Here is a 288,358-nt window from a genome sequence, read left to right on the forward strand (position 1 = left end):
AGAACATTCACATGAAAATAAACAAGAACAAAACAAAAGTAATGAAATGTAGTAGAAATAACAAAGATGGACCACTGAATGTGAAAATAGGAGGAGAAAAGATTATGGAGGTAGAAGAATTTAGTTATTTGGGAAGTAGAATTACTAAAGATGGACGAAGCAGGAGCAATATAAAATGCTGAATAGCACAAGCGAAATGAGCCTTCAGTAAGAAATATAATTTGTTTGCATCAAAAATTAATTTAAATGTCAGGAAAAAATTTTTGAAAGTATATGTTTGGAGTGTCGCTTTATATGGAAGTGAAGCTTGGACAATAGGAGTATCTGAGAAGAAAAGATTAGAAGCTTTTGGAATGTGGTGCTATAGGAGATAAAAGCAGATGTGGATAAAGTGACAAATGAAGAGGTATTGCCGCAAATAGATGAAGAAAGAAGCATTTGGAAAAATATAGTTAAAAGAAGAGACAGACTTATAGGCCACATACTAAGGCATCCTGGAATAGTCGCTTTAATATTGGAAGGACAGGTAGAAGGAAAAAATTGTGTAGGCAGGCCACGTTTGGAATATGTAAAACAAATTGTTAGGGATGTAGGATGTAGAGGGTATACTGAAATGAAATGACTAGCACTAGATAGGGAATCTTGGAGAGCTGCATCAAACCAGTCAAATGACTGATAAAAAAAATCAAAAAAAATCAAGTAATGATGTCATACTGTATTGTTGTCAACTGCTCTATATATACATCAGAATAAAAACAAACATCATATTATTAGAGTTCATGTTTGACCAATTAATCTTTTTCTTTTAAATTATTTTTTAATTATTGTTTAATTAAATATTAATCTTTTTTCTTTTTCCACCAATTAATCATTTTTAATGTATTTCCATAAATCTTTACAGAAGTTAATTTTATAATGAATTTAATACAGGCCTTAATTTATGTCTGCTGCGGTATAAAAATGACAAAGGCATCAATTAAAAAACCCAGTAAAATCTGAGCTTGATATACTTTTATCAAGCTCATTTCATGTTGAACCAAACCTTTATTTGAATAGCATTTTAGGTTTTTCAAATTGTGTATTAATTTTTTTTTGCCTAATGCTGATGTAAGCAATCTATTTAGTTGGACATCTGGGAATTTGGCGTTCTGATAATTGGAGTACCACTGTTTGTAAGAGAAAGTATGTGCTAATCAGGTCAAATTTTGGATATAAGGGTTTTTGCAGGTATTAACATTTCATGGTCCTCTCTAACCAGAAAACATAATTTCAGCATTGAAAAATTCTGGAAGGATATATGTGCATCCATATGCATATATGCATGTATGTTGGTTTTTTTTTGCTTGATATCTCTAGACTGAATAGACTGAATTGGATGAAATTTGTCACAATGATTTTGTGTATTTGACATTGATGGCATTTAATTTTGGTCTCAATCTATTAAGGAGGCGGGGAAAATAAACTTCATGGTTTCTGTAGCTTAAAATTTTACTTGAAGGGAAGGTATATTTTTTTAATGTAATTTATTGCTCCATAGGTAACTTACATACTTTCTGATAATGTTTTGTCTTATTTAAACCTTTATAAAGGAGGGAGCAAAAAAAAAATTTTTTCTGGACTAGTCGCATTGTTGTTCTAATCAGGTGATTATGTTACATTAATTTCACTTTGATATTTCAGTTTACACTGACTATATTTTTTACTTGAATCATAGTTGCTAATGATTTAGCAATCTAACTGTTGGAAAGTTTGCAACATGCCCCTATTTTCTGTTAAGTATGAAAAATGTTTTGTTAATTTATTATAAAAACCAAAACTATTCAAGGTCAATGTGTAAAGTTTTCAGTATGTTTTTGCATTTAAACTATCTTCAGCACTCTTGAAGTATAGATGTGTTCTATTTTCTGTTTGAAACTTGTTGTTTGGGCTGTATGGTTTTAAAAGGTTATCCTACTTTTATCACTAGAATAAATGAATGGTATTCAAATCAGATATTTGAACTTTAAAAACATAGAAATACAGTCCTGGACAAAATTAATTAACACAAGGAGACCTGGGCAAGGTCACCTAAGCTGTACTGATTATAGAAGTGATCGATCGTTTTATGAAAATTGTTATTTTGTAAATCCAGAAGATTAGAAGTGTTGAACGAAATAAACAACTCTGAGAAGCTACTATGTCATAATAAGTGATTGGACAGTAAGAAAAAACTTAGGGAGTCAGGATTAAGCAGCCTGCAAAAAAACCACTACTTACCCAACAACACAAGGTGGCCTGACTTTACTTCGCTCAACAACATATTGAATTGGATGATTGAAGAATGGAAGAGAGTACTGTCCGTGGATGAGACTAGAATATGTTTGTTGTCTTTCGATGGGCGGTAGCGGACATGAAGAAGGTCAGGAAAAAGATTTGCTGAATGCAACATTTCAAAAAAAGTGCCATTTGAAAGAGGATCCAAAATGTTTTGGGATGGCATTTCTTTCAATACTTATACTGAGCTAGTTAGTTGCAGTGCAAGATAAAACTTTAGTTGCAGACACCTTCGTAACTGAATGTTTAAAAGTATGTGTTGTACCTTTTGCTCTATTTATGGGAGAATTCATTCTCATGCATGATAATGCATGCCTTGCATTATCTACTAGAAGGGTTACTCTACTTGCACTCTGCTAGAAGGGTTTCAGAATATCTTGATGAAGCAGGTGTCAACATTATGATTGGCCAGCCAATAGCCCGGACATAAATCCTATTAAGCACGTTTGGGTCATGCCTAAAAAAAGAGTTCGATAACATAATGCAATGAATCTTCAACAGCTGTTTCATATAGTAAAAGAAGAATGGGATAAAATTGACCGGGAAGAAATCCAAAACTTGATTCATATGCCTAGTAAGTGTATGCAAAACTATAGTATGCCTAGACAGATGGAAGCAGTAATCAAGGTAAGAGGTGGCTGTAATCATTACTATATTATTTAATTAATTCAATAATGTATCAATTAAATATGTAAAATTTCTATTCAATGAGTTTTGTAAATTTTTTTTGATAAACAAAATTTTGTTTTTAATGCAAATTTATCTTATTTTTGGTTAAATTTTTTTTTTTTACCTGAAATCTCTTTTATAACACTAGATTTTTGGTTAAAATATATAGAACAAAGAATAGCAGTAATAGAAATGAATCAGAAATGTAAATGAAAAATATTTTTTTTTATAATTTTTGAAAAATCATGTGTGATGTATTTTGTCAGGACTGTAATTAGTTACAGGAAAATTCATAGTTTTTATTTCCAATTTGTACTTCAAATTGTAACTAAAGTGTTGTATGACAATAACTTGTTTGAATAAAAACATAATATATAACAATAAAAATAGCAATTTTTTATGTTGCCCAAGGCCCATGAAAACATAATTTTTTATTTGAAAATTTATTTATGATTGTATATATTATAAATTATTAATGTTGACTACTGAACTGTGCTCACTTGGTATAAGTATAATTATTCAGCGTCATTTACTAGTCTGCTGACAATATTCAGTAATGTAACATGTTGCAAGTAGATATTTTAAAATAAACTATTCGATTTTAATGGAATTTTGCAATGAGTTCTAGTAGTTTGTGATTGATTCTTTGAATATGTTTTCATTCTAATCGTGAAATGAACAATTAATCTTGCTTTAGAAACTTTGATTAGTTCAAGATCAATTTCAGCCGAGTCATTCTGCAGGTAACAACGTGTACCATGGTTGATAAATGAACGTCGTCAAATAATTTTATTAAAAAGGTTTGATAATAGTCTATTTCAAATAAACCACTGTTTTGCATGCGCGGTAAAATAAGATTTTTTTGGCCAATTAGATTCTAGCTGTTTAAAATGGCCAATGGTGGTTATTCAATTAAAATTTTTTGCCGGTTTGCGCATGCTCATTGTAATAAACAAGTGACTGCTGGCGGGATTTCAGCTTACTTGTGTTGGTTATTGTGTTTTGGGTTACGTTCTGCACGTTTATGCTTTGTCGCTTGTGACCCCCTTTAAGGTAAGTTTTGTACTGTGGGCTATACATAATTGTAAAGATTCATGTACTAATTGGGCTTTATGATGGAAATCTTAATATATAAATATTAGGAAATCATTTGTGCTGTAATTAGTTTGCTACCTTTGTTGAACGTTACTAGACTCCATAGTTAAATAAGTTAATTTATCGTTACTTTCGTTCAAACCTTTTGCAAGTCTGTAATTGTGTTTCATAATTGCATGTCTTAACCGCCAGAGATTAAATGTGTGTGGAGTTTTTACTTTTTGAGTAAAATAAATTAATATGTAGAGGTTAGCTTAGGGACTATTAACTGTGTTCTCTGTTTTTCTCGGCGTACAACAAAGAAATGCCCACATAGCGCATTTAATTTTCAGTCCTCTGCTTGAACATATCCGGAACTTGATTAAAGGTATGCTTTTGTTAAGAAAAATGATTTTGAACCTGGAGAATATTTTTCTAGTATGTTAACTAAAAATAGTTTATACAAAAATTTCAATTTAATATTTTGCAATGTGCTTTTAGTGATTTATTCAGTCGAGTTTTATTTTTTGGAGTAGTAATTTGCTCGTAATTATATACTTCAGATTTATGTCTTTAAAATAATTTTTAGAAGTTTTCTTGTAGTGCTGACTTTTAGTGTATACTTCTATAATTATTTAGGTAAAATACTGGATGAAACATTTTAAACCAATCTGGCTAATATAATGTAGAACAGAGTTGTGTTCAGCTTAGCACGGTGTTGAAAAATCGATTTCCTAAATTTTAAATTTCTTGTGTGCAGGCTTTCATTACATTTTATTAAAATAATTATTGCTTTTGGATATTATTTGTTCAACCTTACCTACAACTTTAATTTTTCTGCTATTGAAGGCGATAAATCATGAATATACAACGTTAGTGTGTTTTTAAAAATGAAGAAATTTGTTAATTTATTACTTATAAGAAGTAGTTTAGGTAGAAATTATACGATTTATTCCAAAAGAATTGTAGCATCTAAAATTATGTTCGTAGAACAGATTAAATATGTTGTATTGTAAGAGTACTATTGAAACATGAACCAATATGAGATAAAGTTGGTCTAAATAAAAATGCATAATTTAGATGTGGTGGTTTAGATACCAAATTTATTATTTGTGGTATGAAAAAGTGGTTGTTATATCTTATTTCTAATTGTAATTATGATTTTCTTTTATAAAATTAATATAATCTTGAGTAAGTAATTTTTAAGTATTCCTGTAAATTATTTATTAATTTAAAACGTTGGCTACCCAGAAATAATACTATTTTACAATTAATTACCTTCTCAAATGTTTTACTAGTATATACACTGTTTATTAACTAAACTACATATTTTAAAAATGATTAACCTTACATATGTTACATGCTATGCATGTAAGTAATGGGTCAGTCTGTTTCAAATCATCCAGTTAAAAATTAAAATGGAACCCATGGTCAGAATGTCATGAATTTTATTTAATTTTGTCAATTTTCACCATATCACAGTGGTTTTCACTAAAATACAGAATAAGGTAAAAATGCACGTAGCCTATCTCTTAATTGCTGCAGTAAATATTAGCTCAAACCTGGATATCATAATTTTTTTGAAGAAAAAACAATTTAAGATAAAAGGCACTACAGTAACCAAAGAATTTTTTCTTTTTTATAATATTTAATCCAAAAACTGAGCTAGGAGGTTGTGGAAGAAAATCTGTGGTTTTTTGATTGTCAATACATTTTGAAACAACTGACAAATAATTGACATTAATATGGTGCAACTTGAGATATTATCAAGATCCTATAAACCAATTTATGGTAATTTCTAAAATATATATACATTACCTACTGTATTTAATTTAGGACATAAAATCATATAAGTTTGTGTACAAAGTACAATTTTTTAAATAAGACTTAAAAGTGTATAATTTAATTTTGACCAAACTTTAAAAGTTAATGTACAATGAATTGAATAAAATCAGTGAATGAAATAAGAACTTACAAAGTCCTCCAAAAGTCTTGATGTAGGCTCATTTGCAATTTACATCTGTTATATCAATGGAATTACAGAAATGTTTCTTAAAATTAACTGTTTTGAACGAAACAGCAACAACTTGTTATTTATGAACTTGTGTTTGTTTTAACATCTTGTTGCACTGAAGGTCGATTGAACTAATTTCCTTCTCTGGAGAGTAATACGTTCTCCCAGATACTTTTGTGATTGTCGGTTGACACATGAAATTATGTTGCTCACAGGAATCCAGCAAATATCTTCTTTTGAGGGCCATTGAAAAGATGGAGCAGGCCCATAGGGATGTAGAAATTTAACCTAAATGTCACCTTCATCTTTTGATAAAACTAATCCAAAAAAACACTGATCATCAAAAGTGTAGGCAATATAGTTGTGCACACCAATGTCAGACATCTTCACCGATGGGTTTTCCCCAGAAAAAAATGACTGTGCAGAAGTTCATTAAAACTTACACATTTTGTTGTGATTGAGTTGTGAAAACTACATGTCCCAGTAACTATCTTGGCGTTGGAGAAATGAGCCTCTAGTTTTGGCATGCCTCTATCATTGTTTCTTTTTTAATCATTGTAAATTTTATGTTTTCTATTTTTGTCTTGCAAAAATTAAAGAATTTTTGAGCATTGTCAATAGCATTACCAGGATTACATTGGAGGCTCAATTCTGTCACACTGCACTTGCCAGTCCCACCAGTACTGTCACAAGGTGACTTCTCATGGCTGGTGTCAAAAACAAATTATGTAGCTTTTACTGTCCTTTTCATGAAAACTTTTTTTCAAGTATTCATTAACATCCTTTGGTGTTTCATGAACAAATGGCACATCATGCTCCAAGTCATCAGACACTATGCACAAATTAGAAACTATTGCTAGGTCTTCATTGTTGTCATGATTTGTGCATTTTCCAACTGGATGAGAGAACAGCTGTTGCTTGTCCAATGGTACCTTTGGGGTTCATTTTGCAAATCAAAAGATTAGTTTTCACTAAAATCAATAAGAGCAATGGCTTCATCTACTTTCAGATTGCTTTTGATTTTTTTCAAATATCTGGCCTGAGATTTTGTAATGAAAGATTGAGGTGTATTAGTTTTTCCAGGCCTTCAACTAAGATTTCCAGATATTCTTCCAATGCTATGGTGAACTGCACCTGTTGAGTTCTGTCAGTAGATATCCAAATGGAATATGTCACATCATCATTAGGAACCCACTCTTTGAATTTCTCCATAATGAAGGATTTCAGATTGTTGCTTGAAGGGCAGTTTGAGTAGTGTTGTAAAATACCGACTCTGTTGTCTGTTGAACATACTAACTTCTCAATTAAGTTCATTGTAGTTTTCTTCAATCAAACAAGCATAAAGCAATAGTGAAACATATTCATGAATAGTTACAGACACAAACAAAATATACCAGCAGTACCTGCTAGTACACACGATTCTGGTTGGAGCATGCAGACTTGGACAGTCCAATTTTAAGAACTTGAATGCGGAGTACAGCTCATTCAAATTTCCTAACAACAGCACTTTTTGTATGTGTCTATTTTTTTGAAATGCTTATTTTATCTTTAGCACTTGGCATGACTCAAGTATTGACCACTTTGGTAAAAGCATTTGACAAGCTTAATCACATTTTCATTGAGAGTGGATGTCCTTTTCTTGGCTTAGGCAGTGCAATTATTCCCTTATTTTTAAGAAGATTCTTAGCTTTACATGCAGTATACTCATTCACATTGAAATCTTCGGTTATTTCTTTTCTGCTCCATGAAGTAGGAACTAGGGTTAAAATTAGAATTTTTTTTTCTGTGAAGTGGTAACATTAAGCTTTTCTTTCATGAAGTCTATTTAGTCTTTTTATATCTTTTCCTTTTTTGTGTGATTACTTTTATCAGTGCAAGTGTAGATGCATCTGCTAAATTCCTTTTCTAAAACTTTGCTTAGTTTTGACTTTAATGTACTAGTGACAGATTCAATTTTTCTCTTTGCATAGCTTGATTTGCTATGTGGTGCTATTCCATGAAGTTTAAATAGCGATTCCCTTAAATTTTGTATGGATGGATTTAGTTCTTTCAATCTCTGTTGCTTAGAAATATAGTTGATTATCTCTTCACTATCACTGACTGTGTTTCTTCAATTTCACTTTCATCATGCAATAGTGTGTTATGTTTGTTAACCTTTTGTCTGTAAACATCACATATTTTCTACCCAGGGACAGATTTTACATACTTTTGTAGATTGTTATTTTTGGAAGAGTGCCAAACTCTTAAAGATTTTGATATTTTTTTTCTTGTGAGATTGAAATGGATCCATACAGAATTTTTGGTAGAACCAATACGTGAAGTTCAGTGCTTGTAGTTTGGGAAGGTGGAGGGGGACATTCATGTTGAATTTTGAATTATTCATGTTGGAACAATCAGCTTGCTTCAATGAAGCCTTCACCTGCAAGGAATGAATGATTGTGATTCAACTGCTTAATCATTATTGTTTACATTTTCTTGCTGCCACAGGTGCCTGGCATTTTCTTTGTTTACTTTATTTACACAGTGTAATAAGTGTAATTATAATATTCTAAAATCAATGATAAATTGATTGTATCATAAATATTTTACAACTTCGAATCAAATAAAGTTTCATAACAGTTTCACTATCTTGTATATGAACAATTATATCATTTTTCAGGAAGTAAAGTGTGTATTATTTAAGGGTTACAAAATACTGGTTGTCAAAAAACCACAAATTTTCTTTCCCAGCTTACTAGCTCATACTTTTAGGATTATATAAAAAAAAAATACTTTGGTAACTATATCGCATTTTAAAAGTTTGTTTTTTTTTCAAAAAATTATGAAATCTTGGTATGAGCTAATATTTATTTTTTATTCTGTAATAATAATAAGTTCTGTTTTTATAGCTTATTCTGTTAATTTTTCTGAAAATTTTAGTGAAAAAACCATTGTGATATGATGAAAATTGACAAAGTTATGAGTTCTTTTTACTAAATCAATGTCACAATCGCTATAAGCTGTTGAGGGTCAAACAACAATAATATATTTTAAATTAGTTACTTAAAAAGTATTTGAGATATAAAAATAAAATTTTACATGGTTAATAAGGGTAGCAAATTAACAAATAAAAAGATTTTCATGGCATTCTGAGACCATTCTGCTCATGACTTGCATGATTTGATATGGAATGTAATTGAGAAAGAAGTGGATCACAATTTGCTGAACCATAACTGCCTGTAATTCCAGTAAAATTTTAAATTCTAAGATCTAAAAGAAACTTATTCAAAAAATAACATGTTTGTATTTAATATTTTTACTCCTTAGCAATTGATGAATTCTGTCAAACATTATATGGTTAGGATTAAACATTTCTTTAATAAATGCTTTATTTGGATCAGTATATAATTAACATCCTTAAAACAATACATACTGTCATCACCAGGATTGTTGTTTTGCGGCTGGCCATCCTAACAAATTTTTTAGGACTACGCGGGAAAAACTCCCTTATTTGTTCAACATTTTCTTCACCCCCTCTTGGTCATCCCATACTCTTCCATTTATACAGATATTCAGTCAATTTAAGCTGATTATGCCATCAGTGAATATTATTGTTACTTGGAGGATCTTAATTAAACTTTCAGTTGAACACATGTTGAACTGTAAATACAGATTCTTATTTAGCAAACTGCAAAACATTGATGGTTTTCTGGAGTTACCATTGCTGCTAGTGGCACTGTCAAAATGATAGGAAATCAATCAATGGCCATGGGTGGAGCTAAAATTTTCCTTTATTCTCTTTCATTCAAGAGATATTATTACAAATAATATCTCTTGAATATTAGTTGTAACCAGTCACGTGTAAAAAATGGAGACATTTACTGGTACAGAATATGCTTGCTGTGTGTTTTGGTTTCATGTTTCATGATTTGCAGTCTGCAACTGCAGTTCAACGTAATTTTCGTAGAGAGTATGGTAGGCATTCTACCATAGGCATTCAATTTACTCTTAGCACTAAACCCTTGTTGAGAGTGGTTGTTCTATTAAATATACAAAATCACTAGGATGCCCATGTGTCCTTGAAGCTGTTATGAAACAACTTAGAGAAAGCTTTGCACACAGTCTGAAGAAATCATCTTGACATGCATCACATGAGACTGGGATTCCACAAACGACTGTTTGGTGCATATTACGTAAACGATTGCACTTTAAGCCATACAAATTAACCATGGTTCAACACATTACAGATGACAACAAATGTACTTAGCTGCAGTTTTGTGTGGAAATGATGGATAAAATTATTTACTTCAATACATTTTTAGACAATATAATTTTTAGTGATTAGTCAACATTTCACATAAGTGGCAAGGTGACACCTATAACTGCTGATAATGGGGTAGCGAAAACCCACATGAAACTTTGCATCATTCGTGATAGCCCTAAGGTCAATGTTTTTATGCCCTAAGCAAATAAAGATTATGGGTTGTTCTTCCAGGAGGCAACCATAAATAGTATCACTTATCTGGACATGGTTCAAAATTTTCTAATTTCTCAGTTAGATGATGGTGACCAAGATGGATGCCATTATTATCAGCAAGATGGGGCATCACTTCACTATTGACTAGAAGTCTGAGATTTTCTTATTCTTGATTCCCAGGTCAGGGGATTGGTCATGATCATGAAGGTTCTATTGCATGTGGCCACTTGCTCCAGATTTTTTCTTGTGGGGTTTCATTAAAGATCAGGTTTATGGAACTACCCTTGCCTGCTGAACTAGTTGAGCTAAGACTTAGAATTAATGTCACAGCCACAGAGGTAATGCCCATCTTGCTGGCTACAGTCTGGAATGAAATCAATTTCAGGTGGGATGTATTTTGCATTACAAATGAAAGCCATACTGAACCAAAGTGAATGTTTGATGACAAACTTGATGTGTTTTTCTATGAAATGAGACATCAGCCGATCTGTTAGTTATCTCAATAAATTTTTAAATGTCTTAAAATTGTGAAGCCCTTTTCATGTGTTTACATTATTTAAACATTTCGTAGCTCATTTTCTGTACTTTTAACAGCATACAGTGGTCTGTTTCTTGTGTTTGTTGATTCAAGTAGGATATTTAACTTGTGTTTAAGTTTTTATTTTTATTTCTGGCACTTCTCAGTTAGTAATGTACATAATTATAAACAGAGCTAAAAATATAAGTGAAATGGAAGCTGTTAGGGCTACTATATTACTTAATGAGTTTAGCTTCCGGGAATCACTGTCAGTTATTACTTCAGAGGATGATGTGTACGAGTGTAAATGAAGTGTAGTCTTGTACAGTCTTAGCTCAATCGTCCCGGAGATGTGTGGTTAATTGAAACCCAACCACCAAAGAACACTGGTATCCATGATCTAATATTCAAATCCATGTAAAAGTAACTGCCTTTACGAGGATTTGAATGCTGGAACTCTCGAATTTGAAATCAGCTGATTTGCAAAGACGCACTCACCACTAGAGCAACCCATTGGGTTCAACACAGTGATAGCTTTCTTTTTCCTGTTTAGCCTCCGGGAATTACCGTTCAGGTATTACTTCAGAGCATGAATGAGGATGGTATGTATGAGTGTATATGAAGTGTAATCTTGTACAGTTTCAGTTTGACCATACACACAGTGATAACTGGCAAGGTTGTCCACACTGTATATATTACATAAGTGATCATTTTATGAAAATTGTTACTTTGATAAACTGGAAGATTATAAGCACAGGAAATTGTAGTTACCAAGTCAAATTAAATCAATAGCTTTAAAGTTTTCTCTACCCTTATATAAATTTACACCTACCAATTTTTAATTTTCGTTATTCAAGTCCTGCGTTCATCATACGTCAATCAATGCATCAAAATTATGTAAAATTCATGTGTAATATAAATGTATTTTTGAACTGATTACCGTAATCTATTGTTTTATTTCCTTTTGCTGATTCCTGCCTGTTTTATTTGTTTAGTTGCAACATATGAACTTCCACTACATATTTATCAATATTATAAATCTTGTAACAGTATTCTATCATATCAGTTTTAACTTTGTAATTTGTTGTTACATAATTTTTTTGTTAGTGTTAATAATTCTAAGTTTGCTTAATAAAATATTTGTCTACTATTTTGGCACTATGATATGCATATACCATATTGCAAGGTTCTAGTGTTGTAAGATAATTTTAGGTGATAATGTGCCCACCAAGGTGAAACTAACTTTGTAAGAAAATAAAATTTTGCCTATAATTTATGTATTACTGTGGACAATGTTTGTATTTCACTGATAGTAATCAATATTTTAATAATCACCTCATTCAGTTTATAAAAAAACTTTTTAGATATGATTTAAAAATTTTTCCAAATATCTGAATGAACCTAACTATGTAGCTGTTCACTTACCTGAGATTTGTATTACCTTCTAAAATGTTCTTTGTTTTATTTATCTAAAATTATTAGACTAGCTTCAATCTTAGAAAATAATAGTGAAAAAGTGTAATGGAAAATATTTAGTATTTGAAAATTGTAAGCTTGACTAGGATTCAAACTAACCTTTCAAATGAAAAGCCAAGGTATCACTATTCTGTTATGGAGGTTGGTGACTGCTTATGTTGAAAGTTACCATTTGTTAATTCATATTTGGTTACAAAATTTGTAACACCTGTAGTGCTATTTGTTACAAGACCTGTAATGCCAAATGTTTTGACAAATTTCTCAATAGGTTTATTTTTCTGTTAGATTGCTCTTGTGGTGTTTTTTTTGTAAATTCATTTTGCGTAGACAAATTCATAAATATATCTTACCAAAGTCAAATAAGATTTATAGCTTTAAAGTTTTCTCTACCCTTATATCAATTTACACCTACCAACTTTTAATTTTCGTTATTCAAGTCCTGCGTTCATCATACGTCAATCAATGCATCAAAATTATGTAAAATTCATGTGTAATATAAATGTATTTATGAACTGATTACCCTGCTTCTATTGTTTTATTTCCTTTTGCTGGTTCCTGCTTGCTTTATTTCGTTAGTTACAACATCCACTACGTATTTAACAATGTTATAAATATTGTAACAGTATTCTATCTCATCAGTTTTCACTTTGTAATATTTTGTTGTGTAAAAAAATTGTTATAAAGAACATGAAACCATATTATGAATAATAAACATAAGTACATTAAACTTTCTTTGTGTTAATTTTCAAGTAGTTTATATTTAAAAGTTTATGAGTGGGAATTTCACTTTTGAGGCTGAATGTTGTCAGCAGATATTTCATTTGAGGTTGCTGACAGCTGTTGTGTTGAGCGATAGACAGATTTATAAATTACATTCATGTTTGGTATGGTATATTAGCACGTATACCTATTAAATTTTTAATTTGTTGTTGAAAATTAAACATCTGGTAAACTTTGTTATTTGAAATGTGACCTCTCCCTATTACTTTTGAAGTAGTGTTCTAATGCATTGATATACAATTAAAATATATATATTGATTTATCTTTTGCAAAAGATATTTAACGAAAATTTGTTAACAGACTTATTAAAAACTGAGTATTCTATTTTTGCCGATCTTGTGTTTATGATCAGCATTGAAGATTTTAATTTGAAATTAAGTTTTTAAAGTGACATTGAAGTAAATTGTACTATAAATTGTCTTCAAAACTGTTTTATTAGAAACATTGGTTTGGTATGTGAGTACCAGGTAGGTTAAATTTCAAAAGAATATTATAATTGAAATATTTTTATATAGAAATATCTAAGTACATGCAGGCGCACTCTTCAGTTTAATATAGGTAATTGCATGTAATATAGAGAAACATTTTCAGAAATACTTGGTAGTGTTTTATGTTTATAAAAAAGTACTTCTTATTTATTTATTCTTCAAGATTATTGATTTTCAGCCCTGAAATAAGTGTTTAATCAGAGAAGGTGATAATTGCGTCTTTTTCTATCTAGAACGTGGAAGTTTCAGTGTAATAATTAGTTATCTTTATTTCCATTAAATTAAAATTGTTCTGCTTTGGAACAGGTTGTTAATCCAACCACTATTCAACATTTTTCCTGTTGTGTCTGGCCAACTGTTACACCTAAGGGAGTAGCATTAAAAAAGCTATGTAATAGATACAAATGAAAATACCTAATCTTTATTTTGGATTTTAGTCGAGTGAAAATGGAAATTTAGATACTTAATTACAATTAATAACAGTTTTGGTAATTGATTTTTATTAGAACTGAAGTGTTTAAGCCTTATTGTAATGTGTTACACTTTCTGATAAGTTGTACCAAAATAAATTCTCTGCTTAGCTGAAGTTAGAATTTTGGGAATTGAGCTAAACATTAATGACCAACTGTTGAACATTTTCCAAAAATGCTGTCAACCTTTGCCAGCATTTTATGGTTCAAAAGATTTTGTTTCATTCTGATAGTGGTATTAGGAAAATTGAAATAAATATCATATTCTTTATTTGTTGATTTTGAAAGTTATTGCTTCATGGCTTCAATTGTGTTTGTTTCCCAGTCCAAGATTTCTTTTCTGTCCAGAATATAATATTGATTTTCAATGTTTAGAAATTAAAAATAGTTTTGTAAATAGTTGTCGTCTTACCTTATCTTTGTTAAATCAGTGCTGCTAATAAAATGATGAGAATTAGAATTTGTAGTCTTTAATTTATAGAAACCAAACATCTAAATTTATTATTAAAATTAGACAAATTATATGTGATTAGTAGTTTGAGTGAAAGTCAAAATATATTTGTTTAAGATTTACTTTGTTGAGGATTTGAACTAAATAACTGGTAGCCTACCCTTCGACCAGATGAACAGCTTGAAACATTCTGAATTTGTTCCCTACTTTATTGTAGGTGCATTTGACATTTGATCTAGTGGTGAGCATTTTCATTTTAATTCATCATTGCAATGATGGAAACAGTTAATAAGGGTTCATGTCATACTAATTTGCCACCAAAATCATGACTATGATATACTTGATATCTTAGGTAAAACTGTTCTGCCTTTAATGATTATTTACTGCTTTTCACTTAAAATATGTAATCATGTTGTAGTTATTACAAAAAAACATTACGTTGAACTGCCTTTGAATCACTTGGATGAATGCACAACATTCTATACTGTAAGTTGGTTGTTACTTGATTCTGAGTAATTTTTTCTTATATTCTGTTTTCCATATTCCATGAGTGAAAGGCTTTGAAGATATGATATTTATATTTGTATTGATTTTTTTAAAAGAAATTCAAAATGTTTCATTAATTTCTCTCTGATGTTAGTAACATTACCTAGAGAACTATTCAGAACATAATTAAAAATTTTCAGTATTTGCATTGATTTTAGTGCTAAATAATCACCCCACTTCTATTTGGATTCTGGAATCTCTTGCAAGTATTCATAATTTATTTGTTTTCATTAGAGTTAGAAATTTTAAAATTCACTTCATTTATTGTTATTTGTACTCCTTAAAATTGTTGAAATATTTATTTTTTATTTTCATACAACGTGCAGCTGATTGATTTTGTTTGACCAATCTGATTGATATTTTTTTATAATTCATTTAAGAACCATGAAGTAATTATATTGTAAATCTTTGTCTTAGGAACAGCTCAATAAAGCTAGGAGGTAAAATATTTAGAATTATTTCTAAATATAGAATTATTTTTTTGACATTTACAAGAATCCTAACTTGTAAATGTCAAAAAAATTCTTTTGTTTATCATTATGAAATTTTTTGTTGTATGAAATGTGTTCTCTTACTCTTGTTTTGTTCTGATCAGACCTTAAGTTGTGGCTCTGCAGACCATTTACATGTCTTTTATTTTAATTTAATTCGTTCATTATGTATAACATTTTCTTTTGTATTGGATGTTTATGTTGATCATTCATTGTAACAATTTAATGAATATGAAATGTATCAGTAGTTGAAAAACAAGTGCACTTGTTAATGAGCTAGCAGAACTTGAGCTCAGACGATTTTTTTTTGCGAGGTTAAAAGCCTTTTGAATAATTTGTTATGCAGAAGTACTCGTATTATTTTATTTTGTTGCATACTTTATAAATATTTGGTTGACTTTGGCTTTTTATTATCCACTTTATCCTGTTGAATTTGAATTGTTTGGTTTATAATAATATTTCTTCAATGATAATATTACTTGTATTATAATATGCATGTATTTTTTATTTTTGGCAGTAGTTTTACAATATGATTAAAGTAAAAATGTAAACCAGTAAGTGGGATAATTGTTTTGTTTAGTAATATTTTGATATTGTATGTTAGTGCCATGTGACCAATTGGTTCTAGGCATTCAAGCCAAACATATTATTAGCATACAAAACTTTCCAAAATTAAAGAGATAATCAGCCTACAAGTAACTTCTTTACCTTCTTTGCCATAGTAAATGCTATATGCTGAAAATCTTAAAACTATTTAGAATTATTTAGAGAAAGAAACTGATGAAGTGTCTTTTATACCTGAAGCATTTTACATAAGTCACAAAATGAAGGTAGTGTAAAGCATTAATGTGCATCTTCCGAAAAGAAACAATAAATTGTATACAATGTAAGGCAAAAGTATTGCATCCCCTGTTTAAGATTGATACTTTCCAGATAGAAAAAACAAAATGTTAAGAATATCTTTTGGATAAATTACTCAACATTTTGATATTAAGAGGTGGATTTTACCTCTCTTTCAGGTGCTTATGGGGTGGGACAACTCAAAAATTTGATTAAATTCACAATCTGTGATAATGGATTGTAAAGATTTAATGTAAGAGTAGATTAAAAAGTCTTGCTGTTGCTTTAACTTTAACAGCAGAACAAAAACATTGCATGCTGAAGTCATTGTTGTGAATATTAAAATAGCAAATTAAAACTCTTTAAACTTCATATAGTCAAGAAGTTAATGGGAATGATTGAGGAGCGTTGCTAGCATCCCCTCTGGCAAGTATGACAACTTGACAAGAGAGGCACTATCCCTTTCATCTTTAAAATAGGGATTTTCGACACCTGTAGCTTCAAATTCATTTTATTAAATATGAATGATTTTGCATATATGAATTATGTTTATTAAGAGTACATGTTTCATACAACAAAAAATTCATAACCATAAACAAAACACGTTTTTTAACATTTACAAGCTTGATAAAGTTATTTACCTACCAAGCATCAAAATCTAACAGATTCTGAAGTAGAATTTTAGAAGCAGCACAGATTATTACTAGGGAATCGCTGAAGAATTCACCTCTCATTCTTTTATACTTGCCAGCGTGCTGTCAAACCAAAGGAAGACAACCTGGACAGTTATTTAATTAAATCTTAGACTTATTAAAGTATATGTTTTCTAAAAGTACTGTCATATTTATTCCAGATGTGAAACAAACAGCTATACAGATAGCATTAATATGTAGTTTTACATTATCTAATTAATTTTGAAAATCAGATAAATCTGAACTTTGTCTTTGACATTTTGGATTTAGGAATCTTAGCAATAAAAAAAAAAAATAAAAAATAAAACAATAAATACTTATAACAAGAATTTAAAATTAAATTTCAACAATGAGTGCTGCTATTTAACGTGTTTGAGTTTTCCCCTCTGTTATGCCCGAGGGGTGCAATTCTGTTTGTTTTCAAAAGGATGAATAATTCATCCATAAAGTACCCTGAAAGTTTTATTTCTATTTGAAGCAGCTTTATTCTTACACAAGTATTCCAATATTGGTCTTGCTCTCTATATTTGTAGTACTGCTATTCAGTAGAGGAAATTTCTGTAATGGAAATTTATTTTATTGTAAAATCTGAGATTGAATCTTTCACTAATACTAATTCATTACCCCAAATAAAATTTCTCCGTTTGAAACTTTCTGGCTTCATTGGTATTCTTTTGGTTACTTGTTACCCTGATTAAAACATAATTTGAGAAAACTTATCTTTTAGAGTTAAATTTTATTTGCTTTAATTTTTGTCCCCTGAGATCTTTTCCTAAACGTATGTACCTAGTAATAAATCCCAAAGATTAATACATCGCAGGAGAAACCCCGTTCATGAAAGGGCTTGGGTATGTCTTGACATTCTACCTTTTTGGTCTGGTTTTTTTTATTTTGTTTGATCTATTTCAGCCTCTGTGCAACATCTTTCTAGTTTGATGACTGGTATTTTATCTGTTTCCTTTTAGGAAGCTGTGAAGAGTTTTAATAGTAGAACAATCTGTAGATTTAAATATGTCTTCTAAAAGAATTTTTGTAAAATCATTAAAATTTTGAAAATTTTTAGAATTGTCACAATTTTACTTATTGTTCAGTAAGGTATTAAAAATTATTATTACTATGCTTATTACTAAAGGCCGTGAAGCATTCGGTGTCCAAGGGAGGAAGCGGGTGACAGGTTATCACTCAGCAGGGAGACGAAGGAAGAACACCAAATAAGAATCAAGGGAGCAGACAAGGCGGAAGAATTTAGGAATGTTTTGAGAAGCAAATTGCAGAACTGCAGGTGAACCTCCGATCCAGACTTAGTCGCGGGACCTAGTCCCGGTCCTGCGACTAAGTCTGAATCCATATTAAACATGTAGAGCAATAAACGACAGAAAATGAAATAAATGATGCGGTGGCGCAACAAATAGGCGAGGTGGATGAGCATGAAATTACATCGATACGGCCGGCATAAGGCGAAACAAAGAATGCCACCATCATAACGACTTACGGGCCGCAAAAAAAGTAATCAGTGAGAGAATACGAATAGGCTGGGTTCCTTGTAGGGTCCAGATAAGAGACCCGGAAAGCCGGGTTTATCGCTGCAGGGGAATGGGGCATGATTCGTTCGCCTGCAAGCGGACGGACAGGTCACACGTGTTTCAGCTGTGGAAAACCGGGTTATAGGCGGGCCCAATGTGCGGAACCTATGAAGTGCGCGATATGTGGTAAGGTGAGCCACCGAACGGTTACTGTAGGATGCAGAAATGAGGATACTCCAGTAGAAGCCGGCAGTTCGTAGATCTATATTGGGAGGTGGCCCTGAGTCGCGGAGTGGATCTTATACTGACTGAGCCAAATGTAGCAGCGATGGCTGGTGGACCAGATGGCAGTGGTGGCAGTAGGCTACCCGGTCACAGGGATTCCGGTTGTGGTGCGGGGTTTGTGTGGGCAGATCTAGTTTATGTGGTGGTGATTACATGCTAACACTCCCCCCAGTTCTAGTGTGGACTTCCTTCACCTTCATTCCTGGACGCACTAGGAGACATAATTTTTAGATTCCGGGGTCGGTGTATACTCCTGTAAGGAAATTTTAATGCGAAGTCACCCGAGATCGGGGGTAACGACCGTAATGTTCGCGGGATGCACCTGGCAGAGCGGATAAGCTCCGGGGACTGGTTTGCATCAATGGTGACGGAGCTACCTTGTAAAGGGTAACATCGAGTTCAGTTTTAGACCTTTATTTTGCCACTGGGAGACGTTGGGCGTTACTGCGGACGGCACATCCTCGAAGAAAAAAACTTGTCCTACCATTGAAATATACTCTTTGACTACCTTTTGTGTGAACCGCCGTAAGGAGTACGTACAAGAATATCGAAAGCTGGTTGTTTGAGATTTGCAGAGGCGATACAACGCAGACAGCTGGATGGTACCCCGGAAGAGTTGATTAGAAGGATACAAGTCGAATGTAGAAAATCCTAGGTGGTTGTAAATGTCCCTAGCAACAAACACGCTTACTGGTGGTCGGCAGAACTAGATACATTTCGCCGACGGGTATGGGCAGCACGTAGGGTCTTATCAACGAGCTGGGGGTCGAAACGCCGAGAAGGTAGGCTCACGGCATATCGAGAGTACGTAGCCGCAAGAAATAAATACAGTGGTAGGATTAAAGAGACTAAGAGGCGTAAATGGAAGGAGCTTATGGTGGGGATCGATAGACACCGCTGGGGTATGGCGTATACAATAGCAACTGGCAGGTTTGGCCGCAGATCGCCAGAGTTGCCCGAGGACAGGGTGCGCGAGTGTGTAGCCACTCTTTTCCCGACTAATCCAGAGCCGGTGAGGGAAGTTATCGAAACTGAGGAAGTTATTCCCTTCGGGGTGGACGAGCTGATAGCGGCTGGACGAAAAATGAGATCCTGTAAGAGTCTCGGACCAGACTGGTTGCCGGTTGAGGTCATAAAAATTATGGTGGAAATGGTTCCGATAGAGGTTCTTAAGATTATGAAAGGGATTTTGCACGCAGGACATCACTTGGAAGGTACAGAATCAAGGAGGTGAGGATGGCTCTGATTCGCAAACCAGGCGTGGAGGATGTTCCCGGATCCTAAAGACCAATATGCTTGCTGAATAATTTCAGCAAGCTTTTAGAAAGGATGATCGCGTCGCGCCTTCATGACGACATACAAGATAGCGAAAGATTTAATGCAAGCCAGTTTGGTTTTTGAAAGAAGAAACTGACCATCGATGTGACAAGGCAGGTGATTATGATGGCGGATCAGGCGGCCGAGGGGACGTGGAGAACTAGGCCTTGGTTCGGGATGGGGTTTGGTGAGGTGAGTTATTGGTTCACCCAATTCCTGACTGGCCATGGTGTTTTCTAGACGTATTTATTAGGGAGGCGGAGGACAGAGAACGACCTATGTCCGTTCTGTGGAGAGCGAGACACGTCTGAGCACGTGGTGTGAGGTGGGCCCGTGAACGCCGGAAATTGAGGTATCAGTGGGGCCGATGAGCCCGGAAAACATCATATAAAAAAAATGCTAGTAGATGAGCAGACATTTGCCCGAATCTCCAACTTTGTGGCTGGGGGTCATGCGACAAAAGGATGGAGATGCGAGAGGGAAAAGATAGACCGTCGTGGAGATGTTGTTTCGTCCGGGGCTTGCTCGGGTGGTCGGTGGGACTCCCGAACCCCGAGCTAGGAAGAAGCAGACCATCCAGTCGGAACAAAGTAGCCTGATACAGTCCTGGGTCCCAGGTGAAGAGAAGGACCGGAGAGCCTCTTGCGGAGCCGTCGTTCGTCCGCGCTTGTGTGGAATGCACGGGGACTCTGGAAATTGCGGATACGGCCCCGGTGATTTGGGGGGGGGGGGGGGAGTCGGTGAGGTGGTTTAGTCGGTAGGTCGCAGGCATGCATACGCACTCTTAACATCTTGCGGAACCTGTTAGCGAGCCCGACACGTTGTCCATAAGTGGGATTCCTTCGACTCATCGGGGAAAAATTTTTTTAATTATTGTTTTTTTATTAAAACCTGCTAAAAATCTAAAAACTTTAATATTCATGCATTCTGGATAAAAATTTGTTCTTTTATTAAATTCAGTTTTATTGTAGTGATTAATTTACTCCTATTGCTATTGTAATGTGTTAAGAAAGAAATTAAAATAATTTAAAAAAATTGTCATGGTCCTTATTACAGTTAAATTTTTACCGCCCAACAAGAAATTACCTCTTTGAACTTAAAACATCTGTCACACCTACATGCACATTGAAACGGGTACAAGGATGTTATTGCTCCCACACATTTCTAAGTCAGTAACGGAGTTTTACTTGGATAATTTGTTATTGTCAAATAAAAATGTACATTGTTCTTACTTAATGGCGTTGTTGCAGTCAAAATAGTTTTTTGTTTGAAATGTTCGTGTTATTTTTAATCTGTATTGAAAGTTTGAATAATGCTTGTATCTTACATTTCTCTGTTTATTCTGGAGCCTTTAGCTACGACTATCATGTTTAATTTCCAGGTAAAGCATTAATAAACTAATGTAATTCATCTGACAATCAGCTGCTATTCATTGAGTTTAGTCGATTAGTGAATTGTATAATCCAGGTTCAGGTACAATGCAGATGTAGTTATTCTTATTTGGATTTGGTTATTGTACTGTAAAGTTTCAGTTATCTGCGATGTTTCAGATATATTAATCTGAGATAATAGCCAACTGTAGAACTGTAATTTTGGGCTTACAGTTTGTAAAGTATTGTAAAAAAAAAAAATTAACTGATTGACAAAAAATTCTTTTTTATTGTACATTCCGCTACACTTTGTGTATTAAAATTAATTGGCATACACTTTGTTGTACATGGCAGTATACATAATAGGCCAATATAGTTCAGTAGAAGTGTATTTAATGAATGTTGGCCTAAGCCCTTCTTCTATGAGAAATTTTTTATCTTATCTGTCAACTGATGACTGTAATTCCTGAAGGAGCTAGATTTGAAACTTGGACAGATGCTTTCTTTTGTGATGTAGACTTTGCTGACAAGGGATTTGAAAATGTTTTTTTTTTTTTTTTTATAGAAACTTGAAATTTTATGAGAACTTTCCTTGAAATGAAAAAATAAAATTAACCTTTTTTTTATTTCTATCATTAAAAAATTAAATGTTTACACCTAATAAAATTTTATCTTTAAAAGTATAAACATTTTTTTTTTAATACCTAATAAGGGTTTCATTGGGAATTTGATGCAAAAGCTACTGTACATTGAATTTCGATGAAAAAGTGAGATATGAAAAGGATATCAAAAGGATAATTTGTGGTATGTCTGACTGTAATTTTTACTAATGTAGTTGATATAAAAAGGGAACAAAATGTATTTATTTGTTCAAGAGTATTTCTTTAATTATATTGCAAAAAAGAAAGGTTGCAAAAAGGGTAATTTTAAAAAAGTACCGGAGTTAGAAACTGTGTATGGCAATAGTATGTTATATTATAAATGCAGAATTCCATTTCAAAATTGGTTTTTAAAATGATAAGGATTTTGGAATATATTTTTAGAAATTGTGTCAGATTGATATAGTTATATATGCTTTATAAATTAGTAAGGATGCAACCGAGTATCTCAATTATTTTTAAAAGGTTACTTTTTTCACCAACTAAATAGAAATATTGAAAATAATTTTTTTCTGCAATTTATAAATTGTTTTTTGACATTCTTCCTTTACGTAACTCAAGGTTGTGGTGGTGGATATTATGATTGTCCTTGAAGGGTTCTCTCTGCCGACCCAGCTGTTTGATTTAATAAAATGTCGCCCTTTGATGTTGAGGACATGTTCTTACATTTTAGACGTCCTTTTCTTACAGCTTTAACATTCCAAGCACATGTCTAGTTTCAGTTTACTTAAAACAGTTTATTTTTCCGTACATAAAACTATAAAAAAAGAATTCAGATCATCTGTAATGTTCATAAAATATCGTATTAATAGATTTAAAAAAAACGACGAAGGCAAAAAGCTTTGATCCTGTTCCAATGTGAATCAGGAGCGATGGTAAGATATGGTTTTACATATTGAATAACAGCTCTTAAACAGTTGAAATTAAACATTTGAAGGATAATTACTTGATCAACTTCAGTTTTGTTCGTATTTAATATACCGTAGTGTAGATGTGGTTAGGATCAGGAAAACAAGAGCTAAATCTTGAAAAGCAGGTTTGGGCAACGGGTGATCCGTGCAAGTCTTCGCCGCGTTATCAGTACTCTAGTCTATCGGTTATCAGTTTTGTGAGTTATTGAGACCTGTTCAACTACTAATTTTTTCCTGAAGAGAGGTTGAGTTAGGATTTAGGTTAAAGTTTTCGGAGAGGCTATGGGTAAAGTACCAAAGTATGACAATGCTAAACATCATTTCGTAGGACACTTGGCCGAATTTATGTTTAAACAGAAATGTCACGAGAGAGAGAGAGAGAGAGAGAGAGAGATTACATGTTCCAGTAATATTGGGCAATTAATCGACCAACGTCAATTTTTTTTCATACTGACATGATTATGTGAACGACAGAAAAATATAATCCATAAAATTGTCGGAAAAGCAAAATTTACCAAAAACTAGCCTTAAGTCGTCAGAGTCGGACTCGAAGCAGCCGTTGAAGATGACTGACGGCGCTCTTCGTAATGTTATTCTCCGTCGTACGCATGACTTTATCATTTGCTGCCTCTTTCTCTAGTGACTATACTTCCGTTTAATTATAAATCTGTCCAATTGTCCTACTAGATTATGTTTAGAATTGTCATACCTTTGTACCTCACCACTAACCTTAACCCTAAATCAGCCTCTCTTCACAGTACGGATTAGCCGCTGAGTAGGTCACCTTAGCCCAAAACTGCTAATTGACCAGACTACTGATAACGCGGCATGGACTTTGATCTTGCACGGGTCACCCGCTATCCAAATTTGCTTTCCTACATTTAGATCTTGTCTTTTTCTGATACAAAACATATCTACTATTGTATATTAAAGTACGAAAAACAATCAGAATTACCGCTGAAGTTCTATAAAAATTTAAGTAACTTCTATAAAAATTTCGGTGCGATTGGTTGAGTAGTTTTTTTTTTTATGTAAAGCGATCAAGGTTAAGTTACGTGACAGAAGGCTCAGAAAATGGTGTCTTTTCGTTCTTTGTACAATAACATATTTTTAAAAGTACTGTTTAATACCATTAAACAGAGGACAAAATTATCTAAAATGTGGCGTTATTTTAAATTAGCTAGATATTTTTTGGTTTTATAAAGCTTGAAACGCCGGTAAGTATAATTTCTTTGCTTACAATAGGTAGAGTATACAAAATTCCCTAGTATTATGTTAACGGTGGGCCACTCGATTTGCGGTGTTTTTCATGTATCGTTAATTATTGTGTTTACTTTTGTTATTAATAAGGTGTATATAATTCGTATATTTAACATTGATTTATTAATAGGATGTATGTAATTTGTGTATTTAACGTTGGTTAGAGGAGGTATAACAACGGCGTACAGGACGGTTTCGGTGGTGGCGGTACGAGCACTGGTAGGACTACCTAAAGTGAGGTTGTCGATTGAGGAACAAAACCAAAGACGTAGAGGACTGGCACCAGGAAAAGCCAGGCAGCTGCTTACAGCGGCCTGGCAAGAACAGTGGGACACGTCGGAGAAGGGAAGACCTGGAGAAGGGGACCTGGAGGCTCATCGCACGGATTGAATCGTGGCAAAGCAGAAGTCATGGGAGCTGAATTACTATCTTACACAGCTCCTCGCTGGCCACGGCGATTTTGGAACTAACCTGCACAGATTCCGCCTACGTGCAGACCCTGGGTGTTACTTCGGGGAAGTAGATATCCCAGAGCACACTTTCTTCGACTGTGAAAAGTGGGTACCGCTACGGAGAGACCTCGGGGTCCTCCAACTGACACCGGACAATATGCTGGAGCATATGCTCAGGCAAGATAGAGAGTGGCTTGCAGTAGCAGAACTAGCCACAAATATTCTGCGAGAGAAGGAGCAGGATGGACAGCTGAACAAATAGCGAGCAGAAACGGGATGCAAAATGTCTAGTGTGCCATGGCTGACAACTCAAATGAGGAGGCGAAGCTCTCCGATATTAACATGCCGACCGTCCAGCAGAACACAGAAGACTAGCGAAAACCTCAAGAAGTGAGGTGTAGGATACCGGACTGGAGAGCGAAGGGAGGACAGATATCCCTGCAGAGCTGGTGCTCGTTCGTGCTTGCATGGATGGGCGACAGTGATGATGCACGGGGACTCTGAACACACTGAGCTCGAAGGCACCTCCTGGAGCTGACTAATTCTTAAATGCAGTTTCCGGCCTCTGAAGGCGGGGGTTGGTCAGGTGGTGGTTTAGTCGGTTGGGCGCAGGCCACATTCGCCGTAACATCTGCGGAACCTGTTAGCGTAGCCCGACACTTTGTCCGTAAATGGGATTACTCCCCTAACCAGAGGAAAAAAGAATGTTGCGTGTACGAATATCAACTGAACTACCAAACATAATCTACGCTCGCTTCGCTCGCCAACCTCCTGTAATTAACATTAAATACACAAATTATATACAACTTATTAATAACAAAAGTGATATTTAAACTAAATATAATAATTATCATACAAAATAGCAATAGAAAACTACGAAAAACAGCGGTACTTAAAAACGGCAAATCGAGTATATATCCCCCCCCCCCCCGTTAATCAATAGTACCGAAAAATCTTATTGGACGATTTAAGTAAAGTGTAAATATGTAAAACAGAAATTGGTAACTACTTTAGATTTTTCGCTTGAGTGTTGATTTTAAATAATTTTAAGAGAGCCTGCCTTTGTCGAGGAAAGGTTTGACTAATATTTTGTCTGTGTACATTAAATATTGTCTGTACAGGATGATTTCAGTCGTGCAATATTGAAAATAATTTGATGTTCATTAGAAATCGGTAGATGAGTTCTCAGAAATTGCTTACCAAATTAAATTTTTTTATTTATTTAATGTTTATGTAATATACTACGAGATAACCTTTGTGTCGTAGCAGGAAGGAAATCATCATTTGTAAAACAAAATTAAATTTTTGTTATTAATAATTGTTGGTTAACAATTTCAGAAGATTTTTTTATGGACCCTCTGGGTCAACGGTCCAGCCATGTACTTCATGTCTGGGACCGTGGGCATGGTGTTGCTCTTATATAGAGTTGCTGGCCCTATTTTTTTACCTAGTAGGAAATATCAAAATGCTGTTTTATTCCGTATGGTGTCTAGTTAGACGTACTTAGTTTTTTCTTTACCGAGGTTTTGGACATTTATGTGTAGAATTCTCTCCGAGAAGAATAAATGTTTGGTATAGTTCGTGTTGAACGGCAGAAAAATCCTTCATGAAATACTTTCCAAGACGTAAAAGATTTACAAGGATAATTTCCCTATCTTAAAGTAACAAATTGAAATCTTAATTACTAGGTTTTTGTCTGTAAGTGTGTGATGAGTTTTTAATGAAAATGGAAAATCTGTATTTTCCAAACCTTTTTGATTCTGGTTAGGTTCAAAAAATGGGAATTTTATTTTTGCCCAATATCTTGCCTTTTTAATTTAACTTCAAATCTTACTAGCTGTAACTTAGTCATACAGATCAGTTCAATTGATAAAATTGATTTCGGATTTCAAGTTACAATTGAGAAACGTTGGTGGAAATTTATTTTTGGAATGAGTAATTTTTTCAATTTTTTTCTATTAACGTATGAAAATTTTCTTGAATGATGAAAATTATTTTTCTTTATAAGGGTTTCTCCAGTACCTTAATCTGTAATTCTATTTCTGTTTTTTATTTTCTAGAATTTAAAATTGTTCTATAACGTAGAAGTTAATGGTTGTCTACATGACTTGTTTCTCAAGTGTTAGGTAGTCTAAGTATTAGATTTGATTAGTAATAAGAAAAATAATAATTAAAACGCATTGTATCAACTTGGTGTAACGTAATGGTAGCAAAATTCGTTTGTGCGTTCTGATCTTATACTGCATTTTGTTATGAAGTAGATTAATTAATTTTTTTTGTATCTCTTGGCAGTTAATTATTTTGGTAGTGAAACGGAACGAACGCTTCCATGAATAATAAGAGACAAACATAATGTGACATATTGATTTTTGTTATATGCACGCTAGTTAGTTACTGGCTCTTTTTTTTTTAAAGCAACAACACCTGAAAGAGCACATACAATACAGTTCAAAAACACAACAGTATTCATTCATTCAGAACAATGACCGATTGCTAAAGAATACGGTGGCGCTATGACGTACGCCGACTACTGTCACGGTTTTGTACAGCTATTATTATATGGTAATATAATACAATGTAATGTATGTACTGTATTATCTGTGTAAACCTTATTCTAGGGTCAAATCGGATGATAGACACAGACAAACGTTGCCTGCCGCCTGGTCGATGATCGCGCTTCATTTAAATGACTTAACCGATTTTAAACACCTTCTGTTCTCGTAATTGCAACCTTAACCTCATTGCTACTTTTTTTATGTACAATGTACTTTGTTCCTTTATGTCCTTTCAATATTTTGTAATCGTTAGATTGAGTATTGTATACGTGTTAATATGATAAATAAATAACACAATAACACCCAGTAAATTCGTACGGGTGCTTCTAAAATTTGTCTCAGGTTGCCGTACCAGTAATCGTCGCGTCGTTACTGTCGATTCTTAAGTTATTGTAAATAAACTCACTTCATGTTTAATAACCGGTGGAGAGTTTTCTTGTAGGACGTTTGTTAATTTGTTAAGTATGTAATTTGATGAATTGTAAACCGATTAAGTAATTTTAAGAGATTTTATTATTAGCAGGTCTGAGTAGAATTTTTTTTAGCATAGGAAGATAGTAGAAAATCTTTTAATTGTATATAGTTTTTGTGGTACTGTTAAATTGCGATTTACAAATAAGAACGGTTGTTTGTTTACTTAATAAACGGTTCACTATCAAAGTAAAGAATTTTTCAGTAAAAATGCTTTTTAGGAAGCATTACATCATTAATTTTTAATTCTTGCTTATCATTCATTCTTTGTGGATAATCTTGCTACCTGATTTAACATTTTATTTTGCCATTGGAGGAGAGAAGATTTACATTTTTAAGTCGGGATCAATGACTTTCCATTAGGATCAATAATTAATTTCTTCTGAAAACTGTATATATAATGTATGCTCATGGGGAAATGGCACACACCACGAACGGATGTATGTACCGTATACGAGGCTCGGCTGATAAATGTTGCACATATATTCATAGCATGGGAATGGAAAGAGATATTGGAATGAAATAAAAAAAATAATAAAAGTACAATACCTTACCTACAAAATGCAGTATTTATTTTTCAATACAATCCCCGTTTACACTGATACGCTTTTTCCAACGTGTGATAAGTGTTTGCAGTCTGTCACTGAAAAATTCTGGCGGTCTTTCTCGGATCCAAGTCGCCGCAGCTTCCTTCACCTCGTCATCGCTTGTTGTAATGGATTACCTTTGAGATCCCTCTTTAGTTGAGGGAAGAAGTGGAAGTCGCAAGGAGCCAAATCCGGCGAGTATGACGGATGTGGAATGGGCTCAAACTTCAGCTTGCGGAGAGCCATCAGAGAGAGTTACCCGATTGCTCGGTAATATGGCTACTCGTTCCTTAGATATGCCTAACTGAATAACGATGTGTTGCTGGGTGATTCGCCGGTCACTTTGAAGAATATCGTCCACCTTTCGATGTTTCTCGTCAGTCAGAGAAACTGGTCGTCTGCTGCGAGGTGTGTCCTCAATTGTCGCTTTACCAGCTTCACATTCGCGAAATTTCAACGCCCATCTATTCACAGTACTCCTTCCAACAGTTTCACTATTGTATACCGCTTTTAAACGATGAAAAATATTCGTTAGGATTCACATTTTCTGCTGTTAAAAATTCGATCAATGCGCGCTGTTTTAACCGTGTTGACTTATTGACTGTACTCGACTCCATTTAACTACTGAAAACAAACCCCGGTGAACGGATTTCAACGCATTATCGCAGGTTTGTAGCGGGGGATTTTTGCTATCATGTGCTGCCACGCCCAACTCGATAGTACCTTTTGTCTCCGTGTAATACGCTAGTGTGCAAAATTTATTACCCGAGCTTCGTACATTCTATTGGTGTCTTAGCTTATAGGAAAATGTTATTAGAGGTCTTACCTTGAGGGATGATCACGTCGTCTGTATATATATATATATCATTGTATTTGCATTTCTTCAAATTGTAATTACAATGCAGTAATTCGCAATAGACAGGGGTTAATTAATAATATGTTGCTTTACACTACCTTTTTCAACTTTTGTTATGGATGACATGCAAGCCATCTGAGGTATAAAAAGCAGTAGTTAAAGATTTTTTTTTCTGAGAGTATTTGTGTCCTCTGTACAACCAGTTCCATTTCGGTGGATTTGTTTATATGGAGCAATATATTTTTAGCTTTGAAAATAAGACAAGAATTAACCATGCCATGGAATTTTGTAATGTGTGAAGTAGTTAATTGTAAATGTGTGAACTGTAATACGCACGCGGCTACCTCTGTCAAATCTTCGTTAGAGAATTGACATAGATATTTAAACAATTTGGGATGTTTTATTTTCATTTTTTTCCAGTCTGAATTTTTAATCAGACAGTTATTGTTGTAAGGTATATTTGTAGTTATATTTTAGTAAAAAAAACATTGTAACTTCTAGAAATTTCGATGGAAAACTACGTTTATATTGGAACATACGACGTTTGCCTTGGTTTTTAGCTCGTAACGACGCAAAAAAATATTTGATTATTGTTATTGTATATTACTATATCAGGTATCATTGTACTAAAACATCTTATTTTGTATTGAGCAATACCTATTAGTGTTTTGTTAAATGTAAACCTGTAATTATGATGAAAATTAGATTTTAATTCTCATCCTCATTTATTATTTTTCTTTTTTCAGTTCATAAACTTTAGTTTTTTGTACTTTGAAATGACTTTAGGTAACTCTATTTTTGTTTATGTGAGCCCTTCTGCAGGGTTTACTCTCTTGTATGAAAAATGTTAAAAAGGTCTTATTTCGAAAGGAAAAGGTTTGAGTTATTAAAGGAACGAAAAACTGTGAAAGTGAATTAAATGTATAAATTAGGAGAGTTAATATTTTTAAGTAACAATTAATTTAAATCTTATCTTTGTTGTTCATCTATTCAAGTAATCATACTTAACTCGTTAATTATTATACCGTAATTATTTTTAGGTACAGTGTTAAAACTATTCAGGTATAGTTTTTAAACAAGATAATAGTAGGTGTTTTTAATTCATTTATTTTTCCTCGTGGGCGTACATTGATGAGAGGTGTATATTTTTTTGACTTCGTGTATATATTTTTCAAGCACTTATTAAAAATTCATTTTCATTGATAGAAAATAGCGTCATTTAAAATTTCGTCGGTTAATTTACTGTTATACTAAAGTAATTTGTTACTGCAAAATTATAATTAGATGAAGAAAAAAACATCTGCAACAAACTAGTGCAATCGATTATTGATGTATTCTTTTCACTTTTCACATGCAATTTTAGTTAGTCTTATAAATCGAGTACATTATGTCTTATTAAAATAAGATTGTCTGCCTGAAGTTTATAAAAGTTTGTTAGATAATGTAATTGTATTTGTTCAAATCTTACCTACGCGTTGTGCATTCATTTAAATAAGTAAGTATTCTTATCGGTCAAAATTGTCTTCCGTCAGTTTTGTGTTTATAAACATTTTGAGGTTCCTTGAACTCAAAAGTACTGAAATCTCTGTTAACAAATCCTGGATTTATTGTATACTGGCGTTTATTTGATTTATTTATTTTTACCCCAGGATTACTGGTTGAGGAGATATTAAGAAACCTTAAAGGAGGTTGGAGTAGAAAAACCTAATCGTGCATTTTTTGGGCTATCGAAAAGTAATATAATTTTAAAATAATAAGATTAAAATAAAATATCCTCAACTCCAAATTCAAAATTTTATTTTTATATTTAAAAAAAATTCTACCATTGTTAGAGTTAGATTACCATGCACCTACTCTTAAAAATTGGAGTTAAATTTATTATTATTATTATTATTATTTTAAAAAAAATTATTTTCATGGAACTAATCGGAAATTTTTATCAAATATATAGGTTTAATTAATTCGTAGTGAAAACAAGGGCTATAAATTTGTTATAACTTAGAAGTTTTTTAGAAGCTGTTTTCATAAAAATAAAACTAATTTTCAATCATTTATCACATATAGGGGATAACATTTTAAATTAATAATTCTCAATCATTTATCACATATAGAGGATAACATTTTAAATTAATAATTCTCATAGCCTTCTCCACAAATTTATTTCTCTCAGTCTATCTTTGGTATTCCTCATACACCCCTTCAAACTGATTTTGATTCTAGAACTTTGATGGGATTTGGGATTCATCAGTCAGTGCCCACAACATCTGAAAGTTTTTGAACAACCGATCACCTGCCGAATTCTGCTTTAATTCTTCTCCGATAATGCTATTTCTTGTTATATACTTTGGTTTTCTGACAGTTTTTCTGGAAGATCTCATTTTTGTTATTTCTAGTCTTTTATATTTGTTCTGTATATAATTAGATGCTCTCAACTCATTCAAAAGCATAGGCATATAGACAATGTATGCTTAGGCATATATTGACAATGCTTATTCTTAGTCTCTCTTTGCTGATCTTTTCTCAATGATGTATTCCTTAACTGAAAAAAGACTTCAGATTTGGTTTACCTCATCAATCTTTCATCTGAATTTATGGAACCGAGATAAATATATCTCGTAGAACTTATCTACCGACTGGTGGTTCCCTCTATACAAAACAAAGGACAGTCTCTGTTAAGCTACGAACTAGATTTCTTAGTAACGTACGCTATATTATTTAAATCTTCTAAACTTTTGTAATCCTGCTTTTATGAAATGTAATAACGTTAAAGCACTTTTAATGTTATTAATTATAAGTACTAAAAAAAAAACTAATAAGATATTTTTTGATGTATAATTTGATTGAAATTCATTATTTATGATATAATATATTAATCGATTTACATTAGATTTTTTTTCTTAATTTCATAAATATTTTACGTAGCTTACAACAGTGAAAATATAAAATTAATTTTTACGTAGATTTTCTCATTAGAAAAGTTGTGGGCAGGTATTCGGTATTGCCGGCCTCCACGTGGCGCGAGTGGTAACTTCTCGGCCTTTCATCCGGAGGTCCCGAGTTCGAATCCCGGTCAGGCATGGCATTTTCACACGCTAGAAAAGTTGTTATTCATCTCATCCTCTGAAGTAATACCTAACGGTGGTCCCGGAGGTAAAAAAAGGCGAGAACATTTACTTATATTGTATGGGTTTTTTTTTGGCTTTTTAAAAGGGCAAACAAGTTCTACTTAAGCGTGTTTATTTTAGAATATACTTGCTGTTTTTATTCTATTTTACTGATTTTGAAGTTTTTTGAACTGTAATTATTAATGCGACTTTTGTGTGATTTGACGTATCTTTTCAGGTTTTTTTTTATTGTTATAAAGAAAATTATTATTTTCATTTGGATAAATAGTTTTTCGTTTAATGTTAGTGTAGTAAACGTTTTTTAAAAATACTCGAATAATGCATTTATAGTTATTCATTTTTGTTGATTAATTCTTTATCAGTAAATGTTGAAGGACAGAAATAAAAAAAAAAAATTAATCTTTATGTATTAATGAATATATTGTTTTTATTACTGGAACAAAATAGTATTTTAAAACGTGCTGATCTATCTTTATTTTGTTAAAACCTATTTGTGCACAATAGTAGTATGGTCTTTCAAACAATGATTAGTAACAGATGTCTTACATATGTAATTGAATTCAGCGCTGTTAATGAATTTTAGTGTTAGCATTTATATATATATTTCTTTTAATATTTCTCAAATGGAAGACCGAAGATTGTGCACGCAATTACTCCAAACTAAACTTCTGTAATACGCTAACAATTTATATAGGTAGATTAGCTTATTTGTCTTTTCCTTAAGTAGGGTATTTGAAAACAGCTTGCACAATATTGAATTTTACAACTAGGCACGAATGGAAGTAACATAGCAGTGTTATTACCATTAGGGTAACTGTATCATTGAGTCAACGAAGTACGCTTGGTTTTATTTTTAACTGATACATTGAAGATATCTGTACCGTTAATTGGGTTTAGTTGCTTCATATACGATTAAAATATTTATTTTCATTAACGATTTAATAACTTAATGTACACTATTTGAAGCTAATCTAGAATAACAAATTTATTTTTGAAGTTTATTCTAAATAAATGTTCGAATTACTGTAATTACAAGAATGTTCAATTTCTACTTCTTGATTGATTATATATGGTTTACTTTTCAAAATATACGGTACTTATTTAGTTTTGCTGGAAAGGTATTGGTACTCGAATTGTGAAGCATTTGCCCATATCGCGATTATTAAACAGTCCTTAATTATTCGTATATCGAAAAAAATACGTTTGATTACTGTAGGATGTAGGAGATATTCAATCCTGAATCATCATGGTTGGCATTCAATGAATTACAATAGAATATCGATTCTTTTCGTTGGATTTTCTTCTGAATTCGACCTCCGAGCTGGACTTCTGTTTTGACCTGTTTACCAATTTTTCATGTATAACGAATCTCTCTTGATAGAATTTGATGGTTGTGGTAATTTCTAAGTACCATTGGTTGCTCAACACAGTGCAAATAAATAAAATTTTATATTTCTATGTTTAAAGTAGACTTTTTTTTATAAAAATGAAGGGTAAATTGGTTTTTGATACACTTTTGAAATAACTCTGCGATTAATAAAAGATGTAAGAAAATTTGAAGAAATTATAATTTGCGGGTGATAAATTCACTTCATGATCCTAATGTTTGCTCATGTGAGTGTATGGAATATGTGTTGTGTAAACATAATACTGGGCTTTCTATACGGAAGACTCCTTGAAAAGGCGCTACCACTCCGCCACGGAGGTCGGTGGAATGATGGCTCATTCGATGATCTTAATCCTTATTTTTACAATATTTGATGAACCGATCAGTTCACCCAGTAATTAATGAAAATAAACGTTAATTTATTGATTATAATTATTCAGTATGGAAATGTTTTTAATTCTAAGTAATTTCTCCAAAATTACAGAATCTCATACGAAAATATAAATATAAATTAACAAATTGTAGATTATTTGTTCTTTAATTTCTTTATATCACTACTTATATGTTTTTGTTGCGGTCGTATTTGTTAAATTAGTAAAGTTGAAAAAAATTCTACTTTTATGTAGTTTTGTTTTTCAGTTTTAATTTGATAATTGTGTGTATAGTATATTAGTGTTCGCTTTTTCGTACAATTAGTTTGTAATTTTATATATTAAATAAAGTTATTTGTCATACATGAATAGTTAGTTATGTTTATCAATACGTAAGTTGATATTTTGGATCATATATCGTTCATTCGTCGTTTGATTTCTTTAATTATATTTTAATAAACTTTCATTTTAGGTGTCGTGTGTCAGATTAATCATGGAGTTTTATTTAATTGAATAAGAAAGTTTTATTTCATTTAGTATTTCTGTGACGGCTAGTTAATATTATATTGACGATGAATATAAACAAGTTTTTTATTTTATTTATTATATAAAACTGTCTGCCAGTCCGATAATGTTGCCGGCCTGATGATTCACGTAGGTGTAGAGGTAGGTAGGTTATGCCGTTGTACAGGGAGTTTAGGGTGGCTAGACATGAAGTGGGGTGTATGATGTAGGGTGGGGGCCGGCAGGCAATTGCATTGATCCTCCTTTTCGGTCGGTGGCGGGGGGGGGCTGAACAGCTGGGTCGTCCACCCCTCTTTCCTAGCATAGCAACTGCAGGTGCAGCGCTACAGCATCGCATTCTCATTTCTTTCTTCTTGTGTTGCAGATTGTACGGGTAGCACTTGTGTTGCAGATTGTACGGGTAGCAACTTAATACAACATGGCAGATGCCGAAGGTATGTTTCAATTTTTGTTTGTTTGTTTTATTTTACATTGAATTCACACTATTTATTTGGATTATTTTGTTGTTATTGATAAACTTTACAGCAGAATTTTGCCGGTTATTATTTTATTTTTATGCCGGTTGATTTGGCGATTCTGTTGATACCGGTGAAACTACTGAATGGCTGAATGAACTTTGCGAATCGATGTGATTATAAAAGAAAAAATAAACATATAAGATTTAAAAAATTATTTAATAGCGTGTTCAGAATCCATAAATTAGAATATTGTACAACATATTTGTTCAGAGTTTGAGTTAATATTATTTAACTTTACTGACCTATGTCTGTGTAGAATTATTGTATTATATTATTGGGTATTTTGTATTTCTTTGTCTAGTTTGTATTTCTAACGCAAACAGAAACCGTTACGTGTCTGTCGATAGTTATAAGATAATTAAAATAATTTTAATTAAAATGCAATTAGTGTTAAAATTGTGTAATGCATGAAATTAATGAAATCGATAGTTAATTAACAAGAGTACACTTGTTAAGTTTACCTGTATGACCGTACACAAACGATATTGATTGTCCCGTGGAGACTGAATTTAATGAAGTTTAGTACACCGTCTAATTAATTTACTTTAATTTGAATGCTTGTAAGTTCTTAACTTTTTTTTTTAATTTCTTTTTCGCCATGTTGACAAGGTAATCATATCCATAATTATGTAGTTTAAATTTCGACGCTGCTATTTAACTTTTTGTTCAAAATACATATAGCACCGAAGAAGGTGCTATTTAGATTTACATTTATTCAGACGATTTCATGTTATAATTCGAGTTAAAAGATATTGTTATTAGCATGTTCATTTACCCTTTCTATTCAGAATTGTTGAAACATTTTTTCCTTAAAAGCTGTTTCATAACTACTTTAATTATATTTTGTAGAATATTCTAAATTATAATTTAAATGTGTTTATTTTATATATACCGTTGTGAAAGTGATTGAACGAATATGTGTTATGGTGAGCATATCGTTTAAGAATTCGAATTTTGTACTTTTAATTTCTCTGGCTCCAGTTGGCAAGTGGCTGGTCCTAGTTACTGGCCTTTTGGCCCCAAAATTGTGGTTTATTATAGGTCAGTTTATTATAGCAGTATTCTTTTATATGAGTAAGATATTATTTGCTTGTCTAAAACTTGCTTTTGACGTCTTTCTTACATTTTCTATAGTTTGTAATTTTTTTTGCCTTAAATTTTCCCCCGTATGTCTTACTTGAAAAGCAGTGTAGTTGTTCTTATCTCAGATTCTATCCTCATTGTAGATTGTCTTTCGTCTTACCTTGTGTTCGATTGTTGTACACGTAAATTTCAGTTGTGTTTAGTAAAATATTAACATAATTTCACTTTTGGTTCGTACCTATTAATCGTTTTCAGTAATAAGTACAGGTGTTTTAATTTTTTTATGAATTCGGCTTCATACTCCATAAATCTTTGAAAGATAATTTATGCTTCTTACTCTTGTGTTTCAGTCGGTAGCACAAGAGGATCGAACCAGCCTTCGAGCTAATACTTCGTATTCTATATTACATAATATATCTTTAAAGATTTGTTATATATAAATCCGTTGCGGGTACCTTTAACGGTTATTCTTTGAATTGAATTATAGATTTTGAAACAAGCTACTGTATGTAGGTTTATGTTAACTCTCCTATAATTTTATTTGTTAGTCTGAGTAGCAGTACATAAGGTTTGTAGTCTTATCTTCAATATACAGTTATGTAGCCGACTAAAGTAAACAGACTAAACTACTTAGGTAGTTATAGTTTGTAGTCTTTTATCTTTAATGAAAATGATCTAATTATGTCTTTATCAGCATTTCAATTATATAACTTGTTTCAAAATAAATTTTATGTAGAAGTTCTTGATTTATTTATGCAATTTATATATGTACATTTTATTGCGTTACTTTTGAATACATGTACGTTTGCAGTTGCAAATAATAAGTATTTCCTTTGCTCAGGGTTGTATTTCACTGTTAAAGCTAAAATTATCTTATTAGCATAAATTGTGGGTGGCCGTTCTCCTTGATAAATCGCATTCGTACATTTACCGTTTGTTTATTGGTAGCATGTATTATTTAGTGCTACTTAATGTCTTATTCTTAGTCGTGTAGGTTTTTGTAGAAACGTAGTGCCGTGATACATCCGTGGTTTCTGATTGAATGATGCCAGATCATTGCTCGTTTTTAAAATAAGCTCATCTATTTGTCTGTCGTGCACTTGCTTGTAACTAACCATATGAGATTTTACATGCATTGTTAATTTGACTTACGGCTACTGTGAACTAATGGCGTTACATTATTGAAGATAATATTCGCGTTCGTTTACTTCAAAACGATTTCGCAATTCTTACTTCAATTGCCGGTGCGGAAATGTACAAACGTAGACTTTTTTTTAGAAAACAAAAATTGCCGACCACTGTGATTGAGTGTGAACATCCAGCCTTACACCCTAAAGAACCTGATTGGAATTCTGCTCAGGCTTGGTATTTTTCATACGGTACAAAAGTTTTTCACTATTCTCATTTTTAAGCATCAACCTTATTCGGCTAATTTTACATTTAAAATAAAATTCAAGCCAAACGGATTGAGGTGAACATGTGAAGCTACAATTACTCATCAGAGCATCTCATATGATCCGGTGAAGTTTTAACTAAATACGCGTATATTAAAAGCTTGTGACCGAGTTGTAAAGGAAAAATATATTTTAAAATGTCTACGGATCACCGTCGAAATACATGCATATTCTGCTAGAAAGTATTGGTTGTACTGTCTTAAGATTCGCAAGGTGTACTTTTATATTGTATATCCTCTTGATTTCTTTTAACAGGTCATTAATAAGTTTGAGGAAATTCAGAATAAGACAACTTTGTTCATTTCTTCCATCAATTAGCCAAAATTATGAACAATTTCTTAACTTTGCTTGAAATACTATCCAAATACTCATGTAAATAGATTTTATATTAGTAAATGAGGATAAAGTTTTTTAAGTACATTAATTCTTTTGGTTTGAATTATTTACTTTTAAATTATTCCAGCTGATTAAAAACAATTTTTAATAAAATCTGTAATATAAAAAAAACTGCTTATCGTTCTTAATTAATTATTTAAACATTATCTTTCAAATGAATAAAAGTATAAAAAAAATTGATCATAAGTATTGTAATTTTCCGTATATATCCATTATTTATTTATTTCGAAATTAACTTTCTCCAGCTGGTTTAGAATACTTAATAAAAGAGTTTGATTAAATCAGAGTTTAAATCAGAGTTTGGAATCCCACCGGGTTGGTCTACTGGTGAACGCGTCTTCGCAAATCAGCTGATTTCGAAGTCGAGAGTTCCAACGTTCAAATATTTTATACAAAAATCTTTTATTCAAGACTTTCATACAGATTTGAATACAATCATCAAATCTACGATCATAGATCGTAGATACCGGTGTTCTTTGGTGGTTTGGGTGTTAATTAACCATACATCTCAGAAATGGTCGACGTGAGAATGTACAGGACTACACTTCATCTACGCTCATACATATCATTTTCATACATCCTCTAAAGTAATACCTGATGGTGATTGATTCCCGGAGGCTAAACAGGAAAAAAAGAAAGGGATTTGGAATTAAATTACTAAGTGAATTATAATTTTTAAACTGAAGTTGAAGTTCAGTTTTATTAGTCCATAAGACGATCATGTGAAGGTATTCAGTTTTTATGACGAGCCCCCTGCAGTGTAGGCGTTTGTTATCCTTTTATGAACAAATTGAGCTTTTTAGGAGGTTTTTTCACTATTATTTTCAAGGCGTTCACTTTTAAAATGGAAAACGAGTTTCCTTCCCAAACTCTGCTAATATAACTACTAAGACTACTTAAGCAAAAATACAAGTTAAAAATTTCTTTTGTTTACGTTGATTAAATAAATAAGACGATTTTGCTAAATTGTTTCAGAAGGTAATAAAATTTGATTAAAACTGCAAAAAGTAATCGGTTAAACAGAAAAAAAACTTTTATTTTTACTTACTAATGTTAGTTTAGTTACATGTTTAAAGCACAAAAATCCTTAAGTAAAAAGTAACATCGTTCTCCTTACCGAAACAAATAAAACTGTTCATCTACTTCATCTGATGTTAAGTCCTTCAGATTGGGATTATAGAAAATACATCCCGTCGTAAAATTCATGTACATTCCCTCCCGTCTAAGTCCGGTTGTAATTGGAAGAAATTTTAAATTAAAAAAAAAAATTGTAGAATTTCTCTGTGGTCGTGAAGTTTGTAGTTTTTAAATAATTGTTTCTATTCCACCATAGTTGCTAATTGTTACAGAATTAATAAGTGTTTGGAGTCTGATGCCTATTCTCATATTTTATTTTCTGGAAAAAGTTATAACAAACATTTTCTTCAAACTATTTTACACCTATTCTTTATTTTTGCTTCTGCATTAACTTTTCGCTTAAGAAATAAAATATAATTTAAATTTATGTTTAATTGCGTTATAATTAAATCTATTAAAATTTTTATTGTGGCTATTTAAAAAAAAAAAATTAAAATAATTTGTTAATAGGCTTAACTAAGCACTTTTTATTTTTTCCATTATTCTGGAACTTGAAACTACATGCATGTGACGTAATTTACGTATATCTTTCACGCAGGAAGTAGTGGGTAAGTTACGTGGTGGTACTTACAATTAGTTTACTCATCAGAAAAATTTAATAATTAATTCTGATTCATCGTATATTTTAAGACTGTTACTTTTCTTAAACCTTCATTTTATTAGTTTTTTAAATATATTCTTTATATTTTTAAGCGGGTTGTTGTTAACCCTATAACAATGTTGTACCTTTAGTTTTGCATTGTATCAATTGACATTATTGAAGTAAAATGTTTAATATCTATTACATTCAGTGTTAATGTTGAGCATTCTGAATAATTAATGTTTATTGTACTAATATAACACAGTTGTCAATGAATCAGAATAATAAATGTTTCGGTGAATTTATTTTAACGTATTTGTCAATATTGATTAAAATGTAAAAATTTATTCATAGAAAAAGTTTACAATTAACGGAAGAGTGAACGATATCGTATTGTAGTCATTTGAACAGTAGTGTAACGGAAGGTCTTCGATTTGATTTTCTTGTAGGCCATTAATGAAGTAGGTTGTCTACGAACCGTTCGATATTATTGCCTGATATAACCTGGATATTATTGCCGGTTGCATTCAAGAAAGTTGACGCAAACTGGTTGGTATCTGTGTACCGTAACCGATTAACCTGGACTTCGGATGCTTTTTAATCTAAACTTCTTTCATTTAATTAATCGATATAATTGAACACAAAAAATGAATTCATCTATTTTATACAGTATTAAGTTTTCGTGTCTGGTTCAGCAGTCTTAAAGAAGTTTGTTTGACCGAATTTAGATTGTAGAACAACGGGTTTGGCTTTATTCGACCCTACTTTTATTCGAATAATAGTTATTACCTTGAACCTAATCTACAAAGCAAAGCTCTTTAACCTTAGCGAGTTCGATTTTTCTTGACACTATTGAAAATGAACTTGAAGATTTAAGTACTCGTGTTGTGAAACCTTTTTTCTAATCTGTGAGTTTTCTTTGTAACTTTGAATTTTATACATGAAGCTGCTGCATGCTGATGTTTCCAGGTTTCTGTTGAGGTTTGTTATATCTTTCGGGGTACATAAATTTTATTTTACTCTAGGTAAGTCTCATTATTGACCGGTCGAGTGAAGTATTATTTACTGCATGTATCGTCTTATTTTGGAGGTTATCCAATGATAAATGTTGAATGCATTTCGATTTGAAGTCCTTTGAATTTGTTTGCTTGAAAGTATATTTAATTTTTAATATCTGTATTTAAATTACAAGCCGTGTTTGAGTTGAAAATTCTTCTGACTGTGAGTTTTGTTGGTTATGTTAAAAAAATAGTGAAGTTTGATGTTTGTGGTAATTTTTTTATTACTTCTGTTTGTTACTACTAGAAGTAGTTGATTATTATTGAATAACTGTTTGAGAGGATTTACTCCAATTTTAAGTTTTGATTATGAATATCGTGGGGAATTGATATTAAATAAAATTTCAGGTAAAATTGTAAATGATAACTTAAAAAACATTTTTGGTTATGTTTGTACTGTTAATGAATTTTAATTAGCTTATAAATTATGACTTTTTTTTTAGGAAAAGAGAAATCTTTTATCATCATAATTGAGTGAATAAATTAAGAAATAAAAGGACTTTTTTGTATTTTGTAATTTGCTATGTCGTACGAAATTGAAATTTATTTTCGTGTAGTAACGAACGCATTGCAGTGTTGGGCGGTGTAGACTAGACGGCGCGGTTGGATTCCAATTTAATAGCGCTCTCTATCCATACCCCGGAATTCTGCCCCTTGCAAGAATAAATTAGATGAGCTGCTAAAAAAAGTTCACTTTCAAAAATTTCAGCTTGTTAAAAAATTAAAATGAAATGCGGCTTATGTAATAGTTTAAAATATTGTTTGTTTATTTAAATGAGATATATTTCTTAAAACTTTGCTCCTCTTCGTTTTATAAATTGAATTGAGTAAAGATTTATGAAATATACAAGTTTAATGAAATTGTATTACTGATAATTGAGATATTCACGTTTCCTTTTTATCTTTCGGAAATTCCCGTTTTTTTTTTACTATTTTTTGAAAACCAGTCATCATTATTTGGTAACTGATATTTTTAAATAAAAATATGATTCTGAGATACATTTTTAAGAATAGTAATTTTAATCTTTTTGTTTTAATGCTATTAAAGAAATAAGACAGAAAGAAGGTAGTACGGTATACAAAGTATGTGGTACAAGTTTTCTTTCTCTTTGTGAATAATCTTGTTCTTTCATTTGTTTTCAATCCAGTTAATGATTTATTATTTGACATTAGCTTCCTGGATGGTATACCACAATTTCGAGTTGCAGATTGGTTTTATTTAAATTAAAATTGTAATTTTTATGGCCGCAGCCTCTATGATTCGAAATTAACTATTTTATTTATTTAGCATTTAAATTCGTTTTATTGACGATTATATTTTCATATAAAATATTTTATTCGATTTTAATAGACGTCCGATCATGGCGTATTACGTCGGAAATCGTTTTGGATAATTATTTGTTAAATAAACCAAAATTAACTTTCTGCTTTTGTGGTTCCCATTATTCGTAATTTGTACTTCTTTATTAATTTATATATCAAGATCTCTAAAATGTATTGCGCCTCTGAGGCCAAAATTGAGAATGCATTTATTATTTCTGGAAAATAACATTATGAGACCACACATGTACCGTTTTTTCGATAACCTGCCATTTTCACTACATCAGGATAATCCCGTCGCTATAGAACTTTGTGGTTTCTGATCAAAAAATTGTGACAAGTGGCTTTCACAAATCTCTTTTGAAACTAACTTAACACCATTCAGGGAGTTCTGCATAGACCGAAACAAATGATAGTTGACGGTGCCAGGTCCAGGCTAAACGGTTGATGCATTAAAACTTCCCAGTCAAGTTCTCTCAATTTCTGACGAGTCGTTAAAAATGTACGCGGTCGGCGTTGTCAGCATGGTGGTATACGATACCCTTTCTGTTGACCAGTTCATTTCATTTTAATTACTAGATGCAAACTGCTAATCGTCGAAAGTAAAGAAAGGTTTGAGTACTGACTCAAACCGTTCTGTCTGGCGGCAGCAGCTCTTGATCCACGATGCCCTTCCAGTCCTACCAAATGCACAACATAACCTTCCTGGGCATCAGTATGGGCTTTGCCACAGACTGTGGAGCTTCTACTTGCTTCGACCACGATATTTTTCGCACATTGTTGTAGGTTATCCACTTTTCATCAGTCGTAATCAACCGCTTAAGAAATGGCTCGATTCAGTAGAGATTCGCAGATAGAAATTTGGAGTAAATTTTCCTGAGTTACATCATGTGGCACCCAATCGAACTTCTTTTTGTAGCCAAGCTTTCTCCAAATGGTTCAATTCATTGGCGATGTCATGAATGCTTACATGACGGTCTTCCTAGACTTTTTCCAGCATATGGTAATAATATCTCGTGTGCAAAACACTCTCGTTTTAGACTACCTCCCTCTGTGTTTTTATACCAGTAAGTAATTTTTCCGTTAATTACTTCAGGACGTAAGAATTTCATTTCTTAGCGATCATCCCGCTATTTAACTAATTTTCGGAATTGAAAATTAATACCTATCGAGTGAATTTATTGGAACATAGTTACCTGTTTTATCGATGCTACGGTATTATATAACTTGTGTGTTAAAAATACGAATTAGCTACTGAGCTTGAAAAACTTTTATAGCACACGTTTGAGATTTATTCACTTATAAAATGATTTAATTAATTTCTAGAATGTTAATATCAAAGGATCTGTTTATTGCTTAAGATGAATGTGTGATTAACATCACACACATGTTCGTGTATTACTGGCAGTTGGTTTTTCCTTGAAGAAAAAAAGAGTGTTAACGGTATGAAGTTTCTCTTTCAATGAGTCTTTTTTGTTATTAAAATGTTTATGTTGGAATATTTGATTAAAAACTGTTTGTTTAAAAAAAAACTACCCGTTATGTTGTAGTGTGTTGAAATATATACTTGAAATACATTTTTTAAGTAAGAATGTAGAAAATGTATGCTGGGGTTAAAAGTTAATTTCTCTAAAATATTTAAAATTATTACACAGTTTTTTAGTTCTTTAAGGAACTGAGATATTAATAGAGGACTTTTCAATAATATCCTTCGGATTTTTGTCGAAGAATCTTGTTCTTTTTTAAGTTAAAATTCAAAATGATATTCTTTTGATTTACTTCCTTTAGAAATTTTGGAATTTAGGGAAGTTACTGAAACATTCATTCAGTCGAATAAAATGTATTTTAAAATTCCAATCGTCCACTATTTTACATTTAAACTTTCTGAATTTTCCAATTATACTATATACAATAGATATTTGCAGTTATCGGTGCATACATTTTTTTAGTGATTATGTTCACCAGAACCATCGGTTTGTAATCTCATTAACTTTACATGACTTATGATGGGGGGGGGGGGCAAACAATGCACGATAGTGCGCTTGGATTAAATAATTTTTCTGAAATTGTTTTACTTAGAAATTAAATTATCATTTCTGGAACAGGTTTGGAAATTTTCCATTAGACATTTGAACATCGTCTGTTTTTTAACCTGATATAAATTATTCATACTAATCAAAACAGCTTATTAAATAGGCATCTGATATATTTAATAAAATGTATTCAAATAATTTGTTAAGTAAGTTCTATAAGATTTTAGTTGATATTTCATTCTTTTATTACATTCTGTAATTGAATACTGAAATTAGAGTATTACGTTACGTGAACGTCCTTGTATCTTCAAAAAAGTCATTACACTTTGTCAAGTTTTTATAGCCTGGGTTGACTTTCTGTTATGAACGTGTATTCTTTTAATATTTAACAAGAACATCCTAAAAAATTTAACTTGCTGTAATTTGAGTTAAATTATACATAATTTACCAGGTATAATAACGGGAAATTATTGGTTTTTAAAGTTATTTCATTTAACAATCAAGTGGTTATAGTCATAAGATTTTAATTCTTGCAAATTTTCCTTGTGTTGTTAAGTTATTGTTTATTAAAAATTCGACTTTGAGTAACATACATGTAAAAATTACTACTCGCTGTAAATTCACTCGCGCAAAATGTACAGCACTATTTAAGAAAATATTGCAGTTTTTCCATATAATCTTATAGCGCAGTAATCAATATTATTACATGACATGATTCAGCATTGTAAATACGGTATTTAGTAAGTATTACTAGTTAGTATGTACATGTAGTTAGTAAGATAAATTTAATTTACCTGAAGAGTAGTCTATTATTAACGCGGAAGACACTAAACAAAATGTAGGCTAATAAATATACACGAAAATACTATACATTAATCGCATGTTTTCTCTGAATTTATTGTACAAAAATCTTTAATGAATGAAAAATACAAAGGGCTATACTTATTATGAATAGTAAAAAATATAATTATATATAAAACATAGTTCAGTTTTAATTCAAGTATTGTGTTATTAAAAGTTTTCCAGATAAAATAAAAGAGCCATCGGGTTGGTCTAGTGGTGAACGCGTCTTTCCAAATCAGCTGATTTGGAAAGTCGAGAGTTACAGCGTTCAAGTCCTAGTAAAGCCAGTTATTTTTACACGGATTTGAATACTAGATCGTGGATACCGGTGTTCTTTGGTGGTTGGGTTTTCAATTAACCACACATCTCAGGAATGGTCGAACTGAGAATGTACAAGACTACACTTCATTTACACTCATACGTATCATCCTCATTCATCCTCTGAAGAATTATCTAAACGGTATCTTACCGGAGGCTAAACAGGAAAAGAGACAAAATAAAAAGAGAATAAAGAAGAAATAAAGAAATAAAGAAGAGAGATAAAATAAAAACAAAATTAAAATTATAAAAAATATAAAGTGAAGAATAATAGGCTCTTTCGCAAAACAAAAACTGAACTTTTAAAATCGATTACAAATTTGTTATAGTTGTTGTCCGATGTTTCTTCTGATGCAGTGTATTCAACCATTTTTCTATATCGGCCACCGTGGAAAAAACCGATTCTGGTACATCACCTTTTGACTCAACGAATCGTCGAACAGACTCAACATTATCTGTAACTGTAACTTCCATTTAAGTTGGGGGTGGTACACTGGATAGTTTATCATTGTTATCCGAATCAGTCGCTATGGCGTCACTCTCATTTGCCTTTGCGTTAATCGCATTGATTACATTATCTTCATCAGTAGGGTATTCGGTTTCAGAAACGTAATCCCGAAAAGTTACGTCACTGGGTACTTGCAAAACATCACCATTATTATTGCTAAATCAAAGGTTTTCACTGCTGGTTTGTTATATTCCGACAAAATAACGGGTTGTGGGTTTTTAAATCCAGCTTTTTTATAACTGTTAAAAATTGTTAGCCCAATCACATCATTCCAAGATTTTTTAACTTTCCGTAGACAATGATGAAGATTAATTTCTGGTTTTCGTTTCTTTTCAACCATCTCTAACGTTTTCATTATAATCCTTTTCCTGTACATTTTTTTAAATTTTGTGTAATGCCCTGATCCATTGGTTGGAGTTTTGAGGTAACAATTTTATCGATAACAATTCCTGAGGAAACGATTTTGGATGTGTTGGGCAGTTGTCAGTAAATAGAACAATCTTTCTATCTTTCGAATGATAATAATGACCCAATTTGAAAAACCATTTTTCGAAGATTTCACTAGTAATCTGGTAACTGGTTTTCTATTGGCTTCATATTGAATAGGAAAATATTTAACGTTAGCGAAACAACGTGGTTTTCTCGATTTACCAGTTGACAGATGTTTTAACTTTTCTGTCCCCGACATGTTCGCACCCAGGAGAACTGTGATGCGGTCTTTACTTCGTTTCCCAGCGTGGCATTTATTACATTTAAAAGTAAAAGTTTTGTCAGGTAAACATTTGTAAAACATTCCACTTTCGTCAGCGTTAAAAATGTCCGATTCGTTGTATGTGCTCAAAATTTCTTTTAGTTGACTGTTTATTCACGTATTACAAACTTCTTCATTTACACTGTCACTTTCACTACAATCACTTTTAAAAATTATTCCATACTTATCTCTAAATTTATTAAGCAAACCAAAACACTAGCTTTGAAATCCGTGCAATTTATGAACTGTCTCGCAAAGTATTCGGCTTTTTCACGTAAAATTGGTCTACTGATAGGTAAATTTTGATCGCGACTGTTTTTAAACCACTTTTAAGCGCTTTTTTCAACATCAGGATACTTGCTAGACTTATCCTTTTGATAACGCCTGAGTAACGAAGACTACGATCTTTCAAAATTTTCTCACGGTTTTTGTAAATAGTTTTAAGCGTGTTGGGTGGTATACCGAATTCCGATGCGATCACGCTTTTTTCTTTTTTCCCTTGTCTACTTCCATTATGAGCCTTATTTTATAATCTAATGACATTGTTTTTAAATATGTATTGGCCATTTAAAAAAAAAGATCAGAAACAAAGCGGTAATAGCCGTCTTTTATTACTGTTCGTGTTTTTTGTATTTTATTAGCGGGTATAATCTCTTGTAAACTAATACATTTATTTTTTTTTTAATGAAGGGATGGGAATTAAAATAATTGTTTCATCTTCAGTACTTTCATTTACATAAGGAATTTACCATTAAAACAATGTAGTATATTTTCTTTTAAATTTTATTTCAAGTACATTATCAAGTTTTTGTACGCTACTTAGTACTATCAAGTACTGCTACCTAGCGACGCGATTCGTAAACCCACCGTTTTGAGGAAAAAGTACCATTGGAGTCCCGCAGTTCATCAAATGGAAGAAAAAAAGTCTAAAATTCGAGGTATTTTTTAAAGTATTCTATCATGTTTTCATGCCTACTTTTTAATTTTTACCGATTTTAATTTCACTTTTAGGTTAGGTCACGTTTAGAACTGTAAACATATTTCGGTGACTTCGCCGTGCCGTCCAGTTCTCTACTGACTCTTACGGCGAAGACCGAACGAACGTCGTGATAACATTACTATTGCTGAAATGCAACTTATGAATAATATATATGACGCTTTATATATGTCGCAGGCATGAGAAATACTGATATTTACATTCATGAATTAAAAATAAGGCTATTCTACATTTCTAAGAGTACATTTTCTAAAGCGAAATCGTTAAATAGTCCTGTGCCACTTTTTAAACTTAATTGTTGTTTTTAGGTTACAGATAGAGTTAGTTATTTGAAACGTAAAGAGACAACTTTACATGCTTTTTCATGTTTTTTTCTTTTTGAGATTTCAGAAGAGAAATGTTCAGATATCTGATCTTTGACTTTGTGGTTATATAGTATAATGTTAAATAAATACTGGCTAGGCTTTTATTTTAATTTTTAATTATAAGTTGTACCTCCTTATAATAGTTGTGTGTGTGACACACACACACACACACACACAGAGTCAAAAATCTGATTATTTATACTATTTTGTCGTATCCCCATGTATCTCTTTGCAAACCCCGTTTTCTTTCTTTTTCCTGTTTAGTCTTCGGGAATTAACGTTCAGGTATTACCTCATAGGATGATATGTATCAGTGTAAATGAAGTGTGGTCTTGTATAGTCTCAGTTCGACCATTCCTGAAATGTGTGGTTAATTGAAACCCAACCACCAAAGAACACCGGTATCCACGATCTAGTATTCAAATCCGTGTAAAAATAACTGGCTTTACTAGGACTTGAACGCCGGAACTCTCGACTTCCAAATCAGCTGATTTGGGAAGACGCGTTCACCACTAGACCAACACGGTGGGTGTATAAATTCCCCCTGAGGAACACGTACCCCACTTTGGAGACTACTTCTCTTGAGCTAAGCTTCAAGAAGGAAAGAATGGTAATGTAAATAAAAAAAATTGGTGTGGTTTGTTATTTGCATTTCTTGGCATTTCATGACCGAAGAACCCCAAAAAAAGAAAAAAAAAGACCTTGGAGAGCAATTCTCGTTCGTTTGTGTGTGTTGGCATGCTTGAAGCTTACTAATTTTTGACTGGATAAACCGATTTTGATGAAATTTTGTACGGAGACTCGTGTATATGGGACAATTTGTATATAAAAAATTTGGGGTCAATATCTTGGGGAGGGGGGTTGAGGATCAATTTTCTCAAAATTTTGCTAACATTATATAAAGTTCAGTATATGCGTGCATGTTTTGCAACTATTTTTGAATAAATTTGTCCCAGAAGTCTTTTCCCCCAAAAATCGAGCTATCTTTTTATTTGCATATTTTTAACTGATTGTTGTTTTTAAAGCTTTCGTATGCATAGTATAAGTGCAAACGAAAAAAAAAGATGCTTTAGGGCGATATTGGAGGTGATCCAAGTTCGGAAATATCGATTTTTGAATTTTTCAAAACTTTTTGGTTTATTTTAACTTTAAATGTTATTAAAAGTTTAAATTATTTTTTTACTATTATTACAGAAAAATAAAAAAAGTAAAATTTCATCATAATTCACCTACCCCCCCCCCCCACAAAAAAAAAATCTTAGGTATATTTTTATTGATTGTACATTTTTATTCGATTTTTTTTAAGTTTCTTCCATCTAACTTAGTAAATGTAGACAAATCAAAAAGATTTCTTGGAAGGTGAGTTTGGAGATGGGGAGCAGAAAAAATAAAAATACCGATTTTTTAAAAATTTTTAAAACTTGGTTTATTTAAACATTAATTTTATAATAAAACTTCATATGCAAGAATAAATCACCAATCCCAGAAATGTATTGCACCTTTATTCTTACGAATTTTAATAATGAAGCGTTGGTAATACCCCGTAGTTGAAATAATTTTATCAGTGAATTTAGTAATTGAATATCTTTTAAATATTCCAATTTATAAAAAATAACATATGTAAAGTACATTTTTGGTAAAAAATCAGTTTAATATTTTCACTCCATAATGTTATTCTAATGAAAAGTTTACCAGTTTTGTGAACCGAGCTGAACTACTGCATTAGCAAAAGCAAAAGCAGTATTTAGTTGATTTTTTATTTACGTTTGGCCTCTTGAAATTAAGTATAGGATTAAAGACACGTTTGATTTTTTTCCTTCAAATTGTTAAATATGTATTAGTAATTATTTTGTTTGAGGATTAACCGGCTTGGAGAAAGTTATCGGAATTGTTTTGATATTAAAAATAATCATCTCGACTCGAATCCTTTTCCATGTACGGCGGTAGAATGAATGACCGTTAAGGAAGTCGTTGCCGGTTTGATCACGTTTATGGCGACAACCCTTGGACTAGTCCATTTTAGCGGCCAACTTTCGCAGCTTCGTTACGGTCTGGGAGAAAGTGTTTCTTCGTTGTGGCGTCTTAATTCTACGCTCTGATGACTCTGCTCTGTGGTGAAGGCTTGTGATAAAATTTGTATTGTCATTTGATTTGGTATAGCTGTATTTAATTGGTAACACAGTGGTTTGTTCTTCCTGACCCCCTTTTTTTTTTAGTAACGGTTTGATACAATAACTATTTATAGTCTTATATATACTCGTACTTGTGTGCGTGCGCGCGTATTTATATTTAACTTGTATAAGTATCTAATATCTACAATATTGGTATTATTTAATGGTTGTAGACGTAACCGGTCATCATCTATATCCTTTTTTTGTCCAAGTCGAATCTTAATGTTGAAAATACGATTCAAATAAAATGCCGTGATTTATTTTGAACGATTATGAAACAAAATTATGTAACATTGTTTCTTGTAGAAAGTAATTTTGAAAAAATAACGTTTGTGATCGCAGTATTAAACCGTACAAATAGAGATGTTATTCTAAACTGTTAGAATGATAATTCGGAAAGTTTGCTCGAGATCAGTTTACGAATGAAAGCTCTGTCTTTTACTTCTTTGTACGAAATAAAGAAATCGCGAAAAATTTCGGTTTTAAGATTTCAACGTAGATATCCATTTTGACCATCCCTGAATCCATTTTGAATAGTTTCGGCGTGACGTCTGTACGTACATATGTATATATGTATCTCGCATAACTAAAAAAACGATTAGCTGTTGTATGTTAAAGTTGTGAATGTAGGACTGTTGTAATATCCAGTTGTGCATCTTCCCTTTTGATTACAATCCACTGAACCAAAAGTATCCAAAAAAACTCAAAACATAAAAAGAAAATAGGATTTTGGAATTTTTCTTAAATGTAGTAATAAGACCTCCTTGAGAGCTTTTCAACGATATATTATAAGTGGTACTTATTTTCATTGGTTCCAGGGTTATAGCCAGATTAAGTTTTAATTAATGAAATATTTGGATCTTAGGGGAAGGCACATCGGTTCGAATCAGACTTTATCTCCTTTTTTAACTTTATTTGAATTTATTATTTTTAAAAATTTAAATATATTGATTTATTAATTATTAACCCGTGATTGTAAAAAGTATACAATAAATAATTCAGTAATAACAAAAAAAAAAAAAAATAATAATAAATTAAAAAAATCAGAAGTTATTAGTGAAATAAAATTTTATAAACGTATATTTGTAATTTGTCATTATTACATACATACACGCATACATACATAGGCAGTTACGTTTATACAGATTTGAATACTAGATCGTGGATACCGGTGTTCTTTGGTGGTTGGGTTTCAATTAACCCCACGTCTCAGGAATGGTCGAACTGAGACTGTACAAGAGTACACTTCATTTTCACTCGTACATATCATCCTCTGAAGCAATTCCTGAACGGGAATTCCCGGAGGTTAAATAGGAAAACGAAAGAAAGTTATATATATGTAGGTAAATAGATTTGGCGAAACATCTGATTATGTAATATAATTGAAAACTATGATTTAAATATTTTTATTTTCTAGTTTAATTTCTGTTTAATTTTATTTCATTATCCTGGAATTTCTTTATTTTATCTACATTAAAGTTAACTACAGAGTGACTGAAAAAATAGGACAACATAGACACTGGGGCTTACATGCTCGATCTTTAATAGATCAACGCAAAAAATGCTTTGCTTTTTTGCATTCACTGTTTTATTCCAGTTTAAGTTTTAGTGGTGATCGTGTAAAGAATCTTAAGAGTAATACTTCACACTTTTTCTATTGCGCTTAATTAATTCACTGCTGTGTATTCAATACAGAAGCTTTTTTCCGTAGCCACGGAAGATTGTAATGCAAGGGATTGAAATCATTTTATTTATGAACGTTTTATTTATTAAGTTGTTAATGTTTGAAAAGATTTGAATGATTTAGGATAAATATTGTTATTTTAAAGGGAAAAATTGATTATGCAATACCACATTAATTGTTCTAAAAGCGCTGGAAATTAAATCTTATAATTTTTTTGTGCTTGTGGATAACTGTTTTGTCGGTCTCAGTTTTTGTTAAATTTTACTTTAAACGATAATAGGTGATTTAATTAGTTTTTTTGTATTTTGTGAATTGTTTGTAGATTTAATTTAGTAACATTTATGTTGTCAGATTTGTTTATAACTAATATATTTAATATAACTAATATGTATATATATATATATATATATATATATATATATATATATATACACGCATATAACATTTTTTTAAATTTATACATTGTTAATGTTTAGTAACAAAATTTTAAAATGAAAATCTCATTTGGTGGCCATGAAAAATTATTTTTACCAAATATTTCCTGCTAGTATGTAAATGTGTAAGATCAGAGTACGAAGGAAGATTACATACAGTAAGAGATGAGAGAGGAATATTCAGACAGTAAGAAAAATTGCTATCAATATTGTGAAATAGGTTGCGCTTAATCTATGCCATGTTTTTCGTACGGTCGGGTACAACTATTTTGTTGAATGTGATTTATTTATTCGGATATTGTGAATTATTTCCTTGCTTATATACAAATTTTCTGTTGTAGTATTACCTTTGACACGCGATTTATTCGTATTTTTACTACAAAGTACCTGTTGTTTTATTTAATTATTATTAATTTTAAATTTATTGACCGATTAGATTTTAATGCCAAATAAATTTCACCATATGTATATAGTTGTTAATAGTGAATTACTATCATTTATTTAATTTTTTTTGTGATTAAAGAATATGGGGTAATGAAATCGTGTTCCATTTGGAATATTATCCTGTTTTCTATTTATATGCGATTCATTGGAAGAATATTTTTAAAAAAAGATAAGAAAAGGTTATAAAAAAGAGAAGGATGATTTTAAATTTTCATCGATCTTCGTTTTAAAATAATATATTTGGTAAAATACAATCAATAATATAAAAGAGCCGATTGAGTTTTAACAAAACTGTGATCTGTTTTTCGCATTTTAAAGAACTTTCCGCGTAAATTTATTGCCCTGTTCAAATGTGTTCTGGTATTCACTATAGGAGTTAGGAATTCACTACAAAAAAGACTAGCTATATTTGCTTGTTGCGGAGAACCGAAGTTCATATTTAAAAAAATTATAAACTCTTGGAATGCGATTTAAAATATTAACATCATTATTCACTATGAAACTACTCTTGACTAATACAGCTTAAATTTATACTGATTTGAGTTGTGTACCAGATAGAATGAATTTTAAGGAAGTAGCAGCATTTATATAAGGAATACTTTCGAATTAAGAGGTAACAAAGAACCGACGTGTTAAATACAGGAAACTGTAATTACTAACATGAAACTGAAAAGAGAACATTTCTAACTTCATTTTACTGTTAGGATTATTTGTTCTTATATGTATTTTTTTTTTAAATTACGCATTCGTTATAGTGTGTTAGGAGAACTGAGCATGTAAACCAGTTGTAAGAACATGTAAAAAAGTATTTTTTACGCCGAAGTATTTTAAGACTATACTTCTCGTAAATTTTGTGGATTTGAAATTAATTATCGGATTGGATTTCAAACTGATTGGGATTAATCGTTTGTGAATATACCATTGATACACATTTATTTTAACTTTACTATGTGCAATTTTTTTATATGTAAAAAGCGTATTTATACAAAATAATGAGAGTATATATTATTTATTTTTTAATCCAAAAAATGTACACGAATAGTTTCATCTTTGAGGTGATTAAATTTATTGCGTGTAACCTTATTAAAATGATAAAATAGTGATTTTTGCATCAGATTATTAGCAGTCCATTTCTTTTTTTCAATTCACTATGAAGCAATATAAATCTTCCATATTTTTTTCACAACTTCCACGGATACTTCAATTGAATTGGTCATTACAGAACTGAGGGTTGTGCAAGAACTGCAACTCCGATCATCTCCGTTACAGTTTTGGTCAGTGTTCTAGTTATTACTTGCTCTAGATTCCTGTATTATTATTCTCAGCACATTATATAATTTTTTTTTTGTTAAATGTTAGTTTTTAGCTAAGGTTTATTGTTGGCGAGTCTTCTAGTTTTTTGTTTATTATGTTCACTTGGCCTCTTGTTTTACATTACCTTGTCTTGATTTTATTTTTTCACCAGTCTGTTTATATATAATAATTTTAGTTATTAGTTTAAATCTAACCTTTATTTTCCTTTAGTTATTTTACTTAAAACGATGTAATTGTTCATACATTTAACATACTGGAAGCAGTTTTAAATTACGAAGGTATATATTGTAGTGTTGCAGTTATCCCGATTTTTTTTAATTTTCAAAGTTTCATGCACCTTTAAAAATATCATCAAACCATTTTATAGATTCAGTCATTTAACTTCTCTGTTTGAGGTCTATGACATTCACTTCCCAAAGATTGAACATGTGCTTAACTATAGTGAAAGATGATGTAATGTGTTATCTACCGATCGTACAAATGCGTAAACGCATTGTTTGTGTACCAGGTGGGTGTGTGTAGGTTGTTACGTTTTTCTAAAGGTTATGAAACAATGGATTAAACGAACCGTAGGAGTGACAAAAGAACAAATAGAAAAGAGAGGGATTATGATAAGCGCGCAATATTCACAGACAATGGAGTAATAATTTTTACGCACAGACACGCACGCACACACCCACCCATATACACACATACACTCCCGTCGCGGCTTCGCTCGCGCTATTTGGTTACTTGCGTTTCTCATCGCGATCTGGGGATGTTTAGCCCTGTCCCGTCAGTCATGGATCTCTGCCTGGACTCCCCTTGCGTTTAAACTCGTACTTGTGAGAATAATATTGATAAATAAAAATAAAAATTTTGTTCACTTTACAAAAACTATCAGTGTATTATAATTTCTTCAGAGCAAAGGTTGGTTAGTACAGGACGGGACCCACTGATGATTGGTTGTTAGATTTCCCGGCTTCACTTGCGAAATACATAATCAGAATTGTAAACATAAATTACCTTTACAGTTTTACCAAATCTTATAAAGATTGATTCAATAGCGGTTGCGTAAAACGGTAAAAATGTTAAACATTTTATATTTTTTACCCCCTTAAAATATTAAAATCCAGGAAACCCGAAAACGGTTATCCAGGAAACCCGAAAACGGTTTTTAGATGTTTATCTGAAGAGAATTTGCCAGCCCAAATCGCGTGAATATATTGTTTAGCATAGTCTGAAATTTGGAAAATTTGCCATCATTGTTGGACATTTTTTAAAATCTTTTTTCATCTCTCTCAGTCGAATTTCAAAAAAATCTAGAAATTGGTTTTTAGAGATATTCACATGAAGATTACACACACCAAAAATAAAGTTGATATTTCGTTTGTTACCCAGCGATTAAAAAAAATGTCGATTTAAAAAAAATAAAAAATCAATTTTAATCTTTTAAACTTGTAATTTAAAAATCTAGAAATTGGTTTTTAGATACCACATGGAAATTATACACACCAAAAATCAAATATATATCTTCATTTGTTACCGTGAAATTAAAAAAGTAGTAAATTTTATTGTTACTACATTTTACCCCTTTAAAATATGGAATTAAAAAAAATTCTCTCTTAGTATTTACTACACCGTAAGAAGAACGTGTATACCAATTTATAATTTATCTGAAGTAGTTTTTTTGTTGCGCGCGCGCACACACACACACACACACACACTAGAGAGAGAGAGCGTGAGCGTTTCGATTTGCAGAAGGAATACATCACAATCGTGGTTGAGAACACTCGACTCCGCTCCATAATTTCGCTTACGCCAAAGTTTCTTTCCCTATATTACACACATTGTCATATATTACAACATGTCCATATTACAAATATGTCTTGCACTTCAGTAGCTAATCATAACCTATTTCGGTAAAACAATGTTTACCTTTGATCTTGTCTTATCTTGTATAGTTTAGTTGTATAATTAGCTATATGATCGCGGATGGTGACATTAATTAATGATTATTGTTTTATTTTTAAGAATCGTTACGACATGTCCAACGTACACAATTTAACAATACTGTACACAAATTAAAAATATTAAACAAAACACTATAAATCATCTCATAAATGTTAGCTGATTTGATGTCAACAGAATCTGTTTATCAGTGAAACAAAAACTAAGTCATTAATTATGATCATAATGCTAATAGTAATGTAAAAGATTAACTGATAATTATACTGTAATTCCAAAATTATGTTGTAGTATGACTCCATTTCGAAGTTGGTTCCGTAATTAATTTTTACTGGATTCACTAAATTAACACAATACATAACACGCAACACATTAAATTCTTTCCAAGTTACACTGTTTCTTCAACTCCACGCAGTATGTCTTCGTTATCACTGTCGAAACTGAAATCAGTTTCATGTAATTTTACAATAAAACGCTCGGAAATTTTGTCTACATCGGTTCTAGTTGTAAATAATTTGTCTCTGAATATTCCATAGTTTTATAAACTGCCTTCCAGAATATTATATTTATTCTCTTAATTTTTTCTTTCAACAGTTCTGTTGTTTTGTGCACTGTCATTTTTAACACGTGCCCAAATATTCACGATAGCATTTAACTCTGAATGATAAGGTGGTAATCTGAAAACAGTATTCCTTTTTCAGCATACAAAGAATATATTTTGTACTTTTTTAATTGCGGTTTTTTTAGTAGTTTTATCAGCGTTTACAATTCGGGTTTGAACATTTTACGTGAAAATAATATCTTGTTTTTAATGAGCCAGTTGATCATATTTTTGCGTTGTCCGTGTCTAATGCAGATCTTGGTAATAGATTCGGTAGCAATTGAGACACAACCCATTTTTGAAAATTTTAAATTCATATCTTCATTGTAATCGCCCGTTTTTTTGATTTGCCTAATATATTAGGAGAGAATTTTCGATAAAACCGTTCTTCTCCCGCATTAAATATTATTGCTCGATTCCTTTTAGAAACGGGAGGTTTCAGCCCTTCTGATAAATCAAAGGTCCGTGCTTGACCCTTCGTGTAGAAACAATGTATATGGGTTTCATCTACGTAACCCACCGGGTTGGTCTAGTGATGAACGTCTTTGCAAATCAGCTGATTTCGAAGTCGAGAGTTGTGAGGTTCATATCCTAGTAAAGTTACTTTTATACGGATTTGAATACTAGTTCGCGGATACGGTATTCTTTGGCGGTTGGGTTTCAATTAATCATTTCAGAAATGAATGACCTGAGACTGTATAAGACTGCACTTCACTTACACTCATACATGTCATCCTCATTCATCCTCTGAAGGTAATACCTGACGGTGATTCCTGGAGGCTAAACAGGAAAAAAAAAGGTTTCATCTACGTATATAATTGCACGATTTTCTTCTCTGTACCGCGTTATTGAGTGCAGATAATGCAACCTTTTATTTCGTATAACATCATTCTTGATCAATGTTTTACCGTTGTTTTCAGCTTTTTTCCACCGGAAGCTTACATTTTTCATGATTACACGAAGAATCCAAAGCCTCATTATTCATACTTTACACTTTTACTAATGGCAAAGGTTTCCTCAGAGAGGGGCGTTCTCTATGCCGTAAGTGAAACACATTTACCGTCCTCCGTATAAAACCTTTGTTGAGATCGTCTTTTTTTAGCTTTTTCCTTGGCCCCCTTTTTTTTTACGAGGAGTGTTGAATTCACTTGCACGGTTTCGTGTTATTCTTGTTGCTTTAAAATGCGCTGAAGGAATTTAACGGATATATCGGTTGCTGTGGAAACAACAGTCTTAACTTGTTTTAACATTTTTGTTTGTCCTTCTTCGGCTTTTTTCCCCATAAAATTATAAATGTTGGGAATAATTGCTCGAGTCTACTTGATAATCTTTCCTCCAATTTTACCGGGTTTTGCCGTCATTATGGGTTTATTTTTACACTACATAAATTAAATTTACGAACAATTCAAATAAAGTTAACTAAAAAATAATTTTTCTTTATCGGCATTAATAAACTTATTAAAAAGTAAGAGCTTCTATTACGTTTTAATAGCTTCTATTACTTGCTAATAAGTTCTATTATTTGTATTAAATCCATTTATTGGTTATAAAAAACATATTAGAATGTTCTCAGGTGTACATAAATACGATCTTTTACCTCGGGAGCTCTGATTTCAAGTTACAAATTGTTTACCCCCACCACAAACTATTGCTGCGATGCTACGTAGCATCCAGTTTCTATCCATCACCACTGATCAGACAAGCTGTACATACATACGTATGTGTAGAAAGATAGATGAACAGGGGAAGGGAGAGACTTGAGTAATATTTTTATATTTTTCGTGTGATTGGGTTTCCCTTCCTCCTTTTCAGCCAAACAAATCATTGAAATTGAAAGGAACGTTTTTCACATCCAGTAACTTTTAAAATTGGTTACATCCAATAACGAATTATTTGCGAAACAGAATAATTAAAACAAATTATACATTGACATTAAATTATTATTTAATCTTGAAAAGAAATACTAGGATCTCAGTAAATAAGCTATTGTTGATTATGTGAAGGAAAATAATTAAATTAGTATCGATAACTTTGAAATAATTGTTCTTATGAGTCTGAACTTATTACAGATGGGTTGGTTGTCTGAATTGTTATTTTTGAATAAAGTATGATGTATTAAAAAAAATTGTAATTACCTAACAGTTTTATAAAAATTGGTAATAAAACTATTCAATATTTTGATCTAAAATAAAGATTTTAACTGATTTTTTTTCTTACTACGGGTTTTAATCAGTACAGTGCATAAATAATTTCAGTGCTTGCTGGTAGATAGCGTTAGTTTGTTGAATTTCAGCTGACTGCAGTGAAAGTACGTTTAGTTCAGCATCGTATCATTTCGTTAGATCAATAACTTTGTCCGACTTGCAGTAAGGTACTAGAAACAGTACTCCACTGCACATCTGCATTGTACTAAAGCCAGAGTTTTTCTTTGCTTTTAATTATTCACGTATTTATTTATCTCTCATTCGTAAAATATCTGCAAAGGTTAAATAAATATTTATTATTTTGTTTTAATTAGTTACCTTAAACTGATGTTTACCGACGAGAATTAATTTTTAAAAAATTTCATTCATTTTAAACAATGGAAGTCGGTTTATTCATAATACTTCTTTAATAGTATGCGTACTTCCTATGAAATGTTATGCTGGTAAACTTTATAAAACCTTTTTGTCATAAAGTAAAAACTAACTTATAACAAAATCACGTAATAATTTCATTAGGGTTATAAATTATTTATTATGTTGATCTTTTCAAAAAACGTGTTGATAAAAGAATTCTGTTTTAGGCTGTTCTCGATTTCTACAATTTTGCTTTCACCCGAGTTTTTTTTTTGTTAATGGTAGTTTATATAAAAGATTTGCAAATATTGAAAAGAATTACATATCTGCAAAATATTAGAAAAAAGGAAGTATGAATAAGGATAAAATTAATTATAATTATTTCTGCGTTTTTTTTTTGTGAATGATTGTTTAAAAAATTATTCGACGGAAAGTTTATTTTTGTATACGTTCAGCTAAATGAAAAATATTTCATATTTAGTTTTTCCGGTGGTATTTGTTACTACAATTATTTATTTGTTTATTGAATAGATTATGTATGATTATTCATAATGTGGAGTAACTGGGTTTAATCCATTTTTTACGTTCACAAACAAAAGCTGGAGAAATAATTTTAAAAAATGAACCAATTTTAATAAACAACAGTACATTTTTGTATTTCTTTTTAACGCTTTGCCCACCGTTAATTTTGTTTTGGTGCTATTTCTTCCAGAATTTGTTAATAAAATATATATAACCTTTTCAGCAAGTTTTTGTATTACCTTTCAGTTTTAATGATGCCGTTATCTATGGTGTCACTGATAATCACAATCACCACCACCATCACATGATCTGGTGTGTTGCCTAGTGGCAGATGTTTTACGCCACCTCTGTTTCCATTCATTCTGTCCATTTAGTATCTATCTTTCGTGACGTAGATCACAGTCTTCTGAACTGTAACAACGCAAGTTCAATTAATTTATTTGTGCGCTTTTTATTTAAATTCGTAAGTTAAATCTTTTTTAAGAATTATAACTTTTTTTCTGTTTGTAAAATAGATAATGCGTGGGTTTTGAAAACCGATTGTAGTTTCTTTTTGTTATAGGGTCTATTAGTGTTAGTGTATTCATGCGAAACAAAATAATTTATTTTAATGACATTTTTTCGTTAACAATGAATCCTGTGATTAAAAGCAAAGTAAATAAAAAATAAAAAGTTGCATGGAGAGAGCAAAGAAATTGAATGTAACGTGTTAATATTTATGGAAAAACCTAAGCTCAACAAATGTAAGAAATCAGACGACAGTTTTCTTATTCCCTCGCAACAAGTTCAGCTTCGTTGTTGTGAAGCTACTGTTGTATCCGTTAGTGCGATAATAACGCGTATAAAAAGGGAAGCTGAAGGCATGTTTGCAAATAAAAATGTGAGTTAAGTTCTGTACCCCCGATAAAAATCGCAAGAGACCTGTTTGTTGCAGTGATAAGAATTATAATTCCTTAGCTGCCAGAAAAATCGCAATTTTTACTTGACAGATTAAACAGTACCTACTGTCAAAAAATTAAAAAATGGACTACAAAATGATCTGGATTGACAAGGAAAAGTAAAACGTTTAAAGACTATTTATACGATTTGGTATATTTAAGTGGGTGGAAACAAAAAATAAGCGACAATTGTTGACAGAAAAACACGATATTGCTTTGAAGAGAATTTTTAATTAAAGGCCATTAAGAAATTTCGGGAGGAAAATAAATCGATTTTATATTTATGTGAAAGTTACATTTTAACTTCGCACTCGTCCGCTAAATCGTCGGAAGACGCAGCAGTGGGACTTCATCCACTAATTTTCAGAGGCGATGGTGTCATCATAATTCATGCAGGAGGAAAAGACGGGCTTGCTCCAAATACCGTAGACATACACCGCTATCTCAAAAAAAGGCGACTACTACAATAATATGAACCACAGGAACTTCAAACAATGGATTTCCGAAAAACGTTTGGGGAAAATTGAAACCGAATTCTGTAATAGTTCTCGATAACGCGTCATACCGTTTTTGCAAATTGGAAAAATTCCAAATTTGGGAACTGTTAAAGCAGAAATGCAGGAGTGATTAAAGAGACCGAATATTTCCTTCGATAAACCGATGAATAAAAAGAATTACTTCAGTTAATACAAACATGAAATTCGGTTGTAAGTTATTCTCTCGATAGCATTTTAAATGCGGAGGGTCATAACGTTCTTAGACTGCTCCCGGATCACCCGGATTTAAATCCAGTATAACTAATTTGGGGAATAATAAAAGAGCGGGTGGCATATCGAAACTTAACTTTTAAACCAGCAGATATCGCCCTCGTTGAACAAAACCTTTCTTCTATTGATGGTAGTAAGTTATTAAAATTGAAAACTACTACTGGCGGAAAGTTTGCGCCATGGATATTGCAATTGACAATAATCGTCAACCCAAATGGTGAAACTTCTAAACACGAAACACCGAGCGATACTGAAGATGAGAAGATGTGGTGCCATCGGAGATGTCTAGATTTGACGAAATTGATTCATAAAGTTTGAATACAGAACAAAATAGAGTGCCTCAAGGAAGTGTATTAAGTGATATATTTATATGTATATCACGACTCGTTTAACAATAGCAACCGAGAAACTACTACAGAATACTATATCTCGCCTTGAAACTTTACCCAAATTCACCGACTACACGTTCTCATTGGAGAAAACAAAATGTGTAGTAGTCTTTTCTCGTCTACGAGGCCATTTCATTCCACAAATCCCGCTCAGTGTAGAGCCAATTGCTATCTCTCCTGATGTTAAATTTCTAGGTTTACTTTTCGATAGTCGTCTTAACGTGAACCAAACACATTAAACTGTTAAAGGTGAGATGTTTTAAAAATTCTAGATATGCTATCAGTTCTTAGCAATACCAGGTAGGGAGCTGACCGATCATGTATTTTAGGTGTTTATTATTCTTTAGTCCGATCCCGTTTAGATTATGGTTATATCGTCTACTCTTCTGCGCATCGTACCGTGCTTAAGATGCTGCATGTTGTACATCAGTCTTTCCTTCGTCTTGTTACTGGTGCGTTTAGATCAAGCCCTGTCTCAAGTATACTTGTTGATTGCGCCATCACTTTGGGATAGGCGGGACCAGCTGCTAGCATCTTCCTCTGCCCATTTTAAAGGACATCCAAATCATCCGGTTCTTGAATCGGTTATCGCAAACCCTCATTTCCAGCGGTATGAAAACCATCCACGTAATACAGTACCAATGGGTTCCCGGCATTTAAAGTACCTTTTACATTTTGATCGCCTTTTATTTTCCCAACCTATTCCTGTACATATCCTCCGTGGAGAATTGACCTCATTAATTTTAATTACGACCTTGCCGTATATAATAAAAAATTAACTCCTTTCGTCTTTCAGCAAACATTTTACCGTTTTCTATCGGAAACAAACCTAGACGCAGTAATATACACAGATGGATCGAATCAGAATGATACCGTTGGATGCGCTTTTGTTGTAAATGACAGAATTTATGTGTTTGGTCTAGCTGGTATTTACAAGTTTTTACAATACTGAACTGTACGCCATCAAAACGGGTTGAATGTCATTAAATCAAAATATCATCACACCTTATCCGCAGACATTCATTCGTTTAGTGCTCTTCAAGCTTTAGAGGATATGTATTCCAGACATCCTATTGTCACCGAAATACGTATTACAATCTCTGAATTAAATTGTCACAACACACAGGTGAATTTGTGTTGGATTCCTAGCCGTGTGGGAATTCTGGGTAATGAATGTGCGGATTCCGCTGCTAAAGACGCGTGTAACCACCACCCGGGATACAACTACCGATGCTATTAATTTCTTGAAACGTACACTTCGAAGGTGGCAAGGTGACTGGACCGCTACAACGGATAAATAAACTACGAAACATAAAAAAAAGCGTTACCATGGGACTCTTCATGCAGAAAGATTTGCCGAGAGGAAGTGGTCTTGTGCCGATTGCGATTAGGACATACCGGAACTACTCACGGATACCTGTGATGTCAGCGGAGAGCTCACCACTGTGCGTCCGATACGACAGCCGTTTTGCTGTGCACCACATTCTTGTGGACTGCTACGTTATGCGTGCTTACGTCGAAAATTTAAATTGCTGAGGGACATCCGGTGCGTCCTTGAAAATTACAAGAATGTACTAAACCGGGTATTGTTACTTCGAAGAATTAATATACTTAAAATAAGATTTAACCCGTCATAAATTTTGATATTATTTTGTTTTCAGTTTTATTCCTGTTATCTTAGTCTTCATCATATGTTTAACCCTACTTTACTAATATTTTAATATCCGGGAAGGAGGTTGTTATTTTTTTTGACTTGGGCAATGATAACGCGAAAGCGTTTTTCGCAAAAAAAATTTCTCATATCTTCAACTTAAATGTTGATCAGTGCCGTTAAGAAAGAGCATCCTTGCCTAATGCCTCAACATACCCAGCCATTCCGTCATGTTATTATTTACTTTTATTGCTGTAGTTTGTCTGATAACCAATTGTTTAATTAAACTTCTGTCTTTCCAGTCTACTCTTTCTTTTTAAGGAGTCTCCCATAATTTTCTTCTACATGGCTTCTATAGATTTATGAAACGCACTCATTATTCTTCCTCTCCTGCATACTCTCCCATTATTCTTAAAGTCCTAAACCAACCTCTGGTTTAGGACTTTAAAAATATTTTAGCGGCATGAACTAGTTTTCAATAGGTTAGGTTAGATTTCTTTGGAATAGGGTATTTTTTTAAACCAATCGATTTTTTGTTCTTAATTCTTTAATCGATTTCTGTACTTGACGTTATAATTTCAGTGCTCCTATATCATCTTCAGCTACCTTCCATTTTCTACGTTTAGCTCCTCGGGTTTCTCTTAATATGGTCCTCCATGTATTCCCTTCTATCTTTCTCTTCTTTCTTCGCGTGTAGGATTTTACTATTCTTATCCTCAATTTCTATCATTTTACCATTCTCTCTCCATTTGTCCTATGTACACTATTCACCTTCCTATACATCATGTAGTATGACTTTTTCTAGATCCTCAATGTCATTGCATTTTTCTTTGAACCACCTTTTCGTAGCTTTTTGTGTACTTTTCCTTTACGCTTTGTTAATTTAGATTCATTGCAGTTTATTTTCCATAGCATTATTGTTGTTACTCGTTGTTTCTTGTCTTATTTCCCTCATAATAACCTATTTCTTCCTCTGCTGTTTTTATTACGGGATTTTTTTTCTAATTCAGGTCTCTTTAAAGTTTTACTTCCATTGTTTTCTCATCCAATTTCTTTAACCTCTGTAAATTTCATTTCTTAATTACCTTCGCATTCTGTGTTATTTTTAAACCTATTCTCGTTTCCTTTAAAGTAGCACATGATCACTACTGATATATGCACCTAGTAATCCAGTTGCATTCAAGAAGTATTCCTATACCTTTAGTCTACTAAGATATGATCTGTTTGATTTAGCGTGCTTTGTCAAACCGCGTATATCTCCTTGTATGATTTTTGAATCAAATGTTGGTTATAAATAATTTTTTCACTTGGGAAATTTCTACTAAGTTTTTTCTCCCATTTTTTACCTCTAAGCCAAATATTCCTACCGCATTTCCTGCATACCCTTCTCCAACCGCATTCAATATCTTAGCAGTCCTTTTCTGATTTTATTACTTCTTCAATACTCTCATACGTCTCTTCAACATCCTCATAATTCGATGTCAGCAATATAGTAATGTAACTAACTTTTTTGTAACATCCCAATCAACGTTAATTTATCATTTACGAGTATATAAGTACTTTCTGCTCTCGCTTTGCTATTTTTTCATTCCTCATAGTTATTACCATTACATTTTCCCTTCTTTTTCTTCTAGAATGGAATATAGCATCTTATCCACTCTTCATTACATCCTGTCCTTCCCACCTTATTTCACCCGGTCTAAGTAATGAATATGATTTTATCGATCTTGACAAATCCTATTTGTGTAATAGTTTTTATGTGTGTTTTGATTTTCTTTGCTTTAACGGTTTTTGTAACATACAAAACCTTCAGATTTCTTATTTACCGTTTACATGAGTATTTATATCTTGACAAGAGTACGTCGCTTTAGTTACTTACCTATTCAACACATTTTCTTGAATCCCCATTTGCGAGTTAGATGTTAAGACGATATCTTGTTTTATCAAATGTCAAAGATCAGTTTGAATCACGTATATTGGGGTTTATATAGAAGGAGCAGATAGGAATTTGTGACCCATAATTTAGCCTACAATTTAACAATATATTGTTTTATTTATATCGGTAGTGTGACTTTACAGTACAGTTATCTTGGAACTTTATTCCTGAATATTTTTTATAACTATGGAAGTTATTACTTCTTAATTTTTTTAATCGCATGTTGTTAATCTGCCACGTAATTAGCAAGCTGAGTATTGTTAACGTGCGATCCATGACGAATTAATGTTATAAAAATGTGTTCTGGGGTATGTATCTTTCATTAATTCAGTTCACGAAGCATTTCGTGTTTCCTTCATGCACTTCAAAATAATAATACTTCACAGATCAGATTTCTGTTAACATAATTTTTTCTTATAGGAAAGTTCAAGGTTCTAATCCTACTCGGAAGAAGTTTCTTTACATATATTCCTTCGATACTTTACTGTTAACGCATGATAAATTAAAACATTAATTCTATTGCAAGTTTTTTTTTAATACATTGAATAATCGACGTAATATTATGGGAAAATTGTAGGTCTGACGGTGATGTGAAAAGAACAAAATATTACCGGTCGATAGTGAATTAAGTGGTTTGTATTGACAATATGTCATTTCTTGTTGGGACTTCTATTAGTAGAGGTAGAGTCATCGATTGCTGGGTCAAATTGAATCGAGTGTACGAGTTCCGTCAGTATTAAAATTATTCCACGTTAATTCATAGTAACCTATTCTCTTAAATGTTTCGTGCATTATTGTTTATATATTTGATGGAGGTTGGCCTTGTATTAAAAGGATGTTTGTGAGCCGTTTCGGTCTTGTGTCTGTGGAGGGGAAGTGCCGTAATAAAAAATTAGAAATTGGATTGCCGAAAGCGTACTGAATTTTATTATTTCGAGTGTGAGTTTTAATTTCTTCCTTAGCCTTCGTTTAAGGTCGATCAATATATTTATTGCGATTTCTTAAAATAACTTATGAATTATTCATGCAACTATAATGCTATGTGTTACGGTTACCGACTGTCAGTTCTCGTAAAGTAGCATTAGTTTATGAAAAGAATGAATATCGAATTGCATGATTTTTAGTAAGTAACAACGGCAAGCCGGCGTAGTACACCAACACCCTCCTATAATGGATACGTTTACTTTTCATAAAACGTCCCCTATCGATAGTAGTTCCCTCTTAAAAGGAGTGAGGTAATGCGTGTACGCATGCGTGGGGTCTGTACAATATACTTCAGTGTAATTCAGAATATATATAGATTGTCGGTTTTCTAAAACTTCATTTTATTCTGACGCACATATTTTAATTATGTATTTTACTTGGTGTAAAATCAACCGGTAGAACGAACAAATAAAATTAAGTATAGGTACGATTATTGTCCATAAACGCAACTGTTATCCAAATGCGAATCAGATTAGTGAAGTAGATGATGAAAAGCCACTTCCCTTCTGACTTTGGTTTCGTTTCGTTAAACATTTAGGAAAATTGATCGGCGGGACTTGCTGTTTATGCAGTTTTAATTACTTCTATTATCTAATTCGCTTTAAAAGAAATTCTCTCCGAATAGATTCTTAACTCTTGACATTCATATATACGCTAGGGTCTCTGCACATTATCGAAGGGAGGAAATATATCAACCGAATATTCAGATTTTCTTTTGATAATTAGTTATTTTCAACAAAGTTCTGGTTGTGATCCCAAAATGATAGACCTGTCATTCTTATTTAAAGTGATGCTAGTTAATTATCATAGTAATATTTTTACACTTGAGTAATTCAGAATGAGTGAAATTTAATCGCACCAAAATAGTATGTGGAGAATTTTTCGTGTAGATTTATTGCATATCTATAAGACCAGTAAGAATTTAGTGTAAGGTTTATTGGATTAGACTTGTACCACATTGTATAGTTTTTTATAACTTTTATTTTGTTTTAACAATTAGCAATTAGTTTGTATTGTAACGTTTTCGGAGTTCATGGAACGTCGCGACTGTTTCATTTAAGTTTTAAATGAATTATTACTGAAATATAAAAATAAAAATTGTATTGTTTCTTTTTAGTTGTTTGACTGGTTTGATTCTGTTCTCCATTTTATCTTTTGTACTGATATTTTTTTGCTACAGTATAATTACATCTTTCATTTTCGATTATCTGTCTTATTTTATATATATATATATATATGAACGTAGAACTATTGCCATTACGAAATATTCCATGGCGGCCGTTTTAATGGCTTGCGGTAACAACCGAATTATATTCCTTACCGATATTTATCTATACCGTCGAACGCTTAAGATTTTAGTGTGATTTTTGTTTCACTCTTTGTTGTTTAAAAAATCTATACCTCTTATTTCTATTCGGTTTTATTAAGATTAAATTTTCTTGCAGAGTTTATATTATTCGTGTTTTAGTTCTCTTTTAATATTTAAAAACTTTTTCTGATATCTTAGAAAGTGTCTCATGTTTTATTTTAATTACTTTATTTCTTTATAAAAATTTTTCTTTGTTTAAACGAACGTAAGTTTTATTTTTGGAATAAAATACGAAAGATGTACTTCTACCATAATTTCTTATAGGAATATTTAAAAATATTATGGGGGTTGCTAAGTTCTGGTTAAATAATTTGTAAGAAAAATTTTACAATTCTTTGTTTATTAATTATTTTAAATTTAATATCTATACAAAATTAGAAAGCTAAATTTTGCAGCGAAAAGAGCTAATATATGAGCTACTAATCGACCAAAACAGTATAATATCGTCTCTCATCTCAATATACAATTTACGTTCTTGAATATTTAAGGCTGTTACTTATGTTCGTTCTGTTAAGACAGTTTTAGTTATGAAAATTATTGAATATTCTGGATGTCTCGGTAGGTGTTGGTCAAACTTAAGGGACTGATTCAGGACATTAAAAATAGTACATAAGGACAAATGCCTTATATCGCTTCATTTTATCCCCTGTATCCGCCATTTTGTGACTTTTTCAATAAAAATATTTTAAGAACTGATTGAGATAATGTAAAGAAATCTTCTGTATATACCCTACAACTTCTTCAAAAAATAAAAGTTAAAAAATTTTCACTTTTAACATGGTTGGCAGTCGTTTAGATTTTTAATCATCATTAGTTTTATCGAATTATGTTTTATTAGATAATATTTGTCATTACCTCTTCCCTGTTTTCTTTTTCTTTTGTAATTGAATTAAAAATTAATTCTATACGCTATTATTAATGTGAATGTTTGTTAGTATTTTTTTTTACTCAATCACGCAAAAACTACAGCATCGATTTCGATGTGTCTTTTTTTCATGGAGATACGAATAGGATACAAAAATCCCGATATCATACATTAATTTTTCCAAAATTGAAGGAAATTATATAATCTTTTAGTTTGTAAAACGTGTAAATTTCTTCATTCAGCGAGTTCTACTGCACCGATTTCGATAAATCTTTTTTTTTCATATCAAATATATAGCCTACAAAAACCCGATATCGTATGTTACTTAAAAAAAAGAAATAAAAGAAAATTATGCAGTTTTAAAAAAAGTTATCATTGAGAAAAAATTGTTATAAGTAAGCATGCGAAGCTGCGGGTAGCTGTTGGTTAATATATAAAACCTTTTATCTACTACATAGTTATATTAGATTCATTCCACCTGGATGTCTTAATATGTGGTCCGCCAACTTAATCTCATTTACAAGATTGTATTGCAAATTTTCTTTTGACTCTTATCCGAAGACATTTCATCATATTTAGATAGGGACTCCAAACATTTTCAAAATTTTTTTGTTCATATTTAAAAATAGGCTCTTTAGGAATTTGATGATTAATAGCTCATTGAAATTATAATAAATTCAAGAAATACTATGTAAAATAATTATTTAATAATGAATTATCGTATGTAATTTTTGTGGTGGAATACATTAATGGCGATTGGCAACAACTCGTGTTGCTTGCGTGTAGACTATACGGTGCCTCTTAACATTATTTTATGTCTGGTTGTTTTAGGAAGTTATTTATTTTAATACCTCTTAAATAGTAATACGAATGTAAGCATGTGATGGTTTTGTTGTTTCATATATACCGTATTTAAATCTGTTTATTTGATTGCGTTAGGTTAAAAGGAAACTTCTCTATTTTATTAATTTTTTTTGGGTATTAAGTAGCCAACCGATGTGTCTATAACTTAAATTGGGGATAGTTAAGAAAATTTGTGATCTCCATGATATGTTCACATTGTATGATACAGTTTTCTCTTGCGTGTAAATTAAGTGAAGCAGTTTAATTGGAAAATAGTTTTAAAGGATCATAAATTGCAATCATATGAGTATACCCCTACCAAAGCAGACTGTCGCATAGTAAAGGAGCAAAGTGGATTATTTGCAGCTATCTTATTAATTATTTTTACGACAAAATTTCCAAATTCCGTCCTTTTAATGTATTTTTTAATAATTTGTACCGACAGTCATTGTTCGATTAAAATAAACGAGTTTTAATCAATTAAATTAAGGTCGCCGTATACTTTAATAGTGCGTGTTAGTGAGTAGTCAATAAAATGACCTTTTCAGTAGTTAATTATAATAAATATTTTTCCTTTCCGGATTGTAAACCTTCTCTAGAAGATTTCTCTAATTGGAAATGATTGCATTTGCATGTGTATTGGCACATTTGTTGTTGGTTGTGTCACATTTAACATAAATCTATGAAAGTTAATAGTATTGTTCCTGTGTATTTTGGAATGAGGATGGGTTGTGCGCGCGCGCGTGTGTGTAGAGAGAGGGGAGAGAAGGAATTAATTTTTATAATAAATTGTACTCCTGACCAAGAGAAAATTCTTAAAATTTATTTTTCTAAAAACGAAATTATTTTTTTTCTTACAAATAGGAATTGTTAAATTTTTTAAATAATTTTAATTTATTTGGAATTTTGGTTGCTCTTTTTCTAAATGACGCATCACAATTAAAGTGGTACTTTATTGCTGAGGTTGAGAGAGAATGCTAGAATCGTAATTCAAATTTGAATTTTGTGGTTGGAATTGTTAAAATATTATTATTTATTTAAAGTCTTTTACTTAACTGCGTTTTGTTATTTCATTGTCTCAGAATTAAAGTTTTACTTAACAACCGGTTTAACTTTTCATGTATAATTTACTTTTTAAATTTATTTTTTTATTTGATAAAGAAGGTAAGCTTCTAGAGCAATAATAGATTTAAATTTCGTTATTGGTTGGAGGGATAGATTTGAAGCTTTCATGTTGGGGAAGTTCAGCCACATCTTTACTTTAATAATTTTGTATTAGTAATCTTATTTGTACAATTAAAATTATAAAAAAGTTTTATTAACAGTAGTGTTTATCCTTGAAAAAACGCTTTTTCAGAATATCGTTAATCAGTTTCATTTACCATTATTATAGCGTAAAAATAATTTTTTTGATAATTCAATATGTAATTTTCATTAAGTAACGCAATCCCTACGGTATTGTGAAAGTATAATGATTGCAAAAATGGTTTTTTTAAAAGTACTTTGTACAAAGTGACTAAGATTTTTAAGGTATAGTATTTTATTTAATCATATATTGTTTTTCTTTTTTACTGAAACATTTACCAGTCTTTTAAGAGAAAACCATCAATTTAACAATTTTTGACTTCGTGTTATGTTAACATTTCCAGAAAACTAAGTTTTAAATTTTTTCGTTTTAAAACTATATTTTTAGTTCTTCCGATTAAACGATTCAAAATTATTTGAATGCAATCTATTCCATATATAAGATCAAATCGACCTGTGAACCTTTTTAAAGCCTTCTCCCAAATTTTCTTAGCCGTTCAGAAGTGGTGCCTTGCCTTAACAGTGGTAAATTTAAACGAACGGATGGAATTCGTCTGTTAAGAATTAAGTTAATTGTGAATGATTCTTTAATCTTATGTGAATTTAGTATACTTTGCCACTGGTTATTATTGACCTGGGTGTTTTGCTCGGTCTGTGTTCCAATTGATCGATAAAAATAAGGAAATTAATATTTTTCACGTTACTTGTACTTTATTGTAAGTATTTATTATTCATTGTTTCGATTCAGGTAAAGGTCAGTAATATAAAAGGCAAGAAAATCCAGTTAATTGTGTAGGTTAAATGTGTGACTAATACTACTTTGTGGTTAAGTTCACTACGCATTTGTTGCCTATTATAGTAAATCCTGTAATGAGGTAAACCGATACAACTTATAACTTTGTTTGACCGCCTGAAACATAGTATAACGAAGATATCCATTTCCAGTGCACTAGTTTTTTTTTAAATCTGTTTTCTATGCAAATTTATTTCTTGATGGGCATATATAAATGCAAGCAGTGTGCTGATAATGAAGTAATTTGACCTCTTCGTAATTTTACCAGTTATTATTTTATTATTACTAGCATATTAATTTTTTAATTTGTTATGTTTTACTTTAGCATGTTCTTTATACGAGGTAACAACAGAGGAAAAATTGTGAATCCGTCAGAAAATTATTCAACTCCTCAAATTATTCTATTTCTCGACATTTTCCTTTCTCCATTATCTAGCAGTAATAACGGGTACAAAATTCTGTACGTATGGATTTCCATACACGTGTGTGTGTGTATTTCGTTTTCTTTAAATCGTAGTTGTGTAATTTGTCATGGTAACTTGCGTGTTAAGGTGATTGATTATATTGTGTGTAGATGTGAGGGATTCTCTATATCTTCAAAGGTTTGGATTTCAATTTTATACGTATGTTTTTTTTTTTCATATAGAAAGATCATATAGAATTACCATCGAAAATATTTGTGAAATCTGTTGAAAGAAAAATTGTCAATAAAAGCAGAACCCCGTTTAAAAATTAATAAATGTTTCCGAATAATTTGTTTTTGGGAAGCTTCTTGCATTAGGTTCGACTTAACGTTAATATGAGAGTTGTCATAAGATTCATCATGCCAACGCAATCCGAGAATTGAACCCTCAGTTATTGAGGGTGTTGAATCATACGTGTTTAAATTACATTAACTTGCTGAAATCATTTCCATTAGTTAATCAGAGTGCCTAAATCTATTTGCAGTTTCTGCCCTTACATTTTAAGGACTTGCTTGGGAGGAGAAAACTTGGGAAGTGACCGTTTTGGTTTCGTAGTTGCTTACAATTTTACTAAAAATGAAGCTAATTCTCTGTGAAGATGCTTAAAAACAGAAACTATTTTCTCAGAAGTCTTACAGTATATTAATAGTGGGGGGGGGGGGGTTGAGTATGATCTTGAGGTTGAGAGAGAGAGTGTGAGAGAGACTGACTGACTGACTGAGTGTGTGCGCGCGCGCTATTGTTGATGTTAGTAGAGCGGATTAAATACGCATCTGAATATTTTAATATTTTTCAGATAGCCTTAGTCGCAACTATTTTCTTCACGAATTATACTTCAATTTTGTCGTATTCGTTTTCAGTTTGTTTTATGTAGAATTTGATGTAATACACAATTTATTTTGACGGGATTATAGTGATAATCGGTTGAAATCGCGCATTTTTTTTTCTGATACGTTTTTCTTTTTGCCTTCGACAAATGATTGTAATTACTTGGCTGTAGGTCTGTTCTGTTATAAGTGACTGGGCTCATCGGAATATTCATTTTCCTGAGGTCGTTAACATCTAATTCTGTTGTACGCATGCGTTATTTTTGCGCCTGTTGCATGCCGATGCCATCTATCGTATTAGTTTAAGAGATCCCCCTTCCGTTATTCTGTTATCTGTTCTTCGCCCTCTTATTACTCGAAACCACTCACCTATTTGTGGGTGCGCTCCTTGGGGTGCCACGGATAACTAACTAAATTATCTTGTTTATTTTCTTCTTATACGGAGCTTCTCTTCTCTCTTCTTTTATACGTATTCAGGACCCTCCATTGTTCTCTTCGGCAGTTCCTGTGCATTGAAATTTGAGTTGTTTTATTTTCAGTAGTATCAGTTACATTTCTTTTGATACATACAGAATATATTTTCATGATATACCACTGGTTTAATGCATAATCTGAAATATTTTTTTTGTTATTGAATAAATTTCATTAATACATTCACGTATTGTGTAACGGAAGTTATTATGCAAGTGCGATGTCTTAAATATTTTGTTATTCTTTACACCCTTTGATTCCTTTATTTCTCTTTTTTTACGTTTTGAGATTGTATTAATTTTTCTATTATCCTGAGTTGAATTTTTTATTTTTCTATTGAGTAAAAGGATGTACTTGAATGGTCATTTTCACATTTTTTATGTATTACTAATTGTTGGGTAAAGTTAACAAAATTAAAAGAACACACAGCTCGTATTTGCCAAAAGAAATTGGACTTTAATTAGAAAGGAAACAACTGAACTTATGATAAATCATAATCTTAAAAAATTAAAAGAAATTATGAATTAAACATAACTTAATTCTATATAAGAAATATCAGCTGAAATCAGCATCAGTAATGATATTAAATGAGAAAATACATGAATATACATTTTTCAAATACACATTTTGAAAATCTGCAATTTAACAAAGTCTGAAAACAAGAGAACATAAAACACCTTATTTACAATTATATACTTAGAAAAACATAACATCAATAAACATAGTATGACTGGAAAACTATTGCATTACTGACATATGCTGTAATATTGAAAAATTAGCAATGAACAAATGTCATTAACTTAGAAAAATAAACTACAGTAAATCTTAATTATTGGCACTGGCCTTTCCTGATTTATGAACAACAAACTTATCATTAAACAATTAAAACTAGCAATTCTAGTTTATTGTAGAAAAAGAAGCCACGATAATCTTCCAGTATAAGAAAAAAGTTCATAACAATAATAAAAATTGAAATAAGTAAACATAGAGTTCATTTTGGTAAATAAGCTTTATTGAAAGTATAAAATTACGAAGTTCAAAAACATAACTTCACATCAGGAGTAATTTTCTTTAGATTAATATAAGAAGAAGTAATATGAATTCGGTTCATGAATAGATAAGAATTAATTTCGGCGATTAACAAGTTAAATTAGATTAAATGATAGAGTTAATTGCAATAAAAACAAATTGTAATAAGTAAGCACATAAAATATGTTTGCACATGACATAATAACATAACCTTATCTAAGCCACCTTTCGTGACTGCACTTAAGTGAATAAATGATTTTTTAAACCAAACTTGAGATTGAAATGCGTAATGTACGATTAACTGAATGTTTCACAAATTTTACTAATAGCGTAACTGTTTACTGTAAATAATAATGAAGGATTTGAACATCCCTTAATACCACACGAATATTGATAAAAAATGAACTCGTGAAATTAAAGTGCACAAATACATACAGTTTATCCTTGGTGTAGTCTGTAATGGCGAATAAAAAATAACAGGTAACAATTTGTGATTAGAAGTTGAATAATTACGTAGCATCTCAGATTTGTAGTAATGAGTTTGGAAAGAATACTGCATCGATGAAAATGTAATCAGCAGCTGGAGAAGATTCGGCGTCGATAGAATTGGCAGTTGTAGTGATTGGCACACATTTAACAGAGACGTAATATACTGAATTGGAAGATTAACTTAACAAAGAAACGAAGCAAAACAAAACATAGAGATCGGTGAAGTCACAAAACACTGGCGAGAATATTTCGACAGAGAAATACCGCAACGTTTATAAGAGGATGAAGACGACGAAAGTATTAACATTATACGAGAGAGAGAGAACATCGAAGCCTAGTCCTCCAAGGCTGGAGGACCAGGAGGATCCGCACAACGTGAAAGTCAGGACTAGAATTAACAAAGCTGGCGTGGTGAGAAGTAGGGGAAGCGAACAAAGCAATGGACAGAAGTGTGTGTGAGTGTGTTGACAACAAGAGTGTCTAAGTGTTAGTATGAGAACGATTAGAGAAAACGTGTGGAATTCGGGAACGAAGACATAACAAAAATAATTTACAGGCAAGCAGACCATTAAAGGATTACGTAAGACTGATAAAATAATTTCTGAATACGCAAGTTGAAGAAATGACATCAGGGCAGACAAAGAGAAATAAACTTCTAGGAACTATGACAATATTGAAATTGGTGAGAAAAAAAACATTTAAGAATAATATATATACATTAAGACTAAACGGCAATAAATAATGCGAGATATGAAATACGTTGACACCAATATGATGATGCAATCAGTAAGTCAAACTGGAGACTGAGAGAAATGATATGGAAAACAAACCCAAACAACCTATTTTAAAAATACACTTATGATAAGCCTTACAAAATGCAAAATAAATTTACCAAGCCTGTAAACTACAAGACTCGACCATAACCTTGAATTTATTGGAATAAAACAACTTTTTACGCGTTGGCGTAAACACTAATAACATTTGTATTCATTGTCTCCGCATTTATTTATGGTATAATTTAATTCTTAAGCTTGGCTTTGGGGTTTGGGTACATCTTTGATACCGCTTTTTACTTCCTTATACGAAGTAAAGGAAGTATTGTGATCGCGAGTAATTTCGGTTTCCAGATTTCAACGGAAATATCCATTTTGACCATCCCTGAATCAATTTTGATTAGTTTTGGCGTGACGTCTGTACGCACGTTCGTATGTATCTCGCATAACTCAGAAACGATTAGCCGTAGGATGTTGATCCAAACAATTAGATTTTGGTTCGAATCGGACTCCTCAGATCTCCTTAATCAATATATTGATTTATAAATTATTAACCTCTGATTGTAAAAAAAAGTTTTCGATGACTACTAATTCAATAATAAAAAATATCAGAAGCTTTTAATGAAATAAAATTTTATTTACTTTTCATTTATAAAAAATTGTAAATGTAATTTAATAGGCTTACAAGGAAGTTACGTGTTGTCCACATCAGATCTTTTTTTTTTTTAGTAACATTTTGTTGGTGTGTTGACAGAGGATAAGATAGGATATAAGACATAACTTATACTATGAAAAATAACCATAACCACCGTAAATTACTTTGGTAATTTATGAAAAATTTCCATTTAATTCCTGTTAAGTTATTTCGGTTTTATTGTTGATGAGTAGAGGTATTTTTATTAGCATTCTTATTGATTACGTTACATTCTAACTACTAATGAGTTGTTTTTATTTTTTTAAATAAATACGTGATTACATTCATTTATTTAAGTTTAATTATAAATTATCATTAGAAAATAGAATTAAGAAACAAAAAAAATTATTTAATTTTTTTTCTATCATTTAACATGTTTGGGAAATTTATTTGCATATAGCGGCGAAGTTTTCAGTTACTACTTTGTGACAAATTTTATTATCCAGAGAGGTATTTAAATTTAAAACATTACAAATTTCAATAATATAGGAAATCATATAATTTAATAAATATTTACGGACTGCTTTATTCATGGTTGACTAAAATTTGATGTGTTTACGTCTGCATATTGTTCAGTTAATTTTACGTGTTCAAAACTAGAAAAATGTGATTCTCACAGTGTTTCAATACTTGTGAAAGACAGCAAAGTAGAAAACGGGTATTTTCTAATTATACAGTGTTTAAAAGTAACTCAACCTTATGGAAGAATGTTTCTTTTTTCGTTGCTGGTTTAGTTGAGGAAAAATGGATTGCACAATGCAGCAGAAAATTATTTATTGTCTCCCAATATATTAGATGTGCCAGTTATGCACAGACCCAGAATGCCTTCACACAAAAGAACTGTGTGGATGCCCAAACATGTTCTATATCATGGGACTGTGCGACAAGTTCCAAGAGACAGGGAATGTGGCAGATGCAGCCAAAGTGATCGACCGAAAGTGCTAACATCAGAAAATGTGCAAGCTGCATATTCTGTTAGTACCAAGAAGTCTGTGCGACTCCTATCTAGCCAGTCTGGTCTCTCGGCTTGTATTGCACACATGGCATTGTGTAAGTGTTTAAAGATGCATCCGTACAGAATTGTTGTTTCCTGCAGACACTGGAAAACTAGCAGCTTTCTGTTCGTGGTTCATGTCATCTGTAACACCAGATGGGGAACTTCATGATTGATTTTGTTGTGGCGAGGCGTGGTTCCATCTTGATGGACACGTAATAAATACACAGAATTCACGCATTTGGTGTACGAAAATCCGCATCAGCTGTGCGAATCTCCTTCGCACGGACAAAAGGTGGGTGTTTGGTGTGCAATCTCACATAGGCGAATCTTCATGACACTCTTTTTTGTCACAATGAACAGTAAGTGCTACATAAAGATGATGCAACAATTTGTAAACACTATATTTGCAGTCCGGCTAGAGTACCCACCGGGTTGGTCTAGTGGTGAACGCGTCTTCCCAAATCAGCTGATTTGGAAGTTGTGAGTTCCAGCGGTTAAGTCCTAGTAAAGCCAGCTATTTTTACACGGACTTGAATACTAGATCGTAGATACCGGTGTTCTTTGGTGGTTGGGGTTCAATTAACCACACATCTCAGGTATGGTCGAACTGAGAATGTACAAGACTACACTTCATTCACACTCATACATATCATCCTCATTCATCCTCTGAAGAATTATCTAAACGGTAGTTACCGGAGGCTAAACAGGAAAAAGAAAGTCCGGCTAGAGTAAATGTGGTTTCAGCAGGACAGTGCCTACGGCTCATACAGCCAGTAACACTACGACTTTCTTGGAATAGTGTTTTCATGGACGAGTGATTTCGAAGGGGTTGTGACCCCTCGTTTCCTGATTTATCCCCTCCTGAATTTTTCTTGTGGGGATACCTTAAGGATGTTGCTTACAAAAATCATCGTCACCATTCCCGAATTTCAAAGCGAGATTGAACAATGTAACTGCAATTAATTAAAAAACGTTACATGTGTTTAAAGAGCATGCAACGTCATATTCAGTTATGTGAATCGCATAATGGAGGTCACTTTCAACAACTCATAACCGTTTTTATGAGATTTCTGTTAGATCAGTTTATATTTTAATATTTCAGTAGAACATAGGAAGGTTTCATATCCTTTGAGCGATTCCGTGTAGAGCCATTTTCAAAAATTTCAAAAAAATTGCGGTATTATTGTAGAATAAATATGCTATAGCTGTTTCTGGGCTAGAGAATTTCATCATTATAAATGAAGTACATTCATTAGACGCTTAATAACTTCGCCGATTATTTAAAACTCATAACTCGCTTTATAATAGGTTAAATTTGGTGTTTATATATCCCCCCCGCCGATCACTTCAATGTTAACTGAGCAATTTCATTTCATTTTTGAAATTGATGTTAGTAGAATGATGGAAATTAAAGAAAAATAGCCCTTTTTACACTTCTTTCTAACTCAGTTATTTTATTTTCATATAAAACGCGCAAAGAAGTTTTTAAAAATATTGTCTTCGACCTTTTTTGGCGTTTTCTATGAACGATATTTCAGTTATTGACTTTTTCAAGAACGAGTAACAGCTATTTCTTTTTTTGGGATGACTGATTTTAAACATTTTTAAATTAGTTTGTTTTTGACTTTGAGGAATAAGTAGTGTATGAAATACAAAGATTAAACGAATATTTCTTTAACTAAAACTTAATTTATTCTGTTTTTTCTGCATAATGAATATAATTAATATTCTGATGATAATATTCTACATATTATGACAGATGTTTGACATAATTTAATAAAATCGACTACTCATACGGTTTTTTTTTCCGTAATTGTCTTTATATGGATTAATTAAGTAGCTTGTTTACATTGTATTTTTTTTTTTATCAAAATCGTTCAAACATTTTTTCACTTGCATAACTTTATGATACAGTTACTTTTTAATAGACTTCAAACGATAAAGTAAACAAAATAATAACCCAAAACGCTAAGCGATAGCTTTTGGATTTTTGATAAAAGTAGTTATACTGTTCAACTGCTATAATGCTTTGAACAATTATTAAGGCTACTAAAGATAATTTCGTCAAAAGATAGTTTGATGTTTCTAAAACATTGATTTTCAAACTTTTTCGCTCACCGCCTACATTGAGAAACATTTTCTATCGCCCACTAAATTTTTAAACTTACCACCTGTTAAAAATAATAATTGCAATTGCTGTCTTTAAGATACGCACTTAAAAACAGCAATTGCAGTTATTGTTTTTAAACGTGGCATATTCTATTTCTGAGTTGAAACTTACGTTTAAGTGTGCAATTATAACGCATATTTAATCATATTTAAAGTATTTTTATTAAATTGTTTCAAAAAATTTTTTTTTTGTATCTACATAGTTATATAATAACAATAGTGATAGCATATTCAATATTACAATACAGTAATTAAAAACAAAGCTTTCAACTGAAAAATTACATGTACATTAATGTGAAGGATGAATCTGATTTTTTTCTTCCCAATTTTCTGTGGTCCTTCTTCCGCTTCCCCCTGGAGGCTTCCGGCGCCCGTAAGGGGGCGTTATATCCCATTTTGAGAACGAATGATCTAAAGCATACTGTATAATTTGTTAGGGTATATAAAAATTGTATTTGAAAACATCCGTTTTATTATTGACTGCTACGGTTGACTAATGGGTGTAACGTTTTTAGTCGAGCGTGAAGAAAGAAATATGCCATAGGTGTAGTTAGAATAGGTATTGCAATTTATTTAATTTCCTTCCCCATTGTTTCAGCAATGAGCTCTTTGTATTTTAACGGAAGTAAAAATTGTCTCAATTAATTTGACTGCATTTAAACTTTGTTCTTAGTTAATTATGAGAACTCTATTTATTTAATCGTACATTAAGAAAATGAATAAAAAAAATTGTATATTACATAGGTTTTTTTATATGAATTTGGTCATAGATTTATTTATTTGTATTTTTCGATTTTACATTTTAATGTCAAAATTGGGAAATTAATATTTAAAAAGTAAATACGGATCTTGAAATCGTCTTAATGTTATTCAGGACCAAACAAATGCTTGTATGTAACGACACAAATATTTGGTTATTTTTTATAGATTGTTTTCCATTTATTAGTTTAGTTGCACCCATAAAAATCATTCTGTTATTGAATTTTATCTTAAGTGAAACTACTTAACGTTGAAGTTTTGTCATAATTTTTTTTTTAACGTTCTAAATTACTTTCCGTATGATAGGGATTATGCTACAGTAAAATAATTTTCAATTGTTCAGTTTGACGTTAAAATTTCTTCCGTGTCCTATCCAATATGTTACAGTAAACTAATTTTCAATTGTTCAGTTTGATGTTAAAATTTCTTCCGTGTCTTATCCAATAAATTTTTTAGTACCGTGGATTTCTACATTCAGTTACTTAATATTTATAACTGCGTGCGTTGATTTACTCTTGTAAAGTCCTAGTTTATATTGGGAAGTCTATTAATAATATTCCGTAAAAAAACTACAAATTAATCAATACGTCCATTATAGTTTTCACTGGAAAAAAAAATCTGACATGATATCACTTTTCTGTTGGAAAAATAAATTTTATATTATACTAATAATTTTATGAGCAGCCTACTTCTAAATGGAAGGTCCTGGTTTCAATCCCCGAATAGTCAGCTTGATATTTGTTATTATTATACTTTATCTCATTATCTAAAACATACGAAATGATAATATTTTCCATTATAGACAAATAAAGAAATATTGCTAATGCTGTATACAAATTGATGCGTCATTATTTATTATACTGGTGTATGAATTGTTCATACGCTGAACAATTGTAGTATGGGTTCATAAACTGAATCCACATTAAATTGCAAAACTGACAACTTATTGAGTAATTTGAAAAAATCAGGCAGGTTATTACATTTTAACAAACTTCGCCTCTGAAAACCCACTGCTACGATCTTGAGCACATTGCAGAAAGATTATTTAAATAAATTACAGTGATTGAAGAAGGAGATATCAATCCATATAATTTCTAATAGCGGATTGCAGCTCGACAATGTACTCAAGAATACTAAATTATATTAAAAAATCGTTTTTTTCAAATTAGCATGTAGCTACTGTCAAAAGTAGAACATAGATAAAGAATTCGATACTTTATCCATAAAAATTTACGGTTTTAAATGTAAATACTGAATTACAGAATATGATTTCTATTCAAACCATATTTATTAGTGTACTGTAACTTACGGTCTTCTCCATTTTTTATTTATCTATGGTTTTTACAGCACATTTCGAATTATTTCTTTAGTGATTCCATTTAATTTTTAATATTTTCATGTTTATTTCTGTACACTGTACTACAAACTGCACACTTTTTAAAAACTATTATAAGTATTGTTCACTAATAAAGAATGTTTACTGCACACTATTTCCTGCTTGTTTGTTATCATTAAGATTTGCCGCTTACGTAGATTATAAAAAAATATTAACATTCATGCACCTTCAGATTATCTACGAATGTACAATCTTCGAAGTATTAATATTAAAATTAAATTTACAAAAAGAGAAATTTAAAGTTTTTGTTTGAAAAAATAAATATGAAATTGTTTAACAAATTTAATAAAGGTCAGGAATGAATTCGTATGAAAATTTATATATCGATATTATCAAAAAGATAAACTTATCTTTTTGATAAAAGGAACAGACCGAAGTGAAATAGTATACAAACATATTATTTTAAAGTATTTGCTTTTAAAAATCAATAAACGATGCGTAAACGTATTAAAATTATTTAACCTATTTGCACTCTTAATTTTATTGTGTATAACATTTTTTTTTATATTTTTTTTTTTATTAAAAATGTGCAGATGAAACTGTTTATAAATTTACATCACATTTTTTTCGTAATATAAATTTTTTAACCAAGTTACATGACTAATTGTAACAAGCAAAAAATTAAGGCTTTTTTATGCATAATTTGCGATGATTCCTGCAGAATAAAAAAAAAACACCAATAATAATAAAACTTGGATTAACACTAACTCTTGCAAGAACAAGAATCTTCTCGTTAATAAATCTCAAATTTTCCATTGAGTGGATAGTAAGATATACTTTCAAAGTAAAGATATTTATTTGGTGTCAGTTTATTTTGTAATTTTTTATATCCATGTAAGATAGGCATTTTATGATAAGGAGGGATTAGGTTAATCCATTGTCTTCGTGCATCTATTCAATTTTATGACATATTCGTTTAATTTTGACTTCAACGGAAATAGTCTTTAGACATTTGTAAAACGCTTTATAGCTTTAAAGTTACGTTGAATCTGTAATCGAGAAAATTTTTGTTTCAAAACCTGATATAATAAAGATTCTTTTCAAAATTATCGTAAGGTTTTTGTAACCTTTATATTTTCACGCTGAAAATATTCTAGATTTCTCATTTTGTAAATCTAATGATGGGTCGATGATGAATGTTGAAGGGTCGTTGTAAAATTAATCAACCCTCATCTCAGTTTAGGCTTAAAAATTTTACTTTTCGTAATTTTATGTATTTTGCGGTACTGGATTTCTTATGTCTTTGAAGCTGTGTACAGAAACTAAATTCCTTTGGGAAACGTATTGTTTGACTTGCTTATAGTTCCGAATTCATGTTACAAGTTATATTTTATTCCAGTGGATATAAAATCAGATTATTTAGTTAAAATATGTCTGTAGTTCGAGAAAAAGTAGTTGATCGAGAAGGAAAAGGATGAGTGACGAAGAAACTCTCTGATTTCTATACGGTAGTGAGGTGGTGCCCGTCTTACTGATAGTAATGGCGTACATGTTAGTCATCATTGTGTAACTTAGGAATTACAGAATTTTTAAGCATTTCCAGATAAACGATATCATTTACGGTTGCTTCCTGGAAGAAGAACGGGTCGTACAGTCTTTGTTTGCTTAGGGCACAAAAAACATTAAACCTTAGGGCTATCATAAACGTGTTGCAAAGTTTCATGAGGGTTTACAATTAACATGAGGGTATACTCGGCAATTATGGGTATTTTTACCTTGCCACTGATGTGAAACGTTTGACTCATCACGAAAAATGTATCATTGTCTTCAATTTTATCCGTCATTTCCCCACAAAACTGCAGCTGAGCAACTTGTTGTCATCTATAATTGTGTTGAAACCATGGTTAGTTTGTATGGCTTCCAAGTGCAATCGTTTACGTAATACACGCCAAACAGTCGTTTGTGGAATGCCAGACTTAGACGCACATGAGTTGATTTCTTCGGACTAAGTGCAAACAAGAAGTAAAAGAACTCTGAGAAAGTTTTACAACTTTCTCCGAGTTCCACAGGAGCTTCAGTGACGCATGGGCGTCTAGGTTATTTTGTATGTTTAACAAAACAACCTGTCTCAACAAAGGTTTGCTATCAAGAGAAATTGTATGCCTACTGGAAGGCTCCCTACCGTACTCTACGAAAATTACGTTGAACTGCAGTTGCTGACTGCAAATCGTGAAACCAAAACATACAGCGAACACGTTCCGCACCAGTAAATATATCCATTTTTAACAACACTGGTGACTGAATTCGGAACTAATGAACTTCGCGAGTCAAATTTTGATGTGTTTTATATTAAATGAGACCTCATCCAAATCTGTAAGTTATCTAAATAAATTTTTATCTGCTTTTAAATTTGTGAAGTCCATTATGAATTATTCTGTATAATTAAATAATGTATTATACAGAGTGAATGAAAAGTATGGAAACCCCTCAACATCAAAACTGTTCCAGATAAGAATACTGTAACTTTCAGGATAAGGTATCAATCAACTACTTTTCCTTTTGACGAGAGATGGAATTTCAACCATTATGGTTGGGGGGGGGGGGGTGTCCCAGGAGTTGTAACTTAAATAAATGAACACCCTTTGTGTGATACATTATTTTAAACAAGAAATTCCAGGAATTATGAATAAATATATTTAAATATGAGAAGAAATATGAGAAAACTTTAAACCAGCGTTTCTCAACCTTTCAGTATTTGCGACCCAATTTTCAATCATAATTTTCAGCGCGCGCCTTTCTCATACAATAACAAAATATACAATAATAATGTATTTTGACGCTAAAGCTACGCTACGACCTTAATTACAAACCTTACAAATTATCAAGAATAAGTAAAGTTATTGATATTTGGCAACACCGATCAGCTGCATTGACAAAATTAGAGTCTTTGCCTTTCTATTGCTCTCTGTGTTACGTCTACCATATTTGACATTCTCGCGGCTTCGCGAGAAGTTCCGATTTGTCTCGAACTTTCTGGAACGTGTGCGCGGCCGTCTGCGCATACGTGTATAAATGCTGCACCTCGTTAAATTCCGGCCAATCTCAGTCGAGTCGATCCTTTTATCGTTATCGAATCATATGTTGCAATTTGCGTGTTGAATTCCAGTTCACGGTTTTAAATATTCACGGTAGTAGATTTATACAGAATCATGGATAAATTTTTAAGTGGGCGTAAGCGACCATTAGACGATAGCGAAGCATCAAATTCACAGACGATCGTGGTTCCGAAAATAAAATTGAGAAAATATTCTCGAGTATTTAAATTTTAGATTTACCAGTACTGAAGTAAATGAAGTAGGAAGATCCCCTGTGTGTTATTTGCTCAAAAATTTTGGCAGCAGACAACATGAAACCTAATAAACAAAAAACGACAGTTGATGGCGCTTCATAGTGAGTACGTCATCAAACTCCGAGAATTCTTCGAATTAAAATTAAAATAATATGAAAAGCAAACATCATTTTTTAAAAAAAATCTTTGTGAATGAAAAAGCCGCACACTATTAGTGAAGGGCTTATTTTTCCAGCGGTAATCAAGATTGTAGAAACTATGTTTGGAGATAGTTCTGCCAAACAATTGCAGTCCATACCTTTATCAAATGATACCGTTGCCCGTCGAATTAGTAATATAGCTGAAAAGATGTACAGCATCAGCTTCTTTTTTTTTGCAAAGAAAATTATTTGAGAGAAGCGACCATTTTTCTGAATTCCTTACCTTCTGTGATTTAATATATTCTAACCTTAAAACCTGCGTATAAAATTAACGGTTTATTTAATTTAACTTATTTTTTTATATTCCTTTTTAACTACGATTTAGAGCACGGCATCTCGCGTTCGAATTTTCAGATGTTACGTCTACGGTAGGTGAATGTAGGAAAATGGAATGCAATAACGTTCCGGCTAAATCCATTGAAAGCTTACTCTTTAACGAAACGTAATACCAGTTATAGGTACGATATTTTACGACTAATTCTCAGTAGCTCACCGTTTATTTCTTGTAAGTAATACTTGTACACTATTTAGCATTTTGTAAAAAAAAAAGCTAAATTACTTTTTGTAGTTTATTTTTACTCCTTTCATTTGTTTTGTAATGCCTCTCCCACGATCTCTTCAGAAAGTCATCTACGCGTGCGGAAATTGTATTTCTGCCTATTCTAATTCTTATGTGCAGTGAATTCTAATGAGTCAATTTATTACTAATTTACGACTGTCATTTGAATTATTTCTCTTAGGAAAAAAAATTATCTGAATCTAAAATATATTAACAAGGAAGAATTAAAGCAGTATTCAAGAATGGGTTTGTTAGAGAGGAGTGTTTGGAGTAGGCAGGGACACCTGGTTTGAATGACTATCCCGAACAGCCAGACAAAGTTCTACAGCTATGACTGGTTTGAAGAAAAGGACACAAGAAAAATTAGCGTGGAAAGATTTTATTTGTGGAGTGGCCGAAAGAAAGGATAAGAACTCTATGAATGTTAAAAGAATTTTTCAGAAGGAAGTTTCAGTAAAAAAGACTGAAGGAACCTAAACTTAACGGTTAAGAGATAAACAAATAAAGAACTGGTTGCAATTTATTGGCACGTTGTGGTACAGTAGTAGGTCATAAAATAAATCTTCTGTGCTCCGGAAGCAAAAAGTACTTAAGTGTTATCATGTGACATTTGTGCACAATGAAAAAAAAGAAGGAATTAGTCGCTGATGCTGGACAAAAAGTAGCGTTGGAAAAGAAACCCAACCACCCGGGTAAAAGTTAAGTTTGTGCCATAATTAAAAATGTAAGTGGCTGGATTAGAACACGTTCCTTTACGAACGGGCTCTTTTACTACTATTCACTGTTGAGGCACGGACTTATGAAAATTCTTTCTTTGCGTTTTTCTCCCTCCTTTTTTTGATGTACACATCTGTTAAAAGGTAATTTATGGAACCTTGTCCTTAATATACACTTAACTATATCGAATTCGGTAATTTCGTTTTCGACTAATAAAAGTACTATAAACGAGTTGAATTAAAATCTCATAATTGTCAGAAGAGAAAGTACTGAATATTATTATTTACATAGTATGCTTAAGAAGTTATAGTCCAAAAATTCTGTTTCCAGTTTTTTTACTTCAGAATAATCGGTTCGAAAACGTGGTTTTCACTTTAGTGTGTGGTTACGGAGAGAACTTTGAAGGACGGTCTACCCTCTCTTCCGAATTTAGTTTACAATCCTAGCCTAAATTTTTTTTATCCTGGCCTTAAGTGTATTAAGATCGGGGTATGCACGTCAATACTAGGCATAATAATTTTTACAAAGATTATGATATCTCACAGAAAATGTCCGTCGACCAATAAACTACAGACTTTTGGACTGTTAATATCACCCGATAAAACATTATATTACCATTTTTATAACCATTTGTATTTATTTATTTTATAAATATGATTTAACCAAACATAACCTACGCTCGTTTCGCTCGCTAATTTTGATTAATTAATACTAATGTTTTGAATGTTTAAAAAATAAATTCGGTAATTATTGCAATCAATTATTATTTAAATAATGAAAACATTACTGTTAATTAGTCGATGTGAGCGAGCGAAGCAAGTGTAGGTTAGGTTTGGTTAATTTATGTATAATTATACGCATTAATGCTTATATTTTTAATACGTAAAATATGTTAATGATCCCGTAATTTTGAAGTATTTTCAAAGTTACGGGATCATTATGGTTATGGTCGACGCTAATACGTAAGTACCAAAAGTATTTACTTGAAACACTACTTAAAAACTTAATTATTCAGGCAACTTTGGGAATTCGTTAATAATTTGGGGAAAGACCATGAAGTAATAAGTTAAATTTTTACTTGCAAACATTAAATAAAATCTGAGGACAAAGGTGTTGTATCATTATCCTGAATTAATATTTATTTCAACTGAAACGGTATCCAATAAATTTCATTAATTTGGTAGTTCTTCCTTTGACAACAGTTGACCTAAAAAGACAGCCTACTACGGAACAACTTTAATAAATCCTATGTTAGAATTTAAAGAAAATTTGTTAAGCATTAACAACTAGTGATATAACTTCACGAAAATATTTTTTTTTTTATATTTATGTCCGTTGTTTTCAGAATTACTAATGAAGGAAGATGTAGCTAATTTATTCTGCAGGCAATATTAAATTTCAATATACATGTTCTATTTCATTATTTTTCCAATGTATTTTCCAATAGTATTTTTTTTTTTTTAGTTTTATATAATAAGAGTTTTTATGTTCTAGTTAAATAAACTTGAACTTTGTGCTTGAAAACTAGAAGTAATATGACGTTGGATTAAGTTGGTGAATTATATATTTTTCTTGGCGCCGATGATGACGTCATGGGTCATTCCCCTTCGCTGTTCTGCCCCGGATTTCCGAGTCGTTTCACGTTATTTCTCCCCACCCGTATCTGTTATGTTTTTATCATTTTATTCTAAGGGAAATATTAACATTCTTTTAATTTTGATCGGTAGTTTTTTTCTAAAGGCGATTCCGTGTTGTTACATATCTTTATCTACCGCAGTTCTCTTCGTATTAATGCATCATAACCAACCCAAAATATGAGCTGTACAGGCAACTTTTTTTTTAATAAGTACTGGATGAGTTACATTGTCTGTTAATCATCGCATTGGGGGAATAGGCTAAGAAAAACAATGTTCTTCATTGAAGTAGTGTTATGTTCTCAAGCGATAATTTTTAAAATTAGTCTCTGCACTAGAAAAATATGTATCAGTTGAACTAATAAACTCGCTTTTTTTTTGCACCGGATAAACATAATACGTTGTCAGCTCGTATCCTGTTTTACCCTTATCAATGTTTACTCTAATTTTTGAAGTATAAAGATCTCTGGGAAAGGTATGCCATTCTAAATTTAGGATTAAGATGATAACTTTGTTACTTTTTTCCCTTATTGGATAATAATTGCTACTGTAGGCAATACTAAATATTATTTTCATTTTCTATCTTCAGACAATTAATTCTGATGTAAAATTAACCCGTGTAAACATTTCATACTCGCACATTAAAAATGAAATTATTATTATTTTATGTATAATAGAAAAAATGCTGGTAATATATTTTATTTTCCTGGTTACGTCGGTCGTCATATAATACAATGCAGTAGACCTTGCATAGCTCTCATTGCAAAATCTTTTCTGCATTTTAGGTCTGGGGTGTATACATAATTTTAAAAAAATTGTTGAAATTTATTGATAACTAAATTTATGAAGTATAACTTTTAAACAGTTTTTGAAAAATATTTAAACCGAAGGGATATATAAGCAAAAGAATAAAACACATTTCAATTTTAAGAGGTACGAATTTATTTTTAGAAGAAAAATTTTATTTATTTGTGCGTTGTGACAGATTTGCTTTAATATTCTTAAAAATGCTTTTGAAGAAAATAGAAATTGATTTCCTCGCGATAACCCCACATCTTAATTAAATCATTAATGCCTTATTTAGAAATATTTTAACAAAATTTGGAGAAAATTGTTCTGTTCAGTCCTAAGATATAAGGCCAAAAGTAGTACGATACAAATACGTACGCAAATACATACATACATTAGTTTTTTTTTGTCTAGATGAACTAGCTGGACCCTAAAACGTAGAATCTTTTAAAAAAAACCTGATTCTTCACTTTTGACACGATCGCCATACTGTGTCTACATTAATATAGTTAGAATAGCTATATTTGCCTGGAAAGTAAAACTTAACGATTAGAAGCCATCAGTTTAGTAGCACAAAAAAGAAGAGCATGCACATCGGGACTTCATTTTTAATGGTTTACTATTATTAGTGTTTCGGTGGTTTACTGTCGTAACATTTATACCAAAATCCTTTTTCATTTTATAATAATTTAAAATCTTTTGAAATTTATTTACAACTCGCTATCAAAATTTTCTTGAAAATTGTCCTTTTTAAGAAGATGCCTTCTGAGTTAGTTAAGCAGTTCCTTCTTCAGTGCAGTTAGTGACTTTGTTCTTGTCAAGAATTTGTTGTACTAGAACATCTGATGCAGACGTAATCGTAATACCTATCTATCTACCCGTCCTCAGCGGTATTCCCTTGTTTGGTTATCCTCGACGTATGAATAATTTTTTTTTAAAGATATTACAATTACGCTTTTGTTTTATTGTTTTATATATGAATTTTCTTTTATTTCTTTTTTCTTTCTCTTATGACCAAACAATACGGACAAAGTTGTATGAACCACAAAAATCTTTACAAGCTGGTAGAAAAATTTAAAGGTCACTTCAGTTACTGACGAGCATCATTTTTGACGTCCAATTGAATTTTTACTCTAGTACCTGAAACTTATAGAATCTCTCGTCCAAGTATACCGACGGATTACAGTTGATATTATAGCAGAAAGGTTACAAGTAAGTGTAGATACAGTTCATAACATTATGACAACAAGCTCAAATACTGTTAAACCAGCGGAAAATGGGTTCCAGAGTTCATAGATCACCATAAAGAGTCATGACTTCGCATGTGCTCAGAGTTGAAACAACGGTATCAGTAGGAAGGTGATGTTTTTTTACACAGTATTCTAATTTTGTCATGAAACATGGATTCATCAAGACCCTGAATCAAAAAGACAGCATGGAGTGGAGGTACACGAGTTTATTGAGAAGGAAAAATTCAATCGGCAGGAAAAGTTCGGATGATTTTTTGCGATGTAAAAGGCCCAGTTTTTGTCGATTTTCTTGATTAGCGTACAATAAACAGCGCATACTACTGTGGCATGTTTATCAATAAAGTGAAGCCAGCAGTGTTGAAACTCCCTAGATCTCTGCGTAATTGCATCCTCTGCTTCGTTATTACACGCGGTCTCATAACCTTATGTAACTCGAGAAACCATCTATAATTTGCATCAGGAAGCACTACTGTACTCCCCGTAAAGTCCTGACTTGACCGCAACGGATTTCAAATTATCGTTCCATTCGAGGAGGTGCTGCGTGATTAGAAGTTTAATGGCAATGACGGTTGCTGGTGCAGATATTGAGAAGTTTTTAATTGTCAAAACAATTTTGGTAAATTGGCTCCGACATCAAATAAAGGTTTTTTTGTAGCTGGTTTAAATAAGCTGATTCAAAGATGGAGCAAGTATTAATGTTGCTGGAGATCATGTTAAAAAGTGAAAAACTGTCACGTTGATTTATCCATGTTCAATCAATTTCCATATTTATTTGTATCAATACTCTTCTTAGATCGGGAGATACGCAGCATTAAAGAGAAAAATGGCACTATTCTCTATAAAGTTGAATATTTCGGTTCAGAAAAATCGTTGAGACATAAGAAAAAGAAATTAAAACTAAAGTCTTAAGCTTTCAAACGACATTAATGCAGTTTACTGAAAAAATTCGTTTTTCCCATTCACTCGATCAAACACGAAGGAAAACTCAAAATTTTAATGCCTTTCTCTCGCTGATTTTTTTTTAGTTTGATGATTTTTGAAATGTGAAGTGCACTGTCAAAAAGTAGAGTATTCAAGCTTTAATTTATTGTTTTATTCGTCTCTCCAAGTCCCTTGGTTGCAAAGTTAAAACAGTTAGCGTACAATCATTTTTATCATAATTATAGGTGTCCCTTTAATATTTTTGCCGGTGTATAATGTAGCTGTAGTAAGAAATAAAAATAAAACCGATTTATATTTTTTGTTATACAGTCACTTCGCAGCCACTAATGCAAGTTCGAACCTTTCTTTGTTCTGTGTAGCAGTCACCAGTTATGTCATTTTGACGATTTCTAATAAATGTCAAAACAAATGAGTACTTATATACAAAGCATTATTATTCAATTATCTACCAAGAAATGAAAAAAAAAACGACAGAAAATACTTATACAACACAAAATAAAATTTCAGTAGAAAAAAAAACAAACGTATTTTTAATTTTTGAACACGAATTATAAATAAACCAGTCATCATTGGATATTATATGTTTTTATTCCAAAATTACAGCTTTCGTCGTCCTGTTTAAAATGCCGTTTAGTTTATAAATCATGTAGCATTTCTCAAACATATATTACAATGATTAAGTCATCAATGCAGTGACGGACTTCGAACTTCGTACAATACCTCTCAGTTAATTACTAAAACAGGCAAACCACACACTATTGGGGAAGATTTAATTTTAACGGCTGTAAAAGAAGTAATAACCACTGTGCTCCATAAACCAGCGTCAGATATCCGAAAAATTCCTTTGACCAATAGTTCTGTGCAAAGACGAATTGATGAAATGGCTGAAAAGATCGAAGAATCATTATGCAATCATCTGAAGACTTGCCAATTTTCAATTTAGTTGGATGAGTCCACTTTACCAACTAATGAAGCATTGTTGTCATACGTGGGTTTTATGAGCGATGAGAAAATATGTCGAACAATTATTTGCTAGAAATTTAAAGACAGGTGCAAAGAGGGAAACCTTATGTACCACAATGGAAACGTTTTGTGACGAAAAGGAAATTCTTTTGAGAATATTATGTCAATTGCTACTGATGGCACTCTGGCTATGACAGGGCTTCACAAAGGCTTCATAGCGTACTTAAAAAATAAAGTTTCAGACGTGCTTGCTGTACATTGCGTCATTCATCGCCAACATTTACCTGAGTGAACGCCTGCTTACATCACTGCAATATGTTATCAGAGGAGTTATTAAAATCAGAAGCAACTCGCTAAATGACATATTATTTAGTCAGCTTTGCGTTGCCAGCGATAAAGATTTCAACCGCTTGCTACTTCACGCAGAAGTGCACTGGGTATCAAAGGGTACATGCCCGACTCGATTTTAAAATCTGTTTGACTCTGTGATAGAGTTCCTGGAAATAAAAACGGAATTACGCGACTACCTCATTACATCAAAGAATGATATTGCCTATTTGACAGACCTATGTACATTGTTTAATGAAGTGAATCTCCAGCTTCAACGTGACGACTTGAACTCGATTAAAATAAAAAATGTCGTTGCTGCTTTGTTGCCAAACTGCTATTACACAAGAGAAATATGGGCAAACATGAATTTAAGTACTTCCCTAATTTATCAGCGGTGTCCTTCAACAAGGATGACTTGCTTGTTTACTGCCAACACTTGGAGAACCTCCACGGTAATTTCAAAGATCGATTCCAGAACATGTTAAATATGGACAGACCGGGTGTTGGATCGTTTTTCAAATGTCAACACAGCAGGATCATCCCAGTTTGAACAACTTATAGAACTGACGACAAACGAAGAAATAAAAATAAAATTCAAGAATGGCTACCAAGAATTTTGGCTGCAAAAACCAATCCCGCAACTACCATGGATTTATGGTCGATTGTTCAACGGTTTCTGATAGCAATTCCGTCGTCGTATTTGTCTGAACGTGGATTTAGTGCTGTAGCAACGTTGCTAACCAAAAAGAGAAATTGGTCGCATGTTACCGAAAGGCTGTTTTTAAGTAAATTCGAGCCTGATATTAAAAAACTCGTTAAAAACACATCAAATTCACCCTTCACATTAATGTAAGTGTAATTTTTCAATTGAATCCTTTGTTTAATTTTATTGTTATATTGAATATGCTATCTATAGTGTTGTTATATAACTACATAGATACAGTTGTAATTTTTTTTAAAAGTATTTTAATAAAAATACTTCCAAATATGATTTAAATATGCGTTTTAATTGCTCTCATTTAAAATGTAAGTTTCAACTCAGAAATAGGATATGCCACGTTTAAAAACAATTACAAATTGCTGTTTCTGAGTGTCATCTTAAAAACAGCAATTGCAGTATTATTTTTAACAGATGGTAAGTTTAAAAATTTGGGGGTGCTAGAAAAGTTTTGATTCTCAACGTGGACGGTGGGCGAAAAAGCTTGAGAATCAATGATCTACAGGAATATGTATGTATAATATATCGGCAGGTTTTATTTGTCCCCAATTTAATGCTGAAGAAAAAGGTTATATATAGTTTTATGCATGATTTCTCATTTACAAAAGGTGTAAATTGATCACGGATCAGCTACCTGAAAGAAAATAATGAAAACTGTCTCGATGATAAAACTGTAGATTTATTTTTATTTGTGTAATGCTAAAATATGTTTACGAATTTGATCAGTTTTCTTTTTAAAGAATATATATTTAAAATATATTTCTTATATTTATTTTTTAACTAGCTGCAGCTAGGCCCTGCTGGTGGGCGGCGCCTCGAAATCGTATTATTAGGTGTCTAAAATTAATTACTTCTTGTGTAAAAATGTTTTCTGTTTTTGAATGATGAAAATTGAACAAGGAAAATCGTAAAAAGTGTTCATCATTGTTCAGTTAAGCACTCTTCCTCATTAGAAAATAAGTTTTAGGGTGGGTTACCATCATCACGCTTTCTAAAACCAAAATAACTTCAAAACAAAATATCCGCTTGCACTTTAAAATTCTTCTCAATAAAGAAAAATCACTGTTCCACTTCTAGACCATCCAAAATTTCTCTAAAAACAACATTTTTCACTCTTTTATCCCTATGCTTTGGAGACAATTTCACTTTTACTCCACTCCATGCTTTTACTCTGATAACGCAACATATAACTGTCCATGCCCAAAAACTTCTCTCCTCCAAATTACCAACATAATGGTAATTACAATAGCAAGCTCTCAATGCGCTGAAACTGGAATCAACACAATTTCAAAATTAACTAAATCTCTAAAATACATCTTTAAACAGTAAGCTAATTATCTTCAGTCATCTTGAGAGAAATCACAAGCACATTTTTCTCTCTTAATGTGCTCGCAAGAACTGTAAAGCAGCACGTCATTCATATATCCATTGAAACTGTAACTGATTAATATTTTCCATTTGCAAAAGAGTCGCTTCCAGCACATCTCTAACAATATCTTTTAAAGATTGCACACTCAGCATTTTCATCAAGATCCATAATATCCCTATGCAAATTCACTCGCTACGAGAGCTGGAAGCTTAAATATAAATTAAATGAATTTATTTTTTGTTGTAGTATTTTGTAATCGTAGTACGAAACTAACATTCCTTTACACAATAACAATAGATAAGTTTGTTTCAAAGTCAAATCGCCAAGGAGGAAGTATAAAATTCAAAATTCTAATTTGTATTTTTTACAATTCGATTTGACTTACATGTTTTGCCCACTTTTTGGTTATAGTTCATTATTTTATGAAGAAAAACAATCGCAAAAATAAAAATTAATATAAACATATGTCGTTATATAATAATATAACAAGTATACATCTGACCACCACGAGACTTGTACTAATGAATCGGGATTTTCCGCTAGTGATCGTTACAGTCCGGTGCTAAGCTAAGGAGGAGGAACACGCACACAGATAGACACTTACAAATGCCCGTTAGTAGGGTCGGATTTACTCTTTTCTTTTATTTTATGCACTCATTTATCTTAAAAAGAATTGTAAGCCGTAATTTTACAAACTGAATCTTTAGACATATTAAGTTTAAAAAAAAAAAATACTAACGGATATTAAGCCGGATGGGTAAGTACTCTTGGAAGTTAATACTTGGTTTATTTTTTGGGGGGGTTGAGATTATTGACGTCGTCTCACGTGAACGAAAGTACCAATAGAATCGTCGCAGTTATTTCAGTTTACTTGTGTATGAACTAATTTTCCAAAACTTTCTTTAAAGTGAAATTCGGCATATATTCTATGTTGACCTGTTCATTAGACATTTTGGTTCTCTATTTACTTTTATTTTTTATATTAATGTTTTAGGGTATTCACGCGAGAATTTGGCTGAATTTGATGCCAAATATGTCTTTACAAAATTTTGGTATTGAGATTTATATATTTATATAAAAAATCGTATATTTAAGGAAAGCCGACTTTTCTTTATTTTATTTTATTTTATTTCCACCTTCCAACTTGCAACTTCATAATGAAGCACCTTCTAACTTACCCTGCTCAAATTTTTTCGACCTTAAATTGAGCACAACTCAAGAACGACTTAACCAGTCTTCACAAAATTTTCACATGCACAGTTTCACTTGCACAAAATTGCACAAATTTTCACTTCAGATACAGTATTATTATAGCATATCTAGATTTTAATGAAATTGATGTAGTAGTTTTGGAGATTTTCGAGCCACAAGATTTTATACATAGGATTATAAATAAATAAATATATATATATAAAAGTAAGACACAACTTAAATGAATGGTATTTTAGTACTCATACCTCAAAACGGTAAAGAAAATTCAATTGCACCCCCTAATCCCATCATACGACCGAAGTGCGTACCGTACTTTTGTTCGAAAAGTTGGTAAAAAGCAGTTTCATTTAGTAATTTTATTAGTTTATTGGTTGAAATAAGCTCCTGGTTCAAGCCAGGAGAAAGTAAAATGTTTAGTTATTTCACGATGAAATGCCAGATTAATTTTTACTTCTGCATGAAGTGAAAAATCAATCTATATCGGACAAAATATGTATTAACTAAATTAGATAATATATATATAACATTGACGTAGTTAATGTCAATTTTGGTATTGAGGAATTTTTGTTGAGCGGCAATAAAAAGTTGTTTCATCTTTAACTATTAAAAATTGCTACTGAACTAATTAACCTCTGAACTATTTACGTATCAGGAAAAACAGAACATCAGACCAATTGAAAATAATTCCTGAAGTATTGGATTTTTTAGAAATTAATTTAGAAGATGAAAACCATCTAGCACAAACGATATTTAGCAAAACATTTACATGAAATATAATAATTATTTATAAAATTTAATGAAAAATAAATTAGACATTCCGCTTTAATTCTAATTTAAAAAAATAATTCATTTAATCAAAGAATTAACTAATTTAACTGTTACAATAAAAGAGTTTTTCTCCGTCGATTTCCCCGCCCCTTGGAGCCGGAAGCATAAGCTCAACTCCAAGGGGTGCCATCGCCTCAAAACTACCTCGGAAGGGCACAATGCTTCGCCCAGACCTCGGGACTCGGTCTTCCTTGCTTGCTATGCCTTTAATGAAGGGATCCCAAAGGGTTCCCCTCACCAGGACTCCAGTCTTAACGCCTCGCCTCTAACGATGAACCGCAAAGGGATCCTCCGCCGGGACTACGGTCTTACTTTTCCCCTCAACGGCACTGCAAGAGAGTGCCCACCCGATCATCGAAGATGAGATGCCGGAGCCTCCCACCCCTCCCGGATGAGGCTGTCCCTTGCAGATACCACAGCGCAGCTGTGTAAATGTTCATGGTGCTGTCGCAGGTGGGGCCACCTTACATTTTCGATTTCTGGGTACATGCTCGTGCGATATACATGACAAACAGCGAAGTTCCTGTGTGGAGTCCCTCCTCAAGTGGTCGGCCATACCGCAGGCAAAACAGTGAGCATTCCGGTCTGGACCAAGACAAAACTTGGCCCTGTGCTTTGCACCCCAACACCGAAAACAAAGGTCATCTGAGGCACGTCGAGTCACCCAACAGGCCACTCAGCCAATGTGGATGTGCCCGTCGGATAATAATTTCTCCGCAAGAAGAGGTGGCACGGCCAAAGTGACCTCCTGTGTTGACCCGTAGGTCGGCCGCACAGACAGAATTTCCACGGACACTTACTCCCCAATGATCTTATGAAGTTCGTTCATGAACTCATCCTTCGTTTAAGTACGTCTAAGTCCTTTACGACAACATGAATCCTCCCGCCATCCTTCCCAGTTAATGCCGCAGTGTCTCTGCTGAGTTGTTCCGCAACACCACCGTCAGCGCGCACCCGAAGATGAGAGTCTTCTCCCTGACCCTGCCTTGCGGATAGAACTCCCGTCACCCTGCCGACACCGCACCCTTTACAGAGCGGAGGAGATCCGCATAGGTCTTCCCCTCTGCATTAACTACAACCGTAGTGGACGGTAGACCCAGCGGCATCTTCTACTGTTAGATGGCTGCGCTTACTTCAAAATGAAGAGATGACCAAAGTGCTTCGTCTCCATCCGCCTGGACACGTACTCTACAGAGCACCGTAAAATCTGATCGGAACGCCCCGAAGATCCAGAACAGCAGACTTGAGTGTTCACGTACCTACTGCAACACACGTGGAACTGATGCGCATAAGACCGAAGCCACTCCACGTTCACCAACCGCCGTATCAGTCTACTATAGTGTAGTCCGTCTGGTCACGATCAATTGTACCACCGATGTCTTCTCCAGATCAATCTTGGGCAGAAAACTGCACAGCCAGGACCTGACCCGTCTTCAGCCTTCCCGCGCGAGCCAATTCCGGATCCACGGGGCCTTGCGATAAATCGGCATATGTCGCGAGTGATCGACGTCAGCAGCCACATTAAAAATCCACGCGGGCCCCATTCCCTCCGCCAAACCAGTAATACCGTAGTGTAGAGGATTGGAAAACATCTTCCGGCTAACCTCTTAAGACCAGCCGCTCAATATCTGCGTCCGCCACCCCACTGTCAACCGCCCGGCAAAGTTCATCAAGTGTCCAGGACACGGGACGCTCCAAGCCTCCGTCTGGGGTCTGTGAAGCCGTATCGCTGATTATATGGTACGTTTGGGTAGCCTTTTCCGTCGTCGTCAGCCGGGTAACGCCACGCAAGAGAACCACCAGATTATGTTGAAAGCATCTCTTCTGTGACGAAAGCTAAAACTAAAACAACCTAACACAAACATAAATCCCCAAACAAAAAACTCATAAAATCAAAAACCAAAAGTAACAACGAAAAATACCCCAAAATATAACCTATAATCACAGAGCTCCTATGCAGGCAACCTATCTCGTCGACGTCAGCTGTTTTTTTTCACATTACTCGTAATTTGTCAATAACCCATTAAAAAAAAAGAAAGAGTTGCCAGAGTCAAAGTATCAGGATATTACTAAATTTTTATTTTTTATATAAAGTATGTGAAAACACAGAGGGGGAGGCTACAAAATCATGATTTTTTTGTATATGTATAAAAATTAGATACATTTATTTTCACAAGGGAGAGAAATTATGATTTTAAATTACGGATTTGTCGGGTAATTATCCGATCTCATCTCATTACTGCTATTTACACCTATTTACACGTTCAGAACACCTTGTGGTAATCAAAATATCTTTAATGAATGCTTCCTACGGATGTTTTATATGTTTACCTTTGTACATGTTTGTTAGTAAATTAAAGGTATGCGGATCAATATATCATTATAACTGTAATTTAAAATTAATGTGTAATTTCTCCCCACCGCTTCTTAATTCGTTTTTATTACGTTTCTCTTCTTTTTCATTTGTGTGTTTGCAATTATAACTATGTTTTTCTGTTAATAATTTTTTCTCTTTCTTAAGTTTAGTTTTAAATTCCCTGCTACTTTGTGGCATTTTTTATTTGTATTTATAATGCTTAATTATTTTTGTTTAATTCATTACTTTATTTATATTATTTTTTTTTGTTCTGTTTAGAATTTTTCACTTGCAATCGATTAATTTTTCACTTAAAAGGAAGCATTAAAAAAATTAGTCTAATGTGTAGTTTGTCGATCACATAAGGACGGATATGGGCGGTGTTCCGTGGGCTCTGTGTAATGTAGAATGGGGTGTGTAGTGGCGCCAGGGGGGTATTGATCAGTACTGGTCGGGGGGGCAAATGAGGGAGTAAGTGGGGATTTGTTGTAGGGTGAGGGACTTGAGTGTGTGCGACTGACTCTGCACAGACTCTGCTACCGTCGCCTTTTCTTTTCAGTCAGTACAGCCGGGTACGGACACAAGAAGAGATGGTGTTAGGATTGTTCACCGACTCTGTGCTTCAGTGCTTCTGCCGGTCATGCCAGGCCCCCTTGCCGTTCGCAGGTACCCCTTTCGACCCGTTTGGTCTTAATTATGTTACGCGGTTATGTTTACGGTAAACGTTATTTTCTTGTTTTCCTTACAACGATCTGCCTATTTCCCCCCCGACATTAAATGTCGTTTATATGTATTGAAGATAATGCAAAACCCGGGACAATTTTAATAATTATTAATTACAGTTAATGCGTGTAATCAACTAGTAATTAATCGTGAAATTATTTCATTTTTCTGTAACGAACGCACATATATATTTCTTATAAAATGCTATTAGAGCTTTATGTATGGCAATAGAAGAAGTACGCACATAGTCTTTTATTTATTATTTACTGAAAATGTTATAGCCTGCCGGATTTGTCGACACTAAACTTGCATACACCTTTTTTATATTTTAAAATACTTAACGTTTATTCTGAATTTTCTCTTTGACCCGACAATAAACTTGCACACACATTTTTTATATTTTATAATATTTAACGTTTATTCTGAATTTTCTCTTTGACTGCCTTTTTTCAGATATGTCGGAATACTTTCTGATTAGTTAAAATTTCATTTGTATTTGTTGAAAATCTTTGTAGATAAAATTTTGTATGTACGTTCATTTGTCGGTGCAATTGTTGATTGTTAATTACTTTTTCTTCTTTTTTTAAGATCGTTCTATATCACTTGTGAGTAAGAATGTTGACGATGCTACCTATCGATCTCTAGTTTTTAAATCCATTTTTACTTATGCAATTTTATCTTTTCATTACTTAACGAATTCAAATAGTTTTTTTTTAACGCTACACGTAGGTTAATCTTAATTCTAATTTAATTAAAAGTTGTTTTTAGAATGAATGAAATGCGACTGCTTTTTAACTGTAATTTTAGTATTTCTTTGAAAACATAATTTCTTGCAATATTTACTTTTCATTAGAATGTACTTTTTATAACACAATAAGGCACATAACCACCTACCAGTTATTTGTATTCGGTTAAAAAAAATGGAGGTTTATTTATTATTACTATGTAAATTAATATTTATGTGCTTAGTTGCCTGAAACGTTATTATTTTTATGTAAATTCAGATTTTTGTATTCGTTGTGTTAGGTCATAAAAATGTATAGCATTCGTATTACGTGCATTCAAATGTATTCTGTGTATAATAAATTTATTTATAGATTGTCCGCAGTAATGTCATGATTGTTCGGGTAGGGATATCGTTTGGTTAGGTTAATAAGGGTCGGGGTATAATTCGAATTGTCAAGTATTGTGGTTTGTTGTATACTGTAAGAACCCATCGCCTTATTGTACTATGTTTATTATTAATTTTATTTCAGAAATTATTACATTTTTTAAGTAGTTTTCCCATTTTCTGCATGCACGTGTGTTTGCGCGTTTTTCTAATGGAATGTTATTCTTTCAAAATTTGTTGTCCTGTTATTCTATTATTCATGATCTACGTAATGAAATACGGGATCCTAAATGCTTTAATTTACTTGATTTTTAAATGCGTAATATATTTTTATCTCTTCCTAAACCCTCTCGTCACCTGATTTATAAATTAATTTTCTGATTATGATGATGTTTGTGCAGCGGATGGGTTTCTTAACTTCCCGTTATTTAAACGATTATAGGTTCACTGTATTATATTGAATATCATATTGTATTACATATTTACGCTACTAATAGCAACAAAAAAAAACTAAAAACTTACGAGTTTATGGTTCCAAAATTAATAGGCAGATCGGCGTGTGAAGGGAAGCGAAATTGTGAGTTGAATGTTAATTTTTACACTGTTATGTAGCAAACCGTCGGCATATGCCAGCTAATAAAACATCGGCGCCGTTGAAGAAACCAAAAACGAAGCCAAAGACCAAGCAGCCCAAGAAAGTAAAATTCATCGGTAAGTTTTGGTATTTCCGTTTTGTAATATGGTTGATAAGGGGGTTACTTGTGACATTGGCGCCATAGGTGACGTCAGCAATTGTAGAGACAGACCGGCGCCGGAAAGGGTCGATAATACGTCGGCTTCTCATCCTCTATCCCTTGTCTATGCCTTTGTCTATGTCTGTGGAAGGACGCCGGTGTCTGCGTCAGTTTCTAAGACTTATTATACGGGCGGGGCGAATCTTTGAATCTATTAGGCATTTATAAATTAATCCTTACAGTTATTTTTGGTTGTTGCTAATATCTGACTTAGCTGTTGGGTTATCATTTAACAGTCATTTTTTTCGTGAATTTGAAGAAAAATATTAGAAGGGAGGCTTCTTCAAAAAATTACAAAATTATAAAAAATGTGTGAAAGCTTTTTGCTTTTTCACCCCTTAAACGTTTTTGTTTAATTATGCTTTGTGAAGAAAAAAGCACTTTTCAAGAGGGTAGAGACCTGATACTTAAAAATTGTAAATGAAAACTGCTGTTAATTCTACAGATTTTTAAAAAATGTAATCTGTTAAAATGTAAAAAAAAAATGGTGGACAAGAGGCAGATAGAAACAAACATGTATGGTGGATAGATGTGCTCAAAATTTGACAATTTAAAAAAAATTGTATGGACGTAAATTATGGGATTATTACGAATAAGTAGATGTAAAATGTGTTACAAACTGTTGTTTAAATTTTATTCTTAGAAATTTTTTTTCAAAATCTATGACAGAAAAGTGAAAATATTTTTATATATATATATATATATATATATATATATATATATTTAAATATCAGAAAGAGGGACCATGTGGCCATACATATCACATGTACCATGTGATAACATCTTAAACACATATGTTTAAGATAAGCAGTTTGTCTATTAAAACATTTCTTGGAAATTCTTAAGCAAAATTAGAATGGAGAAATTGAGATTATTTCAGATAGAAGCGATTGAAATTTTATATTTTTATTGTTTTAATGTAATTTATTTTATGTTTCTAATGTTTACCTTACCTTTCACTAAGTTTATTAAATGAACATTAAAAATAATTCTACTACTGAAAAACTATTTTAAACACAAAGTTGGATCATGGAGAATATCTTTAGCCAATAAGTTGTATTGAGGTTAAGTCTAGTAGTTATACTCATCATCACTAAATTACCTGATTTTCAAAGCCGAGACTACTAAGGTTGAAATCCTTGTAAAGGCAATTGCTTTTATGTGGATTTGAATGCTAGACTGTGGATATCGTTGTTCTTTAGCTGCTGGGTTTTAACTATGTCTCAGGTGTGTTCAACCTGAGTCTGTTCCAGACTACATGTTTACTGGTACATTTCCACTTACATTGCATTTATCTGCAGCTACTTGAGGTCTGGCAAGTCATTAGTAGTAACTGCATTTGCCTATATACATACCCAACAGTAGCTGGAAAACTGGCTGTAAGCTATGTTGTATTGAAGAATTTTTTCATACGTAGTCAGAATTGATTAAAACTGTTCTCCAGAATTAGTTATCTCTGATTAATAAATAAGTTTTTTCTCTACCATACACTGAAGTTTTTTTTATTATGCTCTGCTACTATTAGATGGTAATCTAAAACTGCTCCTGCAATCAACATGAATAACTATGTGGTATGTTTAAAAATTGCCTCTAAAATTCAACATAAATACTTCTCTCTTTTCTAAGCAGTAAAACGTATTGCTGTGATGTTAATAACATAAGTAGTATAAATAGTATTTTTTTCAAAATTCATTGAAAAGAAAAAGAGAAAATTTATCTGTTTTGCTAAGTACATTCATTCATATCTTTTATATGAATATATCTTTATAAGAGTGAATTAAAGTGTAAAAGTAGTCATTGAGAATTGTGAAATAAGAATATATGCAATGAGAAATGAGAATAGATGTCTTAAACTTTTACAATAATGTAGCTTGATTACTGCTAATTAATTTGTAAGTAATCCTGTTAGCATTTCATTGGCTCTACTATTTTTGTAATGGAAATATTTCCCTGGTGTAACAAGCATGTGGTGTAATTAAACATTAGATTTGATTTTTTTTTTTTTTAATTATAGTTGACTGGTGAAGCGAAATCTTAAAATAAAAATCTTTTGGCATTTTGTCTTTGTGTGTTGTGATACAGAAAATCCAAATACATTTTTAGATTTCTATGAAAAGCTGCAATAAAGTTGCATGTAGAGCGACATATGTATAATGACTTCGGTTTCAAAATTGCAGCCAGTACAGTTTGCAAGATTGCCAACTTTTAATTTTCTGTCACCGAGTCACCATCTGATGAGTGGCCTTTGTCTAAGCTACTTTGTAAATATTAAGTTTTTTTATTACATTAGATTTTTACTTATATAGCGTTTAAAAAAATAACTTTAGTAATTTAATGAAAGTACCTGCCTAACTGTAATTATCAATCATTGATATCAAGTATGGAAAAAGTATGTTTGATATTGATAATATAATAGCATTATTTTTTGGCATTTTTTAAATTACAATCAGTAATTCTATTTTTAACTTTATATTAAATTAATTTTGGTTCAATTTGTTTAGTTATTAATGATATCATTTTTAGGAACATTTTATAAATTATTTTGTGTTCGTATTATTGCCATTTACATTTGTATTGATAAAGGTATAAACAATATACCTTTATAATGTTTTCAATGTTGTAGGCTATTTTACTTGCATTAAAATTAGTATGTTTGAACATTGTTTACTGATTTACTTGCGGTAAATTTCATTTTGATTGATATTGGACATATGGATGTTTTTGTACTGTACATATTTATGGCACCATCATTCAGTACTTGTTTTGATTAACTGGCTCATTTTGGTTGTAATTAGTAGCTTTTCTAATGTTTTTTTTTTATTTCCAAAATTATTAATTATACAAAATGTACTGAATATAAAATTGCACCAAAGAATATATTAGTGGATAACAAAAATGTGGATTATATGATTAATTAGAAAAAAGGACGCTTTTGTAACTATCATCATAACCTTTAATGTGCTTTATATAATAGGGGAGGTGAAATGAATGTAAAAATGTTATTCCCATGCCAGTATATGTACGTAAAAGTTGAATTTTTAGGTACATGTTGTGTGAACTGATATTCAAATCATCAGTATGTATCTGAATCTCTATTGCTTTTCATGCTAGGTTTTGCAACTAGAAAGTGTAAGTATATTTCCCTCAATACTGTCTATTATTCACTATCAAATCTGTTACACTGTCTGTTTGTTCTCTGATAAAAGCATATGAATGGTTTTGTGGTTTTCCTGTACTCTTTTCTGAAGGATTAATAAATTATCTCTGTTTGAGGTCTGTTATTCATTCATCATTTTTTCAGTCATTGTTTTGATTTATTTATTGACCAATCAGCTGTCAGTGTTGTATTTTACTCCTTATATGTATGCATAACAATCACACACAGTAAATTTTTCATTGCTTTTTTGTGTGGTTTATTTGTAGTTCTAGTAGTTCTATTCAAAATTTAAGGCTTTTTAGGCATGGAACATAAATACCCATGGCTGTGTTAAGATTCCTGTTGTGCTGAATAGGTTGGTGTAGAAGCTTTTACCTTATTTCTTCAAAACTTGTAGTATTATTCTAAGCATTTACTCCTTAGACATGGTGCAGTCTTTACAGTTAAGCAATAAAAAACAAAAACAATAAAAGCAATTGAATAAACTAAGGGTTAAGGATGTGTCCCCTTTGGAACAGAAGTGAAAAGAAACTTAGAGCAAAGTTACTTGCAGTTTTTTTCTTCTTTGGGACAAGCCTTATACTGTAATCGTGAAGAAATATACTACTTCTGTGAATATATTCTGTTGCTTATGTAAATATTTATAAAGACTTATTTTTTCACATTCTATGAATGTTTGTAAAGACATTGTTTAATTTCTTATCGTATATTTTACTCAGTATTTAAGTTGATTGATTTACACATTTAAAAATGTAGCATTAATTGTTGGTTGAGTATATATTTTATTATTATGTGCTGTGTTAATGTAATAAAGTAGTATCTTTTTTATCTTGAAGTATTTCTGAAGGTTTGCTGTTAAGCATACGTCCTTTTGTCTTGAAAATAATCTTAATGGTCTTAATTAATGTAATCACTGTTATGATTAATGATATGTATAATTAAACTTTGTTATTTTATTATAACTGAGTTTGTGTAGTTTCTGAGAAGCATGAAATTGCAAACTGCATTGATGCAGTTGCATGACTAATATGCAAGGTTAAGAAAATCTTATTTTTACCTTGGCCTCATATCAGTTGTTGAATGTATTTGGAATTATACAAGTACGCGAAACACTTTTCCTGATAATTCTCTATTGAAAATATTATTTTAATTTGGAATGATAAAGTATAAATTATCATGTTATTTGTTTAAAAAAAGAAAATAAATCAGTATTAATTTTGAAAAGTGGCCATTTAAATTATTGTGAACAAATTCATGTGTAACTAATGTAATTCTTTTCACCTTTGCAGAAAAATACTCTCTAAACATATATTTCTTTGTAGGCTACTGTGATTTTTGTTCAATTTTTATATTTACCCGTACATTTACAATTACATGCCAGACTGCATGCAGATGCCTTGTACATCTGCAGAGTGCTGTTGACGTCATGTCACTGTGCTGTTACTCTAACCTGGTGTATATGAATAAATAAACCAATTTGTTAACAAAGTACATTTTTGCTTTATAGGCCGTTGAAATTTAAAAATGTAAATTGATAATTTTTGTTAAATTTTTTACTTTCCTATCTGTTATATAAAAGAAGGAAATTGCAACTGAAAATAAAATCACCTTTCTAGATTTTTGCATTTTTTTTTGTTTTGTGGTTCCTGAGTCAGAAAATTTGATGTACTAAGTGTGTTAGTTACTTATTTGGCTTCAACTCAAGTATGATATAACATATCGTAAAATTTTTATCATAGCTTGTCTCTAGGAAATTTATTTTTGTATGTATAAAAAAAAAATTTGAGAGGGATAAGGAAATATTGGAGTTTGTATTATACCACCCTATACTTTGAAGACAAAAATCTTAAGTTGTGTACTTTTATAGTTTACAAAATACTAAGTTTTTTAATACTTTACAAAGTACTACTTCTTTAATATTTAAATTAATTAAAAAATTAAACAAATTGCTTTGCATTAATGAAATTTAAAAATTTTTGGTATTCAGCAAATGTTGGTTGCAAAAGGAAAAATGCAGTTAAAAAAGAAATTATGCATTGTTACATGATGCTCATGAATCTGTAGCATAAACAATTTCAGCTAGTTTATCTATTAATACAGCAATTTTTTTTTAGTTGCACTAAATGATCATACTGCAAATTTTGTTTATTATTATTTAGTTGATTCTGTGTTAAGCAATTTTTTTAAAATCTTTTTTGATCATTTTTATTTTATTTTTTTCTCTGGCAGAATATTGTTTCAGAGCAAAGTAAAGCCGCTTCCCACGTAAATTTCATAAGTGTTTATTAGTTCTGTAATACTCTGTTGGTAGATTACTGAAATTATTTATTGTGATTTGATATTTAAAGCGACATAGTTTAAAACTACCGACCATTTGTGAATACAAATAGTTATACTCTTTGATGGGCTGTTATAGATATAAGACTGTGATATTCTTAGTGGTTGAACTTCTCTTAGTGTATTAGTATTCTTAGTGAACACTCCTCTTTTTTTACTATAACTATTCTAATTTTAATAAGCTGGAATGTACCTTTACAATTTCAAGCTCTGTCTTCTGTGTGTGATAATGCTTATAATTCATTACCATATTATATTTATTTGAAGAGTAAATTTTAAAAAAAACTTAGTATTTATCCAATTATTTTTTTAAGCTATGGTAAAATTTATAGGAGTTTTATAGTAAAATAGTGTAAATTTGCATTTATAAGTAGGCTGTTTTTCTCATGAACAGCATCTGATATGAAGGTAGAGAAATTGCAATTCATATCCAGTAATTTTTTTAGTTTTATACTATTTCTATATGAAATTATCATTTTTTAATTTTCTTAGTGTGGATAAGATATTGCAAACTTCATTCCCGTTTTTAGAGTGAAATTACTCCATTAAATTTTAAATACTTTCTATTTAAAAAATGGAAGTTTTTTTAGATTTTATAAAATTATGAAAACAGCAATATATAATTTTTTACTCTTATTCAACTGGTGTTTTTTTTTTTATGTGTTTCTAGCCACTGAGATTAGATGCCAAGAAGAAGCCAAGGGCGGCTTGAAGTATGATGTCATACTTGCTGATTCAACTGGTACTCCTCCAGCCAAGCGCAGCCAGTCTCCTACACGCACTAAATCAGTTGAAAATATTGAGGAAAAACTTAAAGCTGCTCAGGAGAGAAGACTGGTATGTTAGTAACTTTAGTATTTTGACAGTGTGGATGAACAAGTGAAAACTTTTACCTCATTTTTAATGCCACATGTATACTATTGCTTAATTATTATGCTGCAAAAAGTGTACTAAATATTATTTTCTAAATTAAAGTCCTCATAATTTGAGAAAATTTTTTGTTTCCTTTTAATACTTGGAATTCTATAATTACAATATTTTCATAATTTAGTTATGAAAGTTACAAAGTTAGTTATAAAAGTTACAGGTATCTATCAAGAGATACAAGTCACTTCTAAAAATTTTTTTACACATATTAAACTTATGTTTGAAAGCTATTTCATTTAAAAGAATTTATCTTGTAATGTTACATTTGGTATTTTATTGTATTTAAGATCATTGATAGTGAAATAGTTTCCTATCATTGCCACCCACAATCGGCTACATAAAAAATTAATAAAAATGAATTACATTTTTTTAACAATGTTTGTAGCACACAAAGTGTCCTGATAATGTATTTTTTTAGGTTTTGCCTGGAAACAAAAATCTTAACAATTTTTTAAAAATAAAACATTGATCTTATAATTTTTTAAATATTTTTGTATAATGAAGAGCTTTTAAGTTTTAAATAATTTAAGAAATTTGTAATAAACAACAATGTCTTATAAATACTATGTATAACAAGTGAGAACATGTACACAACAGGGGAGTCAGAGCAACAAAAGAAACAAACATATAGTGAAAATATATGTGAGAATTGATTTTCACTCTGTATTCAACTGTATATTATGATATTGTAATAATTAATATTATACATGTACATTTTTTTTTTTTATATAAACGTTTGAAGCAGTTTTATAATACATCTAAATGTGTTGGTTTTATGTAATGCTCTTTTTAAGTTTAAAGTAGAGACTAGAGACTGAATCTAATTTAAAGCCTGCAATGTGGAGTAAAGTGTGTACTAAATGTTACATAAAATTACTTTTACATAAGGCTAAAGGCAAAAATATATTAACAGTGAAAAATATTAAGCCTGTAGATTGAAAGTATGTTAAAGAAATAAATATTGTAATTTAAAATAAATATGTGATTTTATGGCTGTAGAACCTTTATTTACGTACAAAATTATCAGCATATATTATGAAATAGTTAAAGAGATTAAACATGCTGCAATATTTTGTATTTACTTATAATGAATGAATGATAAGGGAATTAATTTAACATAATCATGCAGCTCTAGGAAAAGTTTTTTTTTTCAATATTCTTTGTGTTAAGCGTAATACTCATCCATGATCTTAGTTGCTATTTGGTGCAGCAATTTTTTCTAGAACAGCTAAAACAGTTTGTTAAATTTATTACTGTGTAAATAAAATTTATATTTCCTGTTAACAACCATGGTGTACATTACCCAGATTGTTTGAAAATTAAAATACTAAAGGATTTATTTAAATTAGAGAATAAAAATGTTGTTTCTTCCTTTGTCCCTACAACTGGAAGGATTTGTGAATAATACACAAAAAAATAAAATTTTTTAACTGATGTCATTAGCAACTAAGGATAGTCAGTTTAGTTTGAAATTTGTAATTAAATCAGTCATTCATTCCTTAATTTTCTTTTTTTGACAATAATTTTATTGTTTTTCCGATTTTGCTAACGATACGTTGTATAGTTACACTCTACATTGTTACTAGTAAAATTACATTGACTATTTTAGAAATTACTAAAGTCAGGTAGACCTAAACATCTATCTAGATACATAAAAATGAATGTTTGTCTGTCTGTATGTCTCTTATGCCTTACTAAACCGTTCATCCGATAGCGATGAAACTTTGGGGAATGGTTGGACGCATGCCAGGGAAGGTTTCTGAATTAGTTTGGACTCGCTAGGTAACGCTGTGGTCAAGATATTTTGAAAAATTGTATTTATGGTCCGATCTGGCCTCATATTCAGAATACATATTAGTTATGCGAAAAGAGAAATTTTTGTAAAAACTATGCCTGCTAGGTGGTGCTGGTGTCGAGATATTTACGAAACAAAAAGAAATATACAAACAGACTTTCTCTTTCTATAGATATAAAAGGCAATTTTCGTATGTGTGTCCGCTATAGACTAAAAAACTACTGGACGATTTACGCTACTGGTTCGATTTAAAGGAAAGAGGGGAAATGGGGAAAAGAAAAAAGAACAGGGAAATAGGGAAAAAGAGAAGGGAAAAGGTAAAAAAAAAAGTTGAAAGGGAAGACGGGAAATAGGGAAAAAGAGATAAAGTAGAAGGTTAAATTTTATGAAGTTCTGTAATGTTAATCTTTTTAATGTTTTACCAAACTTTCAATTGTATTCATTTAATATATATATATATATATATACACTCAAATCTAGCAATAGCGAAGCATTGCCGGGTCTGCTTGTATTTTATAATTTTCTTATTTTGATAAATAGAGGATTCCTTTATCATTCTTATTCCATTTTCTGGTTGTCAAATTGGGTGAGAGAGTTTTAATTAATACTAATATTACTTTCTGTAAATGCTTATTTTTTGTTACTGGAATTTTTTTTCTCCCCAGAAAATTAGTAAATATATTTTTTGTTATAATCTTATTTCTGAAAAGGGTTTCGGGGATATCTTTTTAAACCATATAGTAAATTTAACTGTGTGTTGACTAGCGTATTAAGTATGGTTTTTTTTTTTCATATTACACATTTCATATTACTCGAATGTTTTGATCTTGTGGCATTTATAAATCGTTCATAACATTTTTATTCTCATATCTTTGGTGGAAAATCTACACCTGAATTATCAAGTTTTTAGTATCTATTACAGATAAAAATATGTATTCTTAAGTTTGGTTTCTCGTTCTTGTTAGTTTTATCATTTGACCGTGTATGATATTTTTGTTGTGTATTTTATGTAATTTGCCGATATAGATGTGACTATAGAGCAGCTAACATGTCATATGTTTTTGTTGAATTCTTCATTGCATTTATCAACTAACCTATGTGTTTGGGGCTTGTGTATTCTGGTTGGTGTTTTATATATATATATATATATATATATATATATATATATATATATATATGTTAAATTTCTTGTGACACCTTCCAGTTATTTGAGGGTGAAATGGTTTTAAGATTTATGATTAGTTTTGACAGAAGTACCTTATCAAAAATTATTTAACAATAACCATTTACAAGTTTTCTTCTAATCGTTTGATTTTTAAAGCAGGCTACAACAAACTGTATGTTTTTAGCAACTATATATATTATAAATAAAATAATTCATTTGTATATATATAAATGATTGTAATTAATGACTGTGCTCCTTTTTTTTATGTGAGCTTAATTGTATGGTTAATGTAACTACAATTTTATTTTAATTTGAGAATTTTTTTTCTAGTCTTTGGAAGCTAATAAGATGGCAACTTTGGCTGCTAAACTTTCAAAGATAGAAGAAGCTTCAAAGAAGAAGGATGAACAAAACAGTGTGTTCATTACACAGACCAAAGAAGCCCTCGAACAGAAAATGGAAAATCATATTGAGAAGCGAGAGGCTTATATTACTGATATTAGGACAAAGTTGAAAGACCATGTAAGTGTTAAAGTGTGTTTTAAATGGCAGTAATATTTATAACATTAATTCAGTTTTGATTCATTTAAACAGATGTAGATATATTTGCTCAAAATTAATCTTTGAATAAAAGTAGGACTAGAATATTGTTTAATGTTAATTTTACGTTTATTTTTATACTTTAATTTTATGAAAACGTCAGATTTTATTTTAATTTAGGTGTAAATCGTAATGCTTAATGGATGACAACAGAACATAGGGTTATATAACTTGATTTCTGAATCTATAAAATAACTTGCTTCAGTGCCATTAAATTTAGTGTTATCAAAAGTATAATTGTATTCATGTAACATCACATTTCTAAAGCTATTAGTTTTTTCTAGTTTCCCCATGCCCATGGTCTGCTGTGTTTAATTAATCCTATTTCTAAGGATTGTTTTCTAATATTTCTATTGGAAACTAACATAGTTTTTTTCCATGAGATCTCTTTTTGATGTCAATTTGGTTTACACATTTCTTCTTTACTTTGTCCATTCTTTCATTATTTTTTCCTGTAAGAAAATCGGCTGTATCCTTTTTTGTATTTTGTTGTCCAATTTCTCGATTTACTTTTCTTTGGTTCCTTCATTTGTTTTGTTACCTTTACTTACATTTTTTCAAGCTGAATTTTTCTGTGAGCATGTAATTTGACAAATCTGGTGTTTTCCATAAGAACAATGTTATCTTTGAATTGTAACTGGTTATTTACTTACTCTCCATTGTTTGTTAAATTATACATCTTTACATAATGTACGCTACATTTCTATGTTACAAGCAACTCCTCTTTTTCTATTAATCAAATTTTTTTTATTATTTTAAATATTTTATATTCCATATTGAGTGCACACTCAAGATCAAGAAATGCCATGTTATTAATTTTTTCTTTAATCTTTAATCCGTCTTCTGAAATTAATTGTTGGGCCAAAGTGACTCCACATTCTATTGCTATTTCTGAAACCAAGTTGGTCATCAGCTGGTAGATTTTCCATCATGTCAGTATTTTTGATAACCGAGTCATTAGATAAATAGCACTTAAGTTTCACGATTATCTGCTCTGTCTTCATTTTTTTTTATCAAAGATTTGTTACTCTAATTAAACAGATTTGCTAATAATAAGTTTTTTAAATTTTATTATATTTGTTTTAACATTTTCCTCATTCATTTATGTCACAAGATTTTTAATACCCTTTGACCGATTCAAAAGTTATTTAAAATTTTTTAATGATTATTCTGTGAAGTTTCTGTTGATATAATGGTTTAATTTTTTTTTAAAGCACCTAAATTTGAATAAAATTTGATTGTGGTCTGGAGTGCAGATGAAAATTTATTTATTCTCACAGATATTTAGAATTGGTACGACTTGGATGTAGTTTGCACATTTTGCTGTTTTGTTTTTTAAACATATATTTTTCTGTGTTCAGTTAGTAGTACTGTTCCAAAGAATTTTTTTCTATAGTGACTACATTTTTATTTAGTTAAATGTGTGTTTTTATGTAGCCTGTATACATGTTAATTTAACATGTACAATTTTAATTTATTTTAACAGTAAATATTTCAGCAGTTAAATTTTTAACTTCCATTATTATTGTTATCAAAAGAAGCGTGAACTATTCACAATTACTGTTGAGAGTTCTACTCTGGTGACTTGAAAAAGTGCATTGAAATATTTTAAGTTAACAGCAGTGAATAACAATATTCATATCTGAAGGTTTGATTATAATCAGTATTTCACCAGTTTAAATGTAAAAGTCATAGTTTTAGTAAAGTACATTTAATTTATAAACTAAACTTTTGATTAATTTTTTGTTGCTGTATGTATCTTGTTTCATTGTTATGTGTAAGTTTTGAATCCATCTTCCTGTGTTTATTACAACATTGCTTACTAGGATTGATCTTCTTGCATAGAAAAAAAACATGTTTCGCATTTCAATGTATAAAATGGAAATCTACAGGAAGGCGTCATTCCATAAATTAATATGTTCTTTTTTATAGTTTATTGTGTAATAATTTGCTTCATTTTTATGTTTGCAATGTTATCATTGCAAATATTAAAAGGTAATTTTAACTATCTTAGGAGTCTAGAAATTAATTGCTAAATAACTGAAGAGTGCTGTTTAGAGTTAATGCAGAACTGTATCTGTACTAAATCTATATTTTCTGATTGATTACAAGGCTACCTAAGAGATTCTGTCCAGCAAAAAAAAAACTTTGCTGTCCTACAGTTATAACATAAATATTGTTTGAGCAGCAATTTGTCAGGTAGTGTTGTTTTATCTTTCATTTTGAATATAGTCCAGGTGTTGTTAAAATGAAATTTAATTTAAGGTAGATGTATTAATTATAACCAGTTGATCTATGCTTACAGAACCACTTACCATAACTAACTAAATGTGCTAGGTAGTGGACATGCAAAGTTGTTTTATGTCATATTTTACTGAAAAAAACTTACTGTATAGAATCAATTGCATTTAATAGTTTTTCATTAGTTTTTCAACTGGTAATATATTCTTAACATCGTAGTGTCCACAGTTGGTGGTACTTGGAATAGTTTTTCATGATAAAATGGGATTTATCATAGAGTGAATAAATTGCTTTCTAAACTTCAGTTTTTTACATTTATTTTTTAATGAGTTGTAAAATTGGTTTTAATTTTATTCAGTATATTAATAACAGCTATATGATATTCTATTAAAATTTTGCAGTCACAATTTCTGATGAATGTTCAAAGCATAACCCTTTGTATTACCTTCAATTAATAACATTAACATTTTTTAAAGCTTTTTAGACTACTGAATTTTTATATATTTTTATAGTGCTCTTCATTTTTTGTTCAGTTCAACTAATTATTTTTTTGTATTCATTAGTGGCATTTCATTTTACTAAATTATTTATATTTCTTTTCAAGTATTTTATGTTTTTATATTTATTTTTGTTTTTCTTATTTTTTCCAGAGATGGATTTTCACACCCATCTCTGTTTAATTAATTCTTCTGTTAGTAGGGCTCTTTACAGTTCCATATTATTGTTTAAATTTTGCTTGCTATATGTTGTTATTTTCAAGTGAGCATTTGTATTCTTTTATGTCTAATGACACTTGAAAAAAAAAATTATGTAAATATTGTTAGTAAGTTCAACTTTAGTGTGGCATTTTATTGATTATGGCTTTGGGAAACATCAGATTATTTACTCTTTTAAAAAAGGGTGATTCACTTTAATCAATGTTGCTTCTATGATATAATTATGATTACATGCAACCTTTTGACCTCTCTCAGGGTTAGCCGAAAGTTAATGAACTGTTAATTCGTTAAAGTTATTTTACTTTATGGAAATCATTTTTTAGAAAAACAAAAACCAGGTGGTTTAATTTATTTTGTTTATTCCAGTTTTATTACATTCTTCAGAACATCCCAATTAGACCAGAAAATTTTTTCAGTCTGAAAACAAAAGGTTTCTTACTCCTTTAATTGCTATTTAAGGATAAAATAACATTGCTTGAAATTGCATTTAACTGGTTTCTTTAGATTACTGTAGTTAATCAGAGCTACATGTGGTTTATCTGCATACTGTTGGCATGTCATATTGGCTCTGATCTTATCTGTTAAATCACCTAAAAATGTGACTATAAAACTTAAAACTTCAGACAGTGCTGTTATTATGTGCTCTAACAATTTTTTTTACACCAATCTATTACTGCATAGCACATTGTAATATGTGAATGTCTGAAAAATCCTTATGTATAATAATTTATGAGGAAAATATCTCAGAGGAAGATAATATCAACTTAAGTTCACTATTTCTTTTAGAATTAACTTTTCTCTTATCTCTTGTGATGAATGTTATTTGTTTTAAATAATGTTTTTTACAATTTTGTTTTTATTAATTTATGACACAAAGACATAAATGAAAATGAAGACATATTTTCAATCACAGATTGTATGGCAGTTTGATTCTCCTTTTTATGTAGGAACTAGTTTGATGAAAACTTTTTTATATTAAGACATTAAAATAAGTAAGAAATTGTGAAGTTTACAATTTTTTATTTTATTTCACTGTCAACAATGTTTTATTTTTGTTTTAATTATGCTTTTGCACACTGGCATTGCATGTTTGCTTTTGGAATGGCTTGTAGTTGGAAGGTGTAGAGAAGACACGTCAGATTTTGGAGCAACAGACATTGGAAGTACGTACAGCTGTTGAAGAGAAACTTAAATCAGCTGCCGCTCAGAGAGATGAGAACACGAAAAAAATGTTGGTTCGACTGAAAGAACATGTAAGTATCATTAATTAAACACTTTAAATCTGTTCCTGTTTGCAATCGTGCAGGTATTGTAAAGCCATTAAAACATTAAAAAGAAAACTAGTTTCTACTATTTGAAAATTTTCTATCGTTGCTAATATATTTTTTTTATCAAAGTAGTTATGACATATAAATAAAGAAATGTTAGGTTTTTCTGACATAATTAAATAAATCTTTTAGTCTCATAGTTAAAATTCATAGAACATTTTTATTTTAAGTCATACAAATGCTATTATACCTGTTCAAATCTGAGTTCTTCAAGGGGTGGATAGAAATAGTTTTTTTATTGCCTTTTTGAGAGAGATTCTATTTATTTTTATATTTTATTGTAAACCTACTAGAATACATTTGTTATTTATTCTTCCCACATAATGTGAATAAGTGTTGATATTGTTTCTTGTAGATGATTTGATGTTGTAAACTGACTGGTATATTCCATTTCCTGAGCTCTTAAACCCTGAAATATACAACTATGAAATGTATTCTCAAAGACCTCTTATGTTACTGGGTATTACATGGTGAATTATATGCACTTTTAATAGTCTCAGTGTAATACAAACAGCAGTCAGCTCAGCCCCATTAAATTTGAGAAACTGAAACAGTAAAAATGTCTTTTTTTTTTAAATCGTCAGTGTTAAGAGTGATTGTTGGATAATCATCTTCAAGTTAATTAAGTTAGTTAATTAAAGTTTACCATTGCATTTTTAAATCAAAATAGCCTGTATTTTTTTTTCTAAACTCGGTTGCTTTGATGGTATGTATTTTCTTAAAATGTTTAGCAAGTGTGTAAGCACCCCCCCTTCCATGATCAGATTTGTACTTTATATGATCAACCACATCCATATCTCATTCCAGTAGTAATATTGTCAAGAAATTTTTTCCTTTATTTCTCTTAATGTATTGCTGAAGTAAAGTCAGTGTTACTCCCATTTATTATTTTTTGTGGTGTAGGCATCTGTTGTTTCAGTAAATTGTGTGCAATACTTACAAAAACCAAACTTGTCTGTAACAGTTCCATAAAGAATGAACTTGACAGAGAAAAATTTTCATTAAGTTCGGTTATCAGCATTTCATCACAAACAGTATGTTCAGTGTTTTCATAAGTTCACTGATAATAAAATATTACACTTCCTTCCTTGTCATGCACATTTATTTCATCCTTCCCTGAATTTCCTGTATTCTGTCATGGAATCATTACTCATTACATTATTATTGTAAATTGTGCACAGCTGACAGTGGATCTCAGCTGTAGATGTCCCTCTGTTTGCAAACAAATGCATGATGCTATGTACCTTGCAACTAGTAGGAGCCACAACAATCGCCTTCTTAATTCCACTTTGTACTACTTGAGTGGTAAAGAACGAAATGGCAACTGGCTGTATGTATGATCATCTACTTTGCACTATGTTGCTGAGGAAACTGGTTTGTTTGTAACATTTGACTGGGGGGTTAATTTATAAATAGCCCATATAAATTGCATTCTGATTCTAGTTTCAGCCTACATGATCTTGCATGGTAAATACCATATTTGTTTCATTTAGCTTTGCAAATTTAAACTAATAAATCCTTAGTTATAAAAAAGTTCTTATGAAAGCAACTTCATTTTGATTTCCATGGGAAAATCTCTTTATTGCTATAACAGACTAGATATGATATCCTACCAACTGTGTGGGCTATTTCTGTTATGTTAACTTGGTGGATTGCTGACAGTCATTTGTTGTTATTCTCAATAAGATGCCACTTACAGCTGCCGCTGTGTAATGGTGAGCTTGGAGTGGTGATGATTACTACACAATGTAAAAAAATGTTCCTCGCTCTTAGTAATTTCCCTTACCAAAATAATTGTTTTATTTTTAACAAATGAATGCAACAATTTTGAAATGAAATACAGTTGGCTAATTCTGTACATTGTAAGATATAATAACGGATGACAAAATATTATCTATTGCTAATTACATGGTAAATGGTTATTACTATAATTTATCTGTTTAATTCTTCAGCTAGAATGCTCTCCTTGCTGTCATCACTGTCTTCAGTGTAATTGACACTATTATCTACATAAGCGAACAGTGATTGTCACTACATTAAGAGACAGTGAAAGCTTCTGTGAGAGAAACCATTAACAATTCTTGGCTCCAATATTCACCTTTGATTTTTTAACCTATTTACAGTTAGGTTTCCAGTATTCGTCCCTCATCAAATTCATTTTATCTTCATACAGTTTCTGCAATTCTGTCATCTTAAACATTGTGTTGTGGCTCACATATTGTTTTACCTCAGACCATACTATCTCGATTGGATTTAAATCAGGATGGTAATGCAGAAGCCGCAGAACTTGATGGCTGTTCTAGATGTTCAAATCCTAGTAAAGGCAGTTACTTTTATACAGATTTGAATACTAGATCGTGTATACTGGTGTTCTTTGGTGGTTGGGTACACCTCAGGAATGGTCAACCTGAGACTGTACAAGACTACACTTCATTTATATTCAAACATATTATTCTCATTCATCCTGTGAAGTAGTAATACATTACGGTGGTTTCGGAAGCTAAAAAAAAAGAAAAAAATTAGTTCATACAATTGTGGTTTAAGCATTTTAGAAAATGCAATATAGTGTTTCTGTAGTCAACAGTCATGTCTTGTTTCTTGCTTGATGACACTGGAAGTTTTTCAGAAATGGTCATGAAACAGAGCATTGTCAATAACTACTGCAGACTCAGGAGGAAGGTTAGGAACTAATTTTTCTTCAGCTCATTTCAAATGATTGTGAATTTTGAATATCTAAAAATTTATTTTGGTTTTTTAATACAAAATGATGAATGCTGTAAACAATTTTTTTTCTGCTTCTCTCAAACACATAAAAAATAAAAAAAGTTGTGAACTATAAGTTAATTTTGATAAGTTTAAATTCTTATTTTCGGTTTAATTTTATGTGGGATTAAAGTTAACATACATTATTTTCTACAAATTTCTAAAGTACTATTTTTTAAATAAAAAGTGCCATTTTGTTGAAGTGTATTCGTTATTCCTGTATACATTACTTAAATCCTTTTAATCTGTATTTTCCACATTTATCTATCAATAATTTTTTTTTTTGTCTTCAGTCATTTGACTGGTTTGATGCAGCTCTCCAAGATTCCCTATCTAGTGCTAGTCGTTTCATTTCAGTATACCCTCTACATCCTACATCCCCAACAATTTGTTTTACATACTCCAAACGTGGCCTGCCTACACAATTTTTCCCTTCTACCTGTCCTTCCAGTATTAAAGCGACTATTCCAGGATGCCTTAGTATGTGGCCTATAAGTCTGTCTCTTCTTTTAACTATATTTTTCCAAATGTTTCTTTCTTCATCTATTTGCCGCAATACCTCTTCATTTGTCACTTTATCCACCCATCTGATTTTTAACATTCTCCTATAGCACCACATTTCAAAAGCTTCTAATCTTTTCTTCTCAGATACTCCGATTGTCCAAGTTTCACTTCCATATAAAGCGACACTCCAAACATACACTTTCAAAAATCTTTTCCTGAGATTTAAATTAATTTTTGATGTAAACAAATTATATTTCTTACTGAAGGCTCGTTTAGCTTGTGCTATTCGGCATTTTATATCGCTCCTGCTTCATCCATCTTTAGTAATTTTACTTCCCAAATAACAAAATTCTTCTACCTCCATAATCTTTTCTCCTCCTATTTTCACATTCAGTGGTCCATCTTTGTTATTTCTACTACATTTCATTACTTTTGTTTTGTTCTTGTTTATTTTCATGCGATAGTTCTTGCGTAGGACTTCATCTATGCCGTTCATTGTTTCTTCTAAATCCTTTTTACTCTCGGCTAGAATTACTATATCATCAGCAAATCGTAGCATCTTTATCTTTTCACCTTGTACTGTTACTCCGAATCTAAATTGTTCTTTAACATCATTAACTGCTAGTTCCATGTAAAGATTAAAAAGTAACGGAGATAGGGAACATCCTTGTCGGACTCCCTTTCTTATTAGGGTTTCTTTCTTATGTTCTTCAATTGTTATTGTTGCTGTTTGGTTCCTGTACATGTTAGCAATTGTTCTTCTATCTCTGTATTTGAACCCTAATTTTTTTAAAATGCTGAACATTTTATTCCAATCTACGTTATTGAAAGCCTTTTCTAGGTCAATAAACGCCAAGTATGTTGGTTTGTTTTTCTTTAATCTTCCTTCTACTATTAATCTGAGGCCTAAAATTGCTTCCCTTGTCCCTATACTTTTCCTGAAACCAAATTGGTCTTCTCCTAACACTTCTTCCACTCTCCTCTCAATTCTTCTGTATAAAATTCTAGTTAAGATTTTTGATGCATGACTAGTTAAACTAATTGTTCTATATTCTTCACATTTATCTGCCCCTGCTTTCTTTGGTATCATAACTATAACACTTTTTTTGAAGTCTGATGGAAATTCCCCTTTTTCATAAATATTACACACCAGTTTGTATAATCTATCAATCGCTTCCTCACCTGCACTGCGCAGTAATTCTACAGGTATTCCGTCTATTCCAGGAGCCTTTCTGCCATTTAAATCTTTTAATGCTCTCTTAAATTCAGATCTCAGTATTGTTTCTCCCATTTCATCCTCTTCAACTTCCTCTTCTTCCTCTATAACACCATTTTCTAATTCATTTCCTCCGTATAACTCTTCAATATATTCCACCCATCTATCGACTTTACCTTTCGTATTATATATTGGTGTACCATCTTTGTTTAACACATTATTAGATTTTAATTTATGTACCCCAAAATTTTCCTTAACTTTCCTGTATGCTCCGTCTATTTTACCAATGTTCATTTCTCTTTCCACTTCTGAACACTTTTCTTTAATCCACTCTTCTTTCGCCAGTTTGCACTTCCTATTTATAGCATTTCTTAATTGCCGATAGTTCCTTTTACTTTCTTCATCATTAGCATTCTTATATTTTCTACATTCATCCATCAGCTGCAATATATCGTCTGAAACCCAAGGTTTTTTACCAGTTCTCTTTATTCCGCCTAAGTTTGCTTCTGCTGATTTAAGAATTTCCTTTTTAACATTCTCCCATTCTTCTTCTACATTTTCTACCTTATTTTTTTTACTCAGACCTCTTGTGATGTCCTCCTCAAAAATCTTCTTTACCTCCTCTTCCTCAAGCTTCTCTAAATTCCACCGATTCATCTGACAACTTTTCTTCAGGTTTTTAAACCCCAATCTACATTTCATTATCACCAAATTATGGTCGCTATCAATGTCTGGTCCAGGGTAAGTTTTGCAGTCAACGAGTTGATTTCTAAATCTTTGCTTAACCATGATATAATCTATCTGATACCTTGCAGTATCGCCTAGCTTTTTCCAAGTGTATATTCTTCTATTATGATTTTTAAATTGGGTGTTGGCAATTACTAAATTATACTTCGTGCAAAACTCTATAAGTCGGTCCCCTCTTTCATTTCTTCTGCCCAGCCCGTATTCACCCACTATATTTCCTTCCTTGCCTTTTCCAATGCTTACATTCCAATCTCCAACTATTATTAAATTTTCATCTCCTTTTACGTGTTTAATTGCTTCATCAGTCTCTTCGTATACACACTCTACCTCATCATCAGCATGGGCGCTTGTAGGCATATAAACGTTAACAATCGTTGTCGGTTTAGGTTTTGATTTTATCCTTATTACAATGATTCTATCCCTATGCGTTTTGAAATACTCCACTCTCCTCCCTATCTTCTTGTTCATCACGAAACCTACTCCTGCCTGCCCATTATTTGACGCTGAGTTAATTACTCTAAAATCACCTGACCAAAAGGTGATTTCCTTCCTCTTCCCACCGAACCTCACTAATTCCTACTATATCCACATTCACCCTATCCATTTCCCTTTTTAAATTTTCTAGCCTACCAACCTTTTTTAAGCTTCTAACATTTCACGCTCCGACTCGTAGAATGTTATATTTTAATTTTCTGGTGACCCCTTCCTTAGTAGTCCCCACCCGGAGATCCGAACGGGGGACTAATTTACCTCCGGAATATTTTACCAAGGAAGGCGCCTCCATTATTGCTATGTGAAAATGCAGAGAACCACATTTTCTTGGAAAAGAAGCAGCTGTAGTTTTCTATTGCTTTCAGCTGCGCAGTACTCAGAGGACTGAGTGATGTTGATACGGCCGTTTAAGTCATTGTGACTCACGCCCCTAACAACTACTGAAAGAGCTGCTGCCCTCTTTCAGGAATCATTCCTTAGTCTGGCTCTCAACAGATACCTCTCCGATATGGTTGCACCTTCGGTCCAGCTACTCTGTATCCCTGAGCACTAAACCCCCCTCACCAACGGCAAGGTCTCATGATTCATAGAGGAGGCTATCAATAATAATAAAAAACATTTCAAGAAGATTCAGATAGGTTTTAGTCATTAGTGCTAGAATAAGGAAGCCAAATGACTCTCAGGAACTCTCGCAATAGTTGCTGTGTTAAAAATAATAATGTGGTTAGGGTTATTTTTAAAAATTTACAAACGGTAAAATTGAGGTTGAGGGTATATTTACAATCAGAATTCTTGGTGATGTTAAGAAATAATCTTGCTTTTTGTTTTATATAAGCTTGTTATCTGTTACTTATCATGAATTCTGCTTCTAAAAGTTCTCTGTGTTGATAATATTATTCACAAATAGCAACTCTTAATCTTAATTTATGTTTATGTTAATATTAGTTTCTACAAATTGTAATTGTTCTTACATTCTATAATACTATTGTTTACCTTTTTTTCACAGATGTGTCTATTAAATTTTATACATAAATATTAAATAGCATGAGAATCTGTTATTATTTTTTCTTAATGTGATGTAATTTTGTTGCACACAGCACATTTGTTTTATAATAATTTAGTTCTTTACCTAAACTATTTTCAATCTTTAAATTGAAGTGTTTTGTTTCTGTAGAAGTATGAAGTTTCTTAAATTTGTTGGTCTTAAGGTTTATATTTCATAAAAAATTGTATATGTTTTACACAGTTTACTGAGGGATTTTAAGTTCTATCTTGTTTTTAAATATGTAATTGATCAATTTAATATATGATTTATTTGTCAGAAAGTAATGATTTGATTTTATTTGCTACATATTTGAAGGTATTAGTAGAAGATGGATGGGCAGCTATCCATTTAAGGAAATCTACATGTAAAATCAGCCCAAAAATCAAATTTAGGTTTTTAGTCAACCTTAGTTTGAAATGCGCTCTTTAAGTCATTTCATATTGAGATGACTAGAAAATTTTCTTTTTTTTTTTTCAATTGCTTGACAGGAACGTTTTCGTTTCTATGCAGTCTGCCACTTTTTCAGTATTGTCATTCCAATTTTTATAATGCTTTTTTTGTCAAACAATAGTTTGTTTTTTTTTTAGAAAAGTGTAGTTTGGGCAAATCACAAAATCCCACTGATTCTTTCAATAATTCGTTGTGGACTGTTTGTGGGCATAAATACACTGAAATTTGGAGTATATTAAGCTGTGAATAATTTAAATGTAGGTAATACTGCTAAGTGTGGAGTGATAAGTGAGCTAAAGTTAGACCCTGGGAAAACATGTTGACTGTAATGGAAAGATTGGATTCTGATTGTGTAAAACAAAGTAACAAATATTTTAAAATTCAACATGATAAAATAAAACAAAAATGTACATTGGCTTGAAAGAGGCTAGAAGATATGTATGAACAAGAAGACGACTCAGACAATCCTTCATATGCAACAGGGAATTATTAAAATAAGATAAACCATAAATTCAATGGTTTTTTCCTTCTTTTCTGAAAATCAAGTTTTTTTGCTACTTAAATCAAATTTTTCCACCTTCTATGAGAGATACATGTTTGAAATTTTTATGACAGGTCTCTTGCTCTTAGAAGATATTTTAAACATATTCTGTACACATCAGATTCCCAAAATATTAAAAAAAAATTAAACGTTAAAATTTTATAGTAAGCTGCCATGACATATAAAAAACATATATATATTAAAATTACAAATGAAATGATAAAAGTAATAGTTAAAATTTATATAAAAAATAAAGTTTTTAATAAAAAAAAACTTTGAAAATATCTTTTGTGGATGTTGAGATAATGGATCATATGTCGAACATATTTGTTGAACCGTATGGTGCAATCTTGCCCTTAGTTAGGTGCTGTTGATAATTAGTTGTAATGACCCATTGTATGCAAGTAGGATTTTATTTTTAATTAATTGATGTTTGCAATTCCTGTTTGCCAATTTTTTTAACTGCTCTTGCTCAGGAGCAAGAGTTGGAGTTGGAATTATGGGAGGAAAGAGGGCAAATGACTGGAAATTTATGGAAAGTAGATGTGTTGGCAGATAAAAAAGATGAGAGGACAAGGAATGAAGAATGTGCCAAGGAGACTGGATAGATATAATTTGAATAAGGATTGAATGTGATAAATAAAAGATCTACTGAGTGGAGGCTACTGATGGTGTGATGTGTACATATTAGATGCATTTACTGTAATGTTTTTAGGCAAATTGACATGAGTCACAAATCACTCCTGAAAATAGCGTAGTCATTCTCAGAAATAATAAGCATTCCATATCATCATATCGTATCTGGGGGAAGGCTGGAGCAAAGTTTACCATTGCCTTGTAATTGAACTAGATTTACTGCAACACATCAGCATGCCAAGCCTAATGATGTACAGGTGATATTCATTTCTACAAATATTATTTATTACCTTAATTTTATTCACTGCAGCGGTACCTTAACTTAAAGTTTAAGTATAATTACAGAAAGAAAAATTATAAACCAAAAAAAAGAGGTCACGAGACAACTCTATGGAGATAGCATACTGATGAAACCTGAGTAATGGTAATGTGCATTTCTATTAATTTTCATTAACTTATGTTTTTTAGCTTTTTTCTTCTGATTTAAATGATTACATCAGTCGAACACTTATTCAAACTCGTGTTTAGTTATTTGAATTACTTATATTATTGAGAAAGGTTCAGTTTTTATCAGAATGAGAGGAAATGTGTACTTTACCTATTATGGTTGATACTTTATTAAGTGTGTGTAACAAGAAATTTTATTGTATCGTTTCAACTTTATCATTGAGATACTGACTCATAATAGATTTCCACAAACATTTGTGGTCAAGCATTTTATCTCTGGAAATGTTATTTACTTTTTCTCTTTGATCATTGCTGTAATTGTTATAATTTCTAAAACTTATTAATATCTTGTTAAAATTTCTCTAGTTTTCACCTGTTTGTATTACATTAGGCTAACATTACACAAGATAGTGCAGGTCATATCACTCACAATTTTTGTTTGTGTTGTATTTTTTATTTTCTCTTACATATTATATTGGTATATTTTGTTTTATTTTAGTTATTTTTTACATTAAATAATGATGATCTTGAGAATTGTGATTTAACTTCTGCAGTTTTTTTTTTTTTTAATATTAGATTTTAAATCTAAAACATTTGTAACAGCAGTCTGTAAGAGAAACTGTAACAAAAGAATTACCTTTACAGAAAATCTAGAAGAATATCCCCTTTTATTTATTTATTTTTCTCCTTTTGCCCCTGCCCCTGGAGCCAGAACCGCAACTAAACATAAATTGAGCTCCGGGGGGTTGCCATAGCCTCTAACTACCTCATAGTGTACAAAGTTTCCACCAGATAGCCAGGACTTTTAGGCACCATGCCTCTAATGAGGCACTTTCTTTTGTTGTTGGAATTGAGCTGTACAGGATGTTATTTTTGTGGAAAAAAATTTATAATTGGATGGTATCAAAATTAATGTGGTTTTTTTTAATTGTATGAGAATACTTAGCTACTCTGACTATTATACTCTTCAGATGGGGTTTGGATAAATCATTTAAAACTTATTGTAATGAGGTTGTCAAATACGTAATGTTATTCTAAAATCGTGTCATTTACACTTTATTTCAAATGTTGGAAGTACTACCAAATACAACTGCAGAGATCACGTAGGTTTGAACTTAGTAGTTTTTTATCCTCCAATTAAATAGCAGTGAAACAAGATTAATTATTCTTTTAATTCTCTGAAGTTATAAGACAAGTTGAATAATCTTAACTGGAAAAAAAAATTATTAATCAGGTGTAAGGAATTCATTACTCATATTCTATATTGAATGCACCTGATTAGTTGGCATTGAATAATATTCATAATTTTTAGTTGCAGTTTTTAAGTTTCTTGCATGCTTATCTCTTTTTTTAATATGATAACTAAATCTTTGTAAAATAATTTGCTAAAAAAAAAACTTGCGATTGAAAATAGTTATGGTAAAAAAATATGCTTTTGCATGGCTTTATTTTACACTGGACTTCAGGAGGATCAAGTTAAGAAGGTGAGAGCTTCACAACAGGAGAAAATCCAACAGCTTGAAAATTTGATACAAACAAGGATGGATTCTGCTAAAAATCGTCGTGTCCAGAGAGAAAAGGAACAACTTGAAAAGCTGAAAATTCAGGTTTGTTTGTGTGGATGCTTGAGTGTAGTTTTAATATTCATTCCTAAACATAATCTTGTTATCAGTATGGTTTTTACAATTACATGTGGTTGCATAAATGTTGTGCATTTACTGTTTAAATGTAGATATAAAATGCTGCTGGATGATAATATTAAGCTACTTAATAAATGTATTATTTAGATTATTTTTTAATTTATCCGATTTGTATTTTTTATCTTTTTAAAGTAGATTAATTTTGTTATTCAGACCATTGTTTTCGAGTTTTAGAGAAGTAAAGCCATTTGGCAAATATATAAGATTATGGTTTCTCAATGTTAATTACATTTAGTGATCTGATTTGTTTGTAAATTATTACAACCTTTATGCTCTTTTTTGTGCTGAATATCCAGGCAGGATATTCAATTTTGGGTGGCAGATGGTTTTATATGTGGTTCATGGACTTCACGTTATTGGTCTTTCAGTACTAACATGAATATGTACTTTATATCTTTTAATTTTTTATTATTGAAGTATGAGGATCATTCAAATATAAACCTGAATTTTGCCATGCGGATTGAGGAAGAGCAGTGGATTTGGTGGGGCACTACAGGTAGTCAGTCAGTTGGACATGTGTGGAGGGGAGCAATTGGCCAGACACGCCCATGACATTCCCTTGTCTGCAGCCAAGTGTCTTGAGAGGTGATACCTTGTGCATTACACAACAATTATAATCAGATTTCTCATCAATGTAGGCGTCAGATCTCTGAAGTTTTGACTACTCGAGGCAGGCACACTTTAGAGATGCCACTCTGTCAAAAACTGAAGTGTGATTGGGCCAGAAAATTTTGAAGCGGCTATGATGCAATGGAGAACGAAAATCATAAACGTTTGCTGACCATTGTCAATGATGACAACAGTCAGGCTATTCGTGATATTGTGGAAGGTGATCCCCGCATAAACGTTACTGAAATTGCATCAGAGGTGAGCATCTGTTGGGAGTGTGCATACAATATTGTCAGACACTTTGATATAGCAAAGTGTTGGTGAGATGGATTCCATACATTTTCATTGAAGCAGAGAGAAATATCCAGAAAGACATCTGTCAGTGGCTTCTGATTCACTTTGAGGAAGAAGGAGAGACATTTTTGGACTGTATTATGAAAACAAATATGACTTGTAACAAAACCTGGGTCCACCACTACTCTCCAGAAAGCAAGAGAACAAGTATAGAGTGGTGGGAAAGTGGAGAGGTGGCACCGATCAAAGCCAAGAGATGCCATCAGCTGGAAAAGTTCTGGTAACTGTTTTTTGGGACTTAAGGAGTGCTGCAGATTGATTTCCTGCACGAATGAAAGACAGTGAATGTAGCATACTGCTGCCAGTTGGATGATGTCAGAGCTGCCTGTTGCAAAAAAACGATGTTGAAACGTGTTATCATGGAGGAGGAAATTGCTTTGTAAGTTTACTGGACACATCTTGAACACCAAACTGTATAGTCTAGATTACTGTGTGATTTCCACTTGTTTGGTTTGCTGAAAGAAGCTGTAAGAGGGGAAAGATTCAAAAACGATGCTGCAGTCAACCATTTTGTGTACAATTGTTTGGGCGCAGCCATCTTGATTTTTTGATGAGGAGAACAAATCTGGTAAAGGAAATGTGTTTTTGTTGAAGGAAACTATGTAGGAACATAAGGTAATTTATTTGTAATTTTATCTAATATCAATAAAGCTATGTAAACAAATTTGGTTTATATTTGAATGACCTTTGTACTATAGAAAAAAAATAAATGAAATAACTATGAAAATTAAGGTAATTAATGCTTATTTTTTCTTGAAAATATTGATTATTGATAATAGAAGTAATGCATTGATTTAATAATAAGAACGTAATGTTGAGAGTTAAAATATTTCTTATTGCTTTTTAGTAATTTTTGTTTACTGCCTCAACAAAGGAAAGAAAAGAGGTTGTTTTTGCCATACCATTATTCTTTAAAAAATAAAAATATCCTCATTAAAATCTGTCAAGTTTAAATTATCACATTTCTTTAATAATACCTTGATCTGTGTTTACTTTTTTGTCGAATTTGTCAACCTCATGTGAAAAGCATCATTTACACTCTTTAATTCTAATTTTTATTATGAATCTATAATTTCTTCAAGCCTATATGATTTAATACTAATACCTGTTAGCTATATAAAGAAGTGACTCTCTTGTGATGTTAACCATGCTATTTTGTTTTAGCTCTCTAAAATATGCTGTAAAAATACATTAATAATGAACAAACTGATGCTTTTGATTCAAGTTGTTTACCGACCAAATTTTAATCCTTTCTTTATCATTACACACTTTCCTCTGAGTAAATAGTGTAAATACCCTTGAGATCATTTAATTTTGTTTGCTAATTATTATGCTTAAATATTACTCTTTGTTTTAAATGTTGTTTCTTGCCTAAAAAGTTGTATCGCCCAGTAGAACTGAAAGTTTTTCGACCTGTAGTAGTTACTAGCAGGTTTATTGGCTTCTAGGGCTTCTTTGAGGTACAGTTGTTCACAGTCTGTTTTGTTAATGAGTGACTAGCGTTTATGTACAATTAATTTTTCTAAAATTATGAGTTTTTTAAAGGAATAACACTTCTTTCAGGTTGAGATTTTATTTTAGCGATTTTTGTTTTTTGCTTCATCAAAGGAAAGAAAAGAACTTATTTTTATTACACCATTTGCAACTATAAAGTTGACTGCTTTACTTGAAGCTCACTTAAAAGCGAGTTAACCAAATTCAGACTGAGATATTATAGTAATGTACTTTGTTTTGTAACTCTTAACTCTGCAAAAAATTTTTAAGCTCAGGCCAGTGTGCTTTTAAAAATGTCATTACAGTTACACTGATTGCATTTTCTATGTTTTCTCATTCACTGATTGAGTTCACATCATAGAACATAATTACTATCATTACATAATTACTTTGATCTGGTGTTATACTTTTATTTTTGATCTGTATAATTCATAAATGTTTTTCATGTATGTCTGACAATAATAACCTTACTGGTTTTACCAAACAATATTATTATTACCCGTATAGTAATAGATTCTAGGTGACAATAATATATTCATTAGAATAAAGCAGCAGCATACTATAACAACCGTATTTGTATACTTAATGTGTGTAGTGTGTTATACATTAGGATTACTTGATATTAAAATTAATTTTGTATTGATTGTTTCAGGACATCTTTACATTGCTTTGATACAATGTTGATGTTGGTTATTGATAATATATTTATCCATTTTTAGCACCTAAAAACAAATTTTATATATGAGAATTAATATTATAGCAATGAGTTATAAGCATTATAGTATGAAAATCAGATTTCAGTGTTAATTTATATGATAAAGGCATAAAACTTCATGAATGTGTGATTTTATATATACACATATATATATAATACAATATATATATATATATAATACAATATATATATATAATACAATATATATATATATATATAATATATATATATAATATATATATATATATAACACAGCATTCACTGGACCTAGTCCACACTCAAAAGCTATTTGTCATATCATACTGGTATGCTCAGAAAGAGAAACAATTTTCAAACGTTTTCTAGTAATTATGTGTCCAATATTATATATTCGAGACAGAACAAAAAATACAAAACAGTATTTATAATATGAAAATAATCTCACATTACACAGATGATTTAAAAAATGGGTATGGTCAAGCAGTGTAGCCATAACCCAGAAGCAAACAAAAAATTACTTGTGTTCGGATTAATTTGCACGCTAATATATATATATATGTGTATGTATAATAGTACTTTTTATTAGCTAGTACTGGTTTATTAGCCCTTTGATAGTATATTTGTATGTACAGAATTATCTTTTTATTAATGAATACGTTGCTAAATTAGATTAGAAAAACAGAATTTTTAATCTAGAATTAATATTTTAAGGGATTGGAAATGAAATTTAATTTTTTTAATGAGGTGGAGATGGAGTTATAGTATCTTAGAAGGTTTTGAGTTGTATACTTGGCCAGGTATAGCATTTTTTTTTACATGTTAAACATTAAATTACAATATTACCATGAATTTTTCGATATGTCTAGAGTGGTCTGTTTAATTGTTAATTCTTTTGGAAATTATTAAAAATAATATTCATTGTATTTACAGTTTATTTTTAAAAGTTTGATCTTTGAAATTATAATGTTATAATATATATATATATATATATATATATATATGAATTGAATGTGTGCATTACTCCCTTGAATTAATAATATTGTAAATATTGTAATCCCATATAACATGATATCACAATTATATATCACTCATATAACATGATATAACAATTGTCTGTAGTGTGGATTTAAGTTGCTTGTCTTCAGGCAGTGTAGTTAAAAAAGTCAATTTCTTCTACTGTGCCATGATGATGTTTGTGATGTGCAAAGTTTTTAATGAAATTTTGATATTTTTTTCTAATAACGTAACATTGCTTTAAATTTATTTAGGTATTTTTCACAGGTTAAATCATAAGTAATTGCAGAAAATTGTTAAAATATTTTACGTAATTCACTTAAATTTCTTACATTTTCATTTTTTACAGTTTTTCATTTTAAATAGATTTTACTGAATATTATTTTTTTTTTTGACAGGAACGTAGAGCAGAAATGGTTCGTTTGAACAAGGAGAAATTGGCCAATCAGAATGAAGAACAGGAAACTGCCTCCTCTGGTTAAGAAGAGCCAGCTCACGAAATAAAATAATCTGCTTTTTATCACAAGTTTTTATTTATTTTAAAATTAAATAAATCCCTGGCTTTTTATTGTGAGTCAGAGAGTTTTTAAATGTGAAGAAATTTGTTTAGATTGTATGTTGTTTCATTTATGATAACGTTTGTCGATTGAATTTATATATGATGTTGGGTCAGACAACCGCCTGAGTGGTTACTTATTTAACAGTTTTCATCAGTAATTCGTATAAAATCAAGTGTTTAAAATAGGTAACAGCATTCAGTATAAATAATGCTTTCGTGCGTATAAAAATCCCTGGCTTAATAAAAACTTGTGATTTATAAATATTTTATAAGTAAAATTTATAAAAATTTGATACTAGTGAAATTTTTTTCGTGCTGTTCCTGGTGATTGAAGATAATAATTAATAATAGCGATTAACTATTAATACATATACATATTACATTATTATAGTATTGCTTATTATTATTTTTTTACTAGTTTTGTATTTTAGTTCTGCAGAAAAGCACAATGTGTATGGTTGGTTATATTATTACATATTAATCTGTGTAAATTATACCACTGCCTTTTTTATCATCCAATCACAATGTAGTAGTGTTTACATTACTATTATTTAATGACAGTGTGATCTAATAATCAGATGTTGTCAAGTTGTTGATTATGCTTTGATAGAATACTAATTTTTTCAACTTGCAGAAATTTTTTCTTTTTTGGACTGATCAAGGCTTGACATAATAATACTTGTGATATATTGGTAAATAGATAAATAGATGTATTTCTTTTTGTTTTTAAATATTTTTCTTATGATTGGTATTTGTTTTTTAAGATTTTTAAAAAAATTAAGTACAATATAGTTTTATTAGTTTTCTTAAAAGTAATTTCATTACACTTTTTTTTTATTGAATTATTTATATCTTTATATACTTAATATAGAATATTTTGTATTAGGCTATTGTCATTCTTGTCCAATAGTATGTGATAGTTCTTTATAAATCTTTTTATTGAAGGATTTGCACATATGTTTAATTTGAATTAAATATGAGAAGAAAGAATGTGGTTTAAGAATTTAAAAGTGTTGTGATGATTAAAGTGCCATTAAGGTTATTACAAAACTTAAAAGCTGTATAATTTTCAGTTACTTTATGTATTTTCTGATAGAATTATCCTTGTTTTAATTATTAAAAATGCTAAATTCTTTATATTAATGTAAAAATCAAGCATCACCCTTATTTTCATTTATGTAATATTGACAAATACTTCTTTCTATAAAATTAAAATATTTTTTTATTGTTTTTATTGCTTTTCAATGATGAAATCTGTATCATGTTATTTATTCAGGAAAAAAATAAACCTAAGTTTTCCATATTTTAATTTTTTTAAACATTTGTTATATGATAAAGAAATTGCTTAAGATTTATTTCTGTTTTGATAATTAAAATAATATTTGAATTACGAAAGTGAGATTTTATATTGAGAGATGTGAACTAATAATTATATTATATACATATATATATGTCACAGTAGGGATTTTTTTACTTCATATTGCAGGTTTATTAAATGAAAAAAAATAAAATAAAAAGAAAGTAGAAGTTTTTGAAAATAAAAATCATTTGTAATACAGAGAAATTGCTTGTTTGTTTTATTTTCTTCTCTGGACAAATATTATGATTATAATTCCATTTAGTTTATGTAGCTTACCACAGTTGTAAATAAATAAGAAAATGTAATGAGCTTCTTTAAATCTTTTCATTGCCTTAAAACTCCTGTTGTCTGCTTGAGAATTATTGTCGTAGTTTTAATTTTTTAATAAGTTTTTTCATTGATTATGCGGTTATGTGTTGTATTATTTATCTCATAAACTTTGCTTTTCTGTGCTTAATGCATATATATATATTGTTAAGTCTTGTGATGTTCGAGATTCAATATAGGTACCAAATCAAAATAAATTTTAGTTTCCACAATAAGATTGTTTTATTTGACCTAATGAATATTTTTTAATCTGCTGAAAATTTGTGTGTTTAAAATTTAGAGAATTTATTTTCTAAATAATAAATTAGTTGAGTTCAATGATATATTGGCAAAATATCTATTATTGTCTTCAGGTAACGTGTTTATTGCTAATATTATACTTCTTAAGAAGACCCATACTTTTGTATCCTGCTAAAAATATTTATACCAAATACTATTTATTATTTAACAGGGATCACAAAAAAATGAATGAAAGTTTTTTATGATTATGTTAAACCATTATTTTCATACAAAAATGCACATAATTAATCACTAGTTAGTTGTTAACCTCTAGACCAAGAGTTGGTTTAGTGGTGAACGCGTCTTCCCAAGCTGATTTGGATGTCGAGAGTTCCAGCGTTCAAGCCTAGTAAAGTCGGTTATTTTTACATGGATTTGAATACTAGATAATGAATACTGGTGTTCTTTGGTGGTTGGGTTTCAATTAACCATACATCTTGGGAATGGTCAAACTGAGACTGTACAAGACTACACTTCATTTACACTCATACATATTCTCATTCATCCTCTAAAGTATTATCTGACTGGTAATTACCGGAGACTAAACAGAAAAAAGAAGAGGTCAAAAGAGTTAGTGGCTCAGTTCCTGGTGCATTAAGTCTGCCATTTTATGAAACATCCCCCTCACTATATGCATATGTATATATGTGTTTCTATATGCGCTAAGCTTATAGAACTTACAAATATTAGAAGTTTTTTTTTTAGCAATTATGTGGGTTTTTTTGCTCAGAATTGGGCTCTTGCTCTATTTAAAACTTATAACTTGTTTCTCAAAGGAAATAAGAGTTTAAAATAAAATTCTGTTACCGTTTTAATTAGTTATAATAGAAGCTAGTTTGTTGTAAAAGATGACATTTTTAAGAAATTCTGCAGTTTTCTATTTTTTTACAGACAGGATTAAATTTTGTTTAATTGCTTTTTTAAGAGCTGAATTATATGTGATTATTGTTATGAGAGGTGACAACAGACCAAATGATCCAGCTTCTTGGGGGATTAGGGTGAAATAGCAAGTGAAAAATGCTAAATTTATTTATCGCAGTAAATAAAATTATGCTGCATCTGTAGGCGCAAGAGTTGTGGAACATTTTTGCATCTTCTTTTGTTTTGCTGTGGAGGACTTTTGTCCTCATTTGTTCACTATATTTTTCTGCTATATATTAAAATAGTATACTGCTAACAAAATGTGTTTACAAAAATATTTATTAAAACATCTGATATGTGGTATATATTATAAGATAATTTGTTTACTACATATGTATAATATGTATATTTTACTTATAACAATATATTGTTATCTCAGAGGTGAAATATCCTGATTTTACATAAATTAAATTCTTCGATTTGGAAGTTAGTTTCTGCATACATAAAATTAAATTCAGGTCTAGACCAAAATCCTTTTACCTTTTTCTCCTGAATTTTATTTTATGTGTTCAGAAACTAATCTACATCACAAAACTTTATGTATTTTTTTGTTTACAAATCTGTTTTTTTTTTTTTTTTTTTTTTTTTGTTAGTACCCAACATTTAGTGTTGAGAATAAATCTTGAAAACATAAAACTTGCTTTTTTTTGTTATCAAATATAAATGAAAAACATTTTAAAATAAGTTTCATGTTCATAAATTTGTTGCTATTACTACTTTGTTGTTATTACTAATAATAATAAATTATTAATACTAGACATGTCTTCCATGTATACCACTCGTAATGTGATTACTTTCCATTTGGTATGTATTTTTTTAAGCCATCATCATTTGATCTATTTTACGTTACGTTATGTTATTTTAATATTTTTTATATAAAAAAATAAAGATAAACTTTCAAAGAAACTGTGAGGACAAAATGAACAATTTGAAAAAAATAAGTTAAAAATTATCAGGGTGAGATGTCTATGGACTACATAAACAGTAGCATTGAAAAAACCTTTCTGACAGATGGCACAACATAAACAATCTAAGCCAGCTGCCTGAACTTGAATACAGACTGTCATAGACATTTGACTTGTGGCAGAGTTCAGGATGACACATGAGTCATTAACACTCAGCATGTTAATATGTCTTTTGTCAACAAATATGGTTGATTACTAAGAGTCACCAAACTATCTTCTACTGACATTTTGCAAGGCTTATATATTCAGAACACATCCCATAGTTTGTGAATGTCAACTTTGAGAACTAGTACAGGTTATCTGTAGCTAAATCATTTCATTCAGTTCCTTGGATGCCTGATTAGCCAGACATTAAGGTTTTACATAGATAAAAACATGTCTTATCTGAATTCATTAGATATATATATATATATAAATAAATAAGTGTGCACTGTATTTGAATATATATGGTGATTTTTATATGAGCATAAGACCATAAGTATAGAATGGCATTTGATAGTAAACATTACTAGCAAAGGGATCATAAGATCTCTTTTGTTTGGTGGAGGGACTAAACATCCAGTTTTACTAACTGATCCAGATAGTTTAAATCTATTAGTATAAATAATCACATTTATGTCACCAGATATAAAAGATTTCAAAATTCTTGCTTGAATTCAATTTTATTAGTGAAGTGAATAAATTCAAGATGGGAAGTAAAAGTTTTTATGGAGAAAACAACATACTCAAGGCTTAATTTGAGACAAGGCAAATGCTCATAAGAGCTGAACTATGAGGGTCTGTGACAAAACAGTTATCACACCATTTCCAGTATACAAGATCAAACAGATACCACAGAGCTAGTTCAAATAACCCCCTCCCCCCTCCTATAAATAAGTTAAATGAGCTATTTGTGCAATCGATTATTTCAAAAGCTGTTTATCAGAATCGTGGGTAATTGCACATTAGCACTTGGACAGTGGTCCTGTTAGAAATCTGAAAGTGAAATTTTTTTCTTTAGACAGCCATCTATTTATGTTTGATGGATTTCATTTAAACGTTTTTTTTTTTTAAGTTGGAAAACAAGAAAAATTAATTGTGCTACTGTGGTATAGTATCCCATAGGAAGCAATATGAACCCTGTGTACTTTGCAAACTAGCTTTAGAAACTGGTGATCCTTATTTAGGCTATGTAATAAACATTTTTTTGTGATAATGTTTATAAATATTATTTTTATTCTCTTGTTTAACTATAAATAATTATTATATTATGATAGTAATTATAATTTAATGACTGTTTACAAAAAGTGCCATAAAATAATGTGAAAATTACAGTTCAAATTTTGATTAATTAATAATAATAATAATTAATTACCAATACCGAATTGATACTTTCATTAAAAAGATTTAAATAAAAACATAAGTTTAAACAAGTTAAATAATGCTCAAAGACTTTTGAGGGAACATTTGAATGCATTAAATATTTGGTTGTATTTGCTGTTTTTACTTTTCTGTCTAGATAGAGCTGTAGCTCTAGAGCATTGATTCTCAAACTTTTTCGCCCACTGCCCACATTGAGAATCAAAACTTTTCTAGCACCCCCAAAATTTTTAAAACTTACTATCTGTTAAAAATAATAATTGCATTTGCTGTTTTTAAGATGCGCTCTTTAAAACAGCAATTGTAATTATTGTTTTTAAACATGGCATAATCCTGTTTCTTAGTTGAAATTTACATTTTACTTTGGAAAACATAATTTTTGCCCCTTTTTTAGTCAGCCATTGCCTTACTTGAACGCTTCCAATTTTCTGTGGGCCTTCTACTGCTCCTCCACTGAGGGCCTCCAGTGCCCACAAGGAAGCGTTATTGCCCGCTTTGAGAACGAATGCTCTAGATGGAAAGTATTGTAATCTGTTCAATTTGGGCCTATGCGTTTTTCACTGCATCTTGAAGTTTTGATACCTAAGGAACCCGGGTAGAAAAAACCGGAAAAATGGGATGGAAATTTTCTGGTTGTCAATGTTTGTATGTACATGTGTTCAGTGTTGGCATCTAAATCACCTTATATCTCCAGAACTACTGGGCTGGTTTCACAAAATTTGGTCAGATTACTTCTATATATGGGGCATTATTATATGGGTCATTTTCAACTTGAAAGGTCTAGGGGATGAGGCTGTAGAGCAAGGTTAGCCTCCATATCTTGAGATTTCACCTAACTAAGGTTATATTTTTCTTAGATCATTTGTTAATTAAAAAATAACAATATTTGCAAAATTGCACTCCTATCCCAAAAAGATGCAGTTGTAGTCATCTGCTATGTTGTGACATCACAGGCGAGTAGTACAATTAAATGAATAATATTTAAAGTGTAAAAAAGTAACTGGGTCTTGAACTCGATCCCCAGTTGACTTGGTACCTTGTGCGTTAAGCCTTACAGGTACACCGGTCTGCCGATCGTACAAGGAAAATTTGTTTTATCTAAGTTGTGAAATTACATTTCACAACTTCCATAGAACTGTTGCCGCTAGTACAGTCACACCCGCATGTATTAAATACAGTATGCATGCATGCTTTAGTTAGAATCACTGAATTAAATAAATTAAAAAAATATATTTAAATAAAATTATAAATAATTTAAATTAAGTTGTGTGTGCAAGCTGTACATCAGAAACAACCCACAGTTGTAGGACTTTCCTGGAACGCGGCTTTAGTCGCATGACAAGAAAGCCCTAAAACTTTGTTATCAGTTTTTTTTTTTTACTGAATATTATTAATTTCAGTTGAAAAAAATTAAATCTTTTCCGAATGTGTGCAATTGCTCTTTTTTCATAAGATCTCGCTCATTTTATAATACTACAATTTGGCCGAGTGAGAAAATGTGCATTTGCATATGTTTGCATAAAAGTATTGAATAACTGATTTATTTGTAAGATTTATAACAATTACTTGTAATAATATTCTATTGTTCTATATATTCTGTTATTTTAAAATCACACATTCTTGCACCCGCGTAACACTGAAATGTCAAACAAAATTTTCAACACCTTAAAAATCCGATATAACTGAAGTAGTTTTCTTTCCTAAACTTATTTATTTATTTGATAACTAATTTAATAATTCTGAAATTTTTCTTCAGTAGATTAGGATGTTAAAGAAGGTTTAAATTTCATAACAATTCTTAAAGGACACTGCTTAAACACTTAATGATGAATGGTGACATACAGCATCGCTAGTAGAAGTGATAGAAATTTTATAAAAGTATTTATTCTAAAAGTTGGGGATATTGCACAACAGTGTGCTTTACCTTATGTGCATCACTGATATAACACTTGTATGGTCTGTAAAAATGATTTGATTTATCTGAGGTCATATCACAGTAGAACATTCAAGATGTTAAGTACGCACGGAAACTTCTGCTATTAATTGCATACAACTCGTAAAATTGTGATGCATTTTATAGGTGTTGATTAAAAATAAAGGTTTTAATCTTATCTGGCTGTTTATTATTTTTTGCACTGTTATTTCCTTTCTGAGTTGAAGCAGTCTTTATTTGACAATGCATTGATATTCAACAGAATGGAGTATGTTGTTTTCCTATGGCTGTGATATGTATAAAGCATACAAGGTACAACAGTTTTCTCAGATAGTAATTATATTCACTATTGGTAACAGAGTGAAAGTGGATTTTGTTAGGTATGGCATACTGATATGCAACCATATATTTATTCGGGTTGGTGAAGAAGGCAATGGGAAACCATTCACTGATCACATTCTTTAGTAAACCCATCATGGATTGCTTGTGTATATATTCTTGAAAATGGCTGTTCATTTTTCAGGAGTTACTTGCTGTCATATGAAGTCACCTTACCATTCTAGTTACATTGCTTAAGTGCTTACTGTTTATCTTTTTCTATAATTTTGATGTACTATAAATAGACTAGAAGAGAAAATCATATTCATGTTAGATAATGGAAATTTAAATCCATCAGTTTTTGCTCATACTTCTAAAAGAAATCAAGTTTTGAAGCTAATAGAAGTAACATCCATCGTGCATTTTAATTGATAAATTACAGTGAATACATGAATTGTGATAATGAAAAATGAACATTTGGTATTTATTGCCATAGCCAGTAGAATTATACATTACCAAGAAAAGAATGCAACCTTAAGTTACATTCTTTTCTTGGAACAAGGTCTGGTTGTAGAGTATAAGCATTAGCATCCATTTACTTCAAGAGGTTTTTCATAAGAAAAAACACATAATGGTATCCAAAGATACTCTTATTTCCTGAAAAAGCAAGAAGGCCTTCATTTAACAAAAATAGACGAAATATTGGTCTTTTTTTAGTTGTGTTTTACCCTTAGAAAAAAAAAATTTCCTTTCGCCACACTCCTGTAGTCACCTAGCCCCCATCAAAACACAAAAATTGAAATATTATAAACATAAATTTTCTTTTCAAAATTGTTTTGTTGCTTTAGAAAAAATTAAATCCCAGCAGGAAACTGGATTGGTAACAAGATTTGTGTTGAGGTGTTCAGTGTATGTTGTCCCTCAATATATGGTTTGGTTAATCTTGGTTGTCTTGGGTAGTTGTGGTTACCACTAAGTATGTGAGAATGAGCTGAAATCAAATTATTCTGGTATAATGAGGAGGCATCCCTTTCTACAGATACCTCCATCATACAGCTAATGACCCACATGGAGTGATATTTTAATTTAAAAATTATAACTTAATAAAGGGAGTGTTCCTAAACACTCCCTTATAAAGGCTGATAATGAAAAAACCACTGTGGCTGTTAGAATGTAACTTAATGTCAAAGAAGTGGAAATAGTTAAGAAGATGGAAAAGTACAAGATTGTTAACACGGAAACAAAAACAAAGGAAATTAGATTCTGCTTTTAAATATATAAATTATAAGTTACTCTGAAGTTATTAAGGACAGAAGAGTGAATGTTAGAAACTATTTTGATTACGAATTTGGATGATATAGTACCATTCTGGGAACCAGTAAATTAAAAAAATGATGTAATTAGCAGAAGAATTGATTCAAATTTACCTGCCCAGAGAACATAAGTATGTATCGGAAAAAGAAGCATTTTATAGTGAACTACAAGTAAAGCCATGGTTGAGTAAACTTATTTCTAAAGGAAAAGGTTTTCATATACATAAGAAAATTTATCAAGTAATTTTTACTGAGATAGAGTTAGGTTAATGGTTGCTTTTGTTTGTTCAAGTGAAACCCAAAATATTATTTCAGATGTATGTATTTATCATGCATTGTTAAATACTCAACATAAATTGCTGTTAACAAGTGTATTTAAACATGATGTATGAGAGATGTTTTTGTATGGTAGCATGCAGAAATTAAAATAGAACTGGAAACCTGAACTCAAGGAAATTTTGGCCTAATATTAAAAACATTAGAGGTTTGTGTAAGGGAACTGTCACAAAATATATCAACAAAGTTTGGAGTGACTTTCAAAGATAAAAGTTTAGGTAAAAACGATCAACATGGTTGTGTTATGAGTAAATATGAACTAAGAAAAAAAATTGAATGGTGGAAAAGAAGTGAAAGACAATTATGGTACTTAAGAGAGAAAATGTTGGACTACAATAAAAAATTTAGAGAAAAAAGGGTTTGTAAAAAATCTGTAAAAAGGTGATAAACTGTGACCAGTGTGGAAGTGTAGAAGAAATATTAAGGAAGGATTTTTAAAAGTCAAAAGCAGGAGGTAAATATTTGATTGGAAAATGAGATACTGAAGTGGGAGGCGAAGAAGGCCGAGTGAATGAGTTTTGGAAAGGTCACAGGAGCTGATAGTACAACACCAGAAATGATAAAACATGGTGAAAAATAATTTTTATTACAGCTATTTCGGAAGAGGAAGTTGTACCTAAATATTGGGAGAACATTATAGTGCCAATTAAGGCACTATAATGTAACTCACTGTAAAAACTATATTGTAATTGTTTTAGAATATTAATCAGAAGAAATATTGGAGTCTTTATTTTAGTTGTGTTTTGGGCTTTGGATCAATACAAATTTTTACCTTTAAAATGAATTGCCATGCAATGATGTCCAATTGATTCAGCCCCCTTGTCACCTTAAGTAGTCTTGTTTTCTAAACCCCTTGAATGAAAATTAATATTATCAAAACTTCTCTTCTCCAAAATGTATTGATTTCAGATAAGTTTAGAAACTATATAAATGTGCAAGCATTATGTATACCTTCCTGCCTTAAATGCAATTTAGCTTCCCAATTCACAATGCTTGAGACCAGGTTTTTTCAAAATCTTTTCTAATATAAGCAAATAATTGAAAAATTTGATGATGCCCAAGAGTTTAGAGCTTTCTTGTCCTCTATGAATTCCTATCCTCCAGCCCCCAGGTTTACAAAAGTTGAAGCCTTGTGATATTCAAATCATTTTTTTAAAAAAATGTGTTTTACCTTCTGAAAAAAATATTAAGAATTTGATTCTCCTTAAACTACTACTTTAGGTTGGTTTATGTTTTGGATATTCATTTCCTTCCTTTTAAATCTGCAAGAAAAAATAAATAAATTCATCAGCTATATATTACCATTTTAATGCAAACTACTTGATTTTTATTGTATATGTACTTGATAGAAAATGAACAATTTTATTTTAATAATTGGTTCTGGAAATGATAGTAAACTACTTTGATGGTAAGTCATCCTTTCTACCACATTCCTTTTCCTAGAACTCTTCTTTCCTATTATATAGATGTTTGTATGATCCTGGTTCTATAAGCTGGAGATAGAGATGTTGGAACATTGATGACTTGTCAACATATTTCTGTTGTTATCTGGAGGGTTGATTATGACCAACCCACTGGGTTGGTCTATTGGTGAATGCATCTTCCCAAATCAGCTGATTTGAAAGTCGAGAGTTCCAGTGTTCAAATCTTAGTAAAGTCATTTATTTTTAAACAGATTTGAATGCTAGATTGTGGATACCGATGTTCTTTGGTGGTTGAGTTTCAATTAACCACACATCTCAGGAATGGTCGAACTGAGACTGTACAAGACTACACTCATACATATCATCCTTAGAAGTAATACCTGAACAATAATTCCTGGAGGCTAAACAAGAAAAAAAGGATGCTTGATTATGGACATAGTCTTCTGTTTGATGGCTGTTATAAGCCTAATGGTTAAAGTACCTATTGAGTAAAGCTGGACTTACTAATCCATCAACTAAAAATAAATAAATAAAATAAAAATAGTAATAATTGTTTACTTTGATTTTTAGGCATTATAATAATTTAAAATATAGCTTTTAGTTATATGAATTCATATCAACAGTATAAGTAACAGACACATAGAGTTCTGCTAATGTTTTATTTTATTTTTTATAATATGATGAATGGTATAAGTATGAATACAAATCCTGCCTGAATATTTTGAATTTTACAGAACACAAATGATTAAATAAATATGAATTTTAATTAAGAAAAATTAAAATACTTTTTATGCCTATCTCTGTGGTAGCATGGTTGCATCTCGGCTTTTTATTTAAGTTCCAGGGTTTGAATTCTGGTCAGACTAGGCATTTTTTATATGCTACAAAATTTCTATTCATATTCATATTCCTATGCATAAGGTTCCAGCTTATATGGTGAATTCATCAACCAAAAAATTAAAGTAAATATAAGAACTAGTTAAATAAAAGTATACCTTTGTAGCGATTTCTCTTCTATTTAAAATGGTTTGAAAATTATTTACATCCAATATTGTGAATTGTGTTTTAAAAAAATTAGAATCAAGATTTTAACAACTTTAATTTTTGAAGAACAGGAAATATCTACAAAAAGTATAGAATTGAAATTCTGCTAACACGTTTAAAAATAGTTTATATATGGATTTAATTTTTATAATTTTGGGATGGATGATGGTCTGAAATGAATGGTAGGAAAATACTGTTTAAAATTAAATTGAGGTTGAAATTTAATTCCTTAGTTTTAGGCTTACCAGAATTTTTTCAAAATAATAAATATAAATAACAGTTACAAAGAAAGGAAGGAAAGAAAAGGTTTTTGTTTGCTTATAACAAATTTTAAGATTTTCTTAAATTCTACTTATTCCAAATCTCCATTTTTTCACCTCTTCCTTTCATGTTGGACTCTGTTTAACTTTTAGACTTAAAATAACATATATGTGTATAGAATTTAAGTAATCAAATACAGAATAAATTCACTTTAGATTTAAAAATAAAAAATGAAATTAATTGCCAACAAAAAATAAACATTTGGGATTTAAAAAATAAATCTTTGCAGGACCCATTGAAAAAATATCAAAATATTTATGTTTGTTTTACCCATTTGGATCACAGGTAATATTTTTTCCAACTATTTTTTGTGTAGGCCAATACTTTAGGAATGAAAATTATTTATGGAAACTTATATGGTTGGTTGGTGGTGGAAATTGAAGGGATGGGTATTAAAGAGCAGCCCAGATATAGAGTTCTGACTAAACCGAGTTGACATTCATATACGAGTATACAAGATGTTACTCAGACCAAATTATTTGTTAAGTAGCATTTTTTTAAATGTAATTTTTAATTAGAAATCAAGACACCAGAATGTCTAAAAAATTACCAAATGACATCTGCTAAATAATAAAACTTTGCAAATGGAATTTCTGTTTAATTTTATCTACATTAAAGTTAACTACAGAGTGACTGAAAAATAGACCCTCACAAGAACAACATATACACTGAGGCATACAAGCCCATCTTTAATAAATTGGAAAAAATTCTTATCTTTTAGTTCATTACTCCTCTGATATTGTCAGACAATATTCTCCCTAAGTCGGAGTTGATCATCATTTCGTTTATTTGTTTTTTGTAAAATTGCTCTTGGTTTGATATAATTCTGATCTTAATTTCTGTACATGTTCTCTAATTTTCTCTCTTATTTATATTCATCATTCTCTCAAATTTTTATTCTTTCCTTGGTCTTAATGCTTTCTTCTTCTATATTTATCATCTTCTCTTAATCTTTTTATTCTTTCTTTGGTTTTAACATTTTCTTTCGTTTCACATTCATCTTCTTGTCTTTTTTTTTTAGATATATTTCTTATAGAAATATATCTCAATGAAATATTTAATGTTATCTTTCTTTTTCCTGTATGATTGTTTCTTTTTCATTTTTGATTTTCACCAAATAATCTAATAATAAAAACTGAATATTTTACATAAGGTCCGAATTAACATTTGTAACCAGCATACAGCAGTTCACTAAATGGAATAGTTTAATTATTATTAACTTGTATTTATATAACACACCAGAAATCTGAAACTTTTGTTAATCACCAACTCATGAAGATACGAATAATACTCATCTAGTAATATGAGTAATAAAGGAACTTTTACTCTATCGTAATATTTCATGTAAGATTCTTCGATTAATAATTGTATAAATATTTGATGTTAATAAAAACTAATATTATAGCAATTGTATAACTGTCCACTTTATTAAAGAATAGAAGGATCGTATCTCACTTTCAAGTTTAAATGAACTGCATCAGAAAATGTGTATATGTAATTTAATAGGCGTAAAGGAAGTTATCTGGTGTTCACATCAGATTTTTTTAAATCTAGAAAAAAAATTATTTATTAATAATTTTATGTTATGTGGATATTGTATTATATTAACTATCTACACATTTAAAGTTTCTTAATAAGTCTGTTGTCTTAGCTAAAAGAGAACAAAGCAAACACATATGAATGTTTAATTTTTACTATGTAGAGGTAAAAGACATTTCACTAAAAAGAAAGATCTTTTTATTTTTTGTATTTCAAAGAGATTCTTATATTAGAGAAAATTTTACAGCTTTTGTTCTAGTGTTTAATGTTAGTACTTCATAATTATTAAAATAGGCAGCAGATTCATTTCATCGTACAATAAGACCTTGAGTTACATGTGTTCTACTCATAAATTTCTGCTTCTAGATTGCTTAAAATCTTTAGGTTTATGTTGTGACAAGAATGATAAATTCTGCTAAAATCATTTCTATTATTATTAAGGAGGTTAGTTTTAATTATTATTTTTACTGTTTTCGTTTATGATTTCAAGAATATTCCTAAAAGTTTTTAAATTAATATTTTTTTATTTTTGAGTTACCTGTTGCACTTTTCTAAAATTAAGAAAAAGTCCTGTTTATTTTACGCTGGTATCCATTGTTTTTTTAGATTTCTTATTTTCTATGTTTTAAAAATATCTTAAATTTGAAATCTTGAATTTTTGTTTTTAACATGAAGATATAAAATGAAATTCGCCCATTTTATAATGTTTGATGTTTTTTCCTAAAATACAATTACTCAAAACTAATTTTTTTATTAATGCTATATTTTCTAAGGGTCTGCAGCTTAGTTGTATGGGATCCTGCAATTATCAGCATTTCTGCAGTGAGTATTTTATTGGGAGTTAGTTCTTTTAATTTCAAACCAGGATTTTAATTAGAACCTAAAAACAGAATGGTGGTCAAGAAACAGTATCTAGGAGCCAGTAGCTTTAAAATAAAAGTAATCTAATTTCGCTCTGTCCTATCTAGCTTACAAATGAAAAACCAAGCTTCAGTCAAGACTGATAGAAAAAAAATTATTAATATCTTGTATAAATAAATAAATATGACTTTTATTCATGCTCATTTAATTTTTACTGAAATATGTTATCAAATATTTTCAATCAACATCTTGTTTTTTTTTATTCACTACCTATACATCTTATTTATCTTTACATTCATGTTTCACTATTATTTCATATACGGTATTTTAATTGAAGGTTTTACTGTTCTTTTTGATTGACTTGATACTTACTATTTATTTATTTTATGGTGAGTATGAATGAATTACATTTTTTTTCGTTATAGTACACTTTTTTGGAGTATTGTACAATTTCTGCTTGCATTTACTAGCAATTAATTTGATGATAATTTATAATGTCTTCTTATTGGTGTTTTAATATTATCTACTAGAATGGTGGTTTGCATTTAATTCTACATTTACAAGGTAATCACTATTTAAAATAATCAGCGCAATAACACCCAAAATTTGTTTTTTATAGAATGCTCATGTTATTAGAATTGTATATTTAAAATTTGTATTGGTAAACAATTCATTTATACCCTGTTTCCAGTGAGGAGGGGAAAATATTAATTTATAAAATGGATAATAATGTTTTGTCTGAGATGAAGGTACATGAAGTTCAGAAGTTTTTCTAAGTTGGTCTAAAAAAAAAGACTTAAGTAGTTGAATTTATAAAGAGTAGTAAATATGGTTTTTAATGGTGTTTTCATTGTTGATTTTTTTTGTCATTCGTATGTAGTGAAGAGTTCCTTCTTCAGTTCATAATTTTAAATTTAGCGATAATTTTTTTTGGCTTCAGAAACTATGGAACTTCCCAGGCAAAGAACAATGAAGGAAACGTCTTTTTTATATTTTGGAGTTTTAAATGACATATTGACAAGATTCATCTGACGTTATTCTTGCCATTCATTGTTCTCTTCTTCCCAATTTAAGAATAAAATATTTAATCAAAGGAAAGAATCACCAGATAATAGTAAAAAATAAATTATGCATAAAACAGTGAGAAAAACAATGATGAGTGAGTACAGAAAAATATGTAAATTTATTAATTTAAAGAGCATTTTACACCATCACCTTCATAGGTATAAAAAAAACTTGACATGTTGTTCCGGGTAAAACTATTTCCACCTTGAAAAAAAATTTTAATAAGTGAAATTTTATAAGTGATAAAACCTCACTTATTGAAAAAAGGTTGAAGTTAGTTGGAAGAGCATAAGTTACAAAGATTCTTCCAACTACTGTTAAATAAAACTTTTTCTTTGAACTGATTTTTCTTTTTTCTTTCTACCTTTAAGAAAATACTTTCTGTCCTGATAAGGCCTCAATTAGAGGAAAGTAGTGTTAAAAAAGTGTCTGATAGTTTGAAAAATTTTTAAAATGAATGAATGTACATACATGAATGTTTAATTTTAAAAAAAATTGTGTTATTATTTTCCAATGTTATAACCGATATTATTTTTTGATAATTTAAAAAAAAAATTTGCAATTAAGATTTTTATTAAGTCCAGCTACAGTGAAAATACAAAATCTCATTATTTGTTTAACCCTCTAACAAGGTTAATTAAATCTTTTTTCGTAATGAATATGTTACTACAGAAAATTTCAAGATTATAAGTTAAACCTTTTGTAAGGTATAACAGCCATCAATGCATACATAATTGGAATGATGAGAGAATTCCCTATTAAATTCTGTGATGGAAAAATTGCAAAATTTTCCAAACATGTTAAATTTTTATTATACAAATCTTGAGCAAAATAAGCTGAAAACTTGCAACTTGGATTCTTCTTCTTTTTCTGTTTAGCCTCTGGAAATACTGTAAGGTATTACTTCAGAGGATGAATGAAGATGATATGTATAAATATAAATGAAGTGTAGTCTTGTACAGTCTCAGATTGGCCATTCCTGAGAAGTATGGATAATTGAAACTCAACCACTGAAGATCACCAGTATCCACGATCTAGTATTCAGCTCTGTGTAAAAGCAACTGCCTTTACTAGGATTGAAACTTGGATTGAACTGTTTTTATACTATTGAATCATGAAGTTAAATTTAACAAGTATCATGAATAGATAATATAAATATATTATGTAGCTTGAAAACAGTGAAAGTTTTTTGATAATGTTGCTAATAACAATTAGTGAGTTGTGTTATACTGATATCCATAGTGCCGCCTTGAGTTATTTGTGAAATGTTACAGGATATAGTCAAGTTTTTTCATTACAAACAATTAGTGTGTTTGCTATAAATGATAAAATGTTTCAAAATGTGAATCAGTTTAAAATAATAAATATTAGATTAATATGTAACTCCCTCTATGAATCATGAGACCTTGCCGTTGGTGAGGCTGCATGGCTTGGGTGCTCAGTGATACAGAATAGCTAGACTGAAGGTGCAGCTATATCGGAGAGGTATCTGTTGAGAGCCAGACTAAGGAATGATTCCTGAAAGAGGGCTGGTAGATTGGAAATGCATAGGATAAATGTAGATGTAGTAGGAATTAGCGAGGTGGGTAGAGGAAAACGACTTTTGATGAGGTGATTTTAGAATAATTAACTTAGCTTCAAATAATGGGCAGGCAGGAGTAGGTTTTCTAATGAACAAGAAGATAGGGAAGAGAGTAGAGTATTTCAAAATGCATAGCGATAGAATCATTGTAGTAACGACAAAATTGAAACCTAAACCGACAACAATTGTTAATGTCTATATGCCTACAAGCGTCCATGATGATGATGATGATGAGGTAGAGTGTGTATATGAAGAAATTGATGAAGCAATTAAACACATAAAATAAGATGAAAATTTAATAATAGCTGGAGATTTGAATGCAAGCATTGGAAAAGGCAAGGAAGAAAATAGAGTGGGTGAATACAGGCTGGGCAAAAGGAATGAAAGAGGGGACTGACTTATAGAGTTTTGCACGAAGTATAATTTAGTAATTGCCAACACCTAGTTTAAAAATCATAATAGAAGAATATACACATGAAAAAAGTCAGGTGACACTGCAAGGTATCAGATAGATTATGTCATGGTTAAGCAAAGAATTAGAAATCAACTCATTCACTGCAAAACTTACCCTGGAGCAGACATTGATAGCGACCATAATTTAGTGTTAATGAAATGTAGATTGGGGTTTAAAAATCTGAAGGAAAGTTATCAGATGAATCAGTGGAATTTAGATAAGCTTGAGGAAGAGGAAGTAAAGAAGATTTTTGAGGAGGACATCACAAGAGATCGGAGTAAAAAAGATAAGGTAGCAAATGTAGAAGAAGAATGGGAGAATGTTAAAAAAAGGAAATTCTTAAATCAGCAGAAGCGAACTCAGGCGGAACAAAGAGAACTGGTAGAAAACCTTGGATTTCAGACTATATATTGCAGCTGATTGATAAATATAGAAAATATAACAATGCTAATGATGAAGAAAGTAAAAGGAACTATCAACAATTAAGAAATACTATAAACAGGAAGTGCAAACTAGTGAAAGAAGAGTGGATTAAATAAAAGTGTTCAGAAGTGGAAAGAGAGATGAACATTGGTAAAATAGACGGAGCATACAGGAAAGTTAAGGAAAATTTTGTGGTACATAAATTAAAATCTAATAATGTATTAAACAAAGATTTTACACCAATATGTAATATGAAAGGCAAAGTTGATAGGTGGGTGAAATATATTGAAGAGTTATACGGAGGAAATGAATTAGAAAATGGTGTTATAGAGGAAGAAGAGGAAGTTGAGGAGGATGAAATGGGAGAAACAATACTGAGATCTGAATTTAAGAGAGCATTAAAAGATTTGAATGGCAGAAAGGCTCTTGGAATAGACCTGCAGAATTACTGTGCAGTGCAGGTGAGGAAGCGATTGATAGATTATACAAACTGGTGTGTAATATTTATGAAAAAGGGGAAGTTTAGTCAGACTTCAAAAAGAGTGTTATAGTCATGATACCAAAGAAAGCAGGAGCAGATAAATGTGAAGAATACAGAACAATTAGCTATGCATCAAAAATCTTAACTAGAATTCTGTACAGAAGAATTGAGAGGAAAGTGGAAGAAGTGTTAGGAGAAGACCAATTTGGTTTCAGGAAAAGTATAGGGTCAAGGGAAGCAATTTTAGCACTCAGATTAATAGTAGAAGGAAGATTAAATAAAAACAAACCAACATACTTGACATTTATAGACCTGGAAAAGGCATTCGATTATGTAGACTGGAATAAAATGCTCAGCATTTTAAAAAAAATAGGGTTCAAATACAGAGATTGAAGAAGAATTGCTAACATTTACAGGAACCAAACAGCAACATTAATAATTGAAGAACATAAGAAAGAAGCCCTAATAAGAAAGAGAGTCCGACAAGGATGTTCCCTATCCCTGTTACTTTTTAATCTTTACATAGAACTAGCAGTTGTTAATGATGTTAAAGAACAATTTAGATCAGGAGTAACAGTACAAGGTGAAAAGACAAAGATGCTACGATTTGGTGATATAGTAATTCTAACTGAGAGTAAAAAGAATTTTTAAAGGAACAATGAATGGCATGGATGAAATCCTACGCAAGAACTACTGCATGAAAATAAAAAAGAACAAAACAAAGTAATGAAATGTAGTAGAAATAATGAAGGTGGACCACTGAATGTAAAAATAGGAAGAGAAAAGATTATTGAGGTAGAAGAAATTTGTTATTTGGGAAGTAGAATTACTAAAGATGGATGAAGCAGGAATGATATAAAATGCCGAATAGCAGAGGCAAAACGAGCCTTCAGACAGAAATATAATTTGTTTATATCAAAAATTAATTTAAACGTCAGGAAAAGATTTTTGAAAGTATATGTTTGAAGTGTAGCTGTATGTGGAAGTGAAACTTGGACGATTGGAGTACCTAAGAAGAAAAGATTATAAGATTTTGAAATGTGATGCTATAGAATGTTAAAAATCAGATGGTTGGATAAAGTGACAAATGAAGAGGTGTTGCGGCAAATAGATGAAGAAAGAAGCATTTGGAATAATATAGTTAAAAGAAGAGACAGACTTATAGGCCGCATATTAAGGCATCCTGGAATAGTCGCTTTAATATTGGAGAGACAGGTAGAAGGAAAAAATTGTGAGGCAGGTAATGTTTGGAGTATGTAAAACAACTTGTTAGGGATGTAGGATGTAGGGGGTATACTGAAATGAAAAGACTAGCCCTAGATAGAAATTCTTGGAGAACTGCATCAAACCAGTCAAATGACTGAAGACAAAAAAAAATGTAACAATTCAACAAATTTTGGCTAGTCAACATACCACAGTAAACTTGATTTTGTGTGAATGTTTCTAGAAACTTTAAATATGTAGGCAATTAATGTAATACAATATCCACATAAGAAAAATATTACTAATTAAAATTTTTTTTTTAAATTAATCAAAAATTTCTTTTTAAAACAGCATCAAACTAATAATCTTGTGTAACCTGTAAAGGGTTTAATACAGTAAAATCAAACAGTGAATTAAATGTACATAAAATATTCATGAACATTTCCTCATCATACTGCAAAACACATTTCTTTTTACTTATATGTTCATTTCATATACTAATATATGTATTAAAATATAGTTTCATATTTATAGTTGTATTTATTTTTAAAAAACAAATTTATAAATGCATCAGATACAATTCAAATAAAATGTAAGAACGCTCATCTATCTGTAGCCCTTTCAGATTTTACTCTATATCAGTAGACAAATTTTATAAATTACACACAGTTATAAATTAAAATATATAATTAAAAATATAATTATATAAGATAAATATCATTATATAAGATTATCATTTATCTTACCGTTGTAGATATAAGAAGTTTTTACTATGATACTAGTTTATACATACTAATGATTTTTTTAAATTTTAACTATATTTTTAACTTTATATCTTAATTTACAATTGTGTGTAATTTATGAAATTTGTTTGCTGATGATGGAGTAAAACTCTGAAAGGACTACAGATAAAACCTTTTATTTGAACTGTGTCTGGTGGATTTGAACATTTGTTTTTAAAATAATTAATTTGATAAGTGGCATATAACGTTTGAAAATAAATATATATAAACTTAGTTATATATAGTTACATATATCTGCATATAAGTACATATGCATCTAATTTCATTTCAAATCAGACTTTGTTAGTATGATTAAGCAACATACAGCTATATAAGAAGTGTAGTAATTAAGATAAAAATAAAGGTCAACTCAAATACACACACCCAGTGTCCCACATGAAAAAATGGAAAGAACTTCAGGACGTTCAAGTGAAAACAAAGAAAAACTTTTTTATAATCATGACTCTGGAAGAGATTTGCTACTTTATTAATTTTTTAATTTATTTGTTTACTTGCAATTTAACAAAGTAATTGTACATCAGATCGTTAAAATTGACTTTTCAACATCAATTTTTTGTGCTTTACAGTAATTTTCCAAAAAAATACTAGATATACAGGTCTGAGACTTGCTTTATTCAATTTTTCTAGTCAAACATCATATGAGACTATCAAATTTATTCCTTAATCTAATTTCTAAGAATTTCAGTATTGCTTCATGTGACACATTTCTGGACCCATGATATAAAAATTATTTTTTTTTTATAATCTCTTGTAGAGAACATGTCCTGAAGTTGTTTCTTTTTCCTCATGAAACACTACATATGTTTTTTTTTTTTTTTTTTTTTTTTTGTCTTCAGTCATTTGACTGGTTTGATGCAGCTCTCCAAGATTCCCTATCTAGTGCTAGTCGTTTCATTTCAGTATACCCTCTACATCCTACATCCCCAACAATTTGTTTTACATACTCCAAACGTGGCTTGCCTACACAATTTTTCCCTTCTACCTGTCCTTCCAATATTAAAGCGACTATTCCAGGATGCCTTAGTATGTGGCCTATAAGTCTGTCTCTTCTTATAACTATATTTTTCCAAATGCTTCTTTCTTCATCTATTTGCCGCAATACCTCTTCATTTGTCACTTTATCCACCCATCTGATTTTTAACATTCTCCTATAGTACCACATTTCAAAAGCTTCTAATCTTTTCTTCTCAGATACTCCGATTGTCCAAGTTTCACTTCCATATAAAGCGACACTCCAAACATACACTTTCAAAAATCTATTCCTGACATTTAAATTAATTTTTGATGTAAACAAATTATATTTCTTACTGAAGGCTCGTTTAGCTTGTGCTATTCGGCATTTTATATCGCTCCTGCTTCGTCCATCTTTAGTAATTTTACTTCCCAAATAACAAAATTCTTCTACCTCCATAATCTTTTCTCCTCCTATTTTCACATTCAGCGGTCCATCTTTGTTATTTCTACTACATTTCATTACTTTTGTTTTGTTCTTGTTTATTTTCATGCGATAGTTTTTGCGTAGGACTTCATCTATGCCGTTCATTGTTTCTTCTAAATCCTTTTTACTCTCGGCTAGAATTACTATATCATCAGCAAATCGTAGCATCTTTATCTTTTCACCTTGTACTGTTACTCCGAATCTAAATTGTTCTTTAACATCATTAACTGCTAGTTCCATGTAAAGATTAAAAAGTAACAGAGATAGGGAACATCCTTGTCGGACTCCCTTTCTTATTAGGGCTTCTTTCTTATGTTTTTCAATTGTTATTGTTGCTGTTTGGTTCCTGTACATGTTAGCAATTGTTCTTCTATCTCTGTATTTGAACCCTAATTTTTTTAAAATGCTGAACATTTTATTCCAATCTACGTTATCGAAAGCCTTTTCTAGGTCTATAAATGCCAAGTATGTTGGTTTGTTTTTCTTTAATCTTCCTTCTACTATTAATCTGAGGCCTAAAATTGCTTCCCTTGTCCCTATACTTTTCCTGAAACCAAATTGGTCTTCTCCTAACACTTCTTCGACTCTCCTCTCAATTCTTCTGTATAAAATTCTAGTCAAGATTTTTGATGCATGACTAGTTAAACTAATTGTTCTGTATTCTTCACATTTATCTGCCCCTGCTTTCTTTGGTATCATAACTATAACACTTTTTTTGAAGTCTGATGGAAATTCCCCATTTTCATAAATATTACACACCAGTTTGTATAATCTATCAATCGCTTCCTCACCTGCACTGCGCAGTAATTCTACAGGTATTCCGTCTATTCCAGGAGCCTTTCTGCCATTTAAATCTTTTAATGCTCTCTTAAATTCAGATCTCAGTATTGTTTCTCCCATTTCATCCTCTTCAACTTCCTCTTCTTCCTCTATAACACCATTTTCTAATTCATTTCCTCCGTATAACTCTTCAATATATTCCACCCATCTATCGACTTTACCTTTCGTATTATATATTGGTGTACCATCTTTGTTTAACACATTATTAGATTTTAATTTATGTACCCCAAAATTTTCCTTAACTTTCCTGTATGCTCCATCTATTTTACCAATGTTCATTTCTCTTTCCACTTCTGAACACTTTTCTTTAATCCACTCTTCTTTCACCAGTTTGCACTTCCTGTTTATAGCATTTCTTAATTTCCGATAGTTCCTTTTACTTTCTTCATCACTAGCATTCTTATATTTTCTACGTTCATCCATCAGCTGCAATATATCGTCTGAAACCCAAGGTTTTCTACCGGTTCTCTTTATTCCTCCTAAGTTTGCTTCTGCTGATTTAAGAATTTCCTTTTTAATATTCTCCCATTCTTCTTCTACATTTTCTACCTTATCTTTTTTACTCAGACCTCTTGCGATGTCCTCCTCAAAAATCTTCTTTACCTCCTCTTCCTCAAGCTTCTCTAAATTCCACCGATTCATCTGACACCTTTTCTTCAGGTTTTTAAACCCCAATCTACATTTCATTATCACCAAATTATGGTCGCTATCAATGTCTGCTCCAGGGTAAGTTTTGCAGTCAACGAGTTGATTTCTAAATCTTTGATTAACCTTGATATAATCTATCTGATACCTTGCACTATCACCTGGCTTTTTCCATGTGTATAGTCTTCTATTATGATTTTTAACTGGGTGTTGGCAATTACTAAATTATACTTCGTGCAAAATTCTATAAGTCGGTCCCCTCTTTCATTCCTTTTGCCCAGCCCGTATTCACCCACTATATTTCCTTCCTTGCCTTTTCCAATGCTTGCATTCCAATCTCCAACTATTATTAAATTTTCATCTCCTTTTACGTGTTTAATTGCTTCATCAATCTCTTCGTATACACACTCTACCTCATCATCATCATGGGCGCTTGTAGGCATATAGACGTTAACAATCGTTGTCGGTTTAGGTTTTGATTTTATCCTTATTACAATGATTCTATCGCTATGCGTTTTGAAATACTCCACTCTCCTCCCTATCTTGTTCATCACGAAACCTACTCCTGCCTGCCCATTATTTGACGCTGAGTTAATTACTCTAAAATCACCTGACCAAAAGTCGCCTTCCTCTTCCCACCGAACCTCACTAATTCCTACTATATCCACATTTGTCCTACCCATTTCCCTTTTTAAATTTTCTAGCCTACCAACCTTTTTCAAGCTTCTAACATTCCACGCTCCGACTCGTAGAATGTTATTTTTTAATTTTCTGGTGACCCCTTCCTTAGTAGTCCCCACCCGGAGATCCGAACGGGGGACTATTTTACCTCTGGAATATTTTACCAAGGAAGGCGCCTCCATTATTGCTATGTGAAAATGCAGAGAGCCACATTTTCTTGGAAAAAAAGCAGCTGTAGTTTTCCATTGCTTTCAGCAGCGCAGTACTCAGAGGACTGAGTGATGTTGACACGGCCGTTTAAGTCGTCCTGACTCACGCCCCTAACAACTACTGAAAGAGCTGCTGCCCTCTTTCAGAAATCATTCCTTAGTCTGGCTCTCAACAGATACCTCTCCGATATGGTTGCACCTTCGGTCCAGCTACTCTGTATCCCTGAGCACTCAAGCCCCCTCACCAACGGCAAGGTCTCATGATTCATAGAGGAGGACTACATATGTATGTTTTTATTTTGGCTTATTTGTATTTTTCCTTATACATTTTTTAGTGATATTTTATTTGTTTTTTTAAGTCTTGTTGGGGAGGGGGTCTCTTCACAACACCTTAATACCCTTTTTTTTGCCTTTGTAGTTTTTTAATTTAGTATAATAATCTCAAGTATGATTTTAATGCATTTTAACAAGTAACGTGAAATGGAATAAATGCTAGATCCTTACTGAGATTTTACTTGAGAATAAGTTGGTCTAGAAACTAACATTCTAACCACTACACAACTTACTCATTAAATAGGTGATACTGGAGTGGTTACACCACTATCTATAAAATTTTCTTTTGTACACTTCATGGCTATTTACTTAATTCTTTTGTCAAAATCTAATGTCCTTTTTAACCAGTTAGTTTGTTTTGTTACCGACACTCAGACAAATATTCCGAATTTGGTAATCTGCCTACAAAAATTAGAGAAAAAACAATTTTAAATAAATAAATGAACTTTATAAAATTTTCTTGTATATACAACTCATTAATAAAACTCATTTTTTTCAGATGAAGGGAAGCCTTGGATTTTAACATCATAATTATCAGATGATTTTTGGGTTATAATTTTTGGGTATGTTTCTTCAGTAACATGACTACCAACAGATTTAGTGATTCTTATGAATATTTATGCAGTCTATTGTGATTAATTCCCTATCAACAATGTATGATGTTACTAAATATAAAAAAATTGTAATAATGATTGTAATGATTATAATCTAAATTAATGTGCGTCCAAATTAGAGTTTAAATGTATGATTACTAATCATCTAATATCCTTATTTGAAGAAAATAAAATTTTTCTGCTTTTTGTTGATTTAGTTTTCTCTTCCCTTGATGTATCTCAGTAACGTAGCATTTCTGTTCAGAATTGTGATCAAGCTTCTTATCCTCATTCACACTTCTCATTAATTCTTAATTTTTCACTCTATCTGTCCATTTAATTTTCACCAATCTTCTCCATGCTTGAATTTCAAATGCCTTCAGTCTATATTTTAACTTTTTCTTACTCACACAAAAAACGCAGAAAACTAAAATTTAATTACTTAAATAACACAATACTTCTGTAATAAATTAACTTATTTAAAACATTCTGTATTTTTACTTAAATTATTAAAGCATTTTATTTTCCTTCTCTCTTAGTAGCGTAAACATTATTTCTTCTTTAATTCATACATATTGTAAGTTTTTCTTTTTGAAATTTTTTTTTTAGCTTTAGAAAAGAAGACGTCTCATTTATGTATGTATATAGGACCTGTTTTGTCAAAATCTTGAGTCTTTTATAGATGTTATACATTTCATTTGCCTGCATTAAAGAGTATTACAGTGCAAACAATTCAAGTATTTTAGAGACAAAAATTTTGTTGGTAGGTACTAAAATTAAACACGAAATGAGCAAATTTTATTTTCTTGTGTTATTCTTATTTTGAACAGCATGACACAATTTGTTCAGTAGATAATTTTATTTGATAAATTTGAATATTAAGAATGGAGAGTGAAATTATAGTTTTTAAATTGCTACTTACTTTTTTGTTTTATTTCATAATTTTTTTGTGAGTGCAATGCCAGAAGAATAAGTAGTATTATACAAAATTATCTTGTTTGTAAATTTTCTTCATGAAGGTATGTAGATTATTCATTCATGTAGCTGAATTTATATAATGCAATTCATGCAACTGTAGTTTTAATTTTTTGACTGCGTTTAAATAATAAAATTAATGAACTGACATTTAATTTTTTATTATATACAGTGCAAATAAGTGTAAAATAATTTATGATTTTTACTTAAATAAGCTTTTGTTTTACTAACTGTATTCATATTTTAGAAATCTGGCAGAAGTTGTAGGATGAATGTATCCTAAATGGATTGATATAGTACATAAAAAGTCATGAGGTATCGTAGGTCAAGAGTGAAGAAGAATTGAGGGTCAACAGGAGATATGATGAGAGAGTGTATAGGGTCATGTGTAATAGGAATCTGAGTGAAGTTTCAAGAGAAGGCAGGGGTAGCAAGGAGTCAAGGGGATTCAAGATTCATAAGTGTCAACAATCATGAGTCAAAAAAGAATCAAGGGTCAAAAGGAGTCACAAGTCATGAATGGCAATTATCTAGCAAATATCTAGCAGGGTCAAGAATCAGGAGTGGATGAGTGGACTATTGCAGAATAAAGAGGTCAAGATGTTTCAAGTTTCTTGTTGAGAGTTAAGTGAAGTTATGAGTCAGAGGTAATAAAGAGTGGAGGGATGAGTGCAGTCAAGGATTAAATATTGAGAGAATTCAAGGCTCAAAAATTAATATGATTGGAGGATAAAGAGGAGTGAGACAATAAGGGTCAAGACACAAGAGTACCATAAATCAGGAGTTGCAATAAACAAGGTTATGAGTTGTAATATGACAAGGTTATGAGGCAAGAACTAATGACTAAAGAGCGAAGAAGAGTAAAGAATGATCAAGAGTCAAGTGTGAAGAATAATCAAGAGTCAGGTGTTGTTAAGAGTGAAGATGAATCAAATCGTGCCATGTGTGAAGAGGAGTAAAATGTCAAAATTCAGGCAGTCATTGCAGGTCAGAGGAATCTGTTGTCTTGAAGAGTCATTAATCATTAGCTAACAGGAATCAAGTGGAGTCACAAGTAAAAAGAATTGATGATGAGTTATGATGTAAAGAGAGAATTATTTGTGTGAAAAGGAAAAGTTAAGGGGTTCTCTGTAGAAGTAAAAGGTTTGAAATGTCCAAGTGAAAAGAAGGTAGTGATAAGAATCAAGAAGTGTCTGGTATCAAAGATAAAGAGTAAAGAGGGGTGAGCGGATAAGAGTTATAAAGAGACAATGTAAATCAATCAAGATGATATAAAATAAGAGTCAAGAGTTGTGACTGAAATAGAGTCAAGATTGTAAATGGATCAGAAGTAGCTGATAGAATGAAACAGCACTACGTTTGTAGAACTCCCTTTTTGGAGGATGGGGATGATAACCCCTTAGTTGTCTGGTAAAAATACTGTTCCTAGTATTTTCTACCTACCATTTCTAGTGGAAAGTTATAACTAAGTTAAATACAGTACGTCCGAGAAAGTCTCCTTATCCCTCCCCGCAAATAGCATGTTGGTAATGTTTTGAAAGTAGTGCGGTATTCAGTTCCGAAGAAGTAATTTCTTCCAAACCAACCTTCTTTGTAATTTCTTCCAAGATTACCCGCGGTTGGTCTGCTATACTGCTTGCTTTCTTGTTTCAGTTGCAAAGCCATTTTGCGAGCGAGTAGGAAAGAAGTCATCATATGTCACGATATGGACCGAAATGACATCGCGATATTTGTTTTGATCACATTTTTTTGGAAGAGCGAGTCGAGTAGTGATGTTTATTTGAAAATGTGGAAAACATACCTGAAAAGAAGGGTTATGGAACCTCTTTTTTCAGCTAAACGGGGAGGCTCCTACTCATTTTGTTTTTCGAGTGTGCGATATCGTTAATGAACAATTTCCAAGCGGCTGGATTGGCCTTGGGTAACAAGCATCACCAGCCCCATTGCAATGGTCATTACAAAGCCCCGACATAACCACATCCAACGACTGATTGTGGAGAATAATCAAATCCTTGTGTCTCAACGTCGATGCGAAACAAATGAAAGAATTGAAAGGTGGTGTGGAGGAGACCTTTCGAACCGTAAAAACGGAGATGGTTCGTAACATTTCAAGGAGGACGTGGAGACGAGTAGCTTTATGCGTTCAGCATAAAGCTATGCGAAACTATAGACGGATCCACTGAATAAATAATCTGTTAATCGATATGTATATAAATGTTCAAAATGTACTAATTCCACAACGTACTTTTGTCTAGATTTATCGATACTTATCTCACGTACATAAAAATTCATTTTTTAAGTGATGCGGTGAAGTTGTATGAAATATTGCAATGCATTACAATAAAATATGTAACATTATATTGTAATTGTAGGATTTTAATCTATTTTATACTTTGGAATTTCTCTAAATCGTTTGTTAAAGAAAAAGTTATTTCCTTTTTTTCAAAAATGTTTAATTTTTGCTGTCTAATGATATTTCCGACGGTATTATTTTTATTTATTTTGTTTAGTACACTAAAAACACGAAGAGTAAAAGTTTCATTAAGGTCAATTCCTTCGAAGTATATACCTATCATCTTTAAATTTCCCATCGAAAACTGCGATTGAATTGTTGTCATACACATAAGCTATTTATTGTATACCTCACCAAATTTCATTGTAATCGTTCTCAAAATGTTAAGAAAATGAAGGTCACAACACACACACACACACACACACACACACACACACACACACACACACAAACACAAACACAAACACTGTATATATATATTTTTTTTTTTTTTTTTCAGTTATAGGCCTATTTATTCGTATGTATATTAAATACGAATAAAATTCATTATTGAATACGAATATAATGTTTTAAATGCTATCGTTTGAGACTCATTACAGAATAATGGCAAAAAGCTCTTTAATATATATCGAGTGTCCGAAAAAGATCACCGAGATTTCAAAAACAAATATAGTATTTATTTTACAGCATTAATTAGTGCTTTATGTGTAATCTTGAAGCGACAACAATTAAGTTTTAGTTTACACATTCTCAAAACCCAGCTTCTCAGAGAGCAGTTGTGAGAATCACTGTTTATGGAAACCTAAAGCGTTTTGAAAGGACACTCACCAGGTAGGCCTAAAACAGGTGCTGAAAACAGAAAGACTCGGGTGTCTTTCCATCGAAGTCCAGAACGTTCAGTTCGTAATATAGTCATTAAGTAAATATTTCTAAAAGTATTATGTTGTTCGCAAGTGATTTAAACTTCGTGTTTATAAATTGTAGCTACTCATGAAATTAAATCTTATAACAAGCCATAAGAGTACGATTTGTAAAAACCATGTTAGATGACATTTCTGCTTTTGAAAACTACCTGCAGCGTATTTTATTTTGTGATGAAGCAACATTTCATGTTCATGGAGTCGTGAATCGCCATAATTATCAAATATGGGGCTCAGAAAATCTATACGAATTGGTGGAATTCGTCCGCAGCTGTCCAAAAATGAATGTCGGCATGGTATTACTCATAATCATAACGTTCGTAATCGTATTTTTGAGCATTTTTTTCTACGAGAGATTATTACAGATATAATTTACTCGGAAACGTTAGAGAACTTTATGTTTTTGCAGATTGAAAATATGGAGGGCTTAAATTTGCAACAGAATGGAGTCCCTCCACATCATGCAGAAGTTGCGCGGATTGAGCTCAACAACAGTTTTCCAGAAGGCTGGTTAGGCAGAGAAGCTCTCGTCGCTTGGTCACCGCGAAGAGTCCCGATTTGACGCTGGTGGATTTCTTCTTTTAGGGCTACGTAAAAGACATCTTACACCAAGAAAAAAAATCCAGTTATTCGACCACCTGTGCCAAAAATAACAGCAGCTGTGGAAGCGATGGCTGCAGATACGTTTATCAGAGTGTGGAATAAGGTGGATTATCAGTTTGACGCCTGCTAGGCTCTAAGGACTTCTGGCCGAGTGGCAGAAGGCCTGGAACACCTCACCTACTGGTGTATGGACGCGTAAATTAATTCCGAGAATAGATGTGTGGGTGCAGAGAGGACTGATGATGTAGGTTTCTATATCACGCAGCTCCTTTCTGGACATGACGAGTTTGAAGCCTACCTGCATCGATTTGGCAGAAGAGCGTCTCCTCTATGCAGGTACTGCGATCTTGAAGATACCGTTGAGCACACCATCTACCAATGCCAGCGGTTGGATGTAGTCAGAAAAGATGTCAAGTTAAGCTGGCTTTCTCCGGAAGAAACAGCTCCATAGATGTTGATAGGAAGAGCGGAATGGGACAAGGTAGTACACCTAGCAACAAGTATCCTGAAAACTAAAGCGAGAGAAGCTAGATAACGGAATAGAGCATGATTTAGGACCCGGATCAGTAAGAGGACTGAAGATCACCCAGCAAGGAATCAGAGTTCTATACAAAAGACCTGAAATTCAGGCGAAGAAAGTGACTTGAAGGTGAAGGGGCGAAGGACAGCCCCCTGTGAAGCCATTGTGCGGAAGGGCGACTGTGATGAAGCACGGGGACTCCGGACTTCTGGACCCTAAAGGCACCTCCTGGGCCCGCGCAATGCTTAAACTGCAGGACCGTCCCCGGAGGAGGAGAAACGGTGAGATAGGAGTTTTAGTCGGTAGGGTGCGGGTACACATAGGCTCTTAATAACATCTAGTCGAACCCGTGCGAGTTCGACACTCCCCTATTTATGGTGGGGGGGGGGGGTGCGTAAATGACATTTCTCAGACTCATCTATAAAAAAAAGAAAGAAAAAAAGGCTCTAACGGTGCTCATCCTGAGTTACATTAAGAGGTAAAAAAACTTTAGACTTGTATTTTAATGTAATAATTGTACTTTCTTATAATTCTAAATGCAATAAAATAAATTTAATTTCAAATCGCGGTGTTTTTTTCGGACATCCAGTATTTATTTTATATTTTAAAATTTTAAATAAACTTTATTCCATAGGAAATTTTTCTAAATTTATCATACGATGTTAAATCGTTATTTTTTTAAAAAATTATCCTCATTTCCGCTTTACGATTATAATAAAAATTATAAAATTTTGTAAGAATAATTTCATAAACCTAATAATTTTGACTAATAATTCGTGACCTGGTATTTTGCATTAAGATAAGCAAATAGATCGTGAAGAAAGTTTACATGCTATCCATATTGTAAAGATGGACCTTGTGAGTTTTATAAAGTAATGTATATATATATATTTGTAAAATTAAATCTATTTTTATTTATTTTTCAGGGTGAGCAACCTAATTTATTATTATCGCCCACAAGCTACGCTTAACAGAAGTCGATAAACTAGACAAAGAATTCGTAATTACCCATATAAGGTGTAAGGAAATAGTTTTAGAAGTCCTATTAAATTTTTAACGGATAAAAGGCTTTACTTTAAGGCTGCATTTTTATGAAATAACGTAATTTCACAAAAATAACAAAAATTTACCAGAAATGGGAAATTTTTGTTTTGTTTTTAATTTTTTCCATATTTATAATTTTTGTATTTAATATTTTTTTTTTTTAGAGGAATTTTGTTTAATATGCACAAAATACTTTGTATTTATACAGAAATAAAATACACCTGGTATCAATAAGTTTTCAGGTTCAAATCCTAATAAAGGTAGTTACTTTTATTCCAATTTGAATACTAGAACGTGGATACCGGTATTCTTTGGTGTTTTTTTTTGTTTATCCTTAGGGTCCACCGTTAGGTATTGCTTCAGAGGATGAGATGAATGATTTGTAGCGCGTGTGAAAAATGTCATGCCTGACCGGGATTCCAACCCGGGACTTTCGGATGAGTTCTTTGGTGGTTGGGTTTCAATTAACCACACGTCTCAGGAGTAGTCGACCTGAGTTTGTTCAAGACTAAAAATTTACCGGTACAGTTACATTACACTGATAAGTCGCTAATCACTTAAATTGTTGATGCGGCTATAGAAATAAAAGTTATAAAATAAAATATTTTTTCACTCGCATCAGTTCTTTAAACGATCTTTAAATGGAGATAATACTGTTGTGAAAAATTCAGATTCTTGCAGGGAATCGAAACCATTATTTGGATCGAACTGTTAGTTTCTTAGTGGTTCTAATAACCGGGCTACCGAGGAGTTCATTAGGACGAAAAGAAAAAAATTAATGATTAAAGTCGTAACGTAAATTTATGTAAAGTACAATATGTGGAATTATTCAATCTTTTAAACATAGTTCGTATCGACAATTTCATTTTTCATTTTACTTATTTATTTATTGAACGGTCTGTATATTTAATTTTTTTTCACTTTAATGTAGATGAGGTGATTAAAACTTTATATATATATATATATATTTTTTTTTTATTATTATTATTATAAATTACATTTAAATTGTTAGAAACAGAGACGGAATTAGTAGTTTAACCACAGCAAATTATTAAAACGTTTGTCGGGTCAGAGGTCAATATGTAAGAGTTAGGCGGGCTGTTTAGATTTTGTGGTTAGGTTGGTAGTTATATGTATGTATATATATATATATATATATATATATATATATATATATATATATATTATTGTGCCCGGCTAATTGGCTCCGCGCGAGCGAAGTTGGAGAACAGTATGGGCATTTTATTGTGTTGTTCATTCGCTAATGACCTACTTGTGTGGTCAGGTGGGGGTGAGGTAGGATTTGGAATTCTCTTTTACCCCTTACTCGTTGCTAATTTGACTGACATTCGATATAATTATGAGGAGGGAGTTCGCTCAACTCGAAGACAGAATTACAAGTGGCCTCTGCTAACAACAACAAACAGCATAATAAAAACAAATACAGGAAAATTATTTGCGTCGGTCCGTTAAGATAGCCACTTGTAGTCGCTGGAGACGCGGTCCAGTAATTGCAGTGGATGGAGAAAAAATAGACAAAGAGAGAAAAAGGAATAGAATGCAGAAAAAAGAGAGAATGAGTGAAACACGTCATCCGAACGATAATTCCAACACAATAGAATACAATAAAAGGGAGAATGCTGCAAGAAGTACGGTAGTTCCCCGTGGGATCCCATCGATAGTGACAAAACAAAAGGTTTTGCTGGTGAATAGAATAGGAAGGATGGAGAATGACTTTCAATTCCGTTCGACCACGCCGTTCGTACTTTTCTCTTAACCGCTGCATTCTCTTAGCATAGTATACACTGACGAACTGTATATCATTGTGCAACCCACAAAGATGTTAGATTTTTCCGAATTCCATATCAAACCAGAAGTAACGTTAGACGTGACTAGACAATACACCGATTAGAAAAAAATTTAAATAAAGAAATTTTTTTTCATTCGAATTTATTTAGGAATATCGGTTAGTAGTAGAAATTATTTTTATTTTTTCAGTATTAATTGATTTCAAAGTAACAACCCAATTCATATATGTAAACTTACATTTTATTAAGTATAAACTTTATTCATATTATAAACTCAATATTTTAATTAAATCAAGTGTGTTACTGTTCAGTAAAATCCAAATATTATTTAAAAAATTCCCTTTTATCAAAATAATCTGAAAAAAATCTTATTGTAATCATAAAACCAAAAGTTAATTAACCTTCAGGTTTTTATAAGAGTATAATAAAAAGTACGATGTTACTGATATTTCCTGGTAGTTCCAGAGACCATGAAATTTAACTGCTTCTCCTGTGATAAAGTGGAAATTTATCTCTTCGTAATTGTTTTTTAAATCGAACGAAAAGAAGTTAAATATCTTGTAATTAATTTTAAGCTTGTAGATAATAAAAGTTATCCACATATATTAAATACATTACTAAGGTATATACTCTGATAAAATACGATTTGACACCTCAAATGATAAAATATTTGCCTTTGAAAAAAAAAAGAATTTATTCCGTACTCAGCGATAAAGCTTGAAAACTATTCCCATCCTCATAATACTTGTTTTAAAATGAAGTAATAAAAAAATATTAAGACGATAGTTCAAAACAGTAAAAAATTGGAAACATTTATGAACTATTTTTGAGGATAGAAGTGTCTTAATTTTTTTTTCTATTTATCAGTATATTGACTGTTAATGCTCATCTCCATTCGATTCTGTTCTGTGCTAATCTGTAACTTCAAATTAACTACATCCTACACAGTACATTTTAATATTTATTTTATGTGTTTCAATATTCGTCTTCCTTTATGGAGTTTATCTTCTTCACATCTTTTTATAATCCACTTAACTAATCCTTGATATCTTAATACAAAATCAGTTAAGTTGGTTCGTTTTACCATAAGTAAAATTTGGAAGAAAAAAATCCTCTCCTCTTCCAATTGTTTTAAATTCATCTTTTTTGAATTTTATCATGCCGATTAATTTTCTATATCCACTTATAACAAAAAATGTTTTCAAAGAGATCCCTTCGCTTTGTGTTTTTTCTATTTACCTACCATAAAGCACTGCACTCCCAACAAATATTTTCTTAAGTTATAATTCTTAGATCTATTTGATAATAGCTTTTTTTTTATGAAAGCACTAGCTCTTTAGTTATACCGTTATCCGCTTTTAATGTCTGCCGGTCTTCTTTCGACCATTTGTAATTTAATGCTCAAATAGACCTTTGTTTAATTCTTATTTATTGTTATACTTAAATTTTCTCCCATCAATATATCCATTTCATTCAAACTTCTTATTATTCTTGGTTTCTATCAAAAGAACAATATCATCAATAGTTACTGCACATAAAAAATTTTAGTTTTACCTCCTATACTGCTTCTCCTACATACAAGTTGGAAAATAAAGGGAAAAATTTCATCCTGGTCAATTTCTTTTCTGAATTAGAGATTACCTTTTTTCATACTCTTGTACTTATACTTTATCTAAAATCGACAGGGTTTCATGCGATAAACCTTTCACCACGTGCTCTACTCGCCTATAAATTATTCTTACGATTGTTTCCAGTGGTTGTTAAAACTAAAACTTTAATCGATCCTCTAACCCTGTGATATTGGATAAATCGAATTATGCCTCGTTCAGTAATTTACCCTGATAAAGTCTCATTTATAGAAAAAGACTCAGATCACTTAGATGAAACATTAAAAATACTAAATTCTCAACTAATTTAGAGTTGGGAAGCTGTTTTGATTTTCTTCAAAAAAATATTACTTTTCTAATAGAGAAATAACCATTTTTTTTATTGCTGTAACTCCTTAACATCATATACTTGCTTGCTTTTTCCTGTTTTGCCTCCGGTAACTACCGTTCAGATAATACTTCAGAGGATGAATGAGGATGATATGTATGAGAGTGTAAATGAAGTGTAGTCTTGTACATTCTCAGTTCGACCAATCCTGAGATGTGTGGTTAATTGAAACCCAACCACCAAAGAACACCGGTATCCACGATCTAGTATTCAAATCCGTGTAAAAATAACTGGCTTTACTAGGACTTGAACGCTGGAACTCTCGACTTCCAAGTCAGCTGATATGGGAAGACGGGTTCACCACTAGACCAACCCGGTGGGTTTTAACATCATATAGTAGAAGAGTGAAACTTTACTGGTATAGGTAAACGATAATTAAGATTATCGTTTACCTAGGAAATTTGTTGTTGTTGAAAATTGTACGTGTTACATGCTTGCAAATATATCTATATGAAAAAGTCATTAAAAATTTAGCAGCACTTTCTCATGATTGGATGAGTGTTTCATTAACTTTTATTAAATTTAACAATTGATGCAGGGAATATATATATATAAAAATGTGTGTGCATTGAGCTCTGGTGAGCGCGCACGCGCTCTGGCGCGCGCGCACCAGAGCTCCTGAATCATAGAGTGATTCAGGAGAAAAGGGAAGTTATCTGGGAACTGATCCTAGAGCTTGAAATAAGGAAAAAAGCTCATACAAACAAATGAACTTTAAGCGCTTTCTGAAAACGCTTTGTTATCGAGTACGGCTAGAGAAAGATTTTGGTCAGATTTTAATTTCCCCGGTGAAATGAGGTCATACTGAACTTTTTAAGGCGCTATAAAAGGGGTAGACTTGATGGTTTCTTATGTTTTTGATCTGAAAAATCGAATTAACAGGTCCCAGATCTGTATCTCCCACAATTTTTATGATATTTAACGTAAAACAGAAAAATTCGGTGACGAAAAACACGTTTTTTTAGGTTTTAAATTTAAAACGTTTTTTTTAGGATTTTAGGTTAAATTATTGAGTTCTCTTATCAAAACTTGTACAGAATTTAATTTTGAGAAAATGTATGTAATTAAGTTTGTGAAAAAAATCAACTTTTATTATTAAGAACAACTCAGAACAAAACTTAACAGGGAAAGGTTATGAATTTATAACAAAAACAGCCGTTTTTAGAATGCAATAAATTTAGGCCTTTCAAAAATTAGGATTGCAACACTGCTGAATGTTTCGAAATTAATTTGAATACTATTCACTGTTGTCATAGAATTGTGGTTACGTGTTAATAATAAACGATAGGCGGTTTAGTTGTTTTTGACATAATTTTGATTATGTTTAATTGTTTTTGAGAATCAATTTGTGTAGTTTTTTTTTTGTGATTGTTCTACTCTAAACCTACATTTTTCCAGTTAAATCTAAATTTAAAAAAGTGAAATTAAGTTTTGAATTTTTTATTTTGAAAAATGCCGCATTTCTTCACTCATGCAGAATATACTGATAGGATTTTTGTGTACGGCTTTTGCGATGGTAGTGTTCCAGTTGCGGTGGAACAATAGCGACGTAGATGTCATTGAGGAGTAGTTGCAAACCGTAAAGTATTTTGTAAAATTTTTAATAATACTCTTCTTTAGAATGGTACTCTTCGCAGCGCTCATGTTTCATCTGAACGTCAACCGGTAAATGGTGGTAAAAGGGAAACATTCTTTAAGGGGTACAGCTTAGTACTACAACGAGCACGCGAAGAATACCTATACGACTCAACATTCCACAAAGTACAGTAAGGAGTACATTGCATACTCACGGACTGCGTCCTTATCAAGTTCAGTAACTTCAACAACTCCAGCTTGGTGACCATGCCAGACGACTGCAGTTTTGTTAATAAGAAGTTAACAGTAATTACCACTTACTAATTCCATTCATACTATTTCCGGACGAAGCTACTCATAATGGCATTAATAACACACGGAATTCACATCGGTGGTCTGAAGAAAACCCACCCGCTGTATTTGGATCAAATTTCCAGCAATGGTTTTTGTTGAACGTTTGGTATGGCATGATCGACAACCCTTTCATATAGAACAATATGTCATGAGGACAAATTATCTGGAGTTTTTAAACTATGAATTTCTTACAATGCTTGAAAATTTCTCATTGACGAAACGAATTGAAATATGCTAACTTGGTGTAGCACCAACACATTTCACGAATGAAGTAAGGCAATTATAGATGAAGAATTTATTGATAAATGGATTGGACGTAGAGGGCGCCTAGATCACCGGACCTTATTCCCTTAGATTACTGTTTATGGGGATGAATGAAGTGCAAAGTATACAAGCAATAGGTAGACACAGGTGATGAATTGATCGCTCGCATTTTTAATGCTGCTGGCCTCATCAAGAAACATGAAGATATCATTAGGTTGGCGATAGGAAATGTAAGGAAACGAGTTGAAAAGTGCCGATGCACTTTTCAGCTATTTATTTTATGTTCGAATTTTCGAACATTTATTGTAAATTAATACAGCGTAAATCACAGCGAGTATTTTTAAAAAAATTATTTTAATTTTAAATTATATTTATAAAATTTTTATTTTTTAAATTAATTTTTTATTTATTTTAAATTTATTGTTTACTAAAACAGCTGTTTTTAATTTTTATAAATTCATAACATTTTTAATTTTTCGTCTGGATAGTGCTACTGCAGAGCTGTAGCTCTAGAAGGGAAAGAACTGTAATCGGCTCAATTTAGACATATACGATTTTCCCCGGATCTTGACGTTTTGACATCTAAGGAACTCAAAAAAACCGGATGTTAATGTTCATATGCACATGTATCAGGTGTTTGCCTCTAAATCACCTTTTATATCCAGAACTAATGAACCGATTTTGACCAAACTTGGTCAGATTATTTCTATGTAGGGGCACTGATGCCATTAAATTTTCAATTTAAAAGGTCAAGGGGATGAGGCTGTAGAATAAAATCATGCTCGGTATCACGAGATTTTGCCCAATTAAGGTCATATTTTTCTTAGGCAAATTTGTTAACAATTAAAAAAAGAACAATATTTGCAAAAAAAGTTTTGCAAAATCGCACCCCGCCCCAAAAAATCCTGTTGCAGTCGTCTGCTTTGTTCTGACGTCACAGGTGAGCGGTAGAATTAAATAAATTAATAATATTTAAAATGTAAAAAAGTAACTCGGTCTCGAACTCAATTGCCCGGTTCGAACTCGTACCTGGTGCGTTATGTCTCACGGCTACATCAGTCTGTCGACCGTACAAGCAAAATTTTCCACTTCAGTAGTGAAATTACGAGCGTTATGCGCACGCGCTTTAGTTAGCAAATTGTTGAATTAAATAAACGAAAAAAATATTGTAATTAAATAAAATGATAAATATCATTTATGCGCGTGCGTGTGTATGTAAGCAGTGCAGCAAAAACAACCCACAGTTGTCAGATGTTTCTGTTAAGTTTTGTTTTTAATAATAAAGCTGATTTTTCTTTTTGTTTTTCATGGACTTTTATTATATACATTTTCAAAGAGTTAAATTCTTTACAAGTTTTGATAATACAATTTACGCATTTATTTGTTATTTAACTAAGTTATTGCTACTTCAAACTTAAAAAAAAACGTGTTTTTCGGTACCGAAGTTTTCTGTTTTACGTTGGATGTCATGAAAACTGTGAGAGATACCTGACTGGGACCTGTTTTGTTTGATTTTTCAAATCAAAAACATAAGAAAACATCAAGTTTATTCCTTATATCACGCCTTAAAAATTCAGTATAACCTCATTTCACCGGGGCAACTGAAATCCGGCCGAAATTTTTTTTGCCGTAACTCGATAAACAAAGCGTTTTCGAACATATGTTGTACAAACCTTTTCCTTATCTCAAGCACTAGAATCAGTTTCCAAATGATTTCACTTTCCTCTTGAATCACTCTGTATATTGTTAGAAAAAGTATTAAAATTTTTAACATGGCTATTATTCCTGATACCTCATTTTTCACGGAGTGCTTCTAGCAAGACACAAAGGTTAAAGCAAATATAATTTTAACAATTTTCTTAGAAAAATTAAAGAAATTTCAACAGTACTTTCTGTCGTCCTCTGATAGAAACAGTTTTATTTTGTGATCTAAATGCTAAAGATGAACAGCAATTTAGGCAATTAAAAGTAAAATTAACTTTCGAACCAAGTTTTTTCTTTCAGTTATTTTAATTACTCGTACTTACTTTTTAATTCATTTTATTATTGGAAAATGTTCTGTTTTATAAATTTGATTATTTAAAAGAAAAACAGCTGTTAAATGCCTATTGCAATATTATTCAGATTATATGATAAACGTTGTAATTGATCACCAAGCATTACACCAAGAGATTTGTTAGTTAAATGTCGGTGGTTGAATGAATCTCATATGAATTAAGTTCTTCGTTCAGCTATGAGATGAGAAGGAATGCAAGGGAGGGATGAACAAGAATGGAAACAAGAGAAGGATGGGTGTGTGTGTGTGTGTGTGTGTGTGTGTGTGTGTGTGTGTGTGTGTGTAAAATCGAGGGGAGGTGTCCAGAATCTCAGTAAGCTATTTCCCCATTCTCTTCGTCTAAACTTAGTGTATGTGCTCAGCGTTCACCAAGTTTGCTAATGAAGGAACACAATGACCAAAGCTAAGGTTAATAACGGCAGAAAGATATTGTATCTTGGCCATTGTCTTGCAGCACTTCCTAAATCTTACATCGCCTTAGTCCTTTGAATGGTTTCTCGTCTTAATCACCGTGGCATTGCCTCCGAGCAGCTTGCAATTTAATTAGACCGCCTGCTTTAATCCTGGACCCCCTTAATGCCAACCGTATCTCATACCACTTTCTGTTTAGTCTCTTTCCTTCCGTCTTATTCTCATCTTCACTTAAATCTTTGTTCGTAGTTTGCTAAAATTACTTAATAAAACAAAGTGTACTTTATTATGTTTAAATATTAAATCAGATTTTAAATTTATTTTTGGAAAATTACTTGTATGTGTTGCGTTGTATTAAAACTATATGTTAAGCAGTTTGATGTTTAAACTTTAGGTTCGTCGATAATTATAATATTCTGAAGAAGATTTAGAATTTATTTTTATTCTAATAAACGAAATAGCAAGTAACTACGCGAATTGCTGACTCTGCTGTCTCTGTTAATCGTTTCAAGTGGAGAGATGTTCGTTGTATTCTCGCGGAGGTGTAAAAAATTAGTATGTTATAAATGTTATAGTTTTTGGTGCATTCTTAAGCGAAATTTTGTTTCAAAAATTCTTGTAACGAGTTAATCATCCATTTTCTTACAATAGCAACGTTTCCGTACTTCATCTTACTCATTTCATGCTTCCACGTTCCTGCTGGAAGAATACTGTCATTAGCGGATGAACTTATTTTTACATTATTTTCGTTATATATTAGTGAACATCAACGTTTCTACTTTCTCTCTTTTGATTTTTCGTTATTTGTTTTACTGTTTCTTCATTAAAAGTTCTTTTTATAGAAGTTGTAATACAATCAGGGTGGATTAAATCCTTCACTGTGTTTCTGAATTAAATTTTCGCTAGTACTTTATTCTTTAACACCTGATTTTATCTCATTTTTATTATAGGTTTAATACGTTCTACTACACTAATCAGTAATTAACGTAGACTGAAAATGATAATAGCTTAGTCAAAAATTACGAAAAAAGTTTGGAATAATATAAAATTAAACGCGATTTTAAAACAGAATAAGCATTGTTTAAGGTAAAAATCAATGATAAAAGGTATATTTTGTAATAACAAAAGAATTTTCGTGTTTACATGATAGTGAAACTAAAGGTAACTATGTAATTACAGAGTTACTTCACCTTAACTGTAGAGTTAAGCATTTATTTTCAGTTCATACGTAAATATTTTGCTCCTAAAATTCCGTTATATAACAATTTAATAAGTATATGAGTCTCTTCTTATTTAGAAACCTATTTGGCATCTCTCTGTGATATTATTTATCATTTTATGGATAGTTGAATCAGAAATCTTATTCTACACATATATCAGGTCATATCGAACCAATTTATAATTCTGCGAAATATTATTTTAATTGACATACACCTTCCAAGCTGTCTTTATTGTTTTGCCGAAAAATAATCACGTTGTTTCATTTTTGTCTGTTTTTCTTAAAAGTAAACCATAAATGCTGTGCTTCAATTATTTCCTTTTTTATCTTCGGTTTGAGTGAAACTGGGTAATCCATTCTCATTGTTATGGCAAGTCTTACCTCTGCCTGAGTTTCCCACTTATAAAAAATTAGCGAGTGGAAGATGCATAAATTCAAGCTGTACAAAATCATGACTTCAAAAATTTAAAAAGCATTGTAATCGTAAAAATGGTTTTGCAAAATAAAATATCCATTTCTATATAGATTAAAATAACTGTCACTAAAAATAGGTTAATTGGAAATCCACATTCTGCTCTTTTGTAACAATCACTAATTTTTTTTGTAAATAGCTGATTATTAAAACCAGCTTAATCCAATAAACTGAAAGTCTATGTAAATTGATTTACTTCTCTTCTAAGCTTTAGAAGAAAAGTTATTGTAATCGGTCCAATTTGTGCATATGCGGTTTTCACCGGATCTTGACTTTTGACACCTAAGGAACCCAAAATAAATTTGTGTTTTTGGGATAAAAAAGGAAAACATTGGGGATGGAGCTGTGTTAAAAAATCACAACTCAAGAAACAGCTAAAAATGTTCAGGATTTTGAAGCTTTTCTTAGTAAAAGTTTTGTTGTTGTTAAAACGTTCGTGAATGTGAGTTACAATTGGCAAAAACATTTAAAAAGATCATGTGCAATGAAATATAAACCACGTCTTTTCTAGTCCGCCTTTTTTCTAGTAATTGAATAATGTGTCCGCCTTTTTTAATATGTAAAAAAGTATTTAAAGTGGCCGCTAGTAGCGCCACACCCACGCGAATGAAATACGGTATACGCGCGCGCTTTACTTAGAATCATTGAATTAAATAAACAAAAAAATATTATATTTAAATAAAATGATAAAAATATTAAATTAAGTTGCGTGTGTACGTGTATGTAAGCCGTGCATCAGAAAAAAGCGCGTGACGGGAAAGTCCTACAACTATGTTGTCAGCTTTTTTGCTTTTATATTTGCACCTCATTAATGTAAAAATCATTTAAAAGAAAACATTCAGTTCAATCGTTGAGCTGCACACAAGCATATAACTCTTAGATTAATTATATATACTATACATCATTAATAAATATTAGCATTTATTTGTATCTGGAAGTTAAATTAAGTACGAGGATTTGTTGTTTTTGTTTGTTACTAGATTTTCAAGAACAATAATCTTCTTGTTTACTAATTTACTAAAATCGGTAATACCATTCAGAAATATCAAAAAGTTGTTAAATAAACCCCCTGAGTTTTAATCTCTGTAATAGTATCACCAGCTATTATCGTGTATTGCTTAAAACATTCAAGAAATATTGGAAAGTTAAAATGGAATACATATATACATTCATTTATGATTTTGATAACACAAAAGTAGATAATGATAATATTAATCAATGTAGATTAATGTTGTCACTAAGATTAATATACAGTATAAAAATAAATATATTAAAATTATCTTTAACTATTAAGCACTCGATTTTTTTTTACTCATTTAAGTATTTTAATTATCTAGATAACGTATGGTTACTATTACGTCAACAATATATGAGACTTTATCAATAGATACAATGGGTCAGGTAACTCTAACAATGAGATTCAAGTTTGTCGGTATGTTACTGTCCAAAATGTCCAACTTTAACGTGTTGGACTTTAACTTCATTACAGTTATGTGATGTTCTGCGGTATTGTGTGATCACTGTTGAATTGCGAGCAGTTCTCAAATTGTAATGTTTAGTACTATTAACTTAACAGCTGAAGGCGGCTGTTATTGCTGTGTAAGGTAATACTCGCAGGACAATAGTAGTATTCCGATAATACGTTTTGGGGATGTTCTAATAATTGGAAGGGATAATTCTACTTTAATGTTACAGTTGGTGTATTCAGTAAATCTTTGCACTCTTATAAATTACGAATTTTAGGTATTCCAGCTATATATATAAAAGTTAGAAAGAAATTTTGTTTATTTAAAAGTTTTGTTTTCTCAAATAATTTATAGACTGTATTTTATAAACATTATGTTTATATTTTTGTATAGATATATAATTTTGTTTTGGATATTCATATCTAAAACATTACCTATAGTGGTAGCGTCTCAGCCTTTCTTCCGGATGTCACAGGTTCGAATCCCGGTCATTTTTCATTCGCTAAAAATTAACATTTTCATAGTGACAAATGATCAAAGCTCAATTTGATCAATGCTCGTCAACCCAAAAAAAATATAAAAAAATTATAAATTTACTGTGGCGAGGAGAAAAAGGGGTTTAATTGGTATTTTTAAAATAAAAATGTTACAATAATGAAATATTCACAGAGTCTTCCAAAACGAACAGTAATGGTGCTTTCAAAAACCGTTACGATGTAATTGAAAAGTTGATTGAAATTCGCTAATACTTGAGAAAATAGTTTGTCTTATGAGGACACTTACGTACTTTTCTGTATCTCATTTCTGCCTGATAATTCTTCGATTGAATCTTTCTTTCCCAACTTTTTCCAGTTTATGCTCGTAATTATAAGATTATTTTTTTGAGTCTTCTGATCAAAACCAAACCTTTCAATTAAGTTTTATATTGTGTACTATTTGAATTTAATTATCGTATTTTTAACAATAATATTAAATCTAAAAATTGTTACGAAAGTCTGTTATCAATTTCATATTTTTTATTTTAAATATTTGGCCAGAAACTACGAAATTAAGTTTTTCTTATATTTCTTTTTACAGATACGGTCAAAATTTATAAAATTAATTTTTCCACTTTTACGTTTTGTTTTTTCCACTACGTTTAATACTTTCACTGAGATCTCTGTTTAATCAGAAAAAGTCTATAAAATTTAATTTAAAAAATAAAAGAGCTATGCAAACTGTTATTAAAATAGATAACGGAAGTAAGATTATATTTCAAAAATCATTAGAAAAATCTTTTACTTAAAATTATTTTAATCTATTTTGATCGTAAGGTTTATTTATAGGAGTGAATGTTTTAGAATAATAACAAATGTAAATTTATATTTTTAAATTCTACAGTATTTCCGGAGACTGAAATTTTATTTTTTTAAACGACGCTAAATATTTCTATCATTCACAGTTCTCTTTTAAACACTAATTATTTGAATATTGACAACGACGAATCTATTCTAACTTGTTTGCTAAATTTCTTTTTTTTCATGTAGAGGAGTTGGTAATGAACCATTTATTGTCATTTAGAATACTGATGATCATGTATGTCACTGCAGAATCTCTTTTAAGATAGAAATCTTTACAATGTTAAAAAATGAGAAAGATGAATAAGAGTTAACAGCTTGCCTACATTTAGGACGAGGGGTGGGAAAAGATAAAGAGGTGATGATAGAACGGTGGGGTTATCGTACGGAGTCTGAGGTATGGACACGAGAAGCTTCATTACGTGCCCATTTTGAACTTGAAAAGGGACCAATTTGTAATTACGTGAGTCCGTCCTTCCTTTACACATCACTGAATTATTATTTGTGAAAGGTCTAAAGCCGACGTATCTTTTCATCTGAGCAACATTGAGAAGCTAATCATCAACATTTCTTTTGGTCAGTTTGTTCAGGCTCAATCGGCTGTTGCCGCGATACAGCTAACCCGCGTCTTGTATTTTATCTTAAGATTCATCTTAAAAATAATTTACTTATAGAAGACCACATCATAAATTATGAACTTTACAAAATTTGTTTAATTGTTTAATGACAACTTATTCCTACTGATTATATTTTATTTAATTGTCAAATAAATTTTTAGAAGGTATTCAGTTTATGAAACTTTATTAATTTTCACGAATACCATGATAAATAACAAAGTTATTAGAAACTAGCCTTAAATAACCGGAGGTCTCGGGTTCGAATCCCGGTCAGACATGGTATTTTTCATACGCTACAAAATTCCATTACCTTATTTCACGTACAAGCTTCAAAGCTTCTGTGCAATTTCATCAACCAAGAAATAAAAATAAAATAAAATATGTGTCACGAATAAACCACTAACTAAAATAGCTTTATACATTTTATTATTAAATAAGTTTGTTAAATTAACTGTTTAAACGATGAAATATTTAAATTTCTGTGTTTATCATGGGACTGTTTTCAACAAATAAAGGAAAACTGTTTTCTTTATTGGTGTAGTTATTATTTTGCTGATTGAACAAATATTCTATATTTTTTTTTAGACTGTACTATATTGTATTCTTTCTGTTATATTTTATACAGTGTAGGTTTATAAAACCTAAGATTAGAGTTAATATCAAAAGTTTTGTTAAAAACTAAAAAAAATTAATTAAGTAAATACTCCGTTTTTAATTTTTTTAACAGACACCAATAAAACAAAAGACTTTCAATTCATATGTTATTTTTTAAATTAATGTTAAATCCTTTCTTTTTAAGAAATGTACTGTTTTCAGTGATTCACTGTGTTTTGTAGAGGAAGCATTTTTCGATACGTTTTAAGAACGACCTGCGAATATTTAATAGAGTTTCTTTCTTGAAATATTGTTTGTTATACGGTCTTCCATGTTTTTAGGGGTAGTTTGTACTTCTAGGTAAATCTTTTCTTTAAGATAACCCCATAAAAAAAAAGTCTACTGGAGTAATATGGGGGAACGAGCAGGCCAATGAACTGGACCAGCTCTACTCAATCCGACGATCATTGTATTCACGGTCCAAAATTACTATGGTGATAATTAAATAATGTGCAGGACAGCCATCATGATGAAACCACATCTTTCTTCTCCAAGGGTACCGTTCATCAAGCAATAAAGGCAACTGATTTTCTAGAAAATCTGCGTCTTTCTCTCCGTTCAAATTTCCATCGAAAAATGCGGTCCGATTGATATGCGTATGATTGCGCACCAAACATTGACAGTTCACGGACGTTGATGTTCTGCTTTCCTTAGCCACCATGGATTTTGCACTACCCAATAATGCATATTATGTCTGGTTGCTGTTCTACGTTTAGTAAACCCTGATTCGTCGAAAAATAGAACATTAAGAAATAAATGTTAATATACCTGTACTTTTTTCAGCGCCCACCATAAAATGATACTGTTAATTCACTGCCGCAGGAAATGCTGTACGGATGGAATTTCAGGCGTTTTAACTTTCTAAGAACACTGGTTTGTGATATCCCGGCGTCACGCGAAATTCTTCTTGAACTAACATGAGGTTCTACAATAGCTGCCGCAGCTACCGCTACTTCACTGTTTTCTGCCGTCACAGTATTTTGACGGTTCTTATTTTTGACCCCCACACTTCCAACATCACTAAACTGTCTTACAATTCTGTACACAGAAGCACAATTTTGAGTACTTATGTCGGGGAATCGTAAAGCTACTGTCTGATCAACATTTCGGTGACATTTCTCGTAAAGCAAAATTACCTCAGATTTTCTCTAATTGTAAATCGTTCTATAATTTCTAATAAATAAAAACTAATTAATTTAAAATTTCTTAACAGTTGGCGAGTAACAAAGTAATAAAAAAATTAATAGAAGACACTGATAATACGTTTACTTAGACAAATATCATTTGCAACTTGTACTTCACTTTTAGGCTAATTTAAAAATTTCGCTGTGTTTACATGCTCAGCTTCTTTTTCTTCTTCTTCATTATTGGTAGCATCGATTGGTTTTTATTTTAAACTTAATTTTCTTTTATTTAAAATTTAACATCAGCTGGCTGTAACTTGTCAGCTGGGTCGGACCTAATGATAAACACCAATTTATAGGCCTACTGTATTTTTGAAGATGAATAACTAAAAAACTATCAATCTTAGGAAAAAAAAGTGAAATGAAATTTTTTTGAAAAGAATTCGATTCTGCAATAAAAAATATAGGTTTCTTTTAAAACAAATTAAGTTGACCTTGAAATGATCTTTATTTGACCTTATAAAGGACAACATAGGTTGTAACCGTATTTCCCCCTTAAAATAGGAAAACTTTTTAATAGAAAACTTATTTCCTAAAATGTGTAGTTTTTGAGATATAGATATGTCTCAATTTAAATGGACCACCACCGGTATATATATATATATATATATATATATATATATGTATGTATAATATTTAGTTTATAAAAAATACAATTACTACATACACACACACACACATACACACCCACGCACGCACACACATGCTATTGTAATTCTGCATCTAATATATAAATGCGAAAGTCTGTGGCGGGTTCTGTATGTCCGATTAGCTATTATAATTACTACTATTCTGTCTTTTGTAATTTAGTTTCTTTTTCAGGTATTTGTAAAGTCTACATACTTTAATTGTTATTCATCGATAGTATTCTCACCACGATGAGGATAATGAACACATCGGGGCTCCAGAGGCAGGAGTCCCATGGCTAAACTGAATGATCGGCTGATTAATTATATTTTTCATGAAAATTTTAAGAAAATTGGTTTGAAAAAAGCGTTGACATAAAAAATTTTTTGATTGAAAGATTAGGTAGGTTATAGTGTAAATTTAATTTAGCCTTAAAAATAATTTAGAAAAATAGAATCTTGATTTTTATAAGTTGTATATACGGATGTAGAAAAAATTACAATTTTAAAAACTATTACATATCCTCATACTTCAGTGTTACTTTCGTTTCGTAGTAGTATAGTTTATTTCTTTTACGTTCCTTTTCTTATTTTTATCAATTTAAAATTTCTTGCCTTTTGATTTTCTTGCAAATGGATTTTTTTTATGTGTGTATCTATTTTCTGGGCTTACTAAATAAGTATATATAGAATTTATAAGTAAACTAAAATATTTAAAATAAAATTTATTTAAACTGTAATACAATTTTCAGACATAAAAAATTGCTATTGCTTTTTGTAATTAAAACCTGAGTAATTAAAAAAAAACTGTATCCAATCGGTACCCCCGAATCGTTACTATCAATAAAACTAAAAAACAAGTTGAATTTCAGCCTAAATTGTCATTTACAGTTTCCTAGAATTTTTAAAAAATTATTCTATTATAAAAGTTTATGTAAAGAAAAAAATTCCGTTTATTGTATACATAATACTTATCAAAATGTAAAGAGAAAACATGAATCGCTAGTCTAAAATATAACTGCTAAATATATGGTCGCACAATGTAACAGTAATTTTTTAATGTTTGAAATTGAATTTCAATTTAAATATTTTATTTCTTTTATGTTAGTTTTATTTTACATTACCTATAGGCACTGTTAATAAATTATGGGAACGATTAAATAATTTCTCAGCTGTTAAAAAATGAGATAAAGCGAATGCTCCTACCTCAAAATTACCTATTTTTCGAGTAGAGACCGATTCATACCCTATGCACTTAGAGGGCTCCCATTGGGGGCCTTCAAAACTTTTAAACTTAAAAGGAGGGTTGTAACACATTACCTTAAAAGGTTATTAAAAAACAAAACTTTTGGCTACGACAAACCTGATCAACATGGCAGTCTGTTAATTCTTTCACACTAGTTTCAAAAGTGGTCCATAGTACTTAAAGTCTGTTCAACAGTGAAGCACAATAAAAATAAAATTTATCAAACGTTCCTACTTCAAATTCCGATAATTTTTCAGATTGAGATCAGCAATTGGGTTTGAATCTAGGTAGGTCCCTTTTGCAACAAACTGTGGAAAAGAAATTAAATGGCCGCCATTTAGGTTAGGGTTTTTGTAACCCAAAATTCTTTACGTCAAAATTCTTGTTTTTCAGTACCATTTAAAACGAAGTGTTACAAACCGTATTCTTTCCATTTAACTTTTTTTATTGTCCATCATCGTGACTAGGAGTATGGTGCCGTCATACCAAAAAAATACATCTTTAAAGATAGAAGTGTCAGATATTTTTGATTTTAATTTTATCTATTTATTAAAATTTTTATTAGTGTTTCACTGTTGAACACAGTTATTTAAGAAGTATTGTAGACTGATTTTGAAACTAACTATGCAATTTTGGTTAAGGTTGTCCCCACATGAGAACTTCTTTTTATCTAATAATCTTAGTTATTAATAAATTATTGTCTGTCAATAATCTGTATTTTATTAAGGTTATTTAAAGTGTAACACTGAAGGAAAATAATACTGTTGAAAAATTTTACTTTTTTAATTTAAGTAGGATCTATCAGTTTATTTAAAAAAATAAATAAAAGTTGTATGGAAAAAAACGATACGATTACCTTGAGCACTTTATCGCCTTAATATTCATTTACGGTAAGTTTATGATCATGTTAAATATGAATATGTATATGTTTATATACATATTAAGTTTACAATGACTGTTATACGTTTTTAAAAATATTGCTGTTTAACTCTTTAATTTTAAACATTTATTTTGTGCGAATGAAAACAAAATAGTATAAAATTGAGTCCATTAATTCTTTTAGTGCATATTTATGGTGACTGCTGTGTGTCAGAAAAAAGGAGTATGAGTTGATTAACTTCCTCATCTTCCCACCCCGAGCCTAGAATAAAGGGGTTGAGGACGGTCGGACTGTCTGGATGAAGGGTTGGTGTTTTCGTGGGGTAGGGGGGTTGGTATTCTAATGAGGCTTTCTCTAACCAGTAGCAGCAGCAGGCAGCCCTCGACTTGATTAGCTTATCCCGCGCGCGGGACGAGGAAACAGTTCTTTTTCTCATCCTCGTTATCGCATACTTTTATCGGGAGTTCCTCTCAGCGTAGCAGATTTATAGATGGCAGCAGTGTCGCCATTTCCTGCCTCGCCTTAGATAACACTTTGATGGGACTTTTCATTAGTTTTTAATGTCCATTTTCCGCTACGCTGTCGTGATGAGCCACCGCTACCCAGGGACTCTTGTTTCTCTAATGTTCTTATTCCTTTTCGTGCGATTGAATTTCTTTTAACGTTTTCTGGCTTAGTTACTTTACTCTTAGTTTTGTTTAATCTCGCTAGTACTACTGTCTTGTTCTATTATTACTACTTTTTTTATCCGCAACTATATTATTACATTTTTTATTTATTCTTTCTAATGAAATGCGTCACGTAATTTCAAGAAAAATTTGTAATTTTTTGTTTAATCTTTTTACATTTATATCAACGTTCATAATTTGCTTAATCCAGATTATAAAAACAATTTCTAAAAACATTAATTCTGGTTTATTTTTAAATTTATAAATGGCAGTATGAAAATAGGATTTGACAATTTTGTGTTTCCTTTTTGTGCTTCGTTATGTATGCAATTGCGTTGTATTTTTGTATACATTAATTTTTAATTAAATTAAAAAATGATACTTCCTTTAAGATAATTACTTATTTTTATACATATTTGTGTGTGTTTTTATAGTAAAATAAATAAAAAAACAGTTTTAAAAATTGAAACATTAACATAAATCCGATTATAAAGAAATTACCCTTTACAATCGATCTTTGTTATCAACAAGAGTGGAGGAATAAATTAGTTTTATTACATTATAGAGAAAGAGAAAACCCGTGTATGATTTCTGATGAGAGAAGTACTTAAGCACGGAGATGGCTGAAGGAGCTTTACGAGGTGTTTTATATATTTTTTTACATCTACCTTATAAGACATATGATAAAAATGAAGGTCGGTAAATACTCATAATTTAAAGCTCTCGTATTTGTAATAGAATTTTATAAATCTTTCTCACTTTTGATGGTTTCAAGTTTTAAAATTTTTTTTTATCTAAGTAGGCGTAACCTAGATGTGAGTAGCGTCCAACCCTTATCACGGCGGTAGAGTTGATTTAAATAATTTAATAATTAATCTTATTGCTTTAATTGTCCGTTTTCGCTTTATATGTTTGAACTAGGCTTTATGATGAATTAGGACAAAATACCTTAGCACAGTATTAAATTTGTGCGATTCTTTATGAAATTGTATGCTTGTATATAAGGATATTAATCTTTGTGTGTATGTTACGTTGTCTGACCAAACGAACGATTTAGGCAATCTAACATGAGATACACTTTCAAAAATAACAAAGTCATTTTCCAGAATAAGAAAAATTAAAATTAAAAGATACAGGCTTATTAGAAAAAGTGTGGTGTGGAGTGAATTGATTTTCTCGTTACCTATTTCATTGAGGAGAGTGTATAATCATCATGCCAAAGCCACATGCATGAAATGCAGTAGATATTCCACACTGCAAATGACACCTTCACTCTTTTTCAGGCTGTGAACATAATTACTCTTAGAGAAAGATCTAGAGGTGACTTAGTCACTTGCACCTGAGATGTTTTACACGGGTCGTAGCGTAAGAAAGACTGGGAGAAATAAATTAATAATGTACCTCTACTGTCGAAAAACAAGCCGTTACATACGATGTCTTTACTCAGAATGGAATATACATTTTTAGTGATTAAAAAAAACTTCTACAAAATTTGTAGTTAGATCTTTTAAAATAAGAAAATCATTACTATCGCAACGTTAAAGAGAACTTTTAAGTTTTTCATTGTAGGAGCGATAATGTTTTTAACTTTATACAACCATTGGTAAAAACTGAGTATTTCTTTCCCGCTTTTAAAAAATGATTTTTAATATTTTTGCTTATATTTTCTTGATCAATTCTACTGAATTTGATATATTTTTAATTATTGTCACTATTTTTCCTAAAAAAGGTTTGTTATGAAATTGTATAATGTATTTGTAATCTTAAATCATTTATAGTTTTTTATATAACATCTGTAAAGTTTAAAAAAATTAATTTTTCGGTTTTGAGAAGTTACCTCACACTGCCCGTTATTTTGATCTTTAAAATGTTCAATATAATATTGTTTTTCGATGTGCTCAATCTATTTGAGTTAAACCATTTTCTACCTATTTTATGAAAAGTCAATTCGTTAAGTTGTCCAATTATAAGATTTCTGGTATATTTGCATTTTTAATTAAATAATTAGTTATTACCTATGAAAGTATATTGCTATTAGTATCAAGTATATAGTATTACTATTATTATTATTATTTTTAACTTAAAATTCAACTCAACCACCAGTTTAACCAAATATTAGGATTGTTAGAAAGTATAAGGTAGGACAATCAACTAACTGATGGATAATTCGCAAATTTATTTCTAAATGTTAATATAAAATATTATATTTAAGTCGTTCAATTTATTTTTGTCTTTATAAAACACCATATAAGGTCAAAATAATATACTAAAATATTAATTTTATGCTATTTTTTCTGATTTATTTCTGGTTTACTTTAATTATAAAAGACCTTTTAATTTAAGTATGATAACCCTTCAGACCGTGCCTTAGCTCCATTTGTTGTAGGTAAACGATGAGGGGGTATGTTCACTTGAAAGTATAAGTCGCACAAATTTTTTCCGTTTAATGTATCAATTATGAGCTAGCTTAATGTGAATTATTCTAAAGAAGAAATCGTTTTAGGAAACTATGTAGCACATCGTCAATTCTTGGCTTAATACGTTACTCCAATGTTGCCAGGGCTTTGTATATAATATAATAAATGAACCAACGTTAAGGCTGACAACTTATAAAATAAATAAAAAGAATGTATTGGAAATGATATTGGAAATATTACGTTGTATCGAATAAAAAGTTATTTCAACGGTCTGCTTTTTTAAGCACTTATTGAAAAACTGATGTAATTTAAATTTAATTTAACAAAACAAAGTAGTAGTCAAAAAGAGAAAAAAATTGATTTAGAGAAAGGGAGGGCAGATAGGAAGAAAGAAATAAAGGTGACCGTGAAAGTGTCTAGCATGTGTAATGGATTTAAATAAAAGTATAGGAGGCGGTAAAGAAAGGGGACCAGGGGGGATCTGATCTGGGCGCCAACAATGCAGCTCGAAATATGGCGCACCATTGTAGGCAACTACGTCTACAGATAAGAAAGGGTGGTGGGGAAGTCGGGGGGGAGGTAGGGGGAGTGTTGAGTTCTTGAATCATCACAATAGCAGCTATTCAATGCTTAATCTCGTCCCCGATCCTGACTGTATTGTCCTCGATATAGAAAAGCTTTTCCAGCGCCAGGCATCATCAATAGCGCAATGTTACAATACAATCGCGATAATGTAGCCTAGGTGGGGTAGAAGTTCCCCCCTCCACCGACCCCTCACGCGCCCTCACCCACCGCATTCAATAAACTTAGCTACTTTTGCCCAATGATGTATTAAGTAATATATCACGTGACCCCCTTCTCTCATCACCCCTCCTCCACTTTGTGAACGATTCCGACGAAAAAAAGAAACTGAAATTATTATTATTATTGTCACGTGACAAGATTTAATTTTATCTCTCTAATTCCAACACCCCCACCTCTTTCAATACCCTCAACCCCCGTAAACCAATTGTCCTATGATTTCTCCCCCATTAAATTTCTCTGCTCTGTTTTATACTTTGTGGTAACGTCATTTCCGATGTGTTCATACTTCACTAAATAAGAATGTTCCCCTGTCTCGTTTTATATTGAATAAAAAAAAGAATAGAAAATTATTATTTTTTTATTTAACATCTGATTTTATCGACACATATTTCTTTTGTATAAAGATTCATTTAATTTTGCTATCAGAAATTATACACTGAAGTACACGTATTTTATTGTTGATAAATAATTTTTATTAAAAAATAATAATTATAATATCATAACCTAAAATTTATGAAAATGTTTATAAAAAAATAATAAAATAATTAAGAAGAAAACTAACTCATAATTTTATATTTATTTTTAAGTTTTATATTTAAGTTTCATTCTTGTACTGAAAATATTGTCTTTTTATTTTTTATAGTTACAGAAAAAAGTTAAATCTCCAAAGCACAATATTAGCTCTCTATTAATCTGAAATATTTTTTAACAACTTTAAACGTTTAAAAAATAATAATAATTAATAGATCTAAGATTTACAAAAGCAATGGTTTAAAATGCAAAATAAAATTAAATGTCAAATTCAAAGTGAGATTTTGATGTTTGTAAGATTATTTGACAGGTAGGATATTATACGTTTTACTTTCGTATACTTTTTACTTCCTTGTACGAAGTATTGTGATCACGAAAAATTAGGGTTTTAAGATTTCAACGGAACTATCCATTTTGACCATCCCTGAATCCATATCTACTAGTTTCGGCGTAATGTCTGTACGTACGTATGTATGTATGTATATCGCATAACTCAAAAACGTTAGCCGTAGGATGGTGAAATTTTGGATTTAGGATTGTTGTATCATCTAGTTGTGCACCTCCCCTTTTGATTGAATTGTTTGGACCAAAAGTGCCCCAAAAACCAAAATAATTGGACTTTTACTTAATTGTAGTAATAAGCCCTCATTGAGAGCTTTTCAACGATATATTATAATTGGTGCTTACTTTCATTGGTTCCACAGTTATAGCCAAACAAAAGTTTAATTAATGAAATATTTTTATCTTACAAGGGAAAGACACATCGGGTCGAGTCAGATTTCATCTCTTTTTTTTAAATTTAAATATATTGATTTATTAATAATTGTTAACCTCTGATTGTAAAAAAAATTACAATAAGTAATAACACAAATTAAACAATAACAATAAAAAAAAAAATTGACAAAATATCAGAAGTTATTAATGAAATAAAATTTTATTTACTTTTCATTTTGAAAAAAATGTGTATATGTAATTTAATAGGTATACAAGGAAGTCATATGGTGTCCACATCAGATTTTTTTTTTTAAATTGACTTTACAAAACGAAGCAGGTTTTCAATTCAAGCACTATATATATTCCAATAGGATTTTATTCTATATTCCCAGTTCTCTTCCTCTCACAGAAGTGGATGGCACTTGGGTGATTTATGACAAATGTAACTCCAATCTATTTGTTACTCATTTTCCTTCTGTCTAATGAAAATCCTGAAAAAAATATATTTTTTAATAATTCCATTTATTCCTATTCAGCTCTAGAACTTTCAAATCTTACAGCTAATTTACAATCATTTGTACATCTTCCAAAGTGTAAAACATCCGGGTACACCTTGATGTTTTACTATCGGTGAAATACTTTGGAAACGGGCATTTCCTTGGTTGGAATGACTTAGAAGTCTTTCTAATTAAGTTTTAGCCTGCAGTTTTCTTCAAATCCTATTTCACAAATGACAATGTCCATTATTTTGAGTCGCATATCAATTGAAATTTTGCTTGGAAAGATAGTATTGACAAAACCGAAAATGGTGGAAAGTTGACGCAATTATATATGTTAATACATTCACTCTTACAACTTCCAGTTTACCTAATATTATTGTTATATAATTCTTTCATTCCACCTGTCTGGACATATGAATCGAAAATATACGGCTGTGTTAAAATTTATAAAACGTACAAAATTCACTGACTTCAATTAAAACTTTAAAGCTATCTTAAATAATGTATCTTGATATAAAAAAAAGAAATGTTATATAAAAAATCCAAATTATTAACTTTAAAATCCTATTTCTCAGTAAGGTTTTTTGTGGTTATTCGGACGATTCAAAAAGAAACTTAAGAAAGCAAAAAGAAAGCAAAACAACATCCATACGTACAGATTGGACGTATCACATTCTCCTTGATGTCCTTTGAACAGACGATGGAATAGACAAGAAACGAAATAATCTATAATTTTACAAATTTCTTTATTTTGCTTTTAATTTTACTTCAACCGTTACTTTTCTCCATTTTAGTAAAACTTTGCCTTCTCTATATGTTTCACATTATTTTAATAGTTCATTTATTATCACATTTACCGGTTATTTTCTTCTTAAACAGTAGTAAATAATCGGTGAAAAATGGTGAAATGGTGTAAACGGTAAAAGTGAAAAATGTATATCCAAACCATATTCACGACTTAAACTCAAAGATTTCATTAATTCTTATTTATATTGTAGAAGAAGATTTTTTGGTTAAATTATCAATTTTCTTGAAAATTCTAATAATCAAGAAAATTAATGTGGAAAATCCTTTGATAAAAAATAATATATTCTTGCTTTGTAAATAATCATAGTACCGCTTATTAGTATAGTTACTTTTTCTGTTCCTTTTCTGATTTTTTACAGACCTTTATTTTTCAATTTTTATGGTATTTGCAAACTGCATTTTTCATATGGACCTACCTATTTGGTACTCCAATTCATATTTAAAATGAAAAGAAGATAAACTTTTTAAGAAATAAAATGTTATCTATAAAATACACACTTAAAAATGAATAACCATATTCAATTCCTTTTTAGGTTTACTTTTTGTATTTGACACTTTTTGATTTGGCATCGAATTAAAAAAATCATTATTTAAAGAAAGATTAGTGGTATAGACTTTTCTTTGAAACTGATTTTATTATTATTATTTAATTTTATATAAATGATTTATTCTAGGAATAAGAAAAATATATTTATTTTTTATTTTGTCAATATATGAGTCTTGCATTAGAATTTACTGGTGAATAGACTATAAAATGTATCAAAGGTTGCAAGCAGATGGGAATCGAACTTGGAATCTTCAAAATACCACCAGTTAACTTATTCTAAAAAAAATTAGCTACAAGAGTATTGGTAAGGAAATGCTTATATATTTAAAATCTCTTAATTTTTTATAATCCTTTATTAGAATATCGTTGAATGTTACGAAAATAAAAATACTAGAAAAACCTAAATCTTGATAAAGTTGTATTATTTTATACATTTTGACTTTAGAAACTTCCAAATATAAACTTTTCAAAGGAAAATTGAAGAATTATTTTCATTACTATTAGTGACTGGATCAAGGGAATCTGTCAATCAAATTTGTCTTTTTTGGAGATGAGGGAATACTTATTTTTCGAACGCATTATAGTTAGAAGGTAAAGACACTGATAACAATGAGATCATTTTGTTTTGTAATTTTATGAATAAAAATGTATCTGTGTCCTTCTTCGTCCCTTCAAAGATTAAATATTGCTACCTGTTTCCTACCTACCACATTTTTGATCTTCCAAAACTTCTGTATATCCCTTTGATATTTGAACTGATAACACAGGATCCGGAAATTTACTTATATTATTATCTCTTAATTATTTTATCATTTCGAGAAAAAAATACAAGCCGCTTCTTATGTATTTGTTTTTTAAGCGGTATATTCTACTACAACCGAACCCAAACTTCATTTATCAACTTTTACCCACCTCAAAAACTTAATTTCAACTGTTTGTACTAATGTCTCATCTTTATTAATCTTTAATCAATTTTTATAACCGTACAGTTAAGTTAAAATAAAAATGTTCTTGTACAAAATTAATATGTGTTCATTTATTATTATTTTTTTAATTTAAGAAAAGGTTATTTTTCTTTAAGTATGATTTTAGGAGTAGTTTTTAGCATAATTGCCATGTATTATATCAAATTTCGGTTATTTTATAACCAAAGAGTATGCATTTCATTGAAGAATATGTTCCTTTTTAGATATTAAAGTACATACACATATTATCAAAGAAGAAGAGGAAAGTTGATTTTGTGTTTACCAAATATTGGTTTTTTGTTCATGTATATGTGAGTTCATGTTCATTATTAATGATAAAAAGTTTATTTTAGAGCGATTTAAAAATGACGGAAAATGACGCAAATGAACTAGTAAGTTATCCTTTATATAGATATACTATCGACTTTATTCTTTCTATTTGAGAGCATAATTATTATTTAAAATGTATCTTTAATTTGGTGATTTAATTTAGGCATTTTATCATAAATCAGTATATGTAGTTTATTACTTTAATATCGACAAATTATAAACTTACAAACGATACCAACTTTTCAAGCCATTAATTTGAGTGATTCTTGCCTCATTAGAAGTATTTGAATGTAGTTGTTTAAACTTTGTATTTGGATTCGTTGGAAAATTTACATTAATTGTGTTATATGGTATTGAAAAGTTGTTTTTTTAATGAACTGTTTCTGCATAAATCTTTACTTAGGTAATTAAATATAGTTGCGATCAATAGAATAATGACAATATCAAGCTGACAATCAAACACAAAATCTTCGTACAGCAGTCGGTTGCTCTAACAGTAGAACTAATGAGACTACTAATTTGTGTCCTATGGAACCTGCTTAGCATACAAATGAATGGGTCCGTTTTATAAGTGAGGAGGACTGCCATTGTTGTAGTGCGAGTCTATAATCACTTAATTTTATCATTAAACAGCTGTAGGAAGTCATCACTTAAGACTTAAACTAACGGTTATATTCTGCACATAGAATATAAGAGGTTACATTATTATACTAATGGATTAGTGTTACAAATTGTTTCGTGCTGGTTCTGTTATTAGTTGTAAATCTGCTTTGGGTAACGAATAACACTTAAAATTAAAATAAGAGTTGCTCTTATTGCCTATACGACATTCTAAGGCGCTATATTTGTTTTCTATTACGTTTGTTTATACCTTTAAAAAAAATTCAGGTTAGCGGTTTTAACGTTTATAAGGTAGAGTATTCATCACTTTAAATTATTTTTGAAAACAAAGAGCCTTGATTCTTATTTCTTTTTCAAATAGGAACGAAGATAAAGCGGGTTTTACAAATTGAATAACAGCTTTTAAAGATATAGATCTGAAATTTGAGAAGTAATGAGCTAATAAAATGGTCTACCTTGTATAAAAATTTAATTGCGATTGCTTTGGTAGTCTTTTAATGCAAAAGATCAAAATCAGACTGCACGACATAAGGCTCAGAAAAAGGTATCTGGTTCTCACCAAAATAGCATATTTCTGAAATGGTAGAAAAAATACTGTTTAGCACGATTAAACGCATAACAAATATATCTAAAAGTTGGTTTGATTTATTTTGAAATCGGTTGGATAATTTTTATTTTATAAAGCTTTAAACCCGAGTGCAGATAATCAATGACAGCCGACAGTAGTCTGTTACTCCTTTCTGAAGGTATTGCATAACGATAACAGTTTTGATATATTTATTAACAGGATTAAAATGGTTTATGGTTTTATTACAAGTAAGTAAGCATGTAATGCTTGTCTCAGTTATATATATATATTTTTTTAAATTTATAGATTAAAAATTTATTTATAAATTATTATATTGCAAATATTTGTATTTGCATTGTAATATAATGCAATAAAGAACTCTTCTCCATAAGTGACTGATTTTCTGGAAAAAAAATTATGAATCTGATGTACATCAGATATAAGGTACTGCACACTTAATTATTTAAAGAAAAAGTTTTATGAATAAATTTCATAATTTGGTAATTGGTAGTGTGAAATATCACTGTTTATTTTCATTAAATTTTAGAAGAAACATGGTTTTATAATAGAAGCTACTGATCTTGACTTATCATCTGCAAAAACTGTAACGATTATCAAAATTAATTCTTAAATACCCTTTCGATACTTATCATTTAAATTCAAAATGTATGCTTTTAAATAAATTTTCTTGTCTACACATTTCTAATTTGAGATGAATTTAAAAAAAAAGTATTTATTGTGAATATTTAAGTAAATAATTTTATAGGTAATTTTTAATATTGTTACTTTTACGAATTACATGGAACTTACTATAAAAGAAAGAAGGAATAGCCTTAAAAGATAGCTGAACAAGATAATTTATAAAAATAATAATTTACAAAGATAACCGATCTTCGTAGCAGAGTGGTAGCGTCTCGGCCTTTCATCCGGAGGTCTCGGTTTCGAATCACCCGATAAGGCATGGCATCTTTTATACGCTACAAAATTCCATTTCCATATCCCACGCACAAGCTTCAAGCTTGTGGCGATATCAGCAAGAAAAAAAATTAAAATGTAGGAATGAAATTATAATTTTCACTTAATACATATAAAAATTATGTTGGTACAAATTCAATAATAATATAATGTAAAGTTTTTTAAGTTTCTCCCAGGAGACACACTATTTTATTAAAAAATAGGAAGATAGAATATACGCAATTTCTCAATATAGTGGCCTCTTTAGTAACAAGTAAGAATTATGTCAATGTGTTTATATGGAAGTTATATGTGCATAAAGGTACCAAAAATGATTAATTATTAAACATTTAAAAGATTATGCTATGCTGCAATATTATAACACTATTGTTAAACGATATATTATTTGTCGTAAAATTCAGTGTAGTAATAAATCAGTTACATAATGGTTAACTCTTTTTAATAAGATTTAGTTTTAATTTTATTCGTTTTCATTTCAATTTGTTTTTAATAACAAAATATCTACATCTGTTAAAGTTATTAAATATAATTAAACCATCGAACCCCATACAAAATTAATGTTTAATAAGATATCTAAATTAAAAATTTGAAATACTAAAAATCATTTGAGTCAAGTGATAACTGATTACTGGCTAATTTTAATTTAATCGAATCTAGTTCATAATAATCGTATACTTTAATAAAGAGATATTTAACGGCTGCGATATATGAAGAAAACAGATTTAATCTTACCGTGACAATCGTCAACAATTTTTATCACAGGAGCTAGGATGAAATTGATTAAACCAAGAATTTTTGAATAGGACGGGTAATTTATTTTCTTATGTACTGAACTGGCAATCTGATAATACGATGGCCTGTACTAATTCCAATTATAATAATTATTATACATTATTTTAAGAGCTGTTTACTGATTGGTTCCTGGGAAAAAAATAGATAAATATGTTGCCAATATAAGAAAAAGTAATCATTCGAGTGATCCGTTTTGTAGTTTTATAAGGAATATTTTCTTATTATGTTGATTAACGGAGTACTAAATTTGATGGTTCGTTATTCACAACAAATTTAGAATTAATTTTCCATTTTGACATGAAAAATTTGCTAGAATATATTAAACAAGATGAAATCGGTTGAGAATGAGATTCATTTTGATGATCATTGAAAAAGAATGTTGTGAAGGGTTCTTTTTTGTTAAATTTATTTGAATTATGAGTGTTGATTTTTAAATGTGATATTAATTAATATTTTAATATATTTTGTTGCGATATAATAATTAATTTCTTTACGGATAATATTTTAATGAAAATTAAAATTATTTTATTTTTATTATTTGGTTTACATTTTCCATTACTATCTAATTTACATCTGTTGATTGGTTTGGATATTTTGCTAAAGTAAATAAGAGAAATACTTTTATGAAAACTAAGCAAATATTGTTATTTCCTCCTATATTCACATAAAATCACGCATGTTTTTAGTTATGTTCTAGATAAGTAATTAATTAATGTTACAAAATTATTATTCGGTATAGTAGCGATGGAAAGTAATTCAGTGGGATTATTACCTTCTAATAGCAATTTTTATGTCTCTTGTTGGTTGTCAACACTATTTATTTATGACCTTTGTTACCTTTGGGTAAATGATTCAATCATTGTAATACCAACAACTTATATTTCGTAATTAAGGAAAATCCTCATCAACTCGTCATCTAATGAATGAAACGAAACAAAAGCAAATCACAGCGCTTTCTATTAAAAATATTTCACATTCAAATTAGTCCCTTTCCGTTTTCATGATCTGTGGATGAGGTTACATAATCGAAAATTAAGAAAAGAGATGTAAGCTACATCTCATTTTCATCTATAATTTTGACCTCTGAAATGGGAAGATCAAGACTTTAAAGCCGCTCCCATTCTTTCACGGTAGGTAATATACAAATACTATACTGTATATTAGGAATAAAACCTTTTATTATAGGTTATCTCATATTCTGTTATGATGAGTTCTTTTTATTTTCGGCCCAGTTATAATACTTCAACCTTATATATAAAATTAAATTTTCTTTCGTTTTCTTTTAAATAAATTTATAAATTTTCATTTTATTTCATAAATAAATGAATTAGATCATATCTTTATTTTGTTTATTCATTCATACAATAGTAACAACACCCGATAATAGGCACTGCGGTAGATAAAAAATTTTTACCGCGTGAGAATGCCACATTTTTAATAATATACTAACGTATTTAACACTTACGGTTAATATTTAAAAAAAAAAAAATCGAAAGAAACACTATATAAGAAGTCAGTAAAAAATTATATTTATAGTCTTATATGTAAAGATATTTTATATATATATATATATATATATATATATAAATGAACATGCGAGTGATTCATAATCAATGTCCAGCAAAAACTATTGTAAATAGATTGATGAAACTTTGTATACACGTTCTTCTTGCGGTGTAAGTGCACACTAAGAAAGAATGTTTTTAAAATTCCGAGTTTAAAGGATTAAAATTGAATAACCATGAAGATTACTACTTTTTTTTTAATTTCTCGGTAACAAATGAAGATATCAAGTTTAATATTGGTGAGTGTAATCTTCATATGAATATCTTAAAACTAATTTCTAGATTTTTTGAAATTAACTTTGAAAGGGGTAAAGAAATGTAAAAAAAATGTCAAACAACGATTGCAAATTTTCCTTATTTCCGACTATACTAAACGAGATATTCACTCGATTTGGTCTTGCAAATATTGTTCAGATAATATCTAAAGCCCTCTCGGATTTTTTGAATTTTAATATTGTAAGGGGTAAAGAACATAAATTGTTTTTTTAATTTTTGCCGTTTTATGCAACCAGTATTGAATCAATCTTTATGAGATTTGGTAACATTGTGATGGTAATATATATTTGTAATTCTGATTATGTATTTCGCGAGCGAAGCATCGATGGGAAATCTAAAAACCAATTAGCGAGTCCTGTACTGGATAAACTGTTGCTCTGAAAAAAATAAATATTTAACTTCCAGTATATTTATACATTTTTTTATAAATTAAATAGGCTTTAATTTTTATGTATCATTATTATTTTCACAAGCATCAGTTTAATGAACACAGAGGAGTCCATGAAGAACCTCCTGACTGGTCTTAGCCAGTCAGGAGGTTCAGTAAAAGGTTGTAAGCAACCTCTTACTGCGACGGGAAACAAGTAACCATATAGCGCGGGTGAAGCCGCGACGGGGATGTTAGTGTGTGTATATATATTTATAAAATAAAAAAACCTACCTCCGAGGTAGATTTTACCGGTGCTAAGTAGTGGATAAAAAAGATTTCCACGTTAAATTTAAGAAAAACTTCAAATTTACTCAATACGACAATGGTTGCATGTAAAAAAAGTTTCACATGTTTAGAGTACAACAAGCACCATCTTCTTACAATTTCAGAAACATTATGGTCATCCCTTGCCGTAAGGGTTGGTCATATCAAAAATTGTTTCAGACAAAAGTTCTAGGTAATGTTTAGAGGACTAACTTCCACTTTAAACCGATTCGATGTTGTGCCTATTAAGGGAGGTATGGTTTTTTGTCTTCGAAACTACATTTTTTCCTACATTTTCAATGGTTGGTGATATCAAAAGATTTTGCTTGGATAAGTTTTAGGTCCTTATCTAAAGAATAGTAGGAACTTTAAACGAGTTCGATATTTTACTTAATAAGAAAGTTATAGCGATATTATTATTTTTTTTAAAGCCCCCGCCATTTCTATCCCCGTGGTCCGATTTTGCCCATTAAAGAACACGACCGGGATTTTGGGTTGTTATATTTTATGTATCAATTAGATAGTGATTGGCGCAAAATTACGGCAGTTATCGTGTGCACAAGAAAGTGAAATATTTATATAAATGTATATATAAACTTTTGAACTGACTGTGGTTTTTGGTCTGGAGGATGTGAAACGCGAAGATATGTCTAAATTTTCCGGAAGTCAATTCATGGTACCCTTTACAATAGGTAGCGTTCTTATGAATTCTACCTAAATCACGTAGAGCGAACAGATATCAATAATAACAACTGTTGCAAATTAATTGAGAAATTAATACAGAAACATACGAATATGATTACAGAAACTTTAAGAAAGGATTATTCTGAAAGAAAAGGAAAAGAGAATCTTAAAATTTACGATTATAAAATTCTCTACACCAAAATTCGTTATTGAAGCGACTAAAAAATAATATCTATTAAAAAAATAATAAATTTGAATATTTCTGTACATAACAATCGACTTCAATAAACGCATTTAGTAAAAATTTCATTCAAGTTGATCCAGCCGTTAAAATGTTACTACGAAACAAAAGAATGGGTTAATAAACATACCGAAACTAGTTTTGTCGCTCAAGGTATAAAATTTTAAATAGATAAAAATAAAACTATTCGGTATAAAAGTTTAATTTTGATATTAAAAAATTTCCTTGTTAAATATTTATTACTATTCAGTATCATCACATTATGCTGCTGAATTATTAATTAGCTAGGTTTTGAGTAACAGTGGTATTTATGTATATATTTAACTGGTGTAACCGTATTAGTTATAGTTAATTCGACGTAAGTCACAAGTCATTCCCGAAAAGACACAATCATTGTTAAGAATAACAAGCGATCATTGTACAAGGTTACCAAAGAAAATGTGTGGAGTGAATTCCCGTTCGTTTCTTCACTGAAGGAATCAGTATACCAAACATCCTGAAATGCAGAAAATATTTAACCCTACAAGTTAAATCCATTGGCTGTAAAATCATTATTAATAATCTTATCGAAAACAGTTATGACCGGTGACTCTTGTACCTCTTATGCTACACGTGTCTCAGAGCAACCAGAAAGACGGTCAGATACTGTAACGCAAAAATGAATCAACTTTTCTATAAAAAAATAATATTTTATATATATTCATCGTTAGGGTAATGATAAAGATTAAACATATATCCAAATATTCAGCCCGTCGGCTGATGACTAAATAAGGAAAACTACTGAATAATAGAAATATCGGATTATTAACTTTTTCTCTTTATTGTACTTAAAAAGTGAGGGTTCTTTCATGAATATCAGAATAAGTCGTTATATACTTATACGTACATTGTACTCATTTTGATTACCCATATTTAATAGTATGAGTATTGCCTTGTTTAAATTACCTTTTTGTATTTAATTTTGTTACAGAGAATTCGATTTTTATTTAGATGTGAGGCTTCGTGTTTTGACTATTAAAGGAAAACTCTGTTCTCAGGACGAATATTATATAAACATTTTTTAATTGCGGCCAATGTCAGAATATTTATCTCCTAAGAAAAAAATAAGTTACTATAAAGTATAATTTTATTATTCGAGGTACATCTTTGTAATCATATCGTGTTTCATTATTAAAGTTATAAAATTTGTTCGCTTAACACAGAATTTATACAAATGTAAAGGAAAATTTAACCTTAAAAAATGATAAATTACTTTTCCATTCGATTAGAGAATTTTAAAATTTATTGCTTAAATCTTTCTTTTGTTTAAATTGTATTCTTTAAAAAAAAAATCATTACGCCTTTTTTCTCTAGATACTTAAAAAATTGTTATTAGCAGCTAATCTGAAGTGTATATCATTCTATGAAGCTTACAGGATATTATAACCGATTAGGTTATTCGTTCTTCAAAAGAAAAAAAGTTATTTAATTAATAATTATATTAAGAATGTTTATAATAAGAAATATGATTATTTAAATAAATCAAAATTACCCGTAACTTTCAAATAACAGTTTTGACTATTTTTCGTACTTTTTTTATAGGAATAAAATCTACAGTTTACGTTTAAGTAATTATTTTAAATGTTTCTCTTGTATGTACGTATATAAAATTCGAATTATTAGCCTGAAGCAGATTTGACAATCACCAACGGTATTTCATCTAGGTTACAGTGCGGAGGTTACTACTAAGTGTACTGGACAAAACATTAAGAGGTAAAGTGAGTTGTTAACAGACGTAAGTAGTATAGAATGCCAGCGTCCGTGGCGCGAGTGGTAGCGTCTCAGCCTTTCATCTGGAGGTCCCGGGTTTGAATCCCGGTCAGACATGACATTTTCACACACGCTACAAAATCGTTCATCTAATCCTATGAAGCAATACCTATTGTGGTTCCGAAGGTTAAACAAAAAAATATGCGGTGTAGAATAAAAATTAAAAATTTATTATGAAAAATTATTTCATTCTATGATAGTCGTATTACTGTAAACAGCTGTGCACGTAAGTACTAAATAAAAAAATACAGAATTTCTTACTGCTGTTTTTTTTAACCTCCGGGATCACCGTCGGAAAATGCACTTGGCCAAAAAGATTCATTTAAAATTTTGGCAAATAAAAAAATCTGATGTGGACACCACATCATACATTCCTCGCACGCCTATTAAATTACATATAAAAGTTCTTTTAAAATGAAAGTAATTAAAATTTTATTTCATTAATAACTTCTAATTTTTTCATATTTGTTTTTGTTATTGAATTATTATTCATCGTAATTTTTTTTTACAATTAGATTATTAATAAATCAATATATTTAAATTAAACAAAAAGGTAAAAAAAATAAATAAATAAAAGGAGACGAAGTTTGATTCGAACCTATGTGGCTTCCCCTAAGATCCAAATATTTCATTGCTTAAAATTTTATTTGGCTTAACCCTGGAACCAATGAAAATAAGTACCACTTATGACAGATCGTTGAAAAGCTCTCATTGAGGGGTTATTACTGCAGTTAAGATAACGTCCAAAATTCAAATTGTTTTGGATTTTGGGCTTCTTTTTGGACATCAATTCAATTTGATTCATTCAATTGCAATCAAAAGGGGAGGTGCACAACTAGATGCTACAACAGTCCTAAATTCAAAATTTCAACATTCTACGGCTAATCGTTTTAGAGTTATGCGAGGTACATAAGTCACGCAGACGAAACTAGTCAAAATGAATTCAGGGATGGTCAAAATAGGTATTTCCGTTGAAATCTGAATACCGAAATTTTTCGCGATACAATACTTCCTTGTACTTGGTACTGTTTTTTAAATTTCTTATAATTTTCTTATTTCTTATTAATACAAGGAAGTAAAAAACTCCAAAAACCAAATCAAACTTCAGAAAAATTGGGGGGAAAATGATCAAAAAAGATAAAAGAAACGGATACTGACAAAAATCTGAAGTAATATGAAGAATCATTATTTTAAACATTTTACGTTTACTAAGAAATTGTTGTCTGTTTTAAAAATACTGAACAAAATACTGGCAAGCAAGAAAAACTGCTGGGACCAAAATGTAATTCAGAGTTCACTTCCGGTAGTTAGATATTCCTGTACTAGTTAAAACTAATACCGTAGATTAATCATTAAATGAAATACATTTTTTGGAGCGTTTGTTGGATAAAATATTTTATTGCTGAAAAGAGTTGTTTTTAATAGTATTATAAGTGAATACGTGAGATTATGTTCATAGCAATTTATTCGCTTGCTAGTAATAAATTAAAAGTTATTAGTCGAATCTTTTGAAAAATGATTTTATTTATTTAGACAAATGTTTCTTAGTTGACGTAAATAATCGGTGCAGATATGACATGAGATAAAAATCACTCTTAAAAAACTTGTTGCTATTTTTAAGAATAACAAGTATTTAATACAAAAATTATTTTGGAAAGAGATAGAAATGAAGAAGTTTTCCGTTGCCTTCTTCACAGAGATGAATAACTGTTGCATATTAACACACCAGATCACTGGAACGCTGGAGCTATTCACTAACCTCATCATAAGTAATACTTTTACTATACATCATAAGGATTGACTATATAATGATCATCATTGCTTTCAGAGTAAGAAAATTTCACGAGTTCTGAGAACTTCATATATTTTACATGTCAAAAGTATAATAAAGGTTAATGCAAATAGAATAAAACAGCCCATATTAGATGAGTTTTTAAATAGTTATGGTTAAAATAAAGGTTTCCCATAATATTTTTTATTTTTGTCATGTGTGTGTGTGTCCAGTTATACTTGTGCTGTTTGAGTTCGACAATTATTTTATGAAAATCGATATTGAATTTCTTTTTTATTGAACATATTAAAATAATTAACAGGATAAATTAAAAGTGATAATATAAATTATCTTTGATTTGTAAATAATCTGAAATACAATTTACAATAAAAAAATATTTCCAAGTTTAAAAAACATAAAAAAAATATTGACTGTTTTTTAAATTAAATCTATTAATCTAAATGTTAACATTATTTAATTATTAATCAAATTAAAAGGCATTATTTGATACAATATCTTATACGCAATGCTTTTATTACATCTAATGGGTTGTTAGGATACATGGATTGTTATACAAAACACAATTTTATTGACAAATTGTAATTAAAATTCTGAAACGCGGTTGTTTTGTACAAATGTTTGTTTAAAAGATGTGTGCAGGTAGGTAGGTAGATGACGGCAGTCGTACAATTTATAAACGTATTGTTTGTAATGACCTTTCATAGCAGATTGATCGTCAGTAGTGGGAGAATGTGTTCGGTAGTGGGGGTAAACAGAACGGACAGTCGTACCTCGTCCGTCGTGTTGTGTGCTGCGTTGTGAATGTTCCGTATTGCGATAACGTATACCTCGTGTTTTGTTGACTCGATTCGGTTCGTGTCGGCGTCACTTTACTTATATCACACAATATGGATATAGACATTTTGGTAAGATGAATACGTTGAATAACGTATACGGTAGTTAGAAGATTTCATAAAATAAATCGATGATAAGAAAAATTATTTTAATTTACCTGTAAATCATTTATTTAGTATTATTAACTGTTGATACGTCTGAATCGCGTCAATTTCTTTGTTTTATCTATAGTAATGTAAAAATACTACTGAATCTAAGGTTAATTTATTGCCTTTCATTAACTTAAGAATAATAAGACTACTGTTTTACTCTTGTCATATTTATTTTGTATTAAAGATTAGGCTTACATTAATCACGTTTAAAAATTATTAGTGTCTGCTTTCTTTCCTTGCTTCGATTTATTACATCAGGAACGCGTTTTAATTCTCTAAAATCGATAAAAATGTTATTTGATCACATAAGTAATATTTTAATCGCAAAGAAGTTTTGTTATTTTACAATAATTCTTAGTTATTTAAGTACTAAACATAGAAAAGTCCTTGGGAAGACGTTACAATAATGTACTTGTTCGATTCTTCTAGTTATTTGAATTTCTATTGTTTAAATGTTTCTCTTTCTTGTAGTCTATTCAGAAATTCAATTTATATTCGTTTTGTATCGTATTTAAATGAAAATAACTTATCTTTTGTTGTATGAAGCAATTTAATTTTGTTACTAAGATAGTGTATATTTATTGTTATTTTAAGCTGTGCATTTGTTTGGAATTTACATTATTCCTTACTTTAACGTAATTTTAATTTTGTAATTTTCAGTTACCGTACTTTTCTGAGGTAATTCAAACAGTATTTTTCAAACGTACTTTTCTGATGTAATTCGTCAACTAGCGATTAAACTAAATTATCTTCTTATGAACATATATTCATTACTATTAGAGAACAAATTAATAATTCAGCAATTAAATAATTTCCTTTAACTGTTTAAATTGATCACTCTTTAGGTTTCCTCTTCAGGGTTTATTCCATCTTCATCAATTCTACTAGAAATAGGCTGTATTCATGTGTAATATATTTAAATTGCATATTTGTCTACTCAGATTGAACTTTGCTGTTATTGAACATTCCGTTTACCGCTTATTTTTGTTCAAATTTTGTACCTCGATTAAGGTTTCTTTTATCTTGATCAACTTTTTTGACGCACTGAAATCATTAATATTTTTTAATGTAGTTTATCGTGTTTTAAGGACATATACCAGTTATATTTAACCTAAAAAGATATGTCTAAACGATATTACAAAATCACTAATTGAAGAAACAATTAAGAAATGTTGTGCTTGTTCATAGAAGTGTTGGATGTCAACAGGTAATGTTTAGTAGAGTTTGTTTCTTGGATCAGTGTATTAGTTAAATGGTTATCTGGTCTAAGAAGTTTGATTATCATAGTAATTATGTAGACTACGAATGGATATCAATATTTTAAAATACTTTTGGTATTAATAATAACAATTATTACAGTACTTATCGGTTATACGGGACCCCTACTGAGGTTATACTTTGGAGGCATTCTTACACGAAATCCGTGTCTAATGGCCATCTAAGTACATGAAATATATATAATTTGTATATTTAACGTTAATTAGACGAGGTTAGCGAGCGAAGCGAGCGGAGGTTATATTTGGTTAGATTATGTTGATATACGTGCGCGATTCGTCGTTACACGGAATCAGAATAATCTAATCAAACATAACCTACGCTCGCTAACCTCGTCTGATTAACGTTAAAAATAAAAATTATATACAATAAGTTATACGTATATAAGTTTTATCGTGTTGAGTAGCGTACAAAGGTTATGTTGGATTTCAATAGGGATCCCGTACAACCGATAAGTATCATTATTATTATTAAAATGTTTGTAATTACAAATTTTACTGAAAGAAATTTTGAAATTCTATAGTATGAAAAAATTTTTCGTTATTCTATTTGTTTTCACATTCCAACTTGCACTATCATAACGAACTTCGCTTCTAACTTGTTTCGCTCAAATTTTTTTGACCTTAAATTGAGCGTAATTCAAGAAAAACTCAACCAGTCTTCATAAAAGTTTTACATGCATAACTTCAGATATACTACTAGAGTATATTTAAATTTCATTGACATCGATGTAGAAATTTTCGAGTCGCATAATTTTATACGTAGGTTTTGTAAATCAATAAATAAATACATAAGGAAACTACAATCTAAGTGAATGGTTTTACGTACTTTTCATATCTCAAAACGTAAAAAAATTAATTTTCACCCCCCCCCCCCTACATTCCCACCATGCAACTGAAAGTAATACCGTACTTTTCTCCGAAAAAATAGATAAAAAATACAAGAATGTTGCTCATGTTCTATATTGTACTGAGATAATTTAGTTTTAGGGGAAATTGTTATTATTATTAGTTTTTTAATACTACTGTATTTTCAGTCATATAATTTTTTGGAGATAACCGATTTCATGAATAAATATCTTAACAATGAAAATGGCATATGAAAATTATTATTTTTTTTGGGAGGGCGAATGAAATCATTTCTCATTAACATAATGCAATATTTAGGAAAAATAATTAAGGGAAGGTATTTTGTGATTAAACAAAGTTATTTTTATTATTAATTTTTTAATTTATGAAGTTGACAATCTACGTATAAAATCAGCCATTTAATATTTTTCAGATAAAATCTGTGACCATCTAACTTTAATTTAAACAAAAAGGGTTGTTTCTTTTCTTTTTTATAACTATTGTGTTTATTCTGGAAATTAGTGTTTTTTATTTTCGTGAAAGTGCTTAAAGAACGTAAGGGATTCTTCTTGTTTAGATTCAATTTGATATTTTTTTTTGCTTGATGAATTTTATTCAACAGAGAGGCTTGTATGAAGAATATGGAAATTGAATTTTATAGCGTTTGTAAAATATCATGCCTAACGGGGATTTGAACCCGGTACCCTTCGCTGAAAGACCGAGGCACTACCGCTCCGCCACGGAGAACGTCGTTAAGGTCTAAATATTTTTTTGTGAGAATTATCCATTCTGATCTAAATTAATTGCTGGTTTTGTGTTTTACTCTGCATTTTTAAAACTAATTCAACCAACTAATTAATATTATTAAATTATAAATATCAGTAAGGCCAATATAATATTTGTTCAAGATATAAGTTTAACATTGATCTAAATGCTTACCTTTTTTCTATTACTATAACACTATGTAAAATCATTTTTTTTTGGAAGATTTAAAAAAAATAGTTTTTAACTGCTTTATTTGCATTATTAAAGTAACTCATAGTAAAATTTTCAAAAGTACTGATAATGTTGTTTCATTTTAGTACGAAAGTTCCTTATTTTTGACTTTATATACCTTAGTTTAGACTTTATATCAACTGAAGTTTATCGTAACATTTATTTTTTAAGATGTTAAAATAAAACTAAACGGTTTTCTATAAATAAATATTTGTAAATTATATTTCTGGAAAATCTTTTCTTTTTTTAAAAAAAGGCAATAATAAATAAATATTATTTATTTCTGTAAAATACTCAATTTTTGTTAAATTTTTTCTACAGTTATTCACATACGGGTAATTAGGGTATGGTACCATTAATAATATAATTAATTTCTGAAAATTTATTATAGTAGAAACAAAATTCTGAATGAACCTGATTAATCTGTTAAAAATACAATAAATTATAGAAATAATTAATATTTAAAAGGATTTTTATTTTACGATCAGACACCTTTTTGTTTTGCTCAAAATGACTAATTTATTTTTAATATTTAATTTTTTTTATTATTATTATTTAATTTGTATAATTTTTTTTTATTTTTTATTATTTTATTTTCAGGTGGTACATATTTTAGTGTTTGAAAGTTCACCATTTTTAGTGGCTGTGATTAATAAGTGTTTTTAAAATTTCAAATATTATTAAGTATTTAATTTTTGGTGTTGTGAGGAAATTATTTTGTTAATGCTGTTGTCGTATTGTGAAAATATCGTTCAATTTGTGTTAAGTGTTCAGTGCGCTCGTATGAAAAATTATGACATATATTAACTTTAGTTCGGTTTCATATTTCGTTTAAGATGCTTTTTGAACAAACATTGGAATGGATATTCATCACGCTGTATACAGATCTTTAGCAACATCTGTAAGGTAGGATAAAGTATTTTATTTTTTTAAATTAGATATTAAACTGATTTTTTTTATGTGTTATTCATAATCAACTAATATAATATAATGATAATCATGAATAATGTAAACACAAAAAAGAAAATTTTTTTGATGCATATTAAAGTGTAGATTACAGCAACAATATGCAACCGTGGTTGCTGCAGAGACGTATAAATAATTGTTTTCTACAACTTAAACCCACGTTAGTTTCTGAAGGTATAAAATATACTAACGTCTTGATAATAAATAAGTTTTTAAGTACTTTAAATTATATAAATTTCATTTCAGGTGAGAATATTAAATTCGAATAACAGGTCTGCCACGTTTAGGTACGTATTTCGCTATTTACCTTTTTAAATATAATTTTTTGTTTTAATTATTACAGAAGCATCGAGTGCATAACTACTAATCGCAAATATAGTAGGTAATAAGGTACATATATAATCAAATGATATTCTAACTCCCTGGCCTTAGTAGTTTATGAAAAAAAAAATTAAATAAAAATAACGTTAAATTTTACTGTTATCTAAAACTGAGTAATAAAGAGATTTATTCTTGTATATTTTTCGAAAGTCCCGCCTGGTTTACAGTAACGAATAGTTAGATGTTCTCCCAGTGGTAGAAAAATATTGAATGAATTTTACTGTGATGTATGAACCAAATATAGAGTTTTATTCCAGTATAATAATAAGTTTTAAGTTTTCCTTGATTGAATGAGAAATTTAAAGTGAAAATTAATCTTTTTAAATAAAATATCTGTGTTTAGATGAGTGAATAGAAATTCTGTTCAAAATATTACATTTCTTTGGCTATAATGAAAATTTTATGATAAAGTTATTTAAATTCAATGCCTTACTAAAAAAATTGTAATAAAAATATTGTTTAAAAAATGTGTACTTTAAGCTAGAATGCTTCTCTTGTTATAAATATTAATTTAAATGATGAAGAAATATTAATGTAGTAATTACACTTATCCATTCGAAACTATTTTTTACTAATGTAGTTGAAACCGAAAAAATGCTTTAATGATCAGTAACAAAAAAAATAATTATCTACGTTTATGTGTGATTCGATAAAACAAGATTTATAATTAAGTTTATTGTAGTTATTAAAATTATTAGTGATACTAATAGGTTATCTGCCAGCCACGTAAAACAATCGTTGTTTAAATCAATGTTTTAATTAAACCGGTCGCTAGTTTACTATTATAATCCATTGCAACTTAACATAACTTGCAACTAACTTATCCATCACAACTTAATTTTGTTGTCTTCATCTCGCTTTAGCGCTTACAGACAACGTCATGTTATGGCCTTTTTGGACATGGCGATGTTTCGGTAGAACTCTAGCCGCAATAAAGAACTGCACAGCGTTCTGTTCCATGCTTGATAATTGCCAAACGTTAAATATAATCTAACCAAACTTAATCTACACTCGTTTCCCTCGCTAACCTTCGCTTGCTAGTGAAGGTTAGCGATCGAAGCGAATGTAGGTTATTTGGTTAGATTATAACCACTACTTATCTGTACCACATATGTAAAGACGCGATTAAACGCCTCACATATTCGTACGTGGCGCGTCGGTTATCTGCCCGCATACGTGACTGGTAGATAACCGATAAGATCCCTATTAGTTAAGTTCTTATACATTATTTCTTGCTTATATTTTTATTTAAATATATTATTAAGGATTCTTTGAAAGTATTAGTTTGTTTTAGTAATAAGGAAACTGACTTTTAATACGTGAGTTTGCCTGTATGCTAAAATATTTACTAGTTATTGTATTGGAATGCTTGGTTTAATTTTGTAGCGAGTAAAATTAACAGAAAATAAATAAGTAAATAATAAAAAAGCCAAAAAAACATCTGCAGTAGATTCTCTTGTTAGGTAATGATATTTGCCTAACGTAGATTTCCGTACAGTGAGTGCTCGCCCGTGTAAAATAGATTCCAGTTAATCATCCACTTCAGTTATCGAAATGGCATACACGTAAAAAAAAAAGATAATAATATTACTGTCGTTTCATTACGATAACTAAAGTAATTGATGGATGAATATATTTTCTCAAAAAAAAGAAGAAAACTTTCTATTTACTTTGTTCATCGGCGTAATATATTGTTATTTGCTGATTTATTACGCTTAATAAAAGTGATCATGAGAACTACTGCTGATGTGAGATCCGGATGCCGTAGAAGCTAGTATAGGATAGTGTTAAAAAAGCAGCTTCAATTGGCATGTATATATATATATATATATATATATATATTACTGTAATTTTATATGCTGAATGTATATACATACTGTACGTAAGTATGTATACATATATATATATATATATTTAATATTTTAATATGTAAAATACGTTTGAATTCCTAGAAATTCACTATGGATTTAAAGTATTTCGTAGATTGTGGCCGTAGATTTTAAGATGGATTGCGTCAAATACTGTTAAAAGAAACGTTAATGAAGACCTTAAGATTAAATACGCTGTAACAAATTAATGATTTTTTCCATTACTTGGTTAACGTTTTGAAAGAAGGCAATAGCGTAATCCATTACTACATACAATTTAATACACTGTTATTTTGTTACAATACATACAAGAAATCGGGCAGGCTTTTTACATTTAATAGAATAAATTTATAAGAAAATAGGACTGTGGTTTATCACTTATAGGCAGGACACTTAACAATTTTTTAAAACTATTGAAGTTACATGTAAAAGTAGATAAATAAATAAATATATATTTCATTCGATCGTATTACAAATAATACGCATGCTTTCATGGATTAAAGAAAAAGATTTACTCCAAAATTTGCGTAGATGATAAAGGGAAATCGTGGAAAAAACTTGATCAGAATGTCAGAAGAACAACACATTATTAATAATAAAAATAAAATTTACGCAGTTGTGCGCAAAAGGCCGATTTTTCGTTTCCGTTGCACTAACCACAATCTGAACACTGAGACAGAGTGATAGCGTCTCGGTTATTCATCCGATGGAGTTTGAATCTCGATCAGGCGAGGCAGTTTCATACGCTATAAAAATGCATTTCATATTGCCATGCACAAGCTTTGAAAGCTTATCGGGTGAAATCTGAATTAATCATAACAAACTATTTCTCAGCAAGAAACTCACACTGATTTTCAGATTATTATGCACTTCATACGTTCGATTTACGAGTAGTATACACACAAGCATCAAGTTTGAACACGCTTACAACTGTGACTCGCTTCATAAGCGCGTATGAAAAATACATCACTACACAGTCAACATAACCTCAAATTGAAGTTCCGTTGTCTGTTGTTGACATTAAATTGAGCACAACTCAAGAACGACTCAACCAATCTTCATCAAATTCTCACGTGCACAACTTTAGATACACTAACTACAGGATATCTAAATCTTAATGGAATTGATTTAGACGTTTTGGAGATCTTCGAACCGAAATCATTTACACCTGAATGGTATTTTCGTAATCCTCGTACCTCAAAGCGTAAAGAAAATTCATTTCCAATCCGACCATGCGGCCGAAGGTAATACCGTACTTTTCTTCGAAACGTCGGTAAAAAAGAGAAATGGTTAAAATCCATGTAGTATATTAAAATAATAAATACATGAAATAATAATAAACTAAATGTATGAATTTGTAAATATAGAGGGTACAGAATAAAATTATTTTTAAGACATTAACCACAAATCATTTTCAGAAAAAAATCTTTAAATTCAACTATAAATAAGTTGGGAAGATATTTTTAATGGATCAGTAATTTATTAAAAGTAGTAACATAAGCACAGTAAAGTCCTTTCGTGTGGGCCAAAGAATTAACCTATGTTACACAAAAATGTAACTGTTTTCTGACTAACTTGTACTGGATATCACTATTATTATTAATTTTTTCTCTAGTAGTGCAAGACTATGTTTTAAAGTAACGGTAGCACATTCGTAAATATAAACGCATGGAAACGTTAGAGAATTAATTTACTAAATATCAGTTTATGTGATTCACATTTACGGACGCAAAACAATGATAGGACCTCAAATCTTCAAAACTCATTTGAAGGAGTTATAATACATAAAATTATATTTCAGACCAGAAATATATAATTACTAAATAAATATAAAGACACAAAGTAATAAATCCATGACGCTGATGATTTGGTTATTATTATTTTTTCTTATAAATACAACCGAATTCCTATACTACTCGCATCTCAAGCAAAAAGAAACTAGCCATAATAAACCTAGTTTTTCCAAAGCGATTTTCCGTAAAACATATTTCTAATTTTTTGTACTTACTTCACTACACCATTTTTCTTTAAAGTTGCAGAATATAATTTTAGTTTTTCTTCTGACGCAACCAGGAAGAAATGAATTTATGTTTTCGTAAACATAACAGAAATTTAAATAATTGTATGATAAATTATTCATTTTTTACACTTTGGGCCCCTCTAGGCCCTAAGTATTACAAATATTTGTGAAGGCAGTAGCTGTGGACATTGTTTTATTTTGCACTTTTTATTTATAATGAAAACGTGTGATACAATTTGTGGTGATTTGGTCAGGGATGGGAAAAAATATCAATTTTTGTTTTGATGACAATACAGTGCAACGTGATGGAGTGTAGTGTAGTACACAACTAAGTGTGTAAGTAACTGTCAGTATCATTTTTCACACAGTAAAAGAGGCATAATGTGAGAGTAGTGAGTTCTGTATAGCGGTCACTTGACAATAATGATCTACCAGACCACATACTGCTTAGCTTGTGTGTCGGATCACGCACTCATCTTCGCATTACGAGGACATTTACTATACTTTACAGTTGTGATCATTGGACATACTGTACAACAAATATCCCGAATGGAAAATTTTCTCACACCTTTTAACTGCAATCGGTATTTATGTTCGGTTCTTAGTAACTCACGACCTTAAAAGAGTCAGCTGACAGTTTCTATTCACTAGTAAACTTGTGTTAAAGTAAACTAAAGGATCATTAAAAATCAAACAGTTAACTCTGTAGGGGGTCTATTTATAATTTTCTATCATCCAGTTATTTATTCGTTTATGCAGCGGAAGAAATCATTTTGATTACTAAGAGTTAACGATATTGCTTGTAAGTTGTGTGCGTGCGCGCTTCAGAACGTTTGTCACCACAACATATATCACTTCATTTGTTTACGAAGTATATACTAATGAGTTTTAACATTAATTCATTAGTAGTATTTTATTTCATTAGGTTTTAATTATAATTTTTCTAGAAATAAAGTGCACTATCTTCTTTTCATTAAATAAATATGGTACGTTAAATTACGTGTTTAGACCTAGTTGACTTTCTATTCCTGTTTTATACGGTATATTTAAAAAAGATTTTTCGATTTAAAAAATTATTTGTATAATTCGTAAAAGATCTTTTTATAGAGTTCATAAAATCTATCTAAAAAAAATTAAATATTATCCGTTCAAATTTTTGAGTTAGTAAAAAGGTAATTGAAGTATAATGGAATCTAGATTTACTTTTTAATATTATCTAACTATTAATCTGAACATAAAATTGTAAACAAAATAGGAATTTAATCAGACCGTTAAGATTGAGATTGGCAATCTGAAACGAAATTCAAACCTAGAGCTGGATAAAACTTTCCTTAAATAATACCTGTCTTTTTTCATGAACAGTCTTCTATGAATAAAGATTGTTGCTTTTCTTGGAATTTTGGAACTATCAGTGATGGCTGCTACCATAAATTGTATTAAAAATTGTTTCCGTAAAACATTAGAGAAATATAAAAAAAATCTGACTTCCTTGTAGGCCTATTAATTTACATATACACATTTTTTTACAATCAGAGGTTAATAATTATTAATAAATCAATATATTTAAATTAAAAAAAGGGTTAATAACGGAGATGAAGTCTCGAACCGATGTGCCTTCCCCTTCTAAGATCTAAATATTTCATTAATTAAAATTTCATTTGGTTATAACTCTGGAACCAATAAGTACCACTTACGATAGATCGTTGAAAAGCTCTCATTGAGGGTTTTTTACAGTAGTTAAGAAAACGTCCAAAATCCATTTTTTGGGGGATTTTGGCCTTTTTTGGTCACTTTTGATCCAGTCGATTGCAATCAAAAGGGAAGGTGCACAACTATACGTTACAACAGTCCTAAATCCAAAATTTCAACATCCTACGGCTAATCGTTTTTGAGTTGTGCGAGATACATATGTACGTACAGACGTCATGCCGAAGCTAGTCAAAATGGATTCAGGGATGGTCGAAATGGATATTTCCGTTGAAATCTTAAAACTGAAATTTTTCGCGACCACAATAATTCCTTTACTTCGTACAAGGAAGTAAAAATAAATACATCTGATTAATTTATATTCAAACTTATATTTATATTAGAATTTTTATTATAACAGCCAATTTAAATAATACAAATATTATCAAGTATTAAACAACAACAAAATTAATATAAATTAACTAACATCTTTAATAAACTATTAATATTAATTATGTTTAGTAGAAATTTTATTGAAATACTTATTTTGTTTTTAGAACTATTTTCCATATTTATGTTAATTCATTGATATAATTTAAATTTTCTACCAGAACTAAATACAGCCCTTCAAAAAATATTGCTGGCCAGTTTTGCAAAAGTTTATTTAAATTTTCAACAAACATTTATTTAAACATAGTTGGTTTTATATTATAATTACATTCAGACCTAGATGATTTATTTCTAAATTCATTAAATTTTACCATTACCTTTATTTTTACCCAGTTATATTTGTATCGACTATATTTATAATTCTCTCATTTCTTATCTTTTTTTAAATTATTATTTAGTTAGGTATAAAGAATTAGAACATAAATAACCTTCAAATTATGAATCTATGAGAAACTGTCGTAGGCAATACCAGGAAAGATATAGGCAGAAGCTTTAAGACGTGATTAAGCTTTTTTATATTTAAAAAAATTTTTTCCAGTGGGGAGGAATACCATTTACGTTAATGTGTCGGACGCGGTAGCAGGTTCCGCAAGATGTTATTGAGTACGTGTGTGTGTGTGTGTGTGTGTCGGCGCCCAACCGATTAAACTTCCACCTACAATAGTCCTTCCTCTTCCTGGAAACTGCTGCATGGCATTACTTCAGAAAGGGAGAGCTTACCTTCCTGCACCGGGCATCTGAGTGACTACGGGTTCACCGCATCCAGGCGACCCCCACATGATAGGGGGGAGGCCCCCTAGACACTCGCCCGCAGCCCTGTCCTCCGCACCGGAGCTCTCGGGCACCTGTCTGATTTCCTTGTTTTTTCCACCATCCGAAGCCACTCTATGACTGCTCTGGAATACCTGGCCGCAGCAAGCCAGTGCTCTTCTTTAGCCAGCATGAAATCTATAAGCCTCTCAGGCGGGAATAAAACCTCCGCCATCAGTTATGGACATAACAAGACGTAGATTAAGCTGTGGTAGATTGTATATCACCGGATGACATTAGTTCTCCTTAACGGGGAAAATTTGATTTGCTATAACTAATATAGATTTTACGCTAGTGACCACATCGGAAGAAAATAACTAAAATAATTTTCTGATTACAGAAATATCGTAAGAATTGTAATTGCTATTTAATAGAATTAGTAAAACATCAATATTTTTGTTTGTTTTAAAAATTTATTTATTAAAAAATATTATATATTGTTCAGAAAGGAATAGTTATGTTATGTTATTCCTTTAGAATAATTGATTCAAGTTAAGAAGTAAACTTGAATTTTTAAAACATTTTTACCAGATTTTATTAGTTATAGTATTATAATATCGCCTTAAAAGAAACTCTTAGCTATTCAGATGAATAAAAAAAAAAAGTGAAAAGTTTTATATTTCTCTATTCAACTTACTATAGTAATACAGACTAAATTTTTATTACGTAAACGTATATAATGTAAACTAAATTCAACTATTAGTGTAGGACACATGTTATTAATTTTTTTTAGATAAAATCTAAGAAAGATCTTAAGGGTAAAGCACTTTTTATCTTTAAAAGTAACAAATAGGAATTAAAGCTCTTTGAAAAAACCAATAGTGGTTGACAGCTTTAAAAATATTTACTTGGTATATATTATAAGAAAAACATACAAAATATATAAAATTCAGATTTTTCACTTCGCTTTTACTAAATAATTTAGATTTTATTCAATCTACTTTTCAATATGGATAAATTAATTTTTTAACCGATTAAAAAAAGGAGATACTCGGTTTGACCTCTATGCAATTATTATGTTCCAGTTTTACTTTATATTATACATAACGGTTTCGGTGATTTTTGAAAAAAAACTTTTGTTAGATTCCACTCATAAGCCAAAGACTTGTACGTAGAAATATTTATAGCGTAAAAAATTTTAATTTTCCGGATGGAAGAAAAAGTCGCTACTGTTCCACCACGGAGGTTTTGTTGGCGAAGTTTCTCTGGTAGTCTCGAATTTATTCCAGATTTAAATAAATAAAACAACAAAATTATCTCGAAAAAGATTTTATATCTGTTTGTTGTCATCAATGTTTAGTATTGTAATTGTTGACGTTGTGATATGTAACCTAATGTTATCGTGATATTTGAATTATTACTCTTAACTCAAAACTAGAAAAAATTGATAGAAAAATTTACTTTTACTTTACCAAATGTAAAAAGCAGATTTAAAAACGATTTTAAAAGACTTTAAACTTTATATTTTATACTAATAAGTGTATAAATTAATAGATAATTACTATGCGGATACATATACCCGAAATCCAGATAGCCTTAGCATACATTCGGTAGTTGTTCCTTTATTTCTCACTATTCCTTTTTGTGGTTCGATCAAAACGAACAAATTTGTTTGTGCAGCATTTTGGAGAAAGCGTTTTTGTCATTTAGGCAACGTTTTTGTTGAGCTAATCATATTTTTTTGAAGGAATAAGAACAAATTAAAATATTTTAAATAAAATTTCATAAAAAGATAAAAAACCGACTTAAAAAGCAAAAATTAAAATTAAATTTAAAATTTTAACATTTTCATGTAGGTTTCAAATTAAATTATAATTAGTTGTTTACTATTAATCTGGCATAGACTTCAAAAGGTCGAAATTTAAGCAGGAATTAAAAAAATACTTATTAATATTTGTTTGGGAAAAGGATTAATCCTCAATTGAAAAACTTACACACAGCTTTTATTAAAAAAAAATGTAGTTGAATCATTTCTCATTAAATCCAAATCCAACAAAAAAATAAATTTCGCTCATATTCAATTTATATGAATCAAATAGAATTTGACTGATTAGTTTTTAGGTACAAATGAACCTCCTTCTGTATTGATTTTTTTAAAAATCTTTTATAATACGTAATTATAAAAATGATCGCAAAATAAATTAAACAAAATAAGTAAACAGAAAAATGATTAAAATTATACTTTATTTTACTTAAGTGCATTGATGTCCATTTAATTTTAACAAATATGTTGCTAGAAAAAAAAAATATAGCAATGATTTAATAAATTTAACTAAATTGTAAAAATAATTTTTATTATCAATTTACATTCTTATGAATGAAACAGTAATAAATCATTAAAAAAATTGCTCGTCGAAACCGGATAGCAACGGAAAGCACAGTAGAAATTTCCTGGTAGTCAGTTATACAAGTTCTTTTATTTATAGAGAGATCTACAAAATTGAAAAATCTGCTGTTAGGAAGTTACTTTAAGTTCTGGAAAAATTTAAATAATTTTAATTTAATTGCATGCGTATTTTTTATGATTCTGTCCTTTTATGATTTCCTGCAATCTTCTGTATTTAATATCTTTTAGCCTATTTATACGTTTAGAAATTTAAAAATTAATGTGCACATTTACAATTATTTGAAAGGCTCTTAAAAATCTATAATCACTGATCTAAGTGACGAATATAAATAATCGAATATAAATTATTAAAAAATAATACTTTTGTTAACATCTGATAAACAGGTACTATGTTTCAAAATAAATTTTAAAATTTTTTACTAATAGACTCTAAATTAAAAAGGCCAACGTTGTGAAATAATCGTTTCTTTAGAGATATCAATTACTTATTTACTGTATTATTTTCTTACTTTGGAGTCAGATTTCATTGAGGTTTACTTATTATCATGACATCAAATTTATTAAACTGTAGAATTTATTATCAGAGTTAATTTTTATAATTATACATTTGAGAAATGATTTTAAATAATTTTGTTTAGTTATTTTGATTTTGAAATTCTTACATTACCGTATTAAAAATTATGAATAAAACGTAAGTTGAAATAGAATGATTTATTTGTTGTTAATATTAGACTTTTCTTTTTTGAGAATGGCTGGAGTTTATTTTATGTTAACCAATAAAAACCGATGTTTTAGAAGAATACTGAATGAAGTGTATACGACAACTTCATAGAAATCTAGTTATTTTTAAGGCAACTATTGACTGGTAAATTATTTACAAGAGAGTACAGGTCTGACAAGTATAAGCGAATTTAAATCGGATCGGTAATCTGTACCGGGCCTATTATTTTCTAAACTTGTATCACGATATATGAATTTTATCTTTTAGAGGAAGTTTATTGACATTCTGACTTTTAGCACAAATATTATCTGAAAAATATTGTCAAAACAACTCAACCCATCAGCCTTCTTTAAATATAGTAAACTCGCTAATGAGCTTATTGAAAATTTTTATTATTTTATAGTTGAAAATAAATATAAGATTTATTTAAATAATTGTTTTTTAAAATGCTATTGAGTTTTTCCAAAATGTATCTCTATACTTGCAAATAAACAAAATAAGTATATAATTCCTGTTAAAAAAAATCTTATTATAAACATGCTCTATTAATTCCACAATAAATATTTTTTATACACTAAATTTATTTATTCCTGTACGTAAAAATAACAAATAAAAATGCTTGGGCTAATGACCAAAGCTGTTGATTCCCGTAATCTTAAAAAAAAAAAAATAAATTAAAATCTTAGTTAAGCTTTTGAATTGTAGTCGAGGAAGATGCTCTAAATATTAAAACATCATCAGTGATCAGCGGGTAATAATCAGCGGCACAGTATGAAAATTAGTAAACGGTTTTTTCTGCTCAATGTCAGTATAAAATTCTGCTGGTCGTCACTAGTATATTTATTTACAACTACTTAAAAAAAAAATTCGTTGAATAATTTACACATCAGCCGTAGAAATGAGCTTTCTTGTTGGTTTCTCTGTTATTATAAATTCATAACGTATCAAATTTCCAAATTTGACCAAATTTTTTATTGGACTAAGAGCCAAAAAATGGTTTTTGACTTGAAATTTTATTATCAAATAGAATGCTAAATCTAATACCTGTTACCTGTTAGGTAAGTCCTGTATATATAAATTGATTTAACAGGAAAAAATATTTGTATTGGTTTTCTACCGTACGTAGGCCTATATGATACGGTAAAATTCATGTTAGAAACGTATGTCGGTAATGTTAGAAACGTATGTCGGTAATATGTTAGAAAGCTTTTGAACTATTATAAAATCCTTTACCAGATACTTCTCCTGTTTTCAACTGAAGTACAGTATTTTAATATAAATAAATTTTATCATATTTTTAACCGAGTAGTTCGATATCAGATTAGTATTTTGATTGTAGATATTAAGTTAAAATACATACTATATATATTTATATATTATTTCATTAGACTACTACTTTCTATTTTTTACGATTATCTAACAGTTTTTTCTTTGTCGGTACTGTGGGTTTTATCTTTTTAAGTGAAGTAATTATTTTTTTAATCGGCTAAAAATCTTTAAAAAAAAATTGCATTGTAACTCACTCGCTGATGCAGCAGTTACGGTTATATCTTCAAAGCATTTTTCGATCTCGAGCGGTCTCTTTTGATTTTTTTCATATTGCTTTACTATAATTCGAATCGGATTAATGTGATTTGATAACCATGAAATTTCTGATGTTCAGTTCACAGCATAATATACAGTATAGCTTTTTTTTTGAACACGTTTAAACATTAAATCTTGTTTTACGTGACGTATTTTACATAAAACCTATGCAATAAAATATAATTGCACAGTGGGCAATTTATTTGCTTTACAAGTAATTGCTATATTTTTTTAAAATTGATAATTAATGATCCTAATGAATATGTCTGTTGTTTACCGACAGAAAATTGGATTGGTTTGGTAAATCAGATGTTTAGTATAGATTCTGAGGGTTAAATGGTCATGCAAATGTTTCAAAGTACAATTTAGGATATCTTAAATTTCAGCTTTTCTTGAAATTACTATAGAAACGAAGTACATAGTAATTATCTACTTGGGATTATTAACTTAGCATTCTTTTTACTGCGTTTCATCAAGTGTCAGAAATCTTCTGTACATTTCCCGAAAATGAAATTACTTGAACTATGTTCAGAATATTTAACCACCAAAGTACACCGGTATACACTATCAAGTATTCAAATCCGTATAAGAGTAACTAACGTTTACTAGGATTTGAATCTCAGAATCTTTGACTTCGAAAATCAGCTGTTAAACAACGGTTGCACTACCAACTTTAGAGCTAAGTATAAAAGAGAGATTAAAATATAATGAATTTGTTCATATAATTTAGCTAATAGTTTATATTAGCTGATTTAGAATAATCTTCCTGTTAAAACACAATAAATGCATATGTACATACATTTTTTCTTTTATACAAAAATGTAATTATTATAAATAATAATTTTTGTGAAAAAACGTGTAAGAACGCTGCCCATCAGTAAGACTCCGGGAAGAATGTATATTTCAATGGATTAAATAGGTAATAGCAATCAATACGTTCCTTTCTTATGAAAAATATTTATTTTAATGTCTGTTTAACCATCTTAAATTAGAAAAAAAAAGAAGTAATCGCTTAGTTTGATTCATTAATTTTTCGTTATACCGTTAGGTAAAATAATTAAAGTAAATGCCATTGGTTTATTGTATTCGTAGATCTTTGTGAATGTTTTTTTTGAAAAGAATGTATGTAATACGACAGCGTCATTTTTTATTTTAACTTATTGATTATTTATTAATTTTAACGTCTGAACATTTTCTATAAGTTAAAATATTTTTATTGTACTTGTTGATGGTGTTAACTTCGTATCTAGAATCAAAAACAAAAATTATTTATGAGAAAATAACGTTAAAAAATATAAATTAAAGTGATAATACCTATTGAAACAATAAGGAAAAAGGGTGAAAATACAGTTTTAGGACTTCCCGTCACGCAGCTTTTTTCTGATGCATGGCACACATACACACACAACTTAATTAAAAATATTTATCATTTTATTTAAATGCAATATTTTTTGTTTATATAATTAAATTATTCTAACTAAAACGCGCGCGCATGCCGTATTTCATTCGCGCGGGTTGTGGCGGTACTAGCGGCCACTTTAAATAAATTTTTACTTTAAATATTATTCATTTGTTTAATTCTACCGTTCACCTGTGACGTCACAACGTAGCAGGCGACTACAGTAGTAGTCCGGCCGCTAAGTGTGATGTGGGGTATGTAAGAGAGTGTGGCTGGGTTAGAATTGGTAGACTTTGATGGGAACAAATTTGAGGATCCAACGAGACGCTAATAGAAAAAACTGAAACGAAAAAGACCCACTGTACTGCCGCCTTTTACAACGTTTCAAAACGATTACTATTTTTTTAAGTGCGGGTGCAATTTAGCAAACATATATTACACAAAAGATGTTTTTTTATGATTGTACACAAAAATATTAAAAAAATGCACGAAAATCACCCCTGTAATGCCTCCTATAACTTCAAAATTAAGACCATTTTTAGGGGTGGGGGTGAAATTTAGTAAAAAAAATGTTATAAAAGTTGTTTACTAATATTCACAAAATTAAAAAAATATATATATATAACTTTAATTATGGAAAATCTGGAGACGATTTCGTTTTTCCCTCCCTGAATCCCCCACCCGCTGACCTTTTGAATTGAAAATTTAATAGCATAATACTTCTGGAGATATAAGGCGATTTACACGCCAACATACGTACGTACGCACATTTTGTCGTTGAAATTTCGATGCCATTTTTCGGTTCTGGGGTCCTTAGGGGTCAATTCGTCAAGATTTGGTGAAAATCGGATATGTCCAATTATGACCGATCATCATGCTTTATCTTCTATATAGCTATTGCTGCTATATATCCGGGAAAATAAACATTATCGCACAATCTAAAAATTAAAAAAAAAAAAAATTACTGAATTGATTTTGGCTGAAGTTATTTTCTAAATATGTATTTCTTTAAGCGCCTGATTTTTATATTATTATTTAAAATAAGTAAATAATAAAGTTATATTGGTATTATGAATTTTTTCTTCATAATAACAGATGTAACAATTAATTTTTTAAAATACACAGCACCCTTAACTAATTATAATGATGAATTTGACAATTTTTTTAGGTAAAAAAAATTAAGAGAACATTAAAAAAAAAAAAATTATCTCTTTCAAAACCCTTAATTATCTCTTATTTATAACTAATGCTGTATATAATAGTAATAGATCTAGTGAATTAACGTTATACTTAATAATAGGAATTTAAAAAAAAATCGACTGTAATTTTATTTTGTTATTAAAGTGCGGGCATCAATAGCTATGGTCATTAGCCCGGTGGAAATTGGTAGCGTATGAGAAGATGCCATACCTGACCGGGATTCGAACTCGGGACCTCCGCACGATATGCCGAAATGCCTCTATTCGGCCACGGAGGTCGGCTCTTTCTTGTTTTGTTAAACACTTAATTTTATTCAAGCCGCGACTTTGATTTGTTTTGATTTTTGTATCTAAATTTTAAAAATAGTATGGAAAAGATTTTTTTTGTTGAGATTTGTGAATTACAACAAGCTGTTATTAATCTGGTTTTTCAGTGTAGAGTAAATTTGAATTTTGATCTATGTTCATTTAATGTGCCGGTGGAATACAAAAGTGTGTATTGTATTGAAAAATATAAATTAAAGAACCGAAAGGGCAGGCACAAAAGTATAACGACTATGATGTGAGGGCATCGACCGTTGTGGGGTAACCGGTGGGTAGCAGGTTATCAAAATATAATGAGTAGGGTTTGTTGGCCATCGACTAAAGATGGTATTGTATACAGCACAGGGCAGCGGCAACGGCAGCTACCAAAGCTGACTTCATTGATGCTGCTTGCATTGACAGAGCTAGTAGTGTCTCATGCTCAGCATTGCTATCTGCACAATGAATTTTACAGCTGCGGCTGACTCCTTGCTGTGTCCTTTCAACTCCAATAGCGCATTATTAATGTCCAGCTTTCATTTCGACAAAAGGACGATTCATATCCAACATATTCCATTCAAATTTTTCTTCACTTCACATCTCTTTCGTTACGCTTATATAACTATTTTTATAATGCACTTTGAAAACTAGTTCGTGAATTTACTTTTCTTTAATGTATTTTATTAGTCGGCGCTGTTTTTCAATTCTTTTTTTATACTTTAAAATTATTTTTCTGTAATTAAAATTTTAACAAAACTACTTTGCATACATTGTGATCATTGTGTATTGTATGCATGTCATTAGTACGTTTACTACTTTCTCATGTTTCTTGTGTAGTACTTTTGTTATCGATCCTATTTATTAATGAACTAGTTAGTATGTGCTATCCTTTAAAAGTAGAATTGATATTAATAAGTTTGTTTAATTTTAGTAATTATTTACCTGCTATAATTATAATTTTATTTAATCTGTAGATTTTCTTAATTTTTAGACCCCTCTATTTCTTTTATGGTTAAATTATCGGTAATAAGAATAGCTGGTTTTCTAAGGATGTGAAAATAAATTATTCTAGAAAATAAAAATTTGCAATATACCATATTGAAGTTGCAAAAAATGTATTCAGCTACATTGAAGCATTTTCGTTTTCGAGTCAATAACGCTCTAATTTTTGAGAAAGGATTACAATGCTTCTTTGACCAACATAAAAGAGGATCGTACTTACTATAGTGCTTTACGGAAGTTTAATTTATGGTTCGTTTCTTACCCATAGCTAATTCTTTCTTTTGTATATAAGAATTTCTATTCGACTACTGTGGACGGTGTCCACATCTCTTTATTTTTAATTGTTATGTAAGAGTCGTTTAATTTGATGAAAGAATATTGTAACCCACCTGATTCATGTTTTACAACTTATAAAAGTTAGTGAAATATTATTTGAATTTCGTTTATTACGTATTCATAGATTTACGCAAGGGTAACGGCTAAAGTATGAATTGTTTTAATGTAAATTGCTGACAATATATTGTAGCTCAAAATCCTTGTATGCAATGGAAATATGTCTTAAAATATTTATCAACGTAATCTCTGTTGAAATTCCAACATTTTTGAGATCGGGGATGAGCTTGATGATTCCCTCTTCGAAGAAATCTACCGAATCAGATATCTATCTGATTCTTTAAATCAGTTTGTGACAATTTGGTAAACGACGTCTGCATGCATATTCCACTCAAAAATTTTTTTAATACCAGGGAAAATTTAAAATCAGATGATGGCAGATCGTGACTGTACGGGACATGGACTAAAATCTCCCGCTGAAACTTTCATCTATTCTGTCATATTTTGAGCAAAATGAGAACGCATAAAAACCCCCCTTTAGTCAACAAGCGTTGGTGATGGTTTTGTTGTTAGTATGTTGTACCTTTTTTAAAGTTTCTCAATATCTTTATACGTTGATGGTTTCTTCTCTAGGTAGATAATTAATCAAAAGAATTTTCGGTCTGAAAATATTTCGGTGGTAACAAATGAGCGATCAGATCTATTTCATTATGTAAGTTCTCCTTTTATTGAATAATAGATAATTTTTTCCCGTTAATCAAACCTTCTCCAAAACTAGTAATTAGTGAATTTCATCCGGGTTGTATTAAAAAAACCATTTACCAGCTTTCCAGTAAGAGCTTAGAAATAACAGACAGTATCACAGGTGTTAAGATACGTTTACGTCCAGTTGCATTTCTAAACCTCAACTTTTTTTCTTAATATATCAAAACAATTTTTACTTTAAACATAACCCTTTTACCTTCAAGTGTGATTTTTTTTTATTACAATAGTCTTAATCGCAGTGTTTTGAAATCTGATGACCAGATTATTACCATAGCAGTCACTGATATTAAAAGAAACATGGATTGAATTTTTTCTTTTTTTATTCCCAAAACTTAGTTATAGATTAGATCTACAGCTTAATCTGGAATGTTATTTAGCTTTTATCGCATGTTTATGTTCATATGTTTAGTTACCTTTTGTCACAATAACTTGTCACCATAACTATAATAATTATTACTGTAACTAGTAATTTATATTCAAACTGAGTTAAATTTTTGCGATTTTTGCACAGCAGTTGCAGAAGTCCGTGAAATCGATAGAGAAAGCAAGGACGTACTTATAATCCCTTTGTTTTTCATAGAGTTCTAGAAACTAGATCTGGATTCAGAAAAATTAATTACCGAGTATAATCAGGATTCCAAAAATAACCAGATAAAAATTAAGCTAAAAAAATAAAATTACTTTAAAAAATGTATAAACCGAATTGAAAACGTGCACTAAAAAAATAAAAGAACAAATGTTTTCGATTTTTTATTCCGATTTTATTTTTTTTAAATATTCATTTTAAATACGTTTTTTTTATTTAAAGAAAATATCCGTAGCCTAGGTAGACCTACAAAAACGTCTACCCTAATGAGATAAAAGCCGTTCTCAAGATAACGCAGAAAGCAAGAAAACTTGTCTTTTGATAAAACATTAACAAAATATTGGAGAGAAACAACATGAAATAACTATCGCTGAGAGTGAGCTAGGGCTGTGGAATGCCCTGTCACGAATTTCTGGAATGCGGCAATGTGTATTACATTTCACTTTCAGTTTATGTATGTATATTTATATTAAATATACAGCCAAAATCCGATCTCTGTGGCCGAGGTGTAGCATTCTGCCTTTCATCTAGAGGTACCAGGTTCGAATCCCGGTCAGGAATGGAATTCTTCATACGCTAAAATTTTTCATTTCCATATTCATTTCCATTTGTACAAGCTTCGAGCTTCTGTGGTGAACTAATTTGTTAAAAAAAGAGCTTTTAATTTGAAAGCTTTTAAATTGAAAATTTGAAATTAGGATATATGTCATTTTACTATTTCAATGTAACATTTAAGATACGGAAATAAAGAATTAAATACTTAAGAATATAAGTATTTATACTTAAGAAAGTATATATACACATAGAAATGATGAAGAAAAACAAATTTTAAACATCTTTGACTATGCTTAGTTTATGACGCAATTTCGTTGAATTTACAAAAAATAGATCCTGGTCGAATTTAGAACTCCTTCCTTTTGTTGAAGTTTGTTAAAAAAAGTCGTTAAGATTCAGCAATGATAAGTTTACATAATGAAGAAAAAAAGGGAGAGAAAGAATAATCTTAAATTATATAGTCCCATTGTTTTTTAGAAGAATTCAATCTGATAATAAATAAAAGTAAATCAAAACTTAATAGAAACTAATAATATTTATCTTAGCGTTATTTTCTAAACAGAATGAGGATAACATTTATTGTTGTTTAGTTTCATTGTTTTTGTTTTACGTTTACTTAATTTAAGGAGTAAAGAGTATTTTATAAAAGCTTACGAATTTTTTTTATGTAGCTAAATCACTGAGTTCATGAACATGATCTTCCGTGAATTCCAGTTAAAGGTATAATTGTAATTGAATTTGGATGCTGGAATTCACTTCGATGTTCTTTATATAATTGGGGTTTAATTGACAGCATTTTTACCCAAAAGGGCTCGAAATGAAAATTTATAAAGAGGAAAGAGGTAGAGAAAAATGAGTTTATGCAAAAGTTTCATTTCAGAAAGGATCATACAAAGATAAAAAAGTAAAGGCTTTCAGATTTATTTAATTTGTTAATATAAATAATTATTTAATTATTATATATTATTTGTTAGTGCAATTAACAAATTATAATTTAATTTGTTAACTATGAAAGGTGAAAACGATGACAAATTAAGAATAAGTGAAGAAAATAATCAAACTGTACGATTTAGCCCAATATCTAATAAATTCCTGATAGAAATTTTTATTTCTAACGAATTAAATAAAAAGATGTATGATAAGACGGTTATTGAAATTAGATTAAAAACATTATTACTCTCAAAACAACCATCATTATTAAATTCTGGAGGTATATTTTATAAATAAATAATAAATGAATATTAATTAACAGATGAACAATAATTGCGAAACCATAAAATAAGTATTTCTAACTGTATTTATAGAATAAGAATACGAATAAAAAATAAAAATACCACTTGCACCGGCCTTCGTGGCGCGAGTGGTAGCGTCTCAACCTTTCACCTGGAAGTCCTAGGTTCGAATCCTGGTTAGGCATGGCATTTTTCATACGCTACAAATTTCCATTCGGGTTAAATTGATCACAGCAGTCGATACTTTCACATATAATTAAAAAAATCTGATGTGAACACTACATGACTTCCTTGTACGCCTATAAAATTATATATATATATATATACTCATTTTTGCTGCACTTCATTTAAACTTATTTCATTTGAAAGTGAAATACGATCCTTCAATTCTTTAAAAAAGTGGACAGTTATACAAGGTTGCTAAAATATTAGTTTTTATTAACATCAAATATTTATATAGTTATTAATTCAACGATCTTACCTGAAATACTAGGTTAGAGTAAAGCAAGTAACCTCCCTTTATTACTCTTAAAATAAATGTAAGTCTTACATGTATCTAATACTATGTTTTTTAAATTATTACGATATAACCGTCAACAAAATGAAAACAAAAACAAAAGAGGGGAAGGTTATAAATTTTATAGCGATACTTATTATTAAATACACTGAAACAAATGCATAAATAAAAATAATACGATTCTAAATTAGTATTTTCAATTAATATTAAATAATCAGATGGTTCATCAATTCTGATGTGGACACCACTTGACTTACTTGTACGCCTATTAAATTACACACACACACATTTTTAAAAGTACGTAAATTTTATTTCACTAATAACTTCAGATTGTTTTTTATTTACTGCTAATTTTTTTATTCTAATATTTTTTAAATTTATTGTATTTTTTTGCAACAGAGGCTAATAATTACTAATAAATCAATATATTTAAATTAAAAAAAAGTCGGATTCGAACGATGTGCCTGTAAGATCCGTATATCATTAATTAAAATTTTATTTGACTATAGCTCTGGAACCAGTGAAAATAAGTTACACTCATTATATATCGTTGAAAATCTCTCAATGAGGGCTTATTACTGCAGTTAAGTGTCTTTTTGGATAATTTGGGTCCAGTCGATTGCAGTCAAAAGGGGAGGTACTAGATGCTACAACAGTCCTAAATCCAAAACAAAATTTCAACATCCTACGGCTAATCGTTTTTCATTTATGTGAGATACACGCATAACTCAAAAACGTTTTGAGTTAAACAGACGTCACGCCGAAACTAGTCAAAATGGATTCTGGGATGGTCAAAATGGATATTTTCGTTGAAATCTGAAAACCGACATTTTTCGCGATCACAATACTTCTTTTACTTCGTACAAGGAAGTAAAAAAGGATAAAATAAAAATGGCTGTTATCATTTTAGTACAATAAAAAAATCATAAAATAAAATGTTAAAAAAATATCTAAACTAGTGAAACCTCCCACTCAGATTACATACTAATGAATTGTTGATTACTGTTAACCTTTTAATGTATTTATTTATGAGAGTATATTTCATCCACGAGAAATTTGGACTGAGTTTTAGGTTAGTGATTTTTAATGAAACAATATTTTTTTATCTAGTTACGAAAGTTTAAATTAATTTAAATAATGAAAGCAATCTAAATGATTCGAAAAAAATAAAACTTTTAAATGTATAGAAAGTAGGTTTATTAGTAATGAAATTAATTTAGTTTGTATGAATTATCGTAATATTTTTGTCGGTTATAATATTATTATTAAGCAAATAATAATGTCAACATTTCCCGCAGGAAATTGTTTCTATTTTCTAATAAATGTCAGCGTGGAAACTTTAGAAAATTTACTGTTGTAAAGCTTCGTTAACAACTGATTGATATTTAAAGTTAATATTAACTGTTTAATTCGAATTTATATTCAAACGTAATTTATTCCATTCTACTAAAACTGCGAGTGTCATTTTAATGAAATAACCATTTGACCGCTGAACTGAAGAAAAGGTTGAATTATGAAATGTCGACCTTAATTATAAACTTTTTATAAAAACCAACTGTTATACTTATTAGTGTTAATGTATTTCATAAGAAAAACCTTTCCTTTCCGTTTGTTTTATTATATTTGTGTTTACACTTGAAATATCGGGGTTTTTTTAGCATTTAATTGTCATTTGGGAGTAAAATCCGTTAACATTTGAAAATATTTTGGCTGTAGATCTTAACAATATTGGTTGCTTAAAATTATAGTTTTCAAAAGTAAAATACTTGGCTTATTGTACTTTCAATAAATAAACATGCTATGTATTTTTTTTTGCAACGGACTGCAAAAAGAGAATTTTACCGTTCTAGTCGTATGAATTTTTAATTTAAATTAACGTTCAAGTCTCACTCCTTAGTAAATATCTCGATTCTGATGATTCTTCAATTGTTTTGTGGAGGAAGTTCCTCTGGCAATCCCGTGATAAATTTCTTCAAAAAAATTTAGTGGAAGGTTTTTAAAATAAAAAATTACATTGTCTACATAGAAGATTTGAAAATTAAAAAGAGAAACTTTTCGTCGTTATTTTTGTTTAGTACTGGATAGTTATAGCGTACTGGTATATTACCCGATGTATCACTTTACACTATGTGTCTCAGTTTTTCTTATGATTGTGATACAATTAAAGCACCTGAGGTACAAGAAATACTACAACATAGTTTCTTTCTCTGAGAGAATGACTTTCATTGTACGACCGATCAGAGTTAAGGCGCCACTTGTAGAGCAAATATCACCTGGATTTCTGCACGGTTGCAATGTTGATATGGAACAGGAAACCACATCACTCCTCACAATTCTCTTAGTAAGCCTGGTATGAAAGCTTGTTATTCTTGAGGATAAATTTTTAATTTTTTTTTTAGATGACTTATTTAATATTGTTTATACCAATTTATAGCTACACTTTGCATACATTTAAGTTATTGGATATTGTTATGTAATATATTGAATACTAGTATCATTCTGATATTAGAAGTTTCATCTAGAAAATTTGTTGGAAAACATAAGCTAAAGCAGTAATTAATATTCATGTTTTTTTAAAAAAAAAACTTGACTTACCCTCTATAGTAATCTTTTTAGGTTGTTTTTGTGTATTAATTTTATTAAAGAAGTAGGTATCTTGCCTTTGGATTTCTCACAACTATTTTTACTCACAGCTATTTTTTATGCTGATTTTTTGTAGATTTATTCATACGTTAAGTAAAAATTAAAGAAAAGAAAAAGTTAAAAATAAACAATAAATAAAACCAACCTTAAAAAGAAGTAATACTTTTCTAATTCTTTTTTTAAATTTTTTATCAGCAATCCATCAAGAGTTAGTAGGTTGGATTGTTTTTTTGTTTTTTAAACTGCTACTGATTTTGAAAAGTGTAAATTCAAATGAGGATTGAATTAGTATTATTACTCGGATTTAGTTTTTATTTTTATTTTGAATTCAACTTTATTGTTATTATTATTTTTTACAATAACTAAAATAATAATAAGAGAAAACTTAAAAACTGAATACAATGTTCAGTGTTTTTTGAAATGTACTTGAAGACTGTACCAAATTGTGCGTGTTGAAAAAGTAAATAGATTATTCAGTTAGAATCTTTTCTAAAATATTGTGTGACAGTACGCCAAATTACAACCAGTACTTTTTTTCAAAAAAAAAAAAAATATACTTCTTTTTTTGAAAAACTTTTGAAATAAATTTTTGAATAATTTTTTGAAATCAAAAAATTGATTTCTCTGGCCAGAATGTCTAAAACAGCACCTGAAGTTTATTAATAACAAATATTATTTAAATTTAAAATGATGGTAGAGTGATGTAATTAAATTATTAAGACAAAGATACATGCAGGATTTGATTTTTAAAACATTATTCTTTTAAAAAATGGTCAGCTACTTTTCACATCTTTTTAGTGGTTTTAATTAAAATCACTAAAATGCTATGAAATCATGTTAAAATTTTAATGGATATAAGCATCTTTACAAGTGCTGAACAATTAAAGGAGTAGTTTTAAAATAATTTCAATACATATACGCCAGGAGCATAAGACATAAAACAGGTGATTTTTCGGAAAAAAATCATATCACTCTGTAACTTGGATAATGTAACCGATGAAAACTAATGTTTTTAACAAAAAAGTAACATGAATCAGGTTTTGGAGGGAAGGGGGAAATTGAAAAAATGGCCCGAGTGACCGGCGGAAATCATTTTAGAAAAAAAGTCAGAGAAAAATGTTTTAGGTAATCACTTAACCTATAAAGTGAGATGTTGTAGAAAACAATTCCATAATTACGTCACGTGCAATTCACATAAAAGTAAAAAAAGCGCGAAAAAATGAACCTGACGTTTGAGACTCTGTAGTTTTTTTATTTTTTCTTTTGAAACATTTCAAATTTTGGGAAAAAGTAGATCTAACGTTGTCATAAACGTAACCATGAGCTGGATGATGCAAGTTAATTTGTTATTGAAAAACCTCGAAATGCCCGTAACTTTTGAGCATACAGCGGTTTCTTGGTCAACTTAGGCTAAATTGAAGGTAGAGGTAAAATGTGACTTTTTCTTATCAAAATGTTATTTTTCTATTTTTATTAATGTTTATAAAATTTTGCAGTATTCTAAAATATAATATCTCCGCGAAAAATATATGTATACAAATGAAACAAAATGCATTTGAAATTACTTTTTAGTACTATTAATTTTAACTTAAAACACTTTAATCGGTTCACTAGTTTCCGAGATATTAGCAATAATGTGTTTTTATCGAAAAATTTATATCTCCAAAGTGAATTAATATTAAGAGCTTATATTTTAAGTGGTGATTAATAAATGTTTAAAAATTAATTTAATGTGTATTTAAAATATTTTATTGCAAAATTGTCCAAGAAACAGCGTTAACTGAACAGCAAACCGTCCACGCGATTGAGATTGCACTAACAGCGTAACGCGGCGTCGCGTCATAGGCTTTACGGCTTTCGAGGGCTCGTAAATAAGTTACCACGGGGAAAATAAGCGACTATGCGGCGACTGATATATCTGGTTCTAATCTTGAAAAGTGATAATTCTATTTTTAAAGTGAAGTGGCGTGTTGAGGTAAACAGAAAAATGCATTAAAAAAACACGTAATTTACACATTTTCTTCATGAAATAAGTCATTTTTACGGTAAGCACTCGTAATATTTACATCATCGCGTTAAATATCGGCTGCAAACTATAGTTGTGTTGTTTCTTATCCTATTAACATGTAAACCAATTAATAGATATGTTTGAACATGTATTATTGTTTATAAAGTAATGAAATATGCATTAATGAATATTACAATCGAGCTGCAGCATATATTGGACGTAAGATCTAAATATATATTATTTTGTACGATGAAATCCAATGCAACTAATAATGTAATTTTTATATAAAATAAAAAACAGGATGATTTTTAATTAAGTATCAACAGTGGCAGAATGAAATGAAAATATCGTTACAGTTGGTTGAACACTTTTTTATATTTTATTACAAAAAATATAAAATTTTTACAAAATTAAATGTATTAAAGGTGCTGTTTTTTCCTGGCAAAAATCTAACAACTATTTTCAACCAATATTTTTTACCTCCCAATGATTTCACAGAATTTATTGAAGAACGTAATGCGCAAGTGCACAAGTAATAAATGTAACTGTCTGAAGCATGGACTGCTTTGTACAGATCTTAATGCTGAATGCCATGACCAAGAGTGTACAAATTGGGAAAAAATTACTGAGAATGATGACGATGAGGGCGAGGATTCGGTGAGCGAAGAAGAAGGTGAAAAAGAAGAAGAAGAAGAAAAGATAGTTGAAGCGACAGAAAAGTAAAGAAAATCCGAGGAAAAAGTCAATGTCTAATGCTCCTGGTCTAATAGGTTTTACTACCTCATGTAAAAGACTATATCTACAAAACTTCATTAAAATCTGTTCTTATTTACTCGGTTAAACATGCTAAAAGAAAAATCACAATTGAAATGATGCGTGGCTGATTTAAAAACAGATCTCGATTATTTCCTCAGTTATTCAAGAAATTACAATTAACTTGAAAATACTATTGGATGGCTTTAGGTTTTATTTATATGTAAATAGTTTTTGATTATAGAAAATCACTGTTCAGTAACAAGTTTATAAGATAACATATTTTTGGTTAAAATTAATTACAATTTTCGATATTATTTATGCTCGAATTTACTTACTTCTGTTATTTAAATGCACCCAAAATATTTTTAGTAGTATTTATAACTTAGTACAGCTATTACAACTAAGGCCGGCACGAGGCAGTTTTCCGCTCTAGGCAAAGTGAGTAAATGCCCCCCCTCTTCAAAAGAAATTAGGATATTTTTTCTTAATGAAAAATTGCGTTTTGGAAGTTAATAAGTAGAGCAAAATCAGCAAAATTAATGATTTTATTATTCTATTTATAATTTAATTTTAGTTTTATCAGCTGTTTAATAAATTTTGATTGTGTCTCTTTTCAAAGTAACATGAATACTTACAACAACAAAAAGTTTTAGCAAACGCAAAATAATAGAAACATCGTACTCGAAATAAAGTCATGACGTATCTGCTTTCATGGCTTTCATATTTTTTTTTTATTTGTATGATATTTCTAAGTCTCCAGATATCTGATGTGACTTTATTAACTTGTACCTTGTAAAGAGCTGCATCGGTTTCTTGGGATATATTTTGGAAAATATACTTGTCATAAGTTTATTAATTTAAACCTAACAACAGAATGGTGACCGGCAGCAAAATAGAGCAGCCATTAGTGTTGAAATTTAACTGACTGAACCTTTGTATTTTAACTAGCTAGGCCTCGAACTAACAACTTTCCGCACGGGAAGGCTGACTCTTACCATGTGCACCTCTCGGACATTTTATTATAAATGTATGATTTTCTGTTTTAAAATTATTTCTACGTACTTATTTTATTTTATAATTTCATATATTTTTATGATCCATCTCTAAAACTTTCCATTCAGGGTGACTTAATCCCCTATTTTGTTGATCCTTATTATCTCACATATATGTTTGACCCTATCCAATGCGCTCGTATTTATCGTACATAAATCATCCATACTGTTGACGCTAAATCATCGGGGGTTCTTTTCTTATGTCTTTATTTACTTCAGTTCTTTTCTTCAGTTAAGCAGTAGTTTTATTTTTTTTAACATCTTTATCTCTTGTTTTCCTTCATCTTTTTTTTTGAATTTGTCGTTAACCTTAAATATTTTTCACTCTTTTCAATGGCTTAACTTGTACAGGTAGAGTAGATCGAGCTACGATTTCGAATTTCAGTTTTGAAGGTTTATTCAAAATCAGTACAAATATACGCAGTCAGGTTTTAGACTGACAATAAATTAATAAAAATAAAACTTTGTTTTAGTTCAGTACGCTTTATAAATGACGGTTCATTCAGTATTGGTTAATGTAGCCGATCTCACATGGTGAGATCAGTATGGAACAATAAAACATTTTTATTATTTCTGTACGTTTTTAAGCAAAACTACTGCGAAAAACTGAGTTCTCAAGTGCTATCTCAGTAGATGATCTTATTCAAGAAAATACCTTGTGATTAAAAAAAAAATCTTTTTTACTTTTTATAATTATAAACACTAATTATATTCGTGGAACAACGGGGGATAAATCACGATGAAACTTTAAAATTATGAAAAATGATAAACGACTCACGTTCATATAAATATATCAGTGGGATTACTGGTTACTGGTACTAGGATGTTAAAAATGAGTTTCACAACTCATGCGAAACTATATTTGATATTTTAATTTTTTCTCTGCAAGTGTGCTTTTTAAGGAATTTGTGTTTATATATTATATTTAATTGTTGTACGCAACTAGATAAAATAACTTATCTATTGAAATGTGTTTTTTTTGGAATTGTGAAATAAAGTTTGTTTTGTTTAAAACTTTGCAATTGGTTTTTTTTTAAATGCACTAAGTTTCAATGTAGCAGTTTGGAACTGATCCTCATTTTTTTGCCCAGAAAATTTGTATGGTGTACAATTTGTAATTTTGTCATCCACAAAAAAACAGGTATAAGTTCAGTCTCTAAAAAATCTATAAAATCACTACAGGCTTTCTTTTATAGACACATGAAATAATATGAATTTATAATTAGCACAGATAAAATATATAAACTTTATACGTATAAAGTAAAGTAAATATATAAAATAGAATAAAAAATAGTCTTTATACGTAAATAGTTAGTTATATTAAAAAAAAATGAATGAGCAGTTTACTATTTTAGTGTTTTTTTTTCTAATTTATTATTCTTATTAGAAAAAATAAGATTACTAAGTTATTTAAAAATCTTTCGCAAAATTACTTCCTTTGATTTAATTTTTAAAACATTTTTCTAGTAACGATAAACAAAAATATTAAGTAATGTAATTATATTTTGCAATTTTTTTTTGTTTCGATGCGTCTGAGTCTGACACTCCACCCATTTACGGTCGGAGTGTCGGACTCGCTAACAGGTTCTGCTAGATGTTATTAAAAGAGCGTATGTGTGCCTGCGCCCTACCGATTAAGCCTGATATCTCACCGATCCTTCCCTACCGGGGTCGGGTTCACAATTAAGCAGTGCACGTCCCGGTGCCTTTGGGCACTAACTTGTACCGTAAACATCGGGAAATATTTTCATTATTTTATCATCTTTTTTTCAAATAGTTAAAGCTATTCTTATTTGAAGTTTTTTTTTGGTTACACCATTATTTAGAACATCTACTACATTTCTATCTAAAAAACCGTTAAAGTTCCATGAAATTTTTTTAACTAAACAGAATTACAATTCAAAATGTAATATTACTATTTTTATTTTCCCAGCGAATGTAACTAGAATAACTATATTAAAGAGGAAGTATGGAAATCTTGTCAAAAATAAAGAATCTGGTTTTTTACAAATCTTTACATTTTATAGTCCACTAGTCGGTATGTAAGTGCATACGTACGTAAGTGTGTCGCAATACTTGACCAAACTGATTTTCTTCAAATTTAGCTCAACTATTTCTGTATATAGGGCATTGATCATACTAATTTTTTTTTAATTTCAGGGAGGGGATAACTCGAAAAAAAATAATTTCTATATTCTTCAGAGGGTTTTTGTAAAAAAATTTATTAAAGCAAATTTGTTATCTATAATACTTTTGTAATTAATCCAAAAAAAATTTAAAATTGAAATATATGCTTTTTGTTCTTTTGCTCTATCGTCCTTCGGTTTAAATATTTTTCAACATTTTTTTGAAAGTTTGTTCTTATATATAGAACTATCAAGAAATGTCTATATTTTAAAAAAAATATAAACCCCGAATCTAAAATCCAGAAGTTTTTGAACTTTTTTTCTATTTTAGCTCTTATTGAAGGGGATGTTAGATTAAAAAAAAGGTTTACCTCAGAAAATTTTTTAAGTTTAACAAATGAATATTTTTAGAAAAAACGTTCCTTAAAATTTGTCCCCACCTCTAAAAAATATATATTCTGTTTTTATGTTGTTTTTTTTTGTATCTAACTCTGTTAATCTTTGTTATTAAAACTTTTTTTTTGTTTTTCTTCATCACTTAAAGGGCTATTAAAATTAAAGTAGCCATGGTCCCTATATTATATTCCGCACCCAGAATGAGAAGAATTTGTTAAGAATCACATCATTATAAATAAATTTTCCTAAAATTTTGCCCAGAGTAAGAAAGCCCCTAAAATTAACAATTTTTTAGTTGCAGTTTGAGAATTTTGATCTTAAATTTTTTTGATATGATTGAGCAGTGTAGCCGAGAAAATCATGCAATACTTTGCCACAATACTTTTACGATTGAAAGAACAAATAATTCGTTTAGTAAAAAAAAAAAAAACATATAATTTCAATCTAAAAATCATCAGTATAGTGTAATTATAAGCTTATAAAATGTTTATTTATCCTTCAAAAGTCATTACTTAATTAATAATTTACTGAAAAAAATTTTAAAGTACTATTTATTTAATTAAAAACCAAGTTTTCTTTGTTATGAAAAAGCGAGCATCAACAGGTGTGGTCATTAGCCCGGTAGAAATTGGCAGTGTATGAAGAGATGCCAAGCCTGATCGGGATTCGATCCCGGCACCTCTGCACGAAATGCTAAGACGCTATCTACTCAGTCACGGAGGACGGAAAAAATAAATTTTGTAATTAAAAAATATAATTGATTATTACTGGTTTATTTGAAAATAAATAACATGTAAAAAGAAAAAAAACAGTTAAATTAATTGAGATTGATTGTTATTGACAAAACAGTTCTCTTATTTTACTTTGTACAGAACAGACTACTACCATAGATAGAGTTTAACAGAAGATTGCAATAAAGATAAATTTGCAGTCTACATGTGTAACATGAATGTATTAAAGCTATATATAGTTTATTCGTTTTTAAACTCATTGATCTCACTATTCACATGAACTAACAGTCCGTAATTCAAATTTTTCAGAGAGATTGCAATTTAGCCCTAGGCTCCCGTTAAGACAATTGAAAAAAAAATTCATCCCCTAGAGAGTAAAATGAAAACTAGACTTACATCAGTTTTCCTACTTTCTAAACTTACAGAAAGAAACATTTCTGTATTTTGTATGTTTTCTTATTATCAACCGCAAGAATATTTAATGGTAAGGTTTAAAGATGCACTATGTTTACTTAAAAAATTTCTTTCTTAACTTTTTCTGTCGGTTTTGTGTTAAAATACGACTTAATTTTTCTTCAGACGGTACAATGATAAATTTCATACCCAGAAATTTTGGTAATGAGTTTTAAACGTTTAGAAAAGGATTCACTCGTTCATTAAAGTATCTCTTACATCCGAAGTCGTAGGAAGTTGAACTCTTATGGTGAGTCTTCACTTTGGTTCTAGATACCTGACAAAATATCTCCTTAAAGCTTCCTTGTATTGAAAATTTAAAAATAGAACTTTCCTGATTAAAAAAAAATAAATTTCTTATTCCTGAAAAAGGCATAAACCAGAAATTGTATAATTTCATTTTTTAAATTATTGTTTCTATTATTCAGCTACGATAAATTTTTACTGGTTATATGTATATATATATATATATGAGATTAAAGAATTACATCCTCTAAAAATTAAATCTTTATAATCCTTAAACTTGGTTAAATTGTAAAATTTAGCCTATTTGTTTAGAGACGGAGGAAAGTTACCAAGCCTACCTAATTTTTCAGGATTTGAAAAGGGATTTGACCATAAATATATGTATATATAAACGCAAATATCTCCAGAACTCGTATTCTTAGCAAACAGTAATTTTGTAGCGTTTTTTCTGTTAAGGTCCTAATCTAAGTAAACTTATAAAAAAAATTCAGGTCTCAAATTCTCAACTCTACTGCTTTAGTTATCCTGTATGAAGAAAGACGTACAGGCAAGACGTTCTAAGCTCTTAGAAATAAAGGATCTACTAAGCAGTTCTTTACATATTTATTATATATGTATAAGTTATAAAATAAATAAACTTGCGGTAAAATATTATTCGAACGAATAATATGCTATTATATTTATATGTAACGTTTTAAAAATTATTGTTAATTCTATCACGATTAAGAGCAATATTTATTTTTCCTCTCTCTCAATTGAATACTATGTTTATTTAGAGAATTTTCTTCTTAACTTTTTTTGTCGGTTTTGTGTTAAAATACGATTTAATCTTTCTTCAGACGGTACAAAGATAATTTCGTACCCAAAAATTTTGATATGAGTTTTAAACATTTAGAAAAGGATTCGCTCATTGATTAAAGTATCTCTTGCATCCGAACTCGTTGACGCAATGTTTTATATATGTGATTCTTCCTTATAATTCTCTGCAAAGCAAAGGTGGACTTGAAACAATTAATTTTATTCATTAGATATGTTTTAATTCTTATGCGTAAGTCATTGTAAATTAAAAAGAAAATGTTAAGGTGTTCAATTTTACAACCTTTTTAAACTATTAAGTGATTTTTTTTTGTCTAAAACCCATTATATTTGAATTGAATGAAATTATTTATAATTGATTAATATACATTTTGAACGCCTTTCATGATATTTTAATGCTCCGGTCTAATTTTTATTAAATCTATGTTTATAAAAAAAACGTCGGATTAAAACAAAAGATTAATTAAAAAAAAGAACGTGTTTATGTGTCGATTGACATAACCTGCCGGTTGTTGGAGTAATCAGGCACGAGATACAAGTTACTTATTAAAATTTCATTGCTATTCTCAAGAAAAAAAGCACTCCACACCAGGTAAGGTGTGAAAGGGTTTAATTGTCTTCATTATTTTGAGTATATTTTTGCATATTATTTTGCCAAGACCAACAAAGTACAGGTGAAATACTTAGCCTACAAATGATTTCGTTACTTAAATTACTATAGAGAATAACTGTAAAATTTATATCATTACATTCAGAGAAAGGAAATTTATATACGTCACAGGAACAAGAATAATTTTTACCTATTGTAAATCAATAAATTATTGTTTTATTGTTTTGTTTTTTTGGGAAGCAATAGATTTTTGTTTATTTCTTAGAAATATACCTCATATTTTTCATACTCATATTTTCTTTTATACCTCGTATATTTATTTTTGTATGATATTTGTTTTATATATATATAATATAACAATATATATAAAGAGTATATATTTGTTATATCTTTGATATTTCATTTGCAATTGTTTATGGAAGAAAGTTATGTATTTACTTAAAAAACACCTTTGTAGAATTATTGCTATACTCTTTTCACCTAAAATTATCTTTTAATCATATATTAGAGTTTTTTGAAATATGGGTTGTAAAGAAAATATGAAAAACTCTTAAAAGGAATTAACTTCACCGATAAATTTTATCGGGTTTTAAAAATAACGTTTTATTATTATTTTTTTAAAACAGTTCATTAGAATTCGTTTTGGCAGTAATTTGGGAATTTTCACTTTATATTTTAATCACTTTATTATTTTTTGAACGTATAAATATAATTTTTAAATGAATAAATTAGCGACTACGACTTCACTCTTTTAAAATATGTTATTCTACTTGGTAAAGTTTGGATTATTTATTTTAATTAAGAATTTTTTAAATTAAATTATCACACGAAGAAAAGCTGTGTTCAAAATCTACGCCTGGACGTAGTCTTGGGGTTTCAGCCAACATACTGGCTTACGGACCTAACGAAGATCACAGATTTACTTGAGTTTTTGTTACTTTAGGTATATCATCTGCATACATTTTGATAGAAATCAGCTATGACATGACGTCGGACTACTCGCCCATTTTACTTACAGTGAGTACGACGGTGTTGGGAGAAGAAACAAGGCCTATTCTGCATATGGAACGAACGGATTGGGTCTCTTATCAGGACCGGATGGAGGAGAAACTGATTGACCCATTTCCGCTCGATAACCCTTGGGATATTGACTACATAATATACGTTTAACGTCGGTCATGCAGAAAGGTGCATGGAGGCGGTCTACACCAAAGGAAATACATTCGGTCAGAGACAACATCTATCCGAGAGAAGTAATAGCACACAGTTTCTGCTATGATCGGGGCTTCGACAATATGTCTCCGGAAGGAACGCTTTCCGGCTAGTCGAATTCCGAGGTACAATATGCACTTCTCTGAAGTAACGGGAAGCACAGACATACCTGTACCCGAACGGCGGTAGGTCTCAGTTTTTCGGCACGAAAAACGGAGACATCCGTTGACATTATTTAAATGTAAATCCAGACCAATCGGAACTTATGGTGTGGAGTTGTGAGGGACAACGAGTAATTGTAACGTAGATATCATACAACGCTTTCAAAACAAGGTAACTAGGACAATTGCGGAGGCGTCACCGTTCACGCGGAACGATAAGATTCAGGAATACTTGGAGCTTCCGACCGTTCGTGAGGTTGTGAGACAGTACAGTGTTAAATATTAACAACGTATAGAAAATCACGACAACAACCTAGCGATCATTCTGCTTAATAACAGCGGGGACGTTCGAAGGTTGAAACGTCACCATGTGCTTGTTTTAGGGACTACTGAATGACAGTTTGTAGTTGCAACAATAGTTGTGCAACAACTAGTTGTGGAAAAAAAATTATATTAGGAATTTTATAGGTGATGTTTTGCATTTTAGGATTATTTTGTTATTTAATAATCGATAACCATATTTTCCCTTTGGTTATTTGTTATTCAATGCCCTTACGTGAAATTTTTGTCTGAATTTTTTATCTTTATATTTATAACAGAAATTATCTAATTAAATATGGATATTTACGATGTTAAAAATAATAAAAACTGATAACAGGTTAGGAAAGCCTTTATTTCTAAAACTACAAATCTTAGTATTGTACGGTCGTCTTTTGAATTTTCCAGTACATTTAATATTCAAAGTAATTCATGAGATACATTCTGTTGGTTTTTTAAACTTTGAATTTGACATTTTTTTGAGTTTTCTCTTTAAGTTCCTAAAAACTTTAAAGCAATATGACAGTTCATTGCGCTTATCAATTATATAAAACGATCCACCTAACTAGTGCGAATTTACATAAACTAAATTTTAAGTGTGCAGGTTTAGCTTAGTGCACACCAGGTTGAAAATGATTTCCAACTCTTTCTTGTAATTACGTATTCTAATTCCTTTTGTGTACTTTGCTTTTTTAGCTTTTATATTTTCTGTAGTATGGTATTATAAAGCGGTTACATCCAGAAAGAATATTTTAAGTTCCTAAATAATTTATTTCTTAGAAAATTTATTTCAGGTATAAGAGTTCTGTTTCGTTGTTTTAGCTTTTTATATCCTTTCGCTTAGTTTATTTTAGAGTTTATAATTCACAGGTTTTAAAATTATTCCAATCCCTCTATATTAACTCCTTATATTATCTACCTATTTTAATTTTAATATTATTGTTAAATTGTTTTGTATTACTTAATATTGAAGTAATAAGACTACTCCAAAAATGGTGTATAAAACAAAATAGCGTTATCAAAATGCTTTAATGTAGATGTCATAAAGTTATACGTAAAGCTTACAGTAAAAATTATGAAATTATGATTATGTTCATTAATTATGTATTGACAAATATGAAAAAATATTGATATTTCAATTTTATAAAAATATATGCAATCTTTTTTTAAGATTTATTATTTTTTGGGATTTTTAGACGTTCTATGATTTTAAATTATTATTTTCAATTCACTATGCAGAATCAAGTTTGGTTGACATGAGAAAGAGAGAGGTTGAAAAAAGGGAGAGGGGTACACGAAGAAAGAGAAACGGGTAAATTTATGAGGAGCGGAATGAGAAAAGGAAAAGAAGTTGCGAGGGCGAATTGTAACGGTAAAGAAGGCACGGAGGAGTGGCAATCGGAGGGAGAGGAACGAGTGCTCGCGGAGTGGTCATAAATTGAAGTTGTGCGACGAAGACCCCGGGGCGCGGAAACTCATCTCTGGAATTGTTGTGCATTTTAAAACTTCGCCTCGAGACAGTAGAGTTATGCCCGCGATAAATCTAACCGCTACAATAATATGGACGAACGAGTAGAGTAGAGTTTTCCATTAGAAGAAAAGGAGTTTCCCGGCTTGAAATGGCTTCATGAAAATGAGTAGGGAAATGCTTTTCTCACCACGTGTGAGATAATGCAAAGCATATTATCTTGTTTTAGGGAGGCCGTTTCTCTTCTAATGCATCTGTATCATTGTGTTATATTTCCGTCTTTCTCTTTACCCGTTCTCTCACCTTAACAGAAATGCCGCCCATCGTTTCAACGTCCCTCCTCAATCACATACCCACCCTTCCTGCCTTAAACAAACCTAACATCTTTTACTCAGCAGTGGTTCTACTTATATACGTCAAAAACAATCCCAAATCGCATTTATTTCTATTGTCCTTACAATAATGCCAGTTGAAAATTTATATACCCTTTCAAGTAATGTACATACAACCTACTGAGTGTATACAATACGCGCGCGTTTATATGTGTGCATACGTGTACGCGCGCGTTTGTGTGTACACATACTCACATACACATATAGGATAACTGTAATATTTTCTTTGAAGTCAATGTTTTGTTTAGAAAGTATATGAAAATCCTTGCCTTAAAATTCACTCAGTGAATTCGTGTAATTTAATTTTTATTCATTACTTCTATACAACGTTTTTATGGTTGGATTTATTATAAGTTCTTTTAATAAACGCAAATTTATGTGTGTGTTCCCCTTCCAAGAATTTTGAATGTAGGCTTTTTAAATTCTTTGAAGTTTTCTTTTTGCAAAAAGCTTATAATTTTTTTGTAAAGAAACAAACGAATTTTAGATTATAATAAATTATTAATGAATTTTTGCGGTTCAATACTTAAAAATATTAAAATGTATGAATCCAAAAAATTTTTCATATTCGTTCATTTTCGTAGGAAGTAGGTTTCTCTCGTTGCTTCAATATTATTAGATAGATAACTTAAAACCCTAACTTTTAAAAGAACTGATAAGGCTACTTTACATATGCTATAAAATAAAGTTCAATAAATTTCAATTATTAAAATATGAATTTTTTTGGCATATTATTGTAATTTTGTATTTTAAGTTTTCTTTAAATTGATCATTAAACATATGTTATTCTGATGTATAAATTATTGTGACGAAATTTGCCTGTGTAATTTTAGTGTCTAATAATAATTAAGCATAAACAGTTATATCTGAAGAGGTTTTTTTAATGCTTACTGGAAAGGTTAAATCATCTAGATGGTGAGAATTCATATAATCTTTATAAGTAAATGTAGTTAATAAATGTGTGAAATCTAAGTGTATTATTGATGATAGGACTGTCTCTAATGACTGGAGCGCCCTCTTTCATTGAAATTTAGAGAGAATAAATACATAATTGTATTTATCTAATTAAGGTAGTTATAAGAATTTACATGAATATGATACTACCATTTATGATACTTCATAATATTTTCTGAAAAAAATTTGTAATGAGTGAAGATTTTTAATTAAGCAGTTTGATTAAAAATCAAAAGGCATTACAGTAGCTGGTTCGATGAGTTAATAGCATGGCTGTGGTTAACAGCATGAAATTAAAAAGATTGTATTGTAAACTTTTTGAAGATATTATAAACTAATTGTAAGTTAATAAATATAATTATATACCTCCTAGACGGGAAGCACTCGTCCTTCTTGTCTAGGCAGGGGGCTTCGCCCCATAGATCTCCTTTGTGTTTTTTATCCTCATGGTTGTGAGAATAATACTGATAAATAACAATTAAAGAATATAGACTATAAATACTTCAAAAAGAAACTAAATTACAAAAGATTGAATAATAGTAATTAAAGTGCAAAGACTTTAGACGAGGAAAACTTCACCTCCAAGGGGCTCTAGGGCCTCGATTATTGGCTTGAAACCTTTCCTGAGATAACACAAATGTATCCTGAAAATTTGAAAGCATTCAATTGGTTGATTCTCGTGTGATGCTGTTGCAAACGGACACAGAACGCGCCACAAATTTTCGTATTTATATATTATATTTTTATGTAGGATAAATCTGCGACTTCTGTGGTCATTAAACTAAATTCAAAAGAAATACCTGTGTTTTCCGATTTCATAATCGTTTATCCTACAAGATTTATGGTACTAATAATGCAATTTCAATGTCCTCTGACGTACTAATTTTAGAATTAAATATTTTGTTTCGTATTTAAATTTAACATACTGGCATTTATTTCTCTGACAGGATAGTGAAAACAATTATATTGACGAAATTGATAATGACCCCTGCGACTGTGATTAATTACTAATAGTGATAGATTGGTTTGCTTGGCATTTCTCCCGCCAACACCCCATTCGGTCGCCCTAAAGCATAGGACCGAATGTCTGTGCCACAAACGGCTACTGAGCCACGAAACAGTTTAGCGACCAGTGTCCTAACTAGCTCCTAGAACTAACCTAAAAGCGTGAGCGGAATAAGCGTGGCACCATACACCACTCGCTTGCGTGTCGCACCGCCCATTTGTCATACATCACTAAAATGGGTATGCGCACCCCGTCAAATACTAAAACATATTACTATCAATAATTAATTTGTCTTGTCAAAGACAGCAATTCGCTGCCACGCCTAGGCCGCTAAATGCCAACAAGTACCTGTCCACCATTAAAGCGCTTGGAGCCTTAATCTGGCTGGTAGCCAGCCATATCTCTCGGTTAGCTTCCTACAGCAGTGCTGTAGGAGCCTTTTCCCTGAGGTAAACTACTGATGTCGTCTGAACAAAGCAGCCGTATCAGGGAACTCCCACACCGTCCGACAATGCGGCTCTCGCTGCTTGTGAGCGGCCTTCTTTCCCCTTGACCTCTAAGTTCCAGGATGGCCTGAGTTCTGGCCCGCCCAAGAGCTGGGCAATCGAACATCATGTGTTCGATCGACTGGACCTCCCCGCAGACGCACAGCTCATCAGCTACCAGCTGGAACCGAAACAAGTATTGGTTTAATTTAACATGAGGACTCTGGCTCCCGTTGCCCTTATAAACGAAGGAGAGGCATACCATCCCCCAGACTCTGTATAAATCTATACAAGGACCTTCCCTTACTCGTGGCGTGCCATTCTTGCCGCCATGATTCCATCGCGAGGCTGTAAAGCCTCCTCCGCAGGCGGGAGATGGGCAACTGCTCGAAATTTAGAACCGGTGCATTCAGATCACCGTTCCGCTTCTGTACAGGCCCGGCTCGAAACCGCATCCCAAATACCTCGGCCTTCCTGCCTCTTCGCAATTTCCATATGGCCTCCCGAACTTTCACTTTCATAAATCGATTGGGAGAGCCTTTCCCAATACAGTGGTAGCCTCGTAGGAGGTTGCTTTAAAAACATCAGTGCATTCAATTATGGCTCTGCGCTGGGCACTACTTAAATTTTGAATAAGTGCTCGATTTCTTTCCAACCTATGCGTCCAAACGGACGCCGCGTAAGAGGTGATAATAGTGATAGATATAATACGGTTGAAGATAATTTCTAAACTCTAACCCTAAATTTTGTATGTAAAATCTTCTCGTTTCTTTTAAAGAGATCATGACTAAGACGTTTCATAAAACCGTAGATTTTTGGTGGCATTTAAGGAGAGATAATTGTATGAATGATTTTAGAAGTTTATAAGTCCAAATTTATTTATTTTTGTAAGAAAAGAGGAAAGTAAATATTTTGCTAACACATTACATTATCAGTGTATCCCATTTTCCTTTTTTCTAAATGTTTTTAGTGTAAAATAATGTTTTCAGACTGTTTAAATATAAGCCTATAATTTTCGCTAGGACGGTCAAGTTTATGTAGTATACTGTGACATTACTTCATGACGTAAAACTGTTGACACCGTGAGTGAAATCCATGAACCGCTTAGAAACCTTTGATGTATGAGTGTTGGAAGAATAATCTAATTTTACATATTTTATAAGTACATGAAATGTAATGTTCTAAGTTATATATATATGACTTATTAAGTTAAAGAACTTTGGTTAAAATAATAGATCAAATATGTAGATGATGGTTCAAGATTAGAAAGGTTTACTAGGGTCATCAATGTTCTCTGTAATGGAGACGATAGGTTATGAAGAAGAATGAGGATTGTACGTGTGTGTGTGTGTGTGTGTGTGAACGCGCATGCGTGGTGCGTATATAAAGTATGTATACTAATAAATACCAATCGGGTATTGCTATTTAATCACGAATTGTTAAACAGAAAAAACTCAACTGCAAAACATATTAGGATAAACTTTTCAGTAACCAAATTGCTTTGGCGTGTGTAAGATTCACCATGCGAATAGATGCATGTAAAATACGGGGTTTTTGCATTCATATATACTTACCATATATATAAATGTATAGAGTATATAAAATGTTATTTCCGTTATAACATGTAATGTACAGGGATGTATATAGATTTCTTAACGAAAGCGTATAAAAATGAGAATTTATTCCTGATCATTTTGTTGAGCTGTCTGGTTGATGTACCGGACTAGCGTGTATGGAGCCGCGTTTTGATTTTGATAACAATGACTATTGATAACACAATACTGTGTTATGAAAAGGTTCTCTCCACCTCAAGTCTTCTTCATTAGCACCATACAGCATCGATATACAATTGTGTATTGTATTTATATACAGTAATAGCGCTGTACTGTACTATACTGTACTGTTCTGCTGTTATTCTGTCCTCGCTCGGTCGGAGCAAATGCTCTTATATATTTCAGGTTATGTAGTTCTGAATGTTTGCAACAATACATTCTATATTATGAACACTTTTTGTTAGCTTAATTTAAAAGTATTATTGTTGCTATTATTTCTAACTCGTTTGAATGCATGAATTATTACCTTGTTTTCAATGAAGATATAATTTTCAAAGAACTGAATTCAAGTTAAAAGAGTTCTATTAACAGCGTTAAAAATATTATCTGTGTTTGTACATGCTTAAATTGACATTTCTTGCAATAGAATGTATTTTCTTGTTTTTATGAACATTTGAGAAAGGGAGTAAAAAAAAAACTCTTTTGGAGTTCTGCGGAAGAAGATTGACTTTTCGTTAATTAAATTTTTTTTTTTAATTTGGTTGAAAATTGCTGACAATAGATACCGCAGATAAAGAAAATTCAACGTTTCAACTTGCAGTATCATAACGAACCACGCTTCTAACGTGTCCCTTTCAGATGTTTTTTTTTGAACTTAAATTGAGCGTAACTCAAGACGACTCAACTAATCTTCATCAAATTTTAACAAGCATAGTTTCAGATACACTTCTAGAGCATATCTAAATTTCAATTAAATTTATCCAGTAGTTTTGGAGATTTTCGAGCCACAAAATGTTATACATAGGCCTCCGTGTGTATATATATATATATATATATATATATATATATATATATATATATGGAAAGCACAATTTAAAATTTAAGTGAATGATATTTACGTATTCCTAATTCCTAAAAATGTAATGAAAATTCCTTTTCATCCCCCCATTTACACCATACGACCGAAAGTAATAACGTAGCTTTTTTCGAAAGTTGGGGAAAAATAATTGTTATCTTATTAATAATCTTTAAAATCAGGAACGCAAATTTAGTTTATTTCTCATGAAGTTGGATTTTTCAATTTTTTTACTTTCTTTTTTTAGTTTTTAAACGATTTCAAATTATAGTGTCAACTTATTCATTTTTTAACAGTTATAAATAGAATTGTATCCTGACAACCAAATGTATCCTGACAAAGGAGTACATTAATTTGTTTCTTGACAATATCTTCTTAAAAATGTCTCATAGATATAAATCATATAACTTAATTAATAATTTAATAATTAAGATTAATTTACTCCTCAATTTACTTAGGTACTTCTGCCATGATGGTGAGAATTGCTATGCCATATCTGGGGGAGTGACTTGTTGATGTAGTTAAATTTATTCTCCCTTATACTCGTAGTGTGCAAGAGGCGTATCCGATTTTATTATAACAAGAATTAAACAATTTTCTCGATATAACAAATGACATTAACTAAATGTCATTTAAAAAATAAAATAATTAGCTGATGGCATCGATATTTTGTTTAAAGTAAAAAAAATAAATTTCATCAGTTAATGAACGTGAAAACAGACACAAAATTGTTAACCGATTTGAACAATCGGTGTCTTTTAGTTCCTTTTTTTTATGTTTAGCCTCCGGAATCCCGTAAGGTATTACTTTAGAGGATGAATGAAGAAGATATATATGAGGGTAAATGAAGTGTAGTCTTGAACAATGTCAGGTCGACCATTCCTGAGATGTGTGGTTGATTGAAATCCAACCACCAATGAACATCGGTATTCACGATCTAGTATTCAAATCCGTATAAAAGTAACTGTCTTTACTAGTATTTGAACCGTAGAACTCTCGACTTCGAAATCAGCTGATTTGCGATGACGAGTAACCACCAGACAGCCCCAGTAATTACTTAATATTTACTATAAAGTTTGATTAGAGTAATATTTATAGGGCTATTAATGGTTAAAAAAATTAAGAAGTCGCTATTTTAGAATTTTCAAACGTATTTATTTTAATTTTTATATTTTGTTGGGTATATGTATACCAAATCTCATTAAAATATCTTAATCCTTCTTAAGGTACAAATTTTATTTAAAAAAAAAAAAAATAGAAAAAAAGGCAAATGATATTTGTGAACATGAACATTTTTGCTTATTTTAATTCCTGACTCAGTCCTTTAAGTTTGGCCAAAACCTTCCGAGACACTATGTTTAAAGGGCATTAAATGACGTGACTAATACACTTTGTTCGTAATAATTTATTATTATGAATCAAGAAGTTCGTTAGAACTTTTCCGGTAAGAGTCCGCAGAACTGGACGGCACGATGAAGACAACGAACTATGTTTACAGTTCTAAACATGACCTAACCTAAAAGTGAAATGAAATTGTGGAAAAAAAATAAGCATGAAAACATTATATTTCAGTTCAATTGGATTTGTAACAAAGAATACTTTCAAAAAATACCTCGAATTTTGTTAGACAACGCTTTTTCTTCCATTTGATGAACTGGGGGACTCGAATACGTCATTTTTTCCTCAAAAAGGTTAGTTTACAAATCGCCCCGCTAGGTAGCAGTACTGATTTCTTAAAAAGGTGGGTTTACGAATCGCGCCGCTAGATAGCAGTACGTAACGGCACCTTTGAATTTACGAATGATCTCGTGTAAAAGCTTGATAATGTACTTGAATAATAAAATTTAAAAGAAAATCTTCTACAACTTGTTTTAGTAGTAAATGATCTTATATAAATAAAAGTAGTGAAGATTAAACAATTTTTTTAATTCCCATCACTTCATTAAAAAAAAAGTATTAATTTATGATATTATAGTTATGCGTTATGCTATAATAGGTGCTAGTTTTATTAAAAAAGGAAAATTAAGATATGAAGTGAATGATATGACTATAAACAAAAAAGATTGCCCGATAAATTCAAAAAATGAATATTTGTTTGTTCTAGAAAGGCAATAAATTTTATTAATAAATCCATAAGATAAAAATCAGTACTACATAAAAAAAAAAAAAAAATAAAATAAAAGAATAATCTAACAAAAGAGTACAGTAAGAGTCTCGCAGATACCATTTCTTATTATGATCTATTTTTATAATATTAAGTTTGAATGCAATTACAAATTTATTTTGATTACGGTAATACAGTTACAATTAAGACTTATAACAGTCTTAATTTTTTAAACTTTAGACATCGTTCTCTTGTTTACAGAAATATATAAAAAAAAATACTATTAATATTTTAAAACTGAATCGAAGTAAACTGATGAAATAAATACTACATTAAATATCTTAATTTAATCATCTTAACTTTATTGTTATTATTATTATTAATATTATATTTTTTGTATATATATATGATAATATCATTTGTAATATTTTATATAACATATTTTTGTGGGTGAGTAAGTATAAAGATGTATAGAAGGGAGTTATAAAAGCTTAATTAACAGCAAGAGTACGCGTAATACGTTGGTTAATTGAGAGTGTCACTGTCAGGACAGGACACCGATCTGTTCATTTTTCACATAGTAATGATACCGCTTTATAATCTGCGGCAAGACAATGCAAGCACGGACTTTGTCATGTAAATCCGGGAATTAAGCGCACCCGAAATCTACACATCAATACAGCATCGTTGAAAGGGGGCGGATAGAGCTTTTTTTATTCCACTTGGAAATTGACCACCATCACCGCCAACTACCACCCGACTTTTTCTAATAGAAAAAGATGAATTAGACGCGGCAAAGATTACTGCGGTTCTATTCGTATTGTCATCTCTCCCCAACGCTTTTTATGAGCGAGGGGACTTCGATCTATCCCCGCCCGGTAATGTTATATTGAAAAAACTGTTCAAAAATGCGCTCTCTCTCTCTATATATATATATATATATAAAACAGGATTATTTATGCGCCCAAATAAGTGTTGAATTAATTCGATTTTATCGATGTGACGGCAGTTCCGCCGTCCTTCCCCATCCGTACTAGTATAACGGACCGCTATTGAGATTCGCTGATATATGCTCCCCCTCTAACCTACTCCTACCAACGCGTATGTTGCAATTACTCATTTGAAAAACAATGCCCTTTTCAAATCACACTCCAATATTCCTTCTAATTATTAATAAATAATCGGTTTAACATTGAACGAATGCGAATAACAATCATGAAAGCAATAATTCTATTTACTCTTTGATTTCACGTTCCCGTTCGGCTTTTTGTAGCGCCATTATGTTACTACTGTACATTTCTCTGTAGATTATATAGCACTGACACAACCGCATATTCATCGACAAAGTATAAAAGGATTTTAGCCTTTTATCATTCTGTCCGCATTCAATTATCAGCCTGTTCCCGTTTTCATTACAATAGATCACACGTTGAACCGGTGCCAAATAGGTAGACCAGCGACGTCATCTTTAATAGATAGATGCCTCCTTATACGTGTAATGAGATCATATTGTCTTTTACATATGCCAACAACTATTCTGCTTTATCTGTACTGGTAAATGGACATTATACTCATATTTTAATTTCGTTCCGATTCATAACTTGTGTAACTTTTTATGTTTTAAATAGTTATCTAGGATACAAAAAAATTATGCGTAATTGAAATGATTTAGATTTATAACGACTAACTGAAAAGTGCTTAAATCTAAAATCCTGAAAAAATTATAATTTTGGATTCGGTGACTGGACAAAATAAATAATAATAATAATAATAATATTAATTGATGAACAAAAAAAAAAACTCCTGCATGAGCAAAGATGTTATTCCTAACGTTATTATCTAATAAAAATAAATCGAATAATCTCCATCCTGTAATCGTCTTGATAATAGGTCTGTGTCGATCGTTTTCTTTATGATTACCGATACATCTATAGAAGCCTTCAAGTAAATAAACGCCATATACGGATTATTTCACAAAAAATCATTCAAAGGTCATTCGACCCAGAATTTGAAAATGTATCTTTCGGCATCAGAAATATGTAAGCAATAATTGTTGCGTAGTTGTAACAGTAAACGTTTTGATAAAGTACATCCTTTCCTTTAATTAAAGAGCGAATCATACATGCGATGTAAAACGAGGTTTTCATGAAAGCAAAGAGTTTTTTTTTTTAGAATGTTATCTGGGAATGAATTAAAGACAGAAGAATTATTTTGATATTTGTTTTTGACGATCGTGAGCTAGTTAAATCTAGTATAAAATGTTTGCTCAATCGCCTTCATGAACATGTTGAATATAAAATGATAGAAGATAATGCGCGCTGTGGTTATCCTTAAGTGCTAATGGTTGAAGTAGTTGAGGCATTGACAAACCGACTGCTGTAGTTGCAGTCTTTTAAAAAATCGTTGTCAATTTATTATTAAGCTACAATTTTTACAGCTACAACATTTTTACAGCGAGTCTTAAAATTATATCATTAGAAAGTCAGTGTTGCTGTCAGTGTAGTCAGTTTTGTTGAAAATGTAAAAAACCCGATAATATGAACGAATTAGGTAAACCACTTCGCAAGTGATTTAATCTATTGTAAAAATACGGATATGATATTAGAATATATCTTATCTCAGTGATGAAGTTTTACTTATCTAAGCTGCTAAATCAACGCACGGAATAACAGATTAGAAACAGTGCAAAGACGTATTTCATGAAAATAAAATTGGAATTGCTGTGCCATTCTTGAATGAAAATTATTAAAACGCTTTTTTTTTAAAATAATATTATAAATAATCATATATACCAAGACACTAACAACTAAATTTACCTGTAAAATTCTCTCTTTTAGGGCCTAAGTCACAGACTTGAATAATAATAGAATAAATATTGTTATAAATATAATGAACATTACTACTTTCAGAGAAATCAGCTCTTACTAATACCGCTTGTATTATAAGTACTTTACCTGGGATAAGTAATAACAAATTTAAAGCAGAATGATGTAAAGCAGAATAAATGTTATGTTATGTTGCGTAATAAATGTGTTATATGTGCTACCTCATCATATATAAACTCATAAAACTTGAAGTGTCTGCTGTACTACTGTAATAAAAAAATCTTAAAAATTAAATTACACCATTAAATTCACCCATTTACTCTGCGAAACAAATATATAATACAACACTTAGTGTCATTTTATGTTTTACTTTTATTGGCATGTAGATTTAAAAAACAACGACCTTCATGAGATTTTTTGAAAATTAAAGTTAGATATTAATGAAAAAATTAACCAATTACGATAAAAATTTTATATTTTAAAATTTTGCTCATATAAATTTTATTTATTACTTTGCGGAGTACCAGTTCGATTTAAATGATTTTTAAAATTGTATGTCTTTTTTAAGAAGTGATTTTAAGATAATAAAGTAAACTTAAAAAACTTAAATATAATACAGATTTTAAAAAACTCATAAAAAATAATCTTCTTGCAATTCTTCTTTAAAGTTACTTTTTGAAGTTGGTACTAAATTGAAAATAATTAACAGAATCAATAACCTAACTTATTTAAAAAAAACGTAATTAATAAACCATTTATTTCTAGTAAAGTAAAGCTTCATTAATATCATTATGCGAACAGAGAGAATTAAGCCACATTGTCCCACTCAATCCCATTGTTTTTGTTTCTTTTCTTAACTGTGACTCGCGTAGTAAATAACACTAACTTATGGTACGTACAATTTTCCAAAGTTTTTCTTAGGACGTGCGTCTTCGCTGTTAGAGGACATGGTAATTCTAGTTAATTAAAAAAACGGTAATCATATTTAAATATTTTTTTATTATCGAATTATATTAATAATAAGTATGTAATCCAATACATTCGTGGGCAAGACGGTAAATTTTCCGATTAATCTCTGTTAGATGCAGTTCCTCTGTGTAATTTATTATTTTTTTCAACTATACAACCACGGATTAAGTTAAGGTAAAAGTCGCTCGTCTGTCACAGATTCAGTATCCAGAGCTATACTATTCGAAATTGATATAAAAGATTATTTTAAAAATAGATTCTAATCCTCGTTTTAAATACCTAATTTGGTTAACGCCGTTCAAATAACGATACTAAACACGGTACTTTAACTGGGGTAATACATACGTCCAAATGAATTATGCTTACTGACTCTTGTAAAGCATTTGATCTTAAGATGAAAACGTAATAATTTAATACTACAGTAAATATCAATATTATTGTAGTTTATATTGTAATTATAAAAAAATAAATTAAATTCATATGTGTACAACCAGATTTTACAATATTGTAACGAATAATAAAATCAGATATGATAAGTATACCCACCGGGTTGGTCTAGTGGTGAACGCGTCTTCCCAAATCAGCTGATTTGGAAGTCAAGAGTTCCAGCGTTCAAGCCCTAGTAAAGTCTGTTATTTTTACACGGATTTGAATACTAGATCGTGGATATCGGTGTTCTTTGTGGTTGGGTTTCAATTAACCACACATCTCAGGAATGGTCGAACTGAGACTGTACAAGACTACATTTCATTTATACTCATACATATCATCTTCATTCATCCTCTGAAGTATTATCTGAACGGTAATTACCGAAGGCTAAACAGGAAAAAGAAATAAAAGATATGAAAAGCAATAAAAAATGATAATTTTTATTTTATCAAACTTAATCAGAAACAAAACAAAAAATTGGTCAGATAAAACATTATAGGCAAATTCTACAATGGGTGTAAAAAATTAATACCCTATTTTATCAACTATTTTCATATCCACCTGTATGTATTTAAAAGAAATGTAATAATTGTTAAACTCCACCAAATGGATCGATTTCCAAAATTATTTTCTTAAATTATAGAGGAAGTTCTTCTGGCGGGTACATTGTATTTTTCCAGATAAATTAAATGGTAAAAGTTTTTTAAAATTAAAGTTTAAATCGTTTAGAATGATTTTTTTTATGGTATATATTTTTTTCATTTTGGTGGTCAACATTGATTAGAATACAACTGTTATGATAAACGACTTTAACTGAATAAACTACTAACTAGAACGACGATAACTGCATTAAAGTACGGTTTTTATATCACAGGTTCTTGGATAATGGAATAATATCAGAATTTTCAGTCGCTGATTTAAGTCTTAGTTTTCCTTCTATCATCGAAGAATCAGCTGATTCTGTTCATTTTGTAAAAACGTGAAATGTTTAACAAGAACTAAAGAAAGTAGATGTGCTTATTCGCTTCATTTTTCGATAAACTTATACCTTTGCATTGCGATTGTGCAACCCTAAGCCAGATCATCACACATATAATTCAGGGAAGTAATCTTAACATAAATGACATAAATCTTCTGTTGGTAACTTAATATTCAATTGAGAACATTCTGTACTTTTATTGATATCTGTAAGGATTCCTCTACATAAAGCATTGGATATAACGATAAGCAGTTGGTATACGTATTATTTCAACAGAAGGGGGTACATTATTGCTTTGTAATGTATATTGAAGTCTTTCTTATTGCTGTGAAATATGTAAAGTACTTGAAGTATAAGTGGCCCAGAAAGAATGGTTTTTCTGAGATTAACAATATTCTCTGTATAGCCAGTTTGTGTGCTGAGTAGAGTGAAAGTCTCGCTGGTGTTGGATATTATCTGTAGTTTTGTAGGCTTGGCAAATGGTATATTCATCTCAATAAAGAAGGCAATGAGAAATTATTTCACTCTTCAGCCCCCTAGTAAGCCTGAAATGGAATGCTTATTATTCTTGAGAATAGTTATGTCATTTTCTGCAGTGACTGGTGATTCATTTCAGGTCTCTGGTTAAATTATGATGTTTAACGCAAATACATTTTATCGACTTTTAGAAGTCGGGTCTAATTAAAAACAACCTTTAACCATAATTAAGACTTAATTTAATTTAAAAAAATCTTATGTGGGCACCACATGAATTTATTGTACGCCTATTAAATTACATATACACATTTTTTAAAATGAAAAGGACATAAAATTTTATTTCATTAATAACTTCTGATATTTTTTTCATATTTTTAAAAAAAATTTATATCATATCGTAAACTTTTTTTATAATCAGAGGTTAATAATTATTAATAAATAAATATATTTAAAATAAAAAAGTTAAAAAAAGGAGATGAAGTCTGATTCGAACCGACGTGCGAACCGACCCAAATATTACAATAATTAAACTTTATTATGCTATAACTCTGGAAGCAATCAAAATAAGTACCACATATGATACATCGTTGAAAAGCTCTCAAAGAGGTCTTATTATTGCAGCTAAGAAAGCCAAAAATCCAAATTCGTTTGGATTTTAGGCATTTTTGGACTCTTTTAGTTCAGTCGATTGCAATCAAAAGGGGAGGTGCACAACTAGATGTTACAAAAGTCCTAAATCCAAAATTTCAACATCCTACGGCTAATCGTTTTTGAGTTATACGAGTAACAAACGTACGTACAGACGTCACGCCGAAACTAGTCAAAATGGATTTAGGGATGGTGAAAATGCATATTTCCGTTGAAATCTGAAAACCGAATTTTTCGCGATCACAATACTTCCTTTTTTTATTTTTATTTTTACTTCCTTGTACGAAGTAAGTACAAGGAAGTAAAAATAAAAATAAAAAAAAATTGAGAAGGTATTTTTTTTTTGCGTTCATAGGTGGTTGGTTTAATTTATTAACATTTTTATAAATATTATTTTTATTTATTTTAATTAACTTTTTTTTTTAATTTTTCAAAAGTTTACATTAGTTTTTTAAGTTTTTGATTAGAAAGACATATCTCTCATAACACTGATGTTAATTATCAGTCGAATTTATTTACATAAATCATGAAAGAAGAAGAGCGTGTATGGATGAATGCGTCTAAATATCTACGAGCTATCAGTGACAGATTCATGTCTGTCATATATGGTACCAGTTTAATGTTAATATCGATATAGTAGTTAAGGAATTCGTGTGTCCGCTGTGCTATAAGACGGGAGATTGTGGAAGAGGGTTGAGGGTGAACATTGTACGGTGCATCCGAGTATTGGTATTAGTGTTAGCAGTGATGGAAAGGAGAATAGGGAGAAGAGTATAGGCAGACGGGTGGGAAAGGAGGGTGCCGGTCGGACGTCCAGCCATCATCTTGTACTACTACCACACTACTGCGTATTGAATCTTCCTCCTTTTCATGTGGACGTCGCGGCAGTGGCGGTAGCGCGCAATAAGTTGGCTCGTAAATGGACGCCCCGGATAACAATAGGCGCTAACAAAGGGCCTGCTGGACCATTTTCATATAGACCCATTGATAAGATGGAGCTCATTGTTGTGCGCCCAGTCGTCATGTATATGTTATTATTGTGTGGTCTGAATAGTCGACCGCCATCTTGGGCTCGCATCTTTACATAAGATGTTTAGAATTTCGGATGGTATAATGGTCAATACAGGGCGGCGGCAAGATCATTAGTTCGCCAGGCTTTACTTCTCTTCTATCTCTCGCTGCTGCCTCGTGTTGCTTCCTCATCTATTTCTATCTTTGACATTGCTTTATGTCGTTTTATTATAGAGAACACCACTCCTTTTTTATACTCATTATGTTGTCTATTGAATATTCCATAATAACCTTGTTGGTTTATGAGTTGACAATCCTGCACTTTATCTGCTTTAAATCGAAGTTGTGTTCGTAATTTCTTCGTGACTTATACGTGCGTCAGTGCCTAATGTGAAAGTTAGATTTATTTCCTACACTGTACGTATAATTACATTCTTCTTTATAGGTAGAACTTGAAATGAATAGAATGGATTTGTATATGCTTATGTATAACCTATCCTTACAATCATCGGTAAAAAATACCCTTGTTCCTAAAACAACTTTAACTGCAAATCGATGTAAAAAAATAATTAATTGATCAATATTACTAAAAATATATGTTACGTTTCTTAGTTTAATATTTGTTTTTAAATTTTTATTAGCGGATAGTACGTAACGTTCAAGATATCAACACATTTCAGAAATTTAGCCAACTTACTGAATTTGACGACATACATTAAAATATTATTCACTTACATACTAAAGGGATTTTCTAATCATTTTCACATGGCCGTTTTTAACAATAGTAACTTCCCCAATAAAGAAGAAGCTGCATAAATAGTTTCAAATAATTCTCTTGAATAAAATTTTCATGTAATCTGAAAGCGAGTCATTACTTACGTTTTAATGATCTACAGTAAAAAATTAAGAATATTATGAAATTGCATGTTTAATGTTCAGTCTTTCTAACATATGAAAGTATTAAAAATAATCCTTTTTTATGCGTAGTATTTTACACAATTATTTACTTTAATAAACTTGTTATAGTAATCTCAAAAGCAGGTGATTCCCTTCCCCATTAAAATATGTTTTGGTTTAGGTCTGACATAATATTATTTACCAGTCTTTTTTAATTCATATTAACCGTAGAAAAAGACTTTGTATGTTCTTTTGTATGGGAGTGAGACCTGGTGGTCAATGGGGGTTGAAGAGGAGGCGGGCCAAAGCTTATGAGATGTTTCTTCCGAATTGATGGGTGGATAGTGTCCAATAAGTTGTTAAGGAGGGTCGATGTGGCGTAGTCTTGTCTCTTAAATATTTTATAGCAAAGAAGAGAAAAATGGGTTGGCCATTTTGTTAAGGCATGATTGGTTAATTAAAACAATAATATAAAGTATTGCGGAAGGGAAAAACGCTACAGGTAGACTAAGACAAATAGGTACATCTATCAAATTACGGGTGATATGGATTGTGGAACTTGAAAGAAAATGAAGGGACTTGCGAAGAATTGTGATGTATAAAAATCATCTGCAAACCGATCGTAGGATTAGCGACAAAAGAAGAAAAAGAATAATAAAACTTTTAACTTGAAGTTTCTTAAAGTATGCCCCTAATTTAACCGTCTTTTTATTAATTTATATTTTTACGATTTCGTATTTTTTAACATAATGATCCACCTTTAATCTTCATGCTCTACCTCTAACTTCCTTCTTTTTACTAGGTTCTCATTAAACGTGTTCATATAACATCCTATTAACATACCTAATTACTAAAAATTTCCCCAGTAATACAACATAAAGTGCTATTTTATTGCAGGCGTATATTTTCATCAACTGTAAATATATACTTTTTCACGTCTGTTTTATCTCCACGTTTGCAAACACTGAATCGAGAAAGATATTCACAGTAACGATAGCGGTAAATGTTTACTCTAAATAATTATTTTTCATATAAATTTTATTTTCGTATATTAAACGGAGTGTTTACTTTTTAATTAATCAAAATGCGGTACTGTTGTTACCTTTCAAGACTCAGATTTTCTTTGACCATACTTAATTTATACCTTCGTTTACCTTTCTTTAACTTTGAGACCGCCATGTAATTATGTCACACGTTGTAGAAAAATTATATAAATAATTTTGACATTATATATCATATTCTTTTATCTTTTTTTTATTCATCCAAGTATGCAACATGTTAAAATTATTCACGTACGTATTACAGTATTCAGTATATAAAATAATATAATTTATATTATAAATATAAAATATAATTTTAATGATTTATTCATTTAAATGCATATTTATGTATTATATTAATATAATATTTATATTTAATATATAATTTCAATTATATATTCATTTTTTAGTCACATTACTTAATTAATTAAATAATTTGTTTTAATAAATAGATGTAATTGATTTATATATAAAAGATTTATTAATTTACTGTAGGGATTGCCTGCACGTATTACTTTATATTATGAATTTAATGTACACATCTACTTCATACATACATATTACTTATATATAATATTACAGTAATTTAACGAACATTACACCATGTGCATGGATTAGTTTAGTAACTTAGTATTTTTTTAATCATTTAAACTCTTTATTTAATGTGCAGTTAATAAAATGAATTCAATCATGACTGAGGATGCGGGATGTTGTGAAAATACTATCATGATAAAATTAAGGTAGCTATATCTTATTTCAATATTCTGTATTAAGTGGTTTATGTTATAGAATTTAAACTATAATATTATTTATTATATATATATATACATACATTAATTAGTAAATATTAATAGGGTTATTATCCTATTACCCTCTAACAATATTATAATATAGTAATATTATATAACCCTCTACCAATTCCTTTTCAGATGTCTTGCAAATTATCAATCAGACATATTTAAAGCTTAAAACTTATAAATTTTAATTGAACTTAAATAACTAATTATTCGCAGTGTTGCAGCTTGTTTACTAATAAAAATGTATACTAAATTAAAATCTAATATTTTGGTTTACAAAACTACTGCTTCCACTTATGTGTAAATAGTTTTTATTCTCCTGGAACCTAACTGTTTGAAAACTGTCGTTTAGTGAAAATAACTTAATCAGTGAAATAATTATAAGGGAATTCTCATATATTCTAAATACATTTGTCATTTTTATTTAGGTATTTGATCATTAGTATTTAACGTAATTTAAAAAAATTGAAAGGCTGGAAAATAATGTTAAGTTTAAAGCATTTATTAGGCTCTTTTATCAGTGAATTTCATTTTAAATTAAGTTATATGCTAACGGTAGCGGTTAAAATATGTCAGTGTTAAAGAAATGGTTCGATAATTTTTTTTGTGAAGTATTTTGGAGGTAATAGGTCATGTTTTAGAGTTAAAATTTGCCAAAGACAACTGAGAATTAAATATTATTATTTTTTTAACGAAATATTAGTGATATATGACGACAGAGAAGTTCATACCAAAAAGAAATGAGTATACGCGAAACGAAGCTCAGTAAACAATTAGCGAAAGATTCAAGTAACTGTGTTCGTTTGATTTTTCTGCTTCAGCAAGCGTTAGAAACGCTCAAAAGCATAACAAAAACCGGTCGATTTGATTTAGTTCAGATTTGTGTACACTGTTTGTGTGCTATGTACGTATTTATTTCAGTATAGACTCTTTAGATTCAACTGAAGTATTGTACGATGCGCAGGCGTAAAGTACAGCTGAGTCAATCATAATAGGTATAGAATCCATTTACACAGCTCAATGTTGACGATGAAAAGGCACCTCTGAATACCATGGTTGTCGTTTGTAAAGGTTTCATCCCTCCCCCCTTGAACTCTGTTTTCTGTAGTCTATAGTATGCTGTTCTGTTCGGCTGTTTACTGTAACATAGAAGATGTATGAATATATCTCGATCTCTCGATCTAGTCTGTTGGTTTTATTTTTCCTGCAATCCTTTGAAAATCCTTATGCGATTTTGTTTTTATATTTTATTCACAATAGTTAAATTGTATATGTAGTATCTATTCTTATTTATATCTATATTTAATTTAACGGGATTAATCTATTTCAAATGTTGTTTTTTTTTTAATTTTATTCTCAAAAGAGAAGTTCACAGCATCCGTTAAAAAGGAAAACCACGGTCGTCTAAGATTTACTTTTATTTATCGATATGAAGAGCTTTCCTATGTACTTTAATTCCAAAGAAATAATTAAGATCATATGTTTTTGTAATAAACTAATATGATTAGCTTGAGATTATTGTTTTGATGTACAGTTTTCTCAGTAATTTTATATGAACAATAATAAAGTTACCTAAAAAAATAATAAGTTTTTAGTAAATAGATAAATTTAAGTAAAGTTTTTTCCTTTTATTGACTGAAAACGTATATCAGTAGTTTTTTTAATAAATCAATAAATGTTTTATTAAAACAAAAAATAAAATTTGTTTTTATTATTGTTAATAACGTAATAACATTACTGCGTACCGTTAAAAAAAATAAAATAAATTTCTATATTTGAAAGTTAATTATTATCTCGATTGGAATTTTTGTCTTTCATCCGGATGAAGGATCTGAGTTCGAACCCGGTCAGTAATTTTTTATACACTAAAAAAAATTATACCCTGTTTCCAACCATAAGCTTTTAGATTACATGTTAAATTAGTAATATAAAAAAATTGATATTTTTCCTGAAGTTATCATTGAAAATGTTGTTTTTCTCCAGCCAGTTTCCAGATACTTCCGGGTCTGGGTGTTTGTATATACAGGCAAATACAAGCCTGACGTAGCTGCAGCTGTAGTGCAATAAAAGTGTAACATAAGTATATAAGATAAGTGCAATATAAGTGGAGATTACGGTAAATATGTAACTTGGAACAGACTCAGGTTGACCATTCCTGAGACGTGAGGTTAAGTGAAACCCAACCACTAAAGAACAATGGTATCGACAGTCTAGCTTTCAAATCTATATAAAAGCAACTGCCTTTAAAAGGACTCGAATCTTAAAACTCTCGACCTTGAAAATAGGCTGATTTCGCGATAACGAGTTTAACAATAGACTAACCCGGCAGGTTATTGAAAAATATATTGATGAATAATCAATTAAAAAATTTTTAGCACAAAGGTCAAAAGGAAAAATTAATTTTATTATTATTTTGTAAAATTTATTCTTATACAAAATACAATACGCATAAGCAGTAAAATTGTTAATAAAATGTTTTTAATATATATATATATATATATAATAATACAAGATAATTTTTTGATGTGACTACTGTGTAATCTGACCTGTGACCACGTTTTTTGTCTGCTGTTGTTAACGAACTTAATGCTCTTAGTGTATTGTATTAATACTTTTTGTAATAATTGGAAACATTTTATTTATAATAATGTTATACTAATACAATTTTAACAATGTAATAGATTGTACATATTTTATACGATGACAACTCATGTAATTACACATTGATTTTAATTAAATAACTATTCATTAATTCCAAAATTGGTCAGATTCCAAGTTCTACTGAATGAATGGAATAATGAAATAAGTACATATAAATATTAGTGCCACAATTTATATCGTTATCATTCATTTTCCTTTGTTTTACTGTTTGAAAGGGAGCATAATTACTGAATAATAGAAAAAAAATTGGTTGATAACATTATCAAGTACTTAAGATTTTATGAAACGTTTATCTTCAGTACGAAAAATTTAGGCTTTTTTAAAAATCGCCAGATTTAAAAAAAAAAAAAAATGTATCTTATTCAATAATAGAGATATCTTTTGTTTTTATTTTTTTGAAAAAGTATTCAAACACCTATCTGCTCTAAGCGTTGTTATAACGAAAAATGATGACGGAAGACAACTTCCGTCATAACGATTATATAGTTTACAATATACACTATAAATAAATCTCTGTTTTCAAATTAAAAAGGAATAGTCTCTTTGTCTGGGCATTATCTTTGTACGGTTGACTAGTTTTTAATGAAATCCGTAGGTTGATTCGGTGTTGCATCAGTTTCACTCTTAGATTGTATAGCATTTCAAAGAACTGTCGAGGGCGCCAGACTCATCCTGATCAGAAAACATTTTTCAATACTGGCTTGAATGTCATTGTAGTAAAAATTAATATCTAGTATGTAACAGTTTTAACCAATTTTGTATGGAAAAATTTTCGATAAATAATTTTATTGAAAGAGTTAATATACATAAATATATATACTTATTATGAAGTAAGAGAAACTATAAAACTATATTATTTCATGTAACTGATTTCTCTAGGTCCATAATAGTTATGGGGGCTGCGGGGAGAGCTAATAAACTAAAATAATTAAATTTTTTTTAAATTACGTAAAACGAATTTTCTTAAAATTACATTTACTTCTTTTACTTTATAAGAGGTATTTATTTATTTTTTTAAATCTTTCAGAACTTGTTTTTGCGTTTTTTCTATTTATGTCTCGGAATTTTATTTAAAATCATATATTTGTATTAATCTTAAAATTTATTAGATAATCGTTAAAATTATTTCAATAAATATATTTTGATTATTTGGTCAGCCGTCTAAATAACTAGACGTTATTTGGTCAACATTTTTAATTGAAATAAAAAAGTTGCCAAATACACAACCCTAATTTCTCAGTCAGTAAAAAGTATGTTTCATTATCGATCTAGATTCAACAGAAGGAAAGAATATACTAGTATGCTCTCTAACGAATGTACTCGTACGTCAGTTTAACGTAAGAATGAGTGTTTTGCCTGTTTACCAAGTAAAGAGGCAAACCACCTGTAAAATGAATGCCTCTTTCCTGGCATTCATTTTACAAATGACCGTCTGATTATTACAAAGTATTTTTGCTGAAATAGGGCACTATGGTTTTTTTTTTTTAACTTCGGTTAAGTTTCAGTGGGAAAAGTTTATTAAGAAACTTCACCTCTTTTGCGGACCAAGCAAAGGGATGGGTTAATTTGATATAATTTGTATATGACACTTAGAGGGTCATAATTTTTAATTTTTTTTTAATGTTTTCAGTAAGTCCAATGATTTACATCCTCAGTTTTCAATAAATTGTGCTAATAAGAAAATTTAATTATAAGAGATTTTCACTGATCTTTTCAATATATGCTCTATATTTAATTTTTTTAATACTATTATAATAATGCACTGTAATTAAGCAAAAAAAATTAATTAAAAAAAAAAAAATGAATTGATAATGGTTAATTACAGGATTTTGTGATTATAGCACATTTCCAGTTATTGTGCCTTTTTACATTGTATTCAACTGTATTGTTATATTATTGATGTATACAATATAATACTGATGATGGCGATGATGGAATAGAACTGATTTAGATGTACTTTTATTACTTCAGAGCAGATATTTATGAGATATGTGTGTATGTGTGTGTTTTATGTGTATATCATACATAATATATATATATATATATATATTTATGTGTCTATAGTCTAGTGAAGAGCACTGAAGGAGTGGTAGCAAGGGAGATAAAAGAGAGAGGGGGACAAGCATTGTACACGAATCCAAACTTTTGTGTGCTGCAGAGGGATACAATGCGGCAGCGATTGTATTCAGACATCGAGATAGTTCGTTAACCGTAGACAGTTGTGTTGTGTGTGTATGTGTTGTTATATTGTGAATAGGAATGATGCGCTGTGGTCTAGTTTCGCATGAGGATTTCCTGTGTTTTGTGCACTTGCTTTATTGCATCCATTGTCCCAATCAAAACGGCCTCCAGAAGCTCCCGTCCCGGACATTTTATAAAAATCTACCTGTTATTATCCTAGAATAACTAATTAACTTTACTGAAATTCTATAACTCTCCTTCATAAAAAGAGTGTAAATTTATTTTAACTGTTTTGGAAGAACTGTGCTCGGAAATAGTGTAAAATCTAAAATCAAAGGTGTGAACTTAGCAGCATTATCAGCATTTACCTCCAAGTCGTGGAAGTAAAAAAGTGATATATATCGCAACATAAAAAATGATATTATACGATACCTATTGCTCGTTGCAAAACATTTACGAGTATTTTTTCTTTTGTAATGATTATAATTAAGATCGGATTTTTCAAGACCGTAATTTTGTTTTGATTTGAGGTTGAAATCCTCCATGCCGTTGGCAACTTAGTGTGTCATACCGTATCACTTTTATTTGTGTCACTATTCATTTTTTTTTCATTCAAATATACGTAACATTAAAACAAATATTTAATTAGAAAATAACGTACTGCATTTCTTTTTGTTGAGATATTTTCATTAAATATTACTAACCTTTAAGTAACAAAATTATGCGATCATATTATTGTGACTTTTTAAAACTTCTTAGCAATATAAAGCTGTAGAATTACTAAAATAAGTAGAAATATAATTTTAATTAGTCTATATTACCCAATCCCATCACTGTGAGAGCTTTTTTTTCTTTTAGAAAACAGTAAGTTCAATTTTTTACAGGAAAATTTTCATATTAAATTAGATCATGTAAAAATTGCCAACTAACCGTAAACTCAGCCGGGATTGGTTGGTTACATTATTTACGAGCGATGTGTGTATTTACCACCGATGTGGATAAATATCAAACATTAACTAATGTGTGTGTATATATATATATATATATATATACACACACCTATTAAAATAAATCACACATTCGAATTGATAGAAAATATTTCTGTTACATAATGTTAAAAATAAGAAATTGTAATTACAATCACAAAATAGTACTTTCATAAAAATTAAATCAAAATATTGGTGCGAACAATATCGCTATAAAATAAATAGATTTTTAAATGCAACGAAATTACTCAATGTTTTGTTATTTTTAATAGTAAAAAAAAAAAATAAAAAAAATTTTCTGAGTGTATTAGTATGATGTAATTCCACAATTTACGAAAAAATCATAGGAAAGAATTTTTTTATAGATTTGTGTGATTAGGGCAGGATTAGTGTAGAGCAGAAGTAGTTATGTTAAAAGAATAAAGCTGATTGTAAGATGACTAAACAGCAATGTATAATAATATATTAAGACCGGGAGATAGTCGAGCTAGGCGGTAATGAGGTCTTGTCATAAACAAACACACATACATATACACACAAACACACACGTGTTAAGGGGGTTGCTTCTTTGTGGGGGGGATGTTGTACCATCATTTCTATATAATATTTCCCTATTTCCACCCGAGACTCTCAAATTAACGCTATTCACTCCCTCCATTTTTATTTTATTTCAAAAGACAGCCAGTATATTGTGGCTACAATTTAGCCTTATTCAGTCGCAGCGCCTCGAGATGCTACCAGCTACTTGCACAGTTGACAAGCTGCCTTGTGTTCGTCCACTCCTCCCACCTATCGTTTACCCTCCCACCACTGCTTCCTCAATCTCTCTCTTTATATTCTTGATTTTGTCCTCTCTTTTCCTTCTTACGCTTTTCCTTCTGTTACCTTAGCAGTCTTGATATTCAAATAAGATGTTTCTTTCAAATATTTCTCTCCTGTTTATCAACTAAAAAAAAACCTTTGTGCAAATCAAGATCCCAAATGTAGTGTCAACACATCATTTCTTATTAGGCTTAAGTTATTTCAAACTGATGACAGACAGCTTGATTCATGATAGCATATTCGTTTTACATAAATATACAAAATACGTACGCCTACAGATATATATATATGAGCATGAAGTGTGGTGAAACTGTTTTTAAACAAATTAAAAACAAGGTGCTACTCGTTTTCTCTGTATAAAAAATACTGATCTTGAAGATATCTTAGGAGCTGTTATGTAACTTTTGCACTATTAAAAATTGCAAGTGGAAAAAGTAATACCAAACCAAATAGAATATTCGATCGGTGTTGTTTATTGCTGTTTGACATTTAATAGTTACGAACTCAGTACGCTGAACGATAAGAAATTAAAAATAACTATATCGTTCAGAAACTCAGAACCTTGAATCTTTCGAAAAAATGTAACTTTGCTAACAGAAATAGTTTGTTACATGTATTTTCATTCGATAACACTTTATTTCAAATATACTAAATTAAAAAGTAGTTAGGTCTCGCTTACAATCGATTTGTAGTTACGTGAGCTTGGACAGAAATGTTTTTTACTTTCGTCTATATGAATCGTTTAAAAAAACTATTTTTGTCTATTAATGATAAATCTAGAAGAAAAACTTTTGTTTTTGTTTTAGGATTATGTATATAATACATTTTACAAAATTTTTATGTATAAAACTGTGCATTATTCTGTATTGTGTATTATGTGTTAGTGTCATAATTTGACAGCGTTTTATTGTCTGGCTTTATTACTTGAGGCCGGTAGTCCTTCTGTTTGTCGGTTTTGTTGTTAACCTTACAAAGGATAACACGAGTGTTGAGTAGGTAGTGAATACCTGTTGCCCCAGTCAATTGGTCTCGCCCATTTAATTCATACAGGATGGCACCGAATAGGGGGTTATATTAAATGTGTAAAATATTGATGAGAGGTAATTTCTTGGTCAGACCACACCCATCTGACAGTTGGGGCTCATGGTTCAGATGGCATCAACAATGGGTTTATGCTTACACAACTACCCCCTGCTTTTCCACCTATACCGGCACTCCCATCCCTTCCTTACATTTCATATCCACAAGTCATCGGTCGAACACCCTCTATATACCACTCTTTATTATAATCTACCACAGCAGGATCGACATTACTTATCTGTGATCAGTTGAATAACCGAATGCTCTCAAAATTTATTTAGTTTCATATTAAAAATGTTTTGGTATAGACGGTTATAAATTTTAATGCTCTATAACAGTTATATTAAATAATTTAATACAAAAATCCTGGTAATAAAAAAAGAAATACTAGTGTGGGTGTAATAGATATATTTATTGCTTATTATATTTCGAAAAAATAGAAATTTTATAATAGCGTGGATTAATTGCCAACAGTGAGCTTAAGAAATATATTTATTTTTTATAATTATTAATATTTTCCTAGCTGTTTCTTTCATCCGAAGGTCCTGGGTTCAAATCCTCTGGTTAGGCATGACATTTTCAAAAAAAAAATTGTCTTTTCATCATTTAATTTCATCTTCTGAAGGAATATCTAACGGTGGTACCGCGGGCTAAAAAAAAGCTGTTTCTACGGATAAATAAAAACTGTCTCAATTTTTATTGATTAATATTTTTAAATTAAAATTTTTTTGTTTTTTTAAAAAAAATTAAAATTACACTTAATCTACTGATTCTTATTGTAACAGAATATCATGTATTTACAATGATGACTACATTTATGTAAATAAATAAATTGATAGTCGTTATTATTAATTTATTTTAACAAATAAAAGTTAAAAGTTCAGTTAAATTTATGTATAAAAGATTATTATTTGTGTAGGGTATGAAAAATGATCAGTCGTGACCGAGATTCGAACCCGGAGCCATCCGAGTATACCCCCACCTTTCGCCACGGAGGTGGCGTATATAATACTTGCGTAGTATTTTATGTATAACACAAGGTCTTTGTACATAAATCCCATCACCTATCCCCAGAAAAATGGTAAAGAAGATGAAGAAAAATAATATACTTTTTAGTAGTGTCAAAATTTATTGTAAACGTAATAATTTTTGACTATTTAAATATTTTCTTTATAATTAAATAATCTATAATTTATGTTTCTGTATTACGAGGTTCTTCATATTTTATTGCTATTGTTGATATTACTACGCTTTTTCATCATACATGTAAAGTTAATGGATTATTTCCGTTGTCAAACAAAAGGAATTAAAGAAAAAGGTATGGATTCGTACAAAAATCATACTTTTTCACTAATTGCATTCAAATTTTTTAATAATACTTGTCATCTATCAAACATGTTTAAGTTTTTTTAACGAAAAGTAATAAGCTACAGCCCTCAACTAGCTTAATTAACCGAGTAAACTTCCATAAAATAACTGATTTTTCTATTTAGAGAATTTTCCATTTCAAATCTATGAAAGATAGACGTAACATTTATTCCGTTTTGAGTATCTTGTATTATGAATACATAAAAAATCTTACTTAAAAAATGTTGATAGTGTCCTAACAATTCGTTTTAAAGGTAACCTTTTAACCTTTAAAGGTTAATTCTTGTATTTATTTGTTACGCTTGAGTTATTAAGACTGTTTTATAACTTATTTCTTTGCAAGTTTACGAAAAAAACTTTTTATCTAAATAAATTTCATTTATCTGTTTACGTCTAGCTTCACATCTCGTCTTGTGTGTGTGTTTGTTTTTTTTTTGTAATTGACGTACCTCCAAAAATATATGTTAGATATCATCTATTATACAGTATAAGATATTATTACATTTAGAAATATATACCAATTCACTAGGGCCGCAGATATTAACTACCTACTCCACACTCGTGTTATCCTTTGCAAGGTTATCAACAAAACCGATAACCAGGTCTACTGGCCTCAACTAACAAAGCCAGACGATAAAGCGTTTTCAAATTATGCTACTAAACATGGTTCTTTACACAAAAAAATTATGTACCTAAAATGATACTCAGTTCAACACTGTTATTATTTTATTAAATTTTTGTAATTGATAGTATACTACTCTTTACACACTATATTATTTTCGTTTCCCTTAAAGCAATCATTTTTATTTAGTTTGAACATTTAGTATATAAATGGTAATGATGTTAAATATTAACCTTCTCGTTTGGTTAAGGACGAAAGAAGAAATTATAGCCCAGAGGAAATTATGTATTTATCGATATGTAATGTGTTTTTCCTAATTTTAATTTCGTTTAAAATTTTGCTTTACAATGCTACATTTTAATATTTAATAAAATCAGTACTCTCTAATAACTAGAAAAAAGATTATTTCTCTTTATAATAGCTAGAATTATTGTTATGTTCCATCGTTACATAGGGGTAGAAATTTAAATAGAAAAATTATACTCGTATAATTGAATAAAAGATGACTGAAGAAGACGAGCGAGATCGGGGGTGAGACTGTACAGACGAGTGGGAGAGAGGTGTTCCTTGTTTTTGTTTCTCATAATGCAAACATTTAAAGGGAATAATTAATATTTAAGTAAACTTTTGTATAAAGACAAAAAACCGAAACGGTGTAGTATGTAAATGCGTCAGGCAAAACAAAGTATTTAATTTGGTACATAACAAAAAACTGATCTTATTCTCTTTTGCATTTAAGAAAAGTAGGGGGAAAAATGAGAAGAGAGAAAAATAAAGTAACGTCGGACGGAGAGTACGGGAGCGTAGATGTGGGAGTAGTAGGGTGGTTACGTTTATGCTGTACACTGTTCTGTTACTGGCTAGAAAGGATTTCCATGGATCACCCCGCAGAAGATGGGCTATAAAACGTTGTTAAGTTGGACACAATGCATGACTTGAACAATAACTAAAACGATACAGTCAGGGACACAAAAGGGTCCTTTGTTCTCCAAACATGACGAACAATGCGCGAAACAAAGAATCTAAAAACACAATTGTTTGTGTCTAGCTTCACATTACAATGTGCTCGGGCCGCGTTCCCTGAAAAGACTCTGTCATTCAATGAATGCGTTCGTTCTATGCTACATGGATCTGTATTCCATTATTATATTGCTATCAGTCTTTTCCAAAGAAATAAATATTATACAGTATCTTTTATATAAATTTATTCTTTTTGCAGCATTATGAATTTGTATTTTATCTTTCAGTCAGATATTCGGTCGTCTAAAACAATCTGACAGGTCGAGTTCTATATATCGAGTGAATTCTCACTTATGTCGATCTGTATATTTGTAGTAGTATATAAAATCATTCAGTTCGACCCTTTTTTAATACAAATCGGGATTGTCTGGCAGATCTGTCAATTTTAATTTCTTATATAATCTAAATCAAATGCTCTTTTTTTAAAAAATATATCTGTACAATTGAAAGAATTGTTTCATTAGCAGTCTAATACAGAATGGTAGAACTAATATGTTATTTAGTATAATTCCGCAAAATTTTTTTGTTGATTTTTCTTGATTATTTAATAAAAAAAATTAACAATAATTTATATAAAAATTCAAGGAGATTGAATAAAAAATAGATAAATATAATGTTTTGTTAAATTCTCATAGCATATTCAATCAAGTTTGGAGTTTAATTAATATTTTTAAAAAAATTGTTGAATTTATTTTTTATAAGCGAGCTTAATTAATATGTGTTATTTAACTTTTTATTGTAGCAGCAAGGTAGTATTAATTATCATTAATGGTATCCAGGAATGATACATTTAGATTTTATGAGTAAATGTGATAGTACCTTACACTGAAAAAATAAGTGTTTTGTTCCGAATGATCTTAAAATTTTGGTAACTATTAATAATTTGTTTTGAAATATCTTAATTAGTATACGAGTATAAAATTATATACTCGTACTAAAACAGAACAAAAGTGATAATTGCAAAAAAAATATATACTATTCGGTAAAGATGTGAATTAGATTATGTTCGTGTATTAGTACTGAATTACAAATTTATTTTGAGACTTCTACGTTATCGTTACAAGTAGTTTTAGATTAAGAAATTAAACAAACTTACAACCTTAATTAATAGTCTCGTACTCAATGATATTAAGAAGCAAAATGATAATTGATTGTGAAATAAATCTTAACAACGTTTATAATGTTTGTAAGATACGCGCCTTATTTCAATACTGTTATCTTTCAGTGTATTTGAGAAGAATTCCGAAAAATTGGCTTAGATACAGATTTTCAACTCGATCGTATTTGCCTGTAAAACTGACAGAAATCTTGAGTATTGATATATAAAGAACCGAGAATTCAAAACACTGAAACTCTGGAGAAAAATTAAAACATAAACTACTGAAATTGGAGAGTAGTGTCATAAATACTGCTTTTATACCGTACACTGAACACGAAGCAGTTCTTTTGTGAGTTTTCAGGCGTTAAAAATATTACGAATTAATGAACGAAAATGATAATATATAAATGGTAAAGATGAGGTATTTAAAAATGAAAGAATTTTCAGATTATCAAACAAGAAGATCTGTATTTATGTTTTTTCAATATTTTAATTCAATGCGGTGGGTTTTGTTGACATGGTAATTTGGAATAAAATGTTGATTCTTTTATAGCATTTTTTATGAAAGGTGTATTTAGATCAGAATTTAATGTGATCAGATGTAATATGAAAATTTGCTGATCATTAAGATATGATTGGATAGAGATTTTTAGGTTTGATAGATATTAAATTATTTTGTTTGATATTCAGAAAAATCTGAATATCACACACCTTAGTGGAGTACGAGGGTTGTTGTAAATTTAATGTAGGTAAAAAGAATTATGTTACGATATAACGGCACATCGTCAGCTTAAGTTGCTGATGTAGTGTTCGGAGAAAGAGGGAAATTTAAAGTATAAATTAAATAGAGAATGGAAGAGACCTTGTGGGACTCAATTTTGGAATATGTTGTGATTTGTGATTCTTATTGCATTATCATTAATGATACAAAAATGCCTCAGGGCTGCCAGTTTAGTTATCTACAACGCATTTAGTGATGGGATTAAATATATTTAGAGGAATAGCTAAGACATTACTATTTTTTTTACAACTCTGTTAACAGAATTTAATTGATGTTAGATAGCAAGGTCTATTAAATAAGACTACTTTATGCCGCTGTATTTGAAAGCAGTATTCGTGTCTCGTGTAGTCCTATTGTCGATGTCACCATATAATTGAAGTCATCTGCTACATAAATAGCTACACGTTTTTCAACGATTTATAAATTAATAAGCTAAGCGAAATAGGTGTCTAGTATCTGCTTTAATCACCTTCTAACGATAATTGCATTCAGATATATTTAATAAATACAGTTAATTACAAAGACTGCTACTAAATTTTTAACATAATAACTAGGGGAAGGTGGGGTTAGTTGAAAAAAAGACAAGCTGTTAGATATATCGGCACATATGTTGGCCGCAGGGACGGAAAGCCTATGTACTAGCATTTTGCATGCATTGGCCTCTGTTACAAACAAACTAAAAAAACATTGTCATTTTCTAAATGTCTTTTGTAGTATGATAATATATAAAGAACAGGTTGCATAAACTTGCTGTAGCGTATGTAATTGTTGAGTTTTATTCTAAATTATATATTGATGTTGTGATCTAGGCCTACTTCCTGTTATATAGCTACTAATAATAGTAAAATCATTCATGAATCGTATATGACTAACGTGCAATTTATGAATTGTAAACACAACACGCAGTTCTAAGATTTTCATTTACTTCTTTTTAATCTACTCTAATCACTGCCCTATGAAGAATCATATGTCGCATATCGCTTGTAATTCCGTTCTAGAAGTGGCTAAATAGAAACATTTATTGGTGTATTTTACTTAATGAAGTGAATAGCTGCTAGTGTTTTATTTTATTATTTGTTGTATTTATTTTATTTAAGGCTATGTTATAAATTTATTAATTTAAATTTTTAATATTTCAATACAGTTATTTTTCTTTTAAAATGCCCAAGTTAAGAGGAAAAGGTACAGTAGTTCATAGTCAGGCAAGGGAAATGGTATTCAGTGTTTACAATTTCTTTTTGCAAAACAATCCCGGAACTGGAATTTTGAGGAAAACTGAAGTACTGAGTAGGTTGTTCAAGCGGCAAAAGTATCAAAACGAACGGTTCAAAAAATTATAATAGAAGGGAAATCAAATGAAACTGTGAAACCATCCGTGTTCGTTTCCCCAAGAAAACGTGTAAATCGCCCCAGTACTGTATGTAATTTAGATTCGTTTGAACGGATGCTTTGAGGCGTTTAATTAATAAATTTTATGTAACCAAAAAATGCGTTCCTTCTGTGAAGAAAATTACGCATAAAGCTCACGAAAGTGAAATTATTCAAAGGGAGTGAAAGATCTTTAAGGAGAGTATTACGTAAAATGGCATTTAGATGGAAAAGACAGAAGACAACCGGAAAATACTGATAAAACGGCATCACATTAAAATGCAAAGAATGAAATTTCTACCACAAATTTCCTTGTTTTGCGAAGAAAGACCGATTGTACATACAGATGAAATCTACATTCACAGTAGTCATGCGACACCAAAATCGTGAGTGGACACACAAACCTCATGCAAATTTTATTTATTTTAACCATCAGATTTCAGCGATAACTCAGAGTTTAAAAGTTTTTAATTTTAAACATTAGTCCAATGTTCATCCAACTCCATTCAGTTTTTGAAAAATAAATTGAAATACTTTTGTTCAAGAAATAATGGTTTAATTTTTTTTTTTTATATTACGTAATAATTTTTTCCACGCCCTATAAAAATATGCTTCAACATGGATCATTTTGTTACAATCGTTGGAGTTAAAAAAAAAAACATATCTTGTAAAGAATTTGTTAAAATTAAATTTCATATTTTGATTGTAAAAATATATGAATAATAGCTCCAAAAAATAACTAATTAGTTGCAGTATTTTTAGTTATAATGTATGAAAAAGGAAAAAAAATAGATTGTAACATTTAACCCCAACTTTCTCTATTCATAATCCGGTAACTGGAAAATTAAAAATTTTTAAGTCAAAACTTCAAGCCACTTCGGTATAAGTAAGACTAAAAACTAATCTTGAAGAAGATTTCTATTGAACAGTGTATCTGAATCTGATGACTATTTGTGAATAAATTTTCGATTAGCATTTATAAAATTATAGATTCACTTTCCGAGGAATATTTAAGATTAACAATTTCTGTAATAACGTAATTTTGATTGAGGGTGGGTTAGTAGGTTATAAACAGGTCCACGGTCTTATCACCGATAAAGGTGATAACTAAAACAGGCGACGTTAAACTAATTGAGTCAAATTATATATTATTAAACACTTTTTGATTTTTCATAAGTTTTGATTTGGATAAAAAAAAATTAATTTTATAACGGTTTGTTTGATAAATACTTAATTTTATTAATTTTTTGTAAATAATTTATTTTAGTATAAAGATTCCTAAAATTTGTATTAAAAAATATTTCATATAACGATAATGGACTATTCCAGAATTTATTTCATTAAATGTGCATAAATAATAGACTAAACCAATAGATTGGTACCTATTATTAGAAATATTGTTAAGCCAAATGCTTGTCAGTTTAACAATTACTGAACATGTTTATGGTAAAAATAATTAACAAGGTTGTGGAGGGAGCTATTAAGCATACGTCTTTTGTGTAAATCGCTCCACATTGATGTACTATACAATGAGTTATCGATCCATATTAAACCAACTATTTAATGCCTGTCATCTCTTAACAAAGAGTCTTCAACACTTCAAAATCCTTTCAACAGTCAGTGGAACCAGTGCGACAATTCACATGTCCCAACAACTGTTTTTACTAATATTATTATTATCATTATTGTTATTTCTTTTAATAATATATCGCTTACATTATTTCGATCATTTCATATCATACTGTTCTAATTATCTTAATAATTCCATTTTGTAAGTGCAATAGAATTGTTATTTTAATAAATAATCATTGTATTGTGTAATAAAATAATTAAAATTGTTCTAGCCTAGTTATAATTGTAAAGAAGGAATATACAGTATTATGTAAAAAAATAAAATTATTTCTATACTAATTTTGTATTTTGACGAGATCCACTACCATAATGAATTATTACATTATCCCTGGAGTCAACGTGATTAAAGAAGAACTTAAAAGTACGCTTTTGTTTTGTTGGCACGGGAATACGTACTTTTGGCATATAGAAAGGAACACACCTATTTTTTTAAAATCTTTAAAAAATAATTACATATGATCGAAAAAACTATTATTTGAAAAAATGAAGGATAGTTACATAACTGTTGGTAAAAAAAAAAACTCCTAAACTGGGTGAAAAGTGTGAGAAAACACTAATTATCAAGAACTTAATGACATTTTTAGAATTTATTTTGGACGTTTAACACAAACGTAAAATTGAGTTAGATTGAGTAGTCATAAAGATAAATTTTTTTAGTTTCTGTTTAGTTTTTTGAAAGAAAATTATTAAAAAAAAAAAAAAAGTTTAATAAGTAAGTGAAACAGAAATGGGAAATAGAATAAGACAGCCTTGACATTTTACTGGTATTATGAAGTATTTTTGTTTCATAAAACCCAGTTATGATTTTAAGCTTTAAACTCATCAGCGACCGGGTTCGAATCCCGGTCAGGCATGGCATTTTCACACACGCTGCCTGCAAATCATTCATCTCATTCTATGAAGTACGCTTGTACTTCTGGGACCACCGTTAGGTGGTCCCAGAAGTTAAACAAAAAAAATAAAAAACAAAAAACTCATCGGCGAAAATATATTGTAAACGGCATGATTTCTGCATTTATGGTTTGAAATATATAAAAAAGATTTGATTCTCAGAAATATTTATTTAAATTATAATGATGAAAAAAGTTATAGGAAAGTATTTTTCTAGTAATCTTTCATATAATGAAGAAATTTTATAAACTTAAATTTCGTTAGTTAAGGGAAAAATTCTTTCAGGTAATCACAATTACTCGTATTACTACAATTATTGTAAAGTGGATGAAGAGCTTCTACTCAACCTCTCCTTTAAAACTTACATTTAAATTAACTTAAATCAGCAATTGCGACTCCTCCGGAGAAGGGAGCGCATTGTTCCCTCCATATAGTTAGTGCCCCGTTGTGGCGTATTCCTGCTAGCCTATGAAGCGTTAGCACCGAAAGGACTTCAGTGGACGGTCTGAAGGGGAATTACGTCGGGAGGACAGGTTTCAAAAGCCTAGCCTTCCGCGGTCGGCCCATGGAATGGGTTCGATAACGCTGGTTTAACAACGGATTGGAATGCAGTTAAATCCGTCCTTAAAATCAAATTATAAAATAACAAAAATTGAAAAATTAGATCCGTCATATAAAAATAAACCTTTAAAAACACGCCCGATAGAATCATCCAGCAGCAAGGGACACTGTCCAGGCTCTGCAATCTGTAGGGAGAATCTATAAACTCCCGCCAACTTTGCATTCCATTCCATTCCAATTATTGTCTCAAATCGTACGTACCTTAAACATATTGTAATCATTTTAATAATAATTTTAATAAAACACATTAATGTGTTTTGTAATAAAATAAATAAAATTGTTTTAGCCTAGTAATAATGATACAGAATTAATATTAAAAGTAATTTTATAGTAAACATTACTGACGGTAATTTTCTTTGGTTTTATAATTCTTAATATGAATAATTTAAACTATTAAGGTTTCTATTAAATTTAATTTTCTCTTGAACAGTTTACCGATTTGAAAATAAGAATAAAATAAAAAAATCAGAGGATTTTCCAAATTTCAACTCTGGTAAACGTGTAATTTCCTCGTGACACAACGTGATTGTCTGCCACGTGAAATACACATGCTATCTCAGTTTAATTGCCACTACTTTCTCAATTAATATGAGGAAAATAAATAGAATTTTTCATAAATATTGTACTTTCAATAACTATATAAAATTTCAGTTGTTTGGTAAAAAGACCGAAATCTATGGTAAAAAAAAAACTTAAAGTTGAACCATCGGTTCTACAAATCAGGTGAACATCTGTATAAATATACAGACGGAATATCTGATTACATAAATATTTACTTATCATTAAATTAAAATTAAAATCTATCCTTCTCTTGCAGTACTAATTGTTTTTCAGAAATAAAAAAATGATCTCATAAAAAATATCAAATTATCACATCTATTCTGTTGATTGGTGATATATTTGAATAGCTTATACAATATAAAAAGATAACTTTTACTCAAACACGGAAAACTATTAAATTGTAATTGCTCTCAGCCTATGATCCTGCATTTTGAGTGATCGTAGATAGAAAAATAGTTATTAAGGCGGAATAATCTACTATTACAACTTGTCAAAACAATTCTATAAAAATAAATTATTATAAATTTATTACAATATAAAGTTAATATAACATCAATCTGAAGATTAAGATTTTTAGTTAATCACTGTTAGCAATATTTCGAATGGTTAAACAACACATCGGGTAATTTACCCATGTTAAAAGGAATGAATTCATCCTTATAATATTTTCGCAGTTTTAACTTGAAACTGCTTTTAATGATAGTAGACAGCGCTTATTATATGATGAACCCTTTAGTAAAAAGACAAACAAACAAAAATCTGAATGAATGAATTATTATTACAGATTGAAATACTAAATGTTTACAAGTAAATCAATTAGGTGTACAAAAAGTGTCTTCAGAAAACGATTTATCGTTTCTCTCATAATTACTATGAATTGAACAACATTACTATGAACAACAATGCTTACGTTCTATAGTTCATCAAAATTTCCCTTAACTAAGTACTAACTGCTTCAAATTTGTTAATAATTGATTTAAAGTATTTAAAATAATTTTCGTAAGATATATATATTTTAAAATAAAATTGTAAAGAAGTACCAGCAAAAATCAACTTTTCAGTTTTTCATTTATTTTATATGCATAAAATTCATGCCATAGTAAATATCAGGGTCTATGTTAAATCTTTTTCAACAATATCTTTTATAGAATATTTATCGTGTCTGTTAGATTGTTTAATATTAACGTGATAGAAGTATAAAATGTTTTGATGAATTTATTATGTTCAAAATAAATATTGCAGTTGACGTAAATATGTATGATGATTGTAAAAATTTCACAAATTTAATTAATCTTTTATCTTAATAATTTTAATAGAATATTATAAAATTAAAATATATATTTTTTAAAATATTTTAGTAATCTCACGTCATCTTCACATGCTGTGAAATAAATATTCCTTTAGGTTATTATTTATTTTTGTTAGTTTCATAAGAGATTATAAAAAAAAAAAAAAAATTAAATCTGCAAAAAAAAGATGTAATAACTAATTTAAACACACACACACACACACACACACAAACACAAATTTAGAAGTTTCTGTGAAATTGTTATTCTTCCATGCAGAAACTACTCAACTGATTGAACTGATATTTTGCACAAACATAGATTTTATTCCAGGAAAGAATATAAGATTACTCCCGTTACGAAATGTTTCACCGTTTAAATTAGTAGGGCTAACAACCAGATTATTAACTTTATTGGCCAAACTGTTGGTCAAATCGAATTTTGAGACCAGTAGCAGTATTTAAAATTAAATTTTCTACAAAAAAAGTTCTCTCTTTTGATATATCTTTTGGTTATCGAGAAAAATAGCTTTAAAGGTACAACGATGTACGGCGCGGCGGCTCAACCAACACTGCCATTGTCACTATTACTGTGTTTGCGACGCGACTGGCTGCACTTGCTTCCGGTTACTTGACTAAAATATATATATGTATAAAATAAAAAAAATGAGAAACTTCTTTCTCAGAAAGAAATGAGAAAGAAACTTCTTTCTCAGAAAGAAATGAGAAAGAAACTTCTTTCTCATTTTTTTATTTTTCTCATTTTTTTAGTGTATGAAAAAAGTTATGAACAGAATCAGTAAGTGATGATACATTTTTCAATAATTCTGTGTGTAAATTTATGTCCTTATTTTCGCACGTGCGTGATTATATTGTGTACATGTTGAAAGGTAAGAGAACTAGATTATTATTATTTTTTTGTTATTACAATAACAAAAAAGGAGAGTTATTATTACATGACTGTTCTACAAAATCATTTGTTTAGGGATCTAGTGAGCGGTCTGGTGGGCGAAACATTTTCTTCCATGACTACAAAACAGTAAAGTAGAGTAACTCGGCTGACGGTACACAGGAACCATATGGTCTCGCGAGCCAGTGTTTTCGACGAGGAATTGGTTTTCAATTGTGGTGTCTGATGAGTAGTGAAATGTACGGGTAAGTGGTAGGGGGCCGGCGATTGTCCGCTTCTCATTGTTGAAAGAGCGCATTGTTGTCTTTGTCCAGTCAATAAATGCATGCGCTAACAATAATAACAGGGAACAATAGAGATGACCTATTGGACGACGCCATCACAAGATTTTGGTGGATTGCGGGTGGCGTCGCTGCAAGACAAAAAGCCCTCCTCTTCTGGGTCCATCACCATCCTACCGGCTTTCCTATTACCCCTTTGTCTGACTCCCTCCAATCAACCCTTCTAACATAACTTGCACTTTTCAATGACGTCCGGCTAATAAATCATTATCTTATATTAACATTGCCCTTTAGAAAATAAAAGCATGGAAGGAAATTAAATTCATACTCTTTTCTCATTATGGATAGCTAGAAAAAGGATAAAAAAAATCCCTACTTTTTAGTAACAAGGATTACCAAGCATATATATATATATATATGTGTGTGTGTGTGTGTTATTTATATATATATATATGTGTGTGTGTGTGTGTTATATACATACATATATATATGTATATATTTACTTTTTTGTATTAAAATTCGTAAAAAGCTACTACAAATTACTAAATTAATTTTTAAAATTATAATTTAAGTTATAATTAACTATATTGATTAAAAAAATTTCGTACCAGAAAATATAACTTCGAATGTTTGAAAAAAAACGATGTAATGTACCCAACTTACATATTTATAATTAAATTTTTTGTCGACGCAAAATTTAATTTGGAAAAATAAATTAGCAAGAAAAGCAAAAACTAAGTATCATTAGATTTTGTCTTCAATACAGTAAATTAATGAATGTGATAAAATAAAAACCAAATTAGATAGCGTAACATATCACTGATCCAGTATGAAATGCTTTTGATGATGATTTCCCAGATCGGTAGATTTGTAGGGCTGGATCTTTTCTCCGTAGCCTGTTGATGTAAAATTTAACCGACGAAATTTCTGATTGTGGATTACGATAAACTAAATTAAGAATAAAAACCGAAAGAAATATTGAACAATTACACCAAAGGATGTTTGCCCAAAGGATGTATAATTCAGAAAATTTCCCCTGCAATTACAATTAAAAATGAAATTAATTCCAATTTGTTTGTTGGAGCCAATGAATATACTTCGCTGTTACAAAATTGAAATACAAGGGATTAAGCATGAAACTATGTAAAAGAACTGTACAGGAAACATGTTCTGGCCCTAAATCTGAGACGGTTATCTCTATGTTATAAAGACCCATAACGGTCAAGGTAGTTACGTAAAAATAATTTATTTGATAGGCTTCTGTGATGGAATGTAAAGTAAATCAATTGCGAACATTTTGTTGAATCACATATAAAAGGACACAGGAAAAAATCTTTGTATAAATAGAAACAGCTGATTCAGTTAAGTAAACGTTATATTTCTTAGCTATACTCATAAAAATTGTCGAAAAAAAAATTCATTACAACAAATGAAATGTTTGTTAAACATTTTGTCGAAAAGAAAGACAACATTTCAAAAAATAAGCTTTTAAAATAAATCTTTTCCAGATTAGAGCCGCCGTTATTCGGCTTAAAAAATAGTAGCAAATTTACTAGTATTCATTGGGAATAAGCTTTTATTTTTTAAAAAGGGAAGGAAATCCTAGTTTAAGATTTAAACACAAATTCTTGCCTAGTTGTATGCAAGAAGACCGGCTTTTCGTTTTTTGTTTGTTTCCTTTTGCCCCACTCAAAAACTTACACAGTCATCATGACCCTCAAAGTAGGTAATACTACTTGAAAACACCGAACAATATTGCTAACAATAGATACCGCAGATAAAGAAACGTTAACGTTCCAACTTGTAGCATCGTAACGAACCGTGCTTCTATCCTGCGCTGCTCAAAATTTTTCGATCTTAAATTGAACGTAACTCAAGAACGATTCAACCAATCTTCATCAAATTTTCACATGCACAATTTCAGATACACTATACTACAGCATATCTATATTTCAATAAAATTTATGTAGTAGCTTTTTAAATCTTTTTGGACCTTAAATTGAGCGTAACTAAAGAATGACTCAATCAGTCAACAAACATATCTCAAAACGTAAAGAGAATTCATTTTCACTCCTCACTCGAACCATGCTATCGAAAGTAACATTTTTTTATATAGTGCTTCTCGGATAATAAATCAAAAAAATCTTGTTCCGTTAGAGATTTTAAAAACGTTTCTTCGCGTTAATTAAGAAACACATTTTTTTATTCTTTCTTTATTTGCCTTAATTTTTAAAGAGTGAGAATATTTGGTAAAAGTATTCTTAACGGGTAAATCATAAAGAATTATTAAGAAATTTAGAGTTTTTTCTCCAGTTGTATATGTTTTAATACGAGTATTCTTAAAGAATTTGTCTTATTTTTATCCGTTGAAATGTTTTTCTATAATACATTATAATTTTGTAAGCGATGAAAAGTCGGAGTCCACGTTTACAATTTTAAAAACTTTTCTACTGATATTGTTATACATATTATCAATTTCACTTCAACTATTCTCTTCAATCTATATTTCTTGAAATTCCTTGCTATATGCATTTTCCAGTCATAAATTACAAAAAAGGTTTTTGCAATAACGCGGGTAGCCTCCGTTCATAATTAAAAAATATGTTTATTTCTCAATAGTTTTTTTTTTAACAAACTCTGTAAGCTACTACTTTTTCTATTAAATTTTCTTGTACAGTGTACATTCCCGTAAAAAATCACTTTCGTTAGACATGACTAAGATTCCAGTCAAGATGTAAATAAATCATTGTAAATTATTAATTTGTTTTAATTTTATATGGAATGATAATTAAATCGTTTATTTCAGAAACCCGCTACGTACAGTATGAATATAAAACGTAACTTGGTTTTTGGAATAAGCAATTCAATTTTTTTAAATTTCATTAAAAAATCAAATTCTTTAAAGTTTAAAAAAAATTAGATTCCTAGGTAGGATTCACCACGAAAAAATATATTACTCGCTTAGTTAGGAAAAATGGCCAAAAATAAACTTTTTGTTAAATTTCTGATATTTCCTAACAAATTACTTAACTTTTATAAGTATATTACTACAAGGAAATTTAAATTACCATCAAATTTCTCTAGAAACCATAGGATGTGACTAAAACCCTTAATTTCACCAGAAACTTCAATAGAACGCGATTTCATCAGAAACTCAAAATATCTCTACACAAAAAATTGTAAATGATACGTTGTAAAATCACCAACTTCGTGCAGTATTTAACTGCAGTGGTTAAATGCATTATTTAACCAGTAGTGGAGTTTTCTTGGTAATTGTTTTGTAAAATAATTTTTAAAGTATTCTATTTAACATATATTTTTACGTGGAAATGGTTTTTAAGTTTAAAAAATCATTTCCACGTAAAAATATTTTAATACATTTTATGATGGTAGGTTTTAATGATCTGATTACGTGAAAAGTTTACACGAAAATTACCATCTACGACAAATGAGAAAAATAAAACTTTAAAGAATGATAAAAAAGTCAATAAGTTTTGTAATTGCTAGTGATATGTAAAATGAATAAAGAGATAAAGGGTGTAGGTTGTAGTAATTATATTGAGTTTAAAAGATTAGCAAAGAACAGAAAGTTTTGTAAAATAGCATAAAACCAATTAAATGATCGATGACTAAAAAACCTTCTTACCGAATTAAAAAAAAACTTTCAACTTGCTATCTATAATCTGTCAACTACTTTGTAAAGTCGAAATTGAAAAAATATTATTTTAAAGTTTTAGTGAGTTTTTAAGTTGTTTTTATTTCATTTATAAAGTTTTCTGTATTATATATATAGTACAATGAGCGGGAATTACACCCTATTGAAAATTGTTTTTAACTTTTTTAATAGTTATCCCATTTTCATGAAACAAAAAACATTTTGTACCTTAGAATGGTAGAATTTATGCATTGCTAAAATTCCATATAAGCACCACCATTAACCACCAGTTTCCGTAAACGGATGGGGATGCTTGCGAGAGACTTCTGTAGATACGTTACCGGCGGTAGGTTTCTAACAAATTGACGAATTCGCTCCTCCAATTCATCAAGAGTTTTTGGTTTTGTGCGATAAATTTTTTCTTTTGCCCACTCCCAGAGGAAGAAGTGGCAGGGTATTAGGTCAGGACTCCTTTCTGGCTATTCAAGGGGGCTACGACGTCCCAACCAGCGTCCTGGAAAATGGGTGTCAAGTCACGCACGGATAGGACTTTCGAAGTGAGGCGGGGCCCCATCTTGCATAAATATTAGATTGCTGTAATTTTCCCATGTGTATATAATACCGTGAACTTTAATATTCAAGCTTAAAGGTACCGTTCTGCATTCATTGTGTTCCAAATGAGGTGTGGACTTGCAACTTTCGTGGATATCATGCTACACCGCAATGTGACCTTTGGGCGATGTTGGCTTTTTCAAACAACCATCCTCGGATCTTCTGTTGCCAAATAAACCTCCCGGATAATAAACCTCCCAACATGAAACACAGCTTCATCTGACCACAGAATATTACCGAATATATCAAACCAGTCTTCATACCAAGCAAGCATCATCTCTCCATATTGCAACCGATGACCACAGTCTTCGGGCGATAATTCCTGGTAGTAATGTGGTTTCCATGGACGAAAATTCAACTCTTTCTTCAGACTATGTATCGCATTAAACCACTTCAGCGAGATGCTATTTGTGATTTCTAAGGACTTCGAGTGAAGATTTCCTGCACCACTTGCAGGAAATCTTCCTGCACCACTTGCAGGAAATCTTCCTGCAAGGAAGATTCTTCTTCCGTTCTGGATGTTGAGGGACGATCGCGTCTCCTAAAATCTGATACCGAACCTGTGTCCATTAGCTTCGAGTGGCAATTCCTTATGACCTTTGCATCTAACGAAGCTCGAGGATCAGACACCATCTCAACATTATGACACCATCTCTTTACTTGTACCACGGACCACCATACTTCGTACTTGGATGTCAACTGAGGCTGCTCACGCAAGGTTAGACGTTGCGCCATGGTCCGCCACTGAAACATGCAATGTCATAAATAAAATGTCATGTAATAAATTCTACCATTGTAAGGAACAAAATGATTTTTGATTCATGAAAATTGGTTAAGTATTAAAAATAGGGAGTTAATTCCCGCCCACCCGTAGTTATCGTATTTTATATCGTCACATACGCAAATATTTGTTATCTTCTCTTACAGTTTATTTCTTTTCTAAATGTCCTTTAAAGAAAACTGAGATTAAGAATTTAAACAAATCTCGTTTCTTTAACCCGTTAATTTAATTAATAAGAATGAAATGTCAGTGTGTACTCATATACTGAACATTTTGAAAGATTTTTTTTTATTATCGTTCATATCGAGATGATTGATATTAATTTAAGAATTACTTGTATGTTTGTTACGCTGTAGTTTTTTTAACCGACCTAATATTATCAAAATCTTTTTATTTGAAAAACTTCATTATCAGAAGGAATGATAATGATTTTAGAATAAATATATTATTCTACATTTAAGAAATATGCTGATTGACGATGCCTTCTCTTAATTAAAATCAGTTTTAAAAGAATTCTGTCAAAAAATGCACACCAGCAAAAATAGAAGACTACACAATTTCCAAAACTTTTTGTCTAAAACAGTTTTTGAAAACTTGGACTGGACTCTGTCCTTCCTTGTCAAAACTTGACTTTCTGCTATTTCTTGACCATTATGCAGTTTTTAAAAAACATTATTCTGATAAGAATCCCATACAACTTTCAATAAAAAGTTTTTGAAGTCATTAGACGGATTCCTTTATTTTTAAACTGGAAAAGTGAGTTTGAAGTTTTCTTGCTGTTTTTGTTAAAAACAAATAACAAAATTTAAAATGAAATCTAATATTTGCTAGAGCTGTTTTAAACATTTGAATTGTTAGAAATTACATGATTCATTTTTTTTCACTGTAATTTTGATGAATTTTCTCGAACTCTTTTGAACGCGTAAATATTTAAACAAAAGTTAAAAATTCGTTTAATGACAATAGCTGTAATGCTAACTGTAAAAATACCTTTACAATAGTATGTTAGCGGATTTTCCCAAAAACTTAATCTATGTTAATACAGGCTGAAAGTAGTATAAGACTACAGCTGTAAATAAAATAAGATGCGCAATTCAGAATAACAAATTTAATTAATAATAGTCCATCTTAAACTTTAGTGTTATCCTATACTATCTGCAATAACATTGACCGTAGAACGCAGTAATATTCTACTTCTCGTTTATTGCCTCATACGTAATTGTATTTATGTATAAACGCGTTTAAACTTATGTTATTCGCCCACTTAAAATTTAGTAGTATGTAAATTCCTTGCTTGCTTCTGTTTTATACAGGTAGTTCTCGAATAAGTAGTGGTTTAAATTAATTTATTTTGGTACTTGATTCGTAATATTATTTGCTAGATGAATGACCTTCGAATATTTTTTTCTATCATAGGTAACATCTACTTTTCATAACCACTTCTCTATCTTAGATATTTAATGCAGCATATCTCTTACACTTTCTGCTAAACTCAGAAAGGATGTTATTTTAAATAATGTAAACGAATAGGTAGTTTTTGGTATAATTATAATAAATAACGTTATAAATGCTGGATTGTATATATCTTTTTTATTCTTTCTCCGGTAAAAACAGGGTTACGCCCAGTAATGGTATTTTATTCCTTTTTTTTGGATGATAAGAAAATGGAAATGATTTATATAGTTTGTGAAAAAAGTCAAGCCTGACCGGGTTTCGAATTCAGATATTTCCGGATGAAAGATTCATTTTTAAGTTTCCGGGACCACCATTAGATATTGTTACAAAGGATGAGATGAAATGACAATTTTTTAGCGTGTGAAAATACAATGCCTGACCGGGATTCGAACCCAGGACCTCCGGATGAAAGACCAAGAAAATACCACTCGCGTTGCGGAGGCCATCTGGATGAACGACATAAACGTTACCATTTTGTCACGAGGTTGATAGTTATATATTATGTTTATAAAGTTACGTCCTTTTTAAGAAAAATATATTATGTCTTCTTATATCATAATTCTGTTTTTAATTAGCATGCACATTTGTCCCGTATACTTGTATTTATTTTACATTGACGGTCCAAAAAAAAAGAACAGAAGCGATCGCCTCTGTTAAATGTTTCTTAAAGTTTTTTGCTGCATATAAACTTGGTTTTAATATAAATTGTTTTTGAAAGTTATGGTTTCCTTGAAAGTTTTTTTAAACTTCATTCCAAACGTGAAGATCTTAAAAAAATATACTTACATTAATTTCCCCTAAAGGGTGGCGGAATCCCTACTAATATATTATAATTTTCACAAAGAATATTAAAAATCGTGCTGTTAAAGTTTTTCCTTGAATTATTTCTAAAATCCTTTCTTAGCTATTAAATCAGTGAAACTTTTCAGAAGTATCTGAGCTTCTTTCCAAGATTCAATGTAAAAGTAAACGTTTTCGTAAAGAGACGAACAAATTTCCTGCCATGCAATTACTACCGGCTTTATCATTCGGCTGGCTATCTTTTTGTGTTTTATTCTAAATAAAAATTTCTAAATTTAGGTGGAATTGATGTATTCGAATAACATTTTGCGTAAATGTTTACACAAAATTCTCCAATAAATAGACGAGATGGGTGATTTTAGATTTTAATGTTTCAGTAACTCACCAACTTATTTATTGAAATTAGATTATATTACGAAATTTTATTAGCTAAAATCTAAACAATTTTATTAAAAACAAACAAAACTCCGTATTTCACCGAGTTATGTGGAAATCTATTCTATACGTATAAGTTCTGGAGGAATTCGTTTGAGTCAGTTTTCTGTTTCTTATGCAAACTAAAAATGATTAATAAATCCTTATCTGAAATTTAAGTATAATAAAACGTTACATATTAATAAAAAGTAGTAATAAAAACTTATCATATTTTTAATTTTTTTTTTGGGCTACTTAATCATTTTTTAATTACTTTTATTTAACCGCTCGTACATTTCAGATATCCCAAACGGAATATAATCAATCATGTATATTATCTTCAAAGTTGAAGACAATACATGATTATGAGAAAAGGGATTACCTAAGCAGAAGGCTTTTTCCATCGTTCAGTCAGCGAAGCGAAGCACACCACCACAATACAAGTAAAGCGGTGCACTACACTCTCCAACCATCATCTAGAGGGCCTGTTCTTCGTTGCTATCTAGTCCGTGCTCCATTCGCTATGCTTTGCTTCCTTATCCTTGATTAACCTTACGACGTATCTTTCTACGGAGTCCCATTCACTAGGTTCAGAGAACATATGGGTCACTATGTTTTAAGGACTGACCAAGCCCAGTCCTGAATCAACTCTGAACTTCATCCACCTTGGGCAACAGAAAAAGATGTGACATGGAGTATCTTTCTCCCCGCAGTATATACATGACAGGGAGCCCCTAATTCCAAATCTATGGAGATAACTCCCCATGCTCCGTCATGAACTGCGAGAAGTGAAAACCAACCTCGCCTTACTTTCTGCAGAGCCAAGGCTCCAAACTAGGGATAATCCTCTTCGTCCATGCTCCCTTGGCAGTAACATCTCATTCGGCCTGCCAGTCATCCTAAGTAACAGATTTGCCTCTGACATGGTCATGCCTCCGTGGATCCTAATTAGCTGGCAGGCCCTCAGATGGATCTACGGGACACCCACCAATACCTCAGCTACTTCTCTTGAAACGGTCTTATATGCAGCTATGATTTTAATCGTGGTCCCCCATTGTAGGGAAATCATCCGTGCCACTTTCTTTTTATCTTGAATGCCCCAGCCCAAGCAGGTATGGCATAAAAGAAAATCGACTTGGCGGCAGTCATTATCAGCTTTCTCTTGCTCTTCCTGGGTTCCCAGGTGGTGCCCATGAGTCTACCGAGAACATAAATCGCCATTTCTGTTTTTCTTGTGATTTCTGCTATGTGCTTGTTGAAGAGTCTGGACCTCGCAATCCAGTCCTCTAAATACTTGACATGATCAGTCAGGGATACCATCGTGTCTTTCACATAGAAGACACGGTTTGCCGCCGCCCCACCATCGCAACCATGCTGGTTTTCTGTGACGCCAGCTTCAGTGGAGTCTTGAGCCACTCACTAATTTGCTTGATAGCTTCTGTCGCAGTTCGCTGCATTTCCTGTGACGAGTGTCCTGCGACCAGCAGGGTCAAATCATCCGCATAAGCCACCATGGTTGCGTCTCCAGGGAAGTCCAGTCGCAGAACTCCGTCGAAAACCAGGTCCTAGAGAATGGGACCCAGTACCGGCCCCTGAGATACTCCGCATCACATGTGGAATTCCTCAACTCCCGTTTCCGTGGTGATCTTCAGATTCCTTACATGCAAATAATTTTTAAGAACAATAATTAATTAATAACTAACTTATCCTCCGCTGTCTCAGGGCCTCCAATATCACCGGCCAGTGTACGCTGTTAAAGGCGTTTTGTACATCTAAAATTATGATGAGTGGGATTTTTTTTGTTCACCACGTACCCGCAGCTCTTTCCCCGGCCCAGGTTGTCACTCGCTGAGTGGCATCAACTGTAAATTTGCCCCTAACAAACCAATATTGATTGGAGAACAGGCTCTCAGTTATCTCAATCTCTTCCCAAAGCCTCAGTCAGCATTCGTTCATACATCTTGGCTATGACATCAAGCAGGCATATGGGTCGATATTATTTGCCCTGTTCCTCTGATCTGGTCTTTGGTATCAAAACCAGTCTGGCCTCCTTCCATGATTTAGGGAAGCTGCCCCTGCTTCCGTCACCCCCTCTTATGCCCAGCACCGCCACAATTGTAGCAGCTATCCCTCCTGTCAACACCTGTTCTGTCCACCCATGCAGTAGAGACATGCATGGGATTCCCAGCACCTGTAACACGTTTGATCCGAGCAGTTTCTTAACTTCCACCCGGCAAAAGTGCCAGCTGATGACCATTCGCTCGGTGGCCGAGAGCAGACCAGCTTCCTTGGTTGTTATAATTATGGTGGCATTTTGACAGTTGCCAAAGACCGGCCTGATTGATATGAATTTCAGTCGTTTGGTTCAACAGCTTCGACAGCTTCCATCATCTCTTCCTTAGTGGGTCACTGTCTAAATATTTAATATAGATCACAAACATTTTAGAAACCGGGGTTTTGTCCATCATTGACGTACCTGAAGCCACAGCAGCCATCTTGTCCTTGAGGTTAACTAGCGCTGTTTTCTTTTGAGTCTAACCTCAAGTTCCTCTCTCTCTTACCTTTTCTTACCGAAAGTATGTCGGAAGCCATCTCGCTACCAACGGTCTCCTTAACTTGTTTTAGGAGGTCGGCGTAGGTCGTTCCCTCTTTCTTCATGATCACCGTTTTGGTCTCGAGTTTCGTCGATTTAACCAGTTTTTCCTTCCTGGAAAAGATATATAGTTATATCTATATCGCACCTTCTGGCTTAATATTCAACAACTTTCCTCGTGGTGGTGTCTAGTTTCCCTTTTTTGTTAGTCATCACAAACTCCGTAAATTCCACAACCCTGTCTATCTTCTTTAGGCTTTGAAGGATGTGACCCGCTGCCTTATGACTATCCTCCTCCGCAAGTATGACGTCTGTCACCAGGAGTCTTCATCAACGCATCATCTTCGTCGAGCACCGCCGTGGCCGAAACATCCCTGACCACGGAACCCAGAAAGAGCATGCCCTCATTGAGCCTGCGCCCCCGCTCCCTGCGCAACCAGACAGACATGTTTTGGAAAAGGGCTCCGTTGTCCTACTGATCGTCCAAGATATAGACTTTGAGCCGCAAATCTTCCTCTTTGGGATATCCTTCTTCCTCCTTAATCTTACCAATTACTTGATGTGGCCATCATTTTTCCACAACCTCTTGTAGATCCTCTCAGGATCCTGACATTAGTATCTCATTCAGGATTTGGGGATCCGCTCGCACAGTTATTGTCCGTTTGTCTTCGATGTCGTTATCCGTAGTCAGGTCTGTGATCCACTCAGCCACTTCTTTAGCCTGATTTTGAAGCCGGGAAACGGACTCTCTGATCACCTTCTTAGTAGTAGGGTGTGCCCGGCACAGGTCCACCATTGCTTGTACCTCCTCCAATAAGATATCTATCTCCGTGACGTCGGAGCAGTACTGGCCTCTCTAGGCCTCTTCTTAGCCCGTTTAGCAGGCCCAGGAATCTCCCTCTTCTCCACCGAAAGATCAGCCATACTAGTGGAGGGTCCGTCTGGGAGATTTCGCTGTCTTGGCAATTTTCCGTAAGATCTCTGCAGTCTCCATGTCTTGCGGCCCAGACATCGCTTTATTTACCAGTGGCACCTACCTTTTAGATGTCAAAAATGAACTCTCCGCTCAGTTCCTAGTGTTTTGAGCTCCCACAAGCTATATTTTAGGGATGGGGAAAATGTATCTCTCCAAATTCGGGGTCGGATTTGAGGGAAACGGGGGGATGTTTCCGGATCGGTATAGATCCAGTGTGGATTGGTTGAAAACGGAAAGATTCAGAAACTCTTGCAATGGCTTCCCATTGCAGTAGGGGGAATCTTTTTTCCGCCTACAGAAAAGTTTCTGCTCAGCTGAGAAATAGAAAATCATTTTTTTAAGTCCTTGTTTGTGTAACAGTATATTGTCTACCTTAT

The 288,358-nt window shown here is 30.7% G+C and overlaps 1 protein-coding gene across 4 annotated transcripts; it reads left to right on the top strand.

The window, feature by feature from the left end:
- Positions 1-3,944: 3,944 nt before the first annotated feature.
- Positions 3,945-133,092, top strand: stai (stathmin). 4 transcript variants are annotated; one of them, XM_075356208.1, is made up of 7 exons: positions 3,945-4,035; positions 35,296-35,365; positions 107,824-107,990; positions 111,371-111,562; positions 115,710-115,850; positions 126,233-126,373; positions 131,030-133,092. In XM_075356208.1, exons 2-7 carry the CDS (start codon positions 35,350-35,352, stop codon positions 131,111-131,113), a joined length of 741 nt encoding a protein of 246 aa, XP_075212323.1. In that variant the 5' UTR covers positions 3,945-4,035; positions 35,296-35,349; the 3' UTR covers positions 131,114-133,092. The 4 variants fall into 4 exon arrangements, with proteins under 4 accessions (XP_075212323.1, XP_075212324.1, XP_075212322.1 ...); XM_075356209.1 differs by having other exon boundaries at positions 3,948-4,035; positions 35,323-35,365; XM_075356206.1 differs by lacking the exons at positions 3,945-4,035; positions 35,296-35,365 and adding exons at positions 99,553-99,697; positions 101,478-101,576.
- Positions 133,093-288,358: the final 155,266 nt, after the last annotated feature.

Source organism: Lycorma delicatula, chromosome 2 (genome assembly GCF_047948215.1).
Source record: "Lycorma delicatula isolate Av1 chromosome 2, ASM4794821v1, whole genome shotgun sequence".
Taxonomy (NCBI): domain Eukaryota; kingdom Metazoa; phylum Arthropoda; class Insecta; order Hemiptera; family Fulgoridae; genus Lycorma; species Lycorma delicatula.

Bases quoted from the DNA above. Each gene is read 5' to 3' on its own strand.
- stai (XM_075356206.1), top strand. From the start codon at position 99,622: ATGGTGTTAGGATTGTTCACCGACTCTGTGCTTCAGTGCTTCTGCCGG. The intron at 99,698-101,477 runs GTACCCCTTTCG...ACTGTTATGTAG, and splicing joins GGCCCCCTTGCCGTTCGCAG to CAAACCGTCGGCATATGCCA. The intron at 101,577-107,823 runs GTAAGTTTTGGT...ATGTGTTTCTAG, and splicing joins CAAGAAAGTAAAATTCATCG to CCACTGAGATTAGATGCCAA.